The 288,358-nt window shown below is 37.4% G+C and overlaps 1 protein-coding gene and 1 long non-coding RNA gene across 3 annotated transcripts; both read left to right on the top strand.

The window, feature by feature from the left end:
- Positions 1 to 70,907: 70,907 nt before the first annotated feature.
- LOC149171891 (3-hydroxyisobutyryl-CoA hydrolase-like protein 5) lies at positions 70,908 to 280,084 on the top strand. The gene is made up of 15 exons (XM_089426121.1): positions 70,908 to 70,959; positions 71,124 to 71,242; positions 71,350 to 71,418; positions 71,518 to 71,578; positions 77,615 to 77,688; positions 78,197 to 78,280; positions 78,881 to 78,965; positions 79,198 to 79,283; positions 79,581 to 79,702; positions 79,836 to 79,896; positions 80,063 to 80,161; positions 279,427 to 279,528; positions 279,662 to 279,703; positions 279,844 to 279,950; positions 280,042 to 280,084. Exons 1-15 carry the CDS (start codon positions 70,908 to 70,910, stop codon positions 280,082 to 280,084), a joined length of 1,206 nt encoding a protein of 401 aa, XP_089282247.1.
- Positions 248,574 to 254,389, top strand: LOC149171892 (uncharacterized). Of its 2 annotated transcripts, none has more exons than XR_016259031.1 (2): positions 248,574 to 248,691; positions 252,445 to 254,389. It is a non-coding gene; the product is annotated as an uncharacterized LOC149171892 (long non-coding RNA). The 2 variants fall into 2 exon arrangements; XR_016259030.1 differs by having other exon boundaries at positions 248,580 to 248,683.
- Positions 280,085 to 288,358: the final 8,274 nt, after the last annotated feature.

The raw sequence follows: 288,358 nt of genomic DNA, 5'->3' as shown, positions 1-288,358 counted from the left end.
ATGCTATTTCTCAATTCATTGATCTATATTTTCTTTTATTTTGTGAGTTGGTTGCATAACAAAAAGATAGTGGAGTCGCCAATTTGTTGTGTGTCATTTGGAGCAAAGAAGTACTAAAATCCACACTACTAAAAGGTTATTCTTCCCTACATAGATCAAATAAGAAAATGGTTAGTAAGAAAAATAATGAAGAAAGAAACTAAATATAAACAAGATCATTAGTTACAAAGTAGAAACAAGGAGAATAACGAAAATGAAAAATAGAGGTTGGGAAGCAAGAATTCTCTTTGTTTCTTAATTAAAAGAGTTGTAATATTAACCTAGAGACACTAAAAGGAGTTGATAGGGAAATAGACCCTATGACTTTGCTAAAGGAAGGTCCCTTTCCCTCTCCTTGCAACAATGATCTCTCTTCAAGGAATTCCTTCGGGAGCTCTCTAGTGGTGAGCTCTATGAACACAATGCAATGCTAGTTTTCTAGACAAATTGGAAACATAACTTTGCTTGGGCTTCTCTCTTTTTTGGGTCCTAAATGCAGTGATCATTGATGAGTTTTGATCTTTAAGTGAACTAGTGGGAAACAAAGGGGGTCATTTGGAGGCTCCTTAATTTCACTGCAATGCTTTAGTGACTTGAGACTAACTCCCTGACCTTGTCCTTTGACTTGGTAGTTGTCAATTTAATTTGATTTGGCCTGCAAACTACTAATATGTTACTTCTATGGATATATGTGGTCACCAAAGAAACAATCATGGTGATTCATGCAAAACTATTGATGTGCCTTTGTGTTGATTGATTTTTAAATGGAAACATTAGGAATCTTTGGTTTTTTTTTTTTTGATTTCTCCCAACAATCACTAGTGTGTTTTCACATTTCATTCTCCATTGTTGAGCACTATGGTTAGTCAATTTTCGTGCACAATTTTTTGGTGATAATAGAATTGGAAATAAATCACCTAAAAAAATGATTGATTTAAAGGCATATTTGAATGTTTAAAGTGGTCCCTTCCTTTGGGAACAAATATCAAAGTTTATATTTACTAAAGGGACATAATTCATTTAGTAAAAAGGGGAAAAAACACAATTATAAAGTAGTTCCAAGAAGATGAGGAGAGGAATATAAAAAAGATGTGAAGAAAATTCAAAAAGAAAGAGATAACACCCTTCCAACATATGTAGTAAAGTAATATTGTAGTTGAGTCTTTTGATAAATTTTCCTCAATGAGCAATGATCTAGCCTTTCATTTCAAAGTCATTTTGAATGTTAAGAGTTGACTTTTTTATTTTTTTCTTCTTTCCTTTTTTAGCTTTTTTTTTTTCTTTTAAAGGTCCATGGGAGTGCAATTTAGTTCATTTTGGACAAATTCATTTTAATTCTCTGAATATTAGCCTTTTAAAATGTTTATATCTCAGGTTCCACAGAGAACTCTCGGGATTTCATAGCTAGTGTGATCCTTTGACTTTGAGTTTTATGCTTAAAATTGCAAGTGTATAACTATATTCATCCCTATAAGTTCAAATGGAAATATCATGTTAAGTTACCTATAAATATGGTCTATTTATTTTCATCTTTCTTAATGACATGGCGTGTTTTACTTACTGCTATGGTAAAATCCAATCTTTCCACAATATTTACTTTATTCCTTAAAATAATTATGATGTGAATATAATTGTTAATACCATTTATATGAGAAGAGTATTTTTAATCTTAATATGCAAACCATGCAGATAAAATCTTTTGCACACATATTTATTCCCTTTCATTTATTTGAATGAGATGATGCACTTTACGAGTAAATATGTTATATGGGAGCTTTGTTGGAAGATTTGTTGGGGTTTTCTCTTTAGAATTCACCCAATACATTCTGATGTATGGGAATATTCCTATAAAAAATCTATACTTAATTTCTAAATAGAAGTCTGATGGGCTACTCAGTTGCTCTTAAAAAGACAAACTGACTTCCACTCATTAAATTGTCAACTCAGAACTCATTTAGTTATTTCAGTGTTGCCCACATAGTATGTGAAAAGAATAATGCTAATGTCATATAATCGATCTAGCCTTTGTGAAACATAAATGCATGTAAAATACAAGGAACAACTAGGATTTCCTAAAGAAACAACATAAACAGCCAAAGTTACTTAATATGATCAAAGCATTAAATATTCTACTACAACATTGAAATAGTTTTGCTAAACCCAAGTTGTTTCCTAGGAAACTGTAGCTATAGAAATGATTCTACTAAAGTAAATATCAATTCTAGCACTTAACAATTCGTCATCAATCACAAGAAATGGCAAACAAATAACGCTTTCGAAAAAATATTAACAAGAGTCTAATCTCATAACCTTCACTCAAACTATTGTAGTCACTATCACTATGATAAAACAATTCAATAAACAATGCTCATATCTAGAAAGTGACTGAATAATTGCAAAGCGATGATTGAAAGAAGTAACTGAAAAATTGCAAAACAAGAAATGAAAGCTAAAATGTAAATTTAATAACACAAAGAAGGGTAGTAGTCGTTCCAGGATTCGGCCGACAATCATTGTAATTCAACCGCCTTACAGCGAATTCAGTGCAAGGAGTTAAAGTTGAACCATGAAAGTCTCTATTAAATTAATCAGGAACAATATTACAAAAGATGTCTATGAAAATTATAACATAGAAAAAAATGAAAGTAATTTCCCACACTTTCTACCGAGTTTTAGTTCCTCGATTTTATATTACAATCAAGTCTATTTTTAAAAATAAATAAGCAATCATGAGAATATGAATATTCTTAGGATTCTTAATTCGAATTACAAAATCTCCCATATTTCCTCGGAATAGGTGGCCAAGATCACATTCATAGTTGATCTTTCCATGATGATCGTCGGTCTCGCCCAGTCAGGTTATAACTAACCCAAGCAACTCAGTGTGACTCATTCTTGTCCAGCTATCCCAGGGAACAACATTTTCTATCGAAATTCGTTGTTAGTTAACACTTCAAATTGTAAGCGTAACTCATTTTTTCATAGTTAAATCAACTATTTCAAGGAATAAAATGATGAAACTCTTATTGACTGCTTCTAAAGTTTATATCACACAAGTTACCATATTATATACAAAAAAACCTTATAAAACTAATAAAAAGATAAGGAAACAAGGTAAGAGAATGTATCAATTCTGAAGCCCAAAAAAGTTTGTAGAAAAATCTAAATTTTCTAGATTTCTAGAAAATCTTGGAGTTATTTAAAAGACAAAAAAATCATCTCTCTAGAAAAATACTAGAATTATCTTTAGTTAAAAATTCTCTAAAATTGAGAGACTTCCTCTCAACTTCCTCAGGAATTATATCTTAATACAGAGTCTTCCTTCTCCAATTATAAAAACGAATGTAACTCAGAAGTTGAGGCAAGCAGAAAGATTTGAATTCCTACTCATGAATGAAGTATTTGTTTATAAGAATTTGAGTTTTTGTTCATTATTGTTCAGTTATGGTTTGTGTTTGTAGGCTTCATATCATTTTTGGTATCAAAGCGAGGTTGATCGTTTCCCTAGGTGTGTAGAAGTAGGAAGCATTGTTTGAGTGCTCATTGGATGTTGCAAATGTCATCGATTAATTGTCGAACGTAGAGAAGGAGGATTGGTTATTGGTGTAGACATGCAGCTATGTGCTTTAAAAAATGAGTTGTGAATTTGGCCATGTTTTTAAAGTCCATCAAACGTAAAAAGTTATGGAAGCTTTCAAACTTATTCTCTTGTTGCAAACAAATTGTGTACTTTATTCAATATTTGGTCTATAGGAAACCAAAGGCCTTTGTGGAGCGAACTACCAAGTTTGTTGGGAGTAGCTTAGTTTTCTTTTGAGAGGTGGCAATAACATTGAAGCAAATATCCGTACTCTTTTGTTTCCCAATTCATATCATGCCTTGAATACTTTATCACATTTCCTACTACTCTCACATATTTTTATATGTCATTTAGCTTTACCTTGCTTCTATGGTTATTGACTTAGTATGGGACAACTTAGACAATCAACGATTGCTAACAGTTACTTTTTTTTAAGAATACTATTTGTATTAATGATAATTATGACTCTTCTTTGGTTGTGTTTTTTTGTGAAATGTTGACATTTGATGAAGTATAATGGGAAAAATTTGAAACAAATATTTTATATTTATATATTAATTTATATGTGGTTGGCTTCTAGTCTTGCGATACGATATCTAGTGTAGAACTCATTTTTGGTATATTGTTCACTGTCCAATTGAAGAAGGAAGGCAAAGGAAATTTTTAGGGAAGAGCTCCCAAGGAAAGGGCCTGATAAGAACCTCAAAATGCATAAGGATGAGCCTATATAGCCAAAGTTCTTAGAAAATTTTGCGATACATAATCAACAAGGAAATGAAACTCCAAAGAAAAGTCAAAGAAAACACATTGTTGAAGGATCAAAATAGGCCATGTGTTAATTTATGTTGAATTGTGGAGCATCAATGTTAGGTGTTTCTAGGATTATTGGGGCCAAGGGTATTCAAAGAAATAATTAGGGAATTTATGTATTATATTGTCTTGGAATCTTCTTTGATGCCAATGTGCAACACATAAATAATTCATAGTTTTTTCCTTATTAAGAAAGAGAAAATATTTTGAGTTGGTGCTACAATTTCTTGTATGAAAATGTATTTCTTTCTCCCATTTGAAACAAGTTTACCATTTTATTATAAAAAAAATTAAAAAAGAAGGAAAGAATATTTAAATTGAGATATACTATAGGATTACTTTATTAAGAGTAATTGATTGTAAGTAGAACAAAGATGGAATATAGAACTTGAGAAGCTAGAGTATCAGCGGTAGGACAAGGAAGGCCAACTGAAAACCAATATTTACAAGAAGAAGTATGGACTATACGAACAAGGATCAATGCTATGAAGGTTTCCCAAAGAGGAGATGTTGATACAAGTGATATTAGCAAAGAAGAGGTTGTCAAAGAAGAAGAATTGGAATCTAAACCAGAGACACTACAAGAAAAAATAATAAATATGATCACCAATCTGAGTACTAGACCAAAGATGCAAGTTCCCATGTACGAGGGAAACCTAGATCTTGAGAGTTAATCAACTCGATTAGTACTATGGATAAATACATTGACTATGAAAATGTATCTGAAGATAAGAAAATGAAATTTACAATAACTAGACTGAAGGGACATGTTGCATTATGGTGGGACAAAGTGCAAGTAGAGCGAAGAAGTAAAGTTAAAAAGAATATTACCAATTGGGAAAGAATGGTAGCAAAATTAAAAGGCCTTTTTTCCCTAAGACTATCAGCTAAATCTGTTCAAACAAATGCATAATTTTAAACAAAAATATATGTCTATACAAGAGTATACAAAAGAATTTTATAGGTTAAGCATAAGATATGGTCATGTGGAAGAAAATCCTAAAATGTTGGATAGATACATTAATGGATTAAGATTTGAAATGCAAGATGAGTTAAATATTTTGTCTCTAAGAATTATTGAAGAATCCTACCAAATGGCCCTTAAGATATAAGAGAAACTAGAAAGGAAGCAAAGCTAGAAAGGAAGGGGAAAAATTACAGCAAGAAGAAAAGGACAATAAAGCGAAATATTTCCCATCCAAATAGGAGAAGGATGCAGTTCCTATCAGTCAACATCATCATCAAGAGGTAGCACTTCCTACCAGCTAGAATCATCGTCGAGAGGCAACATTTCCTATCATATAACATCATTTTCAAGAGGAAGTTTCAGAAGACAAAGGACATATCAACAAGGAATAGGAATAACTTTTATAGATAGATTTTATACATGTAATACAATTGGTCATAAATATAATGAGTGTCCAAAGAAGTCATCTAGTCAAGGAAGCACACATATTGCACACACTAATATAGAAAGTAAAAATTCCTTTGTACATGAGAATGCACTAGAAACTGGAGAATCTTAAATGATGATAAGAACTTTATTAAAATTTTCTAAAGAAGCAAAAGAACCTACACAAAGAGAAAAAATATTTAGAATTGGTTGCAAATCAAGGGGAAGATGTTGTAAAGTTATTATAGATTGTGGGAGTGGCAATAATATAGTATCTACAAAAATGGTAGAAAATTTAAAACTAAAGAAAACCATGCATCCCACTCCCTACATGATGGTTGCAGAAGGGACATCATGTACTAGTTAATAAGCAATGTGAAATGGAGTTTCATATAGGACACTACAAATATAAAGTGTTATGTGATATTATGCCTATGGATGTATGTCATGTGTTGTTAGGAAGGCCCTTGCAATATGAATGAAAAGCAATCCATGATGGAAGGAATAAGACATATAATTTTGAGAAGGATGGTGTAAAGCATACACTTTTTCCCTTAAAAGATGAAAGTGTACTAGAGAAGAATAATCCTAAAGTATTATTACTTTGGAACAAGGAGTTTCTACAAGAGATCAAACATGAAGAGGTAAACATTTCTTGAATTGGTAAGCAAAAGGTAGTCCTCACAAGCACAAATTTGAATGATTTTCCATAAGAAATAAAAAATATGTTGAATGAATATCTTGATATTGTATTGGATGACTCACTCAATAAATTGCCTCCTATAAGAAGCATTAGCCATCACATAGAATTGATTCGATATGCCAACCTTCCAAATAAAGTAGCTTATAAGATGACTCCAAAAGAGAATGAGGAGATTAAGAACCAAGTACAAGAATTTTTGGATAAGGGTCTCATCCGAGAAAGCTTAAGCCCATGTGTTTTTTTGATAATATTAACTCCAAAAAAGGATGGGGGATGGAGAACGCATATAGATTCCTGAGTAATTAACAAAATTAAAATTAGGTACAAGTTTTCGTTACCCACATTGATGATCTAATAGATTTTTTAAGCAGTGTTGCATATTTTTCCAAAATATACCTAAAAACTGGGTATCAACATATTATAATTAAAGAAGGTGATAATGGAAAATAATATTTAAAAATAATCATGGGCTATATGAATGTTTGGTAATGCCTTTCAAGCTTACTAATGCTCCCAATACCTTTCTGAGGTTGATGAATGAGGTCTTAAAAGAATTCAATGGGAAATTTGTTATCTTTTATCTTGATGAGATCCTAATTTACTATCAGACAAAAGAAGAACATCTGGAGCATGCTAGAATGGCGCTGAGAAAATTGCAGCAAGAGAAATTACTAATTAATTTGAAGAAATGTAGCTTAATGAAGACGAAATTATTATACTTGGGTTTTATGGTGTCAAAGGATGGTTTGAAGATGGACCAGGAAAATATCAAGGCCATAATTAATTGACCTACCCTAAGGAGTGTTTTCGATGTAAGAAGCTTTCAAGGGTTGGAAAATTTCAATAGAAATTTCATCAGAAATTTTAGTGGCATTTGTGCTCCAATTTCGGAGACTATCAAAGAAAGTAAATGACTATTTTATTGGGAAAAATATTCTAATAAGAGCTTTCAGTTGTTAAAGAAAAAATATTCATAGAAAAACTTGTCCTAGCACTACTATATTTTAACAAACCTTTCCAGGTTGAGACCGATGCCATTGGAACTACAATAAGAGTTTTCATAAGTCGAGAAGCGAGACTAGTCGCTTACATTAGTGAAAAATTTAATGAAGCCAAACAAAAATATTTGTCATATGATAAAGAGTTTTATGCCATCATACAAACCTTAAAGAGACTCAGGCGTCACCTCATACCAAAAGAATTTATTGTTTAGACTGATAATCATGCTTTATAGTATATCAACAACCAGACAAAATTGAGTCAAAAACATGTTAAATGGGTTGAGTTTCTTCAAAATTTTACATTTGTTATCAAGCATAAAATCAGACAACCAATTAAAGTGGCAGATGCTTTTAGTAGAATCAATCTAGTTCTGCATGAATTATGAGTGAATATTTTAGGGATGGATGAATTGAAAGATATGTATAAATATTATCCAGAATTCAAAGAAGGTTATGCAACTTGTGAAAATGCAGTAAGTAGAGACAAAACTCCATGGTTAGGTTACATGATACAAGAAGTATTATTGTTCAAAGGAAGTCAATTATGTATCCTAAGATGTTCAATGAGACAAATTGTGGCACAATTACAGGCATTTTACTTTTGCCCAGGAATAAAGGTTGAAATAAAAATATTTGTTGAAAGATGCAAAATATGTCAATATACAAAAGGGAGAAGTTAGAATATTGGATTATATCAACCCCTACCAATTCCAAATAGATCATGGGACTCTATAAGCATGGATTTTGTACTAGGACTACTAAGAACGCAAAGAGGAAATGACTAAATTTATGTTTTTGATATATTTTTAAAAATGGCACACTTTATAGCTCGCAAAAGGATAAGTGCCGCAACTAACATAACAAACTTATTCTTCAAGTAAGTAGTTAGATTTCACGGATTACGAAGAAGTATTGCCTGTGATAGAGACACCGAGTTTGTGGGACATTTTTGGAGAAATTATGGAAAATTTTAGGAACCAACCTCAGCTTTAGCTCAACATACCATCCTCGAACTGATGGTCAAGCACAAGTGGTGAATAGAATTCTGGTAAATATTCTAACTTTGGTCAGTGAACATCCCAGACAATGGGATCAGGTACTTGCTCAAGCACAGTTTGCATATAATGACTACCCTAACAGAAGCATGAGATTAATTTCATTCCAAATCATATAAGAAATGCACCTAAGAGGAATATATGAATTGAGAAATATTTGGAAATAGGAATTTAGGAGTGTTGAAGGTGAAGATTTTGCGGCTAGTATGCAAGAATTACAAGAGAGAGTCAAGCAACAATTACAAGAAAGCAGTAGCAGGCACAAAAAAAAAGAGAAGACTCAAACAGTAGAGAACTAGATTTTGAAGTTGGATTTGGTCATGGCACATTTCAAAAAGAATGATTTATTAAAGGGGAGTATAACAAATTGAAAGTTAAAAATATTAGGTCATGCAAAGTCTTAACGAAGTTCTCTTCAAATGCTTTATGAAATAGAAATGTCCAAAGAATTCAACATTTCTCCAATATTTGATGTTCATATATATACCCCTTTAAGGAACCAACAAATCTTTCTATAGATACACGTCTGTGATGGAATTCAAATTTTTGAATGGGAGAAGCAGCTACCTCCAGCACCAACAAAACAGATTGAATCAATAATAGCTAAAAGGGTGGCTAAGAGAACTAAAATCACTAAGTATTTTCAATACTTGATCAAATGGAAGAATCAACCAGTTGAAGATGTTACTTGGATGAAAGCGACAAAAGTTTCCAAATATGGTGCCAATATTGAAGAACTCTAGCAATAAGCTACATGAATGTACTATTTTATCCTTGAGAGTTTGATGTAGCGCCATCTTCCTTAAAAAAAAAAACTATACTTAATTTCTAAATAGAAGTTTGTGAAAAATCTCCCTACAAAAATCATGGAATTATCTTTAGTCAAAAAATTTCTAAAATTGAGAGACTTCCTCTCATTTTCCTAGGGAATTCTCTCTTATTCTAGAGTCTTCCTTCTCCAATTATTAATAATATAATATAATATAAAATAACTATAACATTAACATTAAAATAACAAATATACATGAAGGTCCGTACATTACAGTTGTTGTACATGGGGACACATAAATGCAAACATGACAACATGACGAAAAGCATATGTTAGCCACCTGCAACGCTCTCACGTAATGAGACGTGAGGAACAGTTACGGAAAAAAAAAAAGAAAAGAGACGTGAGGAACAGACCACGAGGGCCGCAAGAGGGGACAAATTATTAATTCCTAGTCAACTCCCCCACACCTCCTCTTCATAAATATAATTCGTAAGTAATCAACACCACACATGATTAATCAAGGACCCCTCACAAGCTAAAATATATAACTTAGGAAAATTTCGTCTCATTACTTAGGGCTCAACCCTTCGACTTCATAGCAGCGACAACTATGGACATGTGGAAATACTTCGCTAAGAAGTGATGGGACAGATGGTATCAGGGATTTAAATAATTTAGCTACTAAAGTTTGAATGCGTAATAAGCATAGTAATTATTTCTTTTAACTATTCCAATTAAATATAATTAATTAAAATATTTTAATAATAAAATATTTCTAAATCTCACCAATATAACGTAGGCACCCATAATTATTATTTAAATATTTAATAGATGCATCAACCATGAGTTCGTTCTAGAAGCCCAACCCAAATCATTAGATACATTGAAATTTATTTCGCAATATTTTAATAACATTACAAATCGAATCCCTCTAAACTCGTTGTTTATTTAAATACATTATAGATGCATGAAGATTTACGTAGTGAATAGATCATTCCAGAAATATAATTTTTTGATAAATTAAAATTCGATTCACAGTGTTTTACTCATGTTAGGGATACAATATAGTATTATTCTCTTTACTTGGGCGTGTAATACAAATAAAGGAATAAACATATCATTTATTTTGCGTTCATTTAATTTTATAGATAATCACTTTTTCCATCATTATTAAATTTCAAATTGCATAAAATTAAAATGAAGTTGCTTAAATAATTGCTTTATTTGCTTTCGTTGTGTTTATTTAAATTTATAGATCATGTAAGTTTCACTTTGGTTGACTATCAAAACCAAAGTGCTAAAGTTAATATCATTTACATAACGGAAAACCAAAGCATGTAGCCTATATATAAAGAGAAGAAACAAGATTGTGCCATATTGCCACATGGAGCATATGCCCAACAATCGACTTAGAATAAACTATTCTAGTTTCATCATCATCCTTTAATAGTTTTGGAAGGGACAAAAACATTGACAGTAACCGAATCCAAATAAACATAATTATAAGAAAAATGTTTCGCTCGTAATGCAGACCTCCATTAATGACTTCTTGTTGAACATCTCCAAAATTATCAAAGGTGTGGACCAAACGTTAGAAGTAAACCTCACCCATAACTACCAAAAAGAATATGAACATGATAACATAAATATAAGTGGAGCCTCCAGTAAATTCCAAAACCCCTAGAATTTATGGTGAGAGGACATTGGTTGGTACTTGGCCTCCATACTATCATTTCCATGACATGTTGTAGCGTTGGACGGACAAATGGCATAAATAGCACACATTTTAAATTGAGTGTGTTGTGTACATTGTTCCCACCCCCATCGGGGACATACCAGAGGAGTTTCCATACCAAAAGAGAAATAAATATTCCACAGAGACCTGGACAATACCAAGATTAAATGGACAACCAAAAGAGGATATTTAAACCCCTCATATTCCATGAAAGAAACTCCATGATACACGTTTTTGAGAAAGTGGGAAGTACGTTGGGATTACATTAGTTTGTCATGAGTTAACCATCTCCTCCCCAACATCCTTTTTTCGATTTTCCTCCTTTACACTTATGTTCTTTCACCAAATCTTTAATTAGCAAATCCTTGCCTTTCTCTTTGAGTTCATGCATCGATAAAATACTATTTTTGTCCTTCGAATTGTGCCTTTGACGTGTTTTCTAGTTAATGAATGCTACTGCATACTGATCTCGTTGGGCCTTAGATATTTTTGCCAAATCTTGTTGATCCCACTCATTAAGAATTCCTACAAACAGACTTTCTTCGTCAGTGAGAGCCTTGGGAGGTAGTTTTGATAGTTGTACCACCTCCTCAATCCCCAACAAATCTAAGAAAATATTATCAGTTGATGTTTTATCTTCTATTTTAGGAAACTTTCGCTTTGGAGGTGGTTTCTTTATCGGACCCTCCAGAGCCTATTCTAACATAGGCACATCATTTGGCACCTATGTTCCATGATCTTCATCCATATCTTCTAAGACCTAAAAAATGTTCTTATCTATGAGTGTCGGTTGCATCACTTGATTTCAAGTTCGAGGGTTTCACTTTCTCATAGATACCTTTGTAAAAGCCTTAGATCCCATCGAATCAACATTCTCTTGGTCCTTCTTCCTAGTTGGGTAGTCACAAAATAAATGACCAAGTTCATGACAAATTCTACAGCAGAAATGCACATGTTCATAATCCAATAGTTGAGACCAAAATTCACCCTGATAGTTTAAATCTATGGATTCTGGTAGTGAGTGGGAGATACCCATGTAAATACAAATATGGGCATAAGACATATTCCGTATGCAGTGGGTAACTTCAGAAATTTTAACAATCTATATTAAAAGTGTTCAATGGTTTTTCTCCCATAAGGGTTTCCACCTATAAAATTTCTTGTGTATTGTCTTTGATGTTGTGCATTGTTGAATGGTGTTGTTGGTTTATGTTTTGATCTAATGCTAGTTTTATTTAATGCTCCAAAGATTATAAATTAACTAATTGAAGTGAAATACTAACTCACCCCCCTCTCAGTATTTCCACTAATATATGTTTATGCAAAGAAAGGACTTATCTAGTTCTAGGGCTAGAATATCTAAAGAGAGGCCTGATTTGAAAGACCAGGTTGGATTTAAGTGCACCCATATGGTGTTCCACTCTGAGATTAATCCCCCAATGTTACATCCAAAGCAAGAAAATATCAGAGGGAAAGAATGGATTTTAATAGACAAACTTCCTTTTCACCCTCCATCATTGATTCATGAAGAAACATATGTGAGGTGAGTGTGTATTGATTAGTCTCCTTATAACTAATTTTTTGGATGGGTTGGCTAGTTGCCTACAATTTAGGGAGACAATCTTCATTTAGGTCTAGATGCGGGGCCAAATTCTCTAAGGCCCCAAATGATGGATTTATTTTTACCAATGTGAATTTCACAGTGTGCCTGATCATGTATGATGGCGATAGAGGATTTCCTTCCCCTCCAATTATTAATGAAGATGAAAATAGGGGAGAGGAAAAGTGAAGGGAAAGAATTAATAGGTGATTCAAGGATTCATGAAGAGGATGAGGGGGGATCATACCAATTAAAGAGAGCGATTCAAAGAAAAACCAAATGCAAAAGAAATAGAGGCCTACAAAATAATAGGAATACCTTGGGAGGGATGACCCTCCTAAGAAAAAGTGAGCGGGGGTTCTAAACATAAGCCTACTTCTTTTAGAGGAAAGGCTAGAGGTGAGGATGTCACTGACGAGTCTATGGTCACTTTCTTCTCTACCTAAGAATGAGATTCTTCTTGAATAAGGTCATTAATTACATCCTTCAGAGGGGAAGGAGAAGGGGATATAAAAAACATTATGTCCTTCCTTATCCACCTTTTATTCAAGTTCCCAATTAGGAGGTCCTTACTCAAGTGACTGTAGTTTTGACATCTCCCACATTTGTAAGGGACCCCTTCATAGTCTATGCTTTGTAAATGCTTAAGAGACCCCAAACTTATGGAAATTGAGGCCATAAAAATGCTTAAGAGGTTCAATGTTACCAAGATGCATGCCATTCCCATATAATCAGTTTGTTGGAGACTAGCCTGCCTCATAATAAAACCCTAGAGTGTTCCCAATTTCTTTAAACAAGTCTTATGACGAGAAAATCAGGGGGAGGCCTAGGAGCAACACCAAAATAGGCACAAGGGTCATCTTCTCTTAACGAGCTTAAAAATTGACTGTCCAAATCTTCATATATAAAACTTAAGAGCCTATTAACCACCTACCATTTAACATTCATTGAGTGTCATCTTCTGAGTTGGTTAACTAGCCCATCCAACCTTTGATTAAAATTAGGAATTTAGGAGCATATCCAAGAATTCGTGAAAATTCTTGCTCTATCCATCTCCAAAGAACTGCCATAGACATTCTTCTACTACGAAAATGGCCTACCACTGCCACTTTCTCCATTCTGTGTATTTCATTCAACTATATGTGTTTGTCCAATACTAGTGAGGGCTCTTCCACCTTTCTTTTAATATACTTCTGCTTTTGTTTTGGTGGTACATTGGTAGGTGGAGGTGGGGGGAGAGTGGAGTGATGAGTGTGACTCCCTTTGCTAAACATTTCCGAGGTGAGGAGGTTGTACAAGAAATTGTGATACAATCTAGGAAATGAATGAAAAAGGAGAGGGCCCAGAAACTCTAGCAATGGATTAGGGTTTGAGACCTCGAGCAGGATCAAGGAGAAAGGGGCACAATAGGCTGGAAGGTCAATAATGATATGTGTGTGGATGGTTTAGCCATCGAGGGGGGCTTCAACTTGTAATGTGATCCCGATATCATGGTGGAAATAGGAATGTCAAATGACGCTTGTACCATTTCCTTGAAAACCTGAGCTATTCTAGTACCGATTTCCTATGATATTAGATGTGTCAACTCCATATCTTGATTAGACATGCATTTTTCTCCTGGGGGCAATAAGGTGAACCGAGGGCTCTACCATATGGTGCAACCCTCCCGCCAATCCTCGAAGTAGTACAATTCATCTTCAACCATGAAGTGATGGGTGAGATCAGTCACAATGAGGAGGATCCAAGCTAAAGGTGGTGTGGTCGTAGGCATGAGGCCTATTAACCTTGTAAAAAAAATAGGGTTTCCACATTTCTCTAAAAAACTTTTAAGCATAAGCTTCCCATTAATATTACTTATTATCTAAGTATTTAAGTTATATATATAAACAATAGAGTATTAAACATTGAGACAAATCAAAGCTTTTAAGATGCAAACATTTTTCCAAAATTCTCACCTTAAAAAAAATACATTTCAAAAAATTAGATCCTATCCACTCTTAAGATATATGTAATTACTTGTAATAAAACAATAATTAAAATATTTCTACATCAATAGTAATGCCAAGTCAGCGTCCAAATGAGAAATAGATCTTCAAAACAAGAAATAGATGAAAGTTAAAACCATAAATTGCTATGGAGAAAGTTATTACGGTTGATAAGAACCTTCCATTTAAACATGACATGTCACTGGATTGTGAAAAATGGCGAGCCATATTTCCCATGCTATCGGGCCATAAATGAACGACGGGTGTATATGCCCACCGTTCGACGTGGGGCGGCCTTCATCATCTAAGAGACGTGGATTGTGACGTGCGCTGTGCATCATTATTTGAAGATGTGGATTGTGGAAAGAGACGTGTAGTGGGGCATAATCATTTAAAATGAGGATTGTGGAAAGTGACGTGGGCTGTGACAGTATCATTTACTTCATCCACGTTTATCGTTGTATGCATTTACTTCATCCACGTTAGGGCCACCAAATTATGCGAGCAAAACGCATGGATCCTTTCTTGGGTCATAATCTTTGCACTCCACGCAGCAAATATTATCCAGCACTCTGCAGAGCCCCGCCATTATCTTTCTAAGGAAAATATTACCCATCTTTCTGCAAAGTCCGCCTGAAAACGCCAATGGGTAGGGTCAATAATAATTTTGTGGAGGTGAAAAGCATTGATAAGTCATAATCTGCGTTCTCTTTACATCAAATATTGTCCACCACTCTGCACAGTCGCGCCCGGAAACGCCAACGGGCGCATCCAACGTCTCGACTGAAGCAGGACTACGTGAGAGGTGAGATTATGAATAGGCCAAACCCTTTCATTATTCTAACCTATTTATTCATATTTTTCAAGAAGAGTTTGCGTGTATGATGTTTAATGTATTTTCAGTCTTCAATCAGCTCCATTCACACCATTTTGCAAACCACTTGACTGCAACTTTGGAACTTTGGATCTACTCACCACAAGTAAACTTTGGAACTTTGGATCTGGGAATCTAGTCATTGAAACTTTGGAACTTTGGATCTGGGAATCTAGTCATTGAAACTTTGGAACTTTGGATCTACTCACCACAAGTAAACTTTGGAACTTTGGATCTGGGAATCTAGTCATTGAAACCTTGGAACTTTGGATCTGGGAATCTAGTCATTGAAACTTTGGAACTTTGGATCTACTCACCACAAGTAAACTTTCAGTGGCAAGTATCTGGAGTCAAGAGTCATTCATAAGATGTATATTTGTGGCTCTGAATATGAAAAAGTAGTGTGATGCTTAATATTTACCATTTTTAATAAACTGTTTTAAGTTAAATGGAAACGTTGCAGGAAAGCATTTGAAATTTGCGCTGGTTCAAAGCATTATATGGCAACTTCCATGGTAGGCAACAAACCCGGATCTCAACATTCGGAGGAGCAGGTCTTTTCCTTGTACCTAATGTTCTTTCAATACTATTCATTGCAGGGGGCACCCAGAGATGTCTGTAAATATTGTAGACATGCATGTTTAAGATACTGTTTAAACTTTAAACCCCAATACCCATGTGAACATACTGTTTAAACCCTGAGTCATGATTTGGGAAATTTACATTGTCGATTGTTGGTATTCGACATATGTCACACACAGATACCAACATGTTTTAATTCCTCTTTTGGCTTTTTAGTGCTACAAAATCTATTGTCTGAAATTGGATTTTTTTTTTCGTTGTACTGCTTCAATCTTTTCCAAGACATTCGAATTTTTCTCTGTAATGCTTCTAAATTTCTGATATATGTCTCTGTCAAAATCTCTGTTATATCTCTCAGTCCAAAATATTGGTTATTTGAAGAAAATCTCTGTAACAAGACTTCCAAATATTAGTCATTTGATTACAAAGTAATGAGGCCATTATTTTTCGTATGTTCCCTTTATATGATGGAAGCCTAAAATCTGTTTATCGTCCATTTAACATGATATTTCCCTTGGCATTGAACCGGTGCATCATCCGATTTAGTTTCTTACGTTATGGGAGTGTTAGGTTATCGGCAATATTTCGTTTCTTTACTTAAGCATGCATTGTATAAAGGATTAACCTTTCATAAAGTTTATCTTTTATTTTCGCAAGTTTTATCCTATGAAACTTTAGTTTTCACGGGAGTCTTTATTCCACAAGCTACATGTAATCTTATACACTTTAGCAATGGCTAATAGTAAGATAACAACACACAATCATATCTTCGAAATATTATTATGTGTTTTTTATTTCCTAGGTGTAAGAAGCCACTGAGAGTTCTCATGCTTGGGCTGTTTTTCTAAGATCCGTGGCTAAGCTCCAGTGTTACCCATCCCTCAAATCTAGTCTTACTAAAACTAGGTAGTCTTTGATTCATAAATGTGTGTATAGGTCACCACACAATTAACATAAATTTTTTGGGTACAACCACCATAGATCCATCTTAAGTACGGATCTAACATGAGTCGAGAGGGATCAATTTTCTTCACATACAGACTTCTTTAGAGTGCAAAATACAATTTGTTCAACATTGAATATTTTTAATTTTTAAAAATTATATATATATATAAAGTTGATATCGACATACATCTTAGTCATAGATTTTTTTTATTTCTATTCATTTTTTTATAGTAGCCGACAATATTTTTTTATTTAGAACATAATTTTTATTTTTAGTTTAAAGGGGAACAGACGGACAGACAAACTTACACATCCTCCTCATACTAGATTGTAGAATGAGCCTCTTGGCTCAAAGATACATTCAACCACTATCTCAAGGTGTAAGGTGTCTCCATGGCTTCTAGAGTGTCACAGCCCCATGTTGTGGTTGCCTTGAGACCTCCAAGGGCAACGTGCGACACCAACAATATTTCGTTGCAAGTTCAACTACTCTAACACATACTACACCTACTTCTCATTTACTTCAATGCTTAGTCAATTTTCCAATTTCAATCTTTTTATTTAACATTTATACAAATATGCTATATCTGTGATATCATAACTTCAATACAAGCAAAGAAAATAAAACTTCAATAATAGTGCGATATCGTAACGCAACGGAAACATAATAATACAAATATAAGTATATGTGACGAGATGGGGAAACTCCCAAAACACTTTTCCCCTTTACTTTTATTAACTCAAATAAGTTACAATAGTTTACAAAGGGCCAACCATGGCTAAACTCATGCGCTGCCCAAGTACAAAGAGTGGTAGTCATTGGCCCAACCCAACGGACTAGCCAAAAGTGCCACGTTCCACAAGCAGGGTGTGCCCAACCTAAGGTTGACACCTTGCCCAGCAGAAACCCCAAGATCTTCGCCCTAAACAACTCAGAAATACCAACTCTCAAACTCTACCAAAAAACCAAGCACGCTTGGGCAAGCCCCACCTTTTTCTACCACATGCCTTAGTTCTGTTCTCCTTTCCGTGATGTGCGCCCATGCCTATGGTTCTATGATATCATGCAAAATTACATCTCTGTGATCTTTGGTGATGCCTCCTCCAAGTTGTGCAAACTTCTTTTTATACTTGTTCAACCCTTCACAGTTTCTAACCATCATGCCACTTCATCGTTTAACCGACCCATCATTTGGTGGGTGTCGAGATAACCTGTTGTTTGGTCGTGCGAGCACCACTACCATGTGGAACAACCCATCATTTTATCGTGTGTGTGCCCCTCGGTTGTGTGGGCATGCCCTGCCTACTGACGTTTTCTCGTATGTTAAATGTTCACCCATCATTTCTTATGCTCACACATTTCATCATTTGCTTGCACGTCATGTCAATGGACGCGTTCGTGCAACTCGTGTCACCCCTCGCCTATGTCATTTGGTCCACTTTTGTGCACGTCTTTGTCCGGTCTGTTGATCCGTAAATTGCCATGAATTTTCCAATTCATAATTTATCATGAAAGATTTGATAATAATATATTAAAATACTGAATTGTTTTACACTATTACAGTTTATTAAAATTCTAGATCTGTAGATTTAAGTGTAATTAGTGCATGCGTTCAAATGGAAATTATGCATAAAAGCAGAGAACGACAAAATAAGCTCTCACACACAATAATACACAAGATATTCTCTCTTTGAAACCCTTTCGAGAGAAAAACCAACTGGAAGATGAGGTCGCTCTTCTTTCTTTCTCTATCTGGAAATATGGCTATAGGTATAAAGAAGTAATGCCTGTGTTCTGTGGGCAGCTACAGTGCACATATCCTCTCTATGTACTCTACCTCCTATCTATCCTGGATATATTTTCTCATTTATGGAACAAAATTCTCTCAAAAGAATGGAATTCCTCTTCCTCCTAGTGGCCCGGTTATAACACAACATGATAACCTACTAGTGGTTAATTTTGACTACATCAAATCTTAACTAGAGTTACAATATATACTCTTCTAAAGTATTTTACATAAAAAACACATGGATATACACTTTTCCATGAATAATGGGGGCTGACTTGACATTCTCTCGAATTATAGGTGTGAAAATAGGAAGGCCAACTTCTGAGTGGCATAACTTTTGCGTACGGACTTTGATTGACATGCTTCTTGCGTCATTGGAAATATCTCTGTGTGTAGAATAACATGAAAATGTGAGGATCTAAAGGGATAAATTTTTACCCCCAAAAAATTTCATTTGATGCCTCCAAACATTCCCAGATGGTTTTAGACCTTGTTTTTCAAAACTTGGTCTCGCCGGTAAAAACAGTCCTGTGAGCTAATTCCTCCACTTTTTCCTCTCTGAATGCATCGAGATGGATGACAAACAATATAATGATCCAATTAGGATCACACCTCCCTACTTTGGGAGGCTTATAGCCCCCTAAAGCTTTAATTGAATGAGGTGAGGAAAATTTTCCTCCACCTTCTCTTTGGTGTACCATTTAGCTTTGCTTGGAAGTTGTCCCTTCAACCAAATCTGCCAAAGGTCATGTTTCCCTTTTCTTGCAGTTATGGACCTCTTTCGCAAAAATGTATCTTTTGTCAACCCTTCCTGAGCATCCAATGCCAAATCCTCCACTAAAGGTAGGACATGTTCCTCTTCCTAATGTAGCATGGAAGGCTCATAGAGTTTCAAATTGTCTACATTCACAACTGATTAAATGCGCACATATGGTGGTAAACTAAGTTCATATGCATTATCACCCACCTTTTCTAGTATCTCAAAGGGACCATACCTTAGAGCGTTTATTTTCTTACCTGGCCCTTGGAGCCTCTCCTTGTTCAACTGTAGCCATACTCTGTCTCCCACCTTGAATGATTTCTCTATTCTGTGTTGACCATGCCTGGCCTTATACTTCTCTTGTGACTTCTGTAGTGTTTCTTGTACTTGTAGATGCATATGATGAATCTTATCTATAATTTTTTTAACACTAAAAGCATATCATGTAAGATATTCCCTCCCTCCTCCTTGTTGCCCATATGAAATATCCAAAGGTGAAGCTGGAAAATATCCAAAACAAGTTTCAAATGGGGACTTTCATGTATAAGTGTGGACTACTCTATTTTAATAATGTTGTATATATACCAAATTTTCATCCAGGTATTCAAATTCTTCTGGGTGTATCCTCTCAAAAGCTACACCAAAGTCATATTGACTACTTATGTCCACCCATCTATCTGTCGATGGAATGTTGTATATCTCTTCAACTTTGTGTCCATCTTCTCTCACATTGTAATCCAAAATGTGCTAAGAAATATTGTATCCCTATTTGTAATGATGCTCCTTGGTATCCCAAAGTGCACCCAGACCTGTCCAAAGAACAAGTTTGTTGCTTCTTGTTGATTGATGGTCTTTTTACAGGGAATTTAAACACACATCTTATTGAACCTGTCAACTACCACGAATAGGTAGTCATGTCCCTTCCTCATTGTCAGTAAAGCTCCCACAAAGTCCATGGAAATGCTTCCCAAGGACGAGTAGGTACAGGTAATGGATGATATAGACCTTGTTTCCCATTGATATTCTTGCTGATACAACAAAGCATGCATCCTCTTATGAACCTAGCCACCCGCTCTTACATCTTGGGCCAATACACATACCTCTGCAAGTTAGCCATGATCTTCCCTACACCAAAGTTCCCTGCAACCTTGGAAGTATGAGCGTCTTTGATCAACTGCAATTGCTCACCTCTAGGAACACATAGCTTGTCTAGCCTATAGAGTAAGCCATCTTGGAGGTGGTAGTCAATAGTTTTGTCAACATCATGCACATGACTCTGACTCTGGAACTACTGATACACCTCCTTGAAGCCCTCATCCTTTGAATATGCCTCTCTATATGCATCATGGGTGAATGGTTCAATGTGCATAAGAGTCCCCAACATTTTAATATTTGATGTGGGTGGCCTTGAGAGCATACCAGACAAATTGTTTGTGGAACCCTTCTTATATTTGTTCACCAAATGAAACTACTATAAAAATCCCATCCACTTGTAATGCCTTGTTTGTTGTAGCTTACTCTGGGCCTACAAGTACTGTAAATGCTGGTGATTTGTGTGGATTACTATCTCCTTTCCCATCAGATAATGCTTCCACTTCTTCACAGCTTTCACAATGGAATAGATTTCCTTATCATAGGTAGGGCAGTTAAGAACTTCCTCATGAAATACTTCAGAATGGTAGCATACTGGCCTTCCTCTCTGTATCAAGACAATCCCATAGCATACCCACTCACATATGTCTCCACTTCAAAGGGTCGCTACAATTTTGGTAATGCCAGAACTAGTGCTTAATTGATCTTCTTCTCTAGATCCTCAAAAGCCTTTTGCTAACCTTTTCCCCACTGGAAACTCTTTCTACTTACTATTATGGCATGGAGCGGTGCTGCTACCACTGAAACAAGGCTATGAATTTCCTCAAGTACTTTATTTCCCCAATGAAACTCTTAACCTCATAAACATTAGTAGGAACCAACCATTTCATGATAGCCTCCAACTTGGAAGGATCTATCTTCAATTCTCCTTCTCCGATCACATACCCCAAATACAAAAGGATTGTTGCACAAAATCACACTTCTTGAGATTTTCTAGAAGCTTATGATTCTTCAATGTTTCCATAATGTTGGGCACGGAATCCCCTGCAAGGCATTTTTGGGGCTCAAAGCCCAAGTTTTGATCCAATATTGTTGTAAAGCTCCACGAATTGTGGGCGCGGAGTGTGAAAAGTATGATAGAGTCACAGGGTTGTCCACCCTAATTTTGTAATGTAATGTTGGCTAGATAGACCTAGCCATGGTCCGCAGACCATGGGATTGTATAAATAGAGCAAGGCTCTAGGTGTAGAAGTAGAGAGATAGAAAGACAGTCGAAGTAACTAAGTAAAGTGTGCCTTTTGGTCGTATAGTAGGAGAAGGCTCAGCAGTTGAGTGCGCAGAGGCCTAGTAGTTCGCAGCTGAGTGCGCGGACCCCTGCAGCTAAGTGCGTAGGGCGAAGTCAAGTCTGTAACCGGGGAAGAAATTAATGAAGAGAAGTTTTATCATAATTTTATGTATCTGTTCTTGGGTTAATGCATGTTTGATATGATTTGCAAATATACTGTTTATTTACTATGCACACCTGTATGAATGGTTTATATTGTTAAGTATACTTAAAGCACTCAAGTAGGTAGACTCAGTTAATTAACTAACATTGGAATACCATTGAGGTATTGGGTAATAACGCAGAGCGTGATGTTTAGCCCCTTGGTAGGGCTACACGAAGCCAGTATATCAGGCTGCGAGGTAAGGGAAAGTGTGCATAGCGACTTGCGCGCAGGGTCAAACAGTGAACCACTTGAACTCATCTGACATCTCCATGGTGCGGAAACCTGGTTCTAGCACCCTCCCATACTACATCAGGTGAGACCTTAGTCTGTGCTCCATGGACTATTACTGAAAGGGCCAATAGTACCAGGATTTGTTTGGCTAAATTAACTTTGAACCTGGGTCAGGCCCCAATAAGCCAACAAATGGTTCTGTTGCCAGGACCGGGATCTACATAAGAGATGTCTGATGTCATATCAATGGAATCCAACAAGGAAAGGAATTGAATAATGGTTGGACAGGAAGATTCATGAGTTCGCGGCACTAGAAAACAGGAATCCATGATTATCGAAGGAAGAGTGGTTAGATTGCTACTTATATACGGAAATCCACGAAATTTTCTTTACATCCTTCCCCTTTGATTTGTATGAGTGGATCGTGAAGCTAGCAGGCAGTCAAGGAAAGTGTAGGCTCGACAAACCTATTATGTGGACTCTAGAGTTGGTGCGCAAACTGGAAGCATCGGAAGATAAGACCGTGTGCACTATGAACCATTGGATCGATCGAATTATAGGAGGGTTTATTACCGGGTTCACGGTAGATACTTCAGTCTGCTATAGTGAGGTGGAATGACGCTTCCTCAAAGGACTGCGAGGTAAGTACGTTAAATCTTTGAACACTTGGATTAAAATGCTACTGTGTGAAAAGCGAGTTATGCAAATAAATTGATGTTTGGGGCTATGAAAAGTGGGAGGATCTACTGAGTGTAGAACTAGAAACCAGCCCCTTGATTTCACCTCCGCAGGAAAGCGAGGAAGAGCTCATAAAAAATTGACCAAGAAGTGCGATCAGTCTGATAAAACAACAAATTCTGCGCATACCACCCCCACCTACACCACCACCAGTTTCACCATATTCACCCCCGTCTTCGCCCACACCACCTCTTCCACCACCACAGTTCAATATGGCAAGTGCAATAAAGTTTCCGGTATTCAAAGGAGTAGGGAACGAAGATCCGGACCAGTTTTGGTTCGTGGTAAAGGCTGTATGGGAAGCGTAGGGAGTCACGGATGACAATATAAAGAAAGCAATGCTGGTAAGTTCTCTGCAGGATTGTGCACTAACGTGGTACATTAAGCACTCCAATGACAATCCGAACGTAGGGATCGTGGATATCCAATCTGGGCTAAACAGGGAATTTAGTAGGCCAAAATCAGAGACACAGTCAATTATTGGATTTAAGGAAATCGTGATGCTTCCAAGTGAGACCCCCTGGGAGCTAGATCAAAGACTAAAGTGTATGATTCATGAAGCCAACATGACCTTGACGGATGGGCAACACCGCGCATGGTTTATAGCATCGCTAATGCCACATCTGAGGAATGCGCTGGCACAGTAGAAGCTATCCACTCAGGTTGAGGCCTTGGAGATCGCTATGAGACTACATGGGACCCTGATACAAGATTCTAACCTAGGAGTCCAACAGATCCACGCGCAGTTGAAAAAATTGTGCCTTGAGATGCAAAGTTTGAAACAAGGCAAAACAGCTCACCTAGAAGCACACAAGGAGGTATGGTGCATAAAGTGCAAAGGCCAGGGACATGACAAGGACCATTGTCTAGTATTCACAAACTACCTGGCAGGAGGAGGAGCAATGCCATTGAGACCCGAGGCACAAGCATGACCAAGCACGGTGCCTGCATTATGGTGCGCAATTTGTCAGATAGGAGGAAAACATGCTACAGATAACTGCCATCTATTACAAAAGTATACGCAGACTTCCGAGTAGTTATTCTGTATCTTCTGCAGGTTAGTAGGCCACGATGAGTGCACCTGTAGAAGTTATGAACTGATGATGGATCGGACCCCTACCTACAGAGTTCAGACCAAAACACGGGCCCTTAATTAAAATGTAGGGATGGCGGGCACTAGATTTCAGGGCCGTAAACGAGGTCAAGGTGGAATGGGGCCAAGAAGAGGTTGTGGAAAACTGATATGTTACAATTGCGGAGGACCAGGGCATTATGCTCGCAATTGTATGAATCTGACGAGACCATCATGCTTACATTATACCCAGTTGATCATGAGACAGAGGCCTGTCCCACGCTGATAGTGAAGTTGCGCGATAGTCTGGTACTGCCCCAGGAGAACCGCGCGTAGATGTGCTGGGACTGCCCCAGGAGAACCGCGTGTAGTCCAGAAGCTTGAGAAGCACACAACACGAATAGGAAGAGAGATGAGATTGACCTCGCAGATCAGGGAATATGGATCAAGTGATTTTGGATCTAGGATCAGACGCAAACTTCCTGCCAAAGAAGACATGGGAACGCATGGGCAGGCCTACGTGCAATGGTCTCCTATTCAATTGCGAATGGAGAACCAGCAAAAGATCCTACCCATGGGAAGATTGTAGGGAATAATGGTAGATATCGAAGGTGTGAGCGCGCTTGCAGATTTCGAAGTGATAGAGATTGTTGATGAAAACAATACCTATCCCGCGCTACTGGGAATGGTTTGGGCCACTGACATGAATTGAGTGATAAATCTAAGGAAGAGCAAGATCATTTTTGAGAAAAAGTCACTGTGCATAGTGGTACCTTTATACCCTGCGGAAGGATCACGCTAGATAGAGCCAGTGCATAACTATGAAAACGATGAGGATCTAGACTGTATCTACAAGATAACGCTCGAGAGTAGGACTAGGTGAATCCAACAGCGGATGGCAAGATTTCGTGGGAGTGCGAAAGCTCCTGCACCTCAGATTTATATGAGGAGATAGAATGATGGCAAAACCTGTTACACAAGGTAACCACGCTCAATTGTAACATGATGATAAGGTCACGGCATTGCGTGGCAACAGAGGTAAGAGATCTACCTATGTATGATGGGTTGAGTGAGGTGGATGGTTTCCTAAACAATTTTTAAATAGAAGTACCGAAACAGCAGTGTTTCGACGCTCTAAAATGGGAATTGTGCACTATGCTGCAAGATGGTGGGGTATGCATCAAAGAAGTTTTGAGGACTGGCGTGAATGCAAAAGGAAGATGCACATGCAGTTTGGAAAGCCTCAGATGCGGATGAAAGCTGAGTATGACAGGCAGACCATCTCGTGCACCCACCTTTCTAGATGGGTACGGACGTATGGTGCGCAACCTGCATGAATGCACATCGTCCTCATGATAGGAAACACGACCAAAAAGCAGGAGTGGGCAAGAAAATGGTGCGAGTGACGACCAAGAAATATGATAAGACCAAGTGCGCAGAAGATTACCTATGTGGAAGCCTTTGGAAAAGTATGAAAAGTACTAAACGCGGTCCATCATATGAAATGAACTGACTAGGACCTGTGCGTACCAGCAGTTCTATGGGCTTATAAGACCATGTGCAAAACCTTGGCCGTGCGAGCACTTCCGAAGCAGAAGTTGTAATCCCTATGGAGCATGCAAAGCCTAGTCCGTGCATAGCAACACCTGTAGATACGATGGTTTGTGAAGCTCGGAAAGGAGGAATTACATAGTTGCATGAAATAGAATGCATGGGACTTGAGGAAGAAATCCAATAGGGAAACCTTAGATTCCAAGAACTTTAAGAAGAAAGGATATGGTTAAGAAAGAAAAACTCGTTGGTGGAGGCGGAAGTCCAGAAGCTGGAGGACGATATCAAGGAAGTTTTTCTCACCGAAAAAACTAGGATGGTAAGGCAAAGTGCGTATGATCATGCTGACAATTTTGAGAACTATCGTCGTGAATTGATTAGTCTGATGCCTTGGCTTGTACTGCATATTGCTAAGCATGGTGACCAGGGTAGCGCATTGCAAATGGTGAAGTGCACGATACCAACCATAACAATAAAAGGTGGGGATTCTCCAAGAACCACGATGAAGGGTAGGATGGTACTCTACATGGGTGGTGCGGCCACTTGACTAGTCGATGGAAATATAGTCTTAGCACTCTAGGTAGTTAGAAGGGAGCGCGAGACTATAAACTATTCTACTCGGGAGCTGCGCGGTATTGGATATGTGCACAGAAGCAAAGAGTCACAAGGTCTGCGACCGCACATGGGGGCTATGCTATCATGTGGGTTGGCTAGGAAGTGACCGTTGAAGTCATTATTCACGTTGGGATGCTCAACTTGAGGCCAAATGCAGGGGGCGGTAGGCATTTGAGACACGATTTATGGGCAAGATTTGGGAAAATCTTTTGCTAAGAAACCATTTATGAACCAGAATTGGGGGGAAAGGTCAAATTCAAATTCAAAAAGTCCTATAAAATACCAAAGGTTGCCCAGTAAACAACACTTGGTCATTTGTGAATTTAGCGATTGAGCAAAGCCCTGAGTATTGTGAGATGAGCATTTATTAAGCCCCTGAATTTGTGAGTGATAAATTGCTGCATAGCTACAATGATGACAACTAAGGATGGTATGGGGATAGTAGAGGTGACCACCGGCGAGGCCGCACGGGCCCTAACTATCGGGGATGTTCCAGAAGGTGTCGGGATTGTGGCAGAGATCTTGAAATCACCGCGTATGCCAAGACCTAAGAAGGACAAACAAGAAATGGCTCCTGTACGCGTGTCCCTGCGGAACCTGCTGTGCAACAAACTGTCGATGGAGGAGAAAGGGAAAGCTGTCACTATAGAAATAGACGAAGAAGAAGAAGATGAAGGCATAGAGGTGGATACTCAGCCTAGGCACTCTACGACAAAACTACCCGCCTATGTCTCCCCACAAAAAGGGAAGGCCAAAGTGCCCAAGGACCTGGACAAGACCAAGAGCTCGCTCTAGACCCCGCTCCTCCCAGATGGCATTATGTTTGAAGGCACGCACCTGAGCCAAGTGTCGAGCATGAAATTCGAATATTGGGACCTCGCTGACCATGAGAAGTTCCCTCACCTGGAGACTGGAAACCTCATGAAGTAGAACACCGTGGGGGTGGTGACAACATTAGAGCCACGAAAGTGGTTGCACGAAGTGGAGAAGGTTGAGCTGTTGAACCTACTTTGGGTGCTGCATTTCCTCCGCGCCCAATTAACCATTTTCATCATCAGGCAGCTGCTCTGCCTGGTGCATGATGGGTGCTTATGGCTGGAGGAGACCATCCCCATCACAATAGACTTGATTCATCATGTCTCCCAACTTCCATACAAAGGGGAAGACCCCATGGCCATATCAAAAGGAAAGGGCAATGATTTGGCCATCGCAAAGGGCATGAAGAAGAAGTACAAGCTAGAAAAGAAGAAGAGGGGCTACACCATCTCCAACATCAAGGAAAAAGTAGTACGCGTAGCAACCCAAATCCTCACCAGTAAAGTGATGTGCAAGTGTTGCGCAGACGAGGTACCTTCATCGGTGGTCGCACTAGCTGAGCAGTGCACAGAGGGGTCGAGTTTCACTCGTCCGAATTCCACTGCATAAATTTTTTAGAGAATTTCCACGAAGCCCAGGAATAGGGAAAAACGTTCCACTATGCATCATTATTGCTACCCATAGTGCTTATAGCTGGGGAATTGTCGGAGGATAGTCAATTCCCCATAATTGATAGAGATTTACCGGAGGCCGCGAAGTACGCTTCGCTCTGGGCCACGAAGGATGCCAACAAGATATGTGACAGTAAGATCTTTTGGGTGCTCATGGAGATGAACATTTGAATGTGGATCAACCATAAGCCGTGGTTGTCACCCACGGTTTAAAATAGTTTGCAGAGTTTTGCAGAATTTAAGGCAGACATGCATAACATATATATCAGGGTGCACAAGGACCTGATGAAGCAGTGGACAAAGCTACCCTTCGTAGCCATTGACGACACCATTTTTAATGTCTTGGAGGCATGGCCACCAGAATGGCGCACCCCAGACATTGTAGAAATCGAGAAGTCGGTAGTGCAAAAGAAGAAAGACGATGCCAAGCTGCGCATCGCATAGTTGGCTGAAAAACGCAAGAAGGAAACAATAGTAGCAGAAGTGCAGGAAGTGCGGGACATGACATATAAAGTAGCTAAGCAAGAAAATGTCGTAGCAGCAGCAACAACACAGGTAGCAGCAGTGAAGGTGGGCGAGGGTCAAACAACGCCTTCACAGGGGCAGGAGACAGAGGAAGCAGAAACATCAGAAGGAAGCACGGACCCACGAACTACATCCACACAGCTGAAGCGCCAACACCTAGCAGAGAAGGTAGGTTCACGAAAGAAGGTCAAGGCCTCGAAGTTTTCCATTGACCCGATCACCCTAATCGAGGGTGATCTACATGACATCAGTGAGACGGTGCACGATGTCACAAATAAGGCTCTCTAGGATTTCATGCAAGAGCACCAGACTGTCTTGGGGGCCCTTAGAGTGCAGTTGCAGGACTTACAGGTGTGCCCCCCTAGGTTGGTACCCTTTTGACCAACCTCATAGTCGGATCCACAATGGTAGAGCAGATGTTGCGTGTGTGGATGATGAACACAATAGTGTTGCCGGAAGGGGCTCTAGTGACATAAAATGAGGTCGATGGGTTTTTGGTTAGCACGATGAAAGGTCTCGGTGTTAATCTAATTTCCCTTTCACACAAGACATTATATCTATTGCAGGACGAGATAACGAAAGAGCTGCGCACTAGGGAGTGCCACGCGCTCCAAGTCCTCAATGAGTAGAAGATAAATATGGACCAACTCAACTTGCAGCGCGACGAATTGGTGTCGCAAAATCAACAACTGGTGCAGGTGATAGGTGATGCTTGCTGAAGCGTCCTGGAGCTGGCCATCCCAGCAGATACACCAGTGGAGGTGCGGATCCATAGGTTAGCAACATGAGTTAGTGAGGCCAGGGAGGAAATGACAAAGGTTCAGCTGGAGCTGAATCTTCAGATCGCCAAGTTGCGATTAAAGTCGCAGCCATCCACTTCCCTGGAAGTCAAAGAACAATGCACTAGCACTATCACAGTAGGATTGGAGGAAATCAGAGGTGCAGTGAGAGACTGCACCAATATGTTGGAAGAATCACTTGAGGTCCTCACAACTCTGTAGGAGGAACCCAACATCCAGCGCTTAGAGATAGAGGTGCGAGAACTCCAATAGTAGTATGAAAATGTCTGATGAATTGCGCAGACAGTGGTCCTCACTTAGCGGCTTGCGAGGATGCAGTAGGCTAAAGAACTGAAGGAGTAGGTGGATGCGGCACAACATAAGGAGGCAGTTCGCAAAGCGCGAATCCAGCCTTGGATCAACGAAGCCTTCACCATCACAACAGACATCGAATGCAAGCTCGCACACATACCGGGGATGCACACATTAATGCAGAGAAGCACTCCAAACACAAAGGTCTCAGAACATCACATGCAGCATATCCAACAAGCAGCAGCTTAGTGCGTTGCTGACCTCCACGTAGTTCGAGAACAGTTGGAGGGACTCCGCACAAAGATCGTTGTGCCGATAGACTGACTCGAGGGGAAGTCATGATGTTTGTTTGGGGGGCCTGTTGGGCATGGAATCCCGCCCAAGGCATGTTTTGGGGCTCAAAGCCCAAGTTTTTGACCCAATCTTGTTGTAAAGCTCCGCGAATTGCGGGCGCGGAGCACGAAAAGTATGATAGAGTCACAGGGTTGTCCACCCTAGTTTTGTAATGTAATGTCAGCTGGATAGACCTACCCATGGTCTGAAGACCATGGGATTGTATAAATAGAGCAAAGCTGTAAGTGTAGAAGTAGAGAGATAGAAAGAGAGTCGAAGTAACTAAGTAAAGTGTGCCTTTGGCTCGTAGAGTAGGAGAAGGTTCTGTAGCTGAGTGCGCAAAGGCCTAGTAGTCCACAGCTGAGTGCGCAGACCCCTGCAGCTGAGTGCATAGGGTGAAGTCGAGTCTGTAACCAGGGAAGAAATTAATAAAGAGAAGTCTTATCATAATTCTGTGTATTTGTTCTTGGGTTAATGCATGTTTGATATGATTTGCAAATATATTGTTTATTTACTGCATGCACCTGTATGAATGGTTTATATTGTTAAGTATACTTAAAGCACTCAAGTAGGAAGAGTTAATTAACTAATGTTGGAATACCATTGAGGTATTGGGTAATAACGCAGAGAGCGACGTTCAGCCCCTCGGTAGGGCTGCGGGAAGGTAGTATATCAGGCTGTGAGGTAAGGGAAAGTGCGTGTAGCGACTTGCGCGTAGGGTCAAACTGCGAACCACTTGAACTCATCAGACATCTCTAGGCTACGAAAACCTGGTTCTAGCACCCTCCCATACAACTTCGGGTGAGACCTCAGTTTGCGCTCCATAGACTATTACCGAAAGGGCTAGGAATACCGGGATTTGTTTGGCTGAATTAACTTTGAACTTGGGTCAGGCCCCAATAAGCCAACACATAACCTACGTCAAATGTGAAATATGCTCCTCCCAGGTAGCACTATATACCAGTATAGCATCCAAATAGACAATAACAAATGAATCCATAAAAGGGTGCAGTACATCATTCATTAATCTCATAAATGTATCTAGTGCATCACATAGGTCAAAGGGCATAACTAACCACTCATACAAACCTTTCTTGGTTTTGAAAGTGGTCTTCCATGTATCTTTTTCCTTGAATTGAACTTGGTGATATCCAGTATTCAAATCCAGCTTGGTGAAGTATTTTTCTTGCTGCAGCCGATCCAACAAATCATCTACCTTTGGCAGGGGTTATTTATTCTTGAGCATGATTTTTTTCAACGCCCCACCAAGTCCCATCCTTCTTTGGCACAATGATGATAGATGACCCACATGGTGATGTACTCGGTTGAATGACACCCAGATCCGGCAGCTACTACTGCTTCTATAACAGATTGCCTGTACAACCCAATATTTGGTAATGGAGAGTCTGTGAATAGATGGATCTCATGCTCCACTTCTCTCTTAGGTGGTAACCCTTTAGGCTCTCAGAACACATCCTTGTATGCTTGTAACAACTCCTCCAATTATTGTTTAGGTTTCTTAGTACACCACTCGAGGGATGATTTGTCTCTTATAAACTCCTATGCAGACTGAATTTATCTTAAAAATAATAAAACATACTTCTTCTTAGAAATAATCAATTTCTTGGCTTGGTTGGCACTTACCAGTGAAATTTTTGACTTGCCTTTGTGTGCATTGATGATGAACTATTTTCCATCCTTGACGAGCTGGTATCAGTTAGCTCTCCTCATGAATATTTCATCACACATGTACATGTATGGACTCCCAAACACAATTCCACATACTTCAAGGGGAACCACATCTAGATCTACTTCATCAATAAAATCAACACTAATAGCAAATCTAAATTTACACTATTTTGTTATCTTAAGCTATTCATCCTTATATACCCATCCTAATGGATATGGGTTTGGATGATCATGAACTTCTAGCCCCAACTTATTGACCAGCTCTACTGCAATGAGATTCACCTATGATCCCGAGTAAAATAGAGCATCAATATTTGCCTTCTTGACATGTATCTTTATATCGAAGAGTTTTTCCATTTCTGTCTCTTCTGGTTGTTGAAGGCTACTCAGATTCAACTCCTTATGCACTGGCGTACAAACAATACTATCATCCACATCCAAAACTACTTTCAACTTTGGTTGTTCGAATCCATGGCCATGAGATTCTTCTTATTATTGTCTTTCTTCTCATTCTTTGGGTTTAGATCTGGAGGCAACTTCCAACACTTCTCCTCTATATGCCCATCAATGTTGTAGTGGTTGCAGTGGTTTCTTGTATCTTTGCACTGATGTGTTGTGGCTACCATCTATTTATCTTTTCCGCCTTTTTTCTTCTTCTTTCCCTCCTTAGAATTATCTTGTTTCTCCTTCTGCTTCGATCCATTTGATCGCACTCTCTTCAGGCCTATGTTCTCCATGTACTGTGCCTATACACAAGCCTCATCCACCAATTTGGGCTTGAACAACATCACTTGCTCATGTAGATGGTGGTGCAGACCCCCCAAATAATTGAGGAGTACATTTGGGTTCTTTGGAGAGATACCCAACATTATAGCCATCTTTCTGAATTCCATGGTGTACTCCTGCATGCTTTGGCCCGAATTTTGCCTGAAGTAATGCCACCAGATCCACTGGTCCTCCACATAGCTAATGGGATAAAATTATGAATTAATGAGGCTTTTGAAATCATCCCAATTAGTCAATGGAGGTTATCCCTCCAACCTCAGGGTTTTCATGTGGCTCTCCCACCAAGTTAGTGCATGGCCCTCTAATTTCAGTCGTGCAAATGAGATATTTTTCCCTTCATCAATCTGATGGATGGTGAAATAAACTTATAGCTACTACATCTAGTGGTTCAGCTTCAAAGCATTGATCTCACCATGATATGGATTAATATTGACTTTCGCTTCCATTTTAAATAGGTACTGATTCGTGACCCTCAAACCTGGCTGATATTTTCCAGAGTCTTTCTTCGACTAGTTCTTCATTTCTCCCCGATCTTCTAATCCTAATTTAGGTTTGTCCTCTCGATTCGAACTCCCATCTTCTCCAAATATCCCCAGATTGTTATTCAGGGCTGCCATGAGGAGGCCACAAGGAGTCATACATTGCAGTTGATATCTGTGACTTGTTGTTCAAGCCACGTAAACCTCACCTATCCAGGATAACAACGTTTATTTATAGATTCGTCGACCATGATTAGATTTTCGGCCGCACTGATCTAGATCCCTGAAATATCCATAAAATACCCAAATAAACCTACTTTGATACCAAATGATACATAAAATTCCATGGATATTCCACTAGATAGTTCGTCACAACCAATCCAATAATAATATATTAAAGAACTGAATTTTTTTACACTATTACAGTTTATTAAAATTTTAGATCTATAGATTTAACTGTAATTAGTTCGTGAATGCAAATGGAAATTATGTAGAAAATTATAGAACGAAAAAATAAGCTCACACACATACATAAGATACAATATATTCACTTTGGGAAACCCTTTTGGGAGAAAACCCAACTGGAAGGTGAGGTTGCTTCACTTTCTTTCTCTATTTGAAAATATGGCTGATGATACAAAGAAGTAATGTTTGTGGCCCATGGGATACTACATTGCACATATCCTCTCTACGTTCTCTACCTCCTATATCTCCTAGCTATATTTTGTCAACTATGGAACAAAATTCACTCAAAACAATGGGATTCCTCTTCCTCCTAGTGGCCTGGTTATAACACAACCCAATAGCCTACTAGTGGTTAAGTTTGACTACATCAACTCTTAACTAGAGTTACAATATAGACTCTTCTAGAGTCTTTTACATTAAAAAAACGTGGCTAGCCCCTTTTCCATGAATAATGGGGGTTGACGCGGCATCCTCCCGAATTATAGGTGTGAAAATAGGAAGGTCAACTTCTGTGTGGCATAACTTTTGCATACATGCTCAGATTGACATGCTTCTTGCATTTTTGGAAAGATATCTATGTGTAGAATATAATGAAAAGGTGTGGTGATATACTGAATTTTTTTTACCCCTAAATAATTTGTTTGATGCCTCAAATTCTCCCGAAATTTTTCAGACCCCGTTTTGCAAAACTAGGTCCCACCCGTAAAAACGGTCCCGTGAGTTGATTCCTTAAATATTTCCACTTTGAATGCATTGATATGGATGAAAAGAATATAATTATCCAACATCTATCATCCTCCCATCATGCCACTTAATTCCATGTCTCCCGCTTGTCGTCGTGTTGTGCAAACCATGTTTCGGCACTTGGGTTCCTCGCCTCTGCGTGGGTACGCCCAAGGCACGCACCCTTGTGCCATGCATATGATGCCCTCAGTTCCACTTCAATTTTGTTTCCTTTGGTTCTCTAAATCATGTCACCTGTCATGTTTCTATTTCATGCATAAAACATTCACCTATGGGCACCCGAGCGCCCTCCCTTTGTGCATGTGTGCTTAGGGTGCTTCCCTCCATGTTATGCATGCGACGCCCCCACGATCACACTTCGGTTCTCCAATTCAAATTTTCACCATTTAAGTGTCCATGGGTATTCATTGGTGCCTGCTTGGCCTTAGTGCCAAATCGGGGTCTTGACATCCTCCCCCACTTCAAAATGGTTGTCTTCGTCGATAACAACTCCACTTATCCAACTTCATCACCAAGTCTAACCTGTCGTAAAGTGTCGCCAACTCCAATGTCTATCATTTTTTTTGCATGAACTCCTTACCTTCTTCAAATGGACCTTAACCAAGGCTCAAGAATTCATGTGGGTAAGACTCCTTAATATCACATTCATCAGCCACAACTCGTCACAATCCTCCTCACTACCCCAACTCATAGAAGGTCGTTCCCTCCAACTTGGTTGCATGCTTTGGTCACAACTCATATCGTGCCAAATCACCACATCATCATGTGAACTATTGTTGTCATACTCCAACTCAAATCTTCCATGAATTTTCTCATTGTCGACCCCCATGACTCAGAATATTTGGGTAGCTAATCCAACTGTTGTGTCCAACCCATGAGAATGTAGCTCTTCATGAATTCGTTGATTTTGTATCCAACACTTTGTCTCATCTTCAACTTCAATCAATAAATATTCCCGTCTTTCCTTCAACAAACCATTGTGCCATATCCAGGTCCATGAATAAAACTTCATCTCACCTCCAATATGTTGCACATCATTTCTCTCAAAGGGGAAAGTCTACACCTGCCTCATCATCTTGTCCATGTCCTACCCTTGGTCATAGACCAACAACCTCCACATCGATCAAAATGGTTAAATCTCATAAGAATCAACCCATGAACAAGTGCTCCCACTAAGGCACCTTCATCGCTACAACTTTATCCAACTCCAAGGTGTCTTGATCCTATCACATCCATCAAGTCACTCCTCATGAACACATCCCATACTGTACCCAAGGTATGCATTGCATACCGCATCAAATTCTTGTCCTGAAACTGAACTTAGCTCCCCAATAAAATAGATACACCAAGACCACCATCACATGAAGTCTTCATTAGCTGCAACTTCCTTCAAGTCATCTCAAGCTCCTTTGAACCATATTTAACTCAACACTTCAAGTAGGTGCACATGTCTTGGTCACAAGTCCCATCACAAGTTTTCACTGCCCTATTTGTTGCATGAATGCACTCATAGGTTGCCCATGTCTTCCTTCAAAATGACCATGGCCTTGCTGTTCGAATTGGCCCGACATCTGAATCGGTCCATCTATAAAATATCTTCATATAACACTAGCACATCCATTCTATGTGACATCCTCACTTAGCATTTATGCTTGATGCGCATATGTGGCATCCTCTGCTATCACTCTCGCTTGATGCCCCTTGATGAAGTTTTCCATGTGTAACACACTCCTCCCACATTTACCAAAGCTAACTGGTCCACCGAGGTAAACATGTGACGAAGGGTTAACTATGATGTGATTCAACTCTCCAGGTATAGTTAAGGAAGTGGAACCACCAAAACAAAACCAATCTGACTTTCTGTAGGAGCTACAAAACCTTCAAGAGACAACCAACCCCCCCAATGCCTAACCCATGAGAACACTAGTCATTTTACTAACCTAAAGCCCGAGTCACTCCCATGAAAAGGCATCAGTGTGACTGAGACCCTCCATTGGCTTTGTTAGGCCCCTATACTACTAGTGTAACCCCTTATTGTTATTAGTACAACCACCTTATTATATTGTTGTGCCCAAGTAGTCCCCATATTGTTATTATTGTGCCCCATAGAAGCCCACTATTCTTATTATTGTGCCCTTACATTATTATTGTTATGTCGGCTCTAATTATATTATGACCCCTTAGACTCCTATATATAGAAAGGAGGTCTTTTCATTTGCATCATCCAAGAATTGTTCATTTGTGTAATGTAAAGGAGGTTGCCCCCTCGAAGAGGCTGAATTATAAGGCATTCAACTATCTTTTCTATCTTTTCGTGAGCTGGTTTCATAACATTTGGTATCAGAGCTTTGGATTCTAGGGTTTCGCTGCTCCAAATAGGTCATCATGGAATTTTCGCTATAACCTTTTTTCTGCGCCATTTTAGATGTTAAAAAAAACCCATTTGAGAAGAAATCGTGCTAAACCTCGGGTCCGACTTTCAGAGCTTGTGTCGCTATATTTTCGGAGATATGATTTGAGGAAGTTAGATATTTTGCAAGCTCTAGAATTTAAGCTAAAACAGGTCATCGTGGGATTTTCGCTATAACTATTTTGTTACGAAGTTTCAGAAGCTAAGAAAACAACCCATTTGAGAAGAAATCAGTCTGAATCTTCGCTCCGAATTTCAGATCCTGTCTTGCTATATTTTCGGTGATATAGTCTGAGGAAGTTAGGGTTTTTGCAGACCCCCGTATTACATTCCAAATAGGCCACCTTGGGAAAATTGTCATAACTGTCTCTTTGGGCATTAGATTGAAATTTCGTAAGAATTTATAGAAGGAGGATAGGTTGTAGTTTCTTGTACATATTTTTTAGATCCAAAGGTCAAAATAGGGACACGTGGCACTTCATACAAGTTAGCTCTTCTGAAAAGGTTTATAATCAGGTCATCTTAGGAGATTGTGCATAACTCTTTCTTGGAGAATCTAAATTTGATAAGACTGGTGGAATTGGAAAGAGGACACAGAGGGCTACTGCAGGTTGCAATTTTAGAACTTAAAGATCTGAAAGTGAAAATTTACAATCGTTTCAAGATCGAACTCCTAAGAACAAGAAAAAGCGAGATGAGGAAGTTTGATGGCAAGGATCCGGTAAATTGGATACTATAGATGGAGAAATATTTCGATCTACATGAGGTGCAACTATTACAAAAGGTACGTATTGCATCTTCATATTTAGAATCGGATCAATTATTATAGTATAAAGGGCTTTGTTCTCGTAAACCACTTGTTACGTGGTCAATTTTCACGGAGGAAATGAAAGCACATTATGAGGATACAAAGAGAAACTCCTTCTTTAGCCAATTGATAAATCTCAAACAAAAGGGTTCAATGGAAGAGAACATTGAGGACTTTCAAAAATTGAATAGAAGGGTAAATTGTATTCCAGATAAGCAAAGGATTGATGTCTTCATAGGGACTTTAAAGGATAACGTTCAACATGAGGTTCGTTTTTGGGAACCTGATTCATTGGAGGAGGCATTCGAGTTGGCAAGAAAAATTGAAAGTGAAATTATGGAAACAAGGAATCCCACCACTCATGGCTATAATTATGGAAGTGTTTCTTCTCCTGGCCTTCCACAACCTACAAGGCTTACACCACAACAATTGGAAGAAAAAAGAGAAAAAAGGCTTTGTTACAATTGCGATAGAAATGTACTAAAGGTCATAAGTGCGATGAGAAGAAATTATTTTACATAGAGTATGAAGAGGAGGAAGAAAAGGATTAAGAAACATCAAAAGAAGAGGATATACACCAAGACCCAACCCCAGAGAAAGAAGAAATGAATCCGACCGTATCTTTTAAAGCATTGGAAAGAATTACCACTCCTAAAAATATCAAGATAGAAGGACATATCAAGAAGAAAAATGTTCAAGAAGTGAAAGATCACATTGAGCTTCAAGAAATGAATCCAACCATATCTTGTAAAGCATTGGAAGAAATTATCACTCCTCAAACTCTAAAGATAGAAGGACATATCAAGAAGAAAAAGGTTCAAGAAGTGAAAGATCACATCGAGCATCAACAACAAGTTCTCCAACTTTTAAAGGATAACGTCACTTTGATGCAGAATCGAATGAAACAACAGGTAGATCAACATCACAGTGAAAAATGTTTTGATGTAGGTGATCAGGTATTTTTACCGCTACATCTCAAGCAAGCTATTTATGAGAAGGAAATGTTGGCAATACTACATGCACTTAAGAAATGGCTACCTTACCCAATGGGAAGACACTTCAAGGTAACAATGGATCATGATAGTCTTAAATACTTTTTAGAACAAATATTATCTTTAGAATAACAAAAAAAAATGGGTCACAAATAGTTGGGTTATGACTTTGACATCATCTATAGAAAAGGGAAGCAAAATTTTGTTGTAGATGCACTCTCAAGAAAGCATGAGGATGTGGAAGCATTGTTTTGTGCTATTTCTATTATCCAACTAGATTGGATAAATAAAGCAAGGGATGAATGGAAGAAGGATGAAGAAGTGTGGCCACTCATTCAAAAGTTGCAGAAGATCCCAATTCAAACAATATTGCCAGAACTTGAAGAGGAAGGAAAAATCATCTTGGAACTTGGAGCAGTCACAGAAACAAGAACTCGACAGCTACGAAATCGATCAATTTCAAAGTATTTGATCAAGTGGAAGAACTTACCCGCTGAAGATTCCACATGGGAGGACAAGAATTTTATACAGAAACATCAAGAACTACTCAAGTGTTGAGGACAACACTTTTAGAAGGAGAGGGGCATGTTAGGCCCCTATACTACTAGTGTAACCCCTTATTGTTATTGGTACAGCCCCCTTATTATATTGTTGTGCCCATGTAGTCCCCATATTGTTATTATTGTGCCCCATAGAAGCCCACTATTATTATTATTATGCCCTTACATTATTATTGTTATGTCGGCTCTGATTATATTATGACCCCTTAGACTCCTATATATAGAAAGGAGGTCTTTTCATTTGTATCATCCAAGAATTGTTCATTTGTGTAATGTAAAGGAGGTTTCCCCCTCAAAGAGGCTGAATTCTAAGGCGTTCAACTATCTTTTCTATCTTTTTGTGAGCTGGTTTCATAACAGGCTTCCACAGCAAGGCATCCCAATGACTGCAGTCTTTTTTATGTAGTTTTGTGCTAGCAACCCCAAATTCCGAGTCACGTTTTCAGGGCTAGGACTCAAGTCTCTACCCAAAACTCCATGAGATTTCCAAAAATGATAAATAACATTATAAGCAAGACTTCTAATGAAAAAATTGAACAAGGACTTGACCTGACCCCTATTATCCATGATAGGCATTCCGTCAAACATATAATAAATATGTAATCTACATGTCATAACAACATATCTGAGCATAGGGCTCTTATGCTTATCTGAGATTCATCAAGAAGGATTGATTCCTTCTCACAATATTTACATTATCATCTGTTAGGTCATACATTCATCATTCATTCATTTACTAATCAAAACATCATGAGAGCCATATATCATCACTGTCATAAAACATGCTTATAACCAACAAATAATCAGAGATACATCAATGATAGAACAACCATTAAAGCCACATGATAACAAGTGCATTTACACATAGAACACACGAGAAAAAGAGCTCTTATTAGTCATATGGAAAATATAACCAAGCCAACGACTTCCACGACCTGCCCAACCATAGATTGGGCTAAACCAAATATTTATTTCATCTAATCACCCCCGTGCCATATTCTAAGCACGAGTGTGGGACTTATAACAAAATCAACCAAGGCTTCCTAAGGCTTTACCATATATCCCATCATGGGATTAGTAGGCCCAAAACCCTCATCAATACAACCAGGCTTTATGACAATCCACATTGAATCACCAGGTCCTAAATAAGAAGCATACACTACCAATATTTACCAGAATCCCATCATCTAGGGATCGTAGGATTATATAAGAATGGATACCTCTGGATTTGTCTACCTAAACTGTGAGGATTTTTCCATCTCCACTCTCTAGGATTTACCATATAAACCTATATCCTAGGACCAACAAGGGCATTCACCTCTAGGTTTTACCATATATCATGGGACCAATGAGATAATTCACCTCTAGGTTTTACTGTATATCTCGCCATTCGCTGGTCAAGGATTACTAGGCCCAACAAGGTTCCCATGCTCTTGGATTTACCAGATATCCACCATTCTTGTTAAGGGATTCCTAGGCCTAATCAAGGGTGTTCACAATCAGACTTTACCATATATCGCATCCTGGTATTCTTAGGCCTTGGATTAATCCTAAGACCACCCCATTCAGATTTGAATCCATCTGGCAATCCAACTCAACAAAAACATGAGAAACCCATCACACCATGGCTATCCAGAAATGTAAAGACAAGGCTGAAAAACACTGTCACACTTGGAAAAACCCATGCCAATGATAACAAACATGGAAAATTTTAGGGGCTAATATTCATAGGTACGCTAATTTTCCATAGTTTTTCCAAAATAAAGAAAGCCAATTTCCGTTTTTTCTAAAAATAATTCATCCAAGTTTTATAATATATAATTATTTTATCTTAAATATTGCCAAAATTATATAGAGAGTATATATAAAAACATAATAAATTTGAATGGTTTTATAAATATATCACCAACTATTTTATAGTTTTCATATTAGAGACTAGCAAGATTCGCTAAGGTTTCTAAACTTGAAGATAAATTTCCATCCTTAAAATTTTCCCTAATAACAAGATAACCACGAACACACATGCTTAACCATGCATGCAAAAAATAGCAAGGAGATCATACGTGCAATTTGATACCTGCAAGTAATCTCATTGTAGTCACTTGATCCTGCTATTCCTTGCTTGATATTTGTTTCCTTGTGCTTTCTTTTCCTTCCTTTGTCTTCTTTCATCCAATGCTAGAGTGCTCCAAGAATACTCTAACTATCCAAGAGCATGGGAGAATAGACAGAATAGAGAGATAGCTACAAAAATAAACTGGAAAAAGGTTGTGAACTAATTCTTAGAAGCCCTTTTATCAATGAGGCCTCTATTTTCTCCAATTTCCATTATTTTTCTTCATTTTCCTCCTCACATGAAACTTGTGACCTTTCACCTTCCTTTTCTCCTAATTTCCTTTATTTTCATAAATAAAATTCCAGTTAATTCCTCATGCCTTTTCCAAAGCCTTTTCCATTTCCATTGCCAATTTCCTTAATATAATAAACCAAATGAACACCCACACTAGGATGGCTTGCCCAAAATTCAGGTTGGAATAAGTGTCCCATGACCTTGGTTATTATTTTGCCTTGATTAACTTTATTACATGGATTTTTGACTAGGGCTGTTACAGAACCCTCCCCCTTGGGGGAAAATTACACTCAGTTTTCAGTGACACCTACAACTAGCAAGACCATTGAAAAGCAAAACATACTGCCCAAGGAGCTTTATAACTTAGCTCGATGCAATATTTACAATGATGAACCTACTAATAAGTAAACTAACATAACAAACATATAAATATGACAACCATGCTAACATGAGACCCATACCACTTATTGGAGTTTTACAACATAGCTCATGCTAGTATCTACATCCATACACATATATACACACATACCAAAACACCACACCAAAACATATGCCAAAAAAATCCGATGAAATAGTGAGTAGAGAAGGATAGATAGCTCGCATATGATCATCCATTTACCATGTAGCTTCATCGGGCTTAAAGTGCTTCCACTACACTTTAACATGCTCTATTTCTTGGTTCGAGAGCATGAGTACCCTTCTCTGCAAAATACACTAAGGTTTGGGCCGAAATTCTCCTTCTAGCTCCACCTATAATACAAACTATTCAATCACATGATCAACGTCTTTAACATACTTCTTAAGAAATGACACATGGAAAACATCACGTACTTTCATTGTCAGAGGTAGTGCAAGTCGATAGGCTACTAGTCCAATCCTTTCAAGAGTCTTGAAAGGTCCACAAAACTGAGGTGCCAGCTTGGCACATGATCCAATCCTCAAGGAGCTCTTCTTGGGCTTGATGCATAAGTACACTTGTTCCCCAACCTAAAAATACTTAAACATCTTGTTCTGATCTACATAAATTTTTTGTCTATCTTGTGCTTCCTTTAAATTCTGCTTAATAACCTTCATTTCTTGTTCCATTTCTTCTAACATGTCTGGTCCTATCAACACCGTTTTCACTTGATCACTGCAACTGCCAGGAGTGCTACAAATCTGCCCATAGTGTGACTCAAACAGAATCATCTTGAGTGAATCCTAATAACCATTATTATAAGTGAACTGAACCAATGGAAGATACTCTTCCCACCTCCATTGTTGATGCATCACATACATCCTCAACGCGTCCTTCAAAATCCTGTTAGCCCTCTCTGTCTATCCATCTGTTAGCGGATGATAAGTTGTACTAAAGGCCAACTTTATACCAAAACCTACAAATAAATCCTTCTAGAACCTAGAGGTAAACTTAACATCCCCGTCTGACAAAATATTCTTCAGAACACCATGCAGCCTGACTATATCTATGATGAATACATGTGCCACATCACTAGCTGAATAAGTAGACTTCACTGGAATGAATCACACCACCTTTGCCAATCGGTCAACTACGACCATGATGGAATCATGTTGTCTAGATGTCCTGGGAAAACTTGTAATGAAATCCATGGAAATGACCTCCCATTTCCACTCTAGAATCAGAATAGGTTGTAGTGGTCCACCTAGATCTTTATACTCTGCGTTTTCTTGCTGACAGTCCAAGAACCTAGCCACAAACTATGCCACTTCTTTCTTCATATTTAGCCAATAATAGAACGTCTTCACTATTGTTAATGCCTTTTGATATCCTGGGTGACCTGAATATGGATTATAGTATGAAATTCTCTCAAGATAGTCTTCTTGAGCTCACTACTTCCTGACACATATATCTTGTCCCTAAATCTGACCAAACCATTTGTTGTGAGATGATAGCCCACATCTTGATCACCTACACCCTATTGTAACCTATGAATAATCTCCTTATACCTGTCATCCTATTGACCAGCCTGCAAGATCCAATCCTATAAATCTTTCCCATGAAAACTCATAACTGCTATATGACTTACATGTACTCTCTTGCTAAGAGAAGCTGCAACCCTATTCTCTTTACTTTTGATGTACTTGATCTCGAAGTCAAACTCACTGATCATGTCCAACCATTTAGATTTCATAGCATTCAGATTTGGTTGATTGAATAGATACCTCAATCCACTGTGATCGCTCATCAATACAAACCTCGTTCCAAGAAGATAGTGCTTCCACATATTCAATGCATGAATAATCATCACTAACCCAAGATCATGTGTCAGATAATTATGCTCATGCTCATTTAGTTTCCTTGATTCATAGCACACTACTTGTTCTTCCTACATCAAGACTCCACCAAGTCCCCTCTTGTAAGCATATGTGCATACCACAAACTCTTTGTCCAGGTCTGTAAGCTTTAAGACTGGAGCATTTTTCAACAATTGTTTCAACTGCTCAAAATTGTTTCCACATTCCTCTATCCATTCAAATTTCTTACCTTTCCTCAGCAACGACGTAATAGGATATGCAATCGGAGAGAAGTTCCTAATGAACCTCCAATAATAACCTACTCACCCCATAAATGATCTTACCTCATCCACATTCCTAGGAGCTACCCATTCCATAATGGATCTTATGTTTTCTATATCCATTACTATGCCTTCCTTGGAGACCACGTGTCTCAAGTAATGTAGCTTTTTCTAAAAGAAATTACATTTACTGATATTAGCATACAACTGATTTTCTCTCAACAATATCAATACAACTACTAAATGTTTGTCATGCTCTTCCTCATTCTTAGAATATATCAATATATCATCAATGAACACAATGACAAACTTGTCTAGATAAGGATGCAATACACCATTCATTAAGCACATAAAAGTAGTTCGATCATTAGTCAAACCAAATGGAACTACAACAAACTTAAATTTCCCGTACCTGGTCCTCCAAGCAGTCTTGTAAATACCCTCTTCTTTGACGCGTACCTGATGATTTCTGGATCTTAGACCAGTCTTCGAGAACATTGCTTCTCCCTTCAACTGATCAAACAAGTCATCAATTCTCGGAAACGAATACCTATTCTTGATAGTCACCTTGTTCAACTACCTATAATCGATGCATAACCGGAGTGTACCATTCTTCTTCTTCACAAACAATGTAGGTGCACCCCAAGGCAATACACTTGGCCTAATGTCTCCCTTGTCAAGCATTTCCTTCAACTGCAACTTCAAATCTACTAACTGGTGTTGCCCCCAATACCAACTCAATGGAAAAGTCCACTTCCATGTGAGGTGGAAACTCTAAAATCTCTATGGGGGATACATCCCAAAACTGTTGTAAAACCAAGTACCTACTCAATACCTCCGCATACTCAACATCCTTACCTTTGTCACTAGAAATATGCACTGTAAATAACACACACCCTCTCATGCAACTATGCTTTTATTTCATAGCTATAACCATTCTGATTGACATTGCTTTCTTCTTACCTTGCAAGATTCTCTATTCTCCATTGTCATCTAAGCATTCAATAGATTTGTCATAACAATCCACCTTAGTCTTGTGAAGATACAACCAATCCATACCCAAAAGAATACTATATGATCCCATTGACAATGCATTCAAATGTGCTAACATAGACATACCATTCAATTCAAACACATAAGCTCTTACCCAGTGATGAACTCTTTTCTTAGTACCTATAGCCAACTACACTAACCAATATTTTGCATGAACTTCTTTATTCAAATCACACTTATCCACCAAGTCAGGACTAACATAACTATAATTAGATCTAGGGTCAATCAAAATAGAAACAACTTGATGACAAAGCTTACTATCCGTCTCAATAATAGATGCATGGTAATTTTCCTATCTATTATCCAATGCTGCATAGATCCAAGGAATGACCTACCCAACATCCCCAATTTTATGTGCTTCCTATACACTGTAAATCTGAGGCCTACCACCCCGATTTTGTGGACAATCTCTCTTGAGATGCTCCTTACCACATGTCCAGCATTGTAACTACCCCTTACCATCACTTCTATGTCGATGTCCTCTAGACTGTGACCCATGTCCCTATCCAACTACATTAAACTTCTTGTAAGGTGCAACATTATCTTTCTCTTCTACATTCTGAGGTCTTACTCTTTTCGGCTGCCATTTACATTTAGCCTTGTCTTTCCCCTTCCAACCTTGCTGAGATTTTGCCTTATTCTTTGATGGCACATAGCAGTGCTTCAATTTTACAATGACTTCTTCAGGTGATTAAGGCTCATCATACTCAATCTGATCTCTACATTCTAATTACTATCCACTGAAAATCTCTCTGACAAGTATTTCTTCCTGAAGAGTCTCTTGAATTCATGCCAACTCAACTCCTCTATTTTGATGTCTCTGATCCAGTTCACATATTCCCACAAGATGTCTTATTTTCCTTTGAGGCTGAAGATAACTATTATAGCATTCATGTTCTTCATGTAATCATGCAGCTCAAATAACTTCTTCATCCCAACTAACCATGCCTTTGCATCCTCTAGATTCTTAAAATCCCCATCAAATGTAGGTGCCTTTGCTTTCTTCAACTCATCTGGAAAATATCCCCTATTGTTCATCGTATAAGGATGATTGTGATGGAAATCCTGGTACCTGTCTAAACCAGATCTAGAATAGAATGTGTGTCCATCACCTCACCTATCCAGTGTATCCAAGAATCTACCATCTCTGATAGTGTCATCTCTATCCAACCTATGTTGACCATGTGACCTACTACCATATGATATATTGGTCCTATCCTCCTGTCCATGACTGATTCTAAGCAGTCCATACCTCTACAGATCTGACAAACTATGAATAATAATTTCATTAACCTCTGCTTGTTTCTCCTGTGCCTAAATGATTCTTTCATTATCTTATTTGCAACTTCTTATTTCTTCCTTTAAACTTCTCAAAGTGTCTTCTAAGTCAAAAGAGTGCCCATCACCACGTTTCTCATCTGATACATAGGCATAATCTCGTGAACTGTAATCTACGATATTGCTAGTCATCTTTGATCTTCTTCCTGGAAGCATATTATGTTAGATAAACCATGACATAAACATAACCAACATACCTCAATATATTTTTGGGGAGAATATCTCATTTGCAAGATCAACAAGATTAGCATGATACATGCATAATCATAATAGTATATCGACATTGTCTTAACCATAATCTAGTTACCATGCATGACCATAACCACTTCGCACCATGCCCAGACATGAAAACCATAACCTTGACAATGCATGCATAACAACATGTAGACATTGATATGCATAACGAATGCAATCCAACATGCACTCATGATGACCACATTCCAACAACAACACTATCAAATTTCACATGGTGACAAAAATGTGACCATGACCACCACCATGCATACACAACAAGCACATATGCCACAAGCATAAAGAACACATATGTACCCGATATGTACACATGAAAAACACATTCCTCCCATCCAATCCAAGGGGTGAACCATTCTTTGATACCACTTTGTAACACCCTCCCAAATTTACCCAAGCTAACCAGTCCACTGGGGTAAACATGTGATGAAGAGTTACCTATGATGTGATTCAACTCCCTAGGTATAGTTAAGGAAGTGGAACTGTGAAAAAAAAACCATTTTGACCTTCCATAGGAGCTACAAAACCTTCAGAAGAAAACCAACCCTCTTAGGTTCCTAACCCTTGAGACAACTTATCATTTTACTAAATTGGAGCCGCAATCTCTCCCATGACAAGGCATCAGTGTGACTAAGACCCTCTAGTCACTCCCACAACAAGGAATCCCAATGACTGTAGTCTTTTTGAGGTAGTTTTATGTTAGCGACCCTAGATTTTTATCGTCTATTTCAGGGCTAGGACTCAAGTCTCTACCCATAAGTCCATGAGACTTCTAGAAATGATAAATAACACTATAAACAACAACTCTAATGAAAAGCATGAACAAGGACTTGAATTGACCCCTACTAGCCATGACATGCATTCCCTCAAACATATCACAAATATGTAATCTATAGTTCATAACAACATATATGAGGATATGGGTCTTATACTTATCTAAGATTCATTAAGAATGATTAATGCCTTCTCACAATAGTTTCATTATCATCTATTAGGTCATACATTCATCCTTCATTCATTTACTAATCAAAACATGATGAGAGCCATACATCATCACTGTCATTCAACATGCTTATAACAATCAGGCTTTACCATATATCCCATCCCTGGATTTCTTGGCCTTGTGATTAATCCTGAGACCACCCCACTCAACTTCGAATCCATTTGGAAATCCAACTCAACCAAAACATGAGAACCCCATCACTCCATGGCTGTCCAAAAATGGAAAGGTAAGGCTGAAAAACACTATCATGCCTGGAAAAATCCATGCCAATGACAACAAGAGAACCACAAACACAGATGCACAACCATGCATGCAAAAACTAGCAAGGAGATCATACATGCAATTTGATACCTACAAGTAATCTTGATATAGTCACTTAATCCTGCTCTTCCTTGATTGATATTTTCTTCCTCTTGCTTTCTTGTCCTTCCTTTACCTTCTTTCCTCTAATGCTAGAGAGCTCCAAGAATACTCTAAGTGTCTAAGAGCATGAGAGAATAGAGATAATAGCAAGATATCTCCAAAGATGAACTGACAAAAGGTTGTGAATTCATCCTCATAAGCCTTTTTATCAATGAGGCCTCTATTTTTTTCAATTTCCATTATTTTCCTTCATTTTCCTCCTGACATGTAGCGTGTGACCTTTCACCTTCCTTTTCTCCTAAGTTTCTTTATTTTCATAAATAAAACGCCAATTAATGCCTCATTCCTTTGCCATTGCCTTTCTCAATTTCCTTAGCCATAATAAACCAAATGAACACCCACACTAGGATGTCTTTCCCAACATTCATCTTGTAATAAGTGTCCTGTGACCTTGGTTATTATTTTTCCTTTATTAACTTTATTACTTGGATTTTTGACTAGGGTTGTTGCACCATGCCCCTCTCTTCTACTTCGGCTAGGTTATCGTCGTTGGTCGCCCTACCTTCATATCATCATCACAAGTCCCATCCATCATTGTTGTTTCCCCCACTAAAGGTCTACCAAAGACTTCTCCTTGGCCCAAACGAGGCTCCAATGATGAAGTCGACCCAATTCATATCATCTTACTTTATGGTGTTCCTTTTCTTCCTTCTTTCCATAAGTCATGTCAGGCACTTAACGAAATCTCCATTTGGCTAAGCATGAGTCACGCATCGCATAAGTTCATCCCATTCTACCATTGTTTCAAACATTCACACTACCTTCCCTAAGGTTGAATACCACCCAGATAAGTCCTGTAATAATAAAAATCATCCACCACATAACTAAATGAAAACTCACCTCAACCTTCCAAGTGAAAGTTATCCATCACACGTTCCTCTCAATCAGCATAAGGGGAACCATCATATGACTTCCATCAACAACTTCATTCCATGGCTGTGATATACAAAAATCTAGTCCAACATTGGCAAGCTTCATTTCACCAAGTTCCTCCTCTTTTTTTGTCAAAGCTGCAACACTTGTTTCTTCATACTTGTCACTATAGCCAACATCTTCCTTCAATGGATGTGACATGCCAAAATATGGTTCAACTATGGTAGGCATCACCCACCAAACTCTTCCTCTTTTAGATACATGTTCACAATACTTACATCGCACTTGACCATTAAAGCTTATTTTTCATCATGGCCAGTAGCGTCAACCTGCCCAACCGACTAACCAAGAAGAAGAAGCTCACTTCTAACCTTATCTTACAAAACTTCAAGCTCTATTCACAATCTCGACCTTTCTTCCTTCATGTGGTCCAACCTATCCATGAGTTGCATAAGTCTATCATGACCCTCTTGCAACCCTGCCATCAGACTGCCCAACCTTCAACATGTTCACAATTTTGATCACATTTTTCTTCAACTTCTGCAAAATGCCCACCTTCATAAAGTAAGCTCTGATACCATCTGTCACAACCCCATGACATGGTTTCCTTTAGACCATTGCGGGCAACGCACGACACTGGTAATATTTCATTGAAAGTTAAACTGATCTAACTCGCACTACGACTACTTCTCGTTTACTTCAACACTTACTCAGTTTTCCAATTTCAATATTCTTATTCAACAATTATACAAATATGCAATATCGTAAAACAATAGGAAAAAAACAGTTCAAATACAAGTATATATGATGGGAGGGGGAAACTCCCAAAAAAAATTTACCCTTTACTTTTATTAACTTCAAATAAGTTACAATAGTTTACAAAGGGCCAACCATGGCTAAACTCATGTGCTGCCCAAGTACAAAGAGTGGTAGTAATTGGCCCAACCCAACGCAGTAGCCAAAAGTGCTAAGTTCCACAACTAGGGCATGCCCAACCTAAGGTTGAAAACTTTCCTAGAAAAAACCCCAAGATCTACGCCCCAAACAACTCAGAAAGACCAACCCTCAGACTCTTCCTAGAAACCAGGCTCGCTTGAGCGAGGCCCAACTTTTTCTATGACGCATCTTAGTCGCATTATCCTTTCTGCGATGTGCACCCCTCCCTGTAGTTTTGCAACATCATGAAAACTTACATCTCTGTGATCTTTGGTGATGCCTCCTGCAAGTCGCATGAACTTATTTTTATATCTGCGTGACCCTTCACACATTTTAACCAATGTGTCACTTCATCGTTTGGTCGACCTGTCATTTGGTCATGTGGGTGTCGAGATGACCTGTCATTTGGTCATGAAAGATCCTCTACGGTGTAGGCTGATGCACTATTTGGTCGTGTGGACTTCTCTCAGTTGTGTGGGCATGCCATGCCCCCAATAATGTGCTCGCACGCAAAATATTCTCCCGTCATTTCTTTTGCTCACACGTTTCATCCTTTGTTTGCATGTCGTGTTAACCGAGGCCTTTATGCAACTCGTGTCACCCATCACCCATGTCATTGCGTCCACACTTGTGCGTGCCTTTGCCTGGTCTGCCCATCATTCCACTCAAGTCCATGTCACCGCCCATCACCATGTCATGCAAGTCACGTTTGGACGCTCGAGTGCCCCACCTTCACCCAAGCATGCACCCTTGTCCTATGCACATGACACCCTTCGGTCCACTTCACTTTCATTTTATTTGGTTTCCCCGATCATGTCACATGTTTTGTCAACATGTCGTGCACGAAATGTTCTCCCATGGGCGCCCTACCTTCGTGCGGGCATGCCAAGGGCGCTTGCCTCCATATTGTGTACATAACACTCCCAGGATCATACTTCGAATTTTCACCACTTTCAGTGGGCATGAGAAGCCATGGGCGCCAGCTTGGCCTTAGTGCCAACTCAGTGTCCTAACACAGGGTATGCCACTCTTAAGAGTTGAACCTTGTAAAGCGGTGAAAAACTCTTGGCTTTTCACAATTGGATCCAACCCCTTTGGGCTTAATATAAGGAATGACATGGGGGCCGACATTGATCCACCTATATGTGTACCAGTTACACTATTGGATCCAACTACTTTGGGCTTAATTTAAATAAGGGCATGGGAGCCAACTTTCAGCCACTTATATGTACATGAGTTACAAGACTATTAATAGAATCACTTTAGGTGAAACCACATGTTTGGTCATTACCTCAAGGTGACACATGGCGTCCAAGGTAAGTGGCCTTGCACCTCCCTAGAATTCAACCCTACCTAATGGTGAAAAATTCTACCATTTTACCAATAAATCTATCCCCATTAAGATCCTAACATTAATATTATTTTTAATATAATACAAATAAATAAAATATTTATATTACTTAAAATATCATATTCTATTACAATAGACATTAAATAATTAATACAATATAATATAATATAGTACTATATAATACAATAAATATTTACAATCGATGTTATAATATATATCTATATCTATATATATATATATATATATATATATATATATATATATATATATATAAACAAATAAATAAATATGTTAATTATCAATATCTTCTCTATTATAATATATTAAAGGCTTAGTCTAATTTATAGATGAAATGACCATTTTCATGACATTTTTTCTAGTTAATTTTAATCAAAATCTAGCGGATATTTTTAAAAACTTGAATTTAAGTTTTTTAGTCTATTGAATTCCAGAGATCTGTGGGGTTTTTTAGGGTGCTGAATCCATTTATGCATTAAAAAATGCATTTTAAACAACAACAAAAACACATTCTTTCTTTAAATTGTTTTCTCGATTCCAATGAAAATGTCTATTTTGTCTATAAGTTAGACTATGCCTATATTAAATATTTTACAATAATGTATACTATAATCTGTATAGAATAATCAATAAATATCAATTATAAAATATATAGCATATATATATATATATATATATATATATATATATATAAAATAAAGTTTATTAGTCCCTACATTTACTTTCTATCATTAATTATTATTATTATTATTATATATATATTTTTTATTTTTATTTATTTTTTTTATTTTTTTTTACAGTGGAATCAGCAACAGGGGCAGCCTTGCGACTCACGTTACATGGGGTCGATTCTGACCACTACCTCTATAACCACTAGGAGCTACGCCCGCCCCTCTATATGGCTCTAAGGTAAGTCCTGGGATTTGAACTCGTGACCTTCCGTACGGAGCCCACCTTTCTAACGAACTTCACCACATTGTGATTACCAACTCGCCTACCCCATGGGGCTTACGTTTTGTCATTATTAGTTTAGCATTGACCAATGCAATTTACAATGTTTAACTTTGAAAAATAAATATTTGTTTTTCAATATTGTTAAAAAAATATTTTTCAAACATTTGATTGGACCATAAGATAAAGGCCTTATTGCAGTCTTTGCACAAGATAATTCCATGTGGATATTGTCTCACATATTTTATGTCATAAATTATGAATATGGTTGTAATATCCATGCATTATTTTTAGATATTTGCCTAGTGATTGTTTTATTCTTCAACTTTGCATGAAGTAAATAATATATTACTTCCTGCCATAATTTGAGTAGTATCTACATAAAAAGGGGATATGACTAAGATGTGAGTTAATATATATATATATATATATATATATATATATATATATATATATATTTAATTATTTATTGATCAAGTAAGAGTAGGACCTTCTATTAATCTAGTCAATGATACATAATTTACATGTCACCACTCCAGCTCTGAAAATCAGGTAGCTGGTTAGGGAAACTGGGAATTACAAACGAGCACTCTTGGACAAAAGAGAGTAGAAAATAGAATACAAATTTGTCAAAATGACCTACCAACAACCATCAAAGTTCTAATGTAAAAACTATAGTAAGCATGAAGTACCACCGGCCCAACAAGTCATATGGGCCCCGCCCAAAAAATTGTCAAGCACGGACCTGAAGAAAACATTAAGCCAGCGATAAAACTTAATTCGGATCCATACCGCTGAATGAACTTGCATGATCAATCCAAACCGTTGATCCCCCAACCCGAATCCAACAGTCTACTTTGGAGATGAATCTCAACCTTTGATTTGCATATATTGCTATGAACATTTTAGAGTATTTAGCTAAGGTTAGATATCTACCATCCACCTAATAATTATTGCATAACTAGCACAACCATATAAATTAAATGACTGGTAAACACCATCAATACACTTAACTCATAAGACATCACACATTGCCAATATTAAAATAATCATAAGAATTAAATAAATTATTACTATTATTATATGAGTTTAACATATATACATTTAAAGAAACACTTAACAAGATTCTTAACTATGGAGATTCAACCCCACTTTACTGTGGATATTTTTAACCATGGACAATGGTGACCATCATTGACTAAGGTTGATCTCCATATTGAGACAATCTTTGTCACAATTGCGACATTGTACCATGGTTGTGACAATGTGATGTTGGACCAAGAGATGATCTTTCTCACAATGTGACTATGGTTGACCATGGTTGACCACGATTGAACCCAAAGGTATTATAAACCCAATGGAATAATATTAAACCTAGGGGATTAATATTATAAATGCAAGGTATATAAACCATAAAAGGGATTGATATTATAAACCCAAGGGATTAATACTAAAAACCCAAGAGATTTAAAACCCAACCGATTTGTAATACAAACCTAAGGGATTAATACTATAAACCCAAGGTATATAAATCCTAATATAAATATTATAAACTCAAGGGAATAATAAACCCAAGGGATTAATAAATTTCATAATTTATTATTCATGGAGGAACTTATCATGGAACTTATTAATATAAACAATGTACTTCATAAGTAAAATATGTCAATCCCATATTAAGTAAAATATTTCAATGTCAACTAATATGTAGAATGAAAATAAATAATTTTTCATGGTTAAAACATTTTCGAGTAATGCTATTATTTTATATTTGGGCTATATTTTTTTGTCAATTTTATCTTTGATATGTAAACATTTTTTTTTCAAATTTTGCATTTAAAAAGATTTACAAAAGAATAAATTATATCACTCTTAACACTTCTTAGATTTATGATTAAAATATACCAATACTGATTTTTAAAGAAAAAATTAATAAGATGATATTGCAATCTAAAAATTTGTTATTGAATGATTGCTAATTAATTTTAGAGCACAAATTCATTAATGTTATTTTACCTAATTTTACACTAATCCTACGTCGAAAACCTTGAACAGACCAAATTCATAGTTGAGCTACTTTTATACATTTGTATTTGAAAAGTAAATCAATCTTCCATAGAGCACTCCCTGAAATCATTAACATCTAAACCACACTTAGTTACTAAATTTATAGAGGACACATCATTGATCTCATGGAGATCCGTGGCATAAGCTTGTCAAACCTTCTACTCCTCATTTGTGTGGCAACAAATATTCCTATCAAGAGTCAAGTGCCCATAAGTCGGCCTCATGATCCAATATCAAATGCCCAAATTCTCATAAGGTTATCTACATTAAATTTTCCACTATCAGACGCCTCTGGCAGCGTACAAATATATGTATGTTTAGATATTGGTAAAGCAGACAGGGAAGTAAGTTGTTGCCATGATTATAGGAAAATACCTTGTTATATATGGTATAGAAAACTTTGTTATTGATTGAATAAGACCTAGCATTCACAACTTGTAGCCCAAATTCCTCCAACGTGAGAAGAAGATTGGAGTAGACAATATGATCTTTGAACATGTTGAGGGACATCTTAACACCGGAATGGATGTAATTTATTTGCACCGTATAGGAAAATACCTTGTTATATATTTAGTTATATATAAATTAATGTTATAAATAATAATGAGGAAATTATCATGGAAGAACTTATTAGAATTGGAATAATATCAAATCCCTAGGAAATTGGTGGGCGGGGAGCCAAGTGGCACAAATCTAATTTTGATAATTTATTAAAATTAATGGATGATTTTGCTAAATAAAATTTTCTTGTATATAAATGAATGTTATAAATATAATGAGGAATTTATTAGAATTGGAATAATCTCAACATGGATGAACTTATTAGAATTGGAATAGAAATTTGTGGGTTGGGATCCAAGTGACAAGAATCAAATTTTTTAAATTTATTAAAAGTAATGGAACATTTTGCTAAATAAAATTTTCTTAAATATAAATTAATGTTATAAATAATAATGAGTAACTTATTAGAATTGGAATAATCTCAACATGGAGGAACTTATTAGGATGGGAATAATCTCAAATCCCTAGGAAATTGGTGTGTGGGGAGCATCTAATTTTTTAAATTTATTAAAAGTAATGGACCATTTTCCTAAATAAAACTTTCTTATATAAATAAATATTATAAATAATATTGAGTAACTTATTACATTTGGAATAATTTCAACATGGATGAACTTATTATAATTGGAATAATCTTAAATCCCTAGAAAATTGGTGGGTGGGGAGGTGGTGGAGAGCCACCTCGCATGAATACAATTTTTTAAATTTATTAAAAGTAATGGACCATTTTGCTAAGTAAAATTTTCTTATATATAAATGAATGTTATAAATAATAATGGGGAAATTATTAGAATTGGAATAATATCAACATGGAGGAACTTGCTAGAATTGGAATAATCTCAAATCCCTACGAAATTGGTGGGTGGGGATCCGCGTGGCACAAATATAATTTTTTAAATTTATTAAAAGTCAATGCAACCTAACAAATTCTGTAATGCATTGCAACTTTATTAAGAAGAAGCATATGTTGAGCATATTCCCTTGAGAATCAATCTAGGCCTCAGTTAAAAAAACAAGTAAAAGTTAACAAACCTCCTTCCATCTAAAGTTCATATATAGCGAATTAATAAATATCAATTATCAATAATATTAATATTTAATTTTATTAATGTTATTATGAATAATATTAATATAAATATAAGAACCATATTAATAATAATTAATATTATATTAAATAATAATAATAATTATTATATTAATAGTCATTTAATAAATATTAATGAAGTAATTATGAAATAAACATTTAATAAAAATCAAACAACAATTTAAATGTGGTTGATACGAAATTCAATTTTAAACACTCCACCTGAACACAATTATTAAATGCTAGCCTCTTCCAAAACACACCGAGACTGATGACAAAAGCTACACCAATTCAAATCAACAAGATAATGATCACAACCATTCATGATTTCCAACCTATCCCTTCTTGCACTTTCTTGAATTTTTGCATAACATTGACATTAAAAAGATGGTGAAATCTGCAAACCATCTATTGATTTCACTCTTGATATAGTTGTAAATGTCTGACATGACCTCTCTCTATCTCCAATATCTGTAGTGTCTCATTGCAAGGGAATAATATTAAACCCAAGGGATAAATATTATAAACCCAAGGTATAAAAACCCTAAGATAAATATTATAAACCCTAAAATAAACATGTTTCACCATGATTTACCATCATCAATTTTCATACTAAGACGATGTTTGTGAGAATGTGACATTGGACCATGGTTGACCATGGTTGATTTTCATATTGAGACAATCTTTGGCACATTGTGACATTGGACCATTGTTGACCATGGATGACCATGATTGTAAACCCAAGGGAGTTTTATTAAATTCTAGGATCAATATTATAAACCCTATGAATAATATTATACTCTAGGAATATGAACCAAATAAACTCAAGAGATTGATATTATAAACTGAAGGGAATAATAAATCCAAGGGATTAATTTCTAAAATCCAAAGGTATTATAAACCCAAGCGAATAATATTAAACCCAAGAGATTAATATTATAAATGCAAGGTATATAAAACCTAAATGTATTGATATTATAAACCCAATGGAATAATAAACCAAAGGGCTTAATACTAAAAACCCAATAGATTGATAATATAAACCCAAGGGAATAATATTAAACCCAATGGATTAATATTATAAACCCAAGGTAAATAAACTCTAAGATAAATATTATAGACCCAAGGGAATAATAAACCCAAGGGAATAATATTAAACCCAGGGGATAAATATTATAAACCCAAGGAATATAAAGCCTAAGATAAATATTATTAAATGTTAGATAAATATTTGTTACAATGCAACGCTGGAATATGGTTGACCATGATTGATTTTCATATTGAGACAATGTTTATCACAATGCGGCGTTGGAAAATGGCTGACCATTGTTGACCATGGTTGATCTCCATATTGAGACAATCTTTGTCACAATGCAATGTTGGACCATGGTTGACCATCGTTTTGACAATGTGACATTGGACCAAGAGATAGTCTTTGTCACAATGTGACCATGGTTGACCATGATTGAACCCAAAGGTATTATAAACCCAATGGATTAATATTATAAATGCAATGTATATAGACCCTACAGAGATTGATATTATAAACCCAAGGGAATAATAAACCCAAGGAATTAATACTAAAAACCTAATGAATTAAAAACCGAATAGATTGATAATATAAACTCAAGGGAATAATATTAAACCCAAGGGATTAATATTATAAACCTATGGTATATAGACCTTAAGATAAATATTACAAACTGACTTGGGACTCACTCCCACCCTCTCCCTCTATAGTGAAAGAACCATTGACACAAGTAACACTATAAATCACCAAGCACACAAACTTCACTACTTGAATACAAAGGATACCACTCTCATGTGCTAAAAAGCAAGAGTTGAGTTAAATCTTTAAGATAATGGCAACTGAGCCATCATACCAGATGGGACTCCCACACCAAATGGTGTGAGGTCTAGTTGGGACTTCATACCGGGGTGATCCCCTGAATGTTGGCGTGTCCAACACCGTCAACATTTCTGGCGCTAGAAGGAGGGCAGCCAGTTGTATATGGTTAAATGTCCTCTCACACTCACTCACCAACCATTTGGTCAAGGCAGTAACTCACACTCCCTCTCACCTATGCCCGACTTTGTAGTTGGTTACTTTTCACCTCCTAGGATTGAACAAAAAATTCAATATCATCGCCTTCGCTTCGTCTGTCCCATCACCCGCCAGTTCGCGAAAGTAGTCGGCTTGATCCTAGGCATACAACACCTTCCATATGAATCAAGGAAGCCAATGCCACTCCCACAAGAGTTGTTGTATCATCAGTGGAAGAAGAAGTTCTTGCCACACTTAAAGGTCTGGCAGAAGCTATTGAAGACAAAGAGGAACCTCCAGTCTTGCGAAAACGAAAACGAGACACCCTTGTGATCTTGTGATCAGACTCCGTTACAAGAGGCGGAGGGGAAGGCAGTGGAGGAGGTAGAGGTGGAGTTGAACCAACAAACTTAGAGTCAAGCCTATCAAAATCTGAAGGAGAGAAGGAGGACGAATAAGAAGAAGAGATGGCTAACCAAAATATGGAATGGATGACTTAGGGACCATTGGCTCTCTCAGGTGATTTTCACAAGATGTCGAAGCGAGTGGAGAGAATGAACATCAAGTTCAACCCTGACAGCACGGTGAAGGCAGGAGACCATTTGCACAACTTCTACTTGCAGTTACAGACCCTTGAGGTATGGTATGATGACATGGCATGTATATTGTTTCCATGTACCTTGGACAGCCGTGCAGCTACATGGTATCACAACCTTCCACCAAACTCCATACAGAACTGGGGTGCATTCAAACGCATGTTCCTTGAAAAGCTTACTAATGAAAAGATCCCAACTATGTTACTTAAAGAATTGGGAAGCCTAAAGATGGAGGGGAAACAAAAGGTAAAATATTTCAGTAAGAGGTCTACATGCATATTGAACAAATTTGCAGCAGACACCAAACCTCATGACTCCATCACGGTTGATTACTACACGTCTACACTGCCAACCAGCATTGCATAGTTCGTCAAATGAGCTGTGAAACCAACACTATTGGAAAACTGCGAAGAGGCTATTATTGTTGAGAAAGACCTGCACGCGACTGGAGTCATCAAGGATGATGAACCAATGAAATACTCCAAAGATGAGAGCAGAAAGTCCCAAGAAATGGCGAGAAAGGGTAGAGACAGGGAGACAAATGATATTGAAACCCGCACTCACCTAGTTAAGAACTTGACAACAAAAGTGTCCGAGCTTAAATAACGGAAAACAGACACATCTGCAAGCAACCATCCACCCAGACATATATAAGGAAGTAATTCATCAGGAAGCAACCAGTTCACTCAAAAAATTGTGCAGAGCTTTGTGTTCCACCTCGAATAATCTGCAGATTCTGAGTTCTGTTCATTCCACAAAGAACATCACCCTGAGAACTCTTTTTCGGACTAGAAGCAAGTCACAAGCTCTGTTTACAGTCATATATTCGATGCAGAAAACAATATGCAAGAGCAGTCTGAAGACACTAATAATGACGAAGGTATTGCACCTGATGAAGCATCAAGCTTTAGACATGTGGTGAATGCGTATCAGTTCTTGCAAGCAATGCCAAAGAAGAACACCGAGAAGCAACCCCAAAAGAAAAATGACTGTTACAATATTAGGAGTGAAGGGGCTCCCACTACATTTGGGGAAGTACACGAAAAGATGAGACTATTCTTGAGGAAGGTTGATCCATCGGCCACCCCAAAGCAGAAAATAGAAAACAAGTCGGGGAAGATAGCGATAGACAAGAGTACGTCCATGAGAAGAAAACTACAGAACACGTCGTTAAACAACACAAACATCAGTTCTATCCTGGACACCTTGGCGAGTCTACCACTTTTATACTACAACATTGTAGATGACACAAAGAAAACTCAAGAGAACATCAGTTTGTTCGAGTTAGCTAAGATCTAGAGTTAGCGAGACATCTTGTTGCACATTGGGACATACAACAATAGACAACACAACCTCTACCAGCAAGGGAGAAAGCACACCTCCTAGATCCCTTTCTACTATGCTTAACACACTCTGGATGAAAGAAGCAAACTCAGGTTTCCCTCCTTTCCTACTATCATTTGAAATTTTTAATTGCAATTTTCACAACTGCTTGGTTGATTCTAGCGCGGAAGCCAACGTCATGCCACTCTCCATTGCTAAAAAGATCAATGCACAATGGAGCGAGACATCCATGTGAATCATCCAACTTGATCGAACATCGGTACCAGCCATTGGTGAACTTCGAGACGTGATCATCTGACTATCTCATGATAGTCGAGTTCACCAATGCATCAACATTGTCGTTGTGGACATACTGGAAGCATACAATCTACTACTCAGCAGAGTCTGGTCCAAAAAGATGAACGAATATTTTGATAGAGATTGGTCGCACATGTGCCTTTCGTACAAGGGAAAATGAAATCAAATTTGGGTGTTATCCAAGAGGTATATGAAGCACAATGTCACTCCCCTTAACGACAAGAATGAACTGTTGGCCTTTGCAGAAATCATGTTTGGCAACTGCCTCCTGGAAACAATGTTGGGGCGTTATCCTGCACGGCCAACTCCAACCCCACTAGATACGCAGTTCAGACTCCTTCCCTTCCCAACTGATGGTAATGAAACATGTATAGTACATTGTACTAGTAGTAGCAGTAGTAGTATAAACAGTAGTAGCAGTAGTACAAGAACGTCAAACAGTCTGTGTACAAACAAGTTGTGGACCATGTACTTTGACGAATCAAAGACAGAGGATTGCTCATGAGCTGGGTGTGTCTTGATCAACCCATACAACAGGAAGCATCTGGTTCCAAGTTTCTTGGAGTTCGAGTGCACGAATAACATTGCTGATTATGAAGCACTCGTATTGGGCTTGTAGAAAGCCATCAGGCTCAACATGGTCGCACTCAAAGTGGTAGGTGATTCATAGATAGTGGTATAGTAGGTACGTAACAACATTCACTGTTTGTCACCGCATCTCAAAAGTTACCAGCAAGAGGTATGGAAACTAATCTCTAACTTCCAAGCATTTAACATCATTTTTGCATCACGTACACATAATGCAGCTACCAATGCTTTGGCAAATGCAGCTTCATGAATCTCACCGATTAGGGATAGATTTACTATTGAAATTTTGTATAAACCATCTATCCCAAATAACATAACTAATTTACGCATGTATAATGATGATTAACAGATACTCCATTTCATGGAGAATGCTAACGTCTTCAAAGATGCAGCGATAGATGATGACGAGCACGAGCACTCTCTGCAAGAAGAATTTGGTAACATGAAAGGAAACCTTATCGCAAAGGGTGTGGAATCATTGGAAAATATTTGTGATTTGCAAGAACATTTTCAGGGGCCGAGGAACAATAATACCCATACTTCCAAAATGATGCATGAACTGATCAACCTGGGAACAAAACAAGATCCAAAGTTCATTAATCTTGGTACATGTTGCACACAGCAAGAGAAGCACACCTTTGTCTGCTTGTTCAAACAGTACCGAGATGTGTTCACATGGATGTACAATGATCTGAAAACTTACGAGAGACAGATAATGCAACACATCATTCTGATCAAAGAAGGGGTCAAGCCATATTAGCAAAAGCTGAGGAAAGTACATCCGTCACTTGAACTCCTTATACAGAAAGAGCTCACCAAGTTGTTGGATGCACAAATCATATACAAAGTTCGTCATTCCATGTGGGTTTCAAACCTTGTTCCTGTATGCAAGAAGTCTGGGGAAATCCGCTTATGTGTTTATTTCCAGAACTTGAACTGTGCCTCAGATAAAGACAACTATGTTGTGCCGTCTATGGACCACATTCTGCAAATAGTATTTGTAGCATAGATGTTTTCCCTTCTCGATGGTTTTTTAGGATATAATCAGTTTCTGGTAGCAGAACATGATAGACTTAAGACTTCTTTCCATACCAAGTGGGGTACGTTTGCTTATAGATGAATGTTGTTTGGGCTTGTAAATGGAGGCGCAACCTTTCAGTGCATCATGAACATCACTTTTCGTGGACTCATCGGACAGAGCGTAGTGGTATACCTCGACGATGTGACTGTGTTCTCAAGAAGATGTGAGGAACACATATGCCATATGAAGAAAATTTTTGAGCGATGCTAGAGATATGAGATCTTCTTGAATCCCAAAAATAGTGTATTCACAGTGTTTGAGGGGAACCTTCTCGGACACATTGTTGCCAAAAGCGAGATCAAGGTGGATCCAAACCGGGTCCATACTATTACACAAATCCCTCACCCAGCCAACAAGAAAGCCATGCAGTCCTTCTTGTGCAAGATAAACTTCGTCTAGAAGTTCATCTCAGATTATGCGCAGATAGTCAAGCCCATGCAGGACGTGATCAAGAAAGATGTAGTCTATAGATGGGGCAAGAGGGAAAAGTTTGCATTCACCTGGATCAAGCAGGCTATTGCAGAAGTGCCTGCGCTCTATAGCCCAGACTCCAAGAAGGATTTCCTGCTATACACCTTCGCCTCCGATAATTTGCTCATTTTCATACTCACTCAGAAGGATGAGATGAATGATGAAATCCCAATCTCCTTCATGAGCACAAGCATGCAGGGACCAAAACTCAACTACCCCATCGTTGATAGGTAAGCATATGTAGTTTACAAGGCGATGAAACACTTCAAGCCCTACTTGGTGAAGAACCACTACATAGTCTTCGTCCCTCACCTAGCAATCTGCACATTGCTTGTACAGCGAGAACTGGGTGGATGACATGTGAATTGGATGATAGTCTTGCAAGAGCATGATCTTGAAATCAATCCAATTCACACGATCAAAGGACATGGGCTCTGCATACTTGCAGCTGAAGTGGTACATGCACCAGAGAGTGAACAAGAGCTCGTTGGTTGGGAGTAGGAAATTTAGATGTATGATATAAGGTGAGTAATACCCACTAAGGACGGAACCTCTTGGTATGCAGATGTGCACCAGTACCTTGATCACGACACCGTACCCTCTCACTTTTACATAAGAAAAAAGAGGGCATTGCACCACAAAGACTTAGAATATCAGTCGGTGCATGGAGCACATTATAGGAATCATAGTAACGAAGATTTTCTCAGGTGCCCGGAGGCACATGAATTAGAGAAGGTACTACAAGATCTGCATGACGGACCCATTGGGGGTCACTTTGTGGGAACACCACTACACACAAAGTCATGCGAGCCAGTTTCTATTGGCCCACATTATTCAAGGATGCACACGCTTATGCTCGCAAGTGCCCGGTCTGTGAGCGATGCACCGATAGGACATGAAGGTCAGCATCCCCACTACACCCTATTGCAGTGACCAAACCATTCCAACAGTGGGGCCTGGACATCATTGGGGAAATCTTCCCACATTCATCAAAGAAACAACACTACGTTCTAACAGCGACTGATTACTTCATGCAGTGGACAGAAGCAGTTCCACTCAAACAAGTGAACGATGACGAGGTCATTAGCTTCCTCCAACAGAACATCATCTCATGCTTTGACATTCCGGTATCACTTGTTTTTGATAATTCAACGTACTTTTCGTCTTTGAAACTTTATGATTTTTCATTACATAATGGTATTGTGCTGAGACACTCATCTAACTATTACCCACAAGGAAACAGTCTCGAAGAATCCACAAATAAAAATCTCAGTCGCATAAGCAAAAAGACCGTTTTCTTTGAGCAGCGCAACTAGCATACCACCCTGATGAATGCATTATGGGCTAACCATGTAACACCCAAACCCTCTATGAATAACTCACTGTACTTCTTGGTCTTGGTAAAGATGTCATCCTTCCACTCATTATTTACCTTCCTACACTTCAGCTTTCCCAAGAATCCCAAGGCAAGCCTTGCCAGCTAGTTTAGCATAGGATGGATGCTCTCTATAAGCTTCAGGAACAAACGATGAAAGAAAAACAAAAAATCACACTCCACTAGAACTGTATCAAGAGATTGCTCGAGAAGAAGTCTGCAGGGAAAGTTAACTTTGGTGTTGGTGACTTGGTTCTGAAATGGGATAAGTCCGATGAAGACAAAGGAAAACATACGAAGTTCCAGTCCCTGTGGATTGGTCCATACACAGTCCATGAGAAGCTTGGCCCACACATGTACCATCTTCAATCACTTGACGGGAGGATTGACAACCTTCTTGTCAATGACCAAGATCTCAAGCATTATTTCCAATAGGCCGGGCCATGCTCAGTGCCATGTACATAGTTTGCTTGCTGCTTGTTGTTTTCATTTTGTCTTCCTTGCTTACTATCTTTGTTTTTATTTGGTTTTCTTCGCTTACTACTTTTGTTTTCATTTGTTTGAATTGTTTAATACTTTACTATTTGTTCCCGAAAATAAGTGCTGCCATCTACTGTGTTTTGGCTTTTGAATGAGTATGTGGCTGAGATTTGAAGAGATTTGTGACACTGCATCACTTGGCCAATCTTGTGTCTATCTTTTCTGTGCTTGGTTATAACTTCGGCCGATGAAGTATTGACGGAAAATACGAGTTTTCTGTAAGGGAATTTTTGGTCCAACCATTAACCCATGTCCACACTGGGAAGCCCCATGCCTGTACTCAACCTTCTGCTCTGTGTGTTCAATCTCATCCAACTAGTAGAAATGAAGAAGGGGAAATCTAAATGAGCAAACATATGTTAAAGGTCTTATATGCTTCTTTGAAGGAACAACCTCTTCTGCTCTCAATAATTCGGGATCCCTCTTCCGCCCCAAAAATAAATAAGTGCATATGCACATTCCTCTTGAAAAAATACAAAGGCGAAAGAAGAGAAAGGCTTCCTGCGTAGAGAGGTGAAGCATGCAACTCCACCGGGATACTAACCAGGCTCGGTTGTAGTGGAGCAATGCGTGTGTTCCTATGTGACTCCGTCAGGGTACTGTCCAGGCCTACTGGCAATGAAGCAACAGTAGAGATGAAAACTTATACTTGGAAATATTCAACTCGCGAGCTAAACTACTCTTCCCAAATTTGAAACACTGTGATCAAGCTGAACTTTTGATTGTGTATGACTGAGTTGGCGAAAGGTGAACCATGTATGTCCACGGGGTAAGTGGGGAAGATGAAGTAAATCACACAGCGATTCAATACTCCCCAAAAGACCAAGGCCCTATGCTGAAAATGAACCAAAAGAGAGAAGGTGGAGATCTATGAGTGTGTCACTAAGTGTTGCAGTGGCTACAAAACCCTCCAAAATTTTGGCCTACATCCAATTTTAGAGCCTCCTTTGAGAGTTTTACTTGATGACTACACGCACTCGGGTTCACTCCGTGAGCTCGTTTGAGTCTTCGCACTCACCTTGCTTGATCATTCCACCCAAGCTTTTGCATGTTGATGTTAATGTCATTCTTGCGACCATGTTTTGGTCATACTCAAGGTCTTCGCTTCATGTGTACATGTTGCATACACTATGTAATCATCTGTCATGCTCACACATGGAGTCATATTCATTGTCATGCAAGCATCATTGCATTCATCCAATGATCAATCACAAGCGTCGCACTTGTTACTCACACCATCGGTTAGTCATGTTGAGCATATGTGTTTGGACGGTTTGAGTCATCTCGTCCTCAAGTCATGTAAGTGTGTGTTTGCAAGATCACATATGCACCTTTCCACTCATTCACACACTTAGTCATTTTTCTAAAGTTCTGACGACTGTATTCCCCTCTAACAGCTAGACCTTCACCCTGCCATTGACTCGATCGACTATCACCCAAAATAGCGCAGAAGCACGAAGCAAGCTATTTCAAGTTGTATTGTCGACAAGCAGATAAATCATCCTTTATGCTGGTCAACTAGAGAGTTTGACCCGATAGTCACCCCGGGACTGACTCCCCTAAAAAATTGTGCAGAGGCTGCAGACCTTTCCCGCTCCACTGACTGAGAAAATTTCATGGACATGCTAGACATAAACCAAGTGCCTGTCCCTGTCTCCCTCAGAAAATTGTGCAGTTTTTCCAGCCAACCCTCCAGTCAGTTGACTGGATGCTCACCCGGAAAACTGCGTAGTTTTCATGAGCAAGCCCTCTACTACCCTGCAGTTCGCTCAACTTAGAAACTATGCATAGGTGATTAGAGGGCTAGCCTCCCAGCATCACCGCAGTTTTTCCTGCCAGAAGCTCTCGGCAACTGACTACCAGTTCCCTCGAGGAATTGCACAGTTTTTGTTGTGAAGCTCCCACTGCTGACTGCCAGTTCCCTTTAGGACTTGCACAATTTTTGTTGCCCAACTCCTGGCAGCTGGCTGCCAGTTGCCTTAAGGAATTACACAATTTCTACTGCCAGCTACCAGTGCCCTCCAGGAATTGCGCAGTTTTGGCTGCCAAGCTCTTGTTGCCCGCTCCTTCTGGAAATTGTGCAGATTTTGTTGGCCCAACCTTCCTGCAGCCCAGACTGTTGCTCCCAAAAAAATGTGGAGTTTTGTCCTCCAGCTGAGCCAGACCCCGTAGATAGTCACTGTCATTCCAGATTTCCCATCTCCATCACCCAGTGACTACTGCGTAGTTTTCACTAGTAGTGCCTGGAGCCTCCATCCTAGCTCGTAACCTTGTCTCCTCTCCTGGTCACCTGTATCCGAAATGATCATACATCATTGTAGACTAGGAGGTTTATGGATTTGATTTTTTCTTGTCATGAGTGACTACAGATACAGGTACACAAACAAACATGGCGCAACGAGAGATGGGATGAACAAAGGGAGTACATGCAAAAGGACATGTTCGCCAACGATCGAATGAATGATGCTTGCAAAGAAATGTGCTCGCTAATGGATGTTCATGCAAATATGTGTTTGTAGAGAAACGGACGAGCCAACATGCAAGATGTGTTCACGGACAGAGGGATGGATGAACATGCACTTTTTGCGAATGGAAAAACCTGACAAGCTCACCAACATACAAGAAAGGAGAAATGTGCAAATGTGACATCAAGCGAACCAACGACCATAGAAGACTCCGTGCACTTTGCCATGCAGAGGTGAAGCCGTGACACACCATGAGGACATCCATCACTCAACAACACTGCATCTTGACATGCACACCAACAACAACACAGATGTACCAGCACTGTCATGTTGAGTCTTGTCATGATTCATGTCATCCACATCTCTACTGTGGGCCATACTGTCAATCAATGTAATGTAATGTGGAAGTCCAATAGACCCACTTATTCTATGAAGAGTCATGTAAAGTCGAAAATTCATGGAATTCAAATAGTCATGAGGGTAGGCGAACAACCACAATGGTTAGTTTCACCCTTGGCTATAAATACCCCCTCATTTGTACATGCAATGGAATTTCCCCCCCAGCTCCTCCCACATAGCCTTGAGAGTCTATAATATTTTATTTGAGGAGTAAGTAGTGGCTCCAATGCCCTGCCGACAGGGTTAGTGATGTATGGTGTAACGATGTGTCTCGGAACTTTCACTTAATTCAGAAGCCTACTAATAGGCCATCACGTTTTCACACATCTATTGTAACTGTTGTAAGACTGATCTTGAACACTTGTAATGCATGCTGCTTTAATTTGTGTTTAACACTTGAACTCATTCACTTGTTGTAATACATATATATTAATGAAAATGTGTTGTATGTGCTGTTAACGTTTTCCTACCCATGTTGGTTACCTCCCTAGACATCAGACAGACCTTTCAAATAAAATTTCTATAACAACCATTGCACTCACACAGACTCATCCACTGAGTGTTTTACATGTTATCTTCCCTTGTGTGTTGTGACTGTCGCATCCGTGTGGACTGTTCTTCCAGATGTTGTGCACGTCCTATTGTGTTATGTGTTCCTAATAGAGTTGGGCCTTCCTCCCAACTGACTTGGGACTCACTCCCACCCTCTCCCTCTACAGTGAAAGAACCATTGAAACAAGTAACACTAGCAATCACTAGGCACGCAACCTTCACTACTTGAAGACAAAGCAGACTACTCTCCTGTGCTGAAAAGAAAGAGTTGAGGAAAATCTTTAAGATAATGGCAACCGGGCCATCATACCAAATGGGACTCCTACACCAAACGGTGTGAGGTCTAGTTGGAAATTCATACCGGGGTGATCCCCTGAATGTTAGCAGGTCCAACACCGTCAACAACAACCTAGTACTTGTAGCCCCTTAATTTGATTTCGAAGCTACATGGCGATAGTTTAGATAGGTGTGGCTTAAGAGGTGCACTTGATGTTCCATGAGGGTAAAATAATCTTGCTATTTCTGGGATTTGGATAATTTCGGCAAGTTGAGGGATTTGAGGTCCATATCATTAACTTGGTATGGACCTATATCGAGCCCTTCCGACACTACAGGAAGGAATACCAAAGGTAGAGGTGGGGTTTTGATGGACTTAGGAGGATGCCTAGTGGAGTGGGAAGGGTTCACATGAAGATTCGATGGAGGAATGAAGGTGGAGGAAGGAAGTGAATAGAGGATGAAGAAGGGTTAGAGTCCTCCATTTCAACTTCTGGCACTAACTTTTCCTAATGGGACTTTCAATTTTCCAAAGAGGCAAGTGGCTTCTATCATTTGGCATTAGTGCTCTTTCGCTTTGGCGATTTTGGATAACAATGTTGAGAGTTAGGGTGACGACGCATATGGTCCACCAAAGTGAAAACATCATTATCCTAGCCCGATGATGGATTAGGGCTTTATTTTGGATCTAACAAAGGACAATTGTGGTATAAATGGCCATATGCATGGCATCACTAACATCTAAATGTAATATTCTCATAATTAAGAGTCTTCTTCTATAATTCATCCTGGTAATATATATTTATACATTTCGAGAGAGGTTCAGATATGTTCATATAAACAAAAAATTTGGCATAAGATATGTACTTTTACTGCTTGGTTACTTCAGACACTTGCACAAAATGTCTGAGGGAATTCCCAATTTCCAACTATGGTTTCTTCATCACTCCCTTACTAGGAAGTACATCTGAATCCATACAGGTGCTGCCCTAAAGTCCTTGTCTGGCAACATTGAGCACTTTGTTAACAATTGTAAATAGAGTCTAGCTAAATTGAAAAATATATCGTATGTTCTCAAAAACCTTGTTTGAGTCCTTTGGATTACCAAAAACAATAGTAAAACAACCCTTAGCTCCTAGTTTGAGCTTCATTTAGTCTTTAAGTTTCCATTTATTTTTCACTCGTTAGGAGAGAGCTTTCTCTGATGGTCAAATACCTAGAAAGTTCCCAATTAGTGAACAATCCTTCATGAACTGTATGTATTCTCCAATTCGATTTGAGCAGAATTCAAATTTAGGGTCTATTTCCACATTGGGAAAACAACTCCCTAGTTGTTATTTACTAGACTATGATGAAGCCTATTGCAATTTTTACAATTATTCATTAGATTGAGTTGGGGATAGAGTATGTATGTCGATCTGGATTAGTGCCTCCTAAGACAATCTTACTATAGGAGGGAGAGTCGCTCCCTCCATTAGCCTTAGTCATAGAAGGAGCAGATGGGAGAGAAATCAAAATCATCGTAGCTAGGGTTTGAAAAAAGAATCAAATAAGGTTTCGCATAACTCCTCCTTCAACATTTAAATAAATAAAATTATATTTAATTAAGTGTCATGTAGTTATGTATTAGCCAAAATGAAACATGTATCTTTTTAGTTATTTATTAAACTTGTAACATATAATAATTTCATAATAAATGAAACTATATTATAACATTTATATTTCAAGAAAACATCATATACTTTAACTATATAAATATAATACAAATATTAATCGAGTTCAAATATGAAAACTCAAATTTGTTAAAGGTTATTTTTGGTGTTAACTCAAAAAAACCTATAACAACCACATTAACCATTCACACTTGGAAGAAAACCTTTCTAATTCAATAAAATACTTAAAGAAAAAAATAAATTAAAAATAAAAATATTTTTTTAAGAATAAATATAAAAGAAATTTAATAAAATTTAAAGGGGAAAATGTGTGAGAGAAGAATTAAATTAAAGTTCAAAATATTGGAACATGAGGATGAAGCTAAGTTTAAATAAAAAGTCGTAGTGTAACGATTATGTTTTTTTGCTTTTAAAGTTGTGGAAATTCCGACCATATTTTGAAAAAATCTGGTAGGGATTTTTGTAAATCCAAGTAAAAGTTGTCAAACTTCATAATTTTAGGTGCTTTAGAGGTTTTTGATGGTGCTGAATTCATTTTCACCATAAAAAACATGATTCAAACTCTGGATCTACAAGATATTTTCAAAAAAATTTGCGTGGATTCCAATCACTTTTTAGATTCCGATCACTTTTAACCGTCCAGGAAATTCCTCCACTTCTGTAAACTACTCCAAATAAAAAGTAAAAAAAAAAAACTTTAACGAAGACTATGAATGGATTAGGTTTAATTAATGTTATTACCTTTTATATATGAAAATTTGTTCAGTTATAAAGCTAATCAATCATAAATCCATAAATGCTATCAATCTATTTTAGAAGTACAAATTCGTATTTTATGTGTCAACGAAGGTTATTTCTCTTATATTTCTGTTATAGACAAAAACTCATAGAAACCATCTTAACCGTTGCAATACGATTTTTATTCAATTAAATTAGAAAATGTTTAAATCAAAATCAAAAGTATGGGAGAATGAGAATAAAATTAAATAAAAAAAAGATTTGAGGATAAAGATGAATTGGTTAGTTTAATTAATGTGATATTTTTTATACGTAAAATCTGGTTAAATTGTAACATATATAAGAAGCTAAATTTTAGTGGAGTGCTACATTTTATTTTAAAATTACAAATGAATGGTATTTTTGTTATCGAGAAAAACTTATAACAGTTACATTAAGCAAACTTTTCAAATTTAATAAAATTCATAAAGGAAAAATAAATCAAGGAAAATTTTTAAAAATAAATAAATTGAAAATGAAAATAAAATAAAATGAAAATGAAAATATTTGAAAATGAATTTAAATTTGTTAAATTTAATTAATGTAATTATTTTATTCTTATTAAATTGAAAAATTAGGCAATTTTAAAATTATGAAATAAAAACCAAAAAGTTTGAGAATGAAAATAAATTAAGTACTTTTTAAATACATTTGGATAAGATTAAATGAAAATTAAAAAGACTTCAGATCAGTAATGTCATCACTTTATATCATTAATGTCATCACTTTATATATATATATATATATATCTAATATGTGATATTTTGTCAAATTGTAAAACCAAGATATCATGAGTTGATAAGAGATTAAACTTCAGTGGGTGACAACATTCCATTTTACTTGTACAAAGCCCTATATGTATGCATCACTGGGTGCTTTGAGAATTAAGAGGGGAGGGAATTTTTGTGGTATGTTTCCCAATCACATTGTTTTTCTTTTTGGAACAAAATTGAAACCTTCGTTTTTACAATCAATTTTAGTTTGTTTCAAGTGCGAAGAAATGATATGTGCATGAATTTATCTGGCAAAATTAGTTGATTGTTTTTCTATTTTGGCTAATGTTTTGGTCAAGAAAATGTACTGAAGAAAGGAGTTGTATTCAAGCAGGTTGTTCTGGATGAAGTGAAAGGTCATCTGCAAGTTATCACTCTAAATAACCCACGCAAGATGAATATTATTAGCAGGGAAGTGGTAGGATACTGGACCATATCCTTTCATTTATGATCCGTGGTTGAGCCATTGGGCCAAGCACATGTTTTCTTAAACTAGTTTGACAAATCCTATTATATGATATTCAGGCAATCCGATTAGCTGAGCTCTATGAAAAATGGGAAAAAGAAAATGATGCAGAGATGATGATCATCAAGGTAAAATTATCCACTCTTTTGGATTCCAATGTTTTATTGTCAAATTTTCAATATTGTACCACTTTCAAACCTTCGTTGAAATTCATGTATTTCCTTCAGGGGGTTGGACAAGCATTTTGTGTTGGGGCAGACTTACGAGGATTATATTATGGAAAGGCAGGTTAGTATCCAATCTTTTCGAAATTGGCATCTTTACTTCTTGGGTATAGTCTCAGAAGAGTTGAATGTTAGATAGTAAGATTAAGTAGCAGAGGATGTTCATTTATGTATCATCCTTCTCTTGGTAGAGGTCACTTGTATTTATAGCCTTCCAAGCATGTCCAATTTGCTTTAGGGCCGACTTGATCAAATATGTACATGTGGGATTATAATTCAAAAATACACTTTCCCTTATCTAAATTTGATGATTGTTAGGTCAATTTTGGTCCTCTCTAAAAGAGGAATTCAATGTAATAATCATCTTCATCAAATGAGTTGTCCAAAGTGGAATTTGGCTCTAGTTTCCAATTTTAGCACTCCCTCTCAACTAGGGAGAATTCCACCTACATGAGGTCACTAGTATCCTATCATCAAATCATATCTTGTATCAAGTATCTCATTATCACGTATCTTAATTGTTCATATCGATTCATATCTTACTTATTTCTACTTATCTCTTTATTGTCCCTACTCATACATTGAACATTCTTGAATCTAAAAGAAGAATAATTTAACATCAGAGCGAGCCTATGCTACCACCCTCTATTCATCAAAGAGCCACTGCTACCACCTGAAATCACTGCTAGCGGGGAGCCTAATGCTACCACCTAGGAAACATCAGCGGGGAGTCAAATTTATGACCCGCATCAACATCAAAGATCCTATCTCAATCCAAAACGACATCAGGGAGCTTAACCTCAACCCAAAATCTCATGAGGGAGCTAAACATATACAACCTCATATCGAGAAATAGGTGATATAAGGGAGCACATCTCAATCCATCCTATTTCCTACCGATCTTCCCAAAAATGGCCCTCAAGAGTCATGTGGTAGACCACTTGCATCATAATCTTAACTTGAGTTAGATACCCGATTTAGCAAAAGGTAAGGATCACATGCCCCAAGCCTCCTCAACCCATTGGAAATATGGGGAGGGAAAATCATAACAAGCCTAACTTATGGGTATGATGTCAACTAAGGTATACTCTACAAAGACCAAGATAGGGGAGCAACATCTCCAAACCTATGGGTAACATATAGGGGTTATACCATATTGTCCAAATGTCGCTCAACTGTAGGAGCCCTCCATATCAATTCCACACCTTGGGAGCTCAGATAGGGGGGAAGAGATGGCTCAATGTCCTTGATCAACGATGCTCTCTATAGATAAGAAACATACCACTGTGCTTACATCTTTTATCAACTTAATCATCATGTCACAATATCAGTAGTCCCCTGATCATGCGGGTCATCAAATCAAATATCATATCATATTATCTATATATATATATATATATATATATATATATATATATATATATATATATATATATATATATATATATATATATATATATATATATATATATAGATATATATATATATATCACAAAGGGATACCTTATTCATCCTCCCTCTCATGGAAGTTTCAACCACAAGCCTAAGCTTGTCTCGTACAACAACATTGTCTCAATGTATGAAGGTAACTCAATCCCAACTATATACGAGATTCTGTGCTAATCGATTCCAACTCTTTTTCATCGCAATGTATCCATGTCATATTGAGAACCTGCTCAAACATCTCTCCAAAGAGCTTCTTCATCTTACCTCACAACTAGTCATGTTAGCAACTTCGTACTCAACCTTGGTCGTGCTTGAAGCTGTGGACTTCTCATTAAAATATCATGGCCTATATCATGCTAAGGCAACACTCATGTGTTCTCATCTCGTTAATAATGATCCCAATCATCATTAGTACATCCATGCAGTCACATATCATAGGAATAATATATGAGACCAAAAAAAATAACCGTCCCATGAAGATATCTTGAAGGGTGATTGGTGGCAACTCAATGTGTAGCGGCTCAATCATGAATTCAATTAGATTCAATGCACTATATATATATATATATATATATATATATATATGGGTGTCCATGTGGAACATCAATGCTTCAATCAACTGTGGGTTTCCAAGTCAGGTTCAACAATGTCTCTTCATAACTTCTTGAAATTTAATTACAATGTTCAAGTATTTGCATTTCCACTTTCTAATTTTTTTTAATGGCCTCACGATATATATTTTATTTTCCAAACTTCATAAATCAATTCAACATGCCATGATTCATTCTTTCGAGCTTGAGAAGCCAACTCCCTCTTAATTTAATCATTAGAGTCTCATTTATTTTCAAGAGTATACCATCAGTATATAAAACCAAAATCAAAGTCATACCTTGGACTATATTTGATGTAGAGGATTATATTCTTGGCTTCACCAGGTAACTGTCAATGTGAACATATCAGGCTTGGGGAGCTTGCTTCATATAATTCTCTCTGCAAACATAACAATTTACCACACCAATATGATTAGCCTTACATAAATCAACTAAGTCAACTTATCAAAGTTTAGAATCCATATTAGAACTAATATCAAAATCATCAATATCCCAATATCAAATTCTTTAGACTAGGTGGCAAGTAGAGTTCTCATCCAAATATCTAGTTATGACTTCATTTATTATTATGCCAACAAGTTTTAATTTACCAAGAAATAGCAATGCTTCATCACGTCATCCTCATAGTCATAATATAAGTCGCTAGATGGAAATGCATACACAAAAAACAAGTGATGCAGGGTCGATCCATTTATTGTGAGATTACTTCATACTGAATCACAACTATTTATACTTCAACCAATGTATCAAAGCTAATGATGTCAACACAGAATACCAATATAAGTCACTGAAAGTCACTATGCCCATATAGCATTGTTATCAAGGAAAATCATCCGTCATCAAATAAAATCATTATTCATCATGTTAAATCCCAAATTTGTTATCATAGTGAGATCTATAGCCTAAAAGAAATATCAACATCAAGTCAAAGTTCTAAATCATTATCAAGCATCATGTCAAATGTCCAAACACTGTTTATCTATATAAATAAGACAAATCTAGCCAAACCCTTGCAACTATTATTAAATACTGTCATACACAAGCTTCAATGGTAAAATCATAATTACATATTGATATTCATATCTCGATCACCTGCAAACACAAGTTTAGTCAAAACATTCACATTATAATAAGTCAAAAATTCAAACTTCCCTGCTTATAAAACATTCTATTGTCTGCTCCATGTCTGTAGGACTGACATCCTTCAAGTGAACTTATTATTTCATGCACAAAACTTAACTTTTGTGTCCTCCATGCATAACCGCATCCATAGGCCTTCTTCCATGTGGTTGATAGGATACAATCACACCCTTAGGCTTTCTTTAGTGTGACTTGGGCTTAGAGGAAGGAAAAACTCTTTCTTCTTAGACCTGAACTTTGCTGTAGACCAAAAATATAAGATATTTGTCTATTCATGTCCATAAATCTTACTTCAACAATAAAAAATATTCTATACATATAATGAAAATGATAATAGGAGTAGGGACCTTATGGTAAGATTCTCCCTTTGAATGGGAATCCACTTCAATCATCTCCATTCAAGTCATCGACCTCTCTATAATATTGTCATGCATCAACATATCTACCAGATCATAAAGTCAAAATATATGACATATTCATCATGGTCATAACATGTTATCACCAACTACTTAACCATTACATCATGGAATTAATATTTCATCAAGGGTTAGTGTCAACTAGATAATAGGAGTATACTTCAGGAATCATGATCAAAACATTATTTTTTTGTCACATAGCTCAATCCATCAAGTCATGGAATTTAATTTTACCATATATCATATTTACTAAGCTCATCAAAACCTAACCATGGTCAACAAGAAGATCATGAATATCAATATCATTGTTTCACTTCTATCATCATGGCTACCATGCTTTTCACAAACATTATCAATAGTATCAAGTTGCCATCTATTAGAATCAAGGTGCTAGCCTTCTTTATGGTATCAAGATATCCAAAATGATAGAAAACATCAAGTATATCAATATTAAGTAGCTTCATAGAATCAAGAAGTTCATCATGTCTAAAAGGTAAGATATGTGTTTACTACCAAGTGCATCATTTCATCATATGTATCAAACTTTCTTTCGTATGCATACATGAGCCATTTGTGAAGGTGATATACTCATCATGTCTTAGGGATTACCCTTCCATCAATATTGTAGTAGAAACATAATATTGAAGCAACACCATACACACCTTGTAGTGTTTAGATACCTATGCACCTTCTTATTTTACATTGACAGTTGTAGCACTTTGTCACCTTTTCATCAAGTGCCTCTCTACCTTTTCCAATGCTAGTTCTTCTCTTCCTTTAATGAGAGGTGATCATCACCCTCTTGAACCAGCCTTTAAGAGCTATCACTATCCATTGTCCACTTGTTTCCTTCAATATATATTCATTAATTTCATAAGCAACCAGGCCTAATAGAAATTATCCCATTTAGGGCTTCATCAAATCTGTGACAAGTGCTTGAGCTTCTTCACATTGACCATGCTAGCATTTCTAGATTTCATATTTCAAATATTTGTCATAAGCCAGGGTTTCTCTCAAACCCTAACCTCATAATATCCATCAGACCCTAAATTTCCTATGGTTTCCTTCAAACCCTATAATTGTTTTAGGTCTCCTCTATTTGTTTCCTTCAATGGTGTCATGATAGGGTTGACCTTCAATGAATTTTCTTAAGCCCAACTCTGATACCATGTTAGTTTTTCTTATGGCTCTATTGTTTTTTGCTTTGATAATTGCATTTCTTCATTTACACATTAGATTCACCCAATAACATCATAACATTATTCATATTTACATCATTATTTAGCAACATATGCAACTATGTAGAAAGAACAATATCAATGAATGAAACATAAAGGAACAATAGAATAAATTCATTCACACATAGAGACACCAAGATTGGTCAAAGACTAGGGCAAAACCCACTATGGGGAAAACCCTTTCAAATTCTTCTTGTTATTAGATTGCCATTAAAGTATTAAGCAAATGAGAGTACAATAATGCATATCTTCAACCATAAACCTATTTAGCAATAATAAAATAAACAATATCCATGAAATGAACCCATCAAAGCTTATACTCAAAACCCTAATTCATAGGCTTGTAATGAACTCTCACTTTCTACATTCAAAGATCGAAAACTTCAGAGAACTAAAAAACCAAATCTTACATGCCAGACGCATAGAGGACATGTTGTGCATGTGACTAAAAGTATTCAGTAGCACGAATGAGTCTGGAAGTGAGTGATTGTAGTCGAGATATCTTTGTGGCATGCCTGCGACTAAGGCCCAAAACCCTAAAACAAAGTTGCGAGCTTCAAACCCTACAATTTCACCTTCGTGTGAACCCATTCCTCCGCAGACTTGCCTCAAACTTGTGCGAGCCAAAAACAAGGAAGAGAAAATGATTCAAGATGATTGCCCAAATAAGGTAGAGGTCACTTTTATTTATGACCTTCCAAGGGTGTCTAGTTTGTGTTAGGGCTGACCTGATCAAATATGCACATGTGGGTTTATAATTCAAAAATACACTTTCGGTTGTCCAAATTTGATGATATTTATGTCGATTTTGGTCCTCTCGAAAAGAGAAATACAATGCAACCATCGTCGCCATCAAATGAGCTATCCAAACTAGAATTTTCCCCTAGTTTCCAATTTTAACATAAGATGTCATTTCTCATAAGATAATTTACATCATAATATTATAATTGTATTAGGTAAGTGTGAAAAGGTAAACATGGATTTAGAGATGCAAGGTAGTTAATATTTAAATTTCATCCGTTGATGTGAAAAATAAAACCAAAATATGTCATCTTTATTATTTATAACCAAAAGATAAAGATTTAGATTAAAAAAATAGATTAATCTACCAGCGAGATACCTATCCAAATAAAAATCAATGCTATTTCTTCAAAAAAATATTCCATTGCACATGGACATAACAAATTTATCTGTTTTTATTTAGGTGTATTTTTATGTTATAAATCATGATCCACAAACATTTTTGCAGACAAACAAACTATCGAGCTTATCTACAACAGCTATTGGCTTTACTATCACATCCATACGTACAAGAAAACTCTGGTGAGGACTCTCACTTTTTAGTTTATACCATTTTTAATTTTTCATATTGTAAAAATGATTGCAGTTTGTAATTCGAGACTCATGCTACTCTATCGGGAAGAATAATGTCTCCTAGATTTTATATGGATCTTTTCAATATAATTGAAGTTTATTAGATTATGTGTTTGTATTGTATTTTCTTTCTTTTCTATCTAAAACTATGATAGATAAATATAAATACTACAATCTCCATAATTATCATTTAAAACATAGTTAAAACATAATTAATATTTTGTTGCTAGCATGTTATTTTCCCTCTGCATTTTTTTATAAAAGTAGAAGGGCGAATATTTCTCCTCCAACTCTTATGTTCCTATTATTAATTTACAGAGAAGATTATGCATGTTTGATTCACGTAGCTCTTGTTAATGGAATTGCAATGGGAGCAGGTGCAAGTTTAGCAATATTATCCACCTATATGTTTCTATTTAATTAATTTACAAAGAAAGACTATGCATGTTTGATTCAGGTAGCTCTTGTTAATGGAATTGCAATGGGAGCAGGTGCAAGTTTAGCAATATTGTCCACCTATAAAGTAGTCACAGAGAAAACTGTGAGTTCTTCCAATTTCAATGAAAATTTCAATGAAAATTTTCCTTTTTTATGTAAAGGATTAGAATATCCCTCTTCAATTCATAGTACAAATACACTACCACCACAAAGTGAGATTGAGATTGTGCTACACTTTCAACCGTATTTCTTGATGATATTATTGACTCCTGAACTTATGTTGATTGTAAATTCTGGGATTTCCAGGAATCTGATGGTCAACAAAGCGTTTAAATAATTTACTCTTCTCTTTATCATCAGATTTCTGGATATTTGGGGAATATGCAATCAACATTGGAATGCCCTTTATTCACTAATCCATCTTTATGAGTTTTAATTATAGGGTCCTTCACACAACTGGAAAAAACACACTTGCATAGTTTGGGAGCTTACACGTTTAAAATATGGTCTTACATTGTTTGGTTTTTATTGCATTATAACGTACGAGGAAGAGGAAATTTTTTTAAATTCTTTAAAATGATGAAGAAAAGAACCACCACATTTGTTATTTTTCATTAAAGTATTATTTAGAATGCACTTGTATAATTCATGATGTGATTACAATAATAAAACATTATTGACAGATACAAAGTTCTGAGTACAGGTCTTCGCAGCACCTGAAGTTGGCTTTGGATTTCACACTGAATCGGGTCTCTCATACATTCTTTCACATCTTTCCGGACACCTTGGTAAATACACCATGTTGTGTTGTGTCTATATATATTTCATCATTCAACAATGAAACGCAATTCATCATAGGCCCTAATGCATGAGGGGAAAAATTTAAGAGATAGTACAAGCATCTTTGGCAGAAGTGGCATACTTTAGGAAATGAAATACACTTAGAGAAAGAATGAATTTGGATATATTTTTGGTTGTTTTGTTTTCTCTTGGGATGACTATGATATTATGAAATTGCAGGGGAGTATTTAGCCTTAACAGGCTCACGACTTGATGGTGTAGAAATGATTGCAACTGGTCTTGGAACTCATTATATTCCATCAGAGGTAGTTATGTGTCAGTTGACTTAATACAAATTAGAAAATCTAGATGAATGCTGCAGGGAAATTATTAACTAAATGCTTTGTCTAAATAGTGATGTCCTCCTGAGGTTATGGATCAATGTGATTTATAATTCAAACTATTGACTGCAACCAATTTTCAAGTAGTGTATTTATTAATTTCTGTACATTCTGTGATGAAGCAATGCTATGCTTAGGCCCTATGGTTAGTTCCATGGAAATATTGTGTTATAACTGTTGTTATTGATATGTAGTATCTTTACCATATTCTATTTACATCAGAAATTGGAAGAACTGGAGAAGCGTTTAATTGATTTGAACACCGGAGATAAGAACCTTGTCAAAGCAACGATTGAAGAATTTACTGTTCCAGTTCAGCTTGGCGAGAAAAGCATTCTCCATAAGTAAGAAATAGAAACTTCAAGACTAGATGTGGTACTAATGTATCACTGTGTTTTCTGCTACATCTTTTTATTTCTAAGTGAAAGATTCCAGATATAGCTTGAGTCTTACACACATATGTTTGTTTCTGTGCAGTAGTTCTTTGATTAACAAGTGCTTCTCCAATGACACTGTAGAAGACATCATGGAATCTCTGGTGATATTTCTTATATCTTGTCTTTACCACGTCGATACGCATGATATAAAAAAAAAAAAAAATTCCCCACTTAACGGAACTCTGTATACACCCAATTATATTCTGATGTGGGAAGTACTATTCTCACATATCCGAAGCTTATGTCATATGTCTCTTTGTCAATCAGGCAACGGCGAGCGATATGGAGGGGAATGAATGGGTCAAGGGCACTATTAAAAAATTAAAGAGTTCTTCACCAATTGCTTTGAAGATGACATTACGATCGGTAATCTCCTTTTTTCCCACAATTGTAATCAATGATCTCTTTTTGAAAATGACATTACGATATTTCTTGCTCACCATTTAGTGGATTTTTAAATTTCGATTAATTGGGTAGAGATGAGAATTCTACTTTGCAGTATGAGGATTATGCGTGATGCAATGTATTTTTGAAAATAACATTATATTTCTAATGTATTTTTGAAAATAACATTATATTTCTAGCTCACTATTTAGTAGATTTTTAAATTTCAATTAATTGGGTGAAGATTAGCATTCTGTTAGTCAATATGAGGATGATGTGTGATTTAATGTGGTTAACCAGTATTTTTTAAAATTAAAATAAAATAAATATTTAATTAAAAAAACAATATAATTAAAAAATTAAAATAAATAAATTTTTTAACTTTCCTCAAATTCAGAAACTTGGTTCTACACCAAAACAAAATTGTACATACGAAAGATTTAATGATAACTTCATGTATCATAACCCTTTTCATTTATCAGTGTAAGCCTTGAAACCCAGAATCGTAGGAGTCGTATGAGTCGAGCTTGGTAAATTAGTAAATACTAAGGCTGAACCATACCAATAGTGGGCAATAGAGAAGACTTACCTCAATGCATGGGGAGTATAAGATTGGATGCACTAGTGAATACTAAGGCTGAACCATACCAATAGTGGGCAATAGAGAAGACTTACCTCAATGCATGGGGAGTATAAGATTGGATGCCCAAGAGAAGTTAACTCACCTTACATTGACATGCAGCAGAGGAGCCTCAGAATTGTATCATTGGTAAATTGACATGCGCATAAGAGTATATATAAAAGTCTCGGCTGGATAAGGGAGAAGAATTCTCAATCTGCGTTACCCACTTCATGATCAACAGTCATGGACGAGTAAAGCAAATGAATTCATTAATCCACCACTCCTATTATTACTATGTACTACTTGGACGAACTTCAATGCCCTTGATTAAATTTAAAGGGCCAGTCTTAATTTCAATTAGAAAGACATATATTTATGCAACTCTTCCATAAAGAAAAATTTAGAGAAAAAACAATTCAATTGAAAACAATATATTATTTTTACATTTCATTTTCAATCAAATCTATTTCTATTAAATAAATCAAATTCATAAAACTAGATAACACGTAGAAAATATTATGACAATATAATATAGTCAAATAATGCACAATCACATAATAACAAACTTTATCAATTGTATTAATTATTTTCAAAATGAAATGGTACATCTACAAAACAAACTTTTATACTATAAAAAGAGAGTACAAAATACATATTTCTTTTTCAAAGTTAAAAAAATATATGTAAAAGATTTTAAAGAATATTTATACTACCTACATTAGTCCTAATATCATGATTAAAAGCAACATAATAGATGACACCTCACTCTTTATCAACTCCTCTTTTTGATAACATATCAATTGTGTGGTTCTTCTCTGTGTATATGTGTCTGTAGGTGATGTGTTGGAAGGATCTCTCCACTGTACAAATGTGATTCATCCAGTTTGATAGCTGATGAGGATGAAACTGTGAGTGTCCTTTCACCCAGTCGATGATGCCTTTACCATCCCTAAAAACTTGTAGATCATTGATATCAAGCCATTTTACACAAATGAGGAAGCCCCACAAGGCTATGATTTATGCCCTATTTTTGGTTCCCCTACTGCCCTCCCACCATAAATGATAATAGTTTCCAGGCTCAATGACGATGAAAGCCTTTACAATCCCTAAAAACTTGTAGATCATTGATATCAAGCCATTTTACACAAATGAGGAAGGTCCACAAGGCTATGATTTATGCCCTATTTTTGGTTCCCCTACCGCCCTCCCACCATAAATGACAATAGTTTCCAGGCTCAATGACGATGAAAGCGTTGCAACTGCATTCGTTGTTATTGCAAACTCCATCAAAAAACCCAAGTAGAAAATTCTTCCACACATCCCAGTTTTTTACCCTTCTCATTTTTTGTTCTTTTTTCCTAGGCCCAATTTCTGAGTAATAAGCCACAATCCACAATATAGTTTTCGTCACCTCTACCTCTGATTGTTCAAAGATACTTCTATTCCTACATCACTAAATGCCCCAGATAATGTAGAAAGGTAAAGTGAAAAAATCCTTTTGAGTCTCAAAGCAATGCCTAAAGCATGCCTCCAATGAGCTGGAAATCCAAAATGAAACAATATGTAGGGTGTGTGGGATTGAGGTCCAAACCTCAGTAGAAAATGAGCAACTCAAAAATAGATGGAGAACATCCTCTATGTCCTGCATGCAAAGGGGACATATGCTTAGACCAATAAAACCTCTACGTGTAAGATTCTCCTAGGTGACAATTTTTTTGTGTAGGGACAACCAACCAAAACATTTGAGTTTCTATGGTAACTCCCAATTCCAATACTTTTGAAACCAAATGTGTTCCTAAAAAGTAGGAAGTGATTTGAAAATATGATTGTATAGCTCTCTTGCTACGATTTGACCCTTATGTGTTTGTCTAGCCCAGTTCATCTTGTCTATGTGATCTGAAATAGAAATCCCTACAACGTTAATCTATAAAATGTATTGATCACAATTTGTAGTCGGGACACTAGTTAGTCCTATATCTTCTGCCCTAAGCGAGGACTAAAAAATATTAGGAAAATCCTAAAAAGTAACGATAAGTAAGAAGAAAAAAATACCTCTACCGTGGAGATGTTGGAGAAGTGGGACATAAATTGTGTGATTTCCCTGTATGCCTTAGATGGCATCCAAACCAACATCAACTTGTGTGCCATTTCCAACCTACCAACAGAGGCCCCCAAACATCCAATGTTTGTTCTTCATCATACTACACCAAATGAAGGAGGAATTTTGTTTATGTCTCACACCATATTTGATCCACGTATCAAAATCCTTATAATCCAAGTAATTGCCTCTAATGATTTGTGACTAGATGCCCCTACCAATCAGTCCTCTCCAAATATTCTTCTAGATTAGTGCCATGTTGAAGGAGAGTGTATCCATGACCCCCAAACTCCCCGCATCAAGGACTTTGGAAATGAGCAGAAAGCGCACCAGATGTATTTTCCCTGCAAGATTGGTACTAGTCCACAAAAATTTAGCCAGAATAACATCTATGTTATGTATGATTTCCATTAGAATCACATATAAATGCATCCAATAGACAAAAATAAACTGTAGAATAGACCTTATCAAGATGAGTCTCCCTCTAATGGAAAGCTAAAATGTATCTCAAATTATATAGTTTTTATAACTCAAATTATACAAGTATAACAACTCAAATTATACACGACTTTATGCATTTAATGTAGAAATTCCTTGTAGATTCAAATTGCTAATTGTAATTGACTAAAACAATAGACTTGAATCTACTCTACTCATTAGTGGAAATAATTATATTATCGTGAAATCATGAAGCATACAAGAGAAAGTATTCAATAAACACATTACGCAATTATTTCCTCGGGAAAGCCATAACTAAAAACCCCTGCTATCTATATATTCCATTAGTCAGAAAATATGAGAAGATTACAATGCTTTTCTCAAGCCCAAGCAACCTCTGCACTATCTCGATCTATCTCACTACTTCCCAGACAAGCCTAGGGCAATACTTAACCAATTTTCTACTTTCCCAAGTCCCTATTTCCTTGCACTGTTTTCTTGGGAATTAGACCCCTATTAATTAGGGAAATTCCTCAAGGGAATTGCGCAATCCATCATAGGTCTTCCTCTGACTACATGCACCACTTGTACAATTCGGATGATTATACAATTGATAATACACTATCCCTGAACTCCAATCTCAACTGGGTAAATCTCAGATCTGACATGCATGAGTTATTTATTAGTGAATTGTCAGTTAACTCATTGATCACTATAGGAACCACCACACTACTAGACGTCCCACTAGTTCCTCCAACACTTGGAACTAGTTTAACTAACTTTAACTCAGTTAGACTAAATTAATTAATTATAACTCAAAATAAACTAAATCGGGGCTCCTCTAATGTAGGAGACACTCTACATGACTCAAGTTAGACCCTCAACTTGAATTAACTGAGACAACTATGTAAAATTAACTTAGTTAACTAATACAAGTTGTCATGAGATGTGGAATTACAATATTATTCCTAATTTAATTCAAGGACAAAATTAAATCAAGATCTTTGTTGATACTATTTTGAATGTTTCTTGTTGCAATTTTCAACACTCTCTCTCAACAAGAAAGGGATTCACATCTATCCTAATCCAGTACCTTTGGAATGTTCTAGATGTAACTTTTGTCACTATTATTGTTTCTACTATAACATCTGCAACCAAAAAAAGAATCCAAAAATAAATTGAATCAATTGTGTATGAAACTGTCTACTGGGAAAAACTGTGTTGCTACTGACTCTAGTACTTATCCTCTTACTTTGTTGTCAACACTGCTCTCCACTCCTCAGTATTTGACTAACATAGATCCTCCTCCTACTGAATATTGTGGGCCCTTGTAACAAGGTAATGATCCATGAGACAAAAAACACCTCAATGGATCTTTCCCAAAATTATGCACTCTTGGGACTATTGCCTCAGATTGCCCCACCTCTCACCTGGAGGTATGGCTCCCTGTGCTCCCTCTTCCCACTTTCCTTGAAATTTCCTCGTAATGGAGGCCTATGCTTGAGTGGATGTGTCCACTCGGCCTCCTCTTTGTTTCTCCATTTGTGGCTGCTCCACAACTTGTTGAGGCTACTTCTGAGGTTGCATGTTAAGAGGCAATTCATGCTCCCTATCAACCACCAAAACTCTAACCTTTGCCTTACTCCTCAAGGCTTTGCATGCATGTTGTACCTCAAGTGCATACAGGTTCTTGAATCACACACCGATTTGTTTCACATGTCCTATGGCAATGTGTCTAAGGAAAACCTTTCCTTTGCTAAATATCACATTGTAAGCATGGTCTTCCAATACCACAATAGAAACACTATTCTTCGTTAGTCCTAGAACATACATCACATCTATGAGTTTAAGAGGGGAGCTAGACTCCCTCTAAAAAGTAACAACATCGATATCGATCACACTATAACTCCCATAATCTCCAAACTCTATGTTCTTCTTGAAGTCTTTCTCCTCCAAACCACTGAAGATATATTTCTTCTTCATCATATGGAACGAGGCACTGCTCTAGAGATATCACATGTTTCCCATTATTGTGCTAGCCATGCATGCAATGAGAGTAAAATCAAGTTCGAATTGTGAAGCTGGAGTGTCACCTGCTGCTGCTATTGCAAGCTCCTTCTTGCTTGCTTTTTTCTATGGAAATTTCGTGGCATAGTGCTTGAACTCGTGATAATGAAAATATTTGATGTTGGAAAATTATTTCTTCTTCCCTCCTTGCCTTGGGACTTCTTTCTTTTGGCTTTCTTTTCATTTCCTAGTAATGAAAAATCCTCTTCCACTTCTTTGGATGAGGTCCCATCTCTGGTGTTCTGCCGAATCTCTTCTTGCACAAAGTCGATCCACAAACACTCCCACTCTGGTAGCTTCTCCCTCCCATTTACTAAGTCCCAATATTTGTGCCATCTCTTAGGAAGGCCTAAAAGTGTTAGGTTGACAAGATCATATTCAACAACTATAACAACAACACTTCCAAGATCATCTCGACATTGAGTGAACTTGGTCAAGTACTTTGCTATTGTGTCACCCTTCACCATCTTGATTTTCCTGAGCTTATCCTTCAATGCCAGCTTCCTGTGGTCACTGCTATTTTGAAACAGGTTTGTCAAGGCCTTCCACATTACATATGGAGTCTCCTTATTGTGGAGGTTCAAGACAATATGATCTCAAACTCCTTCTAGGATAATCCTTCTTGTCTTTGTAGCACAATTTCTCCACTCTTCTAGATCTTGAGCATCATCTACTGGAGGCTTAGGAATATCTTTGTCTATGAATTCCTTAAGCCCATTGTCTTCCAACACTTCCTCCATCATATCCTTCCAAGCAATATTGCTCAAAATACCCTCAAGGGCATATTCAAATCTCAATTCATAGAACGACATCCTACTGACTCTAAACTATGATACTACAAATTCGATTTCACCTACTAAATATAAACTCGTATTCTCCTCTTCTAGAGTGATTTTTTCTCTGATTCCATGTAGAAATTCCTTGTAGATTCAAACTACTAATTGTAATTTACTAAAACAATAAACTTGAATCTACTCTACTCATCAGCGAAAACAACTAAACGATCGTGAAATCACGAAGCATACAAGAGAAATAATTCAATCAACACATTACACAATGATTTCCTAGGGAAAGCCACAAATAAAAACCCCTGCTATCTGTATATTTCATTAGTAAAAAAAATGAGAAGATTACAATGTTTTTCTCAAGTCCAAGCAGCGTTTGCACTATCTCTATCTGTCCCACTGCTTCTTAGACAAAATCAAGACAATACTTAACCAATTTTTTGCTTGCCCAAGTCCCTATTTCCTTGCATTGTTTCCTTGGGATTTAACCCCCTATTAATTAGGGAAATTCCTCAAAGGAATTGAGTAATCCATCATAGGCCTTCCTCTGACTGAATGCACCACCTGTATAATTTGAATGATTATACAACTGATAGTACAATGTTCCTCAACTCCAATCTCAACTGGGTAACTCTTAGATCTAACATGCATGAGTTATTTATGAGTGAATCATCAGTTAACTGGTTAATCAGTGCAGTAAGCACCACACCACTAGACCTCCCACTAGTTCCTCCAATAGTTGAAACTAGTTTAACTGACTTTAACTAAGTTAGAATGAATTAATTAATTACAACTCAAAATAAACTCAACTAGGGATCCTATAATGTAGGAGACACTCTACATGACTTAAGTTAGTGTTATGAAACCAGCTCACAAAAAAGATAGAAAATAAAGATCAATGCCTCATAAATCAGCCTCTTCGAGGGGGCAACCTCCTTTACGTTACACAAATGAATAATTCTTGGATGATACAAATGACAAGACCTCATTTCTATATATAGGAGTCTAAGGGGTCATAATATAATCAGAGCCGACATAACAATAATAATGTAAGGGAAGAATAATAACAATAGTGGGATTCTATGGGGCATATTAATAACAATATGGGGACTACATGGGTACAAAAATATAATAAGGGGGTTGTACTAATAACAATAAGGGGTTACAATAGTAGTATAGGGGCCTAACATGCCCCTCTCCTTCAAAAAGTGTTGTCCGCAATGCTTGAGTAGTTCTTGATGATTCTGTATAAAATTATTGTCCTCCCATGTGGAATCTTCAGTGGGTATGTTCTTCCAGATGATGAGATACTCTGAAATTGATCAATTTCATAGCTGCCGGGTTCTTGTTTTTGTGACCACTCCAGGTTCCAATATGATTTTTCCTTCCTCTTCAAGTTCTGGAAATATTGTTTGAATTGGGATATTCTGCAACTTTTGAATGAGTGGCCACATGTTTTTGTACTTTTTCCATTCATCCCTTGCTTCATTTATCCAATCTGGTTGGATGATAGAAATAGCACAAAACAATGCTTCCACATCCTCATCCTTTCTTGAGAGTGCATTTGCAACAAAAATTTTCTTCCCTTTTCTGTAGATGATATCAAAGTCATAACCCAACATATTTGTGACCCATTTCTTCTATTCTTTTAAAGATAATATTTGTTCTAAAAAGTGTTTAAGATTATCATGATCCATTTTTACCTTGAAGTGTCTTCCCATTAGGTAAGGTCGCCATTTCTTAAGTGCATGTAATATTGCCAACATTTCCTTCTCATAAATTGCTTGCTTGACATGTAGCTGTAAAAATACGCAATCGCCTACATCAAAACTTCTTTCACTATGATGTTGATCTGCGTGTTGTTTCATTCGATTCTGCACCAAGTGGCATTATCCTTTAAAAGTTGGAGAACTTGTTGTTGATGCTCGATGTGATCTTTCATTGCTTGAATATTTTTCTTCTTGATATGTCCTTCTATTTTGAGAGTTTGAGGAGGGGTAATTTCTTCTAATGCATTTCAAGATATGGTTGGATTCATTTCTTGATGCTCGATGTGATATTTCACTTCTTGAACATTTTTCTTCTTGATATGTCCTTATATCTTGATAGTTTGAGGAGTGGTAATTCTGGCCAATGCATTACAAGATATGATCAGATTCATTTCTTCTCTCTCGATTTGATCTTTCACTTCTTGAACCTTTTTCTTCTTGATGTGTCCATCTATCTTGAGAGTTTGTGGAGTGGTAATTCTTGCCAATGCTTTACAAGATATGGTCATATTCATTTCTTCTTTCTCTGGAGTTGGTTCCTGGTGTATATCCTCTTCTTTTGACGTTTTTTGATCCTTTTCTTCCTCCTCTTCATAATCTATGTAAAATAATTTCTTCTCAGCACACTTATGACCTTTAGAGTATTTTTTATCACGATTGTAACAAATCCCTTTTTCTCTTTTTTCTTCCAATTGTTGTGGTGTCAACCTTGTAGGTTGTGGAATGATAGGAGAAACAATGCTTCCATATTTATAGTTGTGAGGGGTAGACTTCCTTGTTTCCATAATTTTTCTTTGCATTTTTCTTGCCCTCTCCAATGAATCAGGTTCCCAATGATGAACCTCATGTTGAATGTTATCCTTTAAAGTCCCTATGGAGACATCAATCCTCTGCTTCTCTGGAATATCATTTTCCCTTATATTCAATTTTTGAAAGTCTTCAATGCTCTCTACCATTGAACACTTTTGTTTTAGATTTATCAATAGGCTAAAGAAGGTGTTTCTCTTTGTATCCTCATAATGTGCTATCATTTCCTCTGTGAAAATTGATCACGTAACAAGTGGTTTACGAGAACAAAGCCCTTTATACCATAAAAATTGATCTGGTTCTAAATAATTAGATGCAATACGTACCTTTTGTAATAGTGGTATGCCATGTAGATCAAAATATTTCTCCATCTGTAGTATCCAATTTACCGGATCCTTGCCATCAAACTTCCTCATCTCGCTTTTTCTTGATTTTAAGAGCTCAATCTTGAAACGATTGTAACTCTGTAATTTTAGATCTCCAAGTTTTGAAATTTGGTCCAGTAGTAGCCCTCTGAGTCCTCTTTCTAACCCCAAAATTTTGATCAAGATTGGATTCTGTAAGGAAGCATTATGTCAAATCTCCCACGATGACCTGATTATAGACTGGTTCAGTAGAGAGAAATTGTACGAAATGCCACATCTCACTGTTTCAACCTTAGGACCTAAATATGATACACAAAAAACTATAGTCTATCCTATTTTTGTAATGTTTTACGAAATTTCAATCTGATGCTCAGAGAAAAAGTTATGACGATTTTCCCAATGTCACCTATTTAGGATGTAAATCAAGAGCCTGCAGAAACCCTAAATGTCTCAGAGTCTTAGCCTTCGTAGAACAAATAGTATAGCGAAAATTCCATGATAACCTGTTTGAGATGAAATTCTAGAGCTTGCAAAAACCATAACTTTCTTAGATCATATCTCCGAAAATATAGCGAGACAAGATCTCAAAGTGAGATGCGAGGTTCAGATCGATTTCATCTCAAGTGGGTTTTTGTTTTAGCTTCTGAAACTTTGTAGCGAAATAGTTATAGCAAAAATTCCATGGTGACCTGTTTGGAGCAGTGAATCCCTAGAATCCACAACTCTAATACCAAATTTTATGAAACCAGCTCACAAAAAGATAGAAAATAAAGATCAACACCTTAGAAATTAGCCTCTTCGAGGGGGCAACCTCCTTTACATTACAAAAATGAACAATTCTTGGATGATACAAATGACAAGAACTCCTTTCTATATATAGGAGTCTAAGGGGTCATAATATAATCAGAGCCGACATAACAATAATAATGTAAGGGCACAATAATAACTATAGTGGGCTTCTATGGGGCACAATAATAACAATATGGGGACTACATGGGTGCAACAATATAATAAGGGGGTTGTACTGATAACAATAAGGGGTTACACTAGTAGTATAGGGGCCTAACAGTTAGACCCTAAAATCGAATTAACTGAGCCAAATAAGTCAAATTAACTTAGTTAACTAATTGAAGTTGTCATGAGATGTGGAATAACAATTTTATTCCTAATTTGATTCAAGGAAAAAGTTAAATCGTGATCTTTCTTGATGTTATTTTCAACATTTCTTGTTGCAATTTTCAACATTTAATATCCAAATGGTAGAAATAAAAGATTTCAATCATAAGAGTTTTGAATTTTGAAATAGAAGGCTTCCATTTATCAGAATCCTACATTTCTCTATTTAACATAATGATAATTTTCACTAGCTCTATCGATCTATAACTTAGAGAAACAAGAAAATATCTACAAAAAATGTAGGAATAGAAGACAACCCAATTAGACTATGAATGGAATTGAACCAATATTTTCCAAGTAGATGGAAAGTGAAATAAAGACCAATGCCAATAGGGTACTTGTTCATCAATACGTTTATAGAGTGTTATGGCATCAACGAAGGTTTCAACTATATGTTGTAGGTCCCACCTAGATGCCATGAGTTTTAAAGGGAAATCACAACATGTCGATTTTGATTTGCTTTTGAGGTGGATAGTGATCCCCTATTGAGGTTGAGGTCTACTTTGTTAAGTCATCCACAATGGTTCCATTTTATATATGGTCTATCCCAACGTATGGAATAGATTTCAATGGAAATATGGTGCAAGTCATTCGTTGATTTTGATTTCACTGGTGAAGTCGATGGAGTGAAATCATAGTGAATTGTCGACTAGTGTTCCATTAGTGGTATTGTCTATCCAACTTGGATGACACGAGTTTTGAAGTGATGAGATCAAGTGCCAGTTCCAAGTTGTAGTTTCTTATGGTTTATTTTAATAAAAAAAATCAAATATTTATGAATGAATAAATGAAGTGGGACTAAACTTGCAGTTGAAAATTGGTTGACGAATATTGCCCTCAATCTGCCAGACCTATATAATGCACTTGGGGTCACTGTCAAACTATAAAACAAACCTCAATTCAAGCTCCGCCCAAACGTTATAGTGAAGCTGAGGACCCACTTTTTAATTTCCAACCGATTTTGTCCTAATAGATACCTACCCATTATGGAACAAGAATATCTTCTCTCGAGCTCCCTCTAGGTAAAGAGGAACCAAGAATTTACCCAACACGTTCCCAAGTTCATACCACGGTTTGAACTCTAGTGGCTTGTGTAAACCATAATCTCCAGTTGCAAATTTGAACCCCAATTTAGGAATTCTTGGAAAGCTTCACCAACTCGAAATGCTCTAGATGAAACCTCACCACCAAGTTCTAGACATCAAGGGAATGAGCGTCGATAGAAATGAGAGGAACATTATTATCTAGACTAAGAATTTATAGAATTTAATCTCGAAAAAACAGGCAAATCTTGAAGAATGAATGCTTACTCTGGTGGGTTTCGAGGCCACAGGGATTCTCAATTCTAGACCTCCAACCAAAACCTTCATGAATGGGCATAGATCCATTTGTAGCAAAAAACAATAATCTCATAGTGTCATTAGATTGAATCTTGTTTAACATACATTGTCACGAGGTTTCACAGTATCAACTCTCGTAGAGATCTATGATTATTTTTCCCACGTATATACATGCCATAATATTTGTTGAGGCCAACCTATCTAAGTCACTAGATATTTGGTTGCAACACAGGCTAGAGGAAAAGGACAATCTTAGCAGTAATTATGTTACACCAATACTGCCAAATGTAAATGTGGACTTGAATTTCCTACAAATTATGCCCATAAGTCCATCACCTCATGACCTCACATATTACTATATTTTCATCCTCCCTCCTCCTACCATGAAATATCAGTTATCACACATCGATTATTTGGGCCATATTTTGTCCCTCACCTCTGTATGAAAGCATGTGCCAGTGCCACTAGTTAATTCGATTAAATCCCTTCACCAATCACCATAAGATTTTGTAACCGATTGCATAAAGTTATGGAGAAACTTTATTATTTACTTAGAGGAGTACTATGGAGTCTATACTTTGCTAAAACGATTTTAGAAACAAGAACAAGGCAACCAAGGGATATCTAACAATTGATATGACAACCCTTCACTCGAAATTTTGTTATATATATATATATATATATATATAAGTATAAATAAAAACTAGCAATTTTTTATGCCTAATTTTTTCTTTGTACTTCTAGTACATGCTAGACCCCTCTTGAAGGGTTGTGACATGCTCAATTTTGAACCTTGCCATGAACCTTAGCACTTACTTCGAGGGGACAAAGTAAATTTGAGTAGAATGTTGTGTTCATATTGTGCATTTAAGCTTCCCCAACTATCACTAGCCAATCTTATATATTTCAATGCCTTTACTCGACCCGCATATGTTACGGTGCCATGAAGCGTGTCTTAGGAAGCCTTAAAAGTTTTTATTTATAGTGCATGAATGATTTTGCATGTTGTAATGTAAACATAATTATTTTGACTTGTTTAAATAAAAATAAAATGATACTTGATGGATTTTGGGCTTCGGGTTGACAACTTTGGGTTTTATCATGGTATTTTTTAGGATGAATCTTATTTAAAGGTGTGAGGAAATCTATTATGAAATATAGGATTACCACATTAGATTTATCTTAAATCCAGACTTTTCACTTTGAGGGCTTGGTAGATTCAAATTTGAAATGGATCTAGGCTGGTTATATATATACTAGTTCAATGGAGATGTTTCTTGCAAACCATGGTATTCATTAGGATGAATCATATTAATCATTGCAAACACCAATGCTATAGCTCGGATACAAATAGAACTATATAATTTCTCTTGCTTCTTGATCATTAGTTTTTTTTTAAACTAAATAATTTACACTCAAGAACAAAGGAAGAGAGATAAATAAGTGAGAGAAACACCATACCTTCTTTTCTCTGGAATTTCCATTTTGGTTTTGGTCTGATAATCTAGATCCTTCATTCAATTTATTGTTCCATTGTCTCCCACCAAGTCATGAGCATTCCATACTAAAGCTCCTTAATGGAAAACATAATCATAATACTTTGAAATAATTGAGTGCAAAAGTGCTTGGTGATATGAATGGGAAGAATCCATCCAACAACTTGACTTGATAGGGTTGGTTTTTATGCCCATGAAGGTTGTATATGGGTAAGTCATCTGAAATATTTAAGTCTCAAGTTTTTCTCTCTCAAGTGCATTTATGCATGTAATTATGAATTGATTGAGAAAGTATAGATATCTGTTTCTATCCCTCCACCCCTACTGCTTCAAGTTAACAAACAAGTTTATTCCTAAATGAGATGCAATTGTGCTCTATTAAGTTATCAAGGGGTGTATAATGGTTACGCTAGATGGAGAGGTCAATGATTCGAAACATTGTTTATCCATTTGAATTCACTTACACATTTCTTTCCTGAACCCCATTTATCATTTATTAACTCATTTGGAAAGAAATTCAATTAGATATTTATTCGTTATTTTTTGATCAAACACATGCATGATATAGTGTCGTAAAACTCAGATTCACCACAAAAAATTGATTCCATTGACGGAAGATTAGCCCATCGGAGGATTGGTTGATTGAAAATCTAACCCATAGTTGGTTAGCATGCCTATTTTTGGGTCCTTAATGTCACTAATCCATTTTAGGCTTCTTAATTTGGGGTCCATGGGGTCAAAATAAACTTAACCTAGTTTCTTGGTGGTAAATGAACTCTTACCTTATGGGGCCATACAATGACTGTAAGTTTTGACTCATAAAATAGAGCGTTGAATTTAGGGAAAACGCCTATGATACTAGGTGAAAAGAAAAGGACACTTGGTCAACACCCATATTATGACTCTTTTATATAAAACACTTTTCCAAATGGCTAGTCTAACATTTACTATGCCTCGAGGTATTTCTCTACCTATTTATATTGCTCCATTGGGGATTTATATATTTCTCAAGGCTATTTTGAAAATCCTAAAAGTCTAGCAAGAAATAGATTTTGAAACCAATAAGTAGGCTACGTGTGGGGCACAAGAATCCTTCCTCTCTCATTGTCAAGTGGTTTGGTTGAGGAAGATAACAATCACTAAATATATCAGTCGAAACTTACTTTAATGCAAGCCTACTTTTTCCCTTCCATTTCACTCTTCATGATTTAGTTCTTCCATTAATATTGAGGATATGGTCCATGCAACAGATCAAGCTAGGATCTCCTCTTGAAGGGATTGATTTATATTCATGTTAGCTTTAGCCTGGATGTTTCATGTTCATCTAGTAAGATAGAGGTAAAAATAAGGTATTTTCATTACTTATTGAATGGAAGATGAGTTCCACTCAGAGTAAGTGTGAGACCTGCACCAAGTGAACTTCTAAAAATGTGCTCTACTCACAATGGCTTGAGTAAAACAATGAAAGAACATGTGTTCATCTCGTAACAACCACAACCCACAAAGTCATTAAACCTTTTTTCCAATAATGTAACATGCACCTTTTTATTTGATCTGTTATAGTAAGAAAAAGACATGAGGCTACAATATGTTTAGCTCTAAGGAGAAATAATTATGGCCCGCATTATCCCACCAAAACTTACAAAACTTCACAGTCGGTTTTTTCATATCTCACCCGGTGTTGTTCCCAAATTCAAGATACGCTTGATAATTATTTTTCTAAAAGGGAGTCTAGATGAGAGGATTCTATGGCTGCACCAAAGAGGAGGATAGTAGAATTGAATCATGTTATATATCCACTCAGTGCAAATTCGATTTGTCTACAACGTTACTGCATTACAATATTTCTCGTGGCTCAAATAAAACTTAAGTTGAGTAAAGTAAGTTGAGAGAGAGTTTGAGGCATTATGATATGAAATCTTGGGCAAACTTGTTAATTCTATGCAAGATCCCTCATCAGTTAAAATTATGTTTAGGATCGTCTCATTTACCTAGTTATGCAAGAGGTTTATGTGTCAAGTTATATGTCTTTTATGTGTCACATGTGAGAAAATAATGAGTTAATTAGCTGCTTAAATAACATGGACAGAAAATGAATCGCAGAGAAATATACATAGAAAATTCATAAGACAAATCTGATCAAGGAGTTCACGCTCCAATACTGGGCTTCATCTCCTAGGACCTCCTTCAATGGCTAGGCCCTCTTAGAATTATTTGGTAAAATTTATGATTACAAGCTTCTGCTCAACTCCAATGGCTTTGAAAATTGTACCATTGGTTTTAGAGGACTCAAAATCCCAAAAAATGACTATTAGATCTCTGAAAACTGACTCCGGATGATCTGGGCATGACCTCCTTCCCTAGTGGCCCTTGGCTTCCCTAAACTTCCTTGTGGAAACATCACATGTAGAAGTCATCTATTACCTCTGAAACCTATTCCATTGTGTTCAAAACATCAAAATCATCCAAAATTGACTATTCATTTTCCAAAATTCGTTGAAATCCCATCAAGTTATGGTCTTTTCATTTTTTTCCTAAAAATCTCCTCCAAATCTGGCAAACTTCAGTTAATCCCACTAAATTTGGGGGAGGTTCCGGATTTGGAGGAATCTACAAAAATCTCCGCCAACTAAAACTTTCTTAATTAAGGTCTAATTATGGATTAATTATCACTAATACTCCATGGTTAAATTTTAATTCTAGCATTTAAGTAGAGGTGGTCACATGTGCATTTAATGTTAACCGCTAGTGGTTAACCCCTAACCTTCGCACTTAACCTTTAACAATGTGCACATTCCATTACATGTCAAGTCTTAAGGTTTGGTGTAGCGGTAAGTGTTGTGGTTTGTGGAGGGGAGGTTGTGGGTTCAAACCTGACCTCCACCAAATTTTTTCCCAAAACGCATTGTTGACCTTTGACCAGTGGGAGGGACATGTGGCAGCCTCTGGGCTTGCCATGTGGCACCCTCTCATTGGTCCACCACAAACCAATCAGATTCCTCCATATCACCAAACTGAAAACCAACAATACTGAGACACTTGGCGAGCCCTCATTGGGAGTTGACCTCTTTGAATTTTCCATGTCAGCTGCACAGTCACCTGCCACATCAACAGTATGGACTACTGATTGGGCAGTACCTGCAAATTTTTTTGTTCTTTGGTGAAACGGTTAGCAAGCTCTAACTTCCTGATACGAGCTTCATTTTGGATGAAATGAGTTGCATTGGGATCGTATCACCGAGACAGACGCGGTAGTTTAGGTTTCGAGCGATTTCGAGCACTTTGATTTTTTAGCTATTTTTTTGCCCCTAATCCAGATTCTGATCACTCCTTCCCATTGACGGGCTTTTGGACCCACAAAAGCTGGTTATCTGATGAGATTTGAATACTCTTCTGTTTCCCAAGTTGTATCAATTTATTCTACTTGAAAGGTCTCCAATACAACCACTTGGGTACACTGACATGCCTTGCATTGCAAATGGCTATGTCCCTCAACCACTGTTCCTCTTTTACTGCTAACCCAATCCAACACTTGTTGGTTGCTTCTTGACTGATTATACACCCTGTTGTACCAAAGTGATCCCTCAATGCTTGGAAAACTGACTGATAGCCTTCCCACTGAGAATCATGTTCCTCCTTTGCAACACATGCATTTGATGCAAGCTTCTTCTTGGAAACCACTCTCCCAAGTTAAGCCTGTCTAAGTGAACTACAACAATGAGTTTCAATATCAGTAACAATAGGAAAATAAGTGACCATTCTTTTACCTCAATGGTTCCAAATTCCACATATGGAATAATGTATTCGCCATCTCTTTTGCTTCTTGGTGTCAACACAAAACAACGGTCTTCCATTACTGCAAACTTTTTGGCATCTTGTCCCCTGTCACTTCTTGCCTCTATCATCCTCTAGTTAAACATGGTACCCATGTCATCATTTGAGAATGAAGGCTAAGCATGAGCATCTTTCTCAAGAATGGATCTTCCAACATCCTATGACATCTTTTCAAAAATACAACCATTAAATGGAAAAACACATTATGCAAGAAATGCAAATCGACGACCTCTTCTTTTGCTACTTGAAAGTAACAATTGTCACAACATGTAACATCACCATGTACTCGTGCATTTTGGTGTACAAAATATCGACTCACACAATCGACAAAACATCATTTTTAGGCAACTCACTGGACTTGAAATCCAAACATAAACATGTACAACAACTTGACGATTCTTTGCATAAACAACAAGAATTTCACATCTTATGCAACAATTCTTCAAGATCTCCCTTTCATCCTTGGAGACAAAATCAACTCTTCCAAGTCGATATGACATACATGTGGCAACAATCGACACAAGTCGACACTCGTGCATGTATCCAAATACAATGAAAATTCTCAAGTTGTCAATCATACATGTTAACAAAGCAATCGACCAATACAAGTCAATCACTCTTGCATGTTGCTAGTTTCATTGTTCACACACAAACAAACTCTCATGTATGTGTACAATTCTTCAATTCTCTCACAAGTACAAACACAAGTACAATAAGCCCAAAAACATGTATGGGTACATAAAGAACTGAATTAACAAATTTGTTGCAAATGAAGTGAGTAACATACCCTACTTTCACACACCTTCATGGAAAGAATATGCATCATCAATAATGAAAAATTTATTGCAAATGAAGTGAGTAAAATACTCAACTTTCACACACCTTCATGGTGATAATATGCCACATCAAGAATGCATTCGAAAGAAATGCACTCACATGCAAACTTGCAACCACAAATTGCCTTCTTGGCTGCATTTAAGTGAGTCAAACAGAACTCCACTTTCAACATCTTGCATCCTACAAGTTGTAGCATACTTTAAATAGAACAGTAATGCATTCATAAGGCAAAGAAATGCATTTTTAAGGCAAATAATTTCATCTAATAACAAAATAAATGCAAGCCTTATTTGGATAAGAAATCAATCCACCTCTTACCAAACCAATTCAATGGCTCTTCTTTCAGTTGCACATCATCTTGTGAATAATCTTGACCCACATCAATTATGGAATCATCTTTTCCATTCTTGCCAAAGTCTATCTCCACCTTCTTCAAATGTCGTGGATGAGTTGTTGGATGCAAAGTCCAACATTTGTCTATGAGATGACCTTGCTTATGGAAATGAGTGCAAAACAGTTGCATCTTCTTTTCAACATGGGTTGCCTTGTCCAATGGACCTTTGGCTTTCTGTCTCTTTTTCTTTGAAAGTTTCCTGTATGTGGCCATTTTATTCCAACATCTTGAAACATTATGGTTATTCAAACGACAAAAAGAACATGTAAATTCTCTCCAATTCTTATGTGAATATTTACCCTGTTTATAATCAAAAGAAACTTGATTAAAGGCATATTTATACCTTGAACATTCACCTTTGTCACCTTCTTGAAGAGGTGAATTTGAAGAGGTAGTATTTCTCTTTGGAATACCAACAATGGCGTTAATAACCTTACAGATTTCAACATCCTCTTGTTCATTGAAACCATTGTTTGCATGCTTATGAGCATTTTCTTGCAAAGTGGGTATAAAACATTTGCATTCCTCATGAGCACAGACTTTACAAGCTTGAGGTGATGAACTTAAAAAAAAAATTCCTTCTTGGAACACCTTCATGTGCCTCCTTGGATTTGTAGCATTCTCCATCATGTTGTCCATAACCAAGACCCAAATAGCTAGGCCTTTCCTCAACAACAATTGGCTCAACTACGCCTTGTGCATGTTTTCCTAACCTTCTACCTTCATAACCCATCTTCATCAATAATTTGGACCCTATTCCTCTAGTATCCCTTTCAAAAGCACCAAAACATTCATTTTGAGAGGAAATTGAAGATAAACTTGATTTGCATACCTCTCGTTCATGCACATACTTGCCTAGGGTTTCCTTGGCATCATAGAGTAAGATCTCCATCTCATGCATATTTTCAAGAAGCTCTTGCTTCTAATTCTTCGTGGCCATCAAATTCTCTTGAAGTATAGTGTTCTCCTTCCTATCTTCAATAATCTCTTGCACCATATCTCTCATGATGAAAAACTCCTGCAACATCTCTTCATCAAAGAATCTTGCTAAGGAAGAGAGATTAGAAACATCACTTGTTGAAGCTGGCATCACAAGTGTAATGAATTAAAGAGATTCAAAACACTTCACAAAGATTCAAAAACTTCTTTATGTTGATTTGAGAACCAAACTTTCAATCTTAAGCTTGTCCTTGCTTCAGCTTGTACACACAAACTTGCACACGTTAAATGATCCTTGCACAATTTCAAAACGAATAGCTAATTCTCTACCTAACCTTGGAAAACCATCTCAGGGTTCAAATGAGCTAACTTTGCTCTGATACCAACCTGATCTAAAATCTTGGGAAATTTTTTTAATGCTATGCAAGTTCCCTCATGAGTTAAAATTATGTTCAGGATTGTCTCATTTACCCAGTTATGCAAGAGGTTTATGTGTCAAGTTATATGTCTTTTATGTGTCATGTGTGAGAAAATTATGAGTTAATTAGTTGCTTAAATAACATGGGCAACAAATGAAATGCAAATAAATATACACAGCAAAATCATAAGACAAATCTGATCAAGGGGTTCACCCTCCAGTACTGGGCCACATCTCCTAGGACCTCCTTCAATGGCTAGGTTGTCTTGGAAGTATTTGGTCAAATGTCTAATTACAAGATTTTGTTCAACTCCAATGGATTTTTAAACAATACCATTGGGTTCATAGGATCAAGAAGCCCCAAAAATGACTATTAGATCTCTGAAAAATGACTCTGGCTGATCTCGGCATGACCTCCTTCCCTGGTGGCCCTCGGCTTGCCTAAAATTCCTTGTGGAAATATCACCTATAGAAGTCGTCTATTACCTCTAAAAGATGTTCCATTTTCTTAACAATATCAAAATCATCTAAAATTGACTGTTCATTTTCCAAAATTGGTCGAAATCCCTTCAAGTTATGATTTTTTCAAATTTTTACTAGAAATCTCCTCCAAATCTCGAAAACTTTAGTTAATCCCGCTAAATTTGGGGGCGGTTCTGAATTTGGCGGAATCTGCCAAAATATCCACCAACTAAAACCTGATTAATTAAGGGCTAATCATGGCTTAATTAGCACTAATCCTCCATGGTTAAAGTTTAACGCTAACGATTAATTTAATGGTGGTCACATGTGCATCTAGTGTTAACCATTAGTGGTTGACCCCTAACCTTCGCAGTTAACCTTTAACAATGTGAACATTCCATTACATGTCAAGTATTAAGGTTTGGTGTAGCGGTAAGTGTTGTGGTTTGTGGAGGGGAGGTCATGGGTTCAAACCCACCTCCACCAAAATTTTTCCCAAAACGCATTGTTGACCTTTAACCAGTGGGAGGGACATGTGGCGTCCTCTGGGCTTGCCAGGTGGTGCCCTCTAATTGGTCCACCACAAACCAATCAAATTCCTCCATATCACCAAACTGAAAACCAACAACACTGAGACACTTGGCGAGCCCTCATTGGGCGTTGACCTCTTTGACTTGCCCACATCACCTGCACAGTCACCTGCCGCGTCCGCAGTGCAGACTACTGACTTGGCAGTACCTGCAATTTTTTTGTTGTTGTTTGGTGAAAAAGTCAGCGAGCTCTAACTTCCTCATACGAACTCCATTTTGGATGAAACGAGTTTCATTCGGATCGTATCACCGAGATGAACACGGTAGTTTAGCTTTTGAGCGTTTCTGAGCATTTTGATTTTTGAGCTATTTTTTTGCCTCTAATCTAGATTTCGATCACATTATGTGCCCCTTGTTCCCTGATTCCTCCATTCATTTCATTGAACAACACTTTCTCAGTCAATTCAAGAAATAAGTGTTATTGGACAAATCATTCTTGCAGACAAGACCAATCTCCCTAGATGTGATACCAAGATTAAGAACAAAGCAAGACAAGAATACATGTCTTTCCCTAAGTCTATTACAATCAAATTATAAATGAAAACATGAGCAAGATGACCTCATGCATTTTTTCTTGAATTTTGTATTATTTTCATCTATAATTTGATTGCAATAGAATTAGGGAAAGCTATGTATCCATGCCTTTCTTTGTTGAAGATTCGGTTATCGGATCTAGGGAGATGATCGGTTTTGTCCGTAAGAATTATTTGTCTAAAAAAAAAATTGGTGGCTCCACTAGGGAACTGTTAGGTCCATTGGGGAATTGATTCCAAAATAGCTTCCAAACAAAAAAATTCTACATCCATCAAGCCCTCAGAAAGCTCTACTATGACAAATGAAGAAGAAGAAATGCAACATGTTTAATGAAAATTACGGGACCAAGCGAAGCAACTTTCACTCTCACAAGGAGAAACCAAAAATGAATTGGAAGTGATGATGAATGTTAGGATGTGTGTTTTAGAATTAGATATGGAAGGTTTGAAGGATGCTTTAAAATAAGAAATGGAAGGTTTGAAGGAAGGTTTGACAAATGTTCTACAAGAAATGCTTCCTAATGGTGATAAGGTATTCCATGAAACTCACGATGAGAACAAAAGGAAAGTGAATCATTATTTTAGAGACTCTAACTTTTGGTTGACGACTAACCATATTCCAAATATCAACATGAGGGAATTTTATGGAAAGGATTTGGTAGCATGGATACTAAAAATGGAGTAGTTCTTTGATCTACACAATGTGCAACACACACAAACTTTGTATGGTATCAATGGCTTTTTTATCATAAAGCACTTTTCACTTGGAAACTTTTTACATGGGAATTGACAACACATTATTATGATACAAAGAGAAATACCTTCTTTAGACAAATGATAAATATCAAACAAAAGTGTTCATTTGGATGGCACATTGAGGACTTCAAAAGATTGAATATCAAGGTAACCGATATTCGAGAGGATCATCTAATTGATGTCTTCTTAGGGACTTTAAAGGATAACACACAACATGAGGTTTACCTTTGGGAACCTATGTCATTGAAGAATGCATCCAAGGTGGCAAGAAAATTTGAAAGATAAATTATGGAAACGAGGAGGTCTACGTGACTCACAACTATAAATATGGAAGTGTTGCCACTGCTAGCATCCCACAACCTACAAGGTTGACACCACAAAAACTCGAGGAAAAAGGAGAAAAATGAATTTGTTATAGTTGGGATAGAAAATACATTAATGGCCATAGGTGTGATGAGAAGAAATTGTTTTACATAGATTGTGAAGAGGAGAAAGAAAAGGAACAAGAAACATCAAAATAAGAATATATACATGAGGAACCAACCCTGGAGGATGAAAAATATGAAATGAATTCGACCATATCTTGTAATGCATTGGTAGGAATCACCACTCCTCAAACTCTCAAGATAGAAGGATATATTAAGAAGAAAAAATTAATAGTGTGGATTGATTAAGGTAGTACTCAAAATTTTATTCATTGTAAGATAGTCAAGGATTTGAATTGGTTTCTATATCCAACACCAGAGTGTCAAGTGATTGTTGCACATGGAGGAACTATAAATTTATCAGGGAAGTGCCATAATATCAAGCTAACCATGGGGGAATATGTATTGAATAGTCCAATGCTTCCCATTCCCATGGTTGGTGAATATTTTGTATTAGGAGTCCGTTACAATCTTTGGGGACGATGAATTTTAAGTTTCAAAAAACTTTCTTGAATTTTTTCTCGGAAGGAAAGGAAATTGATTTAAGGGGTATCATAGGGAAACCTAGGAACATAATCAACTCTAATGGCATGAAAAATATTTTGAATAAGGAACAACGAGGGGTAATTTCACATTTATGTTCACTATATGTTCAAACATCTAAGCCATTTATTTCTCTATATCTCCAAAGAGTCCCTGACAATAATTCCAAGGTATTTGAGACTTCCAAAGGTCTCCCACCTATTCACAGCCACGATCATGCTATTCACTTGATTCTAGGAAGTGTTCCTCAAAATATTAGACCTTACAAATATCCCTATGCCCAGAAGAGTGAAATTGAATGTATGGTTGCAAAAATGCTAGAGGTAGTTATAATTCAACCTAGCCAAAGTTATTTCTCTTGACTTGTAGTATTGGTGCACACGAAGGAAGGATCATGGCATATGTGGCCAGATTATAGAGAGATCAACAAGCTCACTATTAAAGATAAGTTTCCTATTCCTTTCATTGATGAATTCTCGGATGAACTACATGGAGAAATTTACTTCACCAAGATGGATCTTCATTCAAGATACCATCAAATTAGAATGAAGACAAAAGACATTCTGAAAACAATGTTTAGAACTTATGAAAGCCATTATGTATTTTTTGTCATGCCTTTTGGTCTTACTAATGCACCTTACACACTTCAAGGTTTGATGAATTCCACTTTCAAGCCTTTAGAAAATTTGTGTTAGTATTTTTTGATGTTACACTAATCTACTATAAGTCTGGGAAAGATCATGTTCAATATGTTGATAGGGTGATCAAACTATTAGAGTAGAAATAAATGTATGCAAAGCCCTCCAAATGTTTCTTTGGGATACCAGAAGTCAAATATTTGGATCATATTGTATCTGATGAGGGTGTTAAGGTAGACCCTAATAAAATTAAATCCATTAGGGAATGGAAAATCCCCACAACCTTATGGCATCTTCGAGGATTTCTTGGGTTGATAGGGTATTATCAAATAGTTATTGAGAATTATTGGAAGATAGAAGCACCTATAATAACATTATTGAAGAAAGATGCATTTTTTTAGACTCCATAAGCAAATAAGGTCTCTAAATATCTTAAAGAGGCAATGTGCCAAGTTCTAGTCTTAGCTACATCAAACTTCACAAAAACCTTTATTGTGGAATGTGATGCCTTAGGAAATGTCATTGGTATTGTTTTAGTGCAAAAATGAAGACCCATTGCTTTTCAAAATCATCCAATCAAGGGAAGGTATTTACAAAAACCTATTTATGAGAAGGAAATGTTGGTAATACTACAAGCACTGAAGAAATGGTGCCCTTACCTAATGGGAAGACATTTCAAGGTAAAAACTTATCATGATAGTCTCAAAAACTTTTTGGAACAAATATCATCTTTAGAAAGGAAGAAAAATGGGTCACAAAGATGTTGGTTTATGACTTTGAAATCATCTACAAAAAGGGGAAGAAAAATGTTGTTGCTGATGCACTCTCAAGAAGCGATTAGGATGTGGAAGCATTTCTTTGTGCCATTTCTATTATCCAACCTGATTGGATAAATGAAGCAAGGGATGAATGGAAGAATGATAAAGAGGCATGGAAACTCATTCAAAAGTTTTAGTAAGATCCTAGTGAATCTGATTCATTTATATGGAAAAATGATTCATTGTGGTACAAATATAACTTATATTTATGTAAAAACTCCAAAATTAAAAAAATGTTCTTTTGGAATTGTAGATCTATCCTACAGGAGGGCACTCAAATTTTAAAAAACTTACCATATGTAGGAATTTACAGGGTAAGTTCCTCAGACAGAACACCAAAAGGACACCGCTCACAACCAGATCGCAGATCAATACACCAGTATTTTGACGTGGTTAAAACCCTCAAAGAGGGAAACAGTCCACGGCCTGAGCCAACGTGGCCACTTCAGGCAATTTATTAATAAAAGAATGAAAATTTACATATATTTCTCTCATGCACGGATTACCCTACAAATGACCCTCCATGCGCTTTAAATAGAATTCATGGACCAATCGGGTGTCAAGCCACGGATCAAGTGTCGGTAATACCGAGGAGAGAATGAACCGTCGGATCACTACATATCGTGACCGTCGGATTGTAAGTTACAAAATGTACAACGGTAAAGAAACACACTTTACCTAACTCTATACCTAACTCTACACTAGACCAAGTTGTACTTAACTATTTCCTATGTGTCGGAATATCCTAACATCCCCCCTTAAGAACAACTTGGGATAGGATTGAAGGATTTACAAATATGACACAATAGGAGAAGGAAGGAGGCACTAGAGCCTATCCCCCCTTAGTGACAACTTCCTGAACTCCAACCAGAAATCGAAGTTTAGTGAACTTCGCCTCTGTGAGAGCCTTTGTAAAGATGTCTGCCACTTGATCATCTGTTGAACAATATTGCACTTCAAGAACATGGTCATGAATGAGCTTTCTGATGAAGTGCATGTGCAGTTCAATGTGTTTGCTGCGCTGATGTTGGACTGGATCTTTGCATAGCTGAATGGCACTTTGATTATCACACCAAAGTGTAGTCGGATGATGCTGCTGAAATCCAAACTCTGACAGGATCTGACGAAGCCACAAGGCTTCCTTACTAGCTTCTACGACACCACGATACTCTGCTTCTGCTGATGAAAGAGAAATGACACCTTGTTTCTTACAAGCCCATGTAATAGGTCCTGAACCAAGAGTGAACACATAACCGGCAGTAGACTTCCGATCATCAGGGTCACCAGCCCAATCGGAATCAGTGAAACCAACCAATAGAGGAGCTGCTTCGGCACTGTAATGAATCCCAAACTGAACTGTACCTCGAACATAACGAAGTATTCTTTTAGCTGCTTTCCAATGACTTTCACGGGGGTTTTGCATGAACCGAGCAACAAGGCCAACAACAAAGGAAAGGTCAGGACGAGTATGGGTTAGATACAAAAGTTTTCCTACAAGTTGACGGTATAAGGTAGCATCAACTTCAGGAGAATTACAAGTGACTGAAAGTTTGACTCCAGACTGAAAGGGAGAAGGGGCTGGCTTACAGTCTTCCATGTGAAAATGACGTAGAATATCACAAGCATACTTGGACTGGGAAAGGGAAATACCCTCCTTGGATTGCAAGACTTGAAGACCGAGAAAATAGTGTAAGTGTCCTAAGTCTGTCATTTCAAATTTCCTTTTAAGGCTAGACTTCACATGGTTTATAAGGTTGGGATCACTACCAGTAAGGATAAGATCATCAACATAAAGAACAAGGATGATAAGAGAGTTGCCCACTTTCTTGGTGTAGACAGTATTGTCAGAATGACACCTAGAAAAGCCAGATTCTAAAAGAAAGCTATCCATTTTGGCATACCAAGCCTGAGGAGCTTGCTTGAGACCATAAAGGGATTTCTTAAGTCGACATACAAGGCTGGAGTCTATTTGTATGAAGCCAATGGGTTGTTCCATATAGATTTCTTTATGCAAGTCTCCATGCAAGAAGGCGGATTTAACATCCATCTGATGGACTTCCCATTTGAAAGAGGCAGCAAGGGAAAGAACAAGGCGGATAGAGTTCATTTTGGCAACAGGGGAGAAGGTTTCAGTGTAGTCAATGCCTTCAACCTGTGAAAAACCCTTAGCAACAAGACGAGCTTTATGTTTATCAACTTTCCCATCTGGTCCATACTTGGTTCTGTAAACCCATTTGCATCTAACAAGTTTTCGTCCCTTTGGTAGAGGAACAAGATCCCATGTATCATTTGCCAACAATGAATGATATTCTTCATTCATAGCTGCTTCCCAATCTGGATGGCCTGAAGCTTCTGCAAAGGTGTCAGGATCATAATTTACTGGAGCTTGAGCCAGTAAAGAAGAGGCTCTCTCGAACTGAGAACGTGTGCGTCGCTGATCTGTAGGATCACCGACAAGATCACTTGCTGCATCTCGAGTAGCACGAACCCATTTTGGAAGCTCAGGAGCTGAAGGAGGATCCTGAGATGGTGGGGGAGGATTGTCATCCTCACTTTCATCATCTGAAGAAGAAATGTTTTCAAAGGTAGAAGAGATAGGGAGAGGTGGCACATCCGCCGGACTAGGCTCACAAGCCGATATATTTTCATCAAATTTTACATCTCTTATAATGATAACATTTTTGGACTTAAATGGAATAAGTCTATAGCCTTTGACATCTTCAGAATATCCAACAAAAGTACATTTTTCACTCTTAGGTTCTAAAGCTTTATGCTTTTCATCTGGAATATGGGCCCACGCTTCACTTCCAAAAACACGAAAGTGACTTACATCTGGTTTGATTGAGCTCCATGCTTCTTCTGGAGTGATATTCTTTAAAGCCTTAGTAGGAGTGCGATTTATTATGTAATTTGCACAGTTAATGGCTTCTGCCCAAAAACTAAGACCAAGTCCTTTAGATTGTAGCATACAATTAGCCATTTCCTTTAAGGTGCGATTCTTCCTTTCAGCTACACCATTTTGTTGTGGAGTATATGGAACAGTATGTTGCATTTGAATTCCATTCTCAGTGCAATAGTTGATGAATGTGTTTTTAACATATTCTCCACCATTATCAGATCTTAACTTAAGAATTTGATGTCCAGATTGTTTTTCAACAAAGGCCTTGAAGGCCAAAAAAGTGTTAAATACTTCACTCTTGAGTTTTAAGAAGTATACCCAAGTGTGTCTGGAGAAATCATCAATGAAAGTTAAGAAATACTTGCAGCCAGAGAATGACACAACTGGAAGTGGACCACATAAATCACTATGCACAAGCTGTAAAGGGGCTGAGGCGTGCCAAGAGGCACGTTTTTCAAAACTGTCCCGATGATGTTTTCCGAGTACACATCCGGAACAAACACCATCTCTGCAAGATACCATAGGAAGACCTGTCACCATATTTTCTTTACATAGATGCTGAAGGGAGAGATAGTTTAAGTGACCAAATCGCTCATGCCAAAGTTTGCTCACTTCATCGTTATGAGCAACAAATACTGAGGGAAGATTTGATGACCCAAAGTTGTGAAACTTATACAACCTTGTAGAATCATCAGCAATGCCAGTAGCCAAAATCTGTTTAGGATCTCTTAAGTCCTTGATTACAACATCATGAGGTGAAAATTCAATGATTTTACCTTCACCTGAATGAGTTATCTGATATACAGATAGAAGGTTGCAGGATAAGGTTGGAACACATAATACATCATTAAACTGACCATTGTCTAGATGAACAGTTCCAGTCCCTACAACATTAAGAGATCTATCATCACCAACATATATATTTTTGGTGTTACAATCATTTAAAGAAGAAAACATGGCTTTGTTTTTGGCCATGTGATAAGAAGCTCCAGAATCAATGAGCCACTCATGAGAATGAGAAGAAGAAGAAGATGCATTTAATGCATAGCCAGACCGAGATGCTTGACAACCACATGCAGAAAGTGCCATTCCTGAAGATGAAGTTGAAGTTGAAGATTGCCCCAAATGGATGTTATGCTTCTTCATTGCTGCTTCCAAGGCTTCCATCTTCTTAAAGCATTTTGATTCTAAGTGGCCATCTCGATTACAAAAATTGCAATGTCTATCAGTCTTCTTCCCTTTGTTTTTATTTGTCTTATCATTTTGTTGAAATGATTTTTCATTTTGGGGCTGAAATTGCTTAGGACCCTTGTTTGGTTTAGGACCATTCTTTTTAGGATATGACTTCTTAGGATTCTTTGAATTTGGTTGCTGCTGGGCGGCTAACGCTTTCTTGGAAGAGTTTCCAAGATTAAGAAGACCAAGGTGTAAGAGTTTTTCTTGTTCTCTTATTAAAGAATCACAAAAAGAGTCAAAGGAAGGGGACTTGTAGTCTGTTCCTTGAGAAATGAAGGCTTCTCTTGTAGAATGGAAGGTAGAAACAAACACAGAGTAGGTTGGTCCCAACTTTGTAAGAATGGAATAGATAAGGTTACTATCTTCTTTCTTAACTTTAACGCCTTCCAAAAGATATCTAAGGGTCTTGAACTTGGACAAGAAATCTTCAATGCAAGAAAAATTATTAGGGTCCAATGTAAGCAAATCATTTTCAAGTTGATGGGCTCTAATTTCATTTTTAATCCCAAAAACTTTATTGATTTGTTTCATTGCTTCATCAGGAGTATCAATTTCTGCAATATGGAATCTAAGATCTGGAGAAATAGACATCCCTATCAATCCACGTGCTTGATCTTGACTATTTTTCCATTTAGCAGCCTTATCTTCATCCTTCGGTTTCTTTTCTTGGCCTGAGGCTATTCTGTAGAGACCTTTACTTCTAAGTAAATCCTCAATGTAAGCCAACCATTGGAAGTAGTTGGTGCTGTCAAGGGTAACTTGGTATTGAATTTCCATTTCAATGGAAACTAAAGCTAAATATGCTGAAAATAAGTGTTCCAATGGATAGATCTCGAAAAATTAGGCTGGTTTAAAAAAAACGGCTCTGAAAACGGCTTCCGGATGAAGAAGTTATGGCTTTTTGAAAAAATGTTGTTGAAGTTGCCGACGAAGTGCGGGAATGTGCGGAAATGAAAAAGTCCGCCCCCACAAAATGGAGACTTGAACCCAAGACCTCTACTCTCTTAAAATAGCTTTGAACCAATTGATCTATACAAAAAATTTGAGAGAGAGAGAGAGAGAGAGAGAGAGAGAGAGAGAGAGAGGTCTATACAAAAAATTTGAGAGAGAGAGAGAGAGAGAGAGGGAGAGGGAGAGGGAGAGGGAGAGGGAGGGAGAGGGAGAGAGAGGGAGAGCGAGGGAGAGGGGGGTGCTTTGGGTTGCGTACTTGCTTTGAGAAAGCTCTTTTTCCCTACAAAACAAAAAACACAAAACCCAACACGGACATGCAAAGAAAACGAACCTTATGGCTCGAAGTTAGCTTTAGCTGAAAAACTAAATATTTTCAAAAATGAACCTTGCGGCTCAAAGTTAGCTTTGGCCGGAAACTAAATATTTTCCTCAATGTTTCTGATTTTCCGAGATCACCCTAAGGCGCAAGGAAAAGAGCATATGCATGAGAAAAATCCTTCCTTTCTGTTTCTGATTTGCCCAGATCGCACAGAGTCGCAGGGCAAAGAGCATACACAGAAATGAAAGGTATAGATCCGGTAATAAAAAGGCTAAATAAACTGAAACGGAAATAAACAGAGAGAAAATGACAGTAAACTGCAAATAAACACTGTATACCTCCAGATCTTAAAAATGACGTAGCTAGGGCTACCGGAAACCTTTTCGCGTGAAACGAAAGGGGTTCCTCACTGGAACAGATGCTCCCAACACAACAGAGCAGTCCTCTCAGCCCGAAAGCAGTCAGAAATAGCAGATCTAGGAAATGGCAGTCGGATGCAGTTCTACCGGCTTCAGATTTGGATCACCAACGGACGCGGCCCTCAAATAGCTCTGATACCATGTAGGAATTTACAGGGTAAGTTCCTCAGAAAAAACACCAAAAGGACACCGCTCACAACCAGATCGTAGATCAATACACCAGTATTTTGACGTGGTTAAAACCCTCAAAGAGGGAAACAGTCCACGGCCTGAGCCAACGTGGCCACTTCAGGCAATTTATTAATAAAAGAATGAAAATTTACATATATTTCTCTCATGCACGGATTACCCTACAAATGACCCTCCATGCGCTTTAAATAGAATTCATGGACCAATCGGGTGTCAAGCCACGTATCAAGTGTCGGTAATACCGAGGAGAGAATGAACCGTCGGATCACTACATATCGTGACCATCGGATTGTAAGTTACAAAATGTACAATGGTAAAGAAACACACTTTACCTAACTCTATACCTAACTCTACAGTAGACCAAGTTGTACTTAACTATTTCCTATGTGTCGGAATATCCTAACACCATATGGTAAAGAAGGATTTTTTTGGGATGGCCTTAAATATGATATTTAAAAGTTTGTGGTGAAATGTTTATTTTTCCAACAAAACAAATTTGAGACAATTAAGACCCCATGTCTTTTATAACCATTATTCATTCCAATTTAGCGTTGGAAAGATATCTCAATGGAGTTTATCACAGGTTTACACAAGTCTAAAGGAAAGAGTGTCATCATGGTGGTAGTTGATAGACATACAAAGTGTGCACACTTTTATGCACTATCTCATCCTTTCAAAGCCAATACAACCCCTATTGCATTTGTGGAAACAACTCAAAAGCTACTTGGAAACCCAAATATTATTATAAGTGATAGAGATCCCATTTTCACTAGAAATTTTTGGATAGAATTATTTTCTTGTCTTGGTACTCAATTAGATCATAACTTATCTTATCATCCTCAATATAATGGGAAAAATGAGATAGTGAACAAATGTTTGGAAGGATATCTTTGTTTCTTTGTATCTAATAAATAAACACAATGGATCAAGTGGTTACCTCTAGTATAATGGTGGTATATGTTAAGTTATGATATGTTCTATGCTTATAACAGTTTACTTATTTTTCTTATTATATTCCACAGATTATCAATCACATGTACATAAAGTAAAGTGCAGATAGAACATTAAACGATCGACAAAAAACAAGCCAAGACAAGAGACACAAGATGTGGTGGCTAGCGAGGGACAAACCCCATAATGTGTAGGGAAACCCTTTGATCAAATCTTCTTTTATCTTCAATAATTCAGCAAAGAGAAATAGTACAATAAATTTGATTCATATTAGCAGTAGCAAACCCTAGATCAGCAGCATCAACATTAGCAACTTCATCATCAAACTAGGGCAGACGATATCTCACAAATCGACCGTTGGATCGGCTTGATTCCACCGCCAAAAGTTGCGGCTTCCAGAGGAGGTTTAGATGAACCTACAATGCAGTTCAAAAGAGGAGATCTTCTAGTCCACGCAGGTCAATCTTTACTTCTGCAGTTGCAGCTTTAGTTTCGACAGCTTTCGGCTTCAAACTAGGGTAGTCGATATCTTGCAAACCATCCATCGAATTGACTTGATTCCACCACCAAAAGTTGTGGATTTCAGAGGAGGTTCAGATGAACCTGCAGCACAGTTCAAATGAGGAGATCTTCTAGTCCACATAGGCAAATCTTTACTTCTGCAGTTGCAGCTTCAGTTTCGGCAGCTTCCGGCTTCACATATGTGAGAGAGAGACCCTTTTCTACGCAGTAGAGAAGAGACTCTTTTCTACGCAGTAGAGAGAGAGAGATGTGATGAGATGAGTGAGTCCAAATGAGGAAAATTCCTCCTATATTTATACACAACGTTGGTGTTTGAATAGATGCGACTGTTGGACTTCTGAGCCTACTTGAGTTGTAGGTCGGCTTGATAGTAATTCCATAATCAAAATAAATTCATATCTCCATGAATACTTATCGGAATCCGATGATATTTATATCAATCCTACACCTCTCAACGAGAGGAATCTAATAAAAATATTATCAGCCATGAATAAGATGACCCACATGAAATTTTGCCGTGGTTGCCAATTTTAACACTCCCTCTCAACTAGGGATAACTTCATCTGCAATCTGTCTATCGGTCGTTACTATTCATCCATCAAATGCACTAGCCTTGTATAACCTGAACCTGCCTTGCTCTGCTCTATTCTGCCTATTCTGCTTTGTATTGTTCTACCTTGTAATGATCTATATTGTTTTGCTCTGTTCTGCTCTACTCTTGCATTGTTCTGTTTTGCTCTGCTTTTGTCCGAATTATGAAGAAGAAGAATTGATTGAGGATGTATCATACTGACTCAAAAGTCAGTCTCAGAGTATGTACCATTGGTCCCAGACCAGTCTCCACCAACCTGAAGTTAGCGTCATAGTTAGTACAACTCCACTGGTCCCAAACCAGTATCATCCTCCACTGACTCAAAGTCAGTCTCAGAGTGAGTACCACTGGTCCCAGACTAGTCTCAACTGACCCGATGTCAGCTTCAGAGTAAGTACCACTCCTACCACTGGTCCCAGATGAGTATCGCAGTCTCAGAGAGTATACCACTAGCCCCAGACCAGTCTCAACTGACCCGAAGTCACCATCATAGTATGTACCACTCTCACTGGTCCCAGACCAGTACTGCACTGACACGAAGTCATTTTCGGAGTATGTACCACTGGTCCCAAACCAGTCTCAACCGACCCGAAGTCAGTGTCATAGTAAGTTACAACTCCTACCACTGGTCCCAGACCAGTATCATTGATCCCAGATAAGTGAAGGTCATCCTAGCATAGGGAGTACGGTAGATACAACGATGCGTCCATCGGTACTACTATGGTCCCTAACTTCATTTCCCTACTCATTGATCAGATGAGAGGAACTTCCCATGACTCCCAGACTGCATGGGTAGGATGCCTCGACAGGAGAACTAATCAATCATGTCCTCACAGGAGAACACATCAATCCTACTACAATCTCCATGGAGAACACATCAATCCAGGCCTCACAGGAGAACACATCAATCCTGCTATAGTCGCCATGGAGAACACATCAATCCAGGCCTCACAGGAGAACACATCAATCCTACTACAGTCGCCATGGAGAACACGTCAATCCGGGCCTCACAGGAGAACACATCAATCCTGATATAGTCGCCATGGAGAACACATCAATCTAGGCCTCACAGGAGAACACAGCAATCCTGCTACATAGGAGAGCGAATCATCCTGTTCCACAAGAGAGCGAATCATCTTTTCCCACAAGAGAGTGAATCATCTTGTTCCAGTGTGCACCACTGGGGGAGGGTGAGTCACCCTGTTGTCGTATGTTGCTCCAGTAAGAACTGCAAGCCCTTAGAGCTCCTAGAGCTCAATGTATGCAACATGCAGGACCCTTGTACAAGGGTTTCTTGATGACTCCAAGTCGTTTGGGAAAATCATAGATTAGATCTTTCCTTGGGGTTTTGACAAGGTGTATCGACCTGTAGATCATCTTAATGCGATGGAGCCTCCTTGCTCATCGACTTACCATATCCCAGATGATGTCTATCTGCTGGAGCAATCAAAGAATACAGGATTCCTCAATAATGGAATCCCACCTCTGGTTGTTCTAGAGAATCATAGTGGTATCCAATGTAAATCCAAACAGCTCACTGAAGAGCTTTCGCAACCAAACTACCTCACACGAGGTCATGCTAGCAGCAATATATTCTACTTCGACGGTGCTCAAAGCCACTGACTTCTGCTTCTTGCTCATCCAGGATATCGAAGCAGATCCCAAAGTGAAACAGCACCCATAAGTGCTCTTACAGTCCACCACATTGCCTTCCCAATCAGCATCAGTATATCCAAGTAGTCTCACATCTCCGGTAGTGTATCTTAACCCATTGTGCCACCAAGATATCTCAGAAGATTCTTGGCATCAATCCAGTGAGGCTCAACCAAATATGAACTCACAATGTGAACTGCAAAACATATGTTCGGACGGAGGTTCACCAAGAACATCAATGCAAATGAGTTTATGAAACTCAAATGCATTTCCCAAATCTGGCCCGACATCACTACCATATAACTTCTAAAAGTTAAGATCCTCGAGGTAGTCACAGGCTTGTAGTCCATCATACCAAATCTTTCCAATATCTTTACCACATATTTTCCTTGAGATAGGAAAATTTCCCCTGGCTTCTTCCACACTTCATGTCCTTGGTCCTTCATTTCAAATTCAGAAGCCAACTCCCTCTTACATTTGCGAATGACAGGGTTTGCACCTGTTAGAAAGAGGTCATCCACATACAACACCAGTATGAGAGGCTTGTCATCTTTAACCTTAAAGTAAAGGTTAGGATTGGCCTCATTCCTAGTGAATCCTAGCTTCATCAAGTAGCTATCGATCCTCTCATACCATGCTCGGGGTGCTTGCTTCAGCCCATAGAGAGTCTTCTTCAGCCTGCATACATGAGATTTTCGAACTTGAAATCCATATGATATAGGTTTCATCCTTGTGAAGCCGCAAGGGCTATGATTGAGCGGATGGTCGTATATCTGGCAACAGGTGAAAATATCACATCATAGTCTATACCTTCCTTCTGGGAGAAACCACGAGCAACAAAACAAGCCTTATACTTTTCCGTATGTTGGGTCCCTATAATACTAGTGATTACCCCATTACTATTGTAGTTATACCCCTTATTAATATTGTTGTGCCCCCATTACCCCCATATTGTTATTACTGTGCTCCATAGAATCCCTCTATTGTTATTTTTGTGGCTTTATATTATTATTGTTAGGTCGGCTGGATTATATTGTGACTCCTTAGACTCCTATATATAAAAAGGAGGTTTTGTCATTTGAATCATCGAAGAATTGTTCATTTATGTAATGTAAAGGAGGTTGCCCCCTCGAAGAGGTTGAAATCTAAGGCATTGATCTATCTTTTCTATCTTTTCTTGAGCTGGTTTCATAACATTTGGTATCAGAGCTTTGGATTCTAGGGTTTCACTGCTCCAAACAGGTCATCGTGGAATTTTCGCTATAACTTTTTTTTTCTGTGATGTTTCAGAAGTCAAAAAAAAAAACCCATTTGAGAAGAAATCACGCTGAACCTTGGGTCCAAATTTCAGAGCTTTTCATGCTATATTTGTGGAGATATGATCTGAGGAAGTTGGTCTTTTTGCAGACTCCTGAATTACATTCGAAACAGGTGACCTGGGGAAAATCGTCATAACTTTGTCTCTGGGGATCAGATTGAAATTTCATAAGAAGGTACAGAAAGAGGACAGATTGTAGTTTCTTGTATGCATTTTTCAGATCCAAAGGTTGAAACAGTGACTCGTGGCACGTCGTACAAGTTCGCTCTACTGAACTAGTCTATAATCAAGTCACTGTGGGAGATTTCGCATAACTCTTCCTTGGAGAATCCAATTTGGGTTAGACTTGTGGCATTGGAAAGAGGACACAGAGGGCTACTACAGGTCACAAATTCAGAACTAGATGATTGGAAGGTACAGAGATACATCAGAGGAAATATCGAGCTCCTACAAAGTGAAAAAAGGTGTGTAGATTTTCTTAAATTTTTGCTTAAGCTTGGTTTGAAAATTTATTTTGAAGGAATTAAAAGGGCATAGTAGAGCATTATTATCGGTAACTGATGCCCCGAGGAAAGAAAATGCAAACACCTAGTAAGGAACCTGAAAGCTCTAGCATGACTCATGAAGAAGAGGAAGAAATGCAACATGATATATCAAAATTACAAGACCAAGTACAACAATTGTCCCTTACACAAAAAGGAACAGAATCTAAGATGGATGGTTTAAAGAAAGGTGTAGAAGCTAAGATGGACTGTTTAAAGAAAGGCGTAGAAGCTAAGATGATTGACGTGGAAGCTAAGATGGATGATTTGAAGATAGATTTGAAGACAGACATGGACGAATTGAAGATAAATGTGAATAAGTTGCTACAAGAAATGGGCACTAAGGGTGAAAGGGTACTAAAGGAAACTCATGATGAGAATAAAAAAAATGTTAATCATGATTCCATAGATGCTAATGTTGGATCAAAGACTCACCATATTCCAAAAATCAATATGAGGAAGTTTGATGGCAAGGATCCTGCCACATGGATATTACAGATGGAGCAATTCTTCGATCTCAATAATGTGCAAAACACACAAAAGGTACGTATGGCAACTTTATATTTGGAACCAAATCAGTTTGTATGGTATCAATGGCTTTGCTCTCATAAACAATTTATCACTTGGGCAATTTTTACGGAAGAATTGGTAGCACATTATGAGGATACAAAAAGCAACACTTTTTTTAGCCAATTGATAAGTCTCAAACAAAAGGGTTCAATAATGGAGCACATTGAGGAGCTCCAAAAATTGAACATAAGGGTAAAAGATATTCCAGAGGAGCATAGGATTGATGTGTTCATAGGGTCTTTAAAGGATAATATCCAACATGATGTTCGCCTTTGGGAACCTGATTCATTAGAGAAGGCATTTACGTTAGCAAGAAAAATGGAAAGCAAAATTATGGCAACCAGGAAGCATACCACTCACAACTATAAAGACGGAAGTGTTGTTGCCCCTAGTCTTCCACAACCTATAAGGTTGACACCACAACAATTGGAAGAAAAAAGAGCAAAAGGGCTTTGTTACAGTTGTGATAGCAAATATACTAAAGGTCATAAGTGTGCTGAGAAGAAATTATTCTACATAGATTGTGAAGAGGAAGAAAAAAAGGAGCAAGAAAGGTCAAAAGAAGAGGATATACTCCAGGAACAAAGCCTAGATGAAGAACAAATAAATCCAACCATATCTTGTAATGCATTGGCGGGAATTACCACTCCTCAAACCATCAAGATAGAAGGACAAATCAAGAAGAAAAAGGTAATAGTTTTGATTGATTCAGGAAGCACCCACAATTTTATTCATTGTAAGGTAGCAAAAGAATTGAATTGCTTCCTATATCCAGCACCAGAGTGTCAAGTGATGATTGCAAATGGAGGAACAATAAATTGCTCTGGAAAGTGCCATAATATCAAGCTATCCATGGGAGAATATGTATTGACTAGCCCAATGCTTTCTATTCCAATGGGAGGTGTTGATGTTGTACTAGGAGTCCAATGGCTACAATCCCTGGGTACAATATCCTTTAATTTTCAAGAACTTTTCATGAAATTTTATACGGAAGGAAAGGAAGTTGAATTAAGGGGTATTGCAGGGAAACCAGGAAAGGTAATCAGCTCTAATGGTATGACAAAGCTTCTAAAAAAGGAGCAAAGAGGTGTAATTGCACAATTATGCTCGCTAGATGTTTCCACATCAGAATCATCTATTTCTCCAGATCTCCAAAAAGTCCTGGACAATCATTCCAAGGTACTTGAGAGTCCCAAAGGTCTCCCACCTATGCGTGATCATGATCATGCTATTCATCTAATTCTAGGAAGTGTTCCTCCAAACATCAGGCCGTACAGATATCCCTATGTCCAAAAGAGTGAAATTGAACGTATGGTTTCAGAAATGCTAGAGGCTGGTATAATTCAACCGAGTCAAAGTTCTTTCTCTGCTCCAGTAGTATTGGTGCACAAGAAGGATGGATCATGGCGCATGTGTCTGGATTATAGGGAGCTCAACAAGCTCACTATTAAAGATAAGTTCCCCATTCCTGTCATTGATGAATTACTGGATGAATTGCATGGATCAATTTACTTCACCAAGTTGGATCTTCGTTCAGGATATCATCAAATCAGAATGAAGATTGAAGACATTCCGAAAACAACATTTAGAACTCATGAGGGTCATTATGAATTTTTGGTCATGCCTTTTGGCCTTACCAATGCACCTCCAACATTTCAAGGTTTGATGAATTCAATTTTCAAACCATTCCTTAGAAAATTTGTGTTAGTATTTTTTCATGATATACTAATCTACAGCAAGTCTTGGAAGGATCATGTTGAACATGTTGACAGGGTGCTACAACTATTGAAGGAGAAACAATTATATGCAAAAAGATCCAAATGTTTCTTTGGAGTCCAGGAGGTGGAATATTTGGGTCATATTGTATCTCATGAAGGAGTTAAGGTAGACCCTAGCAAAATTAAAGCCATTAAGGAATGGAAAATCCCCACATCCATAAAGCATCTGCGAGGATTTCTCGGGTTGACAGGGTATTATCGCAAGTTTGTTAAGAATTATGGGAGAATAGCAGCACCTATAACAACATTATTGAAGAAAGATGCATTTTCATGGACTCCGGAAGCAACAAAGGCCTTTGAACATCTTAAAGAGGCAATGTGCCAAGCACCGGTCTTAGCTACACCGGACTTCATGAAAACCTTTATTGTGGAATGTGATGCTTCAGGAAATGGAATTGGTGCTGTTCTAATGCAAGATGAAAGACCCATTGCTTTTGAAAGTCGTCCAGTCAAGGGAAAGTTTTTAAGCAAAGCTATTTATGAGAAGGAAATGTTGGCAATACTCCATGCACTTAAGAAATGGCGACCCTACCTAATGGGAAGACACTTCAAGGTAAAAATGGATCATGATAGCCTTAAATACTTTTTAGAACAAAGATTATCCTCTGAAGAGCAACAAAAGTGGGTCACAAAGATGTTGGGTTATGACTTTGAAATCATCTACAAAAAAGGGAAGCAAAATGTGGTGGCAGATGCACTCTCAAGAAAGGATGAGGATGTGGAAGCATTGTTGTGCGCCATTTCTATTATCCAAGCAGATTGGATAAACGAAGCAAGGGAGGAATGGAAGAATGACGAAGAAGTGTGGGCACTTATTCGAAAGTTACAACAAGATTCAAGTACGTCTGATACATTTAGCTAGAAAAATGATTCGTTATGGCACAAAGATCGCTTATACCTTTGTAAGAATTCCCAGCTAAAAAAAAAGATTCTTATGGAATTGCACACTTTTCCCTTAGGAGGGCACTCGAGATTTTTAAAAACTTACCACAGGATTAAGAAGGAATTTTTTTGGGATGGCCTTAAATCAGATATTCAAAAGTTTGTGGCGGAATTTTTGGTTTGCCAACAAAATAAAGTTGAAACAATTAAGACACCAGGTTTATTACAACCTTTATCCATTCCAAGCCAACATTGGGAGGAGGTTCCAATGGATTTTATCACAGGTTTACCCAAGTCTGAGGGAAAGAGTGTCATCATGGTGGTAGTTGACAGACTTACCAAGTATGCACACTTTTGTGCATTATCACATCCATTTAAAGCTAGTACAGTTTCTATTGCATTTATGGAAACAATTCAAAAGCTACATGGAAACCCAAAGATTATTGTAAGTGACAGAGATCCCATTTTCACTAGAAATTTTTGGATAGAATTATTTTCTTGTCTTGGTACTTAGTTAGCTCATAGCTCATATTATCATCCTCAATCTGATGGGAAAACTGAGATAGTAAACAAATGTTTGGAAGGATATCTTCATTGCTTTGTATCTGATAAACAGACACAATGGGTCAAATGGTTGCCTCTGGCTGAATGGTGGTATAACACTTCCTTCCATACAGCAACAAAAATGACCCCATTTATGGCACTTTATGGGTATCAAGCACCATCCATCACATCATATTTAAGAGAAAATTCTAAGGTTCAAGCAGTGGAACATCACATTGAACATCAACAACAAGTCCTCCAACTCTTAAAGGATAACCTCGTGTTGGCACAGAATAGAATGAAACAACAGGCAGATCAACATCGCAGTGAAAGAAGTTTTGATGTAGGTGATTGGGTATTCCTACGGCTACAACCATATAAGCAAATGTCCCTCAAGCAAGCTAAGAAGGATAATAAATTATCACCAAAGTATTATGGTCCGTACAAGGTGTTGCAAAAGATTGGTACTATGGCATACAAATTGGAGCTTCCTACAACTTCTCCATTGCACCCAGTTTTCCATTTTTCATGTTTAAAGAAGGTTATGGGCGACAAGCTCCCAGTTCAAACAATATTGCCAGATCTTGACGAGGAAGGAAAAATTATATTGGAACCGGAAGCAGTCACAGAAACAAGAACTCGACAACTAGGAAATCGTTCAATTTCAGAGTATCTTATCAAGTGGAAGAACTTATCCGCTGAAGATTCCACATGGGAGGATGAGAATTTTATGCAGAAGTATCCAGAACTACTCAAGCATTGAGGAAAACACTTTTTTGAAGGAGAGGGGCATGTTGGGTCCCTATAATACTAGTGATTACCCCATTACTATTGTAGTTATACCCATTATTAATATTGTTGTGCCCCTATTACCCCCATATTGTTATTATTGTGCCCCATAGAATCCCTCTATTGTTATTTTTGTGGCTTTATATTATTATTGTTAGGTCGGCTGGATTATATTGTGACTCCTTAGACTCCTATATATAGAAAGGAGGTTTTGTCATTTGAATCATCGAAGAATTGTTCATTTATGTAATGTAAAGGAGGTTTCCCCCTCGAAGAGGTTGAAATCTAAGGCGTTGATCTATCTTTTCTATCTTTTCTTGAGCTAGTTTCATAACACCGTACTTTCATATGATGCATGCTTTATCTTGTAAAGCCATTTAGAAGTGACAATTGTCTTGTCTTGGGGTCTGGGAACTACTTCCCAGACATCATACTCCATAATAGTCTCATATTCTTTGGTCATAGCATCCTTACATACTTGATGCTTGACGGCATCTGAGAATGATGGAGGCTCATTTTGTATGATCATGCTCATGATGGTCAGGTATCCCTGATACCTATTAGGTTTCTTACTTTCACAAAGGGTTCCTCGGGGTGCAGCATGTCATTCAGCATCATCAAGTATCCCCCTAAGCCATGAAGGCCTCTTCCTAAAAGAGGGAGGCTCAGGTGGATAAATAAGATCCATGGGTTCCTCCACATCAGGCATTATTACATCATCTACCCATAGAGACAGTTTCCAGAATCGTACGGTTCTTCCTTTTCGCCACACCATTCTGCTTAGGAGTATGTGGTGTAGTAGTCTCCCTCTTAATGCCAGCCTCAGATATGCCTGAGTGAACCAACTATAATATATCGGAAATCTTGCTTTGGCTTGAGGGGAATGGTCCCCTTTTGAGCTTTCCTTCGGCACATCTTGGACATACACCTTCTTTCTCTACTTGGAATTCAGGCATCCCTGTCATCATTTGTCTTACACTGGGTAGAGCTTTATAATGAAGGTCGACAAACCTCTGATGCCAATGTTCAGACTGAAGAGATGTGTCATAAGATATGACACCTGGCGGACTTCCATCGACCTGATATAATGAATCAACATGAAACCCAAGAGTAAAGGCATCTTTAACATTATTTTTCCATATACATACCTTGCCATCGCTGAAAGTTACCTTGTAGCCTTTGTCTTCCATTGCCGAGATGGACACCAGGTTCTTTTTGAGGTCAAGTGCATTTAATACATCTTGGAATTTCTAGCCTTCTTGAATGGTTGTCCTCTTCCTTGATTCCCAACTCTCCTCTTACCTTTTGTATTGAATTTTTCATGCCTTTGATTGCCATCAGAGGGATTTTGATCATCGTCCCGGTCTGAGTCTTTTCTAACAGGGCACTCCCTTGCATAGTGACCTGCTTTATCATAGATGTAACATTGTCCTTTTCTTCCATCCTTAGGTCCAGCCTTTCCTTTTGATTTAGTCTCAAAATTATTTATTTTCTTAGCATGAGAAGAAAAGGCAGTAGGAGGACCTTTAGGCATGGGCATTTCTTGCTCTTCTATCCTTGTTTCTTCTTGAATGCATCTGGCCATTAATTCCTCGAAACTAGGAATTACATTATTGTTCAGAAGAGTAGTCCTGAACACATACCATTCGGATGGTAATCCTCCAAGAGTCGTGAGTGCCATTTCCCTATTAGTAATATCCTCCCCAATAGATAGGAGATTGTTCCTGATTTTGGTGATCCTTAAGAAGTATGCTTGCATACTCTCATCTTTACCCTTCTTAATTTCCTTCAGCTTATTTCTAAGAAACAAAACTTGATTTGCATCATTTACTTTAAATAAACTCACCAGTCTATCATAGACTTCCTTGGAGGTGTCCAGTTCAGAGATGTAGGCCACCAAGTGCTAGTCGACAGAGTGCTGGATGATCTTCTTTGTTTTGATTTCTCCATTTTTCCGTTTGTTCCAGGTAGTAGCAGATGCATTTGATGGAGGCTCAACAATATTGCCTCTTACATGGTCCAACACTCCTTGATCTTCTAGGGTTAGATCAATAGACATCTTCCATCCGTGATAGTCAGCTTTCTCACGGAGCTTGTCTTCGGCAGGAAAGAGTGTTGAGGACCCCATAGTTCTTTTAGGATAGCCTTGCCAATCTTCTCTTCGGTGATTGCTCTTGCTCTTGCTCGGGCTTTGTCTTCACCTCACCTCTGATACCATGTTAAGTTATGGTATGTTCTATGCTTATAATAGTTTACTTATTTTTCTTATTATATTCCACAGATTAGCAATCACATGTACATAAAGTAAAGTGCGGATAGAACATTAAACGATCGACAGAAAACAAGCCAAGACAAGAGACACAAGATGTGGCGGCTAGCGAGGGACAAACCCCACAATGTGTGGGGAAACCCTTTGATAAAATATTTTTTTATCTTCAATAATTCAGCAAAGAGAAATAGTACAATAAATCTGATTCATATCAACAATAGCAAACCCTAGATCAGCAGCATTAGCATTAGCGGCTTCATCATCAAACTAGGGCAGACGATATCTCACAAACCGACAGTCGGATTGGCTTGATTCCACCACCAAAAGTTGTGGCTTCCAGAGGAGGTTCAGATGAACCTACAACGCAATTTAGAGGAGGAGATCTTCTAGTCCATGTAGGTCAATCTTTACTTTTGTAGTTGCAGCTTCAGTTTCGGCAGCTTCTGGCTTCAAACTAGAGCAGTCGATATCTTGCAAACCGTTCGTCGGATTGACTTGATTCCACCACCAAACGTTGCAGCTTTCAGAGGAGGTTCAGATGAACCTACGACATAGTTCATATGAGGAGATATTCTAGTCCACACAGGTCGATCTTTACTTCTGTAGTTGCAGCTTCAGTTTCAGCAGCTTCTAGATTCACATGTGTGAGAGAGAGACCCTTTTCTACGCAGTAGAGAAGAGACTCTTTTCTACGCAGTAGAGAGAGAGAGATGTGATGAGATGAGTAAGTCCAAATGAGGAAAATTCCTCCTATATTTATACACAACGTTGGTGTTTGAATAGATTTGACTGTTGGACTTCTGAGCCTACATGAGTTGTAGGTCGGCTTGATAATAATTCCATAATCAAAATTAATTCATATCTCCATGAATACTTATCGGAATCAGATGATCTTTATATCAATCCTACACTTCTCGATGAGAGGAATCTAATAAAAATATTATCAGCCATGAATAAGATGACCCACATGAATTTTTTCCCTGGTTGCCAATTTTAACAGTATAACACTTCCTTCGAGACTGTAGCAAAAATAACCCCATTTATCACACTTTATGGATATCATCCACCATCCATCACATTGTCTTTAAGATAAAATTATAAGGTTAAAGCAGTGGAAGATCAAATCGAGCATCAACAAGTTCTCCAACTCCAAAAGGATATCCTAACTATCATTAAGACAGAATCGAATGAAATAACGAGAAGATTAGCATCCAAGTGAAAGAAGTTTTGATGTGGGAAACTAGGTATTTTTATGACTGAAACCATACAAACAAATTTCCCTTAAGCAAGCTAAGAAGGATAATAAACTATCACCCAAGTACTATAGCCCTTACAAGGTATTGAAAAATATTGGTACTATGGAATAAAAATTAGATTTTCATGTGTCTTCACGAGTACACCCAGTTTTCCATGTTTCATGCTTAAAGAATATTATAGGTCACAAGATACCAGTTGATCCAAATGGATCTGAAAGAACTCTCTAAGTCTTCATGAAACTTCTAAAAATCATTCCCAAGGCCCAAAATCCTTTAAAGGATCGAAAATATCACAAAAGGGATACCCTTAGCATGGCGGAGAAAACCTTCAAAATGAAGAAAAACACTATTGGGAGGCCCAGAACCCGTGAAATCAATGAAAAAATAGAGTAATTGAACGTGGAACAAGTGATGCACAGTAGTCGTCCGATCTAGCCAATCAATGGTCTAGATTTGATCGGTAATCAAAATCGGTGGAATATCAGCTCTTTATATACATAAATTGTGACGACGATTGGCAGAGTGAATCTGGACCGTCGATTAAGCACGCAGATCGATAGCCCATAATACATCGCCAGATCGCTATCGGAGGATGCAGTGGAGCATTTACAATGGCACAAGGGTTATTGCAATGAGCGATTGTGATATATCGCATTGTCGCATCGCATCGGAACTATGTAGAGGAGCGGTTACAATCGGCGGGGGTCATGCGCGATATGCGATATCGCGTTGAAACATGGAGCGGAGCCGATATCAATACACCATGGGACAACCAGATGCAATAACATTATAAAGGAAATTTGATACAATTTCAAGTCCATAACAGAGCCCTTTTTAATGTATTTTCGCGATTTTCGTGTATTCCCAAAATACAAAGGAATGGTTCCTCCCGATATGCGATAGCGACCTGTGGGCAGACCCAATAGGGGAATGAATCATATTTAAAGGACTTTGAAGTCTGGTATATTGAGTTTGGCAGATTTTCTCTGTTAAAATGTATTTTCACTGTAAAAACAAAGCACATCTGTTACAGGTGTTTCAGAGGCCCGAGGCACTCTAGCGCTGCGGAATGGGTGGCCACCTCCTCTCCATGCATTAAGTAATGATTGTATAATGTTGGCAAAGGGATTCAAAGGGTTCAGAGGCCAAGAAGACTAAAGCTGAGGAAATGAAATTTACAGGCAGCGCGGTTGGCTTTAAAAGCCACAAACTGAGAGAAAACAGGGGGGCAGTGTTGCAAGCAAGTGTGAGACAGAGTTAGCACAAAGATTGAGTGTTGTGAGGGAGTCTGTGTACTCAGAGGAAGCTTGAGGGATTCAATTGAAGCTCTTGTAATTAAATCTATTGTGTGTGAGGCTCAGATTGAGCTCACTATTATAAAAACTCTGTTTGAAGACTTAATAGAGAGGCCACCACTGAAGGCTAGACCAGGAGATATAGCCCAGGAGGATTGGGTGAACTCCTTATTAAATCTGCTGTGTTTTTATGTGTTTGTCTATTATAGTCTTTAACTACTTCAAAGTCTATGTATTTCGCAATCTGATCGATCCATTGCACAAAATAACATAGGAACATCCATGCACATAAGTCTGTAATACCTTATTATTGTCTTAGATCTCATTATCAGATCAAGTGGTATCATATCTTTAGGTTGCTAAGGTTAGACAAGCTTGTGTTGGACTGTTAGTGAATGATAACTAGATCAAAGATTAAATTAGGAGAAGGAGGATTGGTTGAAACTAACCCAAAAATTGGTAGAATCTATCCTAAGAGGAAAATGTCAGAAGAAATTCCCTTGGAATCAGACTCTTAGTTCATGGACAGTTTCATCACCATGAGAGCCATGGTAGAGGAAATGTATAGAGAATTTAAGAAAGGTTGAAGTGAAGATTCTTCCACTTCCAAACAAGACAAAGGAACAAAAGAATCTCTTATAGACGGCCATTCTGAAGGCAAAGGGAAAGGAAAAGATGTTCCTCTGTCCACACCTCCTGATAGCCCTGAAAATAAAAAGAAGAAAACATCTTTAATTAAATTAGATGTTAAATTTGATTTGCATGTTTATGATGGAGATTTGAATGTAGAGAAGCTAGATAACTGGATCAGACAGATTGATGTGTATTGCAGGGTGTAGAATATTGATTCAGACAGGAGTAAAATTCAGCTGGCCAGCCTACACCTTGGAGGAACTGCCTTAGCATGGTGGGAAGGCATAACACAAGCTGACTTGAAGAAGGATGGTAAAATTCTTTCTGTCTGGAGTGAATTTGTTTTTGCAATTAAAAAATAATTCTATCCACTAGCTTATATGCAGCAAGCTATGATGAGTTGGCAAACTCTTCGCCAATTAAAAGGGCAAAGTGTACAAAGCTACACCCAAGAATTTAGAAAAAGAGCTTTAATTCTAGGAATTTCTTTAGACTCACCTGAAACTTTGCTGAAGTATATAGCTGGTCTACATAGTTATTTGAGACATACCATTCACATGTTTAACCCTACTAGCATAGATGAGGTATCCATTTAGGCTACCCATCTAGAGGCTAGAGGCAAGAATGTGAACCCAGAGATTGGGGGATCATCAAAACCCACTGCAAGCAAGAACAAGGAAAAGAGGAAGCAAAAATGGAAAGAGAGGAAGGCTAACGTTGTACAAAAGGCCAACCCTTCATGCACTCACTGCAAGAAGGATGGACATGATGATGAGCATTGATGGTCTTTGCATCCGGAGCTAAAACCCAAGAAGTTCGATGGCAAGAAGAAGAAGGTTGCTGCTATTGTTCAGAGAGATTTGGGGTCAGACTTAGGTGATGAAACAACCATCACAGCCATAGGTATACAAGGTGAAAATTCTGAAGCATCTACTAGTAATTCTGCCCAAACTATTCATAGTGAAGAAAATGAGAGAAGAAGACATGAGCTTTTTCATATTAGAGTTATTTCCAAGCACCAAAAGATTGATACTATATTTGATAGTGGCTCACAAGTAAACCTAATTTCTGAAGAAATTGTAAAGAAATTGGGACTACTAACCATGCCTCACAAGAAGCCATATCCATTAGGTTGGGTATGTGATAAAGAAAAACTACAAGTGACTAGACATTGTAAACTTAGGTTTTCTTTTGGGTCAACATTTGTGGATGAGGTTGAGTTAGATATTGTTCCCTTGGATATATGTGGAATTGTTTTAGGAAGTCCTTACTTGTATGATAGAAAAGCCATATTCTATAGAGCTGAAAATAAGTATCATCTCATTAAAGATGGAATCGAATATATTGTAAGAGCTCATAAACACAAGAATAATTACACTCTCATAAACTCAGGGCAGATGAAAAGAATTGTAAATTCAAGCAAGCAATTTTTACTGATGGTTGTAAAGGAAAAGAAACCTAATAAAACCAATGTATTTGAAGGATGTGATGCTAAACAACAAGCTGATTTAGAAAAAGTTGTTTCAGAATATGATGTCTTATTTCAAGAACCTAAAGGTTTGCCACCAAAAAGGGAAATTGTACATGATATTAGTTTGTAGCAAGATGTTCCATTGCCTAACATCGGAATGTATAGGTTATCCGCTTTAGAGAATGCAAAAATCAAGAAGCAAGTATAGGAGCTACTCGAGAAAGGGTTCATAAGGCCAAGCACATCACCATGCGGATCTCCAATAGTGTTGGTCAGAAAGAAAGATGGTTCGTGGAGGACGTGCATTGATTACCGAGCACTGAATAAAATAACGATCAAGAATCGTTATCCCCTTCCTCTCATTGATGATCTATTGGATCAGATGAAAGAGGTTGTTTACTTTTCCAAGTTGGACCTACGTAGTGCTTACCATCAGGTCAGAGTAGCAGAGCAAGATGCATGGAAGACTGCTTTCAAAACAAAGCAGAGGCTGTATGAATGGCTAGTTATGCCTTTTGGCTTAACTAATGCTCTTGCCACTTTCATGAGAGTAATGAATGATGTACTCATGCCTTTTATTGATGATTTTGAAATTGTATATTTGGATCACATTCTTGTATTTAGTAAAACATGGGAAGAACATTTGAAGCATATGAAGCAGACTCTAGATGTTTTGAAAAAGGAAAATCTCTATGTTAAATTATCAAAATGTGAATTTGGTAAAACATATTTGAATTATTTGGGTCATAATGTAGGGGGTGGTGAATTGAAGATAGATCCCTCTAAGGTTGCAGTCATTGTAAACTGGCCTAAGCCCAAGTCTGCTACAGAAGTTAGAAGCTTCTTAGGGGTAGCACAATATTGGAGAAAGTTTATTGCTAACTTTTCCTTAATTGTAGCTCCCTTACATGCTTTGACAGGATTGAACAAGGTGTTTCAGTGGGGAGGCAAATAGTAGAAAGCCTTCGACACCTTGAAAGAAAAAATTAGTACAGCACCAGTACTAGCATTGCCAAATCTTCAACAACCATTTGAGATCGAAACAGATGCCAGTGATTATGTCATGGGAGCAGTGTTGATGCAACATGGTAAACCCATATGCTACCATTTTGAGACTTTTTATTCTGCAGTAGTTAATTATCCTACATATGATAAAGAATTGTATGCATTAGTCCAGAGTGTGAAAAAGTGGAAACATTACTTAATGGGCAAAGAAACGATAATACATACTGATCATCAGCCACTTCATTACTTGCACTCACAAACTAAGTTGCAATAATCAAGACACTATAGGTGGATGGGTTTCCTACAACAGTTTCATTTAGTTATTAGATATAAAAAGGGCATACACAATAAAGTTGCAGACATGTTGTCCAGACCAATCATAAATGCATCTACTATACTTAATCATAACTCAATAATGCATGAAAGCTATATTGAACAATATGCTCAGGATATAGACTTTAAAGATGTATATGCAACTTTAAGTAATGGCAAAAGGGTAGAAGAATTGGATTACTATGTTAAGGACTGACTCTTGTATCATTTGGGAAAGCTATGCATTCCACAAATAGAGAGAATTAACATAATTAGGGAGGCACATACTTCCCTGATTTCAGGTCATTTTGGGGTAAGTAAAACAATTGCATAGCTGCAAAGATACTACTATTGGCAAAAAATGCATGAAACAATTTCTAGATAAGTAAGAGGGTGTACCATGTGTGCTAAAAGTAATCCCAACACTAGGAAACTAGGCTTGTATATTCCACTACTAGTCCCATCTTGTCCTTGGGAAAGTGTTTCCATGGACTTTGTTGGGGGATTACCAAAATCTAGAAAGGGACATGACTATTTATATGTTATTGTGGACAGGTTCAACAAAATGTGTATTTTAATACCCTGTAATAAGAAGATTACAGTTGAAAAAACAGCAAAACTGTTCTTTAAGCATGTTTGGGTGCATTTTGCGTTACCCACTTCCATAGTGTCTAATCAAGTCTCCCGATTTGTTGGGAAGTTTTGGTCAAGTCTGTGGGAATTAATGGACACCAGACTGAAGAAAATCACAACTTTTCATCCATAGATAGATGGCCAAATAGAGGTAGTCAACAGGACAGTGATCCAGTTGCTCAGGGGTTATTTCAGCAAGCATCCTAAGCTTTGGGATGAACACTTATGTTATTTGCAACATGCTTACAACCGTGCTAAACATTCTTCTACACAAAGATCTCCTTTTGAGACCTATTTTGGTTTTACACCAAGGTCTCCCTTGGATTTTGTCTTTGAAAAAGACATAGCAGTTGCTGGACACAGTGATGTGGACAAAGCAACCAGATTCATTGAACAGATCCAAGAAATTCACCAGGCAGTGCAGGAACAGCTGGAAAAGAGCCAAGCCAAATACAAGGCAAGGCATGATAAGCACCGGGTGGAGCACAACTTCCAAGTTGGTGACCAAGTCTGGCTGTATATCAGCAAGGACAGAATGCAAGGTGAAGGAAAGAAGTTGAAGCCAATAAGGTATGGGCCTTTTAAGGTACTTGAGAAAATTGGTGAGAATGCTTTCTGCCTTGATCTGCTAGCATACATGCACATCTATTCAGTAGTAAATGTAAAAAATTTAAGACTGTTTGAACCTTCTTTAATTGAAGATCCGGAAGATCAAAGTCAATAGCCTTCCATTGATGATTTGTTGCCTGAATACCTTAATGAGCTGCAGGAAGATATAGTTTTAGATAGGAAGGTGAGGACAACGCACAGAGGGGACATGGATTACCTTAGAATTGGACTCAAAGGTTCAAAACCCAGCAATGAAAAATGGATAGAGATTGGACAAGTGAGGCAGCTGTATCCTCACTTGGTTGATGCGTGAAAAGCAACTTTTGGTGGTCAAAAAGCCTTTTTTAGTGGGAAGGCATGATCCAAATGGATCCAAGAGAACTCTCTAAGTCTTCATGAAACTTTTAAAAATCATTCCCAAGGCCCAAAATCCTTTAAAGGATCGAAAATATCACAAAAGGGATACCCTTAGCATCGCAGAGAAAACCTTTAGAATGAAGAAAAACACTATTGGGAGGCCCAAAACCCATGAAATCAATGAAAAAAAAAAAGTAATTGAAGGTGGAACAAGTGATGCATAGTAGTCGTCCGATCTGGCCGATCAACAGTCCAGATCAGATCGGTAATCGCAATCGGCGGTGACTATAGGCGGAATGTCGGTGCTTTATATATATAAATTGTGACGGTGATTGGCAGGGTGAATCTGGACTGTCGATTAAGCGCGCAGATCGATGGCCCATATTACATCACCAGATCATTATCAGAGGATGTAGCAGAGCACTTACAATGGCACAAGGGTTATTGCGATGAGCGATTGCGATATATCGCATCACCGCATTGCATCAAAACTATGTAGAGGAGTAGTTACAATCGGCGGGGGTCATGTGCGATATGCGATATTGCATTGGAACATGGAGTGAAGCCGATATCAGTACACCATGTGAAAACCAGATGTAATAGCATTATAAAGGAAATTTGATACAATTTCAAGTCCATAACAGAGCCCTTTTTAATGTATTTTCGCGATTTTCGTGTATTCCCAAAATACAAAGGAATGGTTCCTCCCGATATGTGATAGCGACCTGTGGGTAGACCCGATAGGGGAATGAATCACATTTAAAGGATTTTGAAGTCCGGTATATTGAGTTTGGAAGATTTTCTCTCTTAAAATGTATTTTCAATGTAAAAATAGAGCGCAATCATTACAGGCATTTCAGAGGCCCGAGGCACTCTAGCGTTACGGAATGGGTGGCCACCTCCTCTCCATGCGTTAAGCAATGATTGTATAACACTGGTAGAGGGATTCAAAGCGTTTAGAGGCCAGGGAGACTAAGATTCAAGGATACGAAATGAATAGGCAGCGTGGTTGTCTTTAAAAGCCACAAATAGAGAGAAAACAGGGGGCAGTGTTGCAAGCAAGTGCGAGACAGAGTTAGCACAGAGATTGAGAGCTGTGAGCGAGTCTATGTACTCAGAAGAAGCTTGAGGGATTCAAGTGAAGCTCTTGTAATTAAATCTATTTCGTGTGAGGCTTAGATTGAGCTCACTATTGTAAAAACTCTATTTGAAGACTTAATAGAGAGGCCACCACTGAAGGCTAGACCAGGAGATGTAGCCCAGGAGGATTGGGTGAACTCCTTATTAAATCTGCTATGTTTTTATGTGTTTGTCTATTATAGTCTTTAACTGCTTCAAAGTCTATGTATTTCACAATTTGATCGATCCATTGCACAAAATAACATAGGCACATCCATGCACATAAGTCTGTAATACCTTATTATTGTCTTAGATCTCATTATTAGATCACCGGTTCAAACTATATTGCTAAAACTTTAAGAGGAAGGAAAAATCATATTGGATCCTGCACTAATCATAGAAATAAGAATCTGATAGCTACGAAACATATCAATTTCAAAGTATCTAATTAAGTGGAAGAACTCACCTATTGAAGACTCTGCATGGGAGGATGAGTATTTTATTCAGAAGCATCCAGAACTACTTAAGCATTGAGGAAAACACTTTTTTGAAGGAGAGGGGCATGTTAGGTCAATATAATACTAGTGTAGCCCCCATATTGTTATTGTTTTTTCCCCATATAAGCCCACTATTATTATTTATGTGTCCTTACATTATTATTGTTATGTAGGCCCTAAATATATTTTGACCCCTTAGATTCCTATATATACCAAGGAGGTCTTGTCATTTGAATCATCCAAGCATTGTTCATTCATGTGATGTAAAGGGAGATTACCCCTCTAATTGGCTTATTATCTAGTCATTGATCTATATTTTCTTATTTCGTTGTACCATTTTTATCTGGATACATAATATGAACGATCCTTAAGGTATATTCTCCAATATATGTTTTGATTCTTGAATTCTTGTTTTTTTAGCTTTCTACTTTTTGAGCCATTGGTGATCTAGATCTAACTCTTAAACCTTATATATATTTAGATCTTGGAAAAAAAAAATCTTGCTCTTTTTTACTTGTCACACCTTTCTTTAAGAACCAGAGTGACAATGTTCCACCTGGGTAGTTTACAAATTGTGGCATCGCCTCCTTGTCACACTTTGCTACGCTAGAACCTATAACATTGCTTTGAAAATGAAAATTCCTTAGGTTTATTTCCAAATTGATCTTAGATCTGTGTTTTCTATCGGTTTTGAGTCTGTTTGATGCTTCTTGAAAATATACTTTGCATATCAGATCACCTTTTGGGTACCATTTTCCGTTTTTTGGATTTTGTTTGAGATTTCCATTATTTGCTTCTTTGACCTAATTGTTTTTCATTTGCTTTTGAAAAGTTTATAATCTCTTAGGAGTGGGATTTTTATTCAGATATTAGAGTGTATTTCCTTGTTGCATTTGATCAATTATTTCAAAGTTTGTTTTTTGGAATGTTTAGTGAAAAAAAGAGAAAAATTCTTCCTTTCTTAAAAAACTTCCTTTCACAAAAAAGAAAATATTATATTCCTTGAATTGTATTTTAATTTATTTGAGTAAATTTGTTTCATTCTTTGTGTTTTTTAATTTCTTCTTTAAAAACAAAAATCTTTTCAATTCTTTCATTTGTAGGAGGGCATACTTTTGATTTTTAATTGAAGCAATTTTAAGTAGTGAAAGAATCTTGGTTTTAAATGAATTGGATTAAATCTGGGACATTTTTCATTTCGGAAAATTAAAGTTATTTATCCTTCTCATAATATAGAATTCTTTGAAATGAAAAAATTTCATTTCATTTTGTTGCATAAAGATTTAGAGTTGTGTCAAAATACCATCTCGTCCACTCCATATGCCTACTTGTGTATACAAATGTAATTAAAATTAAGACATAATAAAATCAATTCTATATTTTTGCATTTCTCTAGTAGCACATCTACATTAACTTAAGATTAGGGCCTTGGAATAATGGCAAGTTTAAACCCTCCAAGGGTACAAAACAAAATTATAATATTGAACTAAGGAGTGAAAATCCATTTGCATCATTACATTGTTTGGGCATCCCTTCTCATATAAGGATTAAGCACAAGGTGACATTAGGTTCAACAGAGTTATTAAACCTGATTCATTGGTCTTGGTGGCTTGATATGCATGTATTACAAATTGTTTTTTATAACAAATGGGGATCACCTGAGAGGAGTACACCTCATTTGGAGAAATCTCTTAAGGGATTCTGAGTTTAATTACCCTACCCTTGCATGTATATTCAATTGTCGAATGTCCCCCTAGGTCGGCTTGTTGTAGGTGGTAACGTTAGTGGTTATGATCCTAGGGCTCATACACAAGGTGACAAAAAGGGGTAAAACATTTGTTTTACCTAGGAAAAACATTGGTCAAACTCACTTGGCCCTTCCTAGAGGGTTCTCCACTATATGTGAAAGGTACTTGCATTGGTCTTGGACAATTAAGTAGGTTGTAAACATAACTAGTTCCACCTTCTCTCTCATCTCTGTGGATTGTATGCTTGCTTCTTTATATTTTCTAGTGTGTTTTGTTTGTTTTCTTTTTAGTGGACCATAGGCATGTTTTTTATTTATTATATAAATTCAACATGGAAGAACATCAACCTTGTCGATCACATAGAATGCAAGACTTACCCACTGAACTACCTGAGGTTGCACAACTAGAAACTACAGAGAACCTAAAGTTGTACAGTGTGAAATTACAGAACATGAGACATCACAACCTGAAGATACAAAACCTAAAAATGTGAAACCAAAACAATGGAACTATATATTTTGGAATATGAAACTTTGGAACTCAAGGTTGTTGAACCTGAAACTTTGGAATTGGATGTTTTCCCATCTGAAACTTTGGAACTAAAATTTGTTGAACTTGTAACTTCTGAAATTGACATCCCCCTTCGAAAACTTTAGTGTATACTCCTTTACCATTTATTTCTCAAAAATATATCTCTTCAGGAGATGAAGTTGTAAAATTTCCTCCACCAAGTCTACTACACATAGAGGAAGTTTCTCAATCTCTAGTTAATCCTCTAATAACTAATATAGGATCCATATTCTTGTTGAATTACCTATTGCATCCTTGTGGTGAGATAATCCTTGTTATCAATCTCTTATTACTATTCATCTTTGAAACACACATTCTACATCTAGGAGAAGTCCAATTTAAGCACTCCATTATCTTTTTTTCTAGTCCAACAATGTATCAATCAACGTCCACAAAATATACACCTAGAAGTATTTTAATGCAAACTTTACCTTATATTGTAGGTGGATCTTCTGAGCCTAGTACATCTTCCATGTTTATTGGATATTCTTTCCCTAGTAATTCTCTTGATCCTAGTGGACCCAGTCAATATTATATTTATTGTGGACCTTTTGTACAATATTGGTATTAATTACTCAACGTAACCATTTCTAGAGCTTCTAGTCCCTCATTTTTTCATTATCCTCCTTGGTCTACTCGAATTCCATTTGGTTCATGTATTCCAAGTATGGTATAAACCCTTAAAATTGTGGTGTCTTTTCAAACTTTTATGTCTGGTTTCCAACCAACACCTAGTCAACAACCTAGTTTGATGTATAGTGGAATAAGTTTTTCACAACAACCTACTGTAGGATCTCTTCCATTTACTATAGGGAAACCTCCCATAACAACTTTTCCTCCTACTAGACAACAACCTACCATAGAAACTTTTTCTTCTACTAGAAAACAACTTCCCATTGGATCAATTCCTTCTACTGTTAGACCATCTCAAATATGTTTTATGCAACCATATTCTAGTAATAAAATTTTAGTGGTGCTCTATTCCCTAGAATGGTAGGTACCCCATGAAATTTATCTTATGCTAGTGGTGCCCAAATACCTGTAGGCCATCATTTTCAAGGATTTCCTCCTCAAGCTTATGCTAGTGGATCTCAAATTCCTATAGGCCAACCTTATCAAGGAATTCCTCCTTAAGCTTATGTTGTTGGAACTCAAATTCCCATAGGTCAAACCTTTCAATGATTTCCTCCTCCATACTATGTAGTTGGAAATCAATGCCCGCAACATAACCTTACCAAGGATATCCTCCTCTAGTAGTTGGACCTTATGGTACTATGGTTGGTTACCAATATCTCGTTTATCAAGAACCTACTTTTAGTATGAAGTTACCATTCCTTGCAAATATATACTAACAAGAAGTATCATGACTTACAAATGGCCCTATTATTCTCTATCCATTATGGCCGGTAATTCTTGCCAAATTACCAAGTGATATTCCAAAATTCGATGGTAAACCTAGAAGAGACTTGTAAAACCATGTTATGAATTATCATTTGTGGTGTTCCTCAAACTCTTTAAATGATGATTCCATTCATTTGCAGCTTTTCCAGTGCACTCTTACTGGTATTGAAACTAAGTGGCACATTGAGCTACCACAAGCATCTTTTGGTGATTTTAATACATAGGCTATGGCATTTTTGACCCACTTCCAACTGTCAATTCGTTATGAAACTGGTACTAAGATTTTAAATTCATTACGACAATATATGTCTAGACATATTTAAGATCATATTCATGAATAGAGATAAAAACATTTATTAATTGAAGTCTCTATCAGAGACCAATTACAAGCGAATTGGTTTAGAAAGTCATTTCTTCCTCCTATTACCCGCAATGTCATCATGGGTGGCGTTGTTCCCAAAGAGGAGTTTATTGCTTGTGCTTAGTATCTAAATCCTGTATATTCACAATATGGAACATTGTACAATCTTATTCCTCATGCTCCTCACTCATTGAATAATCCCACTACATTACCTTCGACAAAATCTAATGCTGCTAAAGGTGTGATTGGTTCTATTGATCAACAAATTGTGAGTAAAAATTATCCTCATTTAGACTCCAAATCTACTCCAACTGTTGCAATTTAAAATTCTTTCCATCCTGCTACTACTCTTGTTCAAACTTCTGAGATTAATGTAGTCCAGTCCACAAACTAGTAAATCTCAAAAACTTGGAATTAATAAAAATAGAACATATAAAGCTAAACAAAATGCCCCACAACAAGAAAAAACTAAAACTAAACTTTCCAAGGAAGCATAAAATCCTAAACATTGATATCCTATTCTTATTTGTGACGATGATCATTATTCTGAGGATTTTACACATCATGCCAAGATCAATCGTTTTGTCAAAGGCACCTCAAATGCTTATGTTGTTTTGACAAACCCTATTCCTACTCAACAAACTTAAATGGTTGTGAAAAATCAACCCTCGACCCCTCAAATCTCTTTTGACATACGCATGTTTAAAGAGAGTTTTAGTGGCAACACAAGCCAAAGACTATGATCCTTTTAATGGAAGTGTTCCCAATCAACCTTCTACATCTACTCCTCCTACTTCTAGTCCTCTCCAAATAGAGAAGGTTCCAACATAGTGATATGACTACCTCCAAAGGGTGTTATTCATAGGTTGTCCTTCAATCCACATGTGCTGATAAAAATTACAATATTGTGGAAAATTTCACTCAATATCCTTATGCGATTGTAAAAATTATGACTGTAGAACAACCTGATAATGCAATATAACTAAAGAAAAATACTTTAATCTACTTCTACAATCAAACTTGCAGAAGCTTAATAGATTTGAGCAAGATCAAGTAAAACACATATAACTAGAAGAAGAATCAATGCACATGAAACATAGAAGAATACTCAGGGGAAAGCCTCAGCTAAAAACCCCACTATCTGTATTATCATACAAGGTGGAAATACATCAGAATTATACAAAGCCTTAGCTCTCATAACTAGCCAACTCTCAGTAAAATCCTCCCGGATGCTCACAGGCAAACAAGGCTTCTCACAAACCTTCTCCTCTACCCTCCAAGCCTCCTTTTTCCTTGCACTGTTTCTCATAGGTGATCCTACTGTTACCAAGTGTAACACTAATCACTCACATTGATCTCACAACCTGTAAAATTGTGCAATCCTCAAGGAACCTTCTTCCTTCTGCATGCATGAGTTTTCTTTATAGGAGAAAACATGCAACTGATAGTGCACTGTCCTTGTCTTTAATCTCAACTGGGTCTTTCTCAGAATAGACATGCATGAGTTAATGATGAGGGAATCTTTAGTTACCTGGAGTACACTAGTTGAGTGCGTGCATGCATCAACTAACTGATAACTCACAATTAGTTCCTCAGATAGTTTGGAACTAATTTAACTGGACTTAACTCAGTAAACTGAGCTAACTAATTACAACTCAAATATAACTCAATCTTGTCTCCTTAATTAAGGGATAATCTCCTTAATTTAAGGGATAACTGTTGCATTACTTCAGAAAGACTTCTAACTTGAATTTCTCCAACTAATTAACTCAAGATGAATTAATTAATTATTTTTCAAGCAGCTGGTGAGTCTAAATTCAAATTTAATTCATAATTTTAATTCAAGGACAAATTAAAATTGGAATATTATGGATTCTATTTTTATCATTTCTTGTTGCTATTTTCAACACTCCCTCTCAACAAGAAAGGAATTCAACTCGATCCCAATCCTGAACCTTTGGAATGTTCTACATGCAACACTTCTCTCTAGTGTTGTTGCTCCAACAACTCCAGAAACAAAAAAAACATCCAACCTGAATCAGTATGATGCATTTGTCATGAAAGTCTCTAACTACTATTGTCTATGTTGATTGAAAAATTCTGCGCTTCTACTGACTCAACCTTTCTGCACCGTTGTCAATCCTTCTTTGTGCTCTTCAGTATCTTACTGCTCTAGCCTCTATCACTTTGATCTTTTACTGCATCAATCCCAATGATTCCTCTCGCTACTATGTACTTTTGGCTCCCGTAGCAAGGTACGATCCATGAGATAAAACCTCTCAATGGACCCTGCTCAATTTCAGCCTTCTTGGGACTATCACTTCACATCGCCCCACCTCACTCCTGGAGGTATGGCTGCATGTCTTCCCTCTACCCACTTGGCTCAAAATTCCCCCCTACTAGAGGTCTCTGCATGAGTGGATTCCTCCACTCGGTCTCCTCTCAGCATCTCCAATTGTGGCTCCTCCACAATTGTCAAAGACTTCTTCTAGTTTTGCATGTTGAGAGGTAATTTACTCTCCCCCTCAACCACCAAGTCTCTAACATTTTCCTTGCTCCTCAAGGCTTTGCATGCATCTTGAACCTTAAGAGCATACAGGTTCTTCACTCGTGAACCGATCTGTTTCACCTGTCTCGTGGTGATGTGTTTAAGGAAAACCTTTCCCTTACTAAAAACAACATCATAGCCTTTGGCCTCCAACATCACGATCGATACCAAATTCTTCTTCAGTCTAGGCACATACTTCACATCTGTCAAGGTGATAAGAGCTCCATGCTCCCTTTGAAAAGAAACCATGCTCACTCCTGAAACACTATACCTTTCATCGTCACCCATCTCTATGTGCATCTTGAGGTCTTTCTCCTCCGAGGTACTAAATAAACTTTTATCGTCGGTCATGTGGAATGAGGCTCCACTGTCAAGAAACCAACCACAGCCCATCATCAATGACACCATGCATGTGATGAGGGTGAAATCAATCTTGAACTGAGAGGCTAATGCCTCACCTTTAGATCCTTCCGAGGATCCCTTCTTGGACTTCTTCAATGGGCAATTAGTCGCATAATGACCCATCTCGTTTTTTTTTTTTACTGTATGATATGAATTCAATTTGCACCTGCAACCCCGAACTTCAAACTTCAAATTCTCTTCTCCGTATAATGTTCATAGCTCCGATAAACTTGGCTCTGATACCATGTAGAGATTCTGACTGTAGATCAACATGATAATGAAATATAACTAAAGCAAAATACTTTAATCTACTTCTACAATCAAACTTGTGGAAGCTTAATAGATTTGAGCAAGATCAAGTGGAACACATATAAACTGAAGAACAATAAATGCGCATGAAACACAAAAGAATACTCAAGGGAAAGCCTCAGCTAAAAACCCCACTATATGTATTATCATACAAGGTTGAAATATATCAGAAATATACAAAGCCTTAGCTCTCACAGCTAGCCAACTCTCACTACAATCCCCCTGGATGCTCACAAGCAAACAAGGCTTCTCACAACCTTCTCCTCTACCCTCCAAGCCTCCTATTTCGCTTGCATTCTTGGGTGATCCTACTGTTACCAAGTGTAACACTGATCACTCACACTGAACTCACACCCTGTAAAACTGTGCAATCCTCAAGGAACCTTCTTCCTTCTGCATGCATGAGTTTCCTTTATAAGAGAAAAAATTCAACTAATGGTACACTGTCCGTGTCTTTAATATCAACTGGGTCTTTCTCAGAATAGACATGCATGAGTTAATGATGACAAAATCTTCAGTTATCTAGAGTACACTATTTGAGTGCATGCATGCATCAGTTGACTAATAACTCACAATTAGTTCCTCAAACAATTTGGAACTAATTTAACTAGACTTAACTCAGTAAACTAAGCTAACTGATTATAACTCAAATACAACTCAATCTTATCTCCTTAATTAAGGGATAATCTCCTTAATTTAAGGTATAATTGTTGCATGACTTCAGAAAGACTTCTAACTTGAATTTCTCCAACTAATTAACTTAAGATGAATTAATTAATTGTTTTTGAAGCAGCTAGTGAGACTAAATTCGAATTTAATTCACAATTTTAATTCAAGGACAAATTAAAATTGGAATATTATGGATTCTATTTTTATCATTTCTTGTTGCTATTTTCAACAGCGATGTAGACCCTCGAAGTCCTTCAAAGTTTCATTGCACAGCAAAAAGAGGTATTGTCAGCTATTGATGGAGTTGATCCATCTGATTCAAGTTTGATATTCTTTGATTTGGATAATCATGTACCAAGACCCCCCCACCAAATTTCATTCCAGATTCAAGTTGTTGTGTGTGGAATTTTTTTTCATACGGTCATTGAAGAAGGAGCCTAAACTTGCATAATGTCTTTAACTTGTTGGAAATTTGTTGTCTCTCCTTCAATCAATCAATCGCCAACAACTTTAAAATCATTTGATGGTAGAGGATTCAAACCCTATGTAATTCTTAATGCATTTCCTATCAAATTATAAGGTAAAAAAATAATAGTCGAGGTAGAAGTCATTAACATAGCTCTAGATTATAACCTTTTACTTGGTCATAGTTAGACCTACACTATGCCTATTATAGTTTCTACTATTTTTCGTGTACTTCAATTTACTCATCAAGGGAAAGTAGTCATGGTAGACCAATTACTTACATTTCTCTTGTAGGTAAAAGTTCATTTCCCTATGAGGATGTTGGTGTGGATCTTTTAAAATATTCATAATTAATGGGAATGTTTCTACTCCCACCACCCAACATTACTCCTAGTGTCACCCAAATCAACATGATTTTGGCTAGCACTAGTGGACTTCTCAAATCATGACCCATGGGTACTACCTATTCCATCACAATATGAAAACTATAGCGACTTGATGTCGCTTAGTATAACTGAATTAGCTTATGAAGCAATACAAATTGCCTCCATGGTTTCACATGATGCCAATGACTAAATGAAAGTGGTCTTAGATCAATACTCTGAATCCTCTTGGCTCATGTCCACTACATCTCCTGATCCTTTTGATGATATTTTTCCTACCAACAGAAGTCATGTCATTAGGATACATACCACTAGTGTAGTACGAGCTTCCTTTTGGCCTTCTTTTCATGACTCATTAAACTCATTAAAATATCAAGCTTCTTTTGCAACCATATTTTCATGCTCGTAAAACCTATATGAAAAAATCGAGTTCTTCCCAACTTTTCCTGCTCGTTAATTAAATTTAAAGTCGACAAGAGATCTTTTCCATTCTCAAGCTTGTTAAAACCATGAGAAGTACATGTGCATACTTTTATTATTTCCTGGACTCAATAAATTTATGAAAAATATCTTCACTAGAGTTTACTTTCCAATTTTTCAAACCCTCTAAATATGAAAAAACATCGAGCTTTACTTTCTTTGGGCTCGTTAAATTTTTTAAATTGAAAGAACCTAAAAAGTTATCTTTTATCCATTTTTTCACACTCACTAAATCTAAATGAAAAACGTGATCTTATAGTTTTATTTTCATTTCTTTTTCAAACTCTTTAAACATGAAAAAGACATCGAGTTATGCCTTCATTGGACTCGTAAAACATAAACAATGAAGAACTCATCTGTAAATTGGGATCAAACCACTTCTTCCTAGGATTCGTTAAAAATACTCAGAAGGGCTCATCTAAAGGATGATCTTATACTTTGAGCATGTTGGGTGTGTGTTATATTATTTCCATGACTAGCCCCACGGGCGATGCTCGGGGGTTACAGGGGGGGCAACCAACCCCTCCTTCGTTGGGTCGGGCGCATTGAGGGGGTCATAAGGGGGGCGGGATGCCCCCTCTATAGGGTCTGGGGTAGCGCCCCGAGAAATTTTTTTTGGACCCTAATTTAGGTGGGTGGACCTACCTCTGGTTTTGTGCATGCGCTTTACACATGGTTTTGGTCATGATGGTTTTCTGCCCATGGTATCTTGTAGATCTAGTCAAGGGAACTACGGTTATCTTCTAATCCAGGGTTAATGGATTGGGTTTTATGAATGCTTCAACATGTATATATATGTGTTGTAACATTGAAAGGAATATAATGAAAAATCAATTTGGTAGTCCCGGTTTTGGGATCCAGGGGAAAATATTTGTGTATATCTATTTTATGTTTTATGCTCTCACCATTGTTTATTTTCTGTTTTTAGAATTCATATGCAGGTATTTTCTATACAGGGTTAAAACCTATAGAGCATATGTTATCCTCCTCAATATTTCTTAAAGGTAAATATATACTCGCTGTTGAGAAGGTAAATCCCCTCTACGGATAGAGGCGATCCCTACTAGCCCAACAGGGGTCTAGCAACAATCACACAATGCTGCCACGCATGTTCCTAGTTACAATTAAACAAGAAGTAAGAGCACCTACTTGGATTCCTGCGCTGTCGATGGACGAAGAGATGTCTCCTTCGCTCCTTCGCTTCGGCTGGTCACAGTCCTCCGCGATCCCCGCGAACGGACACCTGCACACACGAAGAGAAGGCAAACGCAAGCGTGAAATCTAGTAAAAGTAACTATATGCCAGTCAGAAAAGACATAATTCACATTTATCCATTGCATAAACAAACGAGAATGGAACAATAATAGCAGTCATCTATTATTAATCAGAATAGAGAAGAGTACAACCAAATGTTCTGACGTCGATAAACTTCTCAGGAGGGATCAGTCAGCATGTATCTCAAGCATTCACCTTTGAGGATGGTTCTCCCAAGACAAACTAGTCTCTCTCTCTCACACAAATGTCACAAACAAACTTCCCAAAGCAATCAATCACTTCCACTCCTAACACACCACACCTATAGCAGCAATCTGAGCACTACAAGCTCTGTACAATCCAAGCTAAGTCTAGCTATTTTCTAACCATCAAAAACTAGCTGCTCATGGTAATGGTGGAAGTTTATATAGGAGAAGGAGTCTCCTAAAAAGGTGGAAGGATGAGCTTATCTTCAAGGGGAGTAGTTGCAAAGGGTCGAACAGACATGCCATAGAAGGGAGTCGACATTCACAAAGCTAACAACCAAGCCTGGAGAGATCTGGAAGGCTGGTTGTTTGAACAAATTTGCCCAAACTGGATCAGCGCGGATTATATGGAGACTGCCGCGCTGTCAGCACATGACAATAACTGAACAAGCCATGTCAGCGCGGAAGGACACGTGAAAGCCGCGCTGTGCGTCATCGCGGAAAAGTGATGTTCTTCCGCGATGGCAGCGCACGAAATAGACTGTGGGGCGCTGGTCATCGCGGTTATTTTAGGAACAGACGCGCTGATGCACAAAACTTTGGAAAAATGGGTTTTTAGCCAGTTCAGGGATCAAACACTTAGTGATTGTGACTTCTTGGACACAGCAGGGTGACTGACAGGAAGGCAGTGATAAATTACTGTGTAACAGATGCCCCCTAAAGCATGAAGACCGAGAGAGTGGGAGGGGTGAAATGCTTTACAACACACGCCGAACTGGAACACCACCCGGAAGTACCGAAAAATCTCTGACAATCACATACATGCAGTCTAGGCATGGGCGCAGCCATCCAAAAGACATGCGAGACTGGTCTATGGTATGGACGCAGCCACCCAGCTAAAGAGACCATAATAATGACAAGGTATGGTCGCAGCCATCCATGAAGACTCAGGTATGGGCGCAGCCATCCATCAATGAGTCATGTAATGATTATCCACAAAATCGCAACCTGGACCACAGTGAGCAAGGATCCAGGGTCTTGCGCTCCGTCCCGATCCGAACAAAGTACAAGTTCAAGCATGTGAATATATGGGTTGAAATCGAACATGCATGAACATCGTCTGATTACCGGTCAATGATGAGAACCGTTAACAGACGCGAGAGGTACCACCAACAATGACAATGGCCCTCAAGGTACTATAGGTACAATCCGTAGCGTGTGAATCAATGAGCTGGTGTCGAACACCCACGGAATCATTCGATCGGAGGCCAATGATGTAAACCTTGCGTCGAACACGAGGAACCTGCCATTGAGGCATGCAGGCTCCAAGGCACCTGAAGGGAGTCTCTAAGTCGCCTTCCCGGATAATGAGTTGAAGTCGACAGGAAGCGACCTTGATCGAAGGTGGGCCATAATGTTTCCCACATCATCGACGCGAGACAGAGGAAAAATGATTTGTGTGAGATAGCAGATGAGGTTGTATTATGGCAGAGGACAACTTCTCTTGAACATATAACGGCACTGTAACGGATTTGGCAGTACTTGACATCAAATGAGCAGCGGATAGGATGATGATGGCAATGAACAGATGAGAGGTCAAATAGGATATCCCAAACCCATGGAGGCTAGTGAATACGAGATGAGATGACCCCACCCAGACACGAAACAGCGGAGTGCCATGTTCAAGAGTGACATACTGCCGACACGACAATTATTACAGTTCCATTTTCCCCACCATTTCGGGCAGGTACCCCGGTTATTTTTGGATGACAAGCTTGACGGGGATAGCATATGCTTGAAGAGTGTCATTTTGACAATGTCCGATGTCATCAAGTGTTTAACGAGCCTAACAAAGGAAAAACTCGGCGTCTTTTCCTGTTTAGAGAGTCTGAAAAGACAGCGGAAAAGGAGACTCCAGGGGGGTCCTTTTTCGTAGAGTTGTGTCTCTCGAGCCCGAAAAAGTATAAAACTGTGCTCGAAAGAACCGCCCGGTCGTTACAACCGAGGAGTACTTTTCATGAATAGTGTCTCCGACCGGAAAAAGTAAAAAAGTGGTCGAAGACACGTCGTTTTAGAGCCAATATCGAGTGCGAAACGACAAACACCCGGCGATCTTTTTGGTTTAACGGTCGGAAAAAGAGCTTAAAAATGACCGCCTCTCATTCCTTTTAACGAGTCGAGAGGGGGACTCGGCAATCTTTTCATCTTTAAACGGTCGGGAAAGAGCTGAAAGAAGACCTCCATTTTTATTCTCTTTAACGAGTCAAAAGGGAAAAATACTCGGCAATCTTTTCATATTTTACGAGTCAGAAAAGAGCTTAAAGGCGACTCGTCCTAGAGGAACGAGTGGTATAAAAGGTAGCAACTGGTTCCGGCAATGGTGGAACTGCTCAAAACGTGTAATGGTCAAGAGGCTGGCTAATAAAACCACTCATCGCTGCGGTTCCTCAGGAAAGGATAAAGAACCAAGTGAGAGCATATGATCGGCCAAAGAGATGGTGGCGATGGAATGAAACAACCAAGGCTCATCTAGCAGAATTCAGCGGATAAAAATGGCAATCACAAGATGTAAATCGGGTATGGGTTCATTTTTACACAAGCTTGAACCGTGGAGAACTTTGCTTGGATTCGGTTTCATGTTTACACAAGCTTGAAACGAAAAACTATGCTTGTTATAAGTTCGCATGCCCCCAGCATAATAATGCAAATCGAGGTACATGCCCCCCAAGCTTCATTGCATTCGACAAAGTGGATGGAATGAAGGTTCATTTTCGAGATCTTGGAAAGACTCGACTGGGATTTTACGAGTTCTTAATCAGAGACTCGATCTGAAAAGGGAGTTGCTTCATTGTTTTTTTAATGAGGTTGACACAGTAAAAGAAGTATCCTCATAACCCGTGTTTCATTTTTTAATGAGCTTGACACAAGATCAGGAACTATGCTCCACTCCTTGTTTCGTTTCTTAACGAGGTCGACACAAGATCAGAACTATCCTCGGGACTAATCCAGTTTCATTTTTTAAGGAGCTTGACACATGAAAGGAACTATGCTCCGACCAAGCCTAGTTTCATTTTTTAAGGAGCTTGACACATGAAAGGAACTATGCTCCGACCAGACTTCATCATAATGAACGGGAAGTGGAGGCCCCCAAGAAAGTGGCTCCAGAGGGAAGGCCGACATCTTGGAAATCAGGACCTAATGCCCCCAGGACACTATGCACGATGGTGTCATCACTGGGTACGGGCACGGGGTAGGTGGCCACGTAGTTGATTTGCGGCGAGGCAGGTGCAACTTGTGGATGAAAACTGGGAGGGAAGGACGAGTGCGCCGGAGGGGCTGGTGGACGAACAAACGATAATTGATCGAACGTCACGATTCTTCCATCGTGTGGAAAACAAACCACACGGAAAAGTGAAGAAACAAGGGCTCCCATGGCATACACATAATCACGACCAAGGAGAAGACTGAAGTCTAAAGAACCTTGGGTAACTGAGATGTCTATATAGACAGTCTTGCCCCCCAAAGTAATAGGAAACTTTGGAAGGATCCCTAATGGCTGACTCGTTCCTCCGTCAAACGCGGTGAGATGCGGTGCGACAGGTACAAGCGATGGGGAACCCAAAGCTCGCCAAGTAGTAACGGGCATAAGACTAACCGATGCTCCTTCGTCTAACACAGTGCCAGGCAGCGCCTTATTGCAAGCATAGGCGGTGACCCAGAAAGGCACGTGGGATGGAAGGGGAGGGGTAGTCAAACGACTCCAATCAAAGGAAATGACCGAACTACTTGGTGGGGGAACCATATGGTTGCCCCCCTGCTCCGAAAGAACCGAATCTAAATTCTCCGGAGAGGTTTCAGGAGAACCTTTATCAAGCTCAGGAGAATCTGAGGAGACGAGAAGAACATGAGAATTTTGCTCTTCCGAAACAGAGTGCTTGAGAGGAGGTGAACTCGAATCAACACTCTTTCCGACCAACGGCGGGTCTGGAACAGACTGGGAACAACCAGGTTCGGGAAGAGGGGCTTGGACAAAAGAGGAATCTGAAACAATCTCTTTGTCAACAAGGGCGCGATCTACAGCTGTAGAAAGACGCTGATAACCAGCGGGAAGTGGATTCGGAGGAGCAGCAAGACTTTCCAACACAGCAGAGGCTTTATCCATGAGTGGACAAAGGTGAAGGGGATGTTTGCCTTCACAAAGTCGACAGGGGATTCGAAACTTCCCTTTCTCCTTACCATTCCTAGCTGATGAGGTAGCATCGCCATGATCATCAGTGGACGATGGAGGGTGGGCCGGATCGCGAGACCATACTTCTAGTACCCTGGGAATGCCAGGACAATCACGAAGTAGATGGTCCTCCTTGCATAATTGACAAGGAAACTTAACCTTCCGCGGAGGAGCAGAAGGTGACCCGACTTCAGGTGCACTGGAGTGGATAGCTGGACTTGAGAGGGGGACTGTGTGTGTAGGCTCTCCCTTAGGGGACTTCTTCTTCTTGGTTTTCCTCTTCTTCTTCTTAGCCACCTGGTTACTCACATCGAGAATTTCACCAGGCGAAGTACAAGAGGATGACGTAGAAGTAGGCGTCGAAGGGGAGAGATCCACCTTAGGATCAACATGATGTTGTTCAGGTGGAGGGACTGATGGACTAACAGCCGATACGGTAGGGACCAAAGAGGTTGAAAACAACCACACAGGCAACCCGACAGTTAACCCTGGTAGGGACAACGTCGCCATATACGGAGCACCAACATTCCCAAGAGGAGGGAATTGTCCTGGGTTCCCATCAGAGGTGGAACCTGGGTTAGTGAATCCTGGAAAAGTTGCCATAGCAAACAAAAACGAAACCTACTCAAGCTAACGCACACAAGATCTAAAACAGGTGATTTTATCGTGGCCAAATAAATTGTTAAGACACTGGAACCAAACTTGACCTTTTCATGTTTCAAGAGTCGAGAAAAGGACGAAAAGATGACTCTAGTCTCCTTCGAATGTTTAATGAGCACGAAGTGACAAGACGCTCACAGGCACCTTTTCGTTTAGGGAGTCCGAAAAGGATCAAAAGTGACTGCTCTGGAACTCTAGGTAAAGGGTGTGCCAGACTTTTCGCAAAACCACAGAATACTTTTTAGGGTACGGGTGGTCAATCTTCGTGAATGCTGTGTTCACTGCATTGCGAATTGTAGGGCGGCCGACTCGGCTTCCTATGGATAAAGGATAAAAGCCTAGTGGGGTCTCCCTATATACTCGACGGTACGTGGGAGCGCAGTCCGTATTAGACCACTATCGAGTCACAGAAGGAGGAATCACCCAACCTAATGTGAAACAACAGTGACTATGTTTTAAGACGCCGGAACACGTCTCTAACCTAGACCTCTAAATATTTGCGTTTAGTTCCAATGCGTTTTTAGATTCATTTGGTTCATTTTATAGTTGATCTTGAGATTAAGTTTCGATTTCAAGCTCTATCGTATGTTCGCTCACAATTACTTAGATGCAATCTACATGCAAAAGAATTTCGTTTCGTTCGATGAATTCTAGCTACGAGAGGGCAGAGAATTTTTGAAACAAAACGAAAACAAACAAACAAGTAGCTAAATGCAACTAAAGCGAGGAAAGGAAACTTTTCTTTTGAAAATGGAAATCAATGAAATGTTCTTTTCCTTTTCGAATTTTAAAGCAAGCTACTAGTTTGATTTTCTTTCAGTGACACAAAGCATCTAAAATAATTTGGAGGAACCGGAACACCAAGTAAACTACTTAATGAAAGCACACAAAGTTCCCAAAACACTTCAACAAAGGTTTCCAAATCAAAAGGAAAACTAAGTTCTGCACGAGCTATGTGATCTAAGCTCGGCAAGACAAGCAAGGATTGCAAGCAAGGAGGAAACGAATGTGAACTGATCGATCCAAACAATCGTAATCTATGCTTGGTAGTGAAGAAATCGAATCAACATAAAAAAGGTGGTTCAATAATCGACACTAAAAATCAACCAGCAATAAGCAGTGGAAAAGCCTCAAGCAAATCAATAAGAGGGTTGTGGATGAATGTCGAATAGACAAGTAACCCAAGCAAATGGTTTCTCGATGAAACTTCTAAAGGGCTAGGTCACATGGTCTAAAAACACAAGACTCAGTCGAATGAAATCAAAGAGAGAGCGTCCCTTAACCAAAAGCAATCAAAACAAGCTAATGAGGGACAAGAAACCACAGGGGATAAGAAAGATTGATGAATTCAGGAGATAAAGTTATAAAAACAACTTTTCAGGAGTCAGCGCAAGTTTTACACTAAAAACCCATGTCAGCGCAACTTTTACACAGACCACCCGAGCTGTCAGCGCGACTTTTGCCCCAAAAACCGAGATGATCTCAGAAAAGCAGAGTCAGCGCGGAATTAAGCTAGAAAAACACAGTCAGCGCGGAATTAAGCTAGAAAGTTGCGCTGACATCGCGGATATACACGTCTTTTCCGCGATGATCCGATTTTCAGCGCGACTGTTAAAATTAAATCCGCGATGGAGCTCAAAAATAGTGACAGGCAAATCAAAAATCCCAAATCAAAACAGCCAATCTTTCAATCAAACAGGGGCATTTCCCAGATCAACCCAGGAAACGCAAAAGACTGATAATTAATCCCCAATTTCAAAAAGAGAGCAATCAAATGTTCTGACGTCGATAAACTTCTCAGGAGGGATCAGTCAGCATGTATCTCAAGCATTCACCTTTGAGGATGGTTCTCCCAAGACAAACTAGTCTCTCTCTCTCACACAAATGTCACAAACAAACTTCCCAAAGCAATCAATCACTTCCACTCCTAACACACCACACCTATAGCAGCAATCTGAGCACTACAAGCTCTGTACAATCCAAGCTAAGTCTAGCTATTTTCTAACCATCAAAAACTAGCTGCTCATGGTAATGGTGGAAGTTTATATAGGAGAAGGAGTCTCCTAAAAAGGTGGAAGGATGAGCTTATCTTCAAGGGGAGTAGTTGCAAAGGGTCGAACAGACATGCCATAGAAGGGAGTCGACATTCACAAAGCTAACAACCAAGCCTGGAGAGATCTGGAAGGCTGGTTGTTTGAACAAATTCGCCCAAACTGGATCAGCGCGGATTATATGGAGACTGCCGCGCTGTCAGCACATGACAATAACTGAACAAGCCATGTCAGCGCGGAAGGACACGTGAAAGCCGCGCTGTGCGTCATCGCGGAAAAGTGATGTTCTTCCGCGATGGCAGCGCACGAAATAGACTGTGGGGCGCTGGTCATCGCGGTTATTTTAGGAACAGACGCGCTGATGCACAAAACTTTGGAAAAATGGGTTTTTAGCCAGTTCAGGGATCAAACACTTAGTGATTGTGACTTCTTGGACACAGCAGGGTGACTGACAGGAAGGCAGTGATAAATTACTGTGTAACACTCGCCATAAGTGGTGGGGGAAATTTGGGAAGGAATATATAAAATATGTACACATTTTATTGTAGCAAGTCACTCTTGAACATGACACCCTTTCTCTCCTTCTGTCAAGGTTGAGAAATCTGCTTGTCTCTTGTTGACCATAGTCCATTAAAATGCTTTACACCGGTTCATGATCCACTTTTTTAGTCAGTGCTACCAAGACTATTGTCATGCCATCAATATGTTCAATAGAAGTTCAACCTAAGTTAGCTAGTTTTTCATAGTCTTTAAGCGTTCTATCATGTTAGCCATCCCTTAGTCATTCCTAAATCACTCTTTTCTATGTTATACTTCACATATTTGTGCCTGTTTCATGTCATTTATGGGGATACATCAAGGACCTCCTACAATGAATCACTTCCTATCGACTTCAACACATTATCTAGGAAGTTGATTTAAAAGCCATTCAATACCTTGGAGCTTACATGCCTTAATGACTGGTTTCCTTGCCTCTAACAATAGTTTTAAATCACTGACCTTTGATTGAATGATTCTATGAGTGTACGACTTTAGATGATATATTCACACTTAATAGAATGTACTCAACTAACTTAAGGGAAATTGTCATTATTGGTGGTTTCTTTCCCATGTGTTAATCATTTTTTAGGGAACACAGAGAGATTAGAAATGTCCCAAACTAGTTTACAAGTTTGTTTTGGCCTCCTCTTCGATATCTTTGAAAAGAGGTATTATGAAATCCAAACAGAGTTTGTATGCCAAAGTTATGACCTTGGGAAATTGATGTACCAATTTACCCAAATGGGGCCCACGATTTTGGCACTTTATCTCCTAGGGTTAGGTTTTTGGACATTTAGGGTTTTCCATTGTTTCTCAATAATAAATAAGCCTTTGAGCTTCATTCCAACATAATTCAGAGGAATGTATCTGTTATCACAAAATCGTGTACTAAGGGCTGCTACTTAGCAAGATCTCATGCAACTATTTCAAACCAGGCTTTTAACTAAGGCTTAGCCTCCTTAGTCTGAGAGGGCTCTCTCACAGATTTTTGATATGCATTAAGGGCAAGAAAAGATGGCTAACTCTTTAAACAGTAAATGAAATTTAAGCTGGTTGGAACAACAAAATTAGGCTTCTCCCATTGGGCTCATGGAGTCATACACTTCTGCAGTAAACAAGTGGCTACTCAATCATAGAAACCAAGGCATATAATGTCAAAATGCTCAAAACATTTACCAAGAAGAACCTCAACTCAAAAAACACACACAGGAAGTCTGAGCACTAGGTGAATTCAGAGTGATTGCATGTTTAGTGAATTGTAAAACAAGATGAATAAAACCAAAACACATATACTCTGAGCATTTGAGACACAAGATGAATCTTGGGAAGAAAAAATACTCTTTCTATTACTGTCAAAGTCTTTTTTACATAAGCCAATATGAAAACTCTGTTTTTATAAAAATCTCCCACCCCTATTACATCAGAGTTTTCACTATATATAGACACATACTTCTAACTGCTTAGAGCTGCCACCTCCAGCATAGGGGGAGCTCGGAGTCCTTTTCTAACGCCACCTATTCACCTTTAAACTAACTAATAAAAGTCATTTATTACTAATTGACAGCACTATAATCCTAAAACAATTAACGCTGGAGTCCTAAAACAATTAAAACTCTAATTCTACATCATGCTGGAAAAAGCATTTATTACAATCAAGATGATGCTCCTACGAGAAAAAGAAGAGAACAAGCTCATTCTCTGACAAATGGCTTTTTTTTTGGTTTGGCTGTGATAGGTGTCTGTAGTCGCTTGCTGGCCTTTAATGTAACATGTTTTCCAATACCCTGAAATATAGGAAACTGCTCCTGTTTGTCGGTCCTTGGTTTGCCTTAAAGATTCGAATCCAAAGAAGTGTGCTTTTATCCTTTAATTACCAGGTTTCCACGTCCATGATGTGCTGGCCATTATTCCACGTGCCTGTGTGATGGCAAAATATTTCAAAAAAGATTTGCCGCTTGGTTAATCCTAATTGACCAACTGAACTGTAACATGCAGCTACAGCAGTTTCGTAGCGCGCTACGAAACTGCTGTGTAATCACAAAAACACAGTCTTCTAATGACCACCTGATTAGATAAACCTATCTCTGTTGTCTTCAAGATATTTTTTCTGCTTTCTTTCTGTTGGTTATGACATTCTTTGAGGTGAGGAATACCAGAACAGCTGGAGCCATCTTTTAAAGCCTCATCTAGAAACGTTAATCATACAGAAAGTTCACAGACTTCATTTTCCATGAGTCGGTAATATTCATCAAGCCAACCTCGAATTAGCTCCTCTTCACTTTCAGCAATAATCTCCCAGATACTAAACTTAACAGCATCAGCCTTTAGCAATCCCCTATTTGAATGCTTAGATCTTTTTGCTTGAGAAGGTTAATGATTGTTTTTCTTTAGCAGCCATAACTAGTTCCAGGCCTTGGAGCATATCTTCAACGGCATCCTCTATTGCACATAATTGTAACCAGTCTTCATTTCCGGAATGTAGTGATAAGCATTTGTAAATGACTCATTTAGCAACCGGAATGATATTTGTTCAATCTCCTTGGGCTTTGGATTCCCCTTCCTGAATGTTCTTTTAAAGGTCTATAAGATGCATTCATCTCTGCAATTATATGTCCAATATGATGGTAACAGCCTCTTGAGAATAATACATCTGCATAACAATGCTGTGAGTATCAACAAAATCCTTTGAATACCTGCCATCCACAATGCAACTTAGAAAACTGGACTTCCCCTGCTTCTGGTATTTTTAGTTTGACAGAGTCATCATGTTGATATGTGATGTCAACAGAGTCTGATGGGTCTAATCTCAAAGGAGATGTAGGAAGAGGTTGAGTAATTGGATCTGGAACCTTGACTTCATGTTTTTCACACCAAATGACAATCAGACCTTTGCTACAGTGAGGCCGCTTCAATGGCCTTTTATCCACATCTGTAGATGAACATTTTGTATTACCTCTGCAATCGGACAGAACAGTACAAATACCACAGTTTCCACTCATCTCCAAACTCATTTCACTAATTCTTTTGACAGGGCGGTCATTTTCGGCATCTGAAGAAATACATATGAATCTCCCTGATTTAAACTTATTTTAACTGACTTTCTTCTTGAGCATTGCTCATTGACAAATGAAACACCCTTCTTAACCTTCTAATCAACAGCTGGGAAACGAATTTATCTCTGCAATACTATGAAAAATGCAAACTTCTGTAAGGAACTGTAAACGGTCATTTAATGAGGACAAATTCGAAAAATCTCCTGAAAATGTATTTGTCGTGCCTCCTCTGCAATTTCCTTTAATTCCTTTCTGATTTCATTATGCCAGTGTAGTATCTCGTCCTTTTTCAAACCAATAGTCCTTCACAAACGCACTTCCTCCCTGTCAACCGGAATGCGGTTATCGGTGTTATCAAAAACTATCTCCACGAATGCTGACAATACTTGATGACCCGCACCTTCATGTAACAATTCTTGCCTATCTTCAGCACGGAGGTTGTGGAATAAGTCACTGAGAACAAACCGTATTGCATGGAAAAAATTTGTATTTCCTGACCCATTGGCACCAACCACACAATTATGCTTGGGGCTGAATGGCTCTGTCACAACCTGCTCCTTGTAACTGCGGCAGCAACTTTTGCTCTCTGTCATCGACATTTGGTCATGAAGATCATTTAAAAAATTAGTGCCAAACAAAGATTGTTTGGAGTGTTCAGATCAAGAAACCCTGAATTGACAGTATCTTTCGTAGGAATTGCGCCATCCTTCTTTATCTTCAGATATTGCAGTCTTATACTCGGGCCAGCGATAAACAATGGTTGCATATTCGCTTTAAAGTCTCTTTAATGTGTTCATACACCTTCTCGACAAATGGTGTTGCTAAATACTGTGTTGTGACACCTGTCCAACGGACTTTATCGAGCTTACATGAATCAAGCCAGCCGTTTGCCCTGAATCCACAGGATTATGTATAAGTGGAACAACTCCTTTCATTAACCCTCCTTTTACCGGACAGATGCTCCAGTTATCTAGATCTCTCTAAAAATCCGCTGTTGCAAATAACAAGATTTGTCACAAGCGGAGAAAGGCCTGATGGTATTCTCAAGCTAAGTGGACAAGATACATCAGATGCAACAGGCAGGGTATTCACTAATTTCATTCCATTGCAGAGACCAGCATTTCACCAAAGGATAGAGGCAAAGAAGAAATCGCAAAAGCTGATCCATTGCGTTCAAGAATAGATACTGGCACCCAATATTCATCATTGACAATATCTGATGTAGTCGTTTTCATCCAAGAGCAGAGCCTCAATATGAACACCTTCATAACTTTGGTTCGTAATGCAAACAATGTTTGCACTGCATTCAAGGGTGTGCAGTCCTTCCCTTAGTTTCATAAACAGATATAATGTCCTGTACCATTCCAGCAACTTCCTCCAAGGAATGATTTGAATCCTTTACATCACTAAGGCCGTCTTCAAAGGAGTTTTGTCTAGCAGTCTTTTCATGTTTCACTGAACCAGGAGTGCCATTTGTTGAACCTACCTTAGCAAACTTCCCATTGAATATCGAAAGAGCTAATCTCCAATTTCGTAGCGCGCTACGGAATCACTTGAAGCATGTTGCGCTACGAAACTGTTAAAAGAGGACTCATGCGCTGCAAAAACACCCTGTCCTTAAGCTAGGCTAAATTTTTTGGCAACAGACTTTTCAATGATAACAGCGGCTCCACTTGGGATAGTGTGCCCTTGTGGTGCACTAAGAACCTGCAGCTCCAGTGTCTTATAGAATTTATTTGACAAACAGAAATTTGCTTGACCAGCATGACTATAAGAGGAAGAAAGTTATTTCTACTGAAAGATGCTCAGTTGACCTTGAGCTTATTTTGAATTTACCTCTACCTACCTACCCTAACAATTTCAACTTCCTTCTGCTCAATCAATATGAAATTTCCAATGTAGCCAATCATTTACCTTATCTGACATTTGAGTCCTTTGGCTGCATCGGAGTTCAGAGCTACAATGATATTGTGATGACCGCTGCCACTGAATTTGTCTCTGATCTTTATAGGAAAACTGAAAAACTTGAGAGTAAAACTCTTCCATGTAATCAGCTACAGGATCCCAGAATACATGATCAGCTTGATTTTTCTTGTAACTTTCTGGCTGTGCAAACTGACCTTCAACAGCAGTGTGCATTTCCTCAAGTGTAAAAGAGAAAGGAAACAAGACTCTCTCCTTATGTTCTTCCATAGAGAGCTGCTGAAAATAATGATCATGGTTATGAAAACTATATGCCTGAATTTGTCCTTCTAAACCTTCAATTTCTTTTTCAAGGTCCTCAGCAAATTCATCAAAAAATCTCATCCTATCTTCTGTCTTGCAGTCAAGGGATTTTAGATATGAGGACAAAGACAAAGAAAAATTTTCAATTGTTTCTCCATTACTACGATCATTATTCCATTGTTTAAAACTTTCAACTGAGGGAGAGTCTACCACCACCTCTGACCTATCTATCCATTCCTCCAAAAACATAAGCCATAAGTCTTGAAATGACTTAACGGATTTGATAGGAAAACTTTCAATCCATTGTTTGCATTTCCCTTGAAGTGAATCATAGAATAACATAATGCAAACATCCTCATGTTTAACTCTAAGAAGCTCAGTAAAATGACAAAATTCTGTTATATGCTTCAAGGTTAAACTCAAATCTTCTCCGTTGAATTTTGGACCATTCCTTAGAAAATATGCATCCTTGGGAAAATGATTTGGGAAACCATGAATTCCTGAAAAATCTATGCATGCATACCTTGAAGTAAGAATGGTAGCATCTGGGTCCTTCATACCTCCAGTGGAATCACCATGAATGTATGACTTTCGAATTCTTCAACAATGGAGTCGCCAAGGTAGTTTTGCAGCCTTGAAAACCTTCTGAGCTCCTGCTACCTTCAGAAGTTCAGCTTCAAACTTTCGGGAATGAGTAATCATCAGACTCCCGGCAGACGCACCAAAATGTTATCACAAAATCGTGTACTAAGGGCTGCTACTTAGCAAGATCTCATGCAACTATTTCAAACCAGGCTTTAGACTAAGGCTTAGCCTCCTTAGTCAGAGAGGGCTCTCTCACAGATTTTTGATATGCATTAAGGGCAAAAAAGATGGCTAACTCTTTAAACAATAGATGAAATTTAAGCTGGTTGGGACAACAAAATTAGGCTTCTCCCATTGGTCTCATGGAGTCATACACTTCTGCAGTAAACAAGTGGCTACTCAATCATAGAAACCAAGGCATATAATGTCAAAATGCTCAAAACATTTACCAAGAAGAACCTCAACTCAAAAAACACACACAGGAAGTCTGAGCATTAGGTGAATTCAGAGTGATTGCATGTTTAGTGAATTGTAAAACAAGATGAATAAAACCAAAACACATATACTCTGAGCATTTGAGACACAAGATGAATCTTGGGAAGAAAAAGTACTCTTTCTATTACTGTCAAAGTCGTTTTTACATAAGCCAATATGAAAACTCTGTTTTTATAAAAATCTCCCACCCCTATTACATCAGAGTTTTCACTATATATAGACACATACTTCTAACTGCTTAGAGCTGCCACCTCCAGCATAAGGGGAGCTCGGAGTCTTTTTCTAACGCCACCTATTCACCTTTAAACTAACTAATAAAAGTCATTTATTACTAATTGACAGCACTATAATCCTAAAACAATTAACGCTGGAGTCCTAAAACAATTAAAACTCTAATTCTACATCATGCTGGAAAAAGCATTTATTACAATCAAGATGATGCTCCTACGAGAAAAAGAAGAGAACAAGCTCATTCTCTGACAAATGGCTTTTTTTTTGGTTTGGCTGTGATAGGTGTCTGTAGTCGCTTGCTGGCCTTTAATGTAACATGTTTTCCAATACCCTGAAATATAGGAAACTGCTCCTGTTTGTCGGTCCTTGGTTTGCCTTAAAGATTCGAATCCAAAGAAGTGTGCTTTTATCCTTTAATTACCAGGTTTCCACGTCCATGATGTGTTGGCCATTATTCCACGTGCCTGTGTGATGGCAAAATATTTCAAAAAAGATTTGCCGCTTGGGTAATCCTAATTGACCAACTGAACTGTAACATGCAGCTACAGCAGTTTCGTAGCGCGCTACGAAACTGCTGTGTAATCACAAAAACACAGTCTTCTAATGACCACCTGATTAGATAAACCTATCTCTGTTGTCTTCAAGATATTTTTTCTGCTTTCTTTCTGTTGGTTATGACATTCTTTGAGGTGAGGAATACCAGAACAGCTGGAGCCATCTTTTAAAGCCTCATCTAGAAACGTTAATCATACAGAAAGTTCACAGACTTCATTTTCCATGAGTCGGTAATATTCATCAAGCCAACCTCGAATTAGCTCCTCTTCACTTTCAGCAATAATCTCCCGGATACTAAACTTAACAGCATCAGCCTTTAGCAATCCCCTATTTGAATGCTTAGATCTTTTTGCTTGAGAAGGTTAATGATTGTTTTTCTTTAGCAGCCATAACTAGTTCGAGGCCTTGGAGCATATCTTCAACGGCATCCTCTATTGCACATAATTGTAACCAGTCTTCATTTCCGGAATGTAGTGATAAGCATTTGTAAATGACTCATTTAGCAACTGGAATGATATTTGTTCAATCTCCTTGGGCTTTGGATTCCCCTTCCTGAATGTTCTTTTAAAGGTCTATAAGATGCATTCATCTCTGCAATTATATGTCCAATATGATGGTAACAGCCTCTTCAGAATAATACATCTGCATAACAATGCTGTGAGTATCAACAAAATCCTTTGAATACCTACCATCCACAATGCAACTTAGAAAACTGGACTTCCCCTGCTTCTGGTATTTTTAGTTTGACAGAGTCATCATGTTGATATGTGATGTCAACAGAGTCTGATGGGTCTAATCTCAAAGGAGATGTAGGAAGAGGTTGAGTAATTGGATCTGGAACCTTGACTTCATGTTTTTCACACCAAATGACAATCAGACCTTTGCTACAGTGAGGCCGCTTCAATGGCCTTTTATCCACATCTGTAGATGAACATTTTGTATTACCTCTGCAATCGGACAGAACAGTACAAATACCACAGTTTCCACTCATCTCCAAACTCATTTCACTAATTCTTTTGACAAGGCGGTCATTTTCGGCATCTGAAGAAATACATATGAATCTCCCTGATTTAAACTTATTTTAACTGACTTTCTTCTTGAGCATTGCTCATTGACAAATGAAACACCCTTCTTAACCTTCTAATCAACAGCTGGGAAACGACTTTATCTCTGCAATACTATGAAAAATGCAAACTTCTGTAAGGAACTGTAAACGGTCATTTAATGAGGACAAATTCGAAAAATCTCCTGAAAATGTATTTGTCGTGCCTCCTCTGCAATTTCCTTTAATTCCTTTCTGATTTCATTATGCCAGTGTAGTATCTCGTCCTTTTTCAAACCAATAGTCCTTCACAAACGCACTTCCTCCCTGTCAACCGGAATGCGGTTATCGGTGTTATCAAAAACTATCTCCACGAATGCTGACAATACTTGATGACCCGCACCTTCATGTAACAATGCTTGCCTATCTTCAGCACGGAGGTTGTGGAATAAGTCACTGAGAACAAACCGTATTGCATGGAAAAAATTTGTCTTTCCTGACCCATTGGCACCAACCACACAATTATGCTTGGGGCTGAATGGCTCTGTCGCAACCTGCTCCTTGTAACTGCGGCAACAACTTTTGCTCTCTGTCATCGACATTTGGTCATGAAGATCGTTTAAAAAATTAGTGCCAAACAAAGATTGTTTGGAGTGTTCAGATCAAGAAACCCTGAATTGACAGTATCTTTCGTAGGAATTGCGCCATCCTTCTTTATCTTCAGATATTGCAGTCTTATACTCGGGCCAGCGATAAAAAATGGTTGCATATTCGCTTTAAAGTCTCTTTAATGTGTTCATACACCTTCTCGACAAATGGTGTTGCTAAATACTGTGTTGTGACACCTGTCCAACGGACTTTATCGAGCTTACATGAATCAAGCCAGCCGTTTGCCCTGAATCCACAGGATTATGTATAAGTGGAACAACTCCTTTCATTAACCCCTCCTTTTACCGGACAGATGCTCCAGTTATCTAGATCTCTCTAAAAATCCGCTGTTGCAAATAACAAGATTTGTCACAAGCGGAGAAAGGCCTGATGGTATTCTCAAGCTAAGTGGACAAGATACATCAGATGCAACAGGCAGGGTATTCACTAATTTCATTCCATTGCAGAGACCAACATTTCACCAAAGGATAGAGGCAAAGAAGAAATCGCAAAAGCTGATCCATTACGTTCAAGAATAGATACTGGCACCCAATATTCATCATTGACAATATCTGATGTAGTCGTTTTCATCCAAGAGCAGAGCCTCAATATGAACACCTTCATAACTTTGGTTCGTAATGCAAACAATGTTTGCACTGCATTCAAGGGTGCGCAGTCCTTCCCTTAGTTTCATAAACAGATATAATGTCCTGTACCATTCCAGCAACTTCCTCCAAGGAATGATTTGAATCCTTTACATCACTAAGGCCGTCTTCAAAGGAGTTTTGTCTAGCAGTCTTTTCATGTTTCACTGAACCAGGAGTGCCATTTGTTGAACCTACCTTAGCAAACTTCCCATTGAATATCGAAAGAGCTAATCTCCAATTTCGTAGCGCGCTACGGAATCACTTGAAGCATGTTGCGCTGTGAAACTGTTAAAAGAGGACTCATGCGCTGCAAAAACACCCTGTCCTTAAGCTAGGCTAAATTTTTTGGCAATAGACTTTTCAGTGATAACAGTATCCACCACATCTCTTCTCAGAGATAAGCTCCCATCACCCATGCTAGTTCATTTCCATTCAGTTTGTAAGCATATTTCAATATTCTGATATTAATGAAATGAAGTGACATTTATGTTGCATCTATGTATTTATGGTTATATCTATAATTTTTTGTGTTCATGTTTAAGTTTGGATCAGTGGTATCAGAGCAGTCTGCTCGTTCTCTATTTTTCTTTGCATGTACCCAACAAGGTCAGTGTATAAGGAGCTGGGTCTCAATATGGTTGAACCTTTGCAAGACCAGCCTCATAAACCCCAATGACCTCCCATGGCGGAAGAAAAGAAAGATGAGGGGGCAAGAGATCCTTTCAAAGTATTGCTTGAGGAAGCCCCCGACCAATAGAGGAACACGATGATGAATAAATTTTCCCAGATCCTTCGATGACTACCCACAAGCAATACATCTTCATCCAATAGCCACTCTAAAGGTGCCACTCCTTTTAAGGTACAAGTTAACTTTGAAATTCACATATTTGAGAGCCAGATAGATGCAGAAGCCGTAGATAAATGGTTGAGCATGTTGGAAGAATATTTTCAGTTCATGAGTTCTCCAATCAAGAAAAGATTACTTTTACACTTCTCAAAGTTGCCCCACACGTCAAGGATTGGTGGGAAACCTACTATGAACAAAAGGATGACAGTGAATCCTCACTGTTTTCAACTGCACTCACTTGGGATTCTTTCCAAGACGCCATCAAGGAACAATATTACCCCGTCGGAAGCTACGAAGATAAATACATAAAGTGCACCATGCTATGATAGGGAAGGGACCAACATGTGTCGGAGTTCACAAATGTTTTCCAAACTCTCCGCATGAAGTTGGGTATCAAGGATTCTGAGCAGAATTTGGTACTCAAGTACTATGACTATCTACACAAGTACATCCAGGACGAGATGGAGTTCCTGGACATCTCCTTGATCTGCAAATCCGAAGCAAGGAAAAGGCATCCCCAAACCCCAAATCAAAGTCCAAATCCAAGGCGGGGTGACCCAGGATAACCCACCGAAGCCACAAGAAAATAACAACGCCACGATGCGAAAGAATGACACAAGAAAATGTTGTGAGTTCCATAAGTTCTCCACTCACAACACAAGTGAATGTCGGGCCAAGCAGTCACTAGTGGTGAAGATGAAGGCTTCTGAATCAGACACAGGTTCCAACTCTGAGTTAGAACCCCACAAGGGGAATGACAAAGGGAAGCAGATCATTGACTTGGAGCCCAATGCCACCATGGCCACCACCAAAATCTAGAAAGATGATCCTAAAGACCCAGAGGAGGGGGAATGCCTCTTCCACTCACAGATGTGGGTGAAAGGTTCTCCTCTGCAATTCATTGTTGACAACAGGAGCCAAAAGAACCTTATTTTAGGAGACGTCATGAAGCGGTTGGGCCTATTGACAACAACACATCCTCAGTTGTACACCATCAGGTGGCTTCACTGAGGACAAGATCTCCACATCAGCCAACAATGTCACCTTCCCTACAACATCAAGCCCTTCACACATGAGGTACCGTGTGATTTTTTTTCTCTTGAGTCTAGACTTTGCTTTGTGATTATTACTTTGGGCAGTAAGTTGTACAGGAAACCAGAGGTGGCACCATCTATCGTCATCTCTTTAATCACTGCAAAGAAATGTCGTAATATTATCTTCGAGACCAAGAAATTTGTTTTCCTTATGATATGCCCTGAGGGCAAGAAGAAGGTTGTGGCCAGGCCTTCTAGACAGGGCTCCATTGCACAATTGTAGCACATGGACAAGGGTGTAGAGGAGTACATCGAAATTTTTGTGGAGCTAAAGAAACTTTTTTTTGGTGTGAAACCCAACATAAGGTGTTTTCTGAGTTGAATGATCGCCTTTGCTCTGCACTAGTGCTCACATTACTAGACCTGAAACAACCATTTGAGATGGATATATATGCCTCCTACTATGCTATTGGTGCATTTCTTACTTAGCAGGGGCATCCAGTGACTTACCACAGTGAGACGCTTTCATACATAGTCTGAAAGTATCCCACTTATGACAAAGAAAGGTATTCTATTGTGTTGGTCAATCGTTAATGGAAGCATTACATTCTGGGGAGGGAAATGGTCATCCATAAAGACCATTGAACCCTGTAGTTCATACAAATATAAGGGAAGTTACAGAACGATCGCCATAGAAAAATGGCCCACCTACCTGCAACAGTTCCATTTGAAAATTAAGTACAAGAAGGGTAGCACCAATAATGTTTCAGACTACCTCATCCAACCACCAGTCATGGCATTGGTCACGGTGCTTGACTCCTATAGGAATGATTCTTCGGGGTGGCCACATCTTTACCGGAGCGATCTAGAATTTGGTAACACATACCAAACACTCTTGGAATGGAAGCAAGTTCCAAAATTTCACCTTTAGGATGCAGTGTTATGCCACCTAGGACACATCTGTGTTCCTTCAAGTGAGCGTGCCAAGATGATTTGGGAGGTGCACTACAGTCGGGTCGCTAAACATTTCGGAGTAGAGAAAACAATGGCGGTATTGCAGAAGTATTTTTATTGGCCAAAACTTGATGAGGATATTGGGAAGTACATTAGATCATGTGATCTGATAATCACCCTATGAGTGCCATCAGTTAAGATTTATTAAACAAAAGGTATTATAGACTCATGTGCTGGTGTGTGTGTTCTATGTTATTTAAGTAAAGGATCGATCAGATTGCCAATACACAGAAAAATAAATGGAAAGACAGCAGAGAAATATAGTAAGAAACACAAAGACACAAACAGTTTTAATAAGGAGTTCACCCTATTCTCCAGGGCCACGTCTCTGGTCCAGCTTCAGTGGTGGCCTTGTTTTAATGTGTCTTTAAGTAGAGAAATTACAATACAGGGACTCAATATGAGTTCTCCTGAAGCAGATTTTGCTTGGCAGGGTGGTTCTTGGATTCCCCAAGCCACTTGGAGTACACAGAATCTTGTTCTTCCTACCAGCTCTATGACCCTTGGTCTACAGTGGAAAGAGCCAACTGTGATGCTCAACCCAGACATATTCCTCTATGGGAAGGCTTGAATCTTCAAGCTCTCTGGTGCTCGATGCTGCTTGTGGTCAGCTCGGCCCTCTATCTCCTCTACTTGGCTTTACTGCTCTCTGTGCTCAGTCCTCCTCTCAGGGTTCACTATTCACTGTCCTTCTTGGTCGCTTGGACTCTTCACTCTCAATCTTCGAATGCCTATTCACTGTCTATGTTCATGGCTTTAGCCATTCGATCTCCATGCTTGTTCAGTTCCTCTCCTTCCTGCGTCAATTCTCCTTCTGCCTGTGTGCTTGGAGTTCCCTATTCGGCATTAGCATGAACGCTAGAGAAGTAGCCACGTGTCTCCATCGGAACAGTGCTAGCCTGTTCGTCGATTCGTTTCTTTCTCGATCGTGGCGGTCAACGGATTCCAAATCCCCTTTAATTGCGCCTTAATCCCCTGTTAATTCCGCTCTGTCTATTGGACGCAATCCCAGTCATCCGATCTAGGCTCCTCCAGATCCAATGTCGTATGCACGTCAAGCGCGATTGACTTGCTCAATCGATAATGCTTAATCGCGGCAGTTTTTCTCTCACCTCCGCTGCCACGTGTCGATCGCTGAGTGTGATCGCTCTGTTTTCTCCAAAACCGCTTACTGTTCAAGGGTGCCCCGATCAAACCACCGGTTTCCAGGTTGTGGGTCCCACATTCGTACGATGGCACTTTTCGTTTCTCCGCCCACGGTCCTCTGGCTCCAAAGTGACTGTGTTCTTTAGGCTTTACCATTTCAGCCCTATTTGCCCAGCGATGCATCGAAAACCAGCTCCTTTTCCCATTTAGGGGCTCCCATGGGTTACATTGACCTCGTACGCAGTCTCCATGGGCCTCGGTCAGCGCACTTTGATAGAGGTCCTCGTCGTTTCATGCCGGATGCCATGGCCACTGGTTCAGGGTGTTTTCGATTGCTGTTTTGGATTCTTCAAGGATTTTTTTCGTCCCGATACAGTCATGGTTCTATGACAGTTGTTTATGGATCCGATTTGGATCATGGCCTCCCAACTGAAAAGCTTTTGGACCACCAAAAGTTGGTTTTCTTCAAGCATCGACTAAGTGAGGAAACTTCCGTCTCACTTGTTCAATCTCAATCCACTTCGCACTACTTGGCTTCGAACCTTTAAGCCCAATTCTGAGGTATTCCACCTGTCCACTACACGTCGTCCTTACCTTCCTATCCAGCACTGTATCTTCCTGCAACTCATTAAGATATTCAGGTAGTAGGTCATCAACAGAAGGTAATTGACTCTGCTCTTCAGGGTCCTCAATCATTGAAGGTTCAAACAATCTTAAGCAATCTGCATTCACGACTGAGTAGATGTGCATGTAAGCTAGCAGATCAAGGCGAAAAACATTTTCACCAATCTTCTCAAGTATCCTGAAGGGTCCATACCTGATAGGTTTTAGCTTCTTACCTTCACCTTGCATCCTGTCCTTGCTGATATACAGCCAAACTTGGTCTCCAACTTGAAAACTATGCTCCATCCGATGCTTATCATGCCTAGCCTTGTACTTGGCCTAACTCTTTTCCAGCTATCCTTGTACTGCCTGGTGGATCTCCTGGATCTGTTCAATGAACCTGGTTGCCTTGTCCACATCACTATGTCCATCAACCATGGTATCTTTACCAAAGACAAAATCCAAAGGATACCTTGGTATGAAACCAAAACATGTCTCAAAAGGAGATCTTTGTGTAGAAGAGTGCTTGGCTCTATTGTAAGCATGTTGCACATAGCACAAGTGTTCATCCCAAAGCTTAGGATGTTTGCTGCAATATCCTCTCAATAGCTGGATCATTGTCCTGTTAACTACTTCTATTTGGCCATCTGTTTTTGGATGAAGAGTTGTGCTTTTCTTCAATTTGGTGTCCATTAGTTCCCACAGACTTGACCTAAACTTCCCCACAAATTGGGTGTCTCGATCATATACAATTGAAGTGGGTAATCTAAAATGAAACCATACATGTTCAAAGAACAATTTTGCAGTTTGTTCAGTTGTAATCTGTTTACTACAGGGTATTAAAATACACATTTTGCTGAACCTATCCACAACAACATATAGATAATCATTACCTTTCCTAGATTTAGGCAGTCCTCCAACAAAATCCATGGAAATTCTTTCCCAAGGGTGAGAAGGAACTAGTAACGGTGTGTATAGGCCTAGTTTTTTGTTACTGGGCTTGCTTTTAGCACACATAACACATCCCTTTACATATCTAGAAACTGTCTCATTCATTCTTGGCCAATAGCAGAACCTTTGTAGCTGTGCAACTGTTTTACTTACCCCAAAGTGACCTGATATCAGAGAAGTGTGTGCTTCCCTAATTATCCTTACTCTCTCAGTTTGTGGAATGCAGAGTTTCCCACAATGATATAAGAGCCGATCCTTCACATGAAAGTCCAATTCTTCTACTCTTTTGCCTTGACTCAAGGTTGCATATACATCTTTAAAGTCCATGTCTTGAGCATACTGTTCTATGTAGCTTTCATGCAGCATAGAATTATGCTTAAGTATGGTAGATGCATTTATAATGGGTCTAGATAACATGTCTGCAACCTTGTTATGTATGCCCTTTTTATATCTGATGACTAAATGAAACTGTTGTAGAAAACCCATCCATCTGTAATGCCTTGATTGTTGCGACTTAGTTTGGGAGTGTAGGTATTGAAGTGGCTGATGATCAGTATGTATTACTGTTTCTTTTCCCATTAAGTAATGTTTCCACTTTTTCAGACTCTGAACTAATGCATACAATTCTTTATCATAGGTAGGATAGTTAACTACTGCAGGATTAAAAGTCTCAGAATGATAACATATGGGTTTACCGTGCTGTGTCAACACTGCTCCCATGGCATAGTCACTGGCATCAGTTTGGATCTCAAATGGTCTTTGTAGATCTGGCAGTGCTAGTATAGGTGTTGTACTAATTTTTTCTTTCAAGGTGTCGAAGGCTTTCTACTGTTTGCCTCCCCACTGAAACACCTTGTTCAATCCTATCAAAGCATGTAAGGGAGCTGCAATTGAGGAAAAATTTGAAATGAACTTCCTCCAATATTGTGCTGCTCCTAAGAAGCTTCTCACTCCTGTAGCACACTTGGGTTTAGGCCAGTTTATAATAACTGCCACTTTAGAGGGATCTATTTTCAATTCACCTCCCCCTACTATATGACCCAAATAATTTAGAGAGGTTTTGCCAAATTCACATTTGGAGAGTTTGACAGAAAGTTTTTCTCTTTTCAAAACATCTAATGTCTGCTTAACATGCTTTAAATGTTCTTCCCACATTTTACTAAAAATCAGAATGTCATCTAGATACACAATAACAAAATCATCAAGAAAAGGTCTGAGTACATCATTCATTAATCTCATGAAAGTAGCAGGGGCATTGGTCAAGCCAAAAGGCATAACCAGCCATTCATATAATCCCTGCTTTGTTTTGAAAGCAGTCTTCCATGCATCTTGCTCTGCAACTCTGACCTGATGGTATCCATTGTGCAAATCCAGCGTGCTGAAATAAATAGCTTCCTTCAATTGATCTAAAAGATCATGTATGCGAGGAAGGGGATAACGATTTTTGATATTTATTTTATTTAGTGCTCGGTAATCAATGTACATTCTCCACGAGCCATCTTTCTTTCTCCTTGCTCTTTCTTACAATGGGTTGGGATGGTCCCCCAACTTCTGGATTTCCATTCTTTCCTCTAGCTTCTAGATGAGTAGCTTGTACAGATACCTCATCTATACTAGTGGGATTAAACATGAGGATGGTATGCGTCATGTAGTTGTGTAGACCACCAATGTACTTCAGAAGAATTTTTGGTGAGTCTAATGAAATACCCAACATCAATGCTCTCTTTCTAAACTCTTGAGTATACCCTTGTACACTTTGCCCTTTCAACTGCCGAAGAGTTTTCCAACTCATCATGGCTTGTTTCATGTAGGCCAATGGATAGAACTGCTTTTTGATTGCAGTAACAAATTCACTCCAGACAGAGATGGTCTTACCATGCTTCCTCATATCAGCTTGGGTTCTGCCTTCCCACCAAACCAAGGTAGTGCCTCCTAGGTGAAGGCTTGCCAGCTAAATCTTGCTCTTGTCTGAGTCTATATTTTTTACTCTGCAATGCACATCAATTTATCTTATCCAGTTGTCCAACTTTTCAGCATTCAACTCTCCATCATATACATGCAAATCAAATTTAACATCTAACTTAATCAAAGATGCTTTCTTATTATGCATAGGGCTACTAGGAGGTGTAGGGAAGCTTTCTTCTCTCCCCTTTCCTTTGGAGTGGTCATGGGAATGAGATTCATCTTCTTCTTTATCTTGCTTAGAGCCTGATGAATCTTCACCCTTATTCTTTCTAAAGTCCCTATACATTTCTTCTACCATGGACTTTATAGCTAGGAAAATTTCTAGGAATTGAGAGTCTGGCCCTATAGAACCTTCTTCTGACATTGTCTTTCAAGAATAGACTCTCACAATTTCAGGATTAGTTTCCACCAAATCTCCTTCTCCTAATTTGATCTTTGATCTAGTGAGCATTCACAGCTAAACCAACACAAGCTTGTCTAACCTTACAACCTAGAGCTCTGATACCACTCGATCTGATAATCACCCTATGAGTGGCATCAGTTAAGATTTATTAAACAAAAGGTATTACAGACTCATGAGCTGGTGTGTGTGTTCTGTGTTATTTAAGCAATGGATTGATCAGATTGCCAATACATAGAAAAATAAATGGAAAGACAGCAAAGAAATACAGTAAGCAACACAAAGACACAAATAGTTTTAATAAGGAGTTCACCCTATTCTCCAGGGCTACGTCTCCGGTCCAGCTTCAGTGGTGGCCTTGTTTTATTATGTCTTTAAGCAGAGAAATTACAATATAGGGACTCAATATGAGTTCTCCTAAAGCAGATTTTGCTTGGTAGCGTGGTTCTTGGTTTCCCCAAGCCACTTGGAGTACACAGACTCTTGTTCTTCCTACCAGCTCTGTGACCCTTGGTCTATAGTGGAAAGAGCCAACTGTGATGCTCAATCCAGACAGATTCCTCTATGGGAAGGCTTGAATCTTCAAGCTCTCTGGTGCTCGATGCTGCCTGTGGTTAGCTCGGCCCTCTGTCTCCTTTGCTTGGCTTTACTGCTCTCTATGCTCAGTCCTCCTCTCAGGGTTCACTGTTCACTATCCTTCTTGGTCGCTTGGACTCTTCGCTCTCAATCTTCGAATGCCTGTTCACTGTCTTTGTTCATGGCTTTAGCCATTCGATCTCCACGCCTGTTCGTTTCCTCTCCTTCCTGCGTCGATTCTCCTTCCACCTATGTGCTTGGAGTTCCCTGTTCGGTGTCAGCATGAACGCTTGAGAAGTAGCCACGTGTCTCCATCAGAACAGCGCCAGCCTGTTCATCGATTCGTTTCTTTCTCCATCATGGCGGTCAATGGATTCCAAATCCCCTTTAATCACGGCTTAATCCCCTGTCAATTCTGCTCTGTCTATTGGATACAATCCCAGCCGTCCGATCTGGGCTCCTCCAGATCCAACATCGTACGCACGTCGAGTGCGGTTGACTTGATCGACCGATAACGCGCGATCGTGGCGGTTTTTCTTTCACCTCCGCTGCCACGCATCGATCGCTGAGTGTGGTCACTCCATTTTCTCCAAAACCTCTTATCGTTCAAGGGCGCCCCGATCAAACCACCGGTTTCCAGGTTGTAGATCCCACCTTTGTACGATGGCACTTTTCGTTTCTCCACCCACGGTCCTCTGGCTCCAACATGATAGAGTGCTTTAGGCTTTACCATTTCAGCCATGTTTGCCGAACGATGCATCGAAAACCAGCTCCTTTTCCCATTTTGGGGCTCCCAGGCGCTACATCGACCTCCTGCGCAGTCTCCATGGGCCTCGGTCAGCGCGCTTTGACCAAGGTCCTCGTCGTTTCACGCCGGCTGCCATGGCCACTGGTTCAGGGTGTTTTCAATTGCTGTTTTGGATTCTTCAAGGATTTGTTTCATCTCGATATAGTCATGGTTCTATGACAGTTGTTTATGGATCCAATTTGGATCATCATGCACCGTCCGCTTCGTTTCCAAACCAACCATCAAGAAGTAAGGCCTATATACTCCTCTACCTACTCGTAGTCAACCTTGGGAATCTATCTCCATGGATAACATGTTGGGCCTTCCTTCTACTAAGCACAACAACCACTATGTTTTTGTGGTTATCGATAGATTCTATAAGATGGCCATCATGAAGGCCTGCAAGAAGAGTATCATAGTAGAAGCCACTACTAAGCTCTTCTTTGAGCGACTATGGGTACACTTTGGGATCCCACAGTCCATTATCTCAGGTCAGGACAACAGATTCCTAACTGCCTTTTGGTCAAGTCTCTAGTCGATGATGGATACAAAACTTACTAAGTCCACAAATTTTCATCCCCAAATTGATTTCAAAACAGAGGTTATGAACAATATGATTGTACACATTCTAGCATCTGCACATGTAGAATTCGAAGCATCCATGCACATGGGATGAAAGTATCCTCTATGTCCAGCACAGCTACAACAGATCTCTCCATAGCTCAACGACCCACATCCCCTTTCAGGTAGGGCTGGAATTTCTGCCATTATGTCCCATTGATGTGGCCATACCATTTGTAGCCACTCAGGAAAATTCGGCTCACGTCTAGTCTGAAGCTGACATGGACAACAACTTCATTGAGCGCATTCAACACATCCGCCATCAGGTCCATAATATACTGGACAGAGCCAATGCTAAGTACAAGTAGTGCCATGATCAACATAGAGTGTTGCACAACTATATCGGGTTGTCAAATCTCGCCAACTCTTGCACCAAGGCAAGTGGCTCACCAGGGACCAAATTCAGCAGAAGTTTCCCCATCTCATGGAGGTAGTCAACATAATGGGGACCATTTCTTCCTAAGGTGGGAGGAATAATCCAGGTGGATATTGGTGGCTACCCGCCTATTCAGCTTGGACCCTCAACACTGTCTCTTTTAGTTTTTTAGCTTCCTTAATTGTAGCAAAATTTACTATTTTTGGCAGTTTTTCAGGTCCTAAACATTCAGAGTTGTTTTGAGTCCCTAAACGATGCTTTTAGGGAAAACAGAGAGACCAAAAGAGTCTCGATGAGGCATGCCAATTTTTTTTTGGCCTCCTCTTTTAGATCTTCTAAACCAGGTATTATGAAGTGAAACAAAGATCATACACCAAAGTTAAAACCCTGGGAAATTGATGTACTAATTTACCCAAACGGGGCCCACAAGTTTGGCACTTCATCTCCTAGGGTTAGGTTTTTCGATGTTTATAGTTTTCCATTATTTCTAAATAATAAATAGGGCTATGAGTCTCATTGCAACATAATTGAGAGGCATGTATCTGCCACATCTCTTCTCAAGGTTAAGCTACCATCGGCCAAGCTAGTTTATTTCCATTATGTTTGTAAGAATATTTTAGTATTTTGATATTAATGAAATGAAGTGTTATTTCTATTGCATCTCTATATTTATGGTTATATTTGTAATTTGTTGTGTCCCTGTTTAAGTTGGGATCAATTAGGTTGTAACTGCTTCCTTTGTGATAATACAACTATATGTTGTTTTCCCATAGTCATTTATGTGTTTGATAATTTTTGATACATATCTCCTTGATCATGTATATAATTCTTATCAAATTATATTTTTATTCTATATTCTTTTATGTTTGTTTGTTTCTATTGTCTGTAAGTGTTTTCATCATGAGAATTGAGGACAAGACTAGAAGCTACAATGATTCAAGAAACTCGCGAGGACAAAATTCGATAAAAGGGTATTAATTCATCTTACTTATGGTTTCATATATGATTTGATTGAAATAGACTTAGGGAAATATATATGTTCCTCTCTTTTTTTTGTTCTAGATCTAGGTGCTCAATATAGTGATATTAGTCTTGTCTTCATGAATGATTTGTCCAACAACAATTAGGAGAGGACCCAACAAAATGATATCAGAAGCTTTCATTTTATTTCAAGTGAAGAGAAAATATGGTGCATTCTCTAGCAAATTAGTCTTTAATGGTTGGCTCGTGAGGTACTACTTAATACTCTCATTGGTCAAGTTTAGTGCACATATATTACAGAAGCTCCATGTAAGTAAGTAGAGCGATAGGAATGGCATGACAATAATTCTAAATGATGTCTACTATGTAGTATTATTGACCACCACATCGGTCATAGCATAGTGGACTAATGTCAATGACTAACTATTATCATGGTGTTGCCGCTATGACAATAACCCTCCAAAAAATTTTCTTATGTCAATTTTGGAGCCTACATTAACTGTCGTTTCAAGCCCCTTACTGTTGTCATGATGTTTAATTTGTTATTTGTGTGTTTTATCCTAGTGTTGCATCCTCATACAACAATGTTTCCTAAGCGTTGTCACTTAAGCATTAGAAGCGTTTAATTTATTTAGTTCATGGTTAGGTGAAATTATGATTTATCTTGATATAGATACTTTCCTTTTCTCCACGAACACACTCAAAAGAATGGAAAAAATAAAACAAAAGTGAGAAAACCACTCACGAAAGAAAAATCACACTCCAAGTTGATGAAGACATGCACTTGAGTGGAGAATAGTCCTTTAGGATGAAGAAGTGCTCCCTTCTTGAGTGCAGTCTGTCATGATGAGCAAGTGCACCCACCTTGAGTGCACTTCTTCGTGCTGGAGACATGCACTCTTCCTGGGTGCATGTGTGCACACTCCTAGAAAATAGGATCCCACTTAACTTCCCTTAACTAATCCTTTAACCTGTTGACAAGTGGAAATCACGCATGAATCATTTTTTCATGAAAATTCTTTTAAATCAACCTAGTTAATCATTCATTTTCATAATCATTCTCATCTAAGTTGAGTGCACAACTATGTATCAAGAAACTTTTCATCAACTAGCTTTACAAGTTTTTCATGTCGAATATTTTCATTTTCTTTCATGATTTCACTATCGTTCTTTCTTTTCTTGTTGTCATTTCTTGGTTTTTAATTTTTTTTTGCTGATGTTTATGTTCAATATTCATTTTTCAAGTGTTAATATACTATCACATGCTGAAAATATTCACATTCCTCAACCTTCTATATTCCACTATAAATGCGACAACATCTATACAAGCTTGCAAATATTTCTTTTCTTCTCAAACTTATCATAAAATCTTGTTGTTAAGCTTGTTTCTGAGCTCCCAACAGAAAGAACGCACTTCTAAAAGTCGAATCTCCATGAACCTTGAAAACTGCACCCAAAATGACCAAGTTTTCCTCTTGAGCACACTTCTTCACTATGAAGAATTGTTCCCTCCCTTAAGCACATGAGTGAACCACAAAGACTTGAAGCATTTTCATTCATCCCTTCAACATGCACTAGTGTTCCCTCCTTGCCTTTGAGCTCATGAGTGCACCTTGTAGGCTTTAATACTTGTCAACACATTCCTTTGTCCCTTCGAAGTGCACCAATGCACCCTCTCTCTCTCCTTGAGTGCATGAGCGCATTGTGAAGGCCTAAAGGCCCAACAATTCACCCATTCAACCCTTTGAAGTGCGCAAGTGCACCCTTGATGTACTTTTCCTCTTCCTTGAGGGCATGAGTGCATTGCAAAGCCCCGAATGACCCTTGACACTCATTTTTTTCTTTGAAAGTTCACCCTCCTAGTTTCTCATGCATGCAAGTGATTTTGTATTATCGCTAATATATTTTCATGTCCAGTTACATGTGATGGGTCTTTGTACATGATTTACAAGTATTGATGCATAGTAGTTTGCTTTAAGATAATCTTGTCTTTATGAGTGTGCTGCCACAAACAAATGTTAGTGCTACAAGTATTATCACCCTATCATCATATGCTGGATCCATGCCTCCTCATAAAGTGGCCTTGAAATAAATCTTGGTAGCAAGCATTGAGGAACCTATTGAAGTTACCAAGCCAACCATTCCAATATATGAAGATACCCAGTTCTTTATTGATAAGACTATAGAGGTCACATCGAGAAAAATATACAACAAATTTAAGTATAAAATTTTTACTGAGGACTTAGAAGTGCATCAATATCAAGAAGTCCATAATGCATAGGATCACATGTAGATTCCCGATCATCCCTTGTGCAGAGGTGATTGAGTGGATTATCACACACATGGATGGCTCTCATTTGGTGCTTCGTAGTGATTGTGGCAGTCAGCTCGCCACTTATTATGGAGAAGACATGAATACATATTACAATATGCTTAGGTCCACAGAATATGCAAATGATAACTTCTATATGATATGGGTTGACGTCAGCACTGGTGATGTTATCAAATCATGGTGTTCTGAGCCTACAAAGTTTCACCATCACCCATCCGTAGTATATCTGACATATATTCTTAGGGATGTATATCAATATTTGATAGCCATGTTTTGTATATTGCATGGGCGTAAGAACGCTGAGGTGTTTGAGGGGAATTGGATATATATGGTCCATATTGTGGCAAACTGTGGTAAAGCTTTCAATTGGGTAGATATATTTCCATTCGAGTTGCACCATCATGTGGGGCAAGTGAAAGAATCTTTGAGGGTGAAGTGAACCAGGCACCAAAATTCTACATCTTTGCTTTTCTTCTAGATGGGATCTACATGCAATATACTTTCCCAGCACTACTGGAACTGGAACCCCGAGAACAAGTATCTAGTTTACTTTCGCTAGAAAGTATTATCAGAATCGAGCTTTAGAGGCACACATGACTAACTGTCCAAGAAATTATTTTTATTTATATTCAAAATGATATTGGATATTGATCCTCCTTGCATGACTGATCAGGTGTGTTGAAAATAGCAACAAGAAATGTTTAAAAATAGCATTAAGAAAAATTCCTAATTTAATTTTTCCTTGAATTAAATTGTAATTCTAATTCTCATAGCAACTGGTAACATGTAACTAAGTTAAGTTGACTTAGTTGGCTCAGTAAATTTGAGTTGGGAGTCTATCTATAGTCATGTAGAGTGATCCCTAAATTTTAGGGGCCTAGGTTGAGTTATTATTGAGTTGTAATTATTTAATTAGTTTAACTGAGTTAAATTTAGTTAAACTAGTTCTAACTGATAGAGGAACTAGTGAGAGGCCCAGTGATTTAATTTGGATTTAATTCACTCATAAATACTCATGCATGTCAGTTCTGAGAAAGACCCAGTTGACATTAGGGTTCAAGGACAGTGTACTAAAGTTGTAAAATCATCTAAATTAAACTGATGGTGCATGAAATTAGAGGAAGGCCTATGGATGGATTGCACAGCTATGCATGAGGAATTTACCAATTAAATATGGGATAATTCCCTAGGAAACTACACAAGGAACTAGGAGCTTGGCAGGTAGCAGATTTGGCTAAGTATTGGCTTGAGTTGGTTTTTGAAGTACTAAGACAGATTGTACTTGTGCAAACATTGTTCGAGTTGAACAAGCATTGTATTTTCTTCTCAGATCTTCTGATTAATGAAATATGAAGATAGAAGGGGTTTTTATCTATGGATTTCCACATAAAATTATTGTATTATGTGTGATTGAAATTATTCCTTTTCTGCTTTGTGATTTCATCGAACAATTTTTGTTTCCACTGATGAGTAGAGTAGATTCAAGTCAATTTTTTTAGTATATTACAATCTATAGTTTGAATCTACAAGAAAATTCTACATGGTATCGAAGTTGAGGTCACTATAGAAGACGAGAATATGAGTTTGTTTTGTAGGAGAAATTGAATCTGCAGTATCATACTTCAGAGCTAGCATGATGTCATTCTACGGATTGAGACTCAAATATGCCCTTGAGGGTACCTCGAACTATATTGCTTGGAAAGACAGGATGGAGGAAGTGTTGGAAGACAACAGGCTGAAGGAATTCATATATTATGATATCTTGAAGCCTCCAACATCTGATGCTAACAATCTGGTAGAGTAGAGAAAGTGTGTGGACAAGGCGAGAAGGACTATCCTAGAAGGAGTTTGAGATCATATTGTCTCGAACCTCCATGGTAAGGAAACTCCATTTGCAATGTGGAAGGCATTAACAGACCTATTTCAAAAAAATAGTGACCACAGGATGCTGTCACTAAAGGACAAGCTCAGAAAGATCAAGATGGAGAAGGGCGACTCAATGCTGAAGTAATTGACGAAGTTCACGCAATGTTGGGATGAGCTTGGAAGTTTCAGCGTTACACTTGATAAAGACAATATGGTGAGCCTAACACTTCTAGGCCATCCAAAGAGCTCGTGCAGTTACCAGGACTCAGCTAATGGGAGGGAGAAGCTACTAGAGTGGAAGCGATTGTGTTCTAACTTGGTACAAGAAGAGATTCGGTGCAACTCCATAAATGGGACCTTATCCAATGAAATGGAAGAGGAATTTTCATTAGTCAACAAAGAAAATAAATATAAGGGAAAGAAATCCCAAGGTGATGAGAGTAGAAAGAAGAAGGACTTGTCGAATATCAAGTGTTTTCACTATCATGAGTTCGGGCACTATGCCATGAAATGCCCACATAAGAAAGAAAGCAAGAATGAGCCTACATTAGCAACAATAGGTGAAGCTATAGCTTCACAATTTGAGCTTGATTTCAATCTCATTGCATGCATGGGAAGCACTATAATGGGAATCATGTGCTATCTCAACAGTGGTGCCTCATTCTATATGACGGGGAATAGAGATCTCTTCAATGACTTGGAGGAGAAAGACCTCAAGAAGAACATAGAGTTTGGAGATGATGGGAGGTATAGCATGACCGACATCGATATTGCTACTTTTCAAAGGGCATTTGACTTCCCTCTTAGACTAACAGATGTGATATGTGTTCTAGGACTAAAGAAGAATCTTGTTTCCATCGCGGTATTGGAAGATCATGTCTATGATGTGATTTTTAGCAAAGGAAAGGTTTCTCTTAGACACATCGCCACTGGACAGGTGAAACATATCTGTGTGCGATTCAAGAAAATGTATGCACTTGAGTTACAAGATGCATGCAAAGGCTTGAGGAGCAAGGTAAAGGTTAGATACTTGGTGGTTGAGAGGGAGAATGATTTACGTCTCTACATGTAGCCTCAGAAGTAGACTCAAAAGAAACCTGAACAACTTGTGGAGCAACAAAAAATGGAGAAGAAGAGAGGAGACCAAGTGGAGAAATCCAATCAAGTAGAGACCTTTAGTAGGGGTAAATTTTGATCCAAGTGGGCAGAGGGAGCACATGCATCCATACATCTAGGTGAGAGGTGGGGCGATGAGAAGAAATAGTCCCAAGAGTTGCATAAATTTGGGTAGGGTCCATTGAGGTGTTTTTTAGTCTCATGGATCATTACCTTGCTACGGGGGCCCAAAATATTTAGTAGCAGGAGGATCAGTGTGAGTCAGATACTGAGGAGTGTAGAGCATTATTGACAGTAAAGCACGATGCTCAGGAGAAAAGTTAGTAACAACACAGTTTTCCCAATAGACAGTTGCAAACATAGTTGATTCAGTTTATTTTGTTTGGATGCTTTTTTTGGTTGTAGATGTTGCAGTAGAAACAACAACAGTGACAAGTGTTTCATGCAAAACATTCCAAAGGTACCAGATCAGGATAGAGTTGAATTACTTTCTTGTTAAGAGGAAGTGTTGAAAATAGCAACAATAAATGTTAAAAATAAATTCAAGAAAAAAATCCAAATTCAATTTGTCCTTGAATTAAATTAGGAATTAAATTGTAATTGTAATTCTCATAGCAACTTGTAATAGTTAAAGTTAAGTTGACTTATTTGGCTTAATAAATTTTAGTTGTGAGTCTATCTAGAGTCAAGTAGAGTGATCCCTAAATTTTAGGGGATCAGGTTGAGTTATTATTGAATTTTAATTATTTAATTCAAATTAACTGAGTTAAATTTAGTTAAACTAGTTGTAACTGATGGAGGAACTAGTGAGAGATCAAGTGAATTAATTTGGATTTAATTCACATGTAGTGATAAATTAGATAATTGATAATTCACTCATAAATAAGTCATGCATGTCAGTTATGAGAAAGACCCAGTTGAGATTGGAGTTCAGGGACAATTTATTATCAGTTGTAAAATCATCTAAATTAAACCGATGGTGTATGCAATCAGAGGAAGGGCTATGCATGGATTTCACAGTTATGGATGAGGAATTTCCCAATTAAATATGGGCTAATTTCCTAGGAAACTATGTAAGGAAGTAGGAGCTTGAAAGGAAAAAAAATTGGCTAAGTATTGGCCTGAGCTGGTTTGGGAAGTAGTGAGATAGATTGTGCTTGTGCATATATTGTTCAAGTTGAGCAAGCATTGTATCTTATTCTCAGATATTATGATTAATGAAATATACAGATAGAAAATGTTTTTAGTTGTGGCTTTCCCCATAAAATTATGCATCTTAATAACATAATTTTCCCCATTTCATTTTCACTTTATCAGGTTAGGAATTTGATAGGTTAACTAGCTCACTAATTCTTTAATTTCTGGTTTTTAGAGTAGTAATTTTATATTATTTTTTAGGACATTTTAACAAGGGTATTTTTGAGTTATTCCACTTGGATTGGTTTCTTAGGACATCCTAATTAATAAAAAAAATATCCCATATCATTTTCATTTTATTTTCTTGGAAATTTGACAAGTTAACTCGAGAAATAACAATCCTGTAGCAATCCTCTAGCATCATGTAGAAATTTGTTTTCAAGATCTTCCTTACCCAAATTCACTCTAAATTCATGGTTGAAGTATATTTATAGCCTATGAATGTTTTGAAACCACTCTGGTTGAGCTCAGGCTTGGTTAGGTATCCATTTAGCTCTTACATTACTTTCTTCTTGAATTTTGATTTATGCAATTAGTCTAGATTTCCTTTCCACAATGCAAAGTGTGATTTCATTCTTGCAAGAGTAATATAGGACTTTCCTTTCCTGCAAAACATAATATATTTCCTTTAATTTCATTTCATTTCAAGAAATATATATTATATTTACGTAGTTGTCATTATTCTTTACATTTTGCAAATAGAATAGATTTCCTTTATGCCATTTATTTTCCAACATAAGTAGAATAAGTTTGTTTATGGTTATTTTACTTTTGCGGCTTACGATTGGCAGCTTACCTATATCTTTTCTCGTTTGAATTTTTTTTATTTCCTTCTTTCACTTGCATTAAAGGGAGTGGGACCAAGAATAGGAAGTTGTTTGCTACACATATAGTGTTTACCCCTCTTAAGTTTGTACAAACCCTAGGTTGATAATTTAAGTCAATAGCCTTGGGAGTTGCATAATTATTATTGCAATACTGAGGCTCATCACTTTTATCCATCATTGCCAGGGATGGTTTCAAAGAAAGAACTCTCTTCTTCTTAGAATGATTCGTTCCTTCTTTTTTGCATTCATATTTTTTGCAAAAACAAAAACAATGCATTAATTTAGGAATATTTCATTGCATTAGCATTCCAATTCAAGTTTTTTTATAAGAAAAAAAAATTATATTCTTCAATACCATAGACCCCCCACTTGATAATGTGCATGTAGAAGAAGAAGATGTGTCAGAGAAGTTATAAGAAGGCATGGAGAAGCTCTACTTTGTCAACCCATATCCACAAGGGCCTTATCATCCCCAACCTTTTCAACCACATCAGGGGTCTTATTCCATTCCTTATTTTCACCCATATGATCACCCATGGGGTGATCCATATTTCCCTCAACATCCTCAATATCCTCCATACAAAACTCAATTCTACTCATCCCATCCACTTGCACCACAACCACAGCCAATTCAGATACCTACTCCCAGTCAAATACCTACACAACCATTTCCAAACCCCAACAATAAAATGCCTCAACCCCCTTACAATGTTGAGATAAAAAATCTTCAAAAAGAACCTCTTGATCTAAATAACATTCATCTTATATTAGGAAGAGCATTCCAAAAACAATAATTCTTTGCTATCATTAAAGAACAACATCAAGAAGAAGAATATATAGAGGACAATAAAGAGTCATGGACCACCTTCTATGGAGAGAAACCATTGGAGCCTGAGATTGAAGATTTTATACTATGTTTATCATCATATCATTTATGTGTTCAAAGGACCAATAAAAAAAAGTAGAATATTTGAATTGTATGGAAGAACAATACATAGAGAATGATCCATATGAGAATGTGATCCAGGGGCATCACAACTATATTGAACTTTGGTTATTGACAATCACTAAGCAGGAGCACCACTCCCTTCCTCAACAATTCTTGAGATCATCAAAGCAATTGGTTTCTCATATTGAGGTACATGTAAAAGCATATGTTTAGAGCCTAAACATGATTTTATCTGTCACCTTGTTATGCACATGGATCCATTGGAAGTATTTCTCTATTTGAAAGATAATTTTTTTTGCCTAGTAGGTTAGGATAGAGGAATACAAGAAGAAAGGAAAAAATGGAAAATAAAATAAGAGAAAAAAATGAAATCTCAGGTGAAAACCTCCTTTGAGGCACCTGATATTGGCTCACTAATTGAAAGCCTCCTTGAGGTGTTTAGTGGGTTGGAAAGAAAAAGAGAAAAAAATGAAAAAGATCCTAGGTGAAAACCTCCTTTGGGGCGCCTAGGCATACCTGTTAGTTGAAAACCTCATTAGGGAGCTAGTAGGCCTAAAACAAAAGGGAAAAATGAAAAGGAAAAATAATTATTTTCGCCAGATGGATCTCTTTGATGAATGTAGGCACTCTCCAACCTCTACAAGCAACAAGAATAAGTTAGCACCATAAGAAAAAGTTGATCAAAAATCTAGTCAAGGGAAGTCAAACTTAAGCTTTCACCTCCTTTTCCTAGATGCTCCAACAGGACCAAGGCCATGTCAATCCATCACCCTCATCCATTTCCAACATCCACCCATCATTCCCAATCCTTTCCCATTCGTTTTCCTCGTTGTCCTAAAATGCTACAGGAAAGTTCTATTTTGCTACAGGATTGACAAAATACACAAGGAATAATTGTTTTTGGCCATATCCAAAAAAATATGCATCATTTTGTTGAGATGTTTCATGGGGTGATGCATAAGGATGATGGTAACATGCTTAAGAAATTTCAGCAAATTCTAGCACATACCTTTCGAGAAATTGGCCTCCATCACCTACAACCATTTTTCATTTTTCTCGAGATTCGTGCATCTGTTGGCCAAGATTTTTTGTGGGGAGATGAATAAGGATGATGGAAACATGCTCAAAACAGTTTAGGTCAATCTAATACTATTGGAGAGATATGGGTTAAACAAGTTTGCTATAGGATAAACATTGAGTGCTACAAGATTGATACAGAGTGCTACAAGATTGTTCTAGATTTGCTATAGGATTGTGATTGACATTGAGAGAAGGTTAAAATATTATTTCTTCCTTTGGAGAATGAAGAAATAAGTCCACGACACCACCATTATCCATCCTACACACCATTTAGTCACTTCTCCATCCAAAAATTCATCTTTTTCCATGAAAAATACCCATTTTGACCCCTTCGTCCATCATTTTCACCACATTTGAGGCTTCCCGACCCTTGTTCTTAGATTGATCATGATTTATCAATGCTATTGGAGGCTTTATCTCAAGGATAATGTGATTTTGGAAGGTTTTGTGTGACTACTATAGGAAGACACACAGTCCTGTAGCAGTCTGCACATACCCTACAGGACCACAATAGGAAGCCACCAGTCAGTGGAAAAGATAATTTGTTTTCCTAGAATCGCCACACCTATCATCATTTCACTTATTTTTCCTTCCATCATGTCATTCACTCACCAATTCCAAAGAACAAGGTTCTCCTCTCATCAGTCTAATAAAAAAATATATATAAGTGGTTCCAAACATTCTTATAATAGTTATGAGCTCATCTTGTAGCAGTTGCTACCCCATTTCTTTGAGACTCCATCATCTTGATACCTTGTAGGAAGAAGTTTTTTGCACCTATCGGGTACCTTGTAGGATATTATAGGATCACATATGAAGCGCAAGGCTGAGATATTTGACTGATTATGAAGTTTAAGAGGCTTCAACACTAGTTCTAAGAAACTACAGGATGCCTTAAGGTTGCTACAATATCGTCAACCTCAAAGACAATAACATCTGATCAATGGAGGTACTTGTTTTCTGATCAACACAGTCAAAGAAATTCAAACAAAAATGATCATTAAAAATAATTTTTTAAGACAAAGAATGGATCAATGAAGACGACAAATTAAACCTTGAAGGAAACTCATTCAATCTCATCCATATTCAAGCAACCTCATGCAAGCATCAAATGATACAATCATCAGATGCAACACATCAACATGAGCATCATCATGTAGGTTGAGGTATGCACATTCCCAACCCTTCCTTTCGAGCCCATCTAGGTTTAAGAAGTATTATCGATGCATGAGAGAAAGGTTTTATAAGCTAAGGATGGGTTAGTGGTCTTGTCCATCTTTGAAATTTAACTGCAGTTATCTCTTTTTATCAATCTTAAGTGTGAAAAATAAAATAAAATAAGGTGATGACTATAAAGGGTGGTCCAAAATCATAGGTGGGGGCCAACTCATATAGCACATTCATCCAACCACCCAACCACCAATAACTTAAGCTAGCTTGAGCCTCATTTAGCACATAAAAAAATCTTATTTTAAGCTAAGGAGGCCCACCTACCTAAAATATTGCTTTCATAGATTGTTTTAGAAGGGCTAAAGGACCTAGAAAGTGTTACTACAGGATCAGAGGTACTTGCTTTAGGTTGCATACTTCTACTAAGGGATTGCAGACAGTGCTACAGGATTGACCTGAGAGGTGAAAAAGGGCTCACTTTTATGCAAAGTTTCCTCCAAAACCCAAAAGCCATGAAGGAGACTCCAAGGGAGGGGTGAGTAGAAATTTTCCTCACCCTCCATGCATAGAAAAGTTGGTGAAATCGGTCAAATGTTTCCTATAACAAACCCTTGAAAGTTAAAAAAATTTCAAACCCTGATTTTTCTTATGTAAGAACATGCTAGTAGAAGGGTGAATTTTTTTTTGAATTTGGCATGCAATTTTCCTACCTTTGGTCAGCAAAATAGCACCATTCCTCTACTCTCTACTCTAAAAACCTAAGCTACCCAGAAATTGGTAATTGACAAAACATTCCTTGAAAATTTTGAAGAAGCTATAGTAGGGAACATGGGAGGAGATTTCAATAAGAGGAAGCCCATACACTCAAAAAGAATCCTATTCTTTTGGCATGCATTATAGACATGAACAAGGAGTCTTTCATGGAAACCTAAGCTCAAGATTTACTAGAGCATGGTAGACGAAAAAACACATTTTTGTAGAAGAATAAGCTGGAGAGGAAGGAGAAGAAGAAAAAGAAAAAGAAATTGAGGGGAAGGAAGAGGAAAAACCATAGATAGAAGGAGAGGACATCGGGCAATCATCTAGGCCGCAAAAGAGAATAAGAAGGCAACAAAAGGAAAAAATACATTCACCATAAAAATATAACTCAAACCATAGTGATGAAAAGAGGTTTTCCAAGGCATCTCTGATCTCTTCTATATTGTCTCCAAACCCTAGAATGTGTTATATAAATGTAAGAGGAAAAAAATAGTCCTGAGGTGCAATTTTGGTCAAGTTTTGATGGATTCTGTGAGATGCTACAGGATGTTACATGTCTTCTATAGGATGCTACATGATTACATGCGAAGGAATTTTGAGGGTTTTGGAGGAGGCTAAATGGTGGAAAAACATAGCAGGAGGTTTAGAAAGGATGTGGAATACCTTGCCAAACTTATAAAACTTCAAGAACCAATCTTTCACAAGGGGAAAAAGGTAGACTAATGGTCTCTATAAAAATTGTGTTTTTTTTACTGTGCACAAATAGTTTTGGAAAAATGAGTGAAAATGGAATGAAGGTGTTAAGGGAGATGGTGTGAAACCAATGGAGAACCTAAAATGAAGCTCATTAAGAGAAAAGGATTGAAAATTTACAAGAGAGAGGACATCAGGGCCATGAATGAGGTACATCTAAGTAACTAAGTTGCTTAGAGGATGAGCAACATGTTTAGTAGGGGGGTATGATGGGTCTCTCAATTAGATACAAATTAAGGCCCATCTGACCATCCTTCAGAACATTAAGCCACTCTTTTTGCATTGGATGACATATTTTTAGCTTTAATGTGTTCATTAGGAAGGTTTAGAGATAATTGCATATTATGTGTCTAATACTATTTATTTTTGTAGAATATTGGGCAAATTATGAAGATTTGGAGGTTGAGATAATATAGGGAATTTCTCCCTGCTACAGGATCGACCAATATTGGATAATAAATGAATAGGATATGATGAAATTATTGAACATATTCTGGAGCTCCACTAATTGAGAAAAATCTAGGAATGTGCATCCTGTCATATAATGAAGATTCCTAGTGTCGGGAACCAGATCCACTTTTTGAGGGATTTTGGAGGGGAAGGTTGGCTAATTTCAAGGAGGATTCTCCCAATATATTTTTATAAATACCCATTCGAATTTGCCTCTAGGTTCACGTATTTCTTAGTCTTCTTGTGGAGAAACTTGTTATTTGGTAGCTCCACTTTCCTTTCTAGTAGGGATGTACTTGGATTGATTCAAATAATTAATTTTGGTACCATTTTTAGGTTCTAAAGAATAGTTTTCTTCATAGGAATCTCAGTATCCTTGGTCTTGGCCATCCAAGGAGCCTCAGATCCCTGTTGTACAATTTCTTTATTTTCTTTAAGTGTCTTTTTCACTTGCATCTCTTATTTCTACATTTAGTATTCATTCTTCATTTGTTGTAGGTTATATTGGTTAAATGATTGAAGTAAGTTTTGTTTTTTTGTTTTTTTTTTTTGTTTTTTTGTTTTGTTTTGTCTTTTTTTTTTTTTTTTTCAGGTTAGTTATGAATTCGAAAGCATGATTCATATTTAGAACAACCTTTAAAATTCATATCTATAATTGATCTACTTTGATTGGTTTACTAGTTCACAATTTTGGAATTTTTGGAAGTATCTTGTAGCAAAATAGTATAAAGTTTATGTTATTGTTTAGCACACGTTAACGAGGGTATTTCAAGTTGATTCCACCTAGAATGACTACTAATAACATTCTACTTAATACAAAAAAAATTCCCCATTGCATTTTCACTTGATAAGGTTAGGCGTTTGATAGGTTAACTAGCTCACTAATTCTTGAATTTCAGTTTTTGGAGTAGTAATTTCTTGCCATTTTTTAGCACGTTTTAATAGGAGGATTTTTGAGTTATTCCACTTCGATTGGTTTCCTAGGAAATAATACTTAATAATAATAAAATTCCCATCTCATTTACATTTCATTTTCTTGGGCATTTGACAAGTTAACTAGAGAAATAACAATCTTGTAGCATCCTGTAGCCATTTGTGTTCAAGATCTTCCTTGCCCAAATTCACTCCAAATTCATGGTTGAAGTATTTTTATAGCCTATGAATGATATGAAACAAATTTGGTTGAGCTGAGGCTTGGTTAGGTTGCCATTTATCTCTTACATGCTTCTTGAATGTTGATTTATGCAATTAGTCTAGATTTCCTTTCCGCAATGCAAAATGTGATTTCCTTCTTTCAAGAGTAATCTAGGACTTTTCTTTCCTGAAAAATAGAATATATTTCCTTTAACACCATTTCCTTTCCAAAAAGATAGATTATTTTTAATTAATTTTCATTATGCTTTACAATTTTGCAAATAGAATATATTTCTTTTCTTCCATTTATTTTCCAGTAGAAGTCGAATGGGTTTGTTTATGGTTATTTACCTTTTGAAACTTAGGATTGGAGGATTACCTAGATATTTTCTCATTTGAATTTGTTTCATTTCCTTCTTTCACTTGCATCAAATGGATTCAAACTAGGAAGAGGAAGATTTCTGCTACACATACAATGTCAACCCCTCTTAAGTTTGTATGAACCTCGGGTTAATAATTTAATTTGATAGCCTTGGGAGTTGCAGCATTATTGTTGCAACACTAAAGCTGATAAAAGAGCCACAAGGTGAAAGTATTAGAGATATAGGGACTGGATCACTTGGAATTCACGAGTAAAGACTTCCATGGATATGATCCTAGGAGAGTGTGCAGGAAAAATTGTGAAAGGATCGATTTCGATATGGGGTACTCATGAATGTCCACAACAGAATATGAGAAGGTAAAGAATTAGTAAAATGAAAACATGAAATCACATCTGGGGATGGAGACTAGTTCACCCTAAGATCCACCAGCTAAATACTTGCAGGTACAGGAGGAAGAAAATATAACCCCTCCTGTGAAGAGTGTTCATGGGAAAAGGATCAGGTATGACTCGATAGGCGAGATAAACTCGAAATAGAAATATGATCTGTTGAACACAGGAGGTATTGAAGTAGAATAGGAGAGGAGATAAGAAGAAAAATAATAGATGAGGAAGAAAGATTATTTTCTAGAGAAGCAATAAGAATAAGAGGAGGAAAGGAGAAGAATAGAAGAAGAACAACACAGGCAGTCCTAGGAGGAAGAAGAAACACAAAGACTAGAAGAAGAGTAGTTGACTCAAGAGATAGAAGAGGAAGAGTTGGAGGAAGAGGATACCATCCAACCCATGGATGATGAACCACGTACTCCAGAGGAACATCCCCTCACAGGTGGGCATATTCCATTCAAATAAATGGGAATCACACCTCCATCGACAGACAGAGTCATGGATGTGTTTAGTGTAACGTTTGATCAACTAAAGAAGAGGATCGTGCAATAGAGGCATAGATTACTCTCAAATGATCCTCAAAACCAAGTCTCGGTTTCTATAAAGAATGTGCTAATGGACAACACTAGGAGGAATCCCAAAGAAATCATGGTGGAAAATGTTGCATTTGTTGCAATGGCACAAGATAATTCTAACTAATTTTTGAATGAGAATGCTAGGCTGAGAAGAGAACTTGTTGCAGTAAAGAAATAGGTAGGACATTTTGCGGAAGAGAATGAACTGTTATCATCACAGATCTTCAACATCGTAGAATGGAAGTCAGCCACGTAGGAAGAATTGGGGCCAATGCAGGACACCATGGTGCGATTATATGATTAGATGATACTTCTACAACAAGTGGTGCCTCCTCTTCTTGGCATTCAAAAGAAAGCACGAGAAGTGGTGAAACTCTTGAAGGTAGCAAACATAGTAGTCAACCATCTTCAGGAGTGCGATTTGGAGTATCTGGATGCTCCGCGACATTTGGAGAAGAAAGACAGTATTACGGTAGAGATCAATAGAGTTCAGCTGAGACTCAACCATCAAAACTACATGCGTCTTAGAGAATAGTCAATTAGTATTATTGCCACATATAATCATCTGCATAATGGTTTTGAGTCTCTAACATAGAATCATTGGATGCCTTTGATAGGGACACTCGAGGAAATTAGAGGAATATAAATCATCTTCCAGTAGATTAAGAAATACATTGAGCAGATTGAGCAGGAAATAGAATAGGAAGGATTGGAAGTTACCAAATACATTATTCTATAGTACGCCATCACACCTATCAAATCTCATATGAAAGTTTCATGGCTATGCAATAATGTACAGTCAAACTCCAAGAACATATTGGCGTAGGCATTGGAGGTGAATATGTGCTACATAGGGGACTTGCCAATTCAGGTTAAAGCCATCTCAACTGAGTTTAGGGCATGGCACACTTACATTACAAATGAGCTCTGTGTGGAAGCAAATGACTAATCAATTTGATGAGCTTTTGTCCCATTATCATTTTTGTCTTAAATAGCCACTGCCTCATGTATAATTTTTCTTATGTAATAAATGATGTATAATGAAGTCCAAGGGACACATGTGGGATGTGAATAGCCACACTTGGAATGTAATAATTCACATATAAAATATGAACAATCATAGGAGTTGAAAATCCATGAGGAAGCTCAAGGGTCATTGTTATTTATTGTAAACAGCTCCTCATAACTCAAGCAAAGGGCTTGGATTCTAGAGGTCTTTCCTTGGCTTCTCTTGTAGTACATAGGAGATATATCATTATTTGGAGAATCAAGTTGTGGCTTCATGTTCCACTATTGGATATAGTGTTTCATTTGTGTAACAGTGTACTTGGGATCTTTCATTCTTAATTATAATCTCACCAAGCTGACACTTCTTCATACATGTATTGTAGATATAGTAGGAATATTCTTGTCATGTTTATGATATATGTTTCTTTAATCACATACTAAGTTAATGAACTAATTCATTTTTTAGCTATGGTTATTGTTAAATGAGTGTTGTTATGCGTTAATGTTTGTTTTTTATTATGTGGACTAATCTACAGGTAATCAATAAGTCTTTCTCTTCTTTCCTGGGTCCCCCTTTATGATAGTACTATTACTTTCTAACTGTTGGCTCATTTTCCCTACCATCCATGGAAGTCTCCCTCATACACCTTACATTGGGTGTCTCACAAAGCTTACATTCTTGTTGCCCCAAAGAGGTGTTGTGTTCTCTTGTATTTGATCATAATCAAGGCATATCTTTGAAACCTTTCCAATGAGGGTCAAATCATATGATCAGATGGGACTCCTACACTAAATGGTGTGAGGTCTAATTCGGACTTCACATAGAAGAGATCCCCTTACAATGTTGGTGGCATCCAACACCGTCAACACACAACAGGCTTCAGTAATGAAATTGGAAGGAGTTAGGTTATGAAAATGGTATGGAAGTCAGGATCTTACTATTGAACCAATACCCTAATTGACCACTTATATATATATATTATATAATGGATCCATTAAGGACTAGGTAGATAGCACCACTAGTTGAATGAAAGAATTCGGTGAATGAGGGGTGGGCCTTCAGGTATCAATGTGGATTTCATTGCTAGAATGTTGAAGCCAAGGAGGAGAAACCAACCATATAGTATGTCCTTGGAAGCACTCACACATCATGTTCAAATCGTTGTTGGTATTTATTTGAAGTAGAGTGAATAATCAAGTCAGGTCCTCTCATTTGATTAATCCGTTGTATATTATTGTAACACCCCCTATCTACCTTGCTATTGTAAATATAAAAGTGATTGCAACACCATAGTGGAGACAACCACAAATGGACAAAACTCCAAAATTAATGATTAATATTAATTTATCAATTAACAAAACTGAAGGTTGGACTACCTTATGGATCATTAGTTTGAGGAAGAAATTGCTGGGTTGCGCCTATTTCCCTAGAAAGTCACACCTCTATCCACTAAGTCAAATATCAAACCCTCTACAACTAGGAAAAGTCAACCCCTATTCTAACTAATTTATTAATTAATGCGGTTGTATCACTCCTATGTTAATATGGTGCTTATAAAAACTTTATGTAATTGAGCTAGTGTGCAGTAAATTAATGATGACTTAGTAATTAAAATAAATACAAATTATTAAATCCTCCAATTAATAATGAGAGTAATTATAAATTTATAAATATAATTGTTTTTAAATTATATTTTAAACCATAATTAATTATCAATTATATTGATCTATTTGATAATTAAATGTCATGACATTTAAATTAAGTCACGTGGCTAGACCAATTAAAAGTGACCATTAAATTAGTGACAGTGTGATTTGAACGAACTCCCCTCTCAATAATTCCACTTCCAATAGGTGTTCATCTCATTAAGCGAGGAGGTATATTAACCAACATGACAGTGAGAAGAGGCACTCAAAAAGTTGTTTCAATTTGGGAATAGAGGGAGCACAAGGCATGTCTTTCCCATGTTTAATTAGTCATCCAATGTTTGAGCTAAGACAACATTTTCCGCTGCTCCCTCATCATGGTTATTGCACCTAGGTTGTTTTCCTATCAAACCTCTAAGATCAGCCTAAACCTTCTTGAAAGATATGTCATAAAGGCTAATAAATCACTTACAACTTCCTCAAAACTCACATTCGTCTTAGAGGTGATCAATTGCAAGAGAGTTCGCAGTGTAGTTGATCTATGATTGGAAGGAGAGTGGAAGTGCCTCATTAATTTTCTCCATAAATTAACCATACAAGTAGCATTTTCTCAGCACTATATTTGAATACTGAATTCTCATGTAACCAATTTCTATGTAGAAGACTGTAATAATTTTGTTGACTATATGCAATGTTTGAAATTCTGACTATAGGTTTAAATAGCCTATTACAAAACACCATTTCTTTAGTTATAGGTATATGGCTTAATTATTCTCAAACTTGTGATTACTTGCATGACATGATGTAGCCTGCATATACAACTTCACATTTGTTTTCTTCTCTTCCATCCCTCCCACACTACACTTTTGTTTATTATTTATTACTTGAATTTTATGTAAAACCAAATTAATAAACTCATTGTTTATTAATTCTCAATCTTATAGCACAATTATATATTGTTGGGCGAAGAAAAATATGAGGATGTTAAAAAATACTTTATTGCTACTTTAGTTCATTTCTCATTTCTGTAAAGTTGCAGAAATGTTGAGGGCTTCCTTTGTGATAGACGAGTCTCCGGTTGACATAGGTAATAACAATTACCTATATATTGGAACTAGCGATAATACAACCCCCAACAATCGCAACTTCAAGCCATCACATGGCCAACCAAGTGATAACTATGCGAATGGAAGAATCATCCTCGATATTATTGTCACTGCTTTACAAATATTTCACCTTTGGGGTTATACCCATTTAGTATTTCTTAGTTGTGATTTCAATGATATAAACTGAATTGGATAAATACATATATACATATATCTAAGTCTTGCAACATATGAAATGGGACTAAAATAACCCCCCCCCCCCCCCCCCCCCCCCCCCGCGTCCCGCCCCCCTTTTGGCACTCTCTACAAAGTGGTTCGTTATATTACATGGAGTGAAGTTCTAATATATATATAGACACACATGACACATCATAATGAAGATCTGTTTTTGTTTCCATTCATGAAGATGGGTCTATTACTTATTTAAAGTAATTTTATTGATTTCAATACATTTGCATAATATGCTTTGATGATGCGATGAGCATATTTTGGACTATGTATTATCTCAATTTGTCAAGAAGATCATGGATTTTATTTCTTATGGATGTTGTTTAGAAATCAACATTGTTCTCTTTCTAGAAAATATGGAAGAACATTTCAAATTACTCTTTTTTGATAGTGGCCTTTGAGAACTCCTCTTGAAAATAATCAAAGGATTGTGTCTTTATTATAAATATTTTTTACTCAAGTTTTAAATGGTAGCAAGATTTCAAATCTAATATAATTCCTGTTGGTTAGTTAACTGCCTTATATTTTCTTTCTTTCCTTATTTTATGGATGTGATATTTCCCTACCCCTTACTATATTACCAAGCGAGGTATTTACTTCCTTATAACTATGTGTATCTACATGAGAGAATATAGGCCCTTCCCTCTCTATCTCCGACAAGACTCTCATATAGAAAGTTATGGTCAATATTTATTTTTTTATCTCTAGTCGAGAGAGGGCACTTAATCTGATAAGCAAGAGCGAGTCCTTTAATGGGTCAAACTCACCATCCCTCTATATCAGTTAGTCACAAAGTCAAGCTCCCATTGACTAATTTTTAGGCTTCGAATGAGAATGTTATATTCCCTTCCCTTTCCCTATTAACCGTGTCAAGATAGAAATGACTCATAGGTCCAATGCTTTCCCCGATTGTTAACACGTAGATAAGAGACTTGTCATATGCATGCAAATAAATTAAGTGGCATACTTCATAACATGGCTCATACTCTCTCTCTCTTAGTGGCTAGTTGAAGGAGCCATCCAGGTTGTTAGTGGAAATCCCTCCTGCATCTCAGAGCGACACTAGCATAGGAATAGAATGAGAAGTAACTTAAGACCAATCTTTGGTATTGAATCCTTTTGTATGTGTGGTTGATGTATATATGATAGGATTAATTTAATTCACATACTATGTAACACACACACACACACATATAAACACTCAATAAAATTTGGGTCATTGTGATCAACACCAAACCCTAATCAAGCTATGCACAATGGTTATCTTGACATCTGGTGAGCTCTAGTATTGCAACAATAATGCTGCAACTCCTGGGGCTTCCTTCTTTACTTTTATCAACCCGGTAGTTTGTAACAAACTCGGAAGCGACAGTGCTGTACGCACAAGTACTAGCTCTTACTGCAGGCTGTCACTTGATCAGCTGGCGCAAGTTCACTAGGAGCTTAACCAAACTTCTATGAGTTCTCAGAAGAATATTTAATTGTGATGAAAGGAAACTAACTCTACAAGGGCTATTATACTTACAGAAAGAGAATGAAAACTAAAATGAAACGCAAACCCCAGCAAACCCTAGCAAACCCTAGTTTACCCACTAACCCTACTTTTGCAAGAAAAGAGATGGAAACTACTAAAATGGGTGCCATTGACTACTAAAAAGGTAAATTGCATTTATTCAAGCTATTTCTGAAGAGAAATGAGAAGAAATCATGATTTTGTACTTTTTAGTATTTTTATGTTGAATTATTATGCTTGTGATTTGACTGGTTGTGACTGTGCAGGGGTTTGGTGGCAAAGGAAGATGGAGTTGGCTTTTGCAGAAGGTGGGAAAGGTGTGGAGAGGTCCTAAGAAGCCCCTAGTACCCTTCTGAAGACTTCCATTGCGATTAGACTTCGAAAAATCACTCACAGGAAATTCTACAGGAGGCTGTAGGGGATCTACAGGAGGTTCTACAGGAGGATCTACAGGAGGAGGCCGAAAGTGGTTTTTGGAGGTTTGAAGGTGGAAAAATGATGGGAAAGGGGAAATGAAGGTTGGATGAAGGTGTTGAGGGGTCTAGAACTTGTCAAGGAAGATCAGGGACGAAGGAGATGGTTGGATTTGTTCAAATGGTAAGAAAGCAGCTTTATGGAGAAACAACGCAGAAATTAGGGCAGATTGGCGAAATGTGGTGAATGAGCTGGGGGATCTATAAGAAGTGAGCTAGTGCTAGCTATTTTATGGAGGAATGATGAGCTGAGATTCCCTGAAAGAGACCTGCACAGTTACTTATCAAAATTGACCAAAGAAAGAACAAAAAACAGAGTTTTGTCTAGCTTAACCTAATTTCTGACCTAAAACCAAAAAATGTTGAACAGTACCTTATGAACAGAAAAGCATGCAAGAGAATATGGTAGATGAATAGGAGATGATCTAAGCATGTGGATCTAAGCTACTATCAACTTTTCCAAATCAAAGAATCACACTAACAGTTGCATGAAAGAGCAAAAACTGTGTTTTTGGGGGCAGCAGTAGTGCCTTGACCTCAAATCATAGTCCCAAGGAGGGAGAAAGGAGATCAAGACCTATTGTTGGCCTTTTTGGATCTTTTTTTTTCACTACAGCAACTTACTTAAGCAACTTGAAACAAAAACAACTATTCTAACCATCAACAACAACCTAATCTAATGAAGTAAAATGAGTATATGCAGCAAAAATTAACTCATGAATAGAAATAGAAACATATAAGTACACAAAGGAGGTGCTGGGCAACTTGGGTTGGGTCCTAACCCAAGAGCTTCACAGCCCTCTAGAAAAAATATCAGTGCTAGCTCAAAACTTGGTTCATCTTCATTATAAAAAATAGCAGTTACAACACAGACCCACCCAACTCAAGTTAACATGGAAGACCCCCCAATTTTGCAGATTCATCTGAATGAGGAAAAGAGCTTAAAGAGAGACAGGGAAGTAGCTACCCCTGCCAGTGATCCTGCAGATCAGCCTGGTGCTAAGAGGCATAGGCTAAACCCCCATTCAGAGGAGGAATTTTTTGAAGAAACTACAAAGAGTCAAAGGAAAGAAGGGGCAGATAGTCAACATACCTTCCTAGCGGGTGGGACACCTTCTAGCTCACAAAGAAAAGAGCTGGAAAGACAACAAAGTGTTGAAGTATCATCCTTCAGGCCTTCAACTAACAAGTCCCTAGACATTAAAGAGAAATTCAAAGAAATAAAGGCCAGAAATGAACCACTACGGGTCCAAGTCTACAATCAGTATTTGAAGATGGCTCCCACCAATCAGAATAGGTTAATGTCAGCCTATGACATCAAGGAAGGAAAAATGCAGATGAGTTTTTCCAAGCCCAAAGTACAATAGCCTCAGCTGATTGCAGACTATCTCAAAACTGATTTTGAGGACATGGCCAAGGACATTCACCCCCTAGATCAGACTGAATTACATAAGCAGACAGGGGAAATGGTTTATACCACCTTGACAAGTAAAGCCATGATGGCCGACAGACTAGAGAACTCTTTGAACAATACCACTGCCCAACTACAGCTACAAAAAGCCTCCTCACAGGCAAAATAAAATAGAATCAAATCACTCGAGGAATTGATTATTGGATTGGGTCATAACCCAAAAGATGTAAAAGCTGCAAAGGCCTTGATAAAGAAGAGAGATGAAGACATAGCTGCCTTGAGAAAGCAGTTAAAGTTGCCTCCATCAAGGCATCCACAAACTACTGAAGTTATTCAAAAGAAGTCTGAAGAAGAGATTATGGACTTAGTCCTCAAGCTAAATGAACAGTTGAAGGAGACTGAGTAGGAATTAAAAAAATCACTAAAGAGCAGGCAGAGTGAGTCGACCTCTCGGCCTCAAAATGTGATACCAATGGTCTCCACGGCAGTACCTTCAACACTTGCAATAGCTTTGGCACCAAATGTCCCTTTGGTCATAGCAGAAGCAATTACAAGTATAGGCACAGGAACAGCACAGGTAGGAACTTCGGGTCTAAGTACATAAGAGTTAATCAAGTCAATGGAGAAAATGAAACTAAAAGTTTCTGGACTCCAGAAAGTAAAGGAAAAATTCGTCACTTTGGAGCAAAAGTATGATGTTTCAAAGATTAATTTTGCTGAAGAAGTGAGAAAGAATAAAGGCTTGGTTCAGTAAGTAAAAACATTAGAGAAGGACCTCACCTTTGAGAAGCCTTTAACAGATATTAGGAAGATTCTTTGGACCAACATCACTCAGTCAATAAATGATGTTTGGTCGTCCATACAAATTATTTTTGAACAGATTGATCTGGTGAAGGTAGCTCTTCAAGAGATTCAGAAAACAAAAGAAGAGCTGGGAAGGAAGCCTGAGGAAGCAATCAAGCTAATAAACCTTTTGAACAACAAAAATAGATACCAGCTAGAAGAGCTAAATATTGAAGATAGAACTGGGACAATCTTAGAAATCAAGAATTTATTGACCAAAAGGTCTCTGATGCAGAACTTAGAAAGAAAATGTCAGAACATGCAAAAGGACATTGATGAATTTATGGAAAAGTTGGGCATGTTATAGAGCAAAGGACTTCCCAGTCCTCTAGTGATTAATGATAAATTAATGAGGCATGAAGATTATGTTGACAAGCTGGGTCAGTATGAAAATAACCAGGTCAGTTCATCAGCTAGTGCATCTGCACCCAAGGCACTTCCTACAGGCAAAGTTCTCTATGACAGTCTAGAGAACCTTTTTTATGTTGAACATGAATTAAAACATTTGTTTCCAATTTAGCCTAATTTTGTTAAATACACTAAGGCTGATGAAATCTTCAGGAAGCTGCAAAGGACCAGGATACCAAAGGAAGATTGGTGGACAGATATGACAGAAATTTTATAATTTACCTTGTAAAAAGTGAAATTGAAATATTTACCATGGTCAATTTTGGTAAAAGGTGAATAAGGATAAAGTAGGTAAAGAGTATCAGAACAGGTCAAAGAGTATTAGTAAGAAGATTAAAAGTAAATAGCCAGCACAGAATTATGAGCAAGACAACAAGATGCTCAATCATAGGGCCTACCTCCAACTCATTCACAAAAACATAGACAACAAGCCATCAGTTCACTTCTAGTTTCTATCTTTGAGACCATCCGTCTCTACTTTTATGTAACATATAGTTAGGCTTCCTAGATTATATCTCTCTCAGTTATGAGATATTGTGTTGTAAAATTTTTTATAAGTACTTCCTAATTCGAAGTACTAGGGGTGGATTCTTAGACATTTCTGTAGAATTATTATTTTGGAATAAAGTGGTGTTGAACAACTCTTGTATGGCTGGCTAGATGAAGAAATAAAGCAAAGGACTTTTTACAGGATTCATGTGTCAAACGATGGACAAATAAGTATTCTATATCTTATGTGTTATTGTTTTCTGGTTTAATATTTCACTTGTGTTTCACATCTGAATTAGAAATTAAAAAGTATATTTCAGAAAGTGCTTCATTGCAATCTGTCTTTAAATCGTTTTTATTCTAAATGTTTTCTTCTAAGCTATCATAGGCAGGGAATTCTTAACTGCTCCTTGCTTCTTAGTTTATCATTGTGATCATTTGATAAGAAATTCTTAATTGCTTTTTACCAGTGATCACCCAATTTCCCTATTCTTAAAACTTGTTGAAGGATTCTTAATTTCCCTTCTTCCCTTTGAAGTCCATTTCACCCTTTTAAGTTACCATTTATCTCTCGTTTGACTATCTTTCCCTGTAAAGTCCTCCTTTGTTGAAAAACCTGATCCAGTTAAGCCATATTTAGTTGACTCCATAGCCCAATGGCCTGAGATACTCTGTTCTACCCATATGCTCTTGAATTCCACCACCAAACACAATTAAAACCCCCAAGCTTTCATAACTAGCCTAATATCTTATAAAACAAAGCTAAATCTTAAAGAGAGATCCCTCTCTGAGTACAGATTGGCTAGATGCTGTACTTAAAAGTTGGTTTGTGGTTACCTCGGAATCCTTTCCTTCTTCTAACAACTTCAAGGAAAATCCGAGTCATAACATAGTGGCAACTCCATTGGGGAACACCAATTCCTCAGTCAAAATAATTCTTTAAGAAATTTTAAACCCCAGATCTAAAGCATCTTAAAGAAATCATAGAATTTGTTTGTTTGATATCAATTAAGAAAAACAAAAAACAAAACCTAAAAACTTGGCTTCAAAAAGGACTCGTTACACTAGAGCTAATCCTGATCCCAACCCACCACAAGTGTTTGAGAACCCCAATCTGATCCCCAAAATTATTAGGAGACAAGAAAGTCAAGAAAGTTCTGTTAGTCCTCGGCCCACCTTCAGATCAACATCCTATCTTGTTAGGTGGATTTACCTTAAAGACCAACCCTTTGACGAATACTTTGAGATCTCTTTGTTTAGGACTTCATCTGATTCTGAATTAATTGACCTGGTCCCAGACCCAGTTTTCATCGAAGAATTACAACTTCAAGCTTTCAATTTATCAATTGATAGACACCTGCAAAACTCTCTACAATATGATCTTACCACTGAAGGAACACTTAATTCCTCTGTAATCACTTCTCCCTCTGCAAGCTCATCACCATTTCCTCATACATCTCAACCTCAAACCACTCCACATCAGACCACCCCTTCTAGCCATCCATCCACAACTCAAACACCCACTGTCATTCCAACCCCAGCTGTTATTTCATCATTACCTACAACAATGGCAAACAGATATGCTCCCCCTGGTACTACCAACAAACCTCGGTGCCATGCCCCAGGATTACCAAAGTAAGATCACTCAATTTGATGGTACTGGTACCTATACAGTCCAACAACATACCAAGAAGATGACCAATTACTTTAAAATTTATGAAATAGATGCTGATGATGTGCGAATGAGAATATTTGTTTAGAGTTTAACTGGGGAAGTTAGAACCTGGTTCAGAGCTCTAGTAGCAAACTGTATAGACAACCTAGAAACTCTCTATAGACAATTCCTGAACCGACGGGAGAAAAAGAGGAACACAAGAAACTGTGCAGGATTATTGCACTAGATTCAACAATTTCTATAATGCCATCCCTCAAAATATTAGACCGCCACCTGATTTGGCCTTAATCAAATTCCCAGATGGATTTGATTCTGACATGGCTTTCCAGCTGAGAGAACGAGCCCTCGTACTTTGGAAGATATTCAAAGCATAGCAGTTAGTGTTGAAGCCAGCCTGATGTCTAAAAGAGCCAAGGTTGGGAGTGAAAGGAGAATACCATTAAAAGAAGAATCCTCACCCTTTGAACATAAGCTAGATGCCATAATTAAAGGGTTGGATAGACTAGGAGACAGAGTGGAGACAATCAAGAGAAAATCTCCTTGGGAAGGTCAGCCAACCAACACTGTGAGAAATCCTAACTTCAGAAAAAATCAAAACCAGAACACTGGGAAGACTGGTCCAGACCAAAACATTAGACCCCCTTTCCAGGATAATTATGCAGAAGCTTTCAACTCTGAAGAACCAAAAGAAGATACTCAAATTAATCTAATGGGAATCAGTAATGAAGGAGACGTTTTCTTGACCCAAGAAGACCAAGAGGCCCACATTCTTAAGCAGTTTCAAACTCAGTCAAGTGAATCATTCGACTTTATAGAAGGATATGACACAACCATCTTTGAGGTGCATAAGCAATACAACTTAAGAAGTAGGAGAATTGATGTTCCTGAAGCAAACAAGCAAAAAGTTCCAAAACAGCCCATAAAAGGTAAGACAGTCACTACACCTGTACATATTCTTTTTACATCAAATACTAATCCTGCTAACCCCATAATTGAAGATGTCTCTGATAATCAACCAAACAATAGACAGCCCTCCACTCCCCTTCCTTCCAAGGGAACTGTGGAAGAACCTCCAAAGGTTAATTTAGGAGAATCATCAAATTATGATCCCACTCCTGAAAACCCAACTAGAACTGTTCAAAACCCAAAAGCCCAAACAGAAAAACCCTTTAATCTGGAAACTGAAGTAGGTAAGCTGAAAATTGTTGTCCCATTATCTGAATTAGCTAAACATGATGCTTACAGAACTGAAAACAATAGATCACTGAAAATTACTGGAACTGAAGACTCAGTTAATGTTTTCGATGACTAGCCCGAATTAATCTTTGGCCCAGAAGTGAATGGAAAACATATGGAAGGAGGAATTCCTCCCTTCTATGTGAGGTTAAACATACATGATAAAATCCTTCACAATGCCATGTTTGACTCTGGGGCATCTCATAATCTTATGCCCAAGTCTGTAATGGAAAAGCTAGACCTAGACATCACTAGACCATACAAAGATTTGTTTTCTTTTGATTCTAGTCAGGTGAGATGTTTAGGATTGATAAAAGACTTGTGTGTCTCATTGGTTCAATACCTTGCAAAAACAATTTTAATGGATATAGTGGTAGCAGATATACCACCAAAATATGGCATGTTATTGTCCAGGTCCTGGGGTGCTAAGCTTCAGGGATCTCTTCAATTGGATATGTCATATGCTACTATCTCGGTTTTTGGACAACCAAAGAAACTATACAGAGAAACATTGATGAAATATGTAGTAAGTAGTCAGGAAAGACCCCAAAATTTCCCCATCTACTCAGTACACTCTGATATGGACTCATTCATTCTTTACAATGCAGAAACCAATCCTTCCAATACATTAGAAGTTTTAGCAGCAGAACCAAAAGAAATTAAAAAAGAAAAATCAAGTGTTCACATCTAGGAAATATCAGATAACAAAGAAAAATTAGATGAGAATGAAAAACCAGATCCTACTGTTAAACAAATTCCTACCACCCCTGACACCAATTATGAGCATGAAATTCTTTGGCATTTAGAATTTGATGGCTTAGTCAATAAACTAGGGGCAGGAGCAGGAGTTTGGGTGTACAATTTAGAAAACAATCATGTTGAAGGCCATGCCTATAGATTAAATTTTAAGTGCACCAATAACATGGCAAGGTATGAGGCTCTCTTGTTAGGTCTTAGACTGGTCAAAGGATTAGGAGCAATCAAAGTATCTGTCATAGGAGATTCAGAGTTAATAATTAAACCGATCAAAGGAAAATATTTAACTAGGGATCCTAGATTAGGGTATTATAGAGGAACAGTCATAGAAATTCTCAACACTTTTCTGGAAACTCAGCTTGCTACAATCCCTAGAAAACATAACTTGCAAGCCCATAGCCTGGCAATGTTTGCCAGCACATGCAAATTACCTTTCGAACCTAATCATGAGTTTACTGCTGAAATTAGGCATAGACCAGCCATACCTAATAATTTGAAGAACTGGCAGGTTTTTGATAGTGATGAGCAAATCAATAACTTTTTAACTTTAGATGAAGAGTTTTCTAACAATTACATAGATGTTGATACAATTATTAATTCCAATCAAACAGATGAGGTAGGAACAAAAATGTTAGAGGAAAATTCAATTAATATGCTTCATCCCACAAAATTCACACAAAAATAAGTTCAAGACCTGAAACAAATGGACCTAGATGAAATAATTGAAGAAGAAACAAAAGTTATCAACATAAAAGACAATCATCTACCTAAAGGATTGATTCCACTAGAAGATCTGTTTGATTCCAATGATATTCCCAAGAAACCTAAAATGGAACCATTAAAGGCAGATATTGAAGAGTACAACTTAGGAACTCAAGATAATCCAAAAATGATAAAACTGTCAAAGTCTTTACCTCTTGAACAGAAACTAAAGTATGTTGAACTTATGAAATAATTCCAGGATGTCTTTGCCTGGAGTTACGAAGATTTGAAGTCATATGACACCTCCATTATCTAGCATACTATACCTCTGAAGGAAAATCAAAAGCCCTTTAGACAAAAACTCAGAAGAATCAACTCTGTGCTATTATCATTAATTGAAAAAGAAATCAAACACATGTATGAAGTAGGGATTATTGCCCCTATTAGATTTTCAGAGTGGGTGTCTAACTTAGTGCCTACTAGAAAGAAGACTGGGGAAATAAGGTTATGTGTTGATCTGAGGAATGTGAATAAGGTCTCTCTTAAAGATAACTATCCTTTACCCAATGGATCATATTTTGCAAAGGGTAGTGAGTTCTTCTAGAATTTCACTTTTAGATGGGTTTTCGGGATTTAATCAAATTCTGGTTCATCCTGATGACTAAGAGAAAACTTCTTTTACAACACCATGGGGCCCTTTTATTTACATCAAGATGCCACTTGGACTAAAAAACGCAGGAGCAACCTTCCAAAGAGTAATGGACATTACCTTTGCTAAAGAAATTCATTATTTTCTCGTTATATATATGGATGATTTAACTGTTTTTTCCAAATCTGATCAACAACACTTAGACCATCTCAGGCAAGTATTTTTAAAATGCAGAAAACATGGCATTTCCTTGAATCCAAAGAAGTCCTTGTTTGATCTGGAGGAAGGTAAACTTTTAGGTCACATTATATCCAAGGATGGCATTCGAATCGACCCTTCTAGGATCAAAGCTATATTACAGATACCTCATCCAAGAAGTATTAAAGAACTTCAAGCTTTCCTAGGAAACATAAATTTTTTGAGAAGATTCATTTCTAACTTAACAGAACTCATTATATTACTAAATAACATGCTTAAAAAGGATTCAAGTATCAAATGGACAGTAGAGGCCAAACAATCATTTGAAGAAATCAAAATGGCCTTAACTAGAACACCGGTCCTTACAAGTCCACAATTTGATAGAGACTTCATCATTTTTTCTTTTGCATCAAAACACACTATGGCAACGGTTTTATTGCAAAAGGATGATCAGGGATGTGAAAAACCTATAGCCTTTTTTAGTAAAGTGCTCAGAGATGCATCATTAAAATACAAAATCATGGAGAAACAATCTTCTGCACTTGTAAAAGCCATTGAGGACTTCAGAGTCTACATATTATACTCTCATGTGATAGCTTATGTACCTAATGCAGTTGTCAAGGACATCCTAACTCAAGATGGAATTGAGGGAAAAAGAGGTAAATGGATTGCTACCATCTTAGAATATGATATAGAGATAAAACCTACAAAACTGATAAAAGGTCAAGGATTGGCCAAGCTCATGGCAAAAACTAATTGTCAAGCCTTGGACATAAATGAACTAGATGATGAATAGGAGATGGAGACTCCACAAATTAGCCAAGCCTTTTCAGACTCACCTTGGTATGCTGATGTAATTTATGTTTTACAAAACCTGCAGGATCCTCCAGGGTTATTCAGAACAAAGAATAGGTTTTTAAAAATGAAAGCTTCAAAGTTTTGTATCTTAGATAATACTCTTTTTCGGAAAAATCATGAAGGAATTTTATTGAATTGTTTGTTAAAAGATGAAGCTGACAAGGCTCTCCAAGAATTTCATGCAGGAGACTATGGTGGACATCTCTATTGGAAGTCAACTGCAGATAAGATCCTAAGGGTTGGATTCTATTGGCCAACCTTGTTTGCATATGTGAAGAAATTTGTAACTTCTTGCCATAAATGTCAAATATTTGAAGGCAAGAGAAAGTTGTTACCTTTACCCCTAAAGCCCATTTCCACCGAGAAACCTTTTCAACAATTGGGTCTTGATTTCATTGGAGAAATCCATCGTCCCTCCTCAGGCCAACACAAATGGATACTCACTGCCACTGACTACTTTACTAAATGAATAGAGGCCATCCCCTCCAGATAGGCCAATGACATAGTGATCATAGGTTTCCTAGAGACCAACATATTGTCAAGGTTTGGTTTCCCCACTAAAATCATTACTGATAATGCTGCAGCTTTCAAATCAAAGAAGATGATCAGTTTCTGTAACAAGTACCACATTACACTGGGCCATTCCACAGCCTACTACCCTCAAGGGAACAGACTGGCGGAATCCTCCAACAAGAGTCTAATTAATATCATCAAAAAACTATTGGAGGAAAACAAGAAAACTTGGAACAAAAAATTGATAAATGCATTGTGGGCAAATAGGCTTACAACCAAAAAATCCATTGCAACCAGTCCTTATGAGTTAGTATATGGCATGGAAGCTATATTTCCTTCATCACTGGGTGTTCCTGTTATGAAATTACTCCAAGAAGCTCACGTAGAACCTATTGATATTCAAAGAAGGATAAATCTGACTATCAATTTGCAGTAGACCATGGAGGAGGTGTACCAAAGATCCCAAGTGTTGCAGGAGAAGCTGAAGAAGATATTTGATAGAAGAACCAAGGCAGAAGATTTCTACCTTGGAGATAAAGTGTTAAGATGGGATTCTAGAAGAGAGGATAAGGGGAAAGATGGGAAGTTTGACTACCTGTGGAAAGGACCATACATCGTCTATGCTTTCAAAGGAAATAATACATATTTTCTTAAAAACTTAGATGGGACAGAAGCAGAAGAAGGACCAGTTAATGGCCGGATGTTAAAGCATTACCTTGATCCTACATACTAATGTCACTGGGTTCTCTATGCACATATTATATCCTTTGTAATGTCCAAGTGTTGATTGGACAGTAACATTTTGAAGTTGAAGCTCGAAGAGAAGGCCCTAAGCTTCAGAAGTATCACTGTCATACATACAATAAAGCAGCAAGCAGAAGAAGATTGCATAACACAGTCAAAGTCATCCAAAGGCTACTGATGTACTGATCTTGACTTTCCACCAGGAAAAGCCATCCCCAAGTGGAGCCACTGTTATGCCCCTATACCAATAGGTGTCATATATCATGATTGACTTGTTGAGTGATGTAATATGTTCATACCTTTTCTTGTTGCAAAGGTTTTCCATATTTGTGAAAAAATTGAAAAAATTTAAAAAATGTAAAGAGGGTATACCCTAAAAGAAAAATCAAAGGGTGAAAAGAATAAAAAGATGGTCAAAAAGTAAAAGAAAATGAACCCCACCAAAAGAAAAGACCAGTAAAGTGTGCAAGTCTAAATGCCACTACTTTTTTACTTTTGTATAATAAACAATTGTGTGCAGCTTGTCACTTATGCCACAATTCATGAATAGTCAAACAGTTTAAGCTTGTCTAGTTCATTTTTCAATTTCATGTTGTAGAAATAGAGAATAAAAATATGACCAAACAGTTTAATCTTAGCAGATAAGTAGATAGGTAGAGTGAAAAAAAGAGCTCAATAGTTTAATATGAGCCCTTGGATGTAATAAGTGTAGACTTAGATAGGCATTATCATGTAAAAGAAAAGAAAGTTTGATAAGGGTTTTCCAATCTAAGTGCACCCTAATAAAGAAGTAAAAATGCTAGGTTAAGTAGGAAGGGTAGGTAGATGATGGTTGTAGAATAAATGTGTGTTGAATGATAAGTTTAAATGTGTAAATCTTTTACTTTCATCACAAGGCAAATGGCATGCAACACATGAAAGACATGTCAAGCAAGAAAAGTCAAAATAATTAACTCCCCTACTCATTTCCACTAAATTTTCACTAATTTCCCCTAAGTGCCAAGGTGTCTATCAAATTAGAGGGGCTCAGAGCATTTCTTTGACTTTTGGAGGGACCGGATCCTCGACCCAACAATATATAATGCCTAAGTACTTAAGCCCATTCATCAATAATCACACCCCTTCATGAATCATTCATTCCCTTGATAAAAGCTTTTCCTAAGTAAAATCCTATTTTACTTAGGGAAATTAAAATATTTTTCATAAAAACCCTCATTTTTCATTTGGCCTATTTTCCTAAGTATTATATAACTCCCTTATAAAGATTACCCGCTCCCGTATTACCTTAACTATGTAAAAAACCACAAATTCTTATATATCCCACCCCTTGGTTAAAATATAACCATAATACATTCCTAAAGGGGATTAATTAGTTAATCTGTAACTAATTAAGAACCCTGACCCGGCCATATTAATACAAGGATTAATTAACCCCCACGGTTAATTAATAACTTTCCCGACCAATCCCGTCACTCCCGATATGATTAAAAAATCTTTAATTACATCGGGCCCGCCCTCATTAAACTCCCATCACCTCGCTTTCGCAATAGCCACCCGATCAAGCCTCCCAATCCAACGACTATCGTGCATATCACACGGCCCTCCGTGACTGAACGTTAGCGCACGATCGCAAAGCGGTTTTGTGAACAATGCCCTTGCCACGCATCGCTCATCCTATGGAATCGCTCGATTAAGCCTAAATACCACCCAACCCCTGCCATAAGTGGTGTGATAAAAACAGCTTGCTGCCTTCCACTAACAACAAAACATCAAATCCTCTCGCTGATGCCACCCGTCCAAATCCCGAAACCCGCCAAATTCTTGAGTTTGTATAAAAAACAAAACAAATGATTTCATCGTTCTATTCTGCGTACATATTCTTCCATGCAAACTTAGTGACAAGGTCAACCAGCTCATCCTCCCAGCCACCAACCACCTTCAAAATTTGCAGTCGACACCGCTCAGAGTCCGCCATTTACCCAGTGAACCTGAATTCTGTCACCCTTACTTAAAACAGGTATTTACCATTTCCCGTCAAGAAAACCCTGCAAATGCTTGTTTTCCCCTATAATTAATTGAAAAAATCTAAAATTCACCATAATTCTATTACTGCATTTGAAATTCAAGTTCCCCAGACCCTTTTCTTTCACTAATTTCCCATAAAAAACCCAGTTTCCTTTCTGAATCCATAAGAACTAGAATGGAAACCCCCGTTGCCCTAAATATTGCTGCCATTACCACCCCTCACCATGATTTAGACTATCTGCCTCTGGCAGATAAGGACTTTCAAATAAAAGACCTGGCCACAGATAAAGACCATCTAAAAGTGTTCTGCCAATGCCGAGATATTCACTTGAATGGCAATGATGCCATAGGATTGTGGGAATCCAACCTTCCAATTTACTTTCTCCCCTCTGTGCACGTTTTCCCTGATATAATCCATTAGTGCCATGCAAATTATGACCCCAACCTCAGAGCAGTAATGTCTTCCAATCAAACAGTCCTCTTCACAATAACTACTGATTCAATTAATGAGATGTTACAATTTCATCCTAGTCAAGCCATCACCCCCATTTCCCTGGGAGATTTACTTGAGAAATCAACTAAATTATCCCAATCTGAACTCAGTCACCTCTGCCAGACTTTCATATTAAAAGAGTATCAACCTAAAGATCCCCCTCCTTATCTGTCAGTTTTCTTCATAGATACAAGAAAAATTGTAGTTGATATGATAGCTGCAGTCATGGGATTTAATACCAGTAAATATGTAGATGAATTGACCTTAGTTTTGATGTCCATCTTTACCCCTAGTCAGCCCCCTGCTATCAAGTACAATTATGCTACATTTATTGCTGAGAAAATTCATGACTAGTTCATGAGACTGGAGAATGAAAAGGTTTTTAAGTATTCCACATTCATATATCACCTCATCCTCTACTATCAGTCTGACAAGTTCCCATTTTTTGTCAAGAAACTTGATACAAAGGGTAATCCAAGGTCAGTCATCTTTTGGACTTCTATCTTCCATGAATCTTTTGTTTGCCCTTATTCATATAATGAGTTCATTGAGTAGTTTGTCCACCTAGCAACCACCTTGCTAAAAGGAAATCCTCCTCCTAGGATTAGTGATGACATCAAAAGGATCCTTCAGCTATCCAAATAGTACAAGGTAGGTGACTGGTACTTGTACGAGAATCACATAGAAATTAGGATATATGGTTGTGAGCTTCCCCCATTCAAGCTACCAAGATATGTTCCAATGAGACTGTTTGCTTTGGAATATTATCGACAAATGATATACTCTGATCTAATCCACTTTACCAAGGCCAAAAAGAAAGCACAGTTGAGAATCAAGGATCACTTAGGCCCATTTGTCTGCAACAATAGGGAAGCATGCAAAGCAGTAGAACAAATTCTAGAAGACTACATGAAATTAAACAAAAGTTTTAGTTGGACTCCATATGACCCCCACAGTTTCATTTGTGATAGGAGAATGAAAAATAGACTATCACCATATTTTCATCACAGAATTCCAATGCTTGAGCGATATGCTAATATGGACGAATGGAGAGAAGGAACTCTTGTAGATATGGAGAGTGATCAGGTCAATGTAGAAAATGTAATGAAAGAACTATAAAAGACATTTGACCTGGATTCTTTTGAACAGGTGCCAATTGAGACCTCTCACAAGTCAGCATCAGGGACTAGTGCCTCAACAGCTGATACCTCTCATAGGCACTCACAGGAGACTAGTGCACCACTTGCAGAGACATTACAAGGAAGAGAACAAGACACCAGCACTCCAGAAATAGGGCAATCAACCGTGTCAAAGCAGCCTAAAACCTTTCAATAACAGGCTCAAAAACAGACCCACCCAACTCAAGTTAACATGGAAGACCCCCCAATTTTGTAGACTCCTCTGAATGAGGAAAAGAGCTTAAAGAGAGACAGGGAAGTAGCTACCCCTGCCAGTGGTCCTGCAGATCAGCCTAGTGCTAAGAGGCACAAGCTAGACCCCCATTCAGAGGAGGAAATTTTTGAAGAAACTACAGAGAGTCAGAGGAAAGAAGGGGTAGACAGTCAACATACCTTCCAAGCAGGTGGGACACCTTCTAGCTCACAAAGACAAGAGCTGGAAAGACAACAAAGTGCTGAAGTATCATCCTTCAGGCCTTCAACTAACAAGTCCCTAGACATTAAAGAGAATTCAAAGAAATAAAGGCCAGAAATGAACCATTACGGGTCCAAGTCTACAATCAATATTTGAAGATGGCTCCCATCAATCGGAATAGGTTGATGTCGGCCTATGACATCAAGGAAGGCAAAATGCAAATCAGTTTTTTCAAGCCCAGAGTACAATAACCTCATTTGATTGCAGACTACCTCAAAACTGATTTTGAGGTCATGGCCAAGGACATTCACCCCCTAGATCAAATTGAATTACATAAGCAGACAGGGGAAATGGTTCATACCACCTTGACAAGTAAAGCCATGATGGCCCACAGACTAGAGAACTCTTTGAACAATACCACTGCCCAACTGTAGCTAGAAAAAGCCTCCTCACATGCAAAAGAAAATCAAATCAAATCACTGGAGGAGTTGATTATTGGATTGGGTCATAACCCAAAAGATGTAAAAGCTGCAGAGGCCTTGATAAAGAAGAAAGATGAAGACATAGTTGCCTTGAGAAAGTAGTTAAAGTTGCCTCCATCAAGGCATCCACAAACTGCTGAAGTTATTCAAAAGAAGTCTGAAGAAGAGCTTATGGACTTAGTCCTCAAGCTAAATGAACAGTTGAAGGAGACTGAGCAGGAATTAGAAAAATCACTAAAGAGCAGGCAGAGTGAGTCGACCTCTCAGCCTCAAAATGTGATACCAGTGGTCTCCATGGTAGTCCCTTCAACACTTGCAACAACTCTAGCACCAAATGTCCCTTTGGTCATAGCAGAAGCAATTACAGGTACAAGCATAGGAACAACACAAGAAGGAACTTCAAGTCTAAGTACAGAAGAGTTAATCAAGTCAATGGAGGAAATGAAACTACAAGTTTCTGAACTCCAGAAAGTAAAGGAAAAATTTGTCACTTTAGAGCAAAAGTATGATGTTTCAAAGATTAATTTTGCTGAAGAAGTGAGAAAGAATAAAGGCTTGGCTCAACAAGTAAAAACATTAGAGAAGGACCTCACCTTTGAGAAGCCTTTAACAGATATTAGGAAGATTCTTTGGACCAACATCACTCAGTCAATAAATGATGTTTGGTCATCCATACAAATTATTTTTGAACAGATTGATTTGGTGAAGGTAGCTCTTCAAGAGATTCAAAAAACAAAAGAAGAGCTAGGAAGGAAGCCTGAGGAAGCAATCAGGCTAAAAAATATTTGAACAACAAAAACAGATACCAGTTAGAAGAGCTGAATATTGAAGATAGAACTGGGACTATCTTAGAAATCAAAAAGGTATTGACCAAAAGGTCTTTGATGCAGAATTTAGAAAGAAAATGTTAGAACATGCAAGAGGACATTGATGAATTTATGGAAAAGTTGGGCATGTTATAGAGAAAAGGACTTCCCAGTCCTCTAGTGATTAATGATAAATTGATGAGGCATGAAGATTATGTTAATAAGCTGGGTCAGTATGCAAATAACCTGGCCAGTTCATCAGCTAGTGCATCTGCACCCAAGGCACTTCCTATAGGCAGAGTTCTCTATGATAGTCTAGAGAACCTTTTTAATGTTGAACATGAATTAAAACATTTGTTTCCAGTTGAGCCTAATTTTGTTAAATACACTGAGGCTAATGAAATCTTTAGGAAGCTGCAAAGGACCACAATACCAAAGGAAGATTGGTGGACAGATATGACAGAAATTCTATAATTTACCTTGGTAAAAAGTGAAATTGAAATATTTACCATGGTCAATTTTGGTAAAAGGTGAATAAGGATAAAGCAGGTAAAGAGTATCAGAACATGTCAAAGAGTATTAGTAAGAAGATGAAAAGCAAACAACCAACACAGAATTACGAGCAAGACAACAAGATGCTCAATCATAGGGCCTACCTCCAGCTCATTCACAAAAACAGGGACAGCAAGCCATCAGTTCACTTCTAGTTTCTATCTTCGAGACCATTTGTCTCTACTTTTATGTAACATATAGTTAGGCTTCCTAGATTATATCTCTCTCAGTTATGAGATATTTTGTTGTAAACTTTTGTATAAGTACTTCCTAATTCGAAGTACTAGGGGTGGATTCTTAGACATTTATGTAGAATTATTATTTTGGAATAAAGTGTTGTTGAACAACTCTTGTATGGCTGGCTGGATGAAGAAATAAAGCAAAGGACTTTTTACAGGATTCATGTGTCAAACGTTGGACAAATAAGTATTCTATATCTTATGTGTTATTGTTTTCTGGTTTAATATTTCACTTGTGTTTCACATCTGAATTAGAAACGAAAAAGTATATTTCAGAAAGTGCTTCATTGCAATCTGTCTTTAAAATCGTTTTTATTCTAAATGTCTTCTTCCAAGCTATCATAGGCAGGGAATTATTAACTACTCCTTGATTCTTAGTTTATCATTGTGGTCATTTGATAAGAAATTCTTAATTTCTTTTTACCAGTGATCACCCAATTTCCCTCTTCTTAAAACTTGTTGAAGGATTCGTAATTGCCCTTCTTCCCTTTTAAGTCCATTTCAACCTTTTAAGTTACCATTTATCTCTCGTTTGACTATCTTTCCCTGTAAAGCCCTCCTTTGTTGAAAAAACCTGATCCAGTGAAGCCATCTTCAGTTGACTCCATATCCCAATGGCCTGAGATACTCTGTTCTACCCATCTGCTCCTGAATTCCACCACCAAACACAATCAAAACCCCCAAGCTTTCATAACTAGCCCAATATCTTATAAAACAAAGAGCTAAATCTTAAAGAGAGAGCCCTCTAGGAGTACAAATTGGCTAGGTACTTAAAAGTTGGTTTGTGGTTACCTCGGACTCCTTTCCTTCTTCTAACAACTTCAAGGAAAATCTGAGTGATAACACAAGGTACCCATCACTTTGATGATGACAAATAACTTAACTATTTTCCAAATTCTTCAAAATCATAATTACTTTGACCTTTATGCATCTAAAAGGCTACATTTCATGCTTTTAACTTTCATTTATACCCTTTAGCCTATATGATTATTAAAATAAGAATCTGTCCAAGAAATGATAAAAAATCATTTCCATGTCCATCATGGATGCTAAGATATGTACTTGAAGAAGGCAAAGAAAATTCTAATCATAATTAATTTGACCTTTATGCATCTAAAAACCTACACTTCACGCTTTTAACTTTCATTTATACCCTTTATCCAATCTTATACCTGCACCTTATCAATAACTATCCACTTGGATATTTAGATTCGTTCACTCACAAACCTAGTTCATTGTAGAAAATACTTTCATTGACACTCCTGACCACCTACTAAGGTACATTACTAGCTTGACAAATCTGAAATCCCAAATTTTCTTTAAGATAGCCTATGAATATCTTTGATACCCTATGCAACTATTATTACAAGGGTATCAATTATCCATTGTAGTGCATACTTTCTATGATACTAAATCTTCTTTGTCTCCTAGTCACTTTACTAGGTCAAATTTGACCCTCTAGGTAGTCCTTGTACCCTACTTAACCTCTATATATGCATTTCCAATACTATTATATGCAATGAAACATGTAACTATGATTCTAATGACAATCAAACATGTGCTAGAATACAAAAACAAGAACAAATTTAAAGTAAATGTAGTATAATCATTATAAAAGTAAATTGGAACACTATTCTTTATATATAAACATCAATTGGTTTCAATCCTCAAACATTATACCTAGTCATAAACCGTTTCATTCCAATACTTGCAATAGTCAGTCACCCTTGAGCTAGAGTTATGAATCCATTATGGAAAAGGCTAACCTAGAACCTAATATGGCTTTGTATATAACACAAACAAGGTAACATGTCATGGTAAATAGCCTCTAAGCTACAATATCTCACCCCCCATCATCCTAAACAACCCATCGTAGTCCACCCCTATCTTTATAGATGCAATCCCTTAGGAAATGCCATTTTCATTCTGGTGCTCTAACATAGCTTAACTAGGGAGTCTTAGAGTACTGTGTCTTAATGTGTTCCCACTACCCTCAAGAGTATCTATATACCCTCCAAGTCTCACACTAGGGAACTTATCCCAACACTTCTCCTTCTATGGATTTAGCATTCCCAAAGGAAACCCAATGAGAGGTGCACACCTAGTTCGACGTAAGAGGCACAAGGTAACAATGTCATCAAATCACACTCTCCCATAGAGAAAATATAGTGGTAAGAGTAGTGAGAATGATGGAATAATTGTAGAATAACACTAAAGTCCCACCTTTTATCTTCATGTGCCAAAATTGAAACAACTTCAAAGAATTCACTTCCCCTTCCTTTTACAAACTTAGGATAAACAATATATGCATAATGCCATTAAGATTTAATTAAATATTTATCTTAGTCCCTTGGCATAAGCCCATCACTTAGCCCTTACCCCCCTTTCCCAGTCATGGATTCCTAGCCCCCCATCTCTTTTGTGTGACTTAATCTATATCAATGGTGTATTTTTATTAATATCAGTGTCATTACATAGTTACATAGTTAGAATCATTTACCTTTTAGCACATAGGTTGAGTAGCGTAAAATTACATAGGCACTCTAACCTCAAATCATATAAGCAATATGCATGTAATCCCAAAACCACTTATATACACATGGGCACATAGTCCCTAAGATTATTATATAAACATGGGTTGTAGGCCCAATGCCTCATTTATTTCCAACCTAATAATTATATGTACAAATATACACAAGGGTCGTCATTGGGGTGTAACATTCCTCTTTCCCTTATTCAAGCATTTTCTCTAGTTAATTATATACACATGTACAATAGAAATTCCTCGAAATTATAAGGGAATTCCTTCGGCATGGTGTTTTCATGTTCCTTATAACATCCTTTAGACCATATTAATTCCACTACACATTTACTGACATGATGACTTGAGCTTGGATCACATTTACCTTCTTATCCAATACGTACACTAGTTGTACCTATAATTCTCCATCATGTTGAATCTAAACCATGTTCTAGTAAATTACTGGTTAGAATCAAGAACATATCTTTTATGTAAAGAAACATGAAACACATAATGGATATACATGGATGTTAGAAATATAAACTTAAAACTAGACCAATATTTTCTAGGATCTCAAATGGTCCACGGAATATAGCTTCTAACTTTGAGAAGCTTCCTAATTTCAATGAACTCTTCCTAGTTTTTACTTTCAAGAAAGCGTGATTGCCCACTCTGATTTCTATGTTTATTCTAGCCTTATATACATACATTTTCTACCTATCTTGAGAAGCCTTCAAGTTTTGTTTAATTTTCACCACTTTCTATTCTATTTCCTTAAGCAAATATGGTCCAACAATAGCCTTACCAAAGGTTGAATTTCCTACATAATCTCATATTCAAATACATTTGATACCCATTGTTATATTAAAACCCCACCAAGTGCTAATATTCCTCCCATTTTTATGGTTTCCATTACATACATCCTCAAGATATTTCTAATCATTTGATTCACCCTCTCTATCTACCCATATGACTCTGGGTGTTGTGTTGTACCAACGCTCAAATTGGCACTAAATCCTTTAAACACACATTTCCAAAAGTTTGACATAAACTTGGGATCCTTGTTTGAAATGATTTCCTTAAGCACTCCATTTAATCTAACCTATGTTGCACAACTCGAGGACGATTTTGGGAAGTGAAGCATCGGAAACATCATTTTCCAAAACTTTAGGAAGTGAAAATTCTCAAAAGCATCTATTATGTATACATATTTTTTTTTATATTTTTTTGCATTTATATTAAAAAAACATCCAAAATACCAAATTAGTTGTAGAAGCTATGAAAACATGCACATTTGTACAGAAATCAAGATAGATATGGAATCCATTTTACATCAATGATTAATTATTTGAGCATCAACCATCTTGAAGCTATTTTCTTCTCCTCTTGTCTTATGTTTGCCTCTACTTTGATTCTCTAGGGATATTAGTCAACATTGCTTAATTTTGATCAAATGACCTAATCGAAGCCTTATAATATGGTAGAGAAAGCTTGACATGCATAATCAATGATTTTGACTTGAGTGGAGGGCACTTTTTTACTAAGGCCATGACAAAGGAGTTCAACAATCAACACCACCAACACTGGGGTGCATATGGGTCTTGGTGCTCTTGATTAAATTCCAATTACATACCTTTTCCAATTCCAATTCCAATTCAAGCTTCTGTCGAAGGACCTACTCTGATACCAATTGTTGGGAAAAAAACTTGGGGGGGGGGGGGTGAATCAATATTTTCAAACCATTAAAGTTTTCAATTTCATATCCTGATTTCTATACGTGACTTTACTGAAGGGAACTTGTGCGTGTACACAATTGTTATTCATAAAACTAGCATATATCTAGTAAAACATATTTATCAGTTAATTCATATTTTGTTTATCTTGATTCAGTGCATCAGTACTTCATTAAGAATTAAATAAACAGTAACCATGTGCAGTAAGAACAAAATAAACCATCACACATAATCATCACACATGAACACCAGGATTTAATATGGAAACCCAATGTGGGAAAAAACTACTTTTGTTGTCGTGTGTGTATTCTTTTTAATATAAAGAAAAACTTCTTACAATATTGTACTGGTGCAGACTCATACCATCACACAGGAACCCACCTTTAGAAGGATACAACCTTCACTCGTTCTCTAAAACCCACTGGAAGGGAGCTCCGACCACCTGATCTTGTTTACCGACACCCACCAGAAGGGAGGTCCAACCCCCTGATCTGATTTAACATCTACGATTGGAAGGAAGATTCGACTTCCTCATTGAAGGCTCACACTTCTGAGGACCATGTTTCATAAATTTTCATACTGAACCACCTGCTAAAACACATCACAACTGTAGGCCACATTTCACCAAATTTTCAGATTGGACCCACTACCAACATTTAATCCCAAAACCAAACATCAAAACTGAAACTGAAAACTATAAAAAAACCATTGAACCAACCAATCACTGAACCAACATAACTATACAATCACTGGGACCAGAATACCAATCGACATACTACACATCACATAAACTAGATTTTGTTACTGCAAACCCTTATCAACCATATATCAAAATATGTATGTTACTTTAAAGTGGCAAAGACATGTGTGTATGCACTTTCCATGAATCATACCCACGTACAGATCTTAAACCATTGAAACCTAAAAACTGAACCATTGTCACTCTAAAATAAATAGTGAATGCTACACAAATCTAATGCATCATTATGAAACAATCACAAAACCTTCACTGAACTTGAATCACAAACAACAAGTATCATCATCATTCTTCAATAATGAATCCTTAATCAAAACATCACTTTTTAAGACCAAAAGACTTCATTGGCAGAAAACAGAAACATAAGAAGACTAATTAAACTGGCTAGACAATATTTTCATCAAAACCTTAGTTTTTGTATGCGCTGTTATTACTCAATATTTTTCCCTAAAAGTTATCAGAAGAAGGAAAAGACTGAGGTAACCACAAACCAATATTTTAGGCATAGGCTCTAGCCAACCTAAGTCTAGATAGGGCTCTCTCTATATAATTTAGCTTTGTTTTTATGGGATTTTACGCTAGTTCTTAGCATTCATGGGGTTTTGGTTTCGATTTTAAGGTTGGGTGGTGGAATTCTTGGAGCAAATGGATAGAGCTAAGTCTTCAAGCCATTAGGCTATGGATTCAACAAATGGATAGCATAACTAGATCAAATCATTAAAGGGAATGTTCACAGGGCAGCTAGCAAAGCAACATGCAACTCTTCAGGTCTGATGGATGAAATGATTCTAACCAGGGTGAAAGGGCACTTAAGAATCCTTGGACCGGGATTAAAATGAAGAATAGAGGGTGATCAAGAACAAAGGGGAATTAAGAATCCTTTGCTATAGACCAGGGGAAAACTACAGAAGCTAAGGAGCAGTGAATAATTCCCTAACTAAGATAGTTTAATAGAAAACATTCAAAATGTAAAACAGTCAAGGCAGAGTGAATTCAAGCAACTTTTGAAATATCATTCCTTGTTATACATTTATATTTTAGAGAAACAAACAAGATTATGAAGAAACATAAGAATAAACAAAAATAAACATGAGAGAATACTTATTTGTATTTCGCTTTACACAAGAATCCTGTAAAATATCTGATCTTTATTCCTTGATCCAGCAAGCCAATCCAGTCATTGATACAATATAATTTTGATTTGAGAGAAAAAGTCTATAGAAATGTCTTGGAATCCACACTACATACTTCAAAATGTGAAGTATTTATACAAAAAATAATTACAAAATATCTCATAATAGTTTGAGATTTAATCTAGGGAATAAAATATCTTCATGCATGAAGATAGAGACAGATGTGAAACTGCTTCTTGATGTCCCTTTTATTGTGGTGTTGTTGGTTGTTTCTATTGAGTTTTGAGCCCTTTAAGCTGGCTGATAGTTGTGGTATTTTCTGCGGTGGAATCTTCTTTACTTTGATCTTTCACTGATACTCTTTGAATCTGTTACTCTTTAACCCTACTTACCTGTCTTTCACATGTTTCACTTGGCTGCCTTCAAATTTACTGTGATAACTTTCTGATGTAAAACTTTTTCATAGTAAATTTGTCATTTTTTCCCACCATTCTGCCTCAGGCAATCTCATTTTCAACATTCTCCTGTAAATTTCGTCTGCCTCTATGTATTTTGCAAAATTGGGCTTGGTGAGAAATAGATGTTTCACCTCATGTTCTAAGAAAAAGAGGTTCTCTAATATATCATACCGTACTTTTCTAGTAGGCAAAGCTTTAATGCCTGAAGAGCTGGCTTGTTCCTTGGCTAACTTCCTGAGTCTATCACTATAGTCCAATTGGGTCATGAGTTTATCATTGATGACCATAGGATTGGGAAGGCCTTTGTCCCTCAAAATTTGAAATTTGGCCATGAATCTATCAATGGCTACCTGTATGTTATGTCATTTTTCTTCTAAGTTGAGCATGAGGTTTCTTTTGGAAAGAACCTTTTTAATCTCTAGGATGGCTTCAGTCCTATCCTCTACACCAAGCTCATGGAGCTCATATCTGTTCTTACTGTTCAAGAGGTGGATGAGTCGATTTTCATCCTTAGGTTGGTCTCCTAATTCCTCCCTTACTTTCTGGATAGGCTCAGTGGCTACCTTCACCAATTCAGTTTGCTCAAATATAACTTGAATTGATGGCCAAATATCATTGACAGAGTCAATGATATTGGCACAGAGCATCTCTTTAGTCTGTCCTAGTGGCTCTATAGTGTTAAATATTTCTCTAGGACTTTGATTTTCTCACCCATCCTTAGGGCCTTCTGTATCTCTTCTCTTTGTTGAATTTGGGCAAGTTTGCAATCAGTTTCTAAGCTTGCTACTTTTTCCTTTAATCTTTTGAGCTCTGTAGCTTGGATGTACATATCCTCCATAGCTTTTACCAGTTCTGATGTTTTTTCAGTTGAAGTACCTGCTGTTGTAGTGGACTCAGTTGTAATTGGCAGTGCCATGGTAGCTGGAGTTGTTGGTGCCAATGATGCGGCCATTGTGGAAGGAAATGTTGTTGTCACTGTGGGGATGGTAGCTGTGGAAGTTGTGGCTAGGTCACTTTTCTTGGACTGAATCAAAGTGTCCAACTCCTTCTCTGTTTCTTTAAGCTAATCATTTAGCTTTAGGACTAGGTCCATAAGTTCTTCATGTCCTTTCTGTGCTTCTAGGACTTCCACTGTTTGAGGGTGATGCAGCTGGGGAATTTTGAGTTGTTTCTTCAATGCAACAATGTCATCGTTCTTCTTTTTAATTAGTCGCTCTATTGCTTTCACATCCTTGGGATCATGTCCCAATCCTATCACTAAGTCCTCTAAGGACTTGATTCTTGTATCTTTGGCCTGATAAGAGGCCTTCTCCAACTGAAATTGAGCTGACATACTTTTGCAAGAGTTCTACAATTGGTGGGCTTCTATGGCTTTCCTTGTCAGTGTAGAATAAATCATCTCACCAGTTTGCTTATGTAGCTCAATCTAGTCAATGGGATAAATATCCCTTGCGAGTACTTCAAAATCCACTCTCTTAAAATCTGTTGCTATCCTTGGCTATTGAGTGGTTGGCTTGATCAAGGTCATTTGCATTTTCCCCTCTTTAAAATCATAGGCTGACATAAGCCTTGTTTGATTGGTAGGGGTCATCTTCAAATACTGTGCATAAGTTTGGGCTTTTAGCCTCTCATTCCTAGCTTTTATTTCTTTGTATCTCTCTTTAATGTCTTGGTCTTTATCTGCTGGCATTCTGAAAGAGGATACCTCAACACTTTGTTGCCTTTCCAACATCTGAGTGTGTGATGTGGAAGGTTTTAGAGTGCCTCCAGATGGAGTGGCATGCCTGCTCCTATCTCTTTTTGTGCTGGTAATCTCAGTTGTCTTCTTTGTATATTCCTGTTCAGAGACAGGATTCATTCTTTGTCTCTTTGCCTGGCTTGTCTCTGCATAGGCTTGAGATGTTGTTCTTTCTGAAGGAGTGACCCCTTCCCTATTTCTCTTGAGGCTTTTCTCCTCATTTAGAGGAGTCTGTAAGACTGGAGGGTACTCATGGTGGCCTCTGGTCTATCTGTTTTCTCTGATTGCTCTGGTATGTCTGATTGGTCTAGTGCTTCTGATTCTTCTTGGACCTGTGATTCTTCTTGGACAGGTGATTCTCCTAGCACCTGTAGGAAAGAACCCTCATTAAGCTATTTCTCTAGATCAATTAATGTGTTTTCCGTAGCAACTTCAGTGCTATCCCTGTCTTCTAAAGTGTTTTCCACCCATTCCAATTCGTTGGCATACTTTTCTATTTCAGGGATACGGTGATGAATGTAGGGAGCCATCTTGTTTTTTTGTCTTCTGTTGCAGATGAAATCCAAGGGATCATACCTCCATACGAAGCTCTATTTTAGATTTAACCTTTGAAGGATTTGGTTTGCTTCCTTTCCAGCTTCTCGGCTATTACAAATAAACGGACCTAATTGGTCTTTGATCCTGAGCCAGGCCTTCTTTTTGGCTTTGACAAAGTGTACCTGATCTGAATTGATTATCTGCATGTAGTACTCTAGAGCAAATAACCTCATTGGGAGGTATTTAGGTAGTTTGTATGGGGCCAACTCACAACCATCAATCCCAAAGTCAGTATGGTTTTGGTACAAGTACCAATCCCCCACTTTGGATTGTTTTGAGAGTTGCAGGATCCTCCTTGTATCTGCACTGATTCTTGGAGGAGGGCTACCTATCAACATTGTCACAATGGGATGCAAAAATAGTTCTATGAAGTCTCTATATGAATATGGGGAGTCATATTTATGGATCAATGGAGTCCAGAAAATTACTGATCTAGGGTGACCTTTTGTGTCAAGCTTCTGGAGAGTAAAGGGGAACTTATCATCTTGGTAGTATAGAAAAAGGTGATACAAAACAAAGGAATACTTGAAGACTCGCTCATTACTCATCCTAAGGAACTAGTCATGCATCCTATCAACTATAAACTTGGCATAATCATAAATAACAGCAGGAGGTTGTCCTGGAGTGTATATGGACATGAAAGCCAGGATGATTTCATCTATATACTCACTGGTGGTATAACCTAGGACACTGGATATCATTGCTACAATGTCCTGGCCAAATGGGGAAAATACGGTATACACATATGGAGGAGGTTCTTTTGGGGTATACTTCTCTTCTACAATGTAGGTTTGGATTATTCGGGCCAATCTTGCATGGTTGAGCTAGGGAAATAAGTCCAACCAGTCTCCAATAGAAAGAGGAGTCAAGTTTTGCCCTGGTTGAAGTTGCAGCATCTCATTTATTGATTTAGTAGTGATGGTGAAAAGTATGGTCTGGTTAGGGGACATCACTGCCCTTTAACTGGGGATGTATTTTTCATGACAGTAATGGACAATTTCGGGGAGAATGTGAACTTCAGGGAATTGGTACTTGGGCAAATTAGACTCCCAAAAACCAATTTTATCAGCATGGTTCAGGTATTGGTCTCTGTATTAGCAGTAGAGTTTGAGAGGGGATACATGAACAGAGGTGTCCTTTATCTAGAAATCCCGATCTACCAGGGGGAGATAGTCTAGCTCTAGATGAGGAGTGGAAATAGGTCTCACATCCATGGCAATTAGGGCAGCCATTCTCAGTTCTTGTGGATTTGAGAATGGGGGAGGTGATTTTTAGTTTTTTAGGGCAATGGTGGTTTAGTCAGAGTAAGCTTAAGTCACTTGAGTTTCTTTAATTAATTTTTCACTTCAACTAACAAAATCAGTAACTGGTTCTGAAATTGAGAATTTTTCCAGTGAATTACTGCTTAAATACCTAGAATTAAGGAAAGCTAGCTTTGAATAGGTCGACTGGCAACTGCGAACGGTCGAAAAGACTCTATGTAGGCTGGAAGGTGAACTAGGTGCTCTGTGGCATCTTTGGGGTGCACTTTCGATGTAGGTTGACAACTTCGACATTCGCAGGTGCATGCATGGAGCTTTTTAGTTGAAAAAATGATAAAAAAAAATGATTTGGGGCTTTTTGGCTTTATGCGCGAAAGTCAATTTTGGCAAGTATGGGTGAACAGTGGTCGTTTGTCATGTAGCAGGGTGAAAAGTGGCTTTTTTGGCACGTAGCAGGTGGGTGGTAAGTGGTTTCCATCACACCCCTTTTGGGCATTCAGTGGTATTGGGGGGAGGCCACTCAATTCCATACATTGAGCGACACGTAGCCTTGGGGACCTAGTGGAATACATCTCTTTTCAGGTGGGTAATGTTCGGACGTCGAGGCCTGCCAAAAATGGATAAGGGCCGTTAGATGTGGAGGGGAGTGATTGTGTGGTGATCGGGTAGTGGAGTTGTAGGCAGGGTAGTGGTGGGGGCCGGCGGGTGATTAAGTGCGGCAATTTTTAGTTAATGAGGGATTAAGGCAAGGTTAAGGCGTCAGGGTCATTAGCGCAGGGTTTAATTGGGTTTTTGACTAACTTAATCATGGATCGATTAGTTAGTGGGTTTGTCGGGGTTTGGGTAGTAAATCGTAGTTCATATTTTAAACTAGGTTATAGGGCTAGATAATATTGCGGGAGATAAATATATATGAGAAACGAGTTTTTGTTTGAGATTTAATAAATAAATTAGTAATTAATAAAATGAGCGGAAAGGGGCACAAGACCCTATGTATATGATATTTCATGTTTTAATGCTTTTCCGATAATAACATAAAAACTTAGGATATAGTGTTGTTGTGAGTTTTTGATATGAAAATGATTTATGTGGGGGAATAAACACTTTTTCCTAGGTAAAAGTAATTTAACCTTAGGAAAAGAGTATTATTTAGGGAAAATGAAAGAACTGAAGGGGGGGATGAATTTTTATGAGGGAGTTTTAGTACCTATTACCTATAAGTCATTGAGCCGAGGGTTTGGTTCCTCCAAAAGTCAAAGAAATGCTTCGAGCCTCTTTGACTTAGGGTTTTTAAGTACTTTGATCTTTATTGTGGGAAATTAATTAAGTAAAAGGTGAAATTAATGAGGGGAGTTAATTAATCACCTTTGATATCCAATTTCATACTTGATTGTCCATTTTTTATAGAACTTTCATGATGGAAAAGATGATAAACATGCTTTTGTCTAATCAATCACCATACTTTTGCAACCTTTCTTCTACTTACCAACCTACTCATCCTACCATTTTTACTTATCTTTATTAGGGTGCATTTGAGCTAGCAAACCCTTATCAAACATTTTTCTTTCTTTTTACAATAGTAAATTGACTAAATCTAACCTTATTACATCCAAGGGCTCAGATTAAATAGTTGAGCTCCTTTTATTTACTCTACCTATCTAATTATCTGCCAAGATTAAACAGTTTGGTCAGATTTTTATTCTCTATCTATAGACATGAAATTGAAAACATGAAATAGCCAAGTTTGAACATATTGACTATCATGGATTGTGGCAAAGATTACAAACTGCACGCAATCATTTATTATGCACAAAAGGTAAATATCAATGGCATTTTGGTTTGCTCACTTTCATGGTATTTTTTGATTTCTTGGGGTTCATATTTTTATCTTTTTTGACCTTTTTGTTCCTTTTGTCCTTTGATTTTTCTTTTAGGACATACCATCTTTACATTTTTTAATTTTTTGAATATGGAAAACATTTACAGAAAGAAAAGGTATGTACATATTACAGGTTTAATCTCAACCATTCAAAATTATGACTCCTATTGGTATAGGAACCTAACAGTGGCTCCACTTGGGGATGGCATTTCCTGGTGAAACATCAAGAACTTTGTAGACCATTGGCCTTCTGAATTGCTGTGATGTTACCCTACAACTTTCCCTTTTCATGTTTCTGAATTATTACTATTTATGACAATAAATATTTTTAAGCTTAGGGCCTTCTCTTCGGGCTTCAACTTCAAAAATCACCATCCACTCCACTCTAGAATTTTGAAACTAAAGTATGTACAAATGATTAGTTAAATCAATAACTAGGCTCAATATAGTGTTTGAGCATTCGACCATTAATTGGTCTTCCTTCTGCTTCTGTGCCATCCATTTCTCTAAGGAAGAAATCATTAATACCTTTGAAAGCATAAATGATATATGGGCCTTGCCATAGGAAATAAAATTTCCCATGTTTACCTTATTCCTCTCTTCTTGAATCCCATTTTAACACTTTGTCCCCTAGGTAAAAATCTTCGGCCTTAGTCCTTTATCAAAAGTCTTCTTGATCCTTTCCTACACAACTTGAGATTTGATGTACACTTCTTCCCTGGTTTGCTGTAAGTGAATTGTTTGGTTGATTCTTCTTTGGATGTCATTTGGTTCAACCTACAATTCTTGGAGCAGTTTCATCACTGGTGTTCCCAAGGAAGATGGGAAAACAACTTCCATTCCATAAACTAATTGATAAGGACTAGTACCAATTGATTTCTTTGTGGTTAGACTATTTGCCCACAAGGCATGTATTAGCTTTGTGTTCCATGTTTTCTTGTTATCTTCTAACATTTTTTTGATGATATTTACTAGACTTTTGTTTGAGGACTCTGCTAGTCCATTTCCTTGAGGGTAATGAGTTGTGGAATGGCCCAGGGTTATATGATACTTATTATAGAAATCAATCATTCTTCTGGATTTAAAAGCTACTGCATTGTCAATGATGATTTTGGTTGGGCACCCAAATCTAGATAGGATGTTGGCCTCAAGGAAGGTTATTGTAACAGTATCAGTGGCTTGCCTTGATGGTATGGTTTCTATCCATTTGGTAAAATAATCTGTAGCAGTGAGGATCCATTTGTGTTGGGTAGAGGAAGGTGGGTGGATTTCACTAATGAAGTCAAGACCCCATTGTTGAAAAGGTGCTTCAACAGAGATTGGTTTCAGGGGTAGGGGTAAAAGCTTTTTATTTCCTTCAAAAATTTGACATTTATGACATGAGGTTACAAATTTCTTTACATCAGAAAACAAAGTAGGCCAATAGAAACTAGCTCTAAGAATCTTGTCAACAATGGTTTTCCAATAAAGATGTCCTCCACAGTCACCTGCATGAAACTCTTCTAACACTTTGTTAGGTTCTTCTTTCAATAAACAGTTAAGAAGGATACCTTCATGATTCCTCCAAAACAAAGCATTGTTAATTATGGAAAATTTTAAATATTTCATTTTTAAAAATATGCTTTTGGTCCTGGATAATTCAGGAGGAGCTTGTTGATTTTGTAAAATATATATGATGTCAGCATACCATGGTGATTCAATAAAGGTCTCGCTGATTGGTGGAGTCGATATCTCCTCTCCACTATCCATTTCTACAATAAAATTTATATCTAAGGCCTAACAATTTGATTCAACCATGAGCTTAGCTAAACCTTGGCCTTTGATTAACTTTGTTGGTTTGATTTCTAGGTCATATTTCTAATATAGTAGCAATCCATTTCCCTCTCTTTCCATTTGGACCATCTTGAGTGAGGATATCCTTGACTACTGAATTGGGGACATAGGCTATTAAATGAGAATATAAAATATAAACTCTAAAATCTTTGATAGATTTGACCAAAACAAAGGCTTGCTTTTCCATTATGTTATATTTTAAGGGGGCATCTCTAAGGGATTTTCTAAAAAAGGCAATAGGTTGTTCATAACCCTCATCATTCTTCTGCAGTAGAACTGCAACAATTGTGTATTCTGAAGCAAAGGAAAATATAATGAAATCTCTATCAAACTTTGGACTGATTAAAACTGGTGTTTTTGTTAAGTCTAGCATAATATCTTCAAAGGATTTCTTAGCCTCATTGGTCCATTTTATGGTCGAATATTTTTTCGACATATTGTTTAATGACCTAATTAATTCTGCTAAGTTAGAAATAAATCTCCTAAGAAAGTTGATTTTCCCTAAAAAGGCTTTTGATTCCCTGATGCTCCTAGGATGTTGTATCTATAAAATGGCTTCAATTCTTGCGGGATCTATGTAGATACCATCTTTAGAGATTATATGGCCTAATAACTTTCCCTCTTCTAACCCAAATAAAGATTGTTTTGGATTCAAAGAAATTCCATACTTCCTACATTTAATGAAGACCTTCCTTAGATGATCTAAGTGTTGATTACCAAATTTTGAGAATACAGTGATGTCATCTAAGTATATTACTAGGAAGTCATGAATTTCCTTAGCAAAAGCTATGTCCATGGCTCTTTGGAAAGTGGCCCCTAGATTCTTTAATCCAAAAGGTATTTTCACATACATGAATGTGCCCTAAGGAGTAGTAAACGTAGTTTTATCCTGGTCATCTGGGTGAACTAAAATCTGATCGCAACCAGAAAACCTATCCAATAATGAGATTCTGGTTGATCCTACTACCCTTTGTAATATATGATCCATTTTAGGGAGAGTGTAATTGTCTTTGAGTGAAACTTTATTAAGGTTCCTGAGATCAACACAAAGTCTGATCTCACCAGTTTTCTTCCTTGTTGGCAGCAAATTTCAAACCCAATCAGAGAATCTAATTGGTGCTATTATCTTGGCCTCATACATCCTTCAAATTTCCTTTTAAATAGAAGGAAATAGGATGGGATTGATCCTCCTAAGCTTCTGCCTGAAAGGTTTCTGGTTTTTTTTTATGGGGATAGTGTGTTGTATGATGCTGGTGTCATAGGACTTGAGGTCCTCATAACTCCAAGCAAAGACATCTTGGAATTCCTTTAATAGTTCAATGTATTTCATTTTTTTGGTAAGAGGTAAGGACTTTGAAAGTTTGATTAATTTTCTATTTTCCATAGTGCCTATATTACACTCCCCTATATTAGATATTAAGGGTTCCATCTTTGGTTTTCTAGGGACATCATTTGAATTAAACAAGTCTTCCAAAGGGGTTAATCCTTTGGGCAAAAAGTTGTCTTTGAGATTAATGATTTCAGAGTCTTCGTTAATTATCTCATCAATTTCAACTTGCTTTAGGTTTTCTACATCTAATTTTGTAAATTTAGTGGGATGGAATCTATCTATCTTTTCATCTTCTATCTTATTATTCTATTTCATCTTTAAAATCAGGATCTAATGTTATGTCAGTATCTATATTACTATTTACAGATTCTTCCTCTAAGGTTAAAAAATTGTTTATCTATTGGTTATTAGCAAATATTTGCCAGTTTTTCAAGTTATCTGGGATAGGAGGTCTGTGCCTGACCTTAGCAGTGTACTGATGGTTAGGTTGAAATGGTAACTTACAAGTGCTAACAGACATTGCTAAACTATGAGCCTGCATATTATGCTTCCTAGGAATTACAACAGCTTTGGTTTCTAAGAAAGTGTTTAGTATTTCTATAATGGTTCCTCTGTAACAACTTAATCTAGGGTCGAATTTTTGGGAGGAAGGAGGGTGCGAACTGCGGATCAGTTATAGGCAGGAAAACCACGTCGCCGGAGTTTGAAGAGGTTCAGGGCCTACTTCTAATGGAAACACGTAGGGGAGGGAGCTCCCCTCCCTACTACAAAACTGTTGTGGCTAACAAAGCTAAGTCCCCTCTAGGCAAAGTCAGAGATTTGGAAGAAGAGGAACGGAGTAATAATGAAAAGGAAACAGAGGGGGGCAGACCCAAGGAAAATGTCAGCACTAAAGACAAAGAAGAAGAAGACAAAAGTTAGGGTACTAAGAACAATAAACAAAAAGGACCATGCAGACCCAAAATGGAGGTCACTCCCAGAGTGGTGTTAAACGATCCTGCACTTCAAGCACATAGAGAACATATGGGGACCTATGCTATAATCTGCAAGTTTATGGGAATATGGCCCACAGAAAAGGCTTTACAGTTATGGATTAAGTATCACTGGAATCCCAAAGGAAGTATAGATCTACATCTAGGGTCCAAGGGTTTCTTCACGGTGGTGTTCACAAACATCAAAAACAAAGACAGAATATTCAAAGGAGGACCCTACTTTTATGCAGTAGCTGGCCTCTACATGTGGCCTTGGAAGATGAACTTTGTGCCAGAGCAGGAGACATTCACTTCGGTACCGGTCTGGGTAAGACTTTATTCTCTTCCTCTTGATTATTGGCAAATTGAAACTCTTGTTGCCATAGGTAACAAACTAGGACGTTTTGTCAAAGCTTCGGAAGCCACAAGAAGAGGAAAATACACTTCATATGCAAGGATCTGTGTGGAAATGGATCTATCAGGAGCTCTTCCAGATGAAGTAATCCTGGAAGTTTTTGATGAGGAATGGGTTCAAACAGTAGATTAAGAACATATCCCTTTCAGGTGTCATAAATGCCATGAACATGGACACTTGTTCAGAGATTGCCCTCTTAGTCAAGAAGAAAACAAAGGCAAAACTAAGGAAATGAAGGATCAAGACAGCGTCCAAAAATTTATAAGCAGAGGAAAAGGCGGCAAAAAAGGATCAAGGCAACCATGTAATGAGGGGCAAAAGGTTAGTAAAAATGAGTTTCATGTACTGGAGGAAAATGCAGAAATGGCAAATGGAGAGCAATCTATGGCAGATGGCCCTAAGGGAATGGAAACGGAAATGATAGCAGACTGCAACCCATCACAAGAGACGGATAATAAGAAAGAAAACATATTGAGTGAAATGGAACCAGAGATGGATCAGGAAATGACCCAAAGCGAAACAGATCTGGAAGATCATGAGCTTCAGGAAATTCTAGATAAGGAGCATCTAGATCTGGAAGGGTTCTTGAGGCAGGGGTCCATGGGAGGGAGAGATTCACTACCCCAAGAAGACTGTAACAAGATTCAGCAGCTATTCTTATGGAAAACTCAGGATAAAGATTTAGAAAATGGAAAAATCAGTGAAAAGCAGGAACACAGAGGAGTTAAGGTAATGAAAGCTATTCCAGGGTTAGCAACAAGAAATGCAGGAAAAAAGAGAGGTAGGAAAAATCAAAAGGACCTCTTAATGGAGTGTGGAAAGTTAATGATAGACTCAGGTAAGATGAAAGACCTAACTAGTTATTCATTTACTAATATTTAATCATGAAGCTCACATCATGGAATATTAGAGGTCTAGGTAGTAAAAGAAAACAAAGAATGCTCAGTCATAGAATGAAATTGGAAATGCCAGATGTTATCTTCATCCAAGAAACTAAATGTTCCATCCAGAAAATAAAACAACTCCATAGTCAATGGCTTAATAGATTTGATTTCCTAGAAAACACAACTGGGGGTATTCTAACTCTGTGGAATTAAAAGAAAATTAGTATAACAGATGCAGAAGCATCTAAAAACTATTTATCAGTGGTCCTGCAACTAGTGGGGGAGCCAAAAACCTACCTGGTCACAAATGTGTATGGTCCTCAAAGAATAGATGAAAAACTTAAATTATTAGACTCCCTTATTGATCTCAGACATAGACAGGCTGGGATTCCTTGGATCTTGGGAGGAGACTTTAATATGATAAAATCACTCTCGGAAAAAAAGGGAGGCACCAGAGCGCTCAACAGAGACTCTTTAGCATTTCAGACTTTCACTGAGGATATGAAACTGGTGGATGCAGCCCTAAACAATGGATTTTTTACTTGGAATAACAAAAGAGGAGGTAAGGCACAGGTTGCCTCAAAGTTGGACAGGTTCATGATTTCAGAGGAGCTATTGCTTACTGATACAGAAATAACAGCAACGGTCCTTCCCTTTGGCGGCTCCGACCACTGGTCGATTCAAATGGAATTCAAGGGTTTATTCTCTCCCAGGAACATGCCCTTCAGATTCGAGAACATTTGGCTCTCTCACCCGGATTTCATCAGCAATATTGAAAAGTGGTGGTCAGAGGATTTGCAATTCCAGGGCACAAAAATGTTCCTCCTTCATAAAAGACTTAAGCATGTCAAGTTAAAACTAAAAGAGTGGAACAAAAAGGAGTTTGGTAATATTTTCGAGAACAAAAGAGCATTGGAAATCAAATTACAAGAACTCAACCAGGCCCTTATCAAAGATGGCTTTGACAAAATCAAAAGTGATCAGGCTGATAAACATCACCAAGAATGGGATAATTTATGCAAACAAGAGGAAACATTCTAGAGGCAAAAGTCTAGAGTGTTATGGCTCAAGGAAGGAGAGTGGAATACAAAATTCTTTCACAGATCCATGATGGGCAACAGAGCACACAATAGAATCTCAACAATAAAGGATGAGAATGGACAGGTACAGAAGACGCATAATAGTATTGAAGCCGTGCTTGTCCAATATTTCTGAGATATCGCCTGAGAAAATAATCCAGACAGAGAACATTCCATCAAAGAAATCACAAGGCACATTCCTAAGTTAGTGTCTAGAGAGGATAATTTTAATCTCAACAGGCCTGTTATAGGTGAAGAAGTTAGTGAGGTTCCTAAAGACATGAAGAATTGCAAAGCACCAGGGCCGGATGGTTTCAATGTGGATTTCTTTAAAGCTTGTTGGCACATTGTTAAACAAGACATTATGGATGTGGTGGAGGACTCCAGATCCAGTAAAATGATCCTGAAAGCCCTCAATACTTCCTTCATCTCCCTGAACCCCAAACAAGAATCAGCCCAAACTGCAGACAAATACAGACCCATTGCTTTATGCAATGTGGTTTACAAGATCATCTCTAAGGTAGTGGCAAATAGACTTAAACCTCTCCTTCCTTCTTTAGTTTCCGAGGAACAATCAGGGTATGTGGAGGGCAGACAAATCTTGAATAACATCATTCAAGCCCATGAGGTGGTCCACATGCTTAACAGCAAAAAACAGGCGGGGATGATAATGCAATTAGATATAGCAAAAGCCTATGATAAGGTCAATTGGAGCTACATCAAAAAGGTTCTCATGGCTTTTGGGTTCGACCATAACTGGATACGATGGGTCATGGCTCTGGTGACCTCTTCCAGTTTTTCAATTCTGGTGAATGGTTCCCCCTCAGAGATTTTCGTTCCTTCTAGAGGCCTCAGGCAGGGGGATCCGCTCTCTCCCTTTCTCTTCATTCTCATGATGGAGGGACTGGGCAGATCTATTAAGCATGCTAAAGAAACGGGCAAAATCAAAGGTCTGCAATTATCGGAAAATGGTCAAGCTCTGACTCATCAACAATTTGTTGATGATACCTTGCTGCAAGGGCTCCCCACAGTCAAAGAAGCTTCAGCCTATAATCTAATCCTGAAGGAATTTGCTCTGGCTACAGGTATGGAAGTTAATCTTTCCAAGTCAAAATTTTTTTCTTTAATACTAATATTGCTATTCAGAATAACATTTCGAGAATTCTGGGCTTCCAAAGGGACTCCCTCCCTACAAAGTATCTGGGAATTCCTCTTACAGATAGACCAATGCACAAAAGTATCTGGGAACAGACGATTAATAAATTGCAAGACAAAGTCAAAAATTGGACTTTCCAGGTCATGAATCTGGCAAGCAGGTTGGTTTTAACAAAGGCGGTTCTTCAATCGATCCCGGTTTTCATGTTATCGGCCCTCCCAGCTCCCAAAGGTGTTTTAGAGAAATTCAGAAACATTCAAAGAGATTTCCTCTGGGGTAAAGAAGAAACTAAGAAGAAATGGGCCCTGGTCTCTTGGGACAAAATCTGTAAACCCAAGGGACAAGGAGGGCTAGGCTTGGATGATCAGGAGATTCTCAATAAAACTCTAGGAGCCAAGCTTTGGTGGCGCTGGGTCCAAGAGCCACAAGCTCAGTGGGCTAGAATCTGGAAAGAAAAATATGCAAGCTCTTGGCACACTAAGGATCTAATAAGAATGTCTAGCAATGTGAAAGGGTCTCACATCTGGAATAGAGCCTGGGACAACAGAAGCCTTGTTCAAAATAACAGCTTCTGGGAAATCAGAGCTAGTGATCTGGCACTCTTTTGGGAAGATAAGTGGCAACAAGAACCAATTCTGCTAACTGAGTATTTTGTTAGTCTCAAACAGGAAACAAACAATCAAGGGTTAAATAAATTCAAGGATTTTTGGGATCAAGCTCAGACCTCAGGGAAATGGAGAAGCTAGAGTAAACTTAACAATGGAGATGATAGCCCCATGAAAATTAAGGCAGAAGCTCTTGGAAGCATACTTAAACAAAGAATGATTTTAGCTACAGAGGGGCAGGATCAATTCAGATGGGGCAATAACAATAAAGGTAACTTTGATCTTAAGGAAGCCAAAAGCATGCTTCTTGGGCTAGATTACAGGGCTGCAGAAAAAACTTGGCAGCACTTCTAGAAGCACCAAGGCTGGATGAAAATCAAGATTTTTATGTGGTTGGTTCACCATAATTTGTTTTTAACTTGGGACAACATACGGAACAGGGGAGTCTTGGGGCCCTCCAGATGTCAGTTTTACGAAGAGAAGGAGGAAAACATGGAGCACATTCTCAACAGCTGCCCTTATACTACCTGGTTATGGGATTCCTTCTCTTCCATTTTCCAGCAGTCAGACAGGGACAGTAATAGTATCACTAATACCCTGAACAATTGGAGAGTTAATTTTTCAGAGAATGAGTTCATTAATCTAGCCTAGACTTCTACGCCAAGCTTCATAATCTGGAATATTTGGAAGGAAAGGAATAAAAGGATTTTCAAAAGTGAAAAGTCCACCCCATAGGGTCTTTTTAATCTGATCCTGAAATAGCTTTAAGAACCTCACTGACTTCTTCTTTAAGAACCACGATTAAAAATCTCCCCAATAAACCTGCCTCGGTATCTGAGCTGAAAATTCTCAGACAATTGGGAATGAAAGGGATTACTCCTCAAGGTCTAAGCAGAAAGGATTCAGACACGGATATAGGGATGGAGTTCTGGCAACCTCCACCGAAAGGATATCTGAAATACAACATTGATGGGGCTTCAAAAGGCAGCTTGAGAACAGCTAGTTTTGGAGGAGTTTTAAGAGATGAAGAGGGCAAAATCATTTTTATCTTCCATTATCATCTTGGCAGAGCTACTAATAATATGGCAAAATTAATGGCGCTGGAACAATGCCTGGAGTTTTTGATCCAACACCGTTTCTCTAATGTCATTATTGAAGCGGACTCGGAGATTACCATTAACTCTGTGAAAAGAATTAATTGTGGTACTCGACCGGAGAAAGTTTCTAATCACTGGAAACTTCTCCTGGTTTACCAAAGAATCCAGGTTCACCTCCAAGAGCTGTGAACGGTGAGTTTCAATCATGTTCGTTGTTCAGCCAATAAATTAGCAGACCTTCTTGCCAACCAAGGGGTGAACAATGCTGAAAGCGGGATAGCATACAAGTGGCGAGAAATTCCTCCAAACCGTTTAAAAGTTCTCTGCGAGGAGCAAGCTACAGAGGACAAGGAAATGTTTGATTATCGGTCCCGGATAACAGGCTTAAATTAATTTTTTCTGTCAAGCAGTTTCTCATCCTTCTGAAATGCATTTGACAGAAATTCAAGCAGGGGTCTGTCTCATTCTCTTCCAGAATCACATGAGGGGAAATATCAGGGTCTCGGAGGAAATTTTAAGGAGTCAATTCTCAAAGAATCTCGAGCTCGGGGATAGGTACAGTGTTCAAAACAGACAGAGATTGGAAAATTGTTTGTCGGCAATGGGTTTTTCCCCTCTTCCCACCCTTAATTCCGAAAACCACACTTGGGCCGGATGTCTGGTGATCGCAAGTCTCATATGCGGTAAATGGTATTTGTGTTATGGCAATGATTCCACAGATCAGGTGACGTGTGGGCAAGGTACAATTTTAAATACCACTGTCGATCACACACTATTCTTCAAACAGGTTGGTGAGTGCGATATGGTCCCTGGCCATTGGATCCTATAGCCAGGATCAACGGTTGAGAATGCGGATGCAGTTTGGAGGGTCCAATAGCTGAGCCTCGGCATACCTTTTTGGCGTATCCTCCCACCTATTTTGTGGATCCAGTGGATGCGTACGGGGTGTGATTTTCACGTGGCGGAGTCAGTGTTAAGAAATATTGGCAGGCAACAAATTACTCTTTATGGGCAGCGCCATTCTTTTACCTCCCACAGTTACATGGGTGGCGTGTTAAGTGATTTTGAATTCTTTTTGAATGGCTCTTTTATTCTGCTCAGTGTTCTAGTTTATTTTTGAGTCTGTCAGTTTACGCAATGTATTTCTTTTGAGTGTTTAGAGGTTTGATTGTAGGGTTTGAGGCTTGTACCTCTCCCCCGTTATCAGTTTCTGTAGGTTTTTATCCTTGGGTATAACTCACCGAGGATTGTTGTATTCTATGTATTTTTATTTGTTGTTTATGGAAATAGAAGGTCCGACTCTTGCTTTAGTAAAAAAAAAAACAACTTAATCTAGGGTCTCTGGTCATATATACAACTTTAATCTGATTTATCACTAATTCAGAGTCTCCCATGATAGAAACTCTTATAGCTCCTAGCTTTCTAACTAATTTAAGACCTAAAAGAAGTGCTTCATACTCAACCATGTTGTTAGTGCATTTAAAATTTAGTCTGTAAGCATGGCCCTCTGAGTGATCATTCTCCAGATTATATATCCACACTCCTACTCCTACTCCTAACTTATTCACTGATCCATCAAATTCAAGGTGCCACAATATCTCATGTTCATAATTTTCACTATCAGGGGGAAGAAAATTTTCCTTGTTTGTTGCATTTTGATTATCTTGTTTATCAGAAATCTCTTGAGTTTGGACAGTTTCTTTTTCAGATGTAACTGCAATTTCTTTTGGTTCTAAAATAACACTGTTTGAAGTGGTTTGTTGTTCTTGTTCAACATTATACAAAATGAAAGAATCAATGTTAGAATGCAAGGAGTATATAGGAAATTTTTGAGGTCTATCCTAGCTACTCACCACATATTTCATTAGCGTCTCTTTGTACATCTTTTTAGGTTGTCCAAAGACTGAGATTGTGGAATATGACATGTCAAGTTGCAAAGATCTTTGGAGTTTAGCTCCCCATGATCTAGACAATAGCATGCCATATTTAGGTGGGATGTCATCTACTACTATATCCATGAGAATGGTCTTAGCAGGATATTGTACTAAGGAAACACACAGGCCTTTGATTAACCCTAGACACTTTACTTGACTTGAATCAAATGAAAATAAGTCTTTGTAAGGTCTAGTAATGTCCAAGTTTAATTTTTCCATAACAGATTTAGGCATTAAATTGTGTGAAGCTCCTGAATCTAACATTGCATTATGTAAGATTTTATCATGAATGCTAAGGCTAATATAAAAGGGTGGTATCCTTCAAATGGTTTTCCATTAACATTAGGACCGAATATAAGCTCAGGCTAATCATCAAACAAGTTGACAGAGTCTTTGTTCTCAACAAAGTTTAAGGTTTTGTTTATTTGAGACTTATAGGTTTCACTTTTCATTAGCTCTATTAAGGGGACTAAAATTTTCAGTTTAGCTACCTCTACTCCCAAATTGAAAGGCAAAGGGGGTTTTTCTATTTGAGTGCTTGAAATTTTTATAGCAGGAATTGGAGTAGGTTGCTCTTCTTTTTCTGCATTTGAGGTCTTTTCTGTGGATTTTCTAATATGGTGTCTGGAGATTTCTCCACTGTCTCCTTGGAAGGGATTGAAGTGGATGGTTGATCATTAGGGTGTTGGTCATGGGTTATATCTACAATGGTGGGACCAAGATGGTTCTGATTTTCTCTGGGGAAGATTTGGAGAGTCTTAGTAACTAGAGATGTTTTAATCTTCTTAGGTTGATTTGGTACTATTTTCTTGGTGTGGTCATGAGTGTCAGAATCATTTTTACTCCTTAGATTGTATTGTTTGTCTACTTCAAAAATGGAAGAATCATACCCTTGCTTATAATCAAATGATTCTCCGGATTGGGTCTGCAATTACTGCAGCATATGCAGTTCCTACTCATCTTGGGTCAAGAAGGTAGTATCCTCATCATCCAATCCCATCAAGTTAATGTGTGTATCTTGTTCAGGGTCATCTAGATGGGATGTTTCAGTATAATTTTCTTGAAATGTAGGCCTAATATTCTAATCAGGTCCATTCTTTCCAGTGTTTTGATTATGATTCTTTCTAAAGTTTGGGTTTCTTACTGGAGGTGCCTGTTGATTATCCCATTGAGGCTTCCTCTCAATGTTCTCTATCCTATCCATCAGCTTTTCCATACCCTTGGTTAGAACATCTATTTTAAGGTTAGAGGGTGAGGCTTCATCTTTCATAGGTCCTCTCCTTTCACTCCTAACCCTAGCTGTTTTTGCTAGAAAGTCAACTTCTACACTAACTGCTACAATTTGCATGTCTTTTAAAGTTGGAGGATTTCTCTCTCTGAATTGGAAGGCCATATCAGTATCAAACCCATAAGGAAACTTTATCAGTGCTAAGTCAGGTGGGGGTCTAAGAATCACTGGTATTGCATTGTATATATTGTTAAATCTGGTACAGTAATCTTGGACTGTTTCATTTGGTCCTCTTCTGATGTTTTCATATTCTGAAAGGATCTGCAGAGGGTTCTTTTTCTTTTCCCATCTATTTAAAAATTTCTGATAAAATATTTCTAAACTATCTATGTTATTAGCATGTAAAGCTCTAAACCATTTTCTTACATCACCAGCTAGAGTTTAAGCAAAAAGTCTCATCTGAACATCTCCAATATCAATTTCATGTAATTCAAAGTAGTCTGTCATTTTGTTTACATGATGTTGTGTGTGTAAGGTCCTGTGCCATCAACTTGGATAATTTTGTTCTGGTAATCTTGTGGCATGGCACCAAGTGGGGCAGGTAACACAAGAGGAGCATATATATTTGCGATGGCTCTAAGTTGGGCAGGGCTAAGAAGTGGGGTTGGGGTACCAGGAGATGATACAGTAGTTGATGGAGAACTGGGAGTAATAGGTGATTGATGGGTAATGATAGGTTGGTAGGGAAGTGAAGGTATAAATGGAGGTGAGGAATGAACTTTAGAGGTGGAAGAGAATAATGGTGAACTAAGTGTAGTTGAAACTGGTTCAAAAAGCTCAGGGATCTTAGCAGTAGTAAGGGATGACTGAGGGGAATTTAGAATATACTCATCAATTGATTGGTTTGCCTTTTGGACTTCAAGGTCTGCAATAAACTCTAGATCTAGAACTATGTCATCAAGTGCACTTTCAGACCCAGTTCTAAATAGGGAAAGGTAAAATGACTCATCAAAGGGGAGATCTTCTAAAAACAACCACTCATCAGGGCATGAATCTGCTTTGATTGAAGGTCTTGGACTTACTGAACTTTCTTGTCTTTTGGATCTTCTCGAAATCAGGTTGGGATTATCGAGTACTAGGGCAGGGTTTGGATCTGGATTGGCCCTAATATAGTGAGTTCTCCTTGAAGCCAGAGTTTTGAGCTTGTCTAGTTACTTTCTTTTTTATGTAATTTTTTAAATAACTTCTAATAAAACCTTTAAGAGGCTTAAATAAAGATTTCAATTTTTCTCAAAGGTTTATTAAGACCGAGGGTTTAAATCCCCAGTATGGTTGCCACTATGTTATCACTCAGTATTTTTCCCTAAAAGTTATCAGAAGAAGGAAAATACCAAGGTAACGACAAACCAATCTTTTAGGCTTAAGCTCTAGCCAACCTAAGTCCAGAGAGGGATCTCTCTATATAATTTAGCTTTGTTTTTATGGGATTTTAGGCTAGTTCTTAGTGTTCATGGGGTTTTGGTTTTGATTTTAAGGTTGGGTGGTGGAATTCTTGGAGCAGATGGATAGAGATAGGTATTCAAGCCATTGGGCTATGGAGTCAACAAACGGACAACATAATTGGATCAGATCATTAAAGGGAATGTTCACAGGGCAGGCTAGCAAAGCAACATGCAAATCTTCAGGTCTGATGGATGAAATGATTCTAACCAGGGTGAAAGGGCACTTAAGAATCCTTGGACCGAGATCAGAATGAAGAACAGAGGGTGATCATGAACAAAGGGCAATTAAGAATCCTTTGCTATAGACCAGAGGAAAACTACGGAAGCTAAGGAGTAGTGAAGAATTCCCTAACTAAGATAATTTAGTAGAAAACATTCAGAATGTAAAACAGTCAAGACAGAGTGAATTCAAGCAATTTTTCAAATATCATTCCTTGTTATACATTTAGATTTTAGAGAAGCAAACAAGATTACGAAGAAACATAAGAATAAACAACAATAAACATGAGAGAATACTTATAATTTGTATTCTGCTTTACACAAGAATCCTATAAAATATCTGATCTTTATTCTTTGATCCAGCAAGCCAATCCAGTCATTGATACAATAGAATTTTGATTTGAGAGAAAAAGTCTCTAGAAATATCTTGGAATGCACACTACATACTTCGAAATGTGAAGTATTTATACAAAAAATAATTACAAAATATCTCATAATAGTTTGAGATTTAATCTAGGGAATAAAATATCTCCATGCATGAAGATAGAAATAGATGTGAAACTACTTCTTGTTGTCCCTTTTATCAATGTGGTGTTGCCGGATGTTTCTATTGAGTTTTGAGCCCTTTAAGCTAGCTGATAGTTGTGGTATTTTCTATGCTGGAATATTCTTTACTTTGATCTTTCACTAATACTCTTTGACACTGCTTACCTATCTTTCACCTGTTTCACCTGGCTGCCTTCAGATTTACTGTGGTAACTTTATGATGTAAAAATTTTTCATAGTAAATTTGTCATTTTTTCCCACCATTCCGCCTCAGGAAATCTCATTTTCAACATTCTCCTGTAAATTTCGTCTGCCTCTGTGTATTTTGAAAAATTGTGCTTGGTGAGAAATAGATGTTTCACCTCATGTTCTAAGAAAAAGAGGTGCTCTACCGTATCATACAGTACTTTTCCAGTAGGAAAAGCTTTAATGCCTGAAGAGTTGGCTTGTTCCTTGGCTAGCTTCCTAAGTCTATCACTATAGTCCAATTGGGTCATGAGTTTATCATTGATGACCATAGGACTGGGAAGGCCTTTGTCCCTCAAAATTTGAAATTTGGCCACGAATCTATCAATGGCTACCTGCATGTTATGGTATTTTTCTTCTAAGTTGAACATGAGGTTTCTTTTGGAAAAAACCTTTTTAATCTCTAGGATGGCTTCAGTCCTATCCTCTACACCAAGCTCATGGAGCTCATATTTATTCTTACTGTTCAGGAGGTGGATGAGTCAATTTGCATCCTCAGGTTGGTCTCCTAATTCCTCCCTTACTTTATGGATAGCCTTAGTGGCTACCTTCACCAATTCAGTTTGCTCAAATATAACTTGACTTGATGGCAAAATATCATTGATAGAGTCAATGATATTGGACTAGAGCATCTCTTTAGTCTGTCCTAGTGGCTTCTGCAGTGTTAAATCTTTCTCTAGGACTTTTATTTTCTCACCCATCCTTAGGGCCTTCTGTGTCTCTTCTCTTTGCTGAATTTGGGCAAGTTTGCAATCAGTTTCTAAGGTTGCCACTTTCTCCTTTAATATTTTGAGCTCTGTAGCTTGGATGGACATCTCCTCCATAGCTTTTACCAGTTTTTCTATTTTTTCAGTTGAAGTACCTGCTACTGTACTGGACTCAGTTGTAATTGGCAGTGCTGCGGTAGGTGGCGCTGTTGGTGCCAACGATGCTACCATTGTGGAAGGAACTACTATTGTCACTGTGGGGATCGCAGTTGTGGAAGTTGTGGCTAGGTCACTTTGCTTGGACTAAATCAAAGTGTCCAACTCCTTGTCTATTTCTTTAAGCTAATCATTTAGCTTTAGGACTAGGTCCATAAGCTCTTCATGTCCTTTTTGTGCTTCTATGACTTCCACTGTTTGAGGGTGATGCAGTTGGGGAATTTTGAGTTGTTTCTTCAGTGCAACAATGTCATCATTCTTCTTTTTAATTAGATGCTCTATTGCTTTCACATCCGTGGGATCATGTCCCAATCGTATCACTAAGTCCTCTAAGGACTTGATTCTTGTATCTTTGGCCTGTGAAGAGGCCTTCTCCAACTGAAATTGAGCTGACATATTGTTTAAAGAGTTCTACAATTGGTGGGATGCTATGGCTTTCCCTATCAATGTAGAATAAATCATCTCACCAGTTTGCTTATGTAGCTCAATCTGGTCAATGGGATGAATATCCCTTGCTAGTACTTCGAAATCCATCCTTTTAAAATATGTTGCTGTCCTTAGCTGTTGAGTGGTCAACTTGATTAAGGTCATTTGCATTTTCTCCACTTTAACATCATAGGATGACATAAGCCTCGTTTGATTGGTAGGGGTCATCTTCGAATACTGTGCATAAGTTTGGGCTTTCAGCCTCTCATTCCTAGCTTTTATTTCTTTGTATCTCTCTTTGATGTCTTGGTCTTTATCTGCTAGCATTCTGAAAGAGGATACCTCAAAACTTTGTTGCCTTTCCAACATTTGAGTGTGTGATGTGGAAGGTTCTATAGTGCCTCTAGATGGAGTGGCATGCCTGCTCCTATCTATTTCTGTGCTAGTAACCTCAGTTGTCTCCTCTGTATATTCCTGTTTAGAGACAGGATTCATTCTTTGTCTCTTTGCCTAGCTTGTCCTACATAGGCTTGAGATGTTGTTCTTTCAAAAGGAGTGGCCCCTTCCCTATTTCTCTTGAGGCTTTTTTCCTCATTTAGAGGAGTCTGTAAGACTGGGGGGGTACTCATGGTGGCCTCTGGTCTATCTGTTTTCTCTGATTACTCTGGTATGTCTGATTGGTCTGGTGCTTCTGATTCTTCTTGGACCTGTGATTCTCCTAGCACCTGCAGGAAAGAATCCTCATCAATTTGTTTCTCTATATCAATTAAAGTGTTTTGCATAGCAACTTCAATGCTATCCCTATCTTCTAAAATGTTTTCCACCCATTCCAATTGGTTGGCATACTTTTCTATTTCAGGGATACGATGATGAATGTAGGGAGCCATCTTGTTTCTCTGTCTTCTTTTGTAGATGAAATCCAAGGGATCATACCTCCATATGAAGCTCTATTTTAGATTTAACCTTTGAAGGATTTGTTCTGCCTCCTTTCCAGCTTCTCGACTATTACAAATAAAGGGACATAATTGGTCTTTGATCCTTTGTTGGTCCTTCTTTTTAGCTTTGAAAAAGTGTACCTCATCTGAATTCATTATCTGCCTGTAGTACTCCAAAGCAAATAACCTCATTGGGAGGTATTTAGGTAGTTTTTATGGGGCCAACTCATAGCGATAAATCTTGATCTTAGTATGGTTTTGGTACAAGTACAAATCGCCCACTTTGGATTGTTTTGAGAGTTGCAGGATCCTCCTTATATCTGAATTGATTCTTGGAGGAGGGTTGCCTATCCGCATTGCCACAATGGGATGCACAAATAGGTCTATTAACTCTGTATATGAATATGGGGAGTCATATTTATGGATCAATGGAGTCCAGAAAATTACTGATCTAGGGTGACCTTTTGTGTCAAGCTTCTGGAGAGTAAATGGGAACTTATCAGCTTGGTAGTATAGAAAGAGGTGATACAAAACAGAGGACTACTTGAAGACTCACTCATTACTCATCCTAAGGAACTGATCATCCATCCTATCAGCTATAAACTTGGCATAATCATAAATAACAACAGGAGGCTATCCTGGAGTGTATATGGACATGAAAGCCAAGATGATTTCATCTATATACTCACTAGTGGTATAACCTAGGACACTGGATATCGTTGCTACAATGTCCTGGCCAAATGGGGAAAATATGGTATACACATATGGAGGAAGATCTTTGGGGGAATACTTCTCTTCTACAATGTAGGTTTGGATTATTCAGGCCAATCTTGCAGGGCTGAACTTGGGAAATAAGTCCAACAGGTCTCCAATAGAGAGAGGAGTCAAGTTTTGCCCTGGTTGAAGTTGCAGCATCTCATTTATTGATTTAGCAGTGATGGTGAAAAGTATGGTCTGGTTAGGGGACATCATTGCTCTTTGACTGGGGATGTAGTTTGCATGGAAGTAATGGACAATTTCGGGGAAAATGTGAACTTCAGGGAATTGGTACTTGGGCAAATTGGGCAAATTGGACTCAGCATGGTTCAGGTATTGGTCTTTGTATCGGCAGTAGAGTTTGAGAGGGGATTCATGGACATAGGCATCCTTTATCTAGAAATCCTTGTCTGCCAAGAGGATATGGTCTAGGTCTAGATGAGGAGTGGAAATAGGTCTCACATCCATGGAAATTGGGGCAGCCATTCTCAGTTCTTGTGGATTTGAGAATGGGGGAGGTGATTTTCAGTTTTTGAGGGCAATGGTGGTTCAATCAGAGTAAGCTTAAGTCACTTGAGTTTCTTTAATTAATTTTTCACTTCAACTAACAAACTCAGTAACTAATTCTGAAATTGAGAGTCTTTCCAGTGAATTATGGCTTAAATACCTGGAATTAAGGAAAACTAGCTCTGAATAGGTCGGCTGGCAATTGCGAATGGTTGAAAAGACTCTGTGTAGGCTAGAAGGTGAACTCGGTACTCTGTGGCATCTTTGGGGTGCAATTTGGACATAGGTTGACAACTTCAATGTTCGCAAGTGCGTGCATGGAGCTTTTTAGTTGAAAAAACAATAAAAACAAATGATTTGGGGCTTTTTGGCTTGATGTGCGAAAGTCAATTTTGGCTGGTATGGGTGAACAGTGGTCGTTTGTCGTGTAGCAGGGTGAAGAGTGACTTTTTTGGCATGTACTGGGCGGGTGGTAAGTGGTTTCCATCGCACCGCTTTTGGGCATTCGGTGGTATTGGGGGAGGCCGTCCGATTCCATGCATTGAGTGACACGTAGCCTCAGGGGCCCAACAAAAAATAGCTCTTTTCGAGCGGGTAATGTTTGGATGTCGAGACCTGCCTGAAATGGATAAGGGTTGTCAGATGTGGAATAAGGTGGGGTTAAGGTGTTAGGGTCATTAGTGGAGGGTTTAATTTGGTTTTTGACTAACTTAATCATAGATCAATTAATTAGTGGGTTTGTTGGGGTTTGGAAAATCATAGTTTATATTTTAAACTAGGGTATAGGGCTAGTTAATATTGCAGGAGTTAAATATATACGGGAAACAGGTTTTTGTTTGGGATTTAATAAATAAATTAGTAATTAATAAAATGAGCGGAAAGGGGCACAAGACCCTACGTATATGATATTTCATGTTTTAATGCTTTTTTGATAATAACATAAAAACTTAGGATATAGTGTTGTTGTGGGTTTTTTATATGAAAATTATCTATGTGGGGGAATAAATACTTTTTCCTAGGTAAAAGTAATTTAACCTTAGGAAAAGAGTATTATTTAGGGAAAATGAAAGAACTAAAGGGGGGGTGGGGGGATGGATTTTTATGAGGGGGTTTTAGTACTTATTGCCTATAAGTCTTTAAGCCGAGGGTCCGGTCCCTCCAAAAGTCAGAGAAATACTCTGAACCTCTTTGACTTAGGTTTTTTAAGTACTTTGATCTTTATTGTGGGAAATTAGTTAAGTAAAAGGTGAAATGAATGAGTGAAGTTAATTAATCACCTTTGATATCCAATTTCTTACTTGATTGTCCACTTTTTATAGAACTTTCGTGATGGAAAAGATGATAAACATGCTTTTGTCTAATCAAACACCATACTTCTGCAACCTTTCTTCTAGTTACCCACCTACTCATTCTACCATTTTTACTTCTCTTTATTAGGGTGCATTTGAGCTAGAAAACCCTTGTCAAACATTTTTCTTTCTTTTTACAATAGTAAACTGACTAAATCTAACCTTATTACATCCAAGGGCTCAAATTAAACAGTTGAGCTCCTTTTATTTACTCTACCTATATAATTATTTGCCAAGATTAAACAGTTTGGTCATATTTTTATTCTCTATCTATAGACATGAAATTGAAAACATGAAATAGCCAAGTTTGAACATATTGACTATCATGGATTGCAGCAAAGATTACAAACTGCACACAATCATTTATTATGCACAAAAGGTAAATAGTAGTGGCATTTTGGTTTTCTCACGTTCATGGTCTTTTTTCTTTTCTTGGGGTTCATATTTTTATCTTTTTTGAAATTTTTGTTCTTTTTGTCCTTTTATTATTCTTTTAGGACATACCCTCTTTACATTTTTTAATTTTTTGAATATGGAAAACATTTGTAGAAAGCAAAGGTATGTACATATTACAGGTTTAATCTCAGCCATTCAAAATTATGACTCTTATTGGTATAGGAACCTAACATGACCTTTCCTTAAAAGAAACATGCGTGTATATGTGCTTTTCAGGAAACGAACCTGCGTATTGATCACAAATTTATATGCGACTTACCAGTATCAAACCTATGTGTATACATGCCCTTCAGGCTATAAAACCCACGTACAGATTTTCATTTATTAGCACAAAACTTGGCCACATCACAAAACTTGAGACATACCCAGATCTCGGCATGCATAGAAAAATCATGTGTCAAGACACTATCAACATATATCAAATAACCTCATAATCAATATTGTTATCTGAGATGTATTTCATCTTAACAATCATCAAATTCCTCGGTGGATACTTAGTTTTAGATCAATAAAAACATCAACATCCTATTACACGCATATTTTCTTCAGATCTAACTAATCATAAAATATTCATCACTTGCACACTTCTACCAGTTTGATCTTCATCTCTTTATATATCTTAGCCATGATCCAATACCACAGGTCAAATCCATACTCTAGCTGATGGTTTTCTTAGAAGGGATCAAAACATTCATTATTGGGCTCATTACTACAGGAAAATACCATGGTAAGAACCCTTGGTATTTAGAATACCATGGTGCGGAAATTGTACGTGCCTTTTCTTCTTCATACCTGCATGTGTACGCAGATTTTCTTCACAGAATCCACGTATATTCTACTTTTATTCACCAAACCTAACTGTGTACACTACTTTGCTTCATAGAACCTGTGTCTACTCAACTTTACCTCATTTTTATCATTTCTCTAACTTTGTATTACTATGCCTTTGATCAAACTCTTTATCACATCTGTAGACACATCTTGTTGACATCTTCATCAAGTAGGTTTCCATCAAAGGATAACTCATCAAGTAGGTTTCCATCAAAGGAAAACCCATCATTCATAATGCCAACAACCTCCCCCTTTGGACTTGATGGAAACCACTTTGGTGTTTGGTCACCACCACCTATAGATACATGTAAAATACATCAAGTTAACCACCAATCTCTTTAAACACCAAGCTACACTTCCCCTTTGACATCAAGGAAAAATGGCTGACCAATGCTGAATGAAGGATTATGTAGATCTAAACTATTGAGTATGAACACTGAAGACCAACCATGCTCCCCCTGAGCACGTGCTGAAATTTCTGAAGGATGTACAATGAATTAGATGAACTATGACTCATATGACTTGTCTTATCACCAATTACTTGAAATTACATCAATCACCCAATCATAATGGGTTTACATATTTGACTTCATTATTACATCAACCTCCCAATCAAAGTGGGGTTACAAATTATATCACATGCCAAAAAATGCTTGACCACAATAGTCCATAAATTAATGAGTTTTACAATGATTACATCATAGGTCTTTACATGACCTTTACATCAAATGAGAAATATGACATGTATAACCAAGACCAAATACCTCTATAGTGAGGTAACAAGATCAATAGTCTTCAACAACCATCATATAATATGTAGGATTTGTTGGAAATAATACTGAGAGGGGGTGGGGGGGGGGGGGGGGGGGGGGGTGGTATTAGTCAAGTCAATAATCTTTTTACAATTTCTTACTCAATTTCATATACGCTACTTCAATGAAGGCAACCCGCATGTGTACGCAACTGTGTTTAAGGAAACAAACGTATATCTAGCAAACTAATGATTCTGTTAATTCATCAAATGTTGATCTTTAATCTGAGTATCAGTACTTTATTAAACATTCAACAGTAACCATGTGCAGTTAATAATAGAAAGAACCATCACACATGAACACCAAGATGTAAGGTGGAAACCCAATGTGGGTAAAAACCACCTGCTGTTGTCGTCTCTGTCTTCTTTTAATAATAAGAAAATCTATTTACAACAATGTACTGGTGCAGACTCATACTAGTACGTAGGCTTCTACCTGTAGAAGGCTACAACCTTATTTCATTCTCCAGCTTCTACTGGAAGGGAGCCATAACCCCCTAGCTCTTGTACTAGCCAATATATTTACTAGTACATAGGTGCCAACCTACAGAAGGCTACGACCTTCTTTCTTCCTCCAGGTACCATGTTTCATAAATTTTCAGACTGGATACTCTTGGAACACAACACCATAATCTGAAGGCCACATTTCATCCAATTTTCATACTGGACCCATCAACAACATTGAAGCTCAAAATCAATCACCATTGTAATACAACTATTGCATTACCCATTCATTAAATACTCAATCATTACTCTCTGAATCACCCAACAACTTAGTTACTGAAACCCTATCATCAAAACACAGTCACCAGAACATAGAGCAGAACCCAAAACTCTGCAACAATATTCAGAGCCAACTGTATCATCAAAAACCATGCGTCAGAGTGCATACACTACATGGAAGTGCTGAACCAACGTGTATATGCAACTTCACCAAAGAGAACCAGTGTATATGTCATCAAATACTTATAACTTTGCTGCACTTCCCGACTTCAGACATACCCATATCATTACATACAAAAGGATAATACGTGTGTTAGCAACCAGATCTAGTCCATCAGATCACATAAAGATAATTCATCATGATCCTAATCCATCATTAGATTTCATTCATCAACACTAAAGAAAATCACAATAAACCAATCTGAATAGGTAGAATACTGTCAGCAGAAAATAGTCACCAAAACACAATACATAATCTTGAACACTGCAACAACAAAAAGAAACCTTATAGATCATACTTCAGAAGATATACGCTACATTCATAGGTCAAACTAGCATGTATACGCCCTTTTTCCAAGGGGATCCAGTGTACCAATCTGCAAGTTTCATTCTATGATGTATACGCTACTTCTGTATGCTAAACCAGAGTGTATACGCTATTTTACCAAAGCCAACCTGCGTATAGATCTCGAAATGCTAACTTAAAGCATCACAACTATTTCAGACTTCATTCATACCTAGATCATCACATTTAAATAATAAAAGCATGCGTCAGTATCTAGCATGTTCAAGATCAAACCACATAATGCTAATACATTTAAGCCTTCATGATTCCGGTCCATCATCCATCATCAACCACATAGGTGCATCCCTGGTTCAGATCAAGCAAAGCATCACAAAACCATAACCAGCATACTAGATCTTGCTCTTCATTAGATATTCAATTGTTGAGTGCCCTTGCCTAATGATCTTCACCTCCTTTTATAGTCTTAGGCCTTGCTCAATACCATGGTCCAAAACCACTTGGAATCAATACCATGGACCAAATACCTGGGGTCAACACATCGGACAAGATACCTTGGATCAATACCATGGACCAAATACCACGAACCAAAACCAAGTTTCTGACATGTACGCGCCTTTCCTCTTGTGAAAGTGCATGTGTACGTGAACCTACGTATATACGCGACTTGGTATATAGTGAACCTGCGTATACCTTTCTTTCTTCATTCTTGGTGTTTACCTGCTATACTGTGATCTTTCATTTGAGAGAGTTTCCTTCTAAACTGATTCCTTGAAGCTGTCCTGCATTTCATCACATCTATAGATACTACTTGTCATGCATTCTATCACATCTGATATCTCTTTTGTAGATTCATCTAGTTACCATGTATGAGTGAGTTGTTCTGCTACAAGTGGGTTGCCATCAAGTACAACACATGCTTCATAAAGCCAACAAGATTTGCACCATAAGCATCAGTTAGCAGCACCAAGAACAACAATATGTACATTTCCATCATCAATTTGCAAGATAAGATAATGTAGCTTCAATATCATCAATCTGTGACCAGGTGTGCAACAACAACAACAAGCGTATCATCAAAAAGTAAGATAGGGAAGTGTAGCATCATTCTTCATCATCATAAAAAATGTCATGTTTCCAAGTATCATCCAATAGATGTAGCAATAGCATAATAACCATGTATTAGCAACATCATTATTCATCTAAAGAAGAATTATTACACCAACAACACTTCATCAAAAACGTATTTCACCAATATGCAACTCAAGAAGATATCATGATCAAGAGCTTCAACAACATAAGAAGCATCACACACATAATGCCACCAATGGATTATTAGAAGCATAGAAAATGCTCCCCCCAAACTTGTGCCAACTCTTCACTGTTAGATCTGGTCATATCATCTCATATATTAGTAATAATTATCAAAATATCTTCATCAACCAGTCATCCATCAAGGTATCAATAACTTATAAAGGCCAAAAGCACCTCTAAATATCAACAATAGACTGTAATCATCAACCATCAGAATAAGAAAGCCAAAAAATAATTGACTGAAGCATATTGATCCCTTTTCCCGAGTTTGTCCCACTATTTCTTCATGATACCAATATATATGTGAATGTTTAGTTCAGAACTCACGTATATATGCGACTTTTCTTTATGGGATCATTGTATAGAAAGTGAAATATTGAAATTTCACACCTTCAGCTCCCCCTGAGTCTGTTCTGTCTATACCTGTGCACTATTACTACACCAGAGGCACTATCAGTAGTATAAGAAACATGAAAAAATAAGCCATGCGAATCATCATCAAGACAAACATGTATTACTTCCCTTGAGATTACACATCACTGATTATAAGGACATGATAATCATCTTCTATTTTCATGAGATCAAGTACCTCTTACCACTTGCATAACCACTATGAGAAATTTTCATTTAAGAGGTAGGGACTGCAATATGCACCATCTTCTTTTACTCCGAGTCTTAATCTTTCTCATATTTATGAAAATTTCGTTCTTCAAAAATATATCATTTTTCTGGATTTCTACATCCCCTAGCTATGAATTTTCCAGTTAATTCATTCATAAGCTTGTACTTGGTTGATGCAAACACAGTTATATTTCCCTTATATTCTATTTGACCTACATTTAGAATATTCTGCTTTAGCCCTTGAACTAATAAGGAATCAACTGCTCCTCTAGTTTTATTAACTCTGGCCTTACCTTGTCCTAGAACTTTTGTTGAAACATTAGTTCCAAGACTAACATTACCATGTTGGTTTTTCCTAGGAGACTCCATTTTACTCTTATCTCCAGTCATGTGATGAGAGCATCCACTATCTATGTACCATTCATCTTCATATTTAAATGAGCAGAGAGCAAAACCACACCTTATCTATTCTTCTTTTTCCTACTGATTATGATAAATGTTGGAGGATCCATCTTTTTCAATTCTTCTGACACTAATTTTCTTATTCGTTTTCTAACCACATTGTTTGTAGTGATCGATAGAGTTTTTCCTACATTATTTCACTACATGCCCAAACTTGTTACAAGAATAACATCTTATCTATATTCCTTCTATTGCAATCAATGGCTTTGTGACCAAACATATCACAAGGAAAACAATAACCCTTAAAGTACCTGAAAGCTGATAATCTTTCTGTGAGACATTTATTAGCTTGAAACATTCTACTTTTGAAATTTGGTACAACATATCCATAAGTATGACATATAGGACATTCAACATTATTGATCAGAGGATAAAATCGATTAACACTTCTATAGTTAGGAGTAAATGATTTTCTTTGAATACTTTCTTTCCTTGATTGTTGATGAGGTTGACTTCTTATCTCTTTGTTGAGCATTTCAAAATTTTCATTAGAATTCCCTACCTCAGCTTGTGAACAAGATTCTCCTTCAAAAGTTTCATGAAAACCAAGACCAGAGTTGATGGCAAGAGACCTTTGACTATTAAGAATACTATCCAAAATCTTAGTACTATCTTGAAATTGCAAATGTTTACCTCTTTCTTCTAATTTACCTTTTAGGATATTTACCTCAACCCAATATTGATTTTCCTTTTCTAGATAATGCTTCTTCATAATTTCTTCAACCTTTCTTCCTCCCTCCATTTGCAGCTTTAATTTGAGAATCTCTTCTTTCAGCCCATTTTCTTATTGTTCAAATGCTTGAAGTAGTTATTCATTCCGCTTATCTGATTTTTCATGATCTGCACTTAGAGAGATGACTTCGGCTTCAATACCTTCACAATATTGGTTAGATACCATACCAACATGATCCTTGTGATCATAAGCCTACAACTTATCTTTAAGATTAACAATATTTTGCAAAGCAAGATCAAGTTTTGTTCTAAGATCAAAAATTTCCTCTAACCTATATTCTTTTGAATCAACAACTCCATCTATCATTTTGGACACAATGTTAGATATAGGATTACCTGGGTCTTCTTCATGTATTTCTTGTAGGTTATCCCACACTTTATTTGGAGTAGTATAATGAATAACCTTATTCAATGTTGAATCATATAAGCTACAAAAGATGTCACTCTAAGCCTTATTGTTCTTTTGCACTTCCTTGTATTATGGAGGAAACTTGGTGTAACCATTGCACACTAGATGCTAGACATCAAGATTCATTAGAGTATATTTTATCTTTCCTTTCCATTTTTGATAATTATCTTTGCTTAGAATAGGCACATATGCATTGTCCATTGATTCTAACTTGCCTTGTTCTGCTGCTTCAATAGGCATCATTTTTGAATCTGTTTTCTCTTTAGAGTGCCTCCTTTCACTTTTACCCACAAGTTCGAGTTCAGTAGTTTCACTATCATCATCACTATCATTAATGCATAGACAAGGAAATGTATCACATTTTGAACAAAAACCCATACCTGATGATGGTTCTCCTTCTTCATTCTTAATCAATAAAAACTGGGTTGCTCCCAAACTTGAATATTTGTTGATATTTATAACTCTTACTACATCAGATATATTCTTGTCAACATTTTCAATAAAAGTACCATTTTCTTCTAGGCCATCAAATGCATTATTACGCCGTAAGGCGTTCCCTCTGAGAAAGACATCCCTAAGATGTGACGTGTGCGATCCTCAGCCATTGATTCTATGTGTTAGATGATTGGAGTGTTTTCTGCCGTTCGTTTTATCTGTTTTTCATAGAAAAAATGGTTTTTCCATGGTAATGGGGCATGAAAGGCCAGGCCTGGCCTGCTGGCGATGAGACTCTTCTGCTGGCGATGAGACTCTTCCCAGAGACTGCCTGCTGGCAATGAGACTCTTCTGCTGGCGATGAGACTCTTGGCAGAGACTCTTCATGTCTTTCTTCCCTACTCTTTGTACCTATTTGAAGGCTATGTGGAAAATCTGATGCATTGTTTTTTCTTATTCCCACCTGCCTCGCGAATCGCACGCTCCTTCGGCCTATCCATGTCCATAGCAACCCTGTGCGCAAGGAAAAAACACAGAAAATAGCACGCATTTGTAAGGCGAAAGAAAGTTTGGGGTCGGCCGGCCTTCACATTTTTCGGTTCGTTCCTCTGCCTATTCTTAACTCCTCTCTGGTTTCCTTGCTACACAAACCCCTTTCATTGCAGATCTTCTTTTTCCAGGTTTTTTATTCGGGACCTTCCTCTGGCCTGACCAGATTTGAATAAAGGTTTGACGGTATATACATCCTGGGCTTGACTGATTGATTGATTCTGGGCAAAGTTTTAAAATAAATTTGAAAGGTCTGGAAGGCTTATATCTTATGGATGCCTTGTTAGTATATGAGTTCATTGCCAGAATCTCTTTTCAGTCCGAATTGTGTTAAGAGGGGATGTATATAACTGGGTTGGGTTTGCGGCTTTTGCATCTTAAGCTATTTTTGGTTTAGGTTTTGTTTACAGAGTTCTTTATTCAACAGGTTTTGATTACATGCTATTCTTCATTATTGGAGGTGTAGGGCTGTGCCTTCAGAAAAGTTCTGTTTATAGAAAATTCTTTATTCAATAGGTTTTTATTACAGGTAAAGCTTCATTATTAGAGGTGTAGGGCTGTGACTTCACAAAAGTTTTGTTTACAGAAAATTCTTTATTCAATAGGTTTTGATTACAGGTAATTCTTCATTATTGGAGTTGTAGGGCTGTGCCTTCACAATCTTATAGACGACACACGACATTAGTAAAGGGAATTTCTCCGATTGGATTTCTTCTTCATCGATTTTCTCATAGCCTATTCAAGTTCCCTTCAGCTTGGTCTATTCTATTGCTTGGGTCAATTTATTGTGCATTGGAGGATGCAAATGCAACTTTGTATATTTGTAACCATCCCATTCAATTGATTATGCGGTTCATATCATCAATATAATTTGAGGCCCGATGCCCAAGGAATCAGCCTAATCAGACCCATAGCCTTTCATTATAAATTATATCACGACTGTTATTAAATTCAGTGGAACACAGTGGAACAATAATATAATTTGAGGCTCGCTGCAAAATTCCAGGTTTTTTATTCGGCAAAATGTTTGTTCTTTTAGAGTAGATATATCATTATACTAAGAGGAATTTAGTCTTAGAAGAATTGTTTAGAGTTTAGCTTCAATAACAAAGTTCGAAGTCATTAGAATAGAGCTCATCACATCACTTAAAATAATTGAACTTGGATGAGTCCTTTGCATGTTGTTGGTTATAAGAGCCCTATGCACATTGATGATGTACCCCAAGTTGCAGATGTGGAGAGGGCAGGTCAGATATACCATAAATTGACGGTATATACATCCTGGGCTTGACTGATTGATTGATTCTGGGCAAAGTTTTAAAATAAATTTGAAAGGTCTGGAAGGCTTATATCTTATGGATGCCTTGTTAGTATATGAGTTCATTGCCAGAATCTCTTTTCAGTCCGAATTGTGCTAAGAGGGGATGTATATAACTGGGTTGGGTTTGCGGCTTTTGCATCTTAAGCTATTTTTGGTTTAGGTTTTGTTTACAGAGTTAAATAATGGATGTATGTTCACCAACCTCACTGAGGCTTCAAAGACCAGACCAGAAGGCGAGTCCACAGATTAAATTGTAGGACGGATTATAGCTTATTTTTTCAAGCTTTAAGTATACCATTGAATAGAATTAAAGAAATCATTTTCAGATTTAAAAGAAAAGAAATCATTGCAAACTACACAAACCAGATTCATTGCAACGCTACTGTTCAGTTATAATATACTTATCAGAAAAATAGCATTCTTAAATCAGCTCTTTAAACAACTACTTATGTCCTCCATTCAAGGGCTAATGCGCATCATACCATTTCGACTGATTCTAGCAGTTTGAATCATGTGGTGGTACAAACGATTTAACATCTGGGAAAAAGCATATAAAAAGGTGTGCGCCTCTTGAAATGCAATAACCCTCCAACAGATTCCTACCAAAATTTTCCTCTGCAATCAGATGCTCCACATAAGCATCCTTTGCTCTTTCCAGCACCTTTGTTCACCCCATGTCCACAATAATCATATGTCAGCTCTGTCAGAGGGGGAATATTTTCAACGGAAAAAAACATAATATGTGGGAATTGGGTATCATGATGATCATAGAGAATAGGTTGCCAAAAAAGATTTGGAGAGCAACTATGATTGAAAAATCGAGAAACATTGCCCGTTTTGCTAGCATCTATAGGAATGTTGAAATGAGGTTTAGTGTAAGTCCCTTGATTTGAGCAATGGTACATAACACAGGCAATACCTAACTTCACAAATAGTGTGATTTTATTCCTTCCTGTCGACTTGACATTTCGTGTTAGGAATATTCAACATTATTCACAAATATTTTCTAACCAAAAAGAAAATGTTATGCTTATTCAAAAAGCTTCAAATTCTGTTCAAGAGGTTGATACATAATGTCTTTAGAAGCTGCTCCAAAGCTCTTCAAGGGTTGCTGAGAGTCATTCCAAGTACATCACTCGACATCGCTGGTTTGAGATCATAACATAATCCGAAGGCTTTAAAAAGAATGGGATAGGGAACCTTTCCTTCTTGTCATTCACCACCACCATTTTCATCAGCTGCAGATATACTGTCAGATTTTAGATTTTCCAATTCTTCATTTGCCACTGCTGTGATGCATTCGAAGATTGCAAGCAGCCTCTCCAGGTCAGATATACCATAAATTCACTTCAGTTTTTATGTATCATTTGTTTCTTTATTTTGGAAGAATAACATTAACCACCTTGAGCACAAACCCCTTTCATTTCAGATCTTCTTTTCCCAGGTTTTTTATTCGGCAAATTGTTTGTTCTTTTAAAGTAGAAATATCATTATACTAAGAGGAATTTAGTCTTTCATTATAAATTATATCACGACTGTTATTAAATTCAGTGGAACAGTAATATAATTTGAGGCTCGCTGCCCAAGGAATCAGCCTATTAAATTCAGTGGAACAATAAAACAAAAGTAGATTGCTTCATTGTTGTTGGATGAATGAATGGATGGTTTAGTGTAATTAATAGATGATATAGATTCATAACCACCCATAGAACTGTAAACATATTTTGATGGGAACTTTTGGCCATAGTAGGTGGGTATTTATTTTAATATTTTAGGTATATATGTGTTTAAAAATGCAGTTTGTTTCACTATGGAAGGATAGCAAAGGCCAGTCTTTATTTCAAGGTTTTAGGTATATATGTGTTTAAGAATGCAGTTTTTTTCACGGTGGAAGGAGAGCAATGTTTTGAGATCCTAACATAATCCGAAGGATTTAAAAAGAATGGGGTAGGGAACCTGTCCTTCTTGTCATTCACCACCACCATTTTCATCAGCTGCAGATATATTGTCAGCTTGTAGATTTTCCAATTGTTCATTTGCCACTGCTGTGATGCATTGGAAGATTGCAAGCAGCCTCTCCAGAGGGAAACTCCCTTGACCTTTAAGGAACTTTTCTTGCACCTCATGTTCCTTTCTCTCTGTGGAATTTACACTTGTATTCACAAACCAACAAAAGAGAGTATACAATAATTACTCCCAAAGTGATGATTGGGATTGCATAAATATATGGAGGAAACGTTAACTTCTTACTGCCATGAAATGGGAAAGAGGGCATAGTATTCAGATGAGCTGGAACTTCTAGATAAAAGAAATCAGATCCTTCCTTCTCTTGATATCGTTTTGCACACCTTTAGATTAGTCATCCATTGGTGATTCACCAACATTCATTTTAACTAATTCCAGGAGCTTACTTCTCATTGAATCAAAATGTACAGTTTGGGCATAGTCTTGTACTATAAGCCTTGGTCATTGTAAAAGAGGCATCTCTGTTTAGCTGGGAATTTTTTTTTGTTTATTTAGTTGCCTAAAACCAAATATTCAATAAGAACTTTTCTTGCAAGGTCTGCTTCTAGTTAATTAATTTGCTGATTCATTGTGGTCAAAATTTTCTTGGGCAGAATTTGGCAAAAGAAATTGTAAGATCGAGGCAAGCTATTCAACGCCTTTATGAGAACAGGGCACACCTGAATTCAATATTCTACGCACCTTGGAGGAAGTGTTGGTAATTTTTTCTTTACTACTTGTTCTTGGATCATCTTGCATGCAGTTTAATCTCTGCTCTGTTATTGAATTTGGATGCTATGCGTAAATTTGGAAAAGGCTTACAAGGTAACATTTCCCCAATTTTTTTTGAAATCATGGTATATATTCTGAGATTTTGAGGAGCCATTTACGTGAGGCATTGTGGCTGTTTGTGTTCTTAGTGTCACTGCTAATCTAGATAGTATCATAAGGAGAATCCTCACTAGTGCATTGAACAGAGCTGTCTTGTCGTCCATCACATAGAAATATGCTGGCTTCTTGGAGGCAGTCTTCAATAATTAGAGCTGAGAGCACCCTTTGAACCAAAGCCACCATTGTCTAGCTGCTAATGCTTTCAAGCCTGACTGTAGCTAACCTTAGCATAGAAAAATTAATAAAACTTGAGATAAATATAATGCCTCAAATAGACCTGTGTCATTCTTGTATCTTATGATTTGGTGTATTTAACTTGGAAAGATACACCTTCAAAACAAATGGTGACAAATGCCATCAGATGTATCTATAACATTGCCTTCACGTGAGAACTTGTTGATTGCTTTGTTAACATCTTTCTTTCTTAAATTCTTGATGTCCACGAAGTTGAAGCAATGGAGTTTTTCTTTTAGCCTTTGCTTTGTCTTTTATTTTTATTGCATGTTATGAACTAGATAAAAATGAAAATTCAGTTTGTTGTAGTGATAAGCAAGATACTGAAGGAGTCATTCGGTATGATGGAAAAGCTGTAATTTTTTGGTGGTTTCACGAATATGGTTGCTTGGGTTATTGTCTATTAAATGGGAGCACCTTTCACCTCTGCAACAGTGCAACTTTAGACATTTTGGGGATTCTCCGGAATCACCCTCGTGGCTGATATTTGAAGATCGAAACAATGGTTATTTATGACAAGGTAGTCTAACATTACTCTCTCCCCATTGTCGCTTGTGTGAATCATGAGGACCGTGGAGGCTCAGTCCATTGAGCAGTGTGGGTTATATCTGAGGGACAGGCGTCCACTCCGGGGATTTTTGATATTGTGATGCATCTTAGTCTCAGCTTTGGATTCTTCAGGATTGCGGCAATAGACAACCCTGGGCGAAAAAGGGAGCTCCCTCTGTGATCTCACCTGGTTCTCTTGGCAGCTCTGTGCGAGATTCTAAGGGTGCTCTGCAACCGTATAAATGGGTGTTGTGTCCATTATGAGCGGGGCATGTTAAAGAAAGGGCTGATGCGGTGTATTAGGGATGTAGGTGAATAACAATGCGGCATTATTAACGGAAGGAACTAGTGGGAATCAGAATCACAGCCGAGCTTTCCCCGAACTTCATTCAGTCGGAAATCCGAAATACTCCTATCAAGCGGAATATGGATGAACGCAGCTGGCAAACTCGTCAACAAAAAAGAGAGCTAGGGAAGTGGAATTTAAAGGAATACTGGTATATCATGAAGAGGGTTATTGAGATGAACTGCTCCTCTACCCTGCCCCCATTGAAAGCTTTCTATTTATTTCATTCTTTTCAAATCAAATCTAGTGCCCTTCAGATCTAAACTTTATTAAGATTTTGCATTAATTTTGCCCTAGTTGCCTGTCTTTGCCGCAGCCCTTTTTATATAAATATCTTTTGTTGCTCTAAAAAATGATGTCTCGAGATGATAAATCCTGTCTGTAGCCTAAGAGAAATAATGGATATGATAAACCTGTCTGTAGCCTAAGAGAAATAATGGATGTATAGAGAAATAATGGATGTATGTTCCCCAACCTCACTGAGGCTTCAAAGACCAGACCAGAAGGCGAGTCCACAGATTAAATTGTAAGACGGATTATAGCTTATTTTTTCAAGCTTTAAGTATACCATTGAATAGAATTAAAGAAATCATTTTCAGATTTAAAAGAAAAGAAATCATTGCAAACTACACAAACCAGATTCATTGCAACGCTACTGTTCAGTTATAATATACTTATCAGAAAAATAGCATTCTTAAATCAGCTCTTTAAACAACTACTTCTGTCCTCCATTCAAGGGCTAATGCGCATCATACCATTTCGACTGATTCTAGCAGTTTGAATCATGTGGTGGTACAAACGATTTAACATCTGGGAAAAAGCATATAAAAAGGTGTGCGCCTCTTGAATTGCAATAACCCTCCAACAGATTCCTACCAAAATTTTCCTCTGCAATCAGATGCTCCACATAAGCCTCCTTTTCTCTTTCCAGCACCTTTGTTCACCCCATGTCCACAATAATCATATGTCAGCTCTGTCAGAGGGGGAATATTTTCAACGGCAAAAAACATAATATGTGGGAATTGGGTATCATGATGATCATAGACAATAGGTTGCCAGAAAAGATTTGGAGAGCAACTATGATTGAAAAATCGAGAAACATTGCCCGTTTTGCTAGCATCTATAGGAATGTTGAAATGAGGTTTAGTGTAAGTCCCTTGATTTGAGCAATGGTACATAACACAGGCAATACCTAACTTCACAAATAGTGTGATTTTATTCCTTCCTGTCGACTTGACATTTCGTGTTAGGAATATTCAACATTATTCACAAATATTTTCTAACCAAAAAGAAAATGTTATGCTTGTTCAAAAAGCTTCAAATTCTGTTCAAGAGGTTGAAGCTCTTCCAGGTTGCTGAGAGTCATTCCAAGTACATCACTCGACATCGCTGGTTTGAGATCATAACTTAATCCGAAGGCTTTAAAAAGAATGGGATAGGGAACCTTTCCTTCTTGTCATTCACCACCACCATTTTCATCAGCTGCAGATATATTGTCAGATTTTAGATTTTCCAATTCTTCATTTGCCACTGCTGTGATGCATTCGAAGATTGCAAGCAGCCTCTCCAGGTCAGATATACCATAAATTCACTTCAGTTTTTATGTATCATTTGTTTCTTTATTTTGGAAGAATAACATTAACCACCTTGAGCACAAACCCCTTTCATTTCAGATCTTCTTTTCCCAGGTTTTTTAACTAGCCCTTTCCATATCAATATGGCTTCCCAGTTGTTGTTCGCATATTAACTTAATTTCCCATTTGAATATTGATGCATATTTATGGCTACTTACATTCCATTTCAATGGTTTTTGGCATGTCTACCTTGAATTAAGACTCGAAATCATCGACCCTTGCTTTCAAAAAAGCCCGCAAAAGCCTTTTCACATTTCAATATTCTTCCACACGCTATGCCTTACGGCGTCTTCTTTGCAACATTGGGTGCAAATGCTAGTTACTTTTATCTTCAAATTCCATAAGTGATAACCTTGATGAGACTCATCTCCTTCACCATTTGAAAGACCATCACTATATTTGTTGATATTTATAACTCTTACTACATCAGATATATTCCTATCAACATTTTCAATAAAAGTACCATTTTCTTCTAGGCCATCAAATGCATTATTACTTTTATCTTCAAATTCCATAAGTGATAACCTTGATGAGACTCACCTTCTTCACCATTTGAAAGACCATCGCTATATTCATGTGTATAAAAACTTCTCTTGTTTTCATACCTTTTCATAAATATTTTTTCTGCTTCTTTTCCTTTCTCCTAATTTTCTCTATAGGGACACTTAACAACGTAATGACCAACTCTACCACAAGAAAAATATTGCAATGGAATCTTACCTCTGAATCGTCCAGTACCCATTTGGAGTTTCTTTATGAAGTTTGCCCCTTCTTCTTCTGATACAGAACTTGATTCTTCTTTTTCTTTTCCTTTTGTAGTAGCTTTGAATGTTGTTTCTGTCATGTTTGAAGGACCACCTTTCCTCATCTCAAATGTTGTCAATATTCGATCAATTTGATCAAGTGTGAGAGCTTTGGATTCTAGGGTTAGATATCCTAACATTGTGGCCTAATTTGATCAGAGTTTTGGATTCTAGGGTTTCACTACTCCAAACAGGTCATCATGGAATTTTTGCTATAACTTTTATTCTGCGACATTTCAGAAGCGAAAAAAAAAACCCATTTGAGACGAAATGCAACATGATATATCAAAATTACAAGACCAAGTACAACAAATTTCATTCTCACTAAAGGTAAATGGAGCCAAGATGAATGGTGTGAAGCTAATATGAATGGAATGCAAGTTAAGGTGGAAGCTAAGATGGATGGCATGGAAGCTAAGATGAATGGCATGGACGATAAGATGGAAGAATTGAAGATAAATTTGAATAAGTTGCTACAAGAAATGGTCACTAATGGTGAAAGGGTAGTAAAGGAAACTCATGATGAGAACAAAATAAATGTTAATCATGCTTTCATAGACTCTAATGTTGGATTGAAGACCCACCATGTTCCAAAAATTGATATGAGGAAGTTTGATGGCAAGGATCCCGGAGCATGGATACTACAGATGGAGCAATTTTTTGATCTCCATAATGTGAAAAACACACAAAAGGTACGTATTGCAACTTTATACTTAGAACCAAATCAATTTGTATGGTATCGATGGCTTTGCTCTCGTAAAAAATTTGTCACTTGGGCAACTTTTATGAAAGAAATGATAGCACAATATGAGGATACAAAAGGCAACACTTTTTTTAGCCAATTGATAAATCTCAAAAAGAAGGGTTCAATGATGGAGCACATTGAGGACGTCCAAAAATTGAACATAAGGGTAAAATATATTCTAGAGAAGCATAGGATTGATGTGTTCATAGGGACTTTAAAGAATAATATCCAACATGAGGTTCACCTTTGGGAACCTAATTCATTGGAGAAGGCATTCAGGTTAGTAAGAAAAATGGGAAGCAAAATTATGGAAACCAGGAAGCCTAGCTCTCACAAATATAAAGATGAAATTTTTGTTAGCCCTAGCCTTCCACAACCTACAAGGTAGATACCACAACAATTGGAAGAAGGAAGAGCAAAAGGGCTTTGTTATAGTTGTGATAGCAAATGCACTAAAGGTCATAAGTGTGCTGAGAAAAAATTATTTTACATAGATTATGAAGAGGAGGAAGAAAAGGATCAAAAAACATCAAAAGAAGAGGATATACACCAGGAACCAACCCCAGAGAAAGAAAAAATGAATCTGACCATATCTTGTAAAGCATTGGCAAGAATTACCACTCCCCAAACTCTCAAGATAGAAGGAAATATCAAGAAGAAAAAGGTTCAAGAAGTGAAATATGACATCGAGAAAGAAGAAATGAATCCAACCATATCTTGTAATGCATTGGCCAAAATTACCACTCCTCAAACTATCAAGATAGAAGGACATATCAAGAAGAAAAATGTTCAAGAAGTGAAATATCACATTGAGCATCAAGAAATGAATCTGACCATATCTTGTAAAGCATTGGAAGAAATTACCCCTCCTCAAACTCTAAAGATAGAAGGACATATCAAGAAGAAAAAGGTTCAAGTAGTGAAACATCACATTGAGCATCAAAAATAAGTTCTCCAACTTTTAAAGGATAATGCCATTTTGGTGCATAATCAAATGAAACAACAGGTAGATCAACATCGCAGTGAAATTTCTTTTGATGTAGGTGATTGGGTAATTTTACAGCTACATCTCAAGCAAGCTATTTATGAGAAGGAAATGTTGGCAATACTACATGCACTTAAGAAATGGCAACCTTACCCAATGGGAAGACACTTCAAGGTAAAAATGGATCATGATAGTCTTAAATACTTTTTCGAACAAATATTATCTTTAGAAGAATAGAAAAAATGGGTCACAAATATGTTGGGTTATGACTTTGACATCATCTATAGAAAAGGGAAGCAAAATTTTGTTGCAGATGCACTCTCAAGAAAGGATGAGAATGTGGAAGCATTGTTTTGTGCTATTTCTATTATCCAAACAGATTGGATAAATGAAGCAAGGGATGAATGAAAGAAGGACAAAGAAGTGTGGCCACTCATTCAAAATTTGTAGAAGATCCCAATTCAAACAATATTGCCAGAACTTGAAGAGGAAGGAAAAATCATATTGGAACCTGGAGAAGTCACAGAAACAAGAACTCGACAGTTACGAAATCAATCAATTTCAGAGTATCTCATCAAGTGGAAGAACTTACTCGCTGAAGATTCCACATGGGAGGACAATAATTTTATACAAAAGCATCAAGAACTACCCAAGCATTGAGGAAAACACTTTTTGAAGGAAAGGGGCATGTTAGGCCCCTATACTACTAGTGTAACCCCTTATTGTTATTAGTACAACCCCCTTATTATATTGTTGTACCCATGTAGTCCCCATATTGTTACTGTTATGTCCCATAGAAGCCCACTGTTGTTATTATTGTGCCCTTACATTATTATTGTTATGTCGGCTCTGATTATATTATGACCCTTAGACTCCTATATATAGAAAGGAGGTATTGTCATTTGTATCATCCAATAATTGTTCATTTGTGTAATCTAAAGGAGGTTGCCCCCTCGAAGAGGCTTAGTTCTAAGGCATTCATCTATCTTTTCTATCTTTTTGTGAGCTGGTTTCTTAACACATTTCTTCAATAGTAGAGACTTTGGAGTCGAACATCGGAGTCAGAGATCTCAAAATATTTTCAGCAATAGTAGCGTATTTTATTTCTTCACAAATATTTCTCCTAGAATTAACAATTTCATCTACTCTAAGAAAAAATGCCACAATGCTTTCATGATCTTGCATTTTTAATGTCTCATATTGTATTCTGAATGTTTGAAGTTTAGTTGGTGTCGCCCTCATAACTTTGGATAATCTTATCCCACATCCACTTTGTTGTGTTCAACTGCATTACCTTCACAAACTCAGACACGACTAGGCTTCCCAAGATGGCATTTACAACTTTTGAATTGGTTTCATATTGTTTCTTTCCTATAGTATCTAAAGGAATAGAGGCTGGATATTAATATCCACTTTCAACGATTTCCCATACATCAACTCTTAGTGCCTGCAAGTATAATCTCATCTTAACTTTCTGAAAGACAAAGTTATTTCCATTAAATATAGGAGATCTGATAGAAAATACTCCTTCATGACCACTCATCTTAACGAATCTCCTTCAAGTGATCAAGCTTCCGCCGAAGGACCTGCTTTGATATGAATTGTTGGGAAAAATAATGGGGGGGGTGGGTTAATCAGTATTTTCAAATCATTAAACTTTTTAATTTCATATCCTAATTTTTTTATGCGAGTTTACCAAAGGGAACCCATGTGTGTATGTGATGAATATTCATACAACTAGCGTATATCCAGTGAAACATATTTATCAGTTAATTCATCTTTTGTTTATCATGAGTCAATGCATCAACATGTCATTAAGCATTAAATAATAGTAACCATGTGTAGTAAGAAAAAAATAAATGATCACACATAATTATCACACATGAACACCAACATTTAAGGTGGAAATCCAATGTGGGAAAAAACCACCGTTGTTGTCATCTCTATCTTCTTTTTGATATAAAGAAAAACTTCTTACAATCTTGTATTGCCACAGAGTCATACTAGCATGTAGGCACCCACATGCAGAATGCTACAACCTTCGCTCATTCTCTAGCACTCACTAGAAGGGAGCTCCAACCCCTTGATTTGATTTTCCAGCTACCATTGGAAGGAAGCTTCGACTTCCTCATTGAAGGCTCCAACCATCAACAGTTTTGGTGACCACATTTCATAAATTTTCATACTGGATCCACCTGCTACAACACATCACAATTCTAGGCCATGTTTCATCAAATTTTCGGACTAGGCCCACTACCAACATTTAAGCCCAAACAAAACATCAAAACTGAAATTGATCACTGTAACAAAAATATTGAACCAACCAATCATTGAACCAACAAAACCAGAGAATCACTAAAACCCAATCACTAAATCAATTGAATCAACTAAAACCCAAATCAATCAAGTTAAATAACCAAAACAATCAAATCATTGTAACCAGAATACCAATCAACATACGACACATCACGAAACCATATTTTGTTACTGCAAAACCTTATCAACCATATATTAAAATATATACGTTACTTTAGAGTAGAAAATCCGTGTGTGTACATTCTTTCCATGAAGTACACCTACGTACAGATCTTAAACCAGTAAATCATGAAAATAGAACCACAATCACTATGAAATAAATACTGAATCATATACAGATCCAGTACATCATTATGAAAGAATCACAAAACCTGCACTGAACTTCAATCACAAACAACAAGTATCATCATCATTCTTCAATCAATCAATCCTTAATCAAAATATCATTTTTTAAGCCAAGAAAAATTTGTTGACAAACAAAAAAGCACTACAAGACTATTTAAACTGACCAGAAAACCTTTTCATCAAAACCATAGTTCCTATATGCATTTTCCTTAAAACAAACCTGCGTGTATACACGCTTTTCAGGAAACAAACCTGCGTATAGATCAGAATATATACATGACTTACCAATATCAAACCAACGTGTATACACGCCATCCAGGCTATAAAACCCACATACAGATATGCATTTACTAGAAAAAAAATTTGTTGCATCATAAAACTTTAGACATACCCAGATCTCAACATACACAGAAAAATCATGTGTCAAGACACTATCAACACATATCATATCACCTCATAATCAAGTCTGTCATCTAAAATCTATTGGATTTGATCCATCATCAAATTCTCAGGTGCATACTTATCTTTAGATCAAGGAAAACATCAACAACCCATTACATGAATATTTGCTTCAGTTCTAACTATTCATAAAATATTCATCACTTGCACACTTCTACCACTTTGATCTTCATCTCCTTATATAGCTTAGTCCTTATCCAATACCACAGGTAAAAACCATACATCAGCTGATGGTTTTCTTAGATGGGATCAAAAATCCATTACTGGGCTCAATACCACAAGGAAATACCATGGTAAGGACCCTTGGTATTTAGAATACCATGGTGCGGAAACTGTACATGCCTTTGCTTCTTCATACCCATTTGTGTACATGAATTTTCTTCACAAAACCTACATATACTCTACTTTGCTTCCCCAAACCTGAGTATGTACACTACTTTGCTTCATAGAAGTTGTGTATACTCGACTTTTCTTCATAGAACCTGTGTATACCCGACTTTGCTTCACCAAACCTGCATATACTTATTCAAACTTCATTTTTATCATTTCTCTGTCTCTAAACTGCTATGTTTTTTAGCAAACTCTTTGTCACATCTACAGACAAATCCTGTTGACATCTTCATCAAGTAGGTTGCCATCAAGGAAAACCCATCAATCATAATTCCAACAATATCCCCCTTTGGACATGATGGCAACCACTTTGGTGTTTGGTCACCACCACCTATAGATTCCTGTAACACACAATAAGCTAAGAACCAAGCTTTTCAAACTCCAAGTTACTCTCCCCCTTTGACATTAAGGGAAAAGGGCTAACCAATGCTAAATGAAAGCTTCTGTAGATCTGAATTATTGAGTATGAACACTAAAGACTGACCATGCTCCCATTGAACACATGCTGAAATTTCTGAAGGATGTAAATGAATTACATGACTCTATGACTCATATGACTTGTCCTATCACCAAGTACTCAAACTTACATCAATAACCCAATAACAATGGGTTTACATATTTGACTTCATTATTACATCAACCTCCCAATCATAGCGGGGTTAAAAATTACATCACATGCTGAAAAAGGCTTGACCACAATAGTCCATACATGACTGAATTTTACAATGATCTTTACATGACCTTTACATCAGATGACAAATATGACAAGTATAACCAAGTCCAAAGACCTCTATAGTGATTTAGCAAGACCAATATTCTTCAACAACCATCATATACTATGTAGGATATGCACAATAAGCATCTATTAGCATCAACAAGAACAACACTTTGTAAATTTCCATCATCAATTTGCAAGATAAGGAAATGTAGCTTCAATATCATCAATTTGTGGCCAGGTATGTAGCAACAACAACAAGCATATCATCAAAATGTAAGATAGGGAAGTGTAGCAGCATTCTTCATCATCATAAAAAATTCCATGTTTCCAAGTATCATTGAGTAGATGTAGTAGTAGCATAATAACCATGTCTTAGCAACCTCATTCTTCATCCAAAGAAGAATTATTACACCAAAACCACTTCATCAAGAATTTATTTCACCAAAATGAAACTCAAGCAAATATCATGATAAAGAACTTCAAAAACATAAGCAGCATCACAAACATAATGCCAACAATGCATTGTTAGAATTATGACATATACTCTCCTTGAACCTGTGCGAACTATTCACTATCAGGTCTAATTATATCATCTCATATATTAGTAAGAATCATCAAAGTATATTCATTAACTAGTCTTCCATCAAGGTATCAACTAGTTATAAAGGCAAAAAGAACTTCTAAATATCAACAACAATCTGTAATCATCAACCATCAGGACAGGAAATCCAAAAAATAATTGACTGAAGCATATCAGTCCCTTTTCCTGAGTCTGTCCCACTATTTCTTCATCATACCAAGATATATGTGACTATTTAGTTCAGAACTCATGTATACACACGACTTTTCTTTATAGGATTAGCGTACAAAAAGTGAAATATTGAAATTTCACACCTTTAGCTCCCTCTGAATCTGTTATGTCTATATCTATGCACTATTACTACACCAAAGGCACTATCAGTAGTATAAACAACATGAAAAACAAAAACAACCATGGGAATCATCATCAAGACAAACATGTATTACTCCCCCTGAGATTACACATCACTAATTCTGAGGACCTGATAATCATGTTCTCTTTTCATGAGGTCAAGAACGTCTCATGACTTTTGTAGTCACTGTTAGAAATATTCATTTAAGAATAAGGGACTCCAATAGGCACCATATTCTTTTACTCTGAGTCTAAATATTTATCATATTTATGAGAATTTTGTTCTTCAAATACATATAATTTGTCTGGATTTCTATATCCTCTTGCTATGACTTTTCCAGTAAATTCATTCATAACCTTGCACTTGGTTGATGTAAACACAATTATATTTCCCTTACCTACCATTTTACCTACACTTAGAATATTACGCTTTATCCCTTGAACTAATAAAGCATCACCTGCTATTCTACTTTTATTAATTTTGGCTTTACCTTGTCCTAGAACTTTTGTTGAAACATTAGTTCCAAGAATAACATTGCCATGTTGGTTTTTCTTGAGAGACTCCATTTTACTCTTATATCGAGTCATTTGATGAGAGAATCCACTATCTATGTACCATTCATCTTCATCTTTAAATGAGAAGAGAGAAAGACCACACCTTATATGTTCTTCGTTTTGATGTTCATTATGATAAATGTTGGAGGATCCATCTTTTGAGGTCTTCTGGCATTAATTTTCTTATCTGGTTGCTTACCATATTATCTGTGGCGATCCATAGACTTTTTCCTGCATTCTTTTGCTACATGCCCAAACTTGTTACAAGCATAACATCTTATAAGTTTCATATTCCTTCTATTACAATCAATGGATTTGTGACCAAACATATTGCAAGAAAAACAATATCCCTTAAAGTACCCGGACGCTGATGATTTTTCTTTGAGACAGTTATTAGCTTGAAACATTCTACTTCTGCAATTTGTTGCATCATGTCCATAATTATGACATATGGAACATTCAACATTGTTGATCAGAGGGGAAAATCAATTAACACTTCTATAACTAGGAGTAAATGTTTTCCTTTGAATATTTTATTTCCTTGGTTATTGATGAGGTTGACTTCTTATCTCTTTGTTGAGCATTTCAGATTGTGCATTAGAATTCCTTGCCTAAGCTTGTGAACTAGATATTCCTTCAACGGTTTCATGAAAACCAAGAATAGATATGATGGTAGGAGACCTTTGACTACTAAGAATATTATCCAGAATCTTATTACTATTTTGAAATTGCAAATGTTTATCTTTTTCTTCTAATTTACTTGTTAGGATATTTACCTCAACCTGATATTGCTTTTCCTTTTCTAGATACTACTTCTTCATAATTTCTTCAACCTTTCTTCCTTCCTCCATTTTCTGCTTTAATTTGAGATCTCTTCTTTCAGCCCATTTTCTTGTTCTTCAAATCCTTCAAGTAGTTCTTCATTCCACTTATCTGATTTTTCAAGATCTGCTCTTATAGAGATGACCTCAGATTCGAGACCTTCAAAATATTGGTTAGATACCATACCAGCATGATCCTTGTTATCATAACCCTGGAACTTATTTTTAAGATTAACAATATTTTTCAAAGAAAGATCATTTTTTTTTCTAAGATAAAAAAATTCTTCTAACCTGAATTCTTTTGAATCAACAACTCCATCTGTCATTTTGGCCACATTGTTAGATATAGGATTACCTGGCACTTCTTCATATATTTCTTGTTGCTTATCCCACACTTTCTTTTCAGTAGTATAATGCATAACCTTATTCAATATTGAATCAGATATGCTACAAAATATGTTACTCAAATCCTTACTGTTCTTTTTCACTTCCTTGTCTAATGGAGGAAACTTGGTGTAACCATTGCACACTAGATGCCAGACATTGAGATTCATTGGAGCATACTTCATCTTTCCTTTCCATTGTTGATAATTATCTTTTCTTAGCATAGGAAAATCTGCATTATCCATTGATTCTAACTTGCTTGATCTGTTGCTTCAAGAGGTAATATTTTTTAATATATTTTCTCTTTAGAGTGCTTATTTTCACTTTTACCCGTAAGTGCGAGCTCAATAATTTCACTATCATCATCACTATAATTATTTCATAGACAAGGAAATGGATCACATTTTCAAAAAAAACGATACCTGATGATGCTTCTCCTTCTTCATTCTTAATCAATAGAAAGCGGGTTGCTCCCAAAATTGAATATTTGCTAACATCTATAATTGTCACTGCATCTTATATATTCTCATCAAAGTTTTTCAATAAAAGTACCCTTTTATTCAAGGCCATCAAACTCATTATTAATTTTACCTTCAAATGCCATAAGTAAGTGACAATATTGATGAGACTCACCTTCTTTACCATTTGAAAGACCATCATTGTCTTCATGTGTATAAAAAAATCTCTTATTTTCAAACCTTTCCCTATTTATTTTTGCAGCTTCTTTTCCTTTCTCCTTATTTTGTCTATAGGGACACTTAGCATCATAATGACCAACTCCACCACAAGAAAAACATCTGACAAGAAGCTTACATCTAAATAGTCTAGTACCCACTTGGAGTTTCTTTATGAAGTTTGTCTCTTCTTCTTCTCATATATAACATGATTCTTCCTTTTTTTTCCTTTTACTGTAGATTTGAATGTTTCTTCTCATATTTCTGAAGGAACACCTTTCCTCATCTCAAATGTTGTCAATATTCCATGGAGTTGATCAAGTGTCAGGCCTTTTATATCCTGCATTTCTTCAATAGCAAAGACTTTGGAGTCGAATTTCGGAGTCAGAGATCTCAAAATATTTTCAGCAATAGTAGCATCTTTTATTTCTTCACCAATATTTCTCATGTAATTAAAAATTTCATCTACTCTAAGAAAAAATGCTGCAATGCTTTCATCATCATGCATTGTATTCTAAATTTTTTAAGTTTAGCACCTTTTACCTTGGTGTCGCCCTCATAACTTTGGATAATCTTATCCCACATTACCTTTGTTGTGTTTTTCTGCATTACCCTTGTTAAACACACATGGGAAGCAATATAATATGAAGGATAAATCATGAGAGTACAATTTTTATTAACAAATGATTTACATTTATAGTACATGTTGTGATCATTGGGTTTCACATCCCAAGGTTTCTTGGACTCCTTTTGTCCATTCGGCTTCCACACTAACCCATTAAGGATTAGGTGTCCAACATTCCCCCCCTTAATCCGAAGGGTTATGTATGAGTCCAAGAAGAGAGTTGTAATACAAAATGTGCAAAAATGCATGGCAGCACTAGGCTGAATGTGCTCTCTGAAATTTTGGTATAAAGGGTGGTGGTTTAAGGATGACCACAAACACTGGAACGCTTAGTGCAGTTCCTAGAACTCTTCCAAAACTGGCAAGAAGCTGAAGTCTTCTGCTAGGGGAAGTGCTCCTATTGTTTTGAAGAGGGAAACCTTCAACCAAGAAAGGGAGGTCTCACCCCACATAAAAGGGAGAACTTCAACCTTAAAAGGGAAGTCTCAACCTGTGATGGTTTAAGGATTACCATCAACTCGGGAATGCTTAATGCAATTCCTAGAACTCTTCCAAAACTGGCAAGAAGCTGAAGTCTTCTGCTAGAGGAAGTGTTCTCAATTTTGTTCCTGGAATTCTTCCGAAACTGGCAAGAAGTTGAAGTATTCTGCTAGAGGAAGTGTCCCAGATTACCAACTGAAGGCATGCTTAGGGGCATCTTTGTCTCTGGCTACAACTCTGAAACTGGTGTGGCAGGTTGTGGCTCAGGCTCGCTTGATGTGGCTTGAAGCTTGTAGATGACCATCATTTCCCCCCTTGTCAGATACAAGGTGAGATGATGGAGAAAACTCAACTGCAAGACTGTTCAATACTCTGGAACAATTTCTGACATGTGTTTGGAATATTTTCTTGGCTGTTGATGCCCATTTCCAAGAAGCGATCCATCCAAGATGAATCTTTGTTCTTGTAGGACATTTGTTTCTGAAGCATCTTTGTGAAGAATGGGTGGTTGTATGACAGTGCTAACATGGATGAAGATCAAAATAGTGATCTTTCAGATGGCCAACTCGGTCACAGTGTTGGCATTTCACAATATGTTGTTGTTGTTGTTGTTGTTACTATGGAAGAGGGCCAGAGTCTGGAACAGCTGAAGCTGAACTGTCATGAATGAATCCAGAACTCTGAAACTGAATGGGCTTGGCGTAGTCTGGAATATGAAAGGACAAGTCCTTGTCATATCCAAGACCAGTTCTATGCTTGTTGTGGACAAGCTATTCCCAAGGTCTGATGATGGGCTTGGGAAGTGCAGACTAAGTTTCTGCATTTGCATGTACAAAATTTGAACCAACTGTAACATTATTGACTTGCTTCTGATGGGTTGCAGTCTCAATGTTCTGAATAGAAACATGTTCAGAATAACTCCTCTATTTTAATTCTTCTTGCTGTAGCTGAGATTCGAGCTGCAAAAAATCAACTTTGTCTTGTACATTTTGCAAGAAAGTTTGAATGTTAAAAAGAGTTTCCTTACTGACTTTTACCATCCCATCAATAGTGGAAAAGATTAGACTATTCAATAACTGTAATGCATCATCAATTTGCTCCATTTAATGACAATGTTGCACAGATATCTCACACAATGCCAAATAATCGCAACTTTAAAGAATATAAACAGCCCCCAATGCTTATGAACATTGAACTCTGTCGTTCCAATTAATCCTCCAATTGATGAGGGTGCCCTTTTAACAGCTCAGACCACATTAATAGAAATGTCTCATTTTTTATTTTTTTGATGGAATGGATGAGGATGGAAATCTTCGAAATGACAAAGATGGAGATGTTGGTTATTTTGAAAAATAATGCATAGTGGCACCTTCTAGTAATGGCAAGCAGTCTATTCAACAGAGAAATGCTATAAGGGAAGGTGCAATCAGTGGTAAACAAGGAACCCCAGGAGATAAAAAGGCAATGGGAGACACAAAATCACATATTCAAAAGCAGAAGAATATTGATCATAGACATTCAATTAGTATTCCAAATGATGGAGCTGCCACTTCTATGCGTGTTAAGAATACAAGTGGAATGCCTCAGAGGAATGAACTTAGGGACAATGTCCGTCGGTGCAGTGATCCAATGAAGAATCAAATAAGGGATGCTTCTCTTCCACCTTGAAATAAGCCAACATCTTCAGTACACCTTGCAGAGGCCGCTCTCGGATGCTTCAAGGATGAGATGCTCCATCTCCTTACCAAGAAACGCATAGACTGGCAACTGGAGAAAACAACAGTCAGCAATGGCAATCAACCTCCGAATCGAATCTGGGAATCTGGGACCTTCCCCAAGCAACAGTTTTTGTCATGAGAATAGAGCCAAGGACAAGAGATCAGTTGAAGCTGAACTTTCAAAGGTACTCGAATCCAATATATTCTCCAACAAATCGCCGTCTCTGTAATGCCCAATCTCTCTAGAGCTGATGACGGATCCTGTAACTCTCCAGCAGCTGGTTCTAGGTTCTAGGTTCTGTCAGCGTGCGACTACGACTTCCTTCACAGCAACTAGGGTTTAGTGGCAGGCTCTGCGGGTCTGCGTTTTCTATGCTCCTCGACTTCTCTTGTACGCGGGCTCAGATATGGGCAGATTTGGTGCTCTGAAGAAAACGTGGCCCAACTTCTATCAACGGGCACAGTTGTTGTTTTCTGCTACGCGACACTCACGGTTTTCCGACATCAATATATAACAGCAACAAAAGCAGCGGTCTCGGGTCCATGACCCTTCATTCTGTTTTCTCTGGAACTCAGTCATAAGTGTTGTAATGTTGTTTTTATGCTTGACAACAAATTTCAGAGACCCTCATCCATTTTCTCATACAGAAACATTCCTTCTTTCAATGACCATGTGCGCTGAGGTATTCCGCTCTTAAGGCTGTTACTATTCGAATATGAATCTACAGATCCCAGATCACGTGAATGAGAAGAATCAGATAGCCATGCGAACAGACTCAACAGAGCAGTGTTGTTTTCCACCGTAGCAACGTTCTTCAATGTGACAGCGTTTTTTTTTCCTCTAGCATTCAACGGAGCAGTGCGTTTACACAGGATATTAGAAAAGGTCAGACAACTGATAGGCAGGTAATGGCAGCGTATTATACGGAGCAGGCTTTGTATGGAGCAGTGCTTTTAAATGGAGCGTTTATGGATAGAGAGTGTAGGTAATGGCAGACAGAATGCAGGCAGTGTGACAGAGGGAGGACTAAGGCATGTGCGCAGTGGAATAACATGTATAGCATGTCAGGCCATACGTTACAAAAAACGGTTGTTAACCAATGCAATAACGTAACTGCAACGATACCAATATAATAAAATTTTAGAGCTAGAAATCGCAGTATGGAGACAATGTTATTATGGAGACAGTGTTAACGTATGAGGTCTACGTATGCAACGTTTTGAATATGGAGTGTCTGGCAGTGTAACATGTGCCTCAAATTTGGGTGCATTGATTTCCCAAGATTTCTATATGCATAATTGAAAGTAACGTTTCATGCAAATCAATCAACATAGATATGAAATGCATAGTTGATCCAATGAACCAGCACTCATGCCACACTACAGACTTACCAGTTTTCCATCTTGAATGTTATTGTGAATTCCGCAAACGACTGCTCCATCATCGATATTACCGGTTGGAGAGTAGATGTACCAGGAGGACGGGTTATTACTGTTTAGATTTCTGAATCAGCGCTCTACAAGACCGCTTTTGACTATACAGTCTCCATTATGACTGTAAGATTACATCGAGTCAAGCATATTCTAGATATACATCTTCAAGACGAGCTTCGGGATCACGCAGCTGCTATGGCCACCCAATTCATTAGATGTTGCTACTAGCAAATGAGAGAGAGTGCCAAAGTGCACAACCTTCAATTCAGGGTTTGTAACAGGAGTTTGACGCATACCATGACCATCAAGGTTTCAACACACAGAGATGCATAAGTGAAGACATTTCAGAGTTACACATAAAGAATTCATCAGAGGATTAATGCATTATTCAAATGCATAGGTGGTGCAACAATCAATGTACAGAGAGATGTATAAGCGATGTGCAACTGGGAATATAGTCGTCAGAAAGGAGTTAAAAACACCATTTTTGATATTTATCTGAGAGAAGGAAAAAACAAATGTGAATTACGTAGAGAGACATAGATGAGAAACTTTTTGTATTCCCATGAACTACACTCAGACTTCAATCTCAATGAGCAATATGAATTTATCCTAACAAATGATCACAAACCCACAAGCTTCATTAAGACATAGAAGCGTTGGTTTACACAGGCCACAAAAACAAGTGGCTTACACAATATTGAGAAGGTTATGAACGTACCAGCTCTGATACCATGTTAAACACACATGGGCAGCAATAGAATATGAAGGATAAATCATGAGAGTACAATTTTTATTAACAAATGATTTACATTTATAGTACATGTTGTGACCGTTGGGTTTCACATCCCAAGGTCTCTTGGACTCCTTTTGTCCATTCGGCTTCCACACTAACCCATTGAGGATTAGGTGTCCAACAAGCCTCATAAAATCGAAATCGACTAGGCTTCCCAAGATGGCAGTTACAACTTTTGCATTGGTTTCATATTGTTTCTTTGCTGTAGTATCTGAAGAAATAGAGGTTGGATATTGATATCCACTTTTAATGATTTCCCATACATTAGCTCCCAGTGCCTGCAAGTATTCTCTCATCCTAACTTTCCAAAAGACAAAATTAGTTCCATTAAATATAGGAGGTCTGATAGAAAATACTCCTTTGTGACTACTCATCTTAACGGATCTCCTTCAAGCGATCAAGTTTTTGGCGAAGGACCTTCTCTGATACCAATTGTTGGGAAACATACTGAGGGGGGAGGGGGGTGAATCATTGTTTTCAAATCATTAAACTTTTCAATTTCATATCATGATTTTTGTACGTGACTTTACTGAAGGGAACCCGTGTGTGTACGCGACTGTTATTCATACAACTAGCGTATATCTAGTAAAACATATTTATCAATTAATTCATCTTCTGTTTATCTTTAGTCAGTGCATCATTACTTCATTACACATGAAATAAATAGTAACCATGTGCAGTAAGAAGAAAATAAACCATCACACATGAACACTAGGATTTAAGGTGGAAACCCAATCTGGGAAAAAACCACCGTTGTTGTCATCTCTATCTTCTTTTTAATATATATATATATATATATCCTTACAATATTGTACTGGCATAGACTCATACCATCACGCAAGAACCCACCTACAGAAGGCTACAACCTTCACTCATTCTCCAACACCCACTGGAAGGGAGCTCCAAACCCCTAATCTTGTTTACCGGCACCCACACAAAGGGAGCTCCAACCCCTTGATCTAATTTACTAGCTACCACTAGAAAGAAGCTTCGACTTCCTCATTGAAGGATCTAACCCTCAACACTTTTGGGGGCCACGTTTCATAAATTTTCACAATGGATCCATCTACTGCAACACATCACAACCATAGTCCACGTTTCATCAAATTTTCATACTAGACCCACTACCAACATCTAAGCCAAAAAGAAAACATCAAAACTGAAACTGATCACTGTAACAAAACCAGTGAACCAACCAAACACTGAACCAACAGAACCAGTCAATCACTAAAACCTAATCACTGAGTCAACTGAATCAATTGAAACCCAAATCAATCAACTTAAACCACTAGAATAGTCAGATCACTATAACTAGAGTACCAATCAACATACTGCACATCACAAAAACTAGATTTTGTTAATGGAAACCCTTATGAACCATATATCGAAATATATACATTTTGTTATATTAGCAATCCCATGTGTGTATGCACTTTCCATGAAGCATACCTATGTGTCATCATCATTCTTCAATCAATCAATTGTTAATCAAAATATCAGTGTTTAAGTCGAGAAGACTTCATTGGCAGACAATAAAAACACAACAAGACTGATTACACTAACAACCTTTTCATTAAAACCCTAGTTTCGGTATGTGTTTTCCTTAAAACAAACCCATGTGTATATCAACTTTTTAGGAAACAAACCTGTGTATAGATCGTAATTTACTAGCACAAAACTTCGCTGCATCACAGAACTTCAAACATACCCAGATCTCAGCATATACAGAAAAATCATGTGTCAAGACACTATCAACATAGATCAAATCACTCCATAATCAAGATTGTCATGTCAGATTTATTGGATCTGATCCATCATCAAATTCCCAAGTGCATACTTAGTTTTATATCAAGCAAAACATCAACAACCCATTACATGCATATTTTCTTTAGATCTAACTATTCATAAAATATTCATCACTTGAACACTTCTATTACTTTGATCTTCATCTCCTTATATGGTTTAGCCCTTATCCAATACGATAAGTCAAAACCATACTACACAATATGGTTTTCTTAGACGGGATCAAAACATCTGTTATTGTGCTCAATACCACACAAAAATACCATGGTAAGGACCCTTGGTATTTAGAATAACATTGTGTGGAAATTGTATGCATCATTGATTCTTCATAATCGTGTGTGTACCCAACTTTGCTTCACAGAACCCGCATATACTCTACTTTGCTTCACCAAACCTGAGTGTCTACACTACTTTTATTCATAGAACCTGTGTATACTCTAATTTTCTTCATAGAACCTGTGTATACTCGACTTTGCTTCACCAAACCTGTGTATACTTCTTCAAAATTCCTTTTTTATCATTTCTCTATCTCTAAACTGCTATGCCTTTTATCAAACTTTTTGTCACATCTGTAGACACATTCTGTTGACATATTCATCAAGTAGGTTTCCATCGAAGGAAAACTCATCAACTAGGTTGTCATCAGGGACAACCCATCAATCATAATTCCAACAATCTCCCCCTTTGGACTTGATGGAAACCACTTTGGTGTATGGTCACCACCACCTGTAGATACTTGTAAAACAAATTTAAGAATAAGGGACTGCAATAGGCACCATCTTCTTTTACTCTAAGTCTAAATCTTTCTCATATTTATGAGAATTTTGTTCTTCAAATACATATAATTTGTTTGGATTTCTATATCCTCTTGCTATGAATTTTCTAGTTAATTCATTCATAACCTTGCACTTGGTTGATGTAAACACAATTATATTTCTCTTATCTTCCATTTGACCTACACTTAGAATATTCTTATTTAGCCCTTGAACTAATAAAGCATCAGTTTCTCCTCTAGTTTTATTAATTCTGGCTTTACCTTGTACTAGAACTTTTGCTGAAACATTACTTCCAAGAATAACATTACCATGTTGGTTTTTCCTGAGAGAATCCATATTACTATTATCTCCATTCATGTGATGAGAACATCCACTATCTATGTACCATTAATCTTCATCTTTAAATGAGCAGAGAGAAAGACGACACCTTATCTGTTCTTCTTTTTCCTATTGCTTATGACAAATGTTCGAGGGTCCATCTTTTTTAGGTCTTCTGACATTAATGTTGTTATCTGGTTGCCTACCATCTTGTCTATGGCGATCCATAGACTTGTTCCTTCATTCTTTTGCTATATGCCCAAAGTTGTTACAAGCATAACATATTATATGTTTCATATTCCTTATATTGCAATTAATGGCTTTGTGACCAAACATATTGCAAGAAAAAAAAATATCCCTTAAGGTACTTGGAAGTTGATGATCTTTCTGTGAGATGGTTATTAGCTTGAAACGTTCTACATTTTCAATTTGCTGCAACATGTCCATAATTATGACATATAGAACATTCAACATTATTGATCAGAGGAGAAAGTCGATTAACACTTCTATAGTTAGGAGTAAATTATTTCCTTTGAATATTTTCTTTCCTTGGCTGTTGATGAGGTTGTCTACTTATCTCTTTGTTCAACACTTCATATTTTACATTAGAATTCCTTGCCACAGCTTGTGAACTATATTCTCCATCAATAGTTTCATGAAAACCAAGATCATATTTGATGGCAGGATACCTTTGACTACTAAGAATATTATCCAAAATCTTAGTACTATCTTGAAATCGGAAATGTTTATCTTTTTGTTCTAATTTACCTTTTAGTATATTTACATCAACCTGATATTTCTTTTCCTTTTCTAGATACTGCTTCTTCATAATTCCTTCAACCTTTATTCCTTCCTCCATTTGCTACATTAATTTGAGAATCTCTTCTTTCAACCCATTTTCTTGTTCTTCAAATGTTTGAAGTAGTTCTTCATTACGCTTATCTGATTTTTCAAGATCTGCTCTTAGAGAAATGACCTTAGCTTCAAGACCTTCACAATATTTGTTACATACGATACCAACATGATCCTTGCTATCATAAGCCTACAACATATCTTTAAGATTAACAATATCTTTGAAAGAAAGATCAAGTTTTGTTCTAAGATAAAAAATTTCTTCTAACCTGTCTTCTTTTAAATCAGCAGCTCCATCTATCTTTTTGGACACATTGTTAGATATAGGATTACTTGGGACTTCTTCATGCATTTGTTGTAGCTTATACCACACTTGAATTACAGTAGTATATTGCATAACCTTATTCAATATTGAATCAGATATGTTACAAAAGATGTTACTCAAAGCCTTACTATTCTTTTGAACTTCCTTATCTGATGGAGGAAACTTGATGTAACCATTGCACACTAGATGCCAGACATCGAGATTCATTAAATTATACTTCATCTTTCCTTTCCATTGTTGATAATTATCTTTTCATAGCATAGGAACACCTACATTGTCCATTGATTCTAACTTTCTTGATCTGTTTCTTCAAGAGGTATCATTTTTTAATATGTTTTCTCTTTAGAGTGCTTACTTTCACTTTTACCCATAAGTGCGAGCTCAGTAGTTTCACTATCATCATCACTATAATTATGGCATACATAAGGAAATGGATCACATTTTGAAAAAAAACCCATACCTGATGATGCTTCTCCTTCTTCATTCTTAATCAATAGAAAGCGGGTTGCTCCCAAAATTGAATATTTGCTGACATCTATAACTGGCACTACATCTGATATATTCCAATCAAAATTTTCAATAAAAGTACCCTTTTATTCAAGGCCATCAAACTCATTATTACTTTTTTCTTCAAATTCCATAAGTAAGTGACAATCTTGATCAGACTCACCTTTTTTACCATTTGAAAGACCATCATTCTCTTCATGTGTATAAAAACTTCTCTTATTTTCAAACCTTTTCCTATTTATTTTTACAGCTTATTTTCCTTTCTCCTTATTTTGTCTATAGGGACACTTAGCATTATAATGACCAACTCCACCACAAGAAAAACATTTAATAGGAAGCTTACATCTAAATCTTCGAGTACCCACTTGGAGTTTCTTTACGAAGATTGCCTCTTCTTCTTCTGATACATAACATGATTCTTCCTTTTCTTTTCCTTTTGTTGTAGATTTGAATGTTTCTTCTCTAATGTATAAAAGACCACTTTTCCTCATCTCAAATGTTGTCAATATTCCATGGAGTTGATCAAGTGTGAGGCTTTATATCATGCATTTATTCAATAGAAGAGACTTTGGAGTTGAACTTCGGAGTCAGAGATCTCAAAATATTTTCAACAATAGTAGCATCTTTTATTTCTTCACCAATATTTCTCATGGAATTAAAAATTTCATCTACTCTAAGAAAAAATGATGCAATTATTTCATCATCATGCATTTTCAATGTCTCATACTATATTATGAATTTTTGAAGTTTAGCACATTTTACCTTGGTGTCGCCCTCGTAAGTTTGGATAATCTTATCCCACATTCCCTTTATTGTGTTCTGCAGCATTCCCTTCGCAAAATTGGACTCTGCCAGGCTTACCAAGATAGCATTTACAACTTTTTCATTGGTTTCATACCATTTCTTTCCTGCAATATCTGAAGGAATAGAGGTTGGATATTGATATCCACTTTCAACGATTTCCCATACATCAACTTATAGTGCATGCAAGTATGCTCTTATCCTAACTTTCCAAAAGAAAAAATTAGTTCCATTAAATATAGGAGGTATGATATAAAATACTCCTTTGTGGCTACTCATCTTAACGGATCTACTTCAAGCGATCAAGATTCTACCCAAGGATCTTCCCTGATACCAAATACTGGGAAAAATACTAGGGGGTGAATCATATTTTCAAACCATTAAACTTTTCAATTTCATATCTTGATTTCTGTACAAGACTTTACTGAAGGGAACCCACGTGTGTACATGATTGTTATTCATACAACTAGCATATATCCAGTAAAACACATTTATCACTCAATTCATCTTTTCTTTACCTTGAGTCATGCATCAGCACTTCATTAAGCATGAAATAAACAATAACCATTTGTAGTAAGAAAAAAATAAACCATCACACATAATCATCACACATGAAGACCAGGGTTTAAGGTGGAAACCCAATGTGGGAAAAAGCCACCGATGTTGTTTTCTTTGTCTTCTTTTTAATATAAAGAAAAACTTCTTACAATCTTGTATTGGAGAAGACTCATATTAGCACACAGGAACCCACCTGCAGAAGGCTACAACCTTCGCTCGTTCTCTAACACCCACTCGAAGGGAGCTCCAACCCCTTGACATGATTTACCAGCTACCACTAGAAGGAAGCTTCAAATTCCTCATTGAAGGCTCCAACTCTCAACACTTCCATAAACCATGTTTCATCAATTTCCATACTGTATCCATCTGCAACAAGACATCATAACTGTAGGCCATGTTTCATCAAAATTTCAGACTGGACCCACTACCATCATTTAAGCCCAAAACCAAACATCAAAATTGAAATTGATCACTGTAACAAAACCATTGAACCAACCAATTACTGAAACCCAATCACTGAATCAAACGAACCAACTGAAACTCAAATCAATCAACTTAAACAACCATAACAATCAGATCACTGTAACCAAAATACCAATCAACATATTGCACATCATAGAAACCATAGTTTGTTACTGCAAACCCTTATGAACCATATATCAAAATATATACACTACTTTACAGTAGAAAACCCACGTGCGTATGCGTTTTCCATGTGGCATACCCACATACAGATCTTAAACCGCTGAATCCTGAAAATTGAACCATTGTCACTCTGAAATAAATACTGAATCATATAGAGATCCACTGCATCATTCTGAAACAATCATAGAACATTCACTGAACTTCGATCACAAACAAAAAGTGTCATCATCATTCTTCAATAAATCAATCCTTCATCGAAACATCATTTTTTAAGCCCAAAAGACTTCATTGACAAACAACAGAAACATAACAAGAATGATTAAACTGATCAGACGACCTTTTCATCAAAACCCTAGATTCTGTATGCACTTTCCTTAAAACAAATCCGCGTGTATACATGCTTTTCAAGAAACAAACCTACATATAGATCAGAATATATACACAACTTACCAATATCAAACACACATGTATACACACCCTTTACGCTATAAAACCCGCGTATAGATTTGCATTTACGGGCACAAAATTTCGTTGCATCATAGAACTTCAGACATACCCAAATCTTGGCATACACAGAAAAATCATGTGTCAAGACACTATCAACACAAACCAAATCACCTCATAATCAAGATGGTCATCTTAGATCTATTGGATCTGATCTATCATCAAATTCTCGGGTGCATACTTAGTTTTAGATCAAGCAAAACATCAAAAACCCATTATATGCATATTTGCTTCAGTTCTAACTATTCATAAAATATTCATCACTTGCACACTTCTACCACTTTGATCAAAACATCCGTTACTGGGCTCAATACCACAGGGAAATACCATGGTCAGGACCCATGGTATTTTGAATACCATGGTGAAGAAAAATTGTACAAGCCTTTCCCTCTTCATACCCATGTGTGTACTCAGATTTTCTTCACAAAACCCCCACATACTTTACTTTGCTTCACCAAAGGAGAGCATGTACACTAATTTTCTTCATAAAAGCTGTGTATACTCAACTTTGCTTCATATAGCCTATTTATACTCAACTTTGCTTCATATAACCTATTTATACTCAACTTTTCTTCACCAAACCTTCATATACTTCTTCAAACTTCATTTTTATCACTTCTCTATCTCTGAGTTGCTATGCCTTTGATCAAACTCTTTGTCACATTTGTAGACACATCTTGTTGACATCTTCATCAAGTAGTTTGCCATCAAAGAACAACACATCAAGTAGGTTTCCATCAAGGGAAACCCATCAGTAATAATGCCAACACAATGGTCATAGTAGGGATGTTAAATTAGCCCTAAACACTAAAAAATAGCAAATCTTTGTTGCTAGAATATCTATTTTTGACATTGCAACATACATCTAACTAACAAAAGAACTCCTTAAAATGATACTACAACTCATCACACATTACACCTTTGCAAGCTTCACAAATAGCATATAAATACTCACATACAACAAAATGTTTTAGAATAGCCTTATAGAGAAATTAATGCATGTAATTAAAAACAAGAAAAACAAATCTAACTAAAAATCAACTTTGATACTAGAAAGACAACTCATCTAAAAGTCAACCTTGAAACATACAACACACATTAATTAGCTAAAACATTTAAGATATTCTAACAATATATGCCTCTAGCTTCTTTTAACATAATTTGTAACCATTGAAAAGTAGCTCTTATTACACATAAACATGTAATTCATGTCTTCATAAAACATGTTTTGACATCTATCCATGTAATTTTCAAAATATTTTGACATCTATCCATGTACTTTTCTAAACCTATAGCTTATTTGACATTATTTGGTACCATTTAAAAAATATCCCTTATTGCATAGAAAGATGGAAAGAGGTAACTCATATATTCATTGATCATATTTTGAAATACATCCATGTGTTTATTGAAACATGATTCCTGGAACAAAGAAATGTGCTAACCTTTACTGCAAAGACTGGATTCATTTTAACTCATCCCTTTCATTACACAGTATCTCATAAGATTAAACTTCATTTTTTTTTGTAATTGGCACAATAAGGCATGGTTCAGACAATTTAAGTTTAAAATTTCAAATTATTTGTAATTGTAGAAAAATACATGGCTTAGACAATTTACAAAACGTGCTTGGTAGTCTCATTACTATTTATCTTGTAAACCTTCGCCTTTCAGGTTCGACAAGCACGCAAACAAACACTATTTGAATGTCTCAAAAAAGAGTTTCATCTCACAATAAACACATTGAGAGGAGTAATATCCAATGATGTCTACGAGGTACAATTTAGATTGTTGACATTCAAATAATTTATCAAATTTCTGAAATGATAATGTTTTATTGCTAACATCGAAACTATGAGTTCAATTGTTCAAAATTTTAAAACATCTCACTATTTTGTGTATTTTGAAGGGTATCCGAGCTCTCATAATAGAAAAAGATAATTTTCCCAAGGTTTGTTATTCAGTCATTGTAAGGGCATTGTTTTCATAAAAGAGTAAAAAATAATATTATATTATTAGAAAATAACACAAATTATCAGTTGTATTCACATTGTAATCAAATAAGGTTCAAATAGCTTGTACTCTTTGCAGTGGAATCCTCCCTTGGGTGAAGTCACCGAGGAAAAGCTAAACTTGCTCTTTAAGCCACTCGAGGAAGAATTTGAATTACAGCTACCCATCGAGGGGAAAATATCAAGGTTAAAATCTATCGCATTTGATTTCATTTGATGTGTGGTAGTGTAATTCTTATTTTTTGGTTTTACAATTTTCATTGGATTTATCTTGTAGGTGGGAAGGAAAATATGAGAATCTAGGCTACAACACCAAGTAATTGTTACTACTTTAACATTTAGAATTTGATTTGGTTTTTTTTGTTTGTTTGTTGGGATTTAGCTAATAAATTTTAAAACTAAAACACAACTCTGTGCTTGTCAGGTACCCACATGATTGTGAAGTTCACACAATAATGACTCAGCTTAAGTCTCGAATGTAAAACATTCATTATTCTGAACTTCACTTAATGAAAGAAGCAAGGAACTTCATAAATGTATTTGAGAAGTATAATAATTAATTTTTTGGACAATACTTTATTCCAATGAGAGAGATAGTAAATCATATTCATAACAAAGTGAGTTATACTTTGAACTTGGTTTTTATTATGGTTTAGGGTTCACTCGATGAAAACATTTCTTTGAAAACACTGATATAATTTTAATGACAGGAATTTCTACCATGCACAACTATATTATAAAAAACTAAGATTAGAAGGACCAGTGAAAAAATAATCATAAAAAATAGAGGTTTTTTTAATATTTATTTGGTTTTGGTTGTAAACATGTATAGAAAATTATTTAATTTTAAACTAAAAGAAACAAAAACAAGAGAATTGAAGCCTATTTACAATGGAAATTCTATCCTTTTTCCCCACCAATATCAAAACTAAAATGAAATCAGAGCCTGCACCTGGATTTAGAGACCTGACATCATTAGGGGAAGAAAGTCTCTTCGCTAATAGCAACATAATGTAGCACATGTTGCAAAAACAAGACATAACACTTACCTTGCTATCAAGAAAAACATATCTCATGTATAGAATATAGAGCAGAGATAAGCAGATAGTGTCAGATAGCCCTTAAAAGAAGAGTGGAAAAAATAGCCAGAATCACCAAGAAGAAGTACAAGATAATTCACCTCCTCTTTGAGTAAGATTCAATGTTTATTTTGAACATAGTTCCAAAGCCTCAAAATAACAATCCCTCATAAACATAAGAAAATAAGTCGAAAAATACAAGAATACGAAGAAAATACGAGGAAAAATGTAAGAAAATTAAGTTGGAAAATAAAGAGTGTTTCCTATCAGAGAGGATATATCTTCAAGATCTATCATGCATGCACACCTTTTATGAAATTAGTTTGGAGAGGGAATCAAATTATTCGAAATTTTCATTGGTCAGAGACGGACGCCAAACTATGTCATTCATTGTTTCTCAAAACTCTCAAAAAAATACAAACAAGTGTATATATCCAATGAGTATGGAATAAAGTTAACAATTAAGTCTGCAATCTCTATAAAAATGTCCACATTGTTTGAATATAAATTTATATAGATTGTAAATATCCAATCAATATGGGACAAAGTTAATCTATATAAAAATACCCAATATAAACTTCTTCCAAATTAATGCATTCTTATCTTGATATGAGTTTACTTTTCCATTATTACATGGATTATATTAATTTGAAAACAAGTTTGAATATGTTTATATATCAAGTACATACTTGTCATAAATAATAAGAGTGCATACACTAATGAAAGAAATGAAAAAATGCTTAATTAAATTGTTCAAAGGTACATGATTATAAAAACCCAAAACCAATAAGAATAATTATGCTAATCTTTAGCTCACACACACAACATACTCATGACACACACATCACTATAAAAGATAACTCCAGCTAATAACTAATTGGATCCGATAACTTGAACTTGACTCAATAACTTCAGTTAATGGGAGAGATTATTCTCTAACACTCCTTTAATCTTGACTATTATTGATTGTTGTTCCCTAAGTTTCTCTATGAAGCTCAAAAACATTTTTTCCCAATGACTTGGGGAAGATATTTTCTAACTAACATATAGATCCACGAAATTGAAGTGATATGTCACCATTGTTGACAAGCTAACGAATGAAGTGATAGCCAGTGTAAATTTGCTTTCTTTTCTTATAAAACACATAGTTTTTTTGACAATGCAATTGTTGAACTGTTGCCACAAAAAATAGTGGTTGAATCCTCAATATGTTTAACATATTTCAAAAGTCTTCTTAGCCATACTACATGACATCTTTTAGTAGCGGTTGCATATTCTGTTTTATTGGAAGATATTGAGACAACTAGTTGTTTCTTAGATGCTTAAGAGGTCAAACTCATGCCTAAATAAAAAACATATTTTCAAGTGATTTTTCTATCATCAATAATGCCAATAAATTCATTGTATATGTATCTTATAAGTATGTTATCTTTAGAACCTATGTATCATGATCCATAATTAGTTGTACCTCTGATATATCTCAAAATCCTTTTTCCAACTTTCCAATGAGATTCCATATGAGACTCTATAAATATGGAAATGTAAATAATTTCATACATAACATCAGGTCTAATTGTAGTAGGCTACATGAGACTTCCTACACGCCTCTTATACAATGTTGAATCCAAAGTTGGTCAATCATCTTGTTTTCTTAATTTTGTCTCTATTGCAATCAATGTATCTACTAGTTTACATTTGATCATTCTAAACCTATTTAGAATATCTATAAGATACTTTTCTTGACATATGAAAATCCCTTGTGTAGATTTCTTGACTTTGATTCCGAAAAAGCACTTCATAAGACTAAGTTTTGTGATGAGCCCTTGTATTACATCAAGGATGTTGCAACTCACAAGGCTCTCAACTTAAGTTATCAACCCAAGGTTCGTACAGACTTAGAGGTGACATAGCTATATGCATAGCAGGTTAATTTCTACTCATGTCACCTTCAGTCCTTAGATTAGATCAAGGTATTCAGAGATCACTCCTTCAACTAACAACAAAGAAAATTTATTATGAAATCATATCATGATTGCAAGGAAATGAACATGATTCCAACTACAGAAATGAAAATTCCATTCATTAAATGTAAACGCTAATTGTAATTGCATGAAAGGAATAGACTAGTCTAGTTGCAGAAGTAAGCCATGCCACCCTAATTTCACACTAATCAAATCAATAATCTACTTGCATGAAGAATTTATCTAATTGAAACTTGCTTGAAAAGGAGGAATGCAATCTTCAATACAACTATGGAATTCAAAAATAGTAAGACTAAGACTACTTGTTGTCTTGTGATTGTAGTAAGGAAACAATGGGGTTGGAGTGGTCTTGGAATCTTCCATAATGAAAAAATAAAATCCTCGGGGTCATTATTCAACTTCAAAATGAAAGAGTCAAAGTTTATAGAAAATCTGGTGGGATTTTAGAAATGCTACATGACTGCTACATGAAGTGCTACAAGAGGCCCTATTTTGCTACATGAGGCCCTGTTTTGCTACACGAGGTGGTCAAAGATATTTCTAAGGGAAAGGATGGTGCCTTGAAGGTGGATGAAGGTGAATGAAGTGTGTGGGAGCCCTTTTTCCAAGCTTAGTACCGATAGGAGGCCTATATTTCACACAAGTTCATGTCCACGGTGTCCTTCATTGTCCCTGTAAGGGTGATCTTGGTGAAAGATTTTGAGAGCAGTATGAGGTGTCCAAGAAGAGGGTAGAATGGCCTAAGTGGATGTGGATGAGTGTGCCAACCCCTACAAGTCAAAAATTATCCCTGTATACTATTCAAGTACATGCATTAAATGATCAATATTGCAACAACATGAATCAAAGTGGAAAGGATGAGTTGAATTTTATTTCTTTAAGAGCTACTCTAACATGTACCTACTCTAATTGCCAAATCAATGCTACTAAATTTTAATTTGTAGAAACCAATAATGCATAAGAGTTTCAATCAAGACTTAACAATTTTCTAGGAAATCATAAACACATGTTTTTGGCTTGTTGTTATAGATCTTCCAGCCACCCTTCCCACAAGAGAGGTAGTGGTCAAACCTGCAACTACAATTTTTGTAATATAGTTCCTACTTAAAGAAAGAAATAAATGAAATGAATTGAATAAGAATAAGTAAAGAATATAGGAGAGGGATTAAGCCTCTGGTTTGGGCCCAAACCTAAGGGTTTCAGCCCTCCAAAGTTAACTCAGATGCAGGCCAATAGTAAAATTTTCATTGATAGAAAATGAGAGTCACATACATCATATGAAAGATGAAAATAACAATATCAAGCACTAGGATCTTAGTAGCTACTCCTGTCTCCAGCAAAATTTCGAATCCTAATGAGCCTTTAGGCTTGTTTATTTATATAAAAAGTAGTTGAGGGCAACTCCCTTGAAAAGAGGAGTCATTAGAGGAAATTCTAGCCTGAAATTGCCCATGAAATTTTCACGTAATTTCCATGTCATAATATGTAAACCAATCAAAATCATTTAAATTTAAAAAGAGGTACATGTAAATATTTTGAAGGGAAAAGAATAAAAACTTTTTTTTTTTTTAATTGTATTTTTGGCTTATCTCCTTGGCTGATCTCCTTATAGGTTTACTCAAATGTCAAGTGTAGGTACTCATTGGATGCAGAATTAAATTCTGCATCCAACGAGTACCCGTCATGCATAGTTTTGAGAAGACTCACATCCATTAAGAAAATGTGTTGAACATATTTTTTTTAATGTATATTCATTTTTTGTCAATGTGGCTCTTCTCAAAAGTATGCATGATGGGTACTTGTTGGATGTGAAATTTAATTCGACATCCAATGAGTGTCTACACTTGAAATTTGAGTAAACCTATAAGGAGATAAGCGAAAAATACAATTAAAAAAATGTAGTTTTCTTCTTTTCCCTCAAAAGTTCATAACTCTTATTTTATTATTTTAACTACTATTTTATTCTTTTTCCTTAGGAGGTCACTTTTAGGCTGAAATTTCCTCTAATGGATTCCCTCCAAAATCTCGAGATTGGTGGATATGGTTCCCTTGGATCTTCACATGCACTTGAGTTCCTCGACCGCTGGTGAATTTGAGTTATTGGTGAGGAGTCTTTGTTTTCAATCCGAGTTGGAGAGTTAATGGAATGGTAAAATCCCCCCTATATTCTCTCTATATGTGTCCAATCAACCCATGCATAGTAAATATCTCCAATTTTTTTTTATTTTACCTGCATATTAATCACATTAGGTAATGAAATACGACAAGAACCCTTCAGTCTTCCTGCTAAGCATATTATGGTTAAAAAATACAAATTAACGTGAGAAAAGGAGAGCTTTAAGGGTTGGAGGATAGCACAAGGGACCTCAAAATATACCTATTGATGGGACCCATCATCAACCCCTTGCTGAAGGTGTTTCTCACCATTTGAGAAACTCAGTCTCTGATGTGAAGTTCAGTTATGGCCCTAGTGGCCTCTCTAACATCCCAAGGCATCTCAGATGGTGTGCCTTCATGTGTATAGAATCCTGCATTCTCTTCTATGTCTATCCACTCCTTTTTTTGTTTTGTCCAGTCTCTTCTCTCCTGTAGGCCCAATGGTAAGGGAGGACTGAGTTTGAGTCTTATCCACTTGATCTTCAACCTTTGCATGATTATTTTGTAGATTGGGGTTCTCTCTAAGGAATTTCTTAGTCTTTATGGAGAGTGATACTCTCTAATTTGCAAACTGTGAGGTAGAGCATGCCATCTTCTTTAGCAATCCTGCAAAATTTATGTCCTTAACATCATAGAGGTGTCTTCAAAATGGAGGATAGTTTTTTCTTGGGTTGTAATATACCAAGATGCCAATTTAGGATCAGTGGAGATATACCAAGGTGCAAATTCAGGATCAGTGGAGATGAGGTTGTGGTTACTGATGACAACCTTGGGGATCACTAATTCTTCTTTTATGTATAAATTCTCCCTATCTTCTCTTGTCATCACCCTCCTTACTTCTTCATCTCTTGCATCTTCATGGGTCAACCAAGAGGTTGGTTCCATTAGTTTGATGTCTCCCAACCTTGAGTTGGGGTCCCGAAATTTCATGTTTGTGAGGATCATATTGTGCATGTAGAACTCAACTAATTTGGCTCTATCCTTAATGCTTTCCTTTTTGTAAAAGTTAATGAAATTTTTGTAGTCTTGAAAAGGTAGAGAGACATACTATACTAATGTATTTATTTGGAATTGCAGCCAATCCTCCTTAACGAAGATATCATATGATTTGGATGCTTTCATGGATTAAATGGCTTCCATGGATAAACTTTCCATAGTGGAAAGTTGTACCTTTTTTTCATGCAGCTGCTCTCTTAACCTTTTATTTTATGTCTGTAATTGCTCTCTCATGACTGACTTTCTTAGTCTTAAGTTATTCAATTCTTGGCTCATTTCATTCACTTTCTCTTCCATGAAGAAAAAATCTTGCACCTTCTTGGATTTTTCAATTTGCATCCATATATGAGTCATGTGTCTTTCCTTTTCCAACTCAAAGAAGAGTGGTATTTAAATTTTCTAGGGTATAATCCTACCTCCTTCAAAAAATTTGTAGTAGGATTCAAGGTTAGGTTGTGGATCAGGCTCTTGGAGTTCTTGAGGGCCTTCTTCCATTCCTTTTGATGTGGCTTCCCCTTCCTATAGCAACCCCTGTTTCTCCTATAGAAACCCCTGTTTCTCTTGTAGCAACCTCGTTTTTGTCTGTAGCTCCTATGTTTTCTCTTGTAACAAGCCAACTTGTGCTTTAGGACTCTTAGATGTGACTTCTTTGGTGGTCGGCCTCCCTATGGGTGGTGAAGGTTGTTTACCTTTGCTTTTTTTTTTCCGAGGAAAAAATTAAAACTTTTTATTGAGAGATTATAAAAAGTTTTACATGCAAATTGGTCATAAGCCATTCTGCTGGCTCATCTGTTTTCTGGATCTGCTCAACATCATGGAGCTGTTTTTGCTGTTTAAAGAACCTGTAACGGTCTTCCTCCCGGATGGAGGCATAGTCAAAATCATAACAAAAATAAAGAATCCTGGGGTCTCCTTCAACGAAGGAAAAACAACCCCTTACAACAAAAATTATAAGTCTATAACCATGTGGATACATATAAAAATTATATATAAAAGTCTGTTTGCTGTAGCTATGAACCGGAGAAAAAAATTATGATGGAGACTATATAAAAATTATAAAACAGAAATATATATCCGAGAAGGGTGCTGTCAAAAAAGATGATGAAGCTGTGATCAAAAAGGCTGAGCATATGGAGGCTGATCTGATATGAAAGACTGCCCCTGTCTGATCTCTTCTACTGTCCAGCTGCCCAGATCCTGTTGTAGACCAGCCTTAGATAGTTGATCTGCTTCCTCATTCCTTTCCCTGTAGATATGGCATATCGAAAACCTGTTAAAGTATGCCTTCAAGAAAGAGATTTCTTCAACAAGAGTCTTCAAAATCTGATTTTGACAAGATGCATTTCCATTGACCCAGTTTATGACATTTAGTGAATCCCCGAAAATCTGAATTGTGTTGATATTTCTGTGATGGAGCCAGCATAAAAGGTATCGTAAGGCCGATAATTCAGCATAGTTATTTGTGCCTGTACCCAAACCAACAGAAGCTTTTAAAGAGTGATCCGGATTGATGTGTATACACATGCCTGCTCCAGCCCTATTGTTTTGGGAAGCCCCATCAAAGAACCCACAAGGAATGCCCTCCTGTATAATGATAGGTTTATGTTTTGATTTGGGATTTTTGTCATCAGGGGGAGGTATGGCAGTGTATATGGCTGTGATATTTGTGGCAATAACGGAAGTAGGTGTGTCCTTATCTTGGAACAGACTCTTGTTTCTAGCAAGCCATACCCCCCAACAGAAAATAAGGGGCAGGTTCCTCAAGTTCCCCTCCGGATAGGTTTGCCACCATTTCCTCCAAGCAGCATCCAAGGGGTCATGTCCCCACTGAGCTTTTACCTTGAGCGAATCAGTGACCTCCTCCCATATCTTTCTTGAGAAAGCACAGGTTGTGAAGAGATGACTGATGGTTTCCTCATCAGATTTGCATAAAGGGCATCGCCCTGGCCCAGCTAAAAACCTGGCTTGTAATGTTTCCCATGTTGGGACCTTCCTTTTTAAAATGCACCAGAGAAAGAGCCTAGACTTGACTGGGCATTTGAGTTTCCATATATCTTTGGCCCACCATTCCGGTACTCCCCATCCCTTCTTTCCCATTAGAAAGGAATATCCATCTTTTGGGGAATATTCCCCAGATTTGCTTTGTGCCCACATCAAGCAATCAGGTTCATCTTTTATCCTGACATTGGATCGTTGTAGTTCTTTGATAAACCCCTCCCACTCATTCTTCAATCTAATATTTAACCCTAATTCTTCATCATCCTTCCAAGCCTGACCCCAGATAGTAGACTGTCCAGCTCTTTCCACCTGATTTAATGATGTAATACCTTTACTATCAAGGTGTCTAAGAAGCCCTGGAGATAAAGCAAAAGCTTCATTG

The sequence above is a fragment of the Pinus tabuliformis genome, chromosome 4_2 (genome assembly GCF_031772625.1).
Source record: "Pinus tabuliformis cultivar Carrire ecotype Pingquan chromosome 4_2, CPIR1, whole genome shotgun sequence".
Taxonomy (NCBI): Eukaryota; Viridiplantae; Streptophyta; class Pinopsida; order Pinales; family Pinaceae; genus Pinus; species Pinus tabuliformis.
Note: the sequence above shows the minus strand (reverse complement) of the source record. Positions and strands in the feature narration are given on the sequence as shown.

What these genes read in the sequence shown, in the direction of transcription:
- LOC149171891 (XM_089426121.1), top strand. Translation starts at nt 70,908, where the DNA reads ATGTATGCATCACTGGGTGCTTTGAGAATTAAGAGGGGAGGGAATTTT. An exon ending in ATTATATTATGGAAAGGCAG is followed by an intron (nt 71,579 to 77,614) that starts GTTAGTATCCAA and finishes ACATTTTTGCAG; the next exon opens with ACAAACAAACTATCGAGCTT. An exon ending in CTCATTATATTCCATCAGAG is followed by an intron (nt 79,284 to 79,580) that starts GTAGTTATGTGT and finishes TATTTACATCAG; the next exon opens with AAATTGGAAGAACTGGAGAA.